The sequence below is a fragment of the Esox lucius genome, chromosome 15 (assembly GCF_011004845.1).
Source record: "Esox lucius isolate fEsoLuc1 chromosome 15, fEsoLuc1.pri, whole genome shotgun sequence".
Classification (NCBI taxonomy): Eukaryota; Metazoa; Chordata; class Actinopteri; order Esociformes; family Esocidae; genus Esox; species Esox lucius.
In genome coordinates, this window is record NC_047583.1 from 18,312,364 (window position 1) to 18,579,163 (window position 266,800).

General features: G+C 41.2%; 10 protein-coding genes and 1 long non-coding RNA gene across 21 annotated transcripts; 7 read left to right on the forward strand and 4 right to left on the reverse strand.

Annotated features, from left to right (window-relative positions):
- Positions 1 to 3,831: 3,831 nt before the first annotated feature.
- Positions 3,832 to 13,359, forward strand: styx (serine/threonine/tyrosine interacting protein). Its single transcript, NM_001303766.1, is given in 11 exon segments — positions 3,832 to 3,893; positions 4,334 to 4,366; positions 4,482 to 4,535; positions 5,681 to 5,778; positions 6,984 to 7,044; positions 7,144 to 7,180; positions 7,349 to 7,388; positions 7,529 to 7,579; positions 7,725 to 7,797; positions 7,970 to 8,063; positions 12,782 to 13,359. Coding segments are annotated over 11 exon segments (675 nt in total). The 5' UTR covers positions 3,832 to 3,833; the 3' UTR covers positions 12,856 to 13,359.
- A 739-nt stretch (positions 13,360 to 14,098) lies between these two features.
- On the reverse strand, positions 14,099 to 20,826 carry gnpnat1 (glucosamine-phosphate N-acetyltransferase 1). 2 transcript variants are annotated; one of them, XM_010892357.4, is made up of 6 exons: positions 20,733 to 20,826; positions 16,746 to 16,909; positions 16,150 to 16,212; positions 15,666 to 15,793; positions 15,447 to 15,508; positions 14,099 to 14,503 (listed from the first exon to the last, which is right to left on the reverse strand). In XM_010892357.4, the coding sequence occupies exons 2-6, from the start codon at positions 16,897 to 16,899 to the stop codon at positions 14,356 to 14,358; spliced, it is 555 nt and encodes a 184-aa protein (XP_010890659.1). In that variant the 5' UTR covers positions 16,900 to 16,909; positions 20,733 to 20,826; the 3' UTR covers positions 14,099 to 14,355. The 2 variants fall into 2 exon arrangements, with proteins under 2 accessions (XP_010890659.1, XP_010890658.1); XM_010892356.4 differs by lacking the exon at positions 20,733 to 20,826 and adding an exon at positions 18,850 to 18,987.
- Positions 19,088 to 23,925, forward strand: LOC105023280. Its single transcript, XR_002197936.1, has 3 exons — positions 19,088 to 19,154; positions 21,284 to 21,359; positions 23,668 to 23,925. It is a non-coding gene; the product is annotated as an uncharacterized LOC105023280 (long non-coding RNA).
- An 11,413-nt stretch (positions 23,926 to 35,338) lies between these two features.
- socs4 (suppressor of cytokine signaling 4) lies at positions 35,339 to 39,323 on the forward strand. The gene is made up of 2 exons (XM_010892355.3): positions 35,339 to 35,988; positions 36,846 to 39,323. Exon 2 carries the CDS (start codon positions 36,874 to 36,876, stop codon positions 38,044 to 38,046), a length of 1,173 nt encoding a protein of 390 aa, XP_010890657.1. The 5' UTR covers positions 35,339 to 35,988; positions 36,846 to 36,873; the 3' UTR covers positions 38,047 to 39,323.
- A 3,808-nt stretch (positions 39,324 to 43,131) lies between these two features.
- Positions 43,132 to 62,210, forward strand: wdhd1 (WD repeat and HMG-box DNA binding protein 1). Its single transcript, XM_010892354.5, has 26 exons — positions 43,132 to 43,224; positions 44,207 to 44,290; positions 44,755 to 44,866; positions 45,913 to 46,064; positions 47,818 to 47,929; positions 48,056 to 48,106; positions 48,380 to 48,475; positions 49,023 to 49,115; positions 49,305 to 49,411; positions 49,555 to 49,708; positions 49,790 to 49,982; positions 50,711 to 50,898; positions 51,003 to 51,187; positions 51,533 to 51,774; positions 52,558 to 52,695; positions 52,769 to 52,925; positions 53,904 to 54,018; positions 54,257 to 54,388; positions 54,651 to 54,862; positions 56,306 to 56,406; positions 56,523 to 56,582; positions 57,186 to 57,217; positions 57,391 to 57,567; positions 57,736 to 57,878; positions 57,974 to 58,109; positions 61,644 to 62,210. Exons 2-26 carry the CDS (start codon positions 44,214 to 44,216, stop codon positions 61,815 to 61,817), a joined length of 3,339 nt encoding a protein of 1,112 aa, XP_010890656.2. The 5' UTR covers positions 43,132 to 43,224; positions 44,207 to 44,213; the 3' UTR covers positions 61,818 to 62,210.
- Positions 62,211 to 62,897: 687 nt separating this feature from the next.
- gch1 (GTP cyclohydrolase 1) lies at positions 62,898 to 83,767 on the forward strand. Its single transcript, XM_010892353.4, has 6 exons — positions 62,898 to 63,409; positions 69,331 to 69,440; positions 79,463 to 79,518; positions 81,413 to 81,444; positions 81,751 to 81,835; positions 82,366 to 83,767. The coding sequence occupies exons 1-6, from the start codon at positions 63,043 to 63,045 to the stop codon at positions 82,490 to 82,492; spliced, it is 777 nt and encodes a 258-aa protein (XP_010890655.1). The 5' UTR covers positions 62,898 to 63,042; the 3' UTR covers positions 82,493 to 83,767.
- Positions 83,768 to 86,691: 2,924 nt separating this feature from the next.
- On the reverse strand, positions 86,692 to 144,224 carry samd4a (sterile alpha motif domain containing 4A). 5 transcript variants are annotated; one of them, XM_020054201.3, is made up of 14 exons: positions 143,950 to 144,224; positions 142,164 to 142,653; positions 111,862 to 112,452; positions 107,097 to 107,465; positions 105,409 to 105,519; positions 103,716 to 103,825; positions 103,206 to 103,292; positions 102,134 to 102,398; positions 99,730 to 99,815; positions 99,389 to 99,507; positions 98,792 to 99,011; positions 96,225 to 96,351; positions 94,328 to 94,411; positions 86,692 to 91,822 (listed from the first exon to the last, which is right to left on the reverse strand). In XM_020054201.3, the coding sequence occupies exons 2-14, from the start codon at positions 142,357 to 142,359 to the stop codon at positions 91,794 to 91,796; spliced, it is 2,394 nt and encodes a 797-aa protein (XP_019909760.1). In that variant the 5' UTR covers positions 142,360 to 142,653; positions 143,950 to 144,224; the 3' UTR covers positions 86,692 to 91,793. The 5 variants fall into 5 exon arrangements, with proteins under 5 accessions (XP_019909760.1, XP_010890650.1, XP_010890651.1 ...); XM_010892348.4 differs by having other exon boundaries at positions 142,164 to 142,745; XM_010892349.4 differs by lacking the exon at positions 105,409 to 105,519 and having other exon boundaries at positions 142,164 to 142,745.
- A 2,221-nt stretch (positions 144,225 to 146,445) lies between these two features.
- Positions 146,446 to 155,023, forward strand: ero1a (endoplasmic reticulum oxidoreductase 1 alpha). Its single transcript, XM_013137454.3, has 16 exons — positions 146,446 to 146,669; positions 149,411 to 149,530; positions 149,616 to 149,699; positions 149,778 to 149,822; positions 149,946 to 150,013; positions 150,103 to 150,176; positions 150,347 to 150,467; positions 150,795 to 150,841; positions 150,946 to 150,954; positions 151,061 to 151,087; positions 151,357 to 151,449; positions 152,450 to 152,696; positions 153,091 to 153,160; positions 153,694 to 153,780; positions 154,357 to 154,493; positions 154,627 to 155,023. Exons 1-16 carry the CDS (start codon positions 146,580 to 146,582, stop codon positions 154,685 to 154,687), a joined length of 1,380 nt encoding a protein of 459 aa, XP_012992908.1. The 5' UTR covers positions 146,446 to 146,579; the 3' UTR covers positions 154,688 to 155,023.
- Positions 155,024 to 155,356: 333 nt separating this feature from the next.
- gpr137c (G protein-coupled receptor 137c) lies at positions 155,357 to 183,923 on the reverse strand. Of its 3 annotated transcripts, none has more exons than XM_020054185.3 (7): positions 183,182 to 183,923; positions 164,720 to 164,769; positions 163,815 to 164,067; positions 163,020 to 163,169; positions 160,396 to 160,521; positions 159,607 to 159,731; positions 155,357 to 158,698 (listed from the first exon to the last, which is right to left on the reverse strand). In XM_020054185.3, the coding sequence occupies exons 1-7, from the start codon at positions 183,563 to 183,565 to the stop codon at positions 158,521 to 158,523; spliced, it is 1,266 nt and encodes a 421-aa protein (XP_019909744.1). In that variant the 5' UTR covers positions 183,566 to 183,923; the 3' UTR covers positions 155,357 to 158,520. The 3 variants fall into 3 exon arrangements, with proteins under 3 accessions (XP_019909744.1, XP_010890647.1, XP_010890648.1); XM_010892345.4 differs by having other exon boundaries at positions 155,358 to 158,701; positions 183,182 to 183,919; XM_010892346.5 differs by lacking the exons at positions 164,720 to 164,769; positions 183,182 to 183,923 and adding an exon at positions 164,387 to 164,713 and having other exon boundaries at positions 155,360 to 158,701.
- A 334-nt stretch (positions 183,924 to 184,257) lies between these two features.
- txndc16 (thioredoxin domain containing 16) lies at positions 184,258 to 209,328 on the forward strand. Of its 4 annotated transcripts, none has more exons than XM_010892342.5 (19): positions 184,258 to 184,740; positions 185,822 to 185,904; positions 187,995 to 188,068; positions 188,184 to 188,258; positions 191,519 to 191,640; positions 191,932 to 192,022; positions 192,564 to 192,726; positions 193,123 to 193,289; positions 193,798 to 193,858; positions 194,068 to 194,206; positions 195,808 to 195,954; positions 196,795 to 196,854; positions 197,344 to 197,518; positions 200,455 to 200,591; positions 200,935 to 201,067; positions 201,854 to 201,992; positions 203,824 to 203,999; positions 204,371 to 204,561; positions 208,905 to 209,328. In XM_010892342.5, the coding sequence occupies exons 1-19, from the start codon at positions 184,584 to 184,586 to the stop codon at positions 209,168 to 209,170; spliced, it is 2,556 nt and encodes an 851-aa protein (XP_010890644.1). In that variant the 5' UTR covers positions 184,258 to 184,583; the 3' UTR covers positions 209,171 to 209,328. The 4 variants fall into 4 exon arrangements, with proteins under 4 accessions (XP_010890644.1, XP_010890645.1, XP_019909919.1 ...); XM_010892343.5 differs by having other exon boundaries at positions 200,935 to 201,019; XM_020054360.3 differs by lacking the exons at positions 200,455 to 200,591; positions 200,935 to 201,067.
- A 43,090-nt stretch (positions 209,329 to 252,418) lies between these two features.
- ptger2a (prostaglandin E receptor 2a (subtype EP2)) lies at positions 252,419 to 259,815 on the reverse strand. Its single transcript, XM_010892341.4, has 2 exons — positions 258,540 to 259,815; positions 252,419 to 255,604 (listed from the first exon to the last, which is right to left on the reverse strand). Exons 1-2 carry the CDS (start codon positions 259,347 to 259,349, stop codon positions 255,311 to 255,313), a joined length of 1,104 nt encoding a protein of 367 aa, XP_010890643.2. The 5' UTR covers positions 259,350 to 259,815; the 3' UTR covers positions 252,419 to 255,310.
- Positions 259,816 to 266,800: the final 6,985 nt, after the last annotated feature.

Consider the following 266,800-nt stretch of genomic DNA (forward strand, 5'->3'; position numbering starts at 1 on the left):
ATTTTGTATTGTTGATACACCGCTCCTCTCTATGTTTTTCTGCCTCAGTCATGACAGCATGTCACAGCCAACTAAACTTACAGGAAGTTTTTTACTCTGTTACAGACACCAGTGAAACATACGTCAACATGGTTTGGCTAACAGTTTTGCTTCCTCCATTTTCTCCACATGGGGAAAAAAATTCAAAGTCAGGGAGGCCTGTGGCAACTCTCAATGAGTTACAATCTTCCATCGCTAAGCTGGAAGATATTGTGCCCACTGTAACAATAGCCTGGGCGCTTCACAAAAAGTGTCTTTATGGGAGAGTTGCAAAAAGAAAGACAATGTTGAAAAGAACTTGGCTAGGGTATGCCAGAAGGCATATGGGAGCATCTGAGATCAAGTGGAAGACTATTATGGTTTGATGAGACAATTCTAGAGCTTTTTGGCCTCAACACTAAACACTATACACTAACCTAAAGGATTATTAGGAACACCTGTTCAATTTCTCATTAATGCAATTACCTAATCAACCAATCACATGGCAGTTGCTTCAATGCATTTATGGGTGTGGTCCTGGTCAAGACAATCTCCTGAACTCCAAACTGAATGTCAGAATGGGAAATAAAGGTGATTTAAGCAATTTTGAGCGTGGCATGGTTGTTGGTGCCAGACGGGCCAATCTGAGTATTTCACAATCTGCTCAGTTACTGGGATTTTCATGCACAACCATTTCTAGGGTTTACAAAGAATGGTGTGAAAAGGGAAAAACATCCAGTATGCGGCAGTCCTGTGGGCAAAAATGCCTTGTTGATGCTAGAGGTCAGAGGAGAATGGGCCAACTGATTCAAGCTGATAGAAGAGCAACTTTGACTGAAATAACCACTCATTACAACCGAGGTATGCAGCAAAGCATTTGTGAAGCCACAACACGCACAACCTTGAGGCGGATGGGCTACAACAGCAGAAGACCCCACCGGGTACCACTCATCTCCACTACAAAAAGGAAAAAGAGGCTACAATTTCCACGAGCTCACCAAAATTGGACAGATGAAGACTGGAAGAATGTTGCCTGGTCTGATGAGTCTCGATTTCTGGTGAGACATTCAGATGGTAGAGTCAGAATTTGTCGTAAACAGAATGAGAACATGAATCCATTATGCCTTGTTACCACTGTGCAGGCTGGTGGTGGTGGTGTAATGGTGTGGAGGATGTTTTCTTGGCACACTTTAGGACCCCTTAGTGCCAATTGGGCATCGTTTAAATGCCACGGCCTACCTGAGCATTGTTTCTGACCATGTCCATCCCTTTATGACCACCATGTACCCATCCTCTGATGGCTACTTCCAGCAGGATAATGCACCATGTCACAAAGATCGAATCATTTCAAATTGGTTTCTTGAACATGACAATGAGTTCACTGTACTGAAATGGCCCCTACAGTCACCAGATCTCAACCCAATAGAGCATCTTTGGGATGTGGTGGAACGGGAGCTTCGTGCCCTGGATGTGCATCTCACAAATCTCCATCAACTGCAAGATGCTATCCTATCAATATGGGCCAACATTTCTAAAGAATGCTTTCAGCACCTTGTTGAATCAATCCCACGTAGAATTAAGGCAGTTCTGAAGGCGAAAGGGGGTCCAACACAGTATTAGTATGGTGTTCCTAATAATCCTTTAGGTGAGTGTACATAAGCCTGAGAACACCATCCCTACAATGAAGAAATGTGGCAGCATCATGCTTTGGAGATGCTTCTCAGCAGTGAGAACTGGGAGGGTGGTCAGGATGGAGGGAAAAATGAACAGACAAAAATGCAGAGAGGGCCTTGAAGAAAACTTGATCCAGAGTCAGGACCAGAGACTGGAGTGAAGATTCTTTCAGCATGTCATCAGCCAAAAGCACACAGCCAAGACAATGCTTGGCCCAGTTTAAGCCCTAACCTCAATCCAATTGAGAATATGTGAAAAATATAAAAGTGTCGTAGCTCTCCTTTTAAAATAAAGGAGAGCTACTACAACCTAAAAGGGTGGGAAGAGATTTCAGGCACACACATAAAATGTGAAATATAACAAAATTAATACAATATTGATAGGAAATTTGTTTTTTATGAGATATTTTACAAGCATTACTAAATAATGCACAAAAACGTTTAATATTTTTCATGCCTTTTCTCATGCATTACTCATAGAAGTTGATAAGTAAGACCTTGGGACAAGGCAAAATCACCAACGTGCACTGAAGTGTTCAAAATGCATAGAACAGAACTACCCAACAGCATGTTTTGTGTTTTTAAGGTTAAGAACACTAATTAATTAACATAATTAATATTACATGTCAGACTATTTTACCCTAATTTTACACAAAATACAAATGTAGGGGCACTGCATTGTAGGAAAATGATAAACCCAAAGAATAAGTAAGGCCCAAGAGAGGAGGAGTAGACAGCAGGCCCTAAAATCTGACACATTCTACACGGATAGAGGAAGCTAGACATTATTTATACAACCATAGTTCACTGATGGAGGGGATGAGGAGCCGCTATGGAAAAACAAGCATGTCTATGAAACCAAGTACAAGTACAATCATGTTTGATAAGGCCCTACAGCTGTGTTACAGCCAGCCACCCCACATCCCATGTTATGAATACCCAGCTACACCTGTGTTCACTGTATTTTAAAACCCCTCTTTTCTGCCACTCGAAACTGTGTGGGGCCCAAGAAGTGTGTCACTTCTTGGGCCCCACACTGTGGTTGAAAGTAACTCCAACCACTTTGCCAAGCATTAGACCAAAGGGATTCCAACCAATCGCAACCACTTTGAGAGTGCAGAGTATTTTGGTTTAAGTGTTGTTCAAATTGATTTATTAGCTACCTGATAGTTAATTCGCTGAACGTGACGTGTTTTATGAGCGACATTGGTGTGAAGCTCTCCTACTTGAGCACAGGGAATGTACAATAGTAGAGGTGGCTTATTTTTGTACATCAAAACAAACCACTACACAAGATGCAGAGAAATACAATGCAAAGAGAGAGACCAGCGTTATCTTATATTCAAACTTTGTGGTATGTACATCTAGCTACCAGAAGTTATTGAACCAGATACATAATAATGTGTACAATCTCTTTTTGATCTCTTGCTAAGTACAGTATAGTGTTATGACATGTACAGACATCAGTACTCTGTATTTTAACAAAATCTGGAGATCATCAAGCCAAGCTGATTTGTAAGGGTCCAGATTATGCAACTCCATTACTGACTAAAAGTAGTACCTAACCCTAATTCTGAACCTAACTTTAATCTAAAGACAAAATAGAACCAAATGGTCTTCACTTCTGACCAAAGATTCTCACTTCTGATTTTAGTATTGTTGTGATAGGAAAATGAGTAACTCACTATCACACTAAAGCAGCCTAAAAGTAGGTCCCCACATTAGTAATACAAATATTATCTTCCCAAGTATCCTATTTCTGTTTTATCCCCAAACTGATGAAATAAGACAACTAATCATTGAAACATATACTAATTAAATCTGATTTGTCCGTTTAGAGTTAAAACTTGAAGCTGTGAAACGTCTAGAGGAGCTGATGAGAGATTTGGGAAACCTGTGTTAGACCACTAACCTGTTTTGCAATATACAAATGTACCACTAGAGGTCCCCCATTCACGCAGAGCAGCTAAAAGCACATTACGTGGTGACGTTCCATTCTCTGATCACGTGATTCTTCCAAACGGGAGCAGCATGGCGGACATGTATGTGCAACCTCAAAACAAACTCCTGCAGTTGTTCAGTTAGCAAACCACTGAAATCGTGCGACAGGCCTGGGGCACGGGTGCCCGAATTCATTGCAGCATGGACGAGGAAAATAAATTTCAGTTCCCGTCCCTTCCTGCATCAAAGGAGGATCTATTGGTAAGTGCTACTGCTAGCATGTAAACTAGCTAAAGTATAGCACAACCTGGTTAGCTAATGTCATGTCATGAGTAAGTGAACTGGTTGGCGAGCATACGCAAAAACAGACCCATACAAAGTAACTAAACGTAGTCATGTATCTCACGGAAAAAGGAACTTTCAGTAACTATGTAATCTTGTCTGAAACATTTCGCAAATATAATTTTACAATATGTCTTAAATTGTCTGTCCCGCTAGCTACTTACCTAACTGGTTTGCTAGCTGCTAGTTACTCACATTATTACGAATTGAAGCTGCCTCTCCCAGTAAACAAGTGCGCTTTGCTATTTCTTCGCGTTAAGATATCCATGGCTATTGACTGGTTTCTTAGGTTTGGTGAATGTTATTTTTTACCTAGTTTCTGCATTAACAATATTTACTTTCTTTTTTATCTCCCTCAGGATTGGGTGTATCCAATGAGAAGAGAAATGCAGGTAACAATGTCCTTGATGTCTAAAAAGACTCGACCGAAGTGACTGCTGCTGAGTCATTTGCCACAGTAAATCATGTAATAAAAAAATGAAAAATCATGTCTCCACATTGTTTTAGGAAATTCTGCCAGGCCTGTTTTTAGGTCCCTACTCAGCAGCTATGAAAAGCAAGGTAATTGGGTTTATCTGCCGATGACTGATTTGGGTGCAGGCATTTGTTCCAAGCAACTCAAGTAAAACCACACCTGATTTAATCAAATCATAGTCTTGACCGTTGATTGGTAAAATCAGGTAGGGCAGGGCAGTTTAGCCTACTAATCATATCACAGTTTATTCGGTTTTGGACAGTAACTGTATATGTCACACTAGATTAATTTTGTCTTTTAATTTTGATAAAGAATTTAAAAAAAGTACAATATTTAAGGATTGTAACTACTGCTTTTTTAGGAGTGCTGTGTATCTGGCCAAATGTCACATACAATTAACATGAGAACAATACAATTAAATAGCTAAATGTCTTAAGAGCTTACAAAATAAAGTATTCCAATATTAATGGAAGTTAATGCTATCCTGTTGATTAGAATAATGCAATTCACAATATATTTTTCAAATAAAATGTAAAAGTTAAATCATTTTGACTGTTAATTTACTTGGGCAGCAATGTCTGGATTGTAGCTTTTGGTTGGACATCAACCACTTGGTGTTAACCCTATAGCATCTGAATGCGTATTTCTGAATTTAAGGATGCGTTTTGTTTTGATGTGACAGAGGAGCTAGCTTCTATAACCAAATCCTGTTACTTTGCTGATAGCAGTTTTCATCTCAAACGATTTTAAACCTTCAAAGCCGTGTCCAAATGATGGATGAAGGTCCCGTCCAGCTCATAGTTCATTGTGTCATTAGAGAAAAGAAGGCAGTCCTCCTTGGGGTGGACTTTCCTAATCTTTTCTTTACTCAGCTTTACGTACAGCATACATTTTAATATTTTTTTTTTATTGAACCTGAAGGAAACATTTTTTGCGATAATGAAGCAATTTATAACTACTGCAAAATCCTCACTCTGGCCTACTTAGCACATTCAGTATGGGCAAATCCATTCCCTGGTGCATATTTATACTGGCATACTGTTTCTACTGTCCATACCATCCACCCCTAGAATCAGGTGTGTTTCTACTTTTTTAGAACCAAAGCCTGCATCTACACCAGCTATCTGTGAATGACTGATCATGGAAATATTCATAGTCCTAGATAAAAAACAACAACATAAAACCTAACAAATGTTTGTGCTTTCAACTCAACTATTTTGTTTTATTTTAGCTTTCCATCCTTGAAAGACAGGCGATAACACATGTAGTGTGTGTCCGCCAAGATATCGAGGCCAATTTTATAAAGCCCAACTTCCCACATAAATTTAGGTAAGAGACTACTCAGAACATGTACATGATGTGTTAACAATAGGATAGTAACAATTGACCAATCCCACATTTTGGTATGTATTACACACTCGGGAGCCCGGTTTGGTTTTTTGGTGCAGCAGGACAATGAAATGCCATTTCAAGTGTTCAACATTGGCACTGTGACATTGTCTGTTGTGACAATTACTTTGGGCTTCTGTTTCAGCTGTTGTGTTGAACATGTGGGAGGTTGCCAATACATAGAGGAATGCCGATGCACTATCAAATGTATTTAATGTCATAGTGATTCACTGGTATGCAAACTGTCTGGGTGATGTTCTGTCGTAGACCTAACCACTGTATATGTCAGACCCTTCATCAAACTCTGGGACTGCTCGTCTGAAAAAAAGGATGTAATGATTTCAGATTTTTTGAAAAAAACGTACATACACCTTATCTAGAAGATACTTTTTTGTAAAGTAAACCTTATAAAGTTAATTACAAAATGACATTTTAGTGTAGTTTTACTACTTCCAATGTAAAGGGTAAATCTTGTTAAACTATTTTTGGAGTAGCTTCCCCAACACCGGTCAAAGTACATTTGATAACATGGTAATAAAGATGGCAATGTTTTTTTTCTACAAAATATTTGCCTTTAGCAATGTTGTCATATTTCCTTTCCCTTATACTGTAATTTAGATGACACAGTAATTGGCCTCTGTTTAAAGTCATTAGCCCCCTTCAGCTGCATGTCTGTAGACTTTTTGTGACCATGGCAATGACATTCCTGACTGAGGTTCAATCCATTAATGTTTTTTTATGTAATAAGGGAGTGTCTGTTGCATGTTTGGTTACTCATCGCCCACTTGAGGGTTAATGTGAAAGACTGTTCGTAAGCATTTGCCTTTTTTTTTTAAGAATCTCTTTTTGATTTCATTGTGTACCCGCTCAAGTTTAAAGTTGATGTGTTATTTGTGGAATTGTTGTGACTTTGCCTTGTCACAACAATTCCACACCAAGGTAGTGTTTATTGATGCACATCTAGCCATGCTATTCTACATTAAATCATGTCGCTCAGTCAGCCAGGATTTAAAGGGTTTCATGTTTTCATTCGAGTCACAGTGCGGTCTGATCCAAGGCCCACCGTTACATTCCTAGTTTAGAAATAAGACCGTTAAAAGCAACACATCAGCTAATTTATGTGGCATGTTTTCTTATGTTTTCAGGTACCTTGTTTTAGATATTGCCGACAATCCTGTGGAAAACATAATTCGATATTTCCCTATGGTAAGTTTCAGCATTAGCTGGATGTGGTGGATAATGTCATTTAGTACTGAATAACCATGTCATCGTTAGTAGGCCTGATGTAGATTTTCCTCTCCACAGACTAAAGAATTTATTGACGGTTGTTTAGCAAGTGGAGGTAAAAATTACTTTTTTAATTGGATTGACATTTGTCTCTAGAATTTACTTGCAAAATAATCTTTGTAACACACTATAGGATGAAGGTCCTTTTACTTGTAACCGCCACTGCAGTGGTTAACACTACTTCTAGAAGTGTCTTGACTTGTCAATGTCTTTTTTCGCATAGGAAAGGTACTAGTTCATGGAAATGCAGGGATATCAAGAAGGTTTGTCACATTTCTTTTATATATAATATTTTATCAGATCCAGATTGTTTGAAAAGGCTCCTGAAGCGAGATTTGCTGATCTTGTTTTTCCTGTCAGATGAGTAACGCGTTCAACCACAATTATTGTCTTCCATTTTCAGTGCTGCCTTAGTTATTGCCTACCTTATGGAGACATTTGGTGTAAAATACAGGTAAGACCTTTCAGAACACCACACCAAGCAGACTTCTCTATTGCCAGGTCGTTTGTGACATTGATATATTGCTGCTGTCCTGATACACTGTAACAAAAGCTCTAGATTGAAGATGTCCGGCTAAACTGTGGCATTTTTTCTGCAGGGATGCTTTCAGCCATGTTCAGGAGAGGAGATTTTGCATCAACCCCAATGTGGGATTTGTGCACCAATTACAGGTAGGGCTCCCTGTATTAACTCCTGAACACAGAACCTTTCAAACTGCTCTGCCCACTGAGATTGAGATATTAATTAAAAGGGTTTCATCATGACAAATATGGTAGCTTGTCTTCTGAGTTAGACATTTTAGTCTGAAAGTTTTGCCCACTCAGTTTTTTTCTTTATTCCTAGGAATATGAGGCGATTTACTCAGCAAAACTGACCATCAAGATGATGTCACCAATACAGCTGGGGAGATCGTTCTCTCTGCACGCAGGAATGCCAGGTCTGTCTGTCCACACTTCCCATACATGTATTTGGTCTCACCAAGGGTACATTTGAGGGGACTTACAAACAAGCCTAGAATGTAGTTGAGGAATGTAGCTGTGTGTTAATGTAGCCCTGTAATAGCAATACAGTGGTTTTCCAACAGCATGTCTCCTAGCAACACCGCAAAATCAAAATAGCTACCATTGTTTGTTAGTGTTTGGTTCGAATGTCACTGCAGAAAATGTATTCTCTACCACCCCATGCCATTCAAAAAACACACTTTAAAGCTCAATCATCAGATTTTCGTCCAAAGGTGATGTTTCCTAAAGATAACATTATCTAGGCTGGTCTTGCGTATACACTGTCCTTCAAAAGTTTAGGGTCAATTAAAAATGTCCATTAAAATAACATAACATTGATCAGAACTAGAGTGTAGTCAATGTTAATGTTGTAAATTACTGTTGTAGCTGGAAACGACTGATGTGTACAGAGGCCCATTATCAGCAAGAATCAGTCCTGTGTTCCAATGGCACATTGTTTGATAATCCAAGTTATCATTTCAAAAGGCTAATTGATCTTTAGAAAATCCTTTTGAGATTGTTAATACTGCGAAAAACTGTTGTGCTGATTGGAGAAGCCATAAGACTGGCCTTCTTAAGGCTAGTTCGGTATCTTCAGCATCAGCATTTGATTACAGCCTCAAAATGGCCAGAAACAAATAACTTTCTTCTGAAACTCGTCAGTCTATTCATGTTCTGAGAATTTATGGCTATGTGAGAAATTGCAAAGAAACTGAACGATGTGCACTACTCCCTACACAGAACAGTGCAAACTGTCTCTAACCAGAAAGAGGAATGGGTGGCCCCGGTGCACAACTGAGCCAGTCTCTGGGATGCTAGCCTTCAAAAGCCACACAGACACTGGACAGATGAAGAACTCTGTCTAGAAGACCAGCATCCCAGAGTCACCTCTTCACTGTTGGTGTTGAGACTGTTGTTTTGTATGTAATATTTAATTAAGCTGCCAGATGAATCTGTGAGCTGTCTGTTTCTCAAACTAGATACTAATGTATTTGTCATCTTGAGGAGTTGTGCACCAGGGCCTCCCACACCTTTTTCTGATCTATTTTATTTTGATGAGGACATTTTGTGTGTGTTTATTTAGACTAAGTATTTAGTGTAGTTGGGTTCTTTTTCTCCAGTTCATTGCATTTTAAATTAAAACTGATTGAGGTTACTGCGCAGAATATCTGCATAAATTTTTGCCTTCTGGCATTTTGCCTGCAGTCTTGTCTTTCTCAATTGGATTCTAGTTGGATGACTGACTGCCAGTTAAGAACAGCACACCTTTAGGCCCAGAAAAGCTCCTTGTTTGCTTTAGCAATTTCATTGCCCTTCCAGGTGATATCCAATTAGGTTTTTATTTATTTTATTGGATCTATGAATCAAATCTCTCAATTGTCCACAATAACTTTTTCCTGAACTGTGCAGGATCTTTTTGGTATTTTTGCAGGCCATCCTGTTTTTGAGCCTGATAAGTGTTTTTGCACCTTGCAGTCCAGTCTCTGTAGTTTAGCTGGTGAAGTTGTAGCGGCTGACATCCACAGCTCCTGGGGAACATCCTGGGCCCAGTTTCCCTATACCTTAGCACTTACGATGGTTTAACGATACACATAGGCTAAAGGTGGACTTTGTTGCGACCTACACTTGTTTCACAAGCCACCACGTAGGTCACTCTTTATAAAGTTCATCTGAAGTACCACGTTACAGCCATTTGGAATGGAATTTGGCCATCTTTGGGTCTGGGAATGGAATTATGCCATGAATACGTTTTGAAATATAGCTTTATTGCATTTCGATAGAGCTTGCTTATTTATCAGAAGCATATAATATCGCTGGTGATTTATTCAATTACTACTATGCATCAATAAGAAAATGTGGAAATAGTGAAATTTATGATGGACGAAACTGTTATTTGCAACCAGTGGGGTGGACTTCGGCCAATCAAAACGATATCTCTGGAAATCGATCACGTGACATCAAATTATCAGTTCCTCCGGTGGCTATATAAAATATACAGCTCTGGAAAAAATGAAGAGACCACTGCACCTTTTACTTTCCTTTCCAAAAAAGTCAAAAAGGAAGGTTTTGAGTGAGAAACAGAAGGGTTAAAATTAAGAGACCACTGCAAATTGAATGCTTCTGTAGCAATCAACACATGATTGATTAACTGGGAATATAAAGCATTGTGGGAAAAATCATATTCTAATTGTTTGGAATATAAATGGAATGCAAGAAATAAACATGCATTCTGAGCTGAAGAAATCAATGTTCTTCTTGACGAGGTAGAGGCACCAGCACGTACCATCGTGCCAGTACAATGTGGGGTTTCAGATTCGTGAGCAGTTAATTTGAACACTTTTTTTCGTAATTAGGGGTCCAAGCAGCGAAGCTAAGGGAACCCTATTGTAATATATATATTTTTAATTATTATTATTCTCTTCTGCCATTTTTGCAAGTTTACCAACTTCTACTGGCTAACTTTCTTTTTTTTTAGGTCAATGCCTCTAGTGCCACCATCGGGTCAAAGTCGCCATTTTCATATGCTTCTAACTCGGGCTGTGATTGGCCTAGAGACATGAAACCAGTGTCATATGATGCATGGCCACGTGCTGAATAACCTTCCTAGAGGCTGTTTTAATTTGTGAAAAATTTTCAGAATTTTTCACAGGAATACATGAGATTGTATTTCATGCTACGCATGTTCGGGAGGTGAACCAGAAGAGGTATGCCGTGTTTGGCACTAATCAGCCATACGGGGGCGCTATACCAAAAAGCCATTTTTAAGGCTCATTACTCCTAAACGCAAACAGATATTTCAACCAAACTTGGTGAGTTACATGAGTGCAATAGGTTCTTGTACTACAACACATAAGGAGTCTGCATTCCAAACCATGTTACCACCATGGACCAATCATATTCAAGCTATCAAATATAATGCTTGACCACAGTGAAACTTGATGAATAGAAAGTCTTATAGACCCCCAACAACCAGTAAAAGTGTGGGCAAGATCGGCCAGTGTGTCGTCAAACTTGAGCTTTTCAAATTGCAATAACTTTGTGCTCCTTGGATCTGAAATCACCTAACCTATCTCACAATGTGACTGACCGTATGCTAAACAAAATTTACTCTTGGAACATCAAGCTCCAATATCTTGTATTTCTGCCATATTCAACTTCCTGTTAAAGCTCTAAAAAATTTCACAGGTTGCAAATTTTGTCCAATCTTCCCGAAACTTGGCAGAGATAATCTACTTGGTGGATTTTTGATTTGCTAAATCGTTAGCCTATTGCAAAAATGGCGGCAAAGCCGCCTATCAGGAAGTGAGTTTCACAGCAACCGTTTGTCCGATTGTCAACAAACTTGGTATCAGTGGACAGAATAGAGTGCATGGGAGGTCTGCATATGTCATGTGCGCTGATCGGCCATGTGGGGGCACTGTTTCAGAAAATGTTTAAACGCTCATTACCGCCTAACTCAAAAACCAATTGCTGGGCCTACTCTCAGGCTTGCGTGGGCAATCCTTGTCTTTCACTCTGTTTGCTTGGACCCCTAATGGCTGCTTGCAGCTATATTAAGCCTATTTCTTGTTTTACATACGTTTTTCTTTATCCTCAGTTGAGTAATTGCTTTCAATTACATTTACATCCAGTCACGCACTTATCGAATTTGTTTAAATAAATGTCTAAATCAAAACTGTTTTTATAAGTTTTATTTGTTCTATTGCAGTGGTCTCAAACCGGTTCCACGGAGGGCTGAGTGTCTGCAGATTTTCACTCACCTTGTACTTAATTGACTAATTAGGTCACTAATTGGTTAGTTTCTACCCCCACCTGGTTGTTTAGGTCTGAACTGGGAACCAATTTAAAGGAAAACCCAAAAACCTGCAGACACATGGCCCTCAGTGGAACCGGTTTGAGACCTCTGTTCTATTGCCTTGATATTAACTGTTTGCAATCACTCCTCGCATGAGGGGGGCGGTGTTTCACAAAACCTGTAAAATGCATGTTAAGATGGCCAAACGAGTGGTCCGGAGTGCTCGTTAATTAACAAGTGATGTTACATGCTACTTAAGTAACAATGCTTCCGGGAAAAATAACGAGGCACTTACGTGCTTCTTACAATCATCTTAGTGCTTTTGGGAACTGGGCCCTGATCTGTTGGACAGTCCTTTGTTGTTTTTTTACTTCATTATGGTCCAAAGTGCAGCAGTACAGAGCCAACTTTTGTCACTGTCTAGCACCACTGAGGTCATTTCCAGGTTATTGTTGGTATAAACAGTTTGCTGATTACTGATGAACAGGATCAGCCAGTTAATATCCAGGACATCAGGAGGGATCAGCCAATGAAGTTTTTAAGTTCCATCCAGTTGACTACAACAAAATGGAAGATGCCTTCAATGGCTATGCCCATACTAGAACATGTTTTCTCCCAGCTAAGTCATTTAAAGACTCTCTGTATTTCTGTACTTCCAATCATGAGATTTATGCTGTTGTGTAGGCTCAGGTCAGACTAATTAATTCTCACATTACAACAAGAATTTAAAGAACTTAATGCAGTGTTCAGTGACTAAGCAGAACTAATGCTTTCAAGTGACACGTCTTTCTTATCCCATGAAATTCAGTTGCTTTAACTTTTTCTGGATGTTTGAACCTTCACATGTCTAATTTGCAGGCAGCCTGAAACGAAGCCTGGAGGAAGATGAGGACTTCGCAGGAATGCAGGTCACTGCTGCACAGAACGGATAGACATCTTATGCAGATTGCTGTGTCATCGCATACAGTGCACTCTTTTGTTTTTTACATTTTTATTGGGATTAAAAATGTAAATATTTCAACTTTTCTAAAGGGGAAGGGAGGGGGTGGGGTTTGGTTCCGATTCCTGACGTCTGAGACCAAAGGAAGAGGAGTACATTTTCATAAGTGATTTGTTTTCTTCTCCAGCTGTATGCACTGAAGGGTTTTTGCAGTTTTATAGTATTTAAAGCATTTTGCATTTGCAGCGGGACAGTATTGCAATAATGCACTTTTGATACTTGAATTATTATTCCTTGCCAGAAGGGGGCAGTTGGCGTGAGGGAAAGTAATAGGAAGTCAGTGCCCTATGGAAAGGTTGAGGCCCACATGGGAATTGGGAATATTGGGCGGAGATCAGGCTGACATAGGGGTAATATAGAATTGGAAGGAGAATTAAAAAAAAAAGCTTGGCAGAGATTTAATGACCCACTGCTCAATAAACAGACAGCTAACATGTATTTTGAACTATTGTCATTTCTTGATTATGTGGTAAAAGGAAAACAGAAGTTGAAGTATAACTGAAATCTATTTGCACCAATACACATACTAGGAACCAGTGGAAACAATATATTTACATTTAACATTTATTTTTACATTCGTTATAAATTTATTCTTATAAATACACAAGTCAAAATACATTTTCCCAAAGGCCAAAACCGCATATTAAGAAATAAGTTTATGCTACAATTATGTTTTAATTGACCCCAGATAAAAAATAATTGCCAATTCTTTGACCATATCTTCATACCAAATGTAGCTAGGTGTTTTATAGGACAGAATTTTCCCTCAGACCTAAACACATTTTAATGATTAAAAATGTCAAAATAACCAACCCAACCCATGTATCGTTGATCACAAATTAATATACCTGTATAACAAACTTGATAACTTGTTCAGATAGTAAATGGAAAAGTCTAAATTGGTCTGCAATCCTTGATTGCATGTTGCAGAATAGCTTGAAAGCATGATTATTAGTATGTGCCAAGATCAAAGTCGATGGCGATATTAACATAACTTTAAAAAAAACTCCCTTGGATACCGTACATTAGCATGTTTCAACAAGTTAAATTAATTCCAAACTTTGTACATGCATCAGTGGAGGTGTTCTCATGTGACATTAGATTTTCTTTGTTTTGTTAATTGTATACACTAAATCCTTCATTAACCTTGAAGATGGAAAAAATATTATTCAGTGTGTTTCATGAGGCGCAAAAAGGACTTTATTGCACTTTCAGAAGTCCCCAAATTTCAGAATGGATTGGAATTCCTTTTTTGAGAAGCCATGGACACAATATCAAATCTCTTCCCAGGTGAGGTAGCTCATAGACCAGAGGGACAGTGACTGATGGTGGGCCAACGACATTGAAGTTATTTCTAGGATTTTCAATCAATGCGATAATGTTCTTGTACCAATTCCTTCAAGTCAAATCCCAGACAGGACATATTTTGACCTCAATCCATGAAGCGGCACTGCATGTAGGTCTCGTTTGACGCGGAGTAACTGAACTTATTGTAGAAGGCCACGTTGCTGGGTGCACATTCCAGTGTTATTTTATAGCAATCCAGTTTTTTGCTGAGAAGAGTGAGGGTCGCCACTAACCTAAAATGTGTAAAAGAAAAACAACATTATACAGATTACAAGTCTGCAGAGCGTCTGTGCTTTCGAGATGGTTAGAGGACTTTACTGGGAGAAATCCTGTTCTGTTGTGGACATGTAGTCCTAATGTATGAACTTCCAGCTTCCTTTTCTACTTCCTCCTGATGGCCCAGTAGGTCATGTGTTCAGAACTCCGGGAGGGATGAGAAATGTATTTTAAATCTACTGCTTTAACATGGAGAAACTCCCAATGGTGTTGCAAGGATACACAGATGAGACTCCTTTCCATCAATATGACTGCTGCCTTATCTGGGAGACAAGTTCACTAAAGGTTACAGTGCATCTATAATTCACTGTAAAAGGTGATCCTTCATATACCAGATAAATAGTATTACAGAATGTCTTTGGCCAGAGGCATATTAAAGGATATTTTCAGATTATGGGAATGATTCAGTTTTCATTAATATGTAGCCTACTGTATATATTTTCCCAGATTCCAACACAGATTTATTTCAATCAATTGTGAAAAGCTACAGGTAGGTTCCAGAGCCAATAACAGCAGAGAAATGAAGTCTATAGAAATAGCTAGGATGCTAGCTGTTCCCACACTGGGAATTGGTAGAACTTTAAAAAGACGATGCTATAACTCAGTGTTTCCCAATCCTGGTAGTTGGGACCCAAGGGGGTGCAGGTTTTTGTTTTTGCTCTAGCACTCACACACCTGATTTAAATTAAAGACTTGATTATAGGTTGATTACGTCATTCAAGTGTGTAAGTGGTAGGGCAACATTTGAATCAGGTCTGTGAGTGCTTGGGCAAAAACAAAAACATGCAACCCTTTGGGTCCCCAGGACCAGGATTTGGGAAACACTGTCAACAACACTTAGCAACATAAAAATGGTATCCAGAAAATAATCTAATTCTGGCAAATATAATGACAACTCACAGTTTACCCAGCTGTTTCCCCCGACATACATCACTGACCACCACCTCCTCCACCCTGCCTCTCTGTGAATGAGACAAACATTAGCGTTCTTCGAGGGCATAATAATATTTCACCAGGTTGGGGGTTTTGAGGTAATATGCCAGTGTCAAATGTTCTTATATATGAATAGTGAACTACATATATCACAAAGTAGATTACTTTGATCCAGAGACGGTCTACCTTTGCACATGAATGGATGAATTTGTGTTCTGTGATCAATGTAGCCGTTGCAACGATCTGTTCAAGGTTTGTGTCCTCCACCACGATAACATAGTAATCTCCAGTCTTTTTCATGTGCTCAAATTTCTCTATGAAATAATATAAAGAGTCAGGCTCATTATCGGAAGTGTTTGAATCTTTGACAGAACACTACAACAGTACATATTTCTTAATTGTTGTTTGGGGATTTAAATGCTGTGTTCAAATTCGCAAGTACATTTAAAAGTCTAAGGCTCAGATGCACATATACTACAGCAGAAAGTGTTTGAATCTGGCCTGCTACTATAGGCACGCTCCTCCATTTCACCTCAAATATTCTGTACAATCAGTTAAGCTTAGTACAAAAAATTTGATATACTTTCTGAAGGCAATGTAAATCCCTATATATTATTTTTATTAACCAGTCATTGCGTCTTGCCATACTTTGGCATTGATTGGTACTTACTGATAAACTGCTCTGGTGTAACATCACCGACGGTTGTGAGTTGGGATAGCACCCTATAGAATCCTGAGCAGCAAAGAGAGCATTCAAAGTATTAACAAATGTATATTAAACATACATTTAATATCCTTTTATACAACCTTATTTTAAGACATTGCTTGTTAGGGAAAATGTAGTCAGTATTATTATTGGGAACATTGTGTTCATTAGGGATGGGCATTCTGAGTCTTTTCGCTGAGCCGGATCATTTGGCTCCCAAACAGCTCTTCGTTAAAAATATGAAGAAAACCACAGAACAATTAAAGTGCTAATATCTAATGTAAAAAAGGTATGCTATATTATGTTCGAGAGGGAAAGCACATTCAAATAGTTTAGATCTTACCTCTCCTAATTATTCAAAGCACCTGCTATTTTTGTGTAAATATATTTTTATATAAAAATAGCAGGCGATTTGAACAACGTCACACACATCAGGGAACCAAGTAGTAAAATATTTTGCAACAGCAAGCTGATCGTTTCCCTTGTTTTTCTTCATTTGTGTTGTACACTGAGGACAAATCAGTTAAGCCAGGGTGGTGTAGCGTCTCTTCCATGTTTACCCCTGTTGAAGTCGGCTGTGCACAGCGGCCTAAGGACCAGGCCGTCCCCCGGCTGGGAAGGGGAGATAGGAGGAGAGAAGGACACAGTGTTGCTGCTCCAGTCCAGCTCCTGTAGCAGAGTCGGCTCGAACAGTGGTGTCTTGTCCGGCAGCATCCCACAGGCTCTGCAAGAAACACGCATGACCTGTTTGTCTAGCTGTGAGTGAAAGGTTGGGGAATACTAAGAATGAGCAGGTGTCTGGCATAGTGCTTAGCTGTACCTCCAGAAAACACACCCCAGATGATGTGGGTTTAAATCCTGGCCCAGCCTCTACTCTCTGTAAAGCACTTTGTGACAACTGCTGTTGTAAAAAGGGCTTTATAAATACATTTGATTGATACTCAGCATCCATCTCCTACTCTCCATATGGTAGACAGTAAACCTGTGTATCAATACTGCCTGTGCATAGTGTGTAAAGTCTTTCTCCAAAATTAGCCCTATTTGTTTTGTTTTTCATTACAAATCCAGTCCTCTGTTCAGTTCACAGTGGACTTTGACCAAATATGGCATCCTCTAATTCAACTCTCTATTTACGAGCTAGCATCGTTGTTTGAGTGACACGGGCGCCATTTAGGACTCTAGCAGGATAGCTAAAATGTTGCAACATTGACAAACCTTACTGAGGGCGAGCAACGACAACGAAAACAAACAGCTATAGCCATGTTCAACAAGTACTTTATATTATTCATCAGGTTTCATTTATCTATAGTGTGGTTATTGTGCCTCGCTAACTTTTAGGTACTCAACCCTTGATGTCATTGGTCTGTAGGAATGAGGCCCAAAATATTTCATTTTGGATTAATAACACATTCAGGGCAGTTTCTAAAATAGCAAAAACATTCTGAGAAGCTAACATTCTCTTTGAGAAGATTGTATGAGTACATTTCAAATGGAATATTGTCTTATTCTTAGATCCCACCGAACCAGGCCATGTGTCAAGCATCATCACTCCACATCTCCTATGAACCGTAATTGAATAAAAACTCAATTTAGTTCTCACCCTCCTCCTATTCAGGATGTTAAACAGGAGATAGACCAACCCCAGTATGTGGACACTTTGGTGTAGTCATAGAACAAGCCCTTTGGCCTACCATCCCTTTCACTTTTTAAAGTAAATGACAGATGGTGGTTTAGTTATGGAAGGGTTTAATGATTATGGACTGGTCTAGATATAGAAGTGTTTATAATTATTGTATCTTTGAGGAATCCAGAAGAGTAGTTCATAGCTGTCATAAAGGGTTTGGTATTTTCAAAAGAAATATAAGCTGTGTTGCCTCAGGTTTCCACAGTACCGCCTATTTTTACTACTGGGTTATACTTAAATTGCAGTGGTAAATAATATGTCTTGACCCAGGCACCATGTAAAACACTAAAATGACAACACCCATTACAAAAAATAATGTTATCTTTATCGTAATAAGAACCTATAAGTCCTTCATACAGACTTGTATATCATTTTTCTTCAATGCTGAAACTACTAGGGGACTAGCAAGCATTATCATAGTATCTATTTTAACCCAATGAATTTGAATGTATGGTGTATAGATTTAAATATTATTTAATAGGATGTTCAAAGTAGCATTCAGTAGTAGTATTAAAATTTACCAAAATGTTATAATCTAGGTTACTAGATGACAAATGAAAATTGTTTAAAGATATTTTTCTGGAAAATATATTTGCTATTAATAACGCTTAATATTAAAATAAAAACAAATAAATAAAAACAAAAAATACAACAAAAAGTATAAGTATCTTTACTGTACCGCGTTGGCATTTCATTCAAACAATGCCCTGCCAGCTAGGGAACAGTAACGTTAATGACCTAGATTTGAGGACCAACACAGATAACTTCTTAGCACTATTCTGTAATACACTTTGACAGAATTGAAGCTAGCCCAATATTACAACAAAGATGTACTGTACTATTTTATCATGAAATTGGTAGCCGGAAAACGTTATCCAGTTAGGACGAAAGTTACACTTCACATCAACATTGCATTGGTCTTGTTCAGGTATGCTAGCAAACGTAAGGTGGCTAAATGAAAAGAATGTAATCGTACTTACGGTGACATCAATGTAAGGACACGTAAATATGTATAAATATCTGAATTAAATTAATCAATACTTGATCTACGTTTTCGTGTGTTGGTACTAGTTCACATAAAACTTCAGAAGTAACCACAAGGATTGGATTCCCTCTTCCTTCTGACAGCGGCACTTACTGTATGACGTGGCAGAGTGGCAGTATGAGGCGGGGCGCGGTGTATTGACGTCAGTGAAATTCAAACAATTAATGACAAGAGTTTGGAACATTTTTGGCATGCTCCATCATTGCTCGATCATGTTGAAAAGGTTTTCGCAAGAGTAAGGTAATGTGCTTTTGTAAAGGGCGATGATTTCGTAATAGTACTGTAGTCGTTTTGTTAACCCAGCATATCATTATTTAACCCCTTATCTCAGAAAGGCAATACATTTAATAGACAAATAAAAAATACGTTTTTATTCAAGCTATCCTTAAATGTCTGATTACTGGATTTTTTTAGATCTTATATTTAGCATTAGTAGATAATGTTTTGAACTACGTAGTATATCGGCCCAAAGCCCTAAAACAACTCTAGGCTGTACAGTCCTCTCCTTTGTCTCAGGCTTTATTGAGGAACAAGCTTAACTTGCTTCACCGAAAACCCACAACCATCCAAACAGGCTCCGATCTGGAATGCATTACAAATCGTCAAGAGAAAAAGAGAGAGCTAGAGGAAATCCATAGTCACTTCTCAAACAGACATCGACATAGATACTAAAAGAAACATTTCAGAAAGTTTAGCATGCAATTACAGACATTTCATGTCTTGTTTATGTCTGTCTTGTATATCTTTATGATACCGGAGTCAAAAGCACTTCTGATTTATTTCTCCCTCAGCTCATGAATGGCTGCCTAATAGGGTGTGACTGTCTCTTGGGCAGCCACTCTACCAAGTCTCATCACTGCGGTTTGTTATCCTTTAGTATGAGGCTGTACAGTATGGTCCACAATAGACACCCTTGTAAAGATTAGCACATGAACAAAAAGTTTTGTTCATCAGCTTAATATTACACAAAATGACAGAAAAGTTAAAATCATTCAAGGAAAATACATTCTTAATCAAGAAACAAAATTTTTTGTCAAAAGCTTGGGACAGCAGAATCTCCAGATCCCCCAGCGTTTGGTTCTCACTTGTGGACTCTCCACTTCAGAACACACCACATGTTTTCAATGGGGCTTATGTCAGAGGACTGGGATGGCCATCACAAAATCTTGATTCTGCGGTCAGTGAGCCATTTTGTGTGGATCTGAACAAAGGTGTTGGATCTTTGTTGAAGATCCAACAATGACCCAGTTTTACATTCCTAGGAGATGATGACTGATTATGTTCTAACATTTTCTGCATGACCATCTCTCTTCACATGCCAAAAAACCTCTGGTGTTTGTCAAAAACATTGCTTGACTTGTGGGTCAGAATTTGCAGCTGTCCAATAGCAAAAGAAAAAGCATCTGAAACTGATATTTCTGTAGTAGTGCCAAAACTATTTGACCGATGTGACTTGATGAGGAAATGCATAGTAACATTGAACGTAGAACAGAAAATCATCTCTGGATTCAACCTGTACATCTAAAGCCTCCCAACGCAACTACAAACATAATATGCTACAACACATTGTTATCTGATTCCCTGTCAGATCTTTATAAGTACAAAGATTCAAGGACAATATCAGAATGAAGGATGCATGATAGAACCAGATGTAAACGTGGCTCGTGTTAGAAGAGGACATTCTACAAAGTCAGTTAGCCTACAGTGAAGTATGGGGGTGGCAGCATCATGCTGATGGGACTGGGCATCCTGTTAAAATGGAAGTATACAGGTAAATAATGCCTGAAAACCTGCTTCAGTCTGCAACAAAAAACTTACGTTTGTGAGGAAATTCAGCTTTCAGCCGGACAATGATCCCAAGCACAAGAACAAAGCAACAATGGAGTGGCTCAAAAGTAAAAAGCTGAATGCCGTGCAGTGACCCAGTCACAGTCCAGAGTTCAATCTCAATGAAAATCTATGGCACTAATTCAAAAATGGAGGCCCACATCTGTCATCCAACCAACCTGAACAGCCTAGAGCAAATCTGCAAAAGAAGAATGGGGCAAAATCACTACAAAATTGTATGCAAAGCTGGTACATACCGACCTCAAAAGACTTAAATATGTCATTGTTGCAAATTTGTCTGGGGGTTGAATACTTATGTAAGAAACATATATTTACATAAAATATTTTTCAATTTTTTATATATTATATGAATGGCAGCCCACCCATGATGACAGTGGTGGAGCCCCACATGTAACTGAAAAAAATAAAAATGTATTTTCTTAGATTATGTTACAAATTCTGGTATGTTTGATAAATGTGTTTACATCTTACTGTTTCAAAATATGTTAAAAACGAGCTTTTCCGTTCCCTGTTTCTGGTAGCTCTGGACGTTGGGCAGAACACCCAGCACTAGGATTGAATATCAGTTGCTTGCATATGAGGGAAGGCTTCATCAAGGTACTAGGAATTTCATCACATGAGTTCCACCACACAGTGTAATGGACCACTTTGGGGAATTGAAATTAACATCTGGTTTTCAATCAGTAGTTGTGTAAATGTAGTTGTCTTTATTAAACATGACACTTCTCTGCTAGTGGAGTTAGACACGTGATTATAAATGCATTGAGTTGAGGGTAATATCAACCCTGCATGTGTGAGAAGTTGTTCACTTGTCCCCTCTAAATCAAAGGCTGAGATGGCAACATTTGTAAATTGGACTGGTACTTCAGGTGGAAATCAAAATCATTTACGTGCTGTCAACTTTGTGTTTGGAGTCCAGTTTTCATATTCATAAATGTTGTTCTCTATTTTAGGTATTGCCTAGATGGCGCTGAAGAGTGGGCAATATACACTGAAAAAAATGATAAACTCAACAATATTGTTTATGCCCCCATTTATCATGAGCTGAACTCAAAGATCTAAGACTTTATCTATGTACACAAAAGGCATATTTTTCTCAAATATTGTTCACAAATCTGTCTAAATATGTGTTAGTGAGCACTTCTCCTTTGCCGAGATTATCCATCCACCTCACAGGTGTGGCATATCAAGAGGCTGATTAGACAGCATGATTATTGCACAGGAGTGCCTTAGGCTGGCCACAATAAAAGGCCACTCTAAAATGTGCAGTTCCATCACACAGCACAATGCAACAGATGTCGCAAGTTTTTTTGTTTGTCGAAAGGGGCCGTGCAATTCGCATGCTGACTGCAGGAATGTCCACCAGAGCTGTTGCCCGTGAATTGAATGTTCATTACCATAAGCCGTCTCCAAAGGTGTTTCAGAGAATTTGTGTAAACACCAGCCTAGGACCTCCACATCCAGCATCTTCACCTCCAAGATCGTCTGAGACCAGCCACCCGGACAGCTGCTGCAACAATCGGTTTGCATAACCAAAGAATTTCTGCACAAACTGTCAGAAACCATCTAAGGGAAGCTCATCTGCATGCTCGTCATCCTCATATGGGTCTTGACCTGACTGCAGTTCGTCATCGTAACCAACTTGTGTGGGCAAATGCTCACATTCGATGGCGTCTGGCACTTTGGAGATGTATTCTCTTCACAGATTAATCCTGGTTTTCACTGTACATTTGGCGTCGTTTGGGTGAGCGGTTTGCTGATGTCAACGTTGTGGATCGAGTGGCCCATGGTGGCAGTGGGGTTATGGAATGGGCAGGCGTGTGCTATGGACAACGAACACAGGTTTATTTTATTGATGGCATTTTGAATGCACAGAGATAATGCACGGCCCCATGTTGCAAGGATCTGTACACAATTCCTGGAAGCTGAAAACATCCCAGTTCCCAGTTGCATGGCCAGCATACTCACCGGACGTATCACCCATTTAGCATGTTTGGGATGCTCTGGATTGGCGTATACAACAGCGTGTTCCAGGTCCTGCCAATATCCAGCAACTTCGCACAGCCATTGAAGAGGAGTGGACCAACATTCCACAGGCCACAATAAACAACCTGATCAACTCTATGCGAAGGAGATGTGTTGCACTCCGTGAGGCAAATGTTGGTCACACCAGATACTGACTGGTTTTCGGACCCCCCACACCTGTGAGGTGGATGGATTATCTCGGCAAAGGAGAAGTGCTCACTAACACAGATTTAGACAGATTTGTGAACAATATCTGAGAGAAATATGCCTTTTGTGTACATAGAGAAAGTCTTAGATATTTGAGTTCAGCTCATGATAAATGTGGGCAAAAGTGTTGCGTTTATATAATTTTGTTCAGTGTAGTCTCTCAGTCACTGTCATCATGGCGATACCATAGGACTTGAAAAAGAGATTGGGCAAGATAAACAGTACATCAACTAAACTGACGTGCTCAATTTTTTCAAATGTGTAGACTACTGATGCTTAGTGTAGGATTTATTATATTTGTTTTTATAAATTGGGATAAATGTAATTTTTTTAATTACAAACTTGCCTCTGGGTGGCAATAATTAGATCGAATTGTCTATCTGTGCCGGTGCCAGCAGGAGAACACACATGTATTTGATAGTGCCTCCACAGAAATTATATCTGTCTTCACCAAAATGCATTATGTAAAGCAAATCTATATAAAAAGACTGTATACACAATGTAAGCAAGCATATTAATTATTTATAAGCCTTTAATACTGTTTAAATTATGATGCACTATTAAATACCAGTGAATATAAATGCCATTTAAATAAGTTAGCCATTTTGTGTAAGTAAACAGCAAAGAAAATGTATGCAAATAGTCTTATGATTCTGTGTACATATTGTTTCAGATACCACCACGTGGCAAAACTGTGAAACTGCACCCAGAATTATGTCAATGAGATTTTGAAGGTGTTAATAATTGTGTGCACCCTGTAATATGTACTGTAGTGATCACTGTAATGTTCTATAGGCTGTAACATTTACTGTTTTTTGTGTTATTCATTTGGAACTAAAACATTTTCATCAATGATATTAGGTGTTTGGTCAGTCAATTAATATGACTCAATTCCTAGCAGTTACTTTCTTGATATTTACACAAGGGCTAACAAAACCATAAATATTAGTAGCCTAATTAAAATATATAAAAGTTATGTGGTCATTATGTTATGAAAATTTATTTTATTATTTGTATACCTGTGCCACATTTGCTTTCCTATTTTCTAATAAAAAACTATTGAAACAAAATCCATTTTCTACTTGGGATATACTTTTCCGATACTAGCATCGGACATTTATCCAGTTCTGGCCAAAAATACGTTAATGTGTATCGGTGACAGGAAATCTATGCAGTGAGCCAATGCCAGGAAGCAGATTGTTCTAACAGTGTGTGTAAATACATGAGTTGTGGATGATGGGCAGACTGGAAACATGAGGGTTATGTCTTGTGAACTTGAGAACACACTATCCACAACTAATTGTGTTGTGCCACTTCAGATGCATTGTTGGAAGATACACTGAACAAAATTATAAACGTGACACTTTTGTTTTTGCCTCCATTTATCATGAACTGAACTCTATATGTATACCAAAGGCCTATTTCTCTCAAATATTGTTTGAGCTCCAGAAGCATTTATTGTGGCCAGCCTAAGACACACCTGTGAAATAATCATGCTGTCTAAGTGTTGCGTTTATAATTTTGTTCAGTGTACATGACCATCTTTTCTATGACACTGTGCTCGTTTCCATCTACTACATACAAGTCATCCTTCTCGAACAAACCAGGTATTAGGATTGGTTTTCCTTCAAGATGAATGAGGTGATTTGGTGTCAGTGGGTCCAAATTGTTTGGGATATTTGAGGAAAAAATTTAGTGGATCATTAAGAATTGCCTCTCTCTCATGAAGGGCGATTTGCAGGGCCTCATTCTCAATGATTTGTTGTCTCAAGATGGACTGATGAACACTGCTGTCGGGTGAGCAATTCCCATACCCCACCATGGTGTGCTCCATGAGAAGGCTTGAAGAATCTCCACATGCTCCTGCAATAGTGCCTTTTTAAAGAAATGACTCCTCTAAGGTTCTGACTAAGCTGCAGCACAGACAGAGTTCCTGAAATTTCTCATATTTCATTCTATTGATTTTTAGGAGGCTTCGGAAAATGTACATAAATACAGAGACATGCAAGCCTTTTCTGATGATTTTGCCCTCCATCCATTAGAGGTCAGAAGAAAGCAGGATGTGTGGGGGTGGAGGGGTTGAGAGGGATGGAAAAGACCCTCAGTGATTCCCAGTTTCTGGAGCTGTTATTAAAGACTTTGGATTGGACGTGTGATGTTAAGCCAAGGAAGGGGATGTGCAAACATTCTGTCAGCTTGAGGACCGTCAGGACCTTTGGGAAAATACATATTATCATGTTGTGGTCAAACAGTGTTCAGAGATTTGGTGATTCATACCCAAGTGGAACCTAATGGGTATAATGTTTCCTGGTATAATCAACAGCCTATCTTTATATGAAGAATGTATTTGTATAATATATAAGGAATAATTAACACCCTATCTTTTCTGAGGAATGTATTTGAATAATATGTAAGGAATAATTAACAGTCTTTTCTATGGAAACAATGCACAACATGGAAGGTGTGTTGTCACTACACAGTACAGCCCTGAGTTGGCAATGCTTTGTATACCAAGGTTATAATTTAACACATATGTAGCATGATTTCATCATTCACTTTAGTATCTAGCATGTGATGAAAGTAACAACATTTGTATCCACTTTTGGGAAAGTAGGAATGAGATGTGTAAAATAATTGTTTATTTTATAATAATACACCCTAAAGAGAGTTACATATGTTCAGATCAAATCAATAAATATTTGGGGGGGAAAGACATCACAGTACGCTCCAATATATTTTCCCCAGATTCCATTTTATTTGGCTGTACCTTTTGAAGAACACTTCACAGAGTTCTACATGAAACCCAATGTAGTAATACATTAAAAAAGGGTTCTACCTGGAAACCAAACATGTTCTCCCACAGGGATAGAACCTTTTTGGAATCCTTTTTCCAGAGAGTGTAAACGGAATCTGTTAGAAATGTCTTGCACAATGTACCGTTATCGTCTGGAATGTATTGTTGTTGTTTGAGTCTTTGCCTACAAAGCAGTTCTTGCAATACTCCAGTAAGACATATGTACATACAGGATATGTACAAGACAGTAGACACTAGCCAGTGACAGTTCCAACCCTCTCCAGTTACCAGGGAAGAACGGTCCCAATATTTAATGTGTTGGCCATTGAGACAATGGAAAGAACAAGCTGAGTATTGAATGGAGCTTGCGGGAAATGGCTCTGAAGGTTCATGAATAAATATCCCGGTCAGAAAGCTGATACACTGATTTCCACGATTCCAGCACTACAGATCAGTGCAATGAGTGGGAGAGACATCGAGGAGAGTCTAAATGATAATGGTTATACGCTGGAATGGGAGAAAAGGGACTCGTCCAGGTGGACCTGAATTGACTGCAGGTGATCAGAGGGGTTGTGAAATAATCAAAAGTAAACAATTAACAAAAATCACTCTATTGAATGTGCTCCAAAAGTGACAATCCTGTATATTTTGCACTCTGAAAAGGCTGGATCCAACATTAAGTACATTTTATTAAAGATTCTGGTTTCAAAATGACCTTAGTGACAGACACAAGCTGATTTAAATTAGCATTTCACGTAGTCCAAAAAAGAGTTCCACATTCAATTTTGAGTCATATATTGTTCACTGTGTATATTAATGACATCTGTAACTGTAATGACATCTGTAACAAGGAATTGTGCATTTAACATGTATGCTGATGACACAGTATTATATGCAATGGCTCCCTGTCTTGAACAAGCTGTTGCACACCTGCAGTCTTAAGTAAGTTGGTAAAACAATTCTGAATAGAACTGAGTACATGTTATTTTCTAGGTCACAGAACCTACCTCCAGACGACCCTCAAATTGCTAGCGTATATGGTTATTTTGTAAAACGTGTTGCTTCTTACAAACACCAAACATGCTCTCAAGACTGGATTGTGATGGAGATACCACGGGCCAATTCAGAATTGGATAGTTCCTTTTGAATATTTTGCTCCACACTCATGGAATGCCATTCAGAGTGATCAAAAATGTAATATTTTAGTGCCTATTAGACATTTGAAATGGCTTAAATGATATTTTCATTGTAAATTGTAAATGTCTTTCGTGAAGTATGTTTTTATTGTTGTAATACAGGGCTCAGTTTGAAAAGAGACTGTTCTCAGTTGATTTTTCTTTATGAATACAGGTAAATAAGTCATGACACATTTTTGATTCGATTTAAGTTGGGGCTCTGAATGGGGCTTTTAGGGTCTTTCAGGACAAGGTCTCTCCTCAATAGTTCACCACTATCGCTGTCCATTAAACAAAGCTTACAATGCCAAAATAAATATATAAAAAAAGAAGTAATACTTGAGGGCTCTAGAGATTACAACACATGAAAAAATCTGGTCAGATATGTAAACGGATCTTCAGACCTCATATGCCCATATATACTGGTGTAATTTACATATTATCCCACTTTCAAGGTTGATGCTGGTTTAATGTATTTACTTCTACATCAGTTAAAAATTATATTTGAAAAATCACATTTTGATCACAGTGGAAAAAGCACAAGGCAAGGCACATACGTCAAACAACATCTAAAATTGTATGACAACGTTATGACAGGTTCAAGAATTCTTATTATTCTTAATATAATTCTTATAGGACTATAGAAATGTTACAAGAATAATTTCTATTTAAAAAAAGAAGTTCAGGAAGCCATTCTTGAAATTTCCAGAGAGATGTCAATCAAATATGTAACAATTTCAAGTTTAAACATAGCTCTGTTCTATTCCAGGATATGCATGCAGGAATGTTTGGCATATTACAGTAACAGCAATAAATCAATGAAGTGCATTTAAAGAACAGGTAATTCACTTAAAGGGGAATGACAGCAAATATGGAAAATATGTATAGGTTCATCAGACCACAGTTGTTTATGTTCATATAAAAAGTTAAGACTGTGAATCAGCAATTGAAACGTATCACATCAAATGTTTATGTCATGTAATCACTTTGGGTGTCACATTCAATTCGGTGTTTCCCAATGATGTCAGGAAAGTTAAGACTGTGAATCAGTGATTGAAATGTATCACATCAAATGTTTGTCATGTATCACATTGCGTGTCACATTCGATTGGGTGTTCCCCAATTTTGTGTTTTTGCTGTGACAAAATATTTGTCTTTCCTATTGATTGTTATTCCCCTAAAATATTTCTGGCATTAGCAAGGGGGGAGCAATATCCCCAACCAGTCACTGAGAAAAACAAGTTTGTTCCCTGCCTAAACATTTGGAAAATATTGTAATATTAGAAAACAAGACAATGCACACACAAAGACATTACCGTTGTGCAAAATCATCCCCAACCATAGCATTAGAATGACTAATAAATGTGCATTATACCAAGCCTGACGCTGTCCAATGTTTCGCTGGTTCCACACCAGGGCTGCATTTTTGCCTGCAATCTGATACAGATCATCAATTGAGGGAGAAAGAGAGAGTGAAGGGAGAACGACTGCTGGGCAGAAGAGAGAAGATCAATGGAGCCAGAGACTTCCCCTCTGATTAAATTTAGCTCAGTGAAATTCACAAGGCAAGATCATGCACCACTGACCATCTCCTACTGTCACTCTTCTTCCCACCGCCACACAAATGTCAGCCAAGTGATAATGTCTTTCCCCACTGTCTCTAGCCGATAAAGTATATAAATGCCCATACATATATATATATATATATATATATATATATATATATACACACACACACATCAACAGTTGTTTATTTTAAATATATACATACATATTTATATATTTAAAATTAATCTCCTTGATTTTGCAACAATTTTACTAAGCCTGCAGTTATTATGCATTATTTTGTGGCTAAAAGGCATTGTTAAGCATGTACATAACCCTCATAATGTGCTTTCTTCACTAAGTAAATAAAAATTGTAAGCGTTTCAAGTTAGTTTAAAATGTGTTACATAGACTTTAGCCTCATATTCAGTTCAACATTATGCCTTCAGTAATAAAGCATATAAAGGGCTGAATTGTCTCATCATCCTCTACCAACTTCTTGTGGTAAGTCATGTACCTGCAAGCTTACAGTAGATGTGGTTTTGGCTGGCATATACATTCACATTTATTGTGTGTGGTTGGTAAGTATATCCTGTTGAGAAAAGCTTAGTGATAGCAAGCTGAATGGCTTGGCCAGATGTTTATTGGAAAACATGTCTTACCTCTCCTTGCAAGACCGGAATCACAATGTGGACATTCCAAAATTGGAAGTGGAGATTTTTTAAAATATAAAATCTACATCACAAAAAATATAAATAACACAAGTCAGGAGATAGGGGTTTTTAAAAACCTTTAAAGAAGCAACAACTAGCAAAGAACGGCTAAAAGAAAAGTTGCTTAAACCCCCCCTTCACCAAATTACCTCGACCAACACATTAATTATTTATAGAGACTGTTGTTAGTTGTGGTGTTCATCAGAATCAGATCAATGCTGCTCTAATATGAGGCAGATATGAGCCTCTCTGCCCCTGTTCAAGCTCATGTGCTATCCTGCTATGATGAACTGTGCCCCCCTAATGGGCATAGTAATGGGCATACTGGGTTTCCACTTTCCACACACTTCCTGCTATTGGGCCCTGGTGAGATGAGGAGATGCCGTCCATGTTATACAAGCCTATTAAATTGCAATAACACATACGTTGACACACTGAATAGGTTGTGGAAAGTGGATGCACAATTTTATTGTTGAGTTTTCTATTGTTTTATGTACCAAGGAAATGGGGAAATGGTGCACTCTGCACTACACCCTCTCAAAAGAAATGCCGTTAATCAGTTTGATGTATTGAAATTATTTTCTCCCCCCTCTAATCTATACACCATACTCTACACTTTTAAGGGGATGTTTTCTATTATTTTGAAATTAGAATATATATATTAAAAAGACAAAACTGTCTTTATGGCAATTCTTCTTTCTGTATGTATGTATGCACAGTGAGGGGAAAAAGTAATTGATCCACTGCTGATTTTGTACATTTGCACAGGGACAAAAACATTATCAGTCTACAATTTGAATGGTAGGTTTATTTGAACAGTGAGAGACAGAATAACAACAAAAAAATCCAGAAAAACACATGGCAAAAATGTTATAAATTGATTTGCATTTTAATGAGTGAAATAAGTATTGGATCCCCTCTGCAAAACATGACTTAGTACTCAGTGGCAAAGTCTTCTTCATCACTTATATTTTCTTGTGAATTGTACTAACCGACAGTGGGACCTCCCAGAGATCTTCAGGCAAATGGTTGCACCACAGTTCACTTAATTTAATTAATTTAGAACACTTTGCAAATGTTATTTTTCACTTTGATATTGTGGACTTTTTTTTGTCAATCAGTGGAAAAAAATTATTTCAGGTTGTAACACAACAAAACAGAAAAGTCCAAGAGAAGTGCATGCTTTGCAGTCACTGAAAATGTATTTTACCAGAACGGATTCAAATCTTGAATTCTTACACAAAGCACAATATTTATTATTATAGTGTTAAACGCTGTCTCAGACAGTGCTCCAGAATCTTGCATGAATAAGTGTTCAAATTGGTGGTGATGTTGACTGAAATAGCTATGGTATATCCAAAATAAAACTGACTAAACACGATGCGTTAACTCCGCCACTTTGTGAATGCACCTGGTTTCCATATACTTCAATATCACCCTCATTCACTCTTTTATTTGAAAAGTAACCTGTAGCTGTAAATGACGGTAAATGGTAGAATTCCACAAAGGTCTATAACTTCAACTTCCAGACAAAATCCAGATATCCATCCAATTGACTGACGCAACTGTTGTCAAGAAAAAAGTAAACAGGATAGCATTCAATAAATCTGAAATGGGACAAAGAAAATGAATGTGTCTCGGGCATGTATAAAAAAACACAAAAGAAGGAAGAATGGAGTCTTCCCAGGAGTTTCTAGATCATGAATCGCTTACTTCTTCATTTTGTAATATTAGTGCTTGAGAGACGTCTACAGTATGCCCCAATGTCTAGTTAACAGAAAATGTTCGTACTGCATGTAGAGAATATAACGCTGTTTGGACCACATAATGATGCTCATCAAATATTAAATTGGTTTCATGGACATTGTGTTGCTACATTATCTGACATTTTATAGATTGACTCTGTCACACATACTCCTATTAACACGCACATACCCACCAAATCTAATTAGGCCTCATTGACTATTGATTATTTTTGGATAATCATAATTGCTCCACTTTAATGAATAATATATACAGTACAATAGGTCATTCTCTACTAAATATACAAGTCAAACAAATATATGACATCACCTTCATTGTCATTAGAAAGGTTTTTGAAATATTAATTCACAAAATGCATCACCTCCATATTACTTGACATTCTGAACCCACTTCAACTTGCATAAAATCCAAATACATTATAGTTCTCGATTTAACACCATTATACACTCCAAACTTCTGATCCAAATAAGGTCACTCTGAACTGAACATCACTCTTTGCAATTTGGGTAATGGACTTCCTGACTGGTAGACCTCAGTATGTAAATATAGGTCACACAAACTCCTCCATGATAATCCTAAATACAGGTGCTTCCCAGGGCTGTGTGATTAGTCCTCTCCTCTACTTCCTGTTCACCCATGATTGTGTTTCCATGCACCACTCCAATTTAATTGTCCAATTTGCTGACAGCACAACAAATCTAGGGCTCATCAGCAGTGACAACAAAGCAGCCTAATGACATGTTAGCCAGGTTAACAACCTCTTCCTCAATGTCAGTAAAACAAACGAGCTCATCGTGGACTATAGGAACGATGGTAACACACACACACACACAGATACACACACATTTGTTCTGTTGTGTTGGGCATCTGGTTGACTAATGCCTATTATCTTGACCTCTATATCAGTATTCTGGCATAAAAGTCTGTTTTCGACCATGTTCTCACTGAGAATGCTGTAACATCAACATAAAGTCATCTTGAATACTCATGATAACAAAGACGTTTGATTTTGTTCACGAATCAAAGTGGATAATATCTAACAGCCCACGTGTCATTGCACATCTTCTTGCATTATTCATTTGAATACTTATCTGTTATATTCTCATACACTCCTTCAATACTGCCTTACATTATTATACCCTCATATGCTCTTACTTGCTGCTACCTGTATATATCTATTGCACTATATTCATTTTGCCCTTTAGCACGTTTGATTCAGTCTGTGCATTTTATAGGTGTTAATATTTTCTTATTGGTCTTTATTATGACAAAAATATAACCATAAAAGGTGTCTTCCCAACCGACTGAAATGTGACATCTTTTGAGGTCATATGGAATGCCATAGGGTTCATTTTAAGACTTTCGGGTTGGGTTTAATGCAACAAGTAAAGAATATGGAGTGTTTTCCAAAACAATTTGAATCCAAGGTCTACTTTAATCCCGAAGGGTTCTATTTCAAAATGACTCATCTTTTAACTTGGAGCAACTTGAAGATTCCCGGAAGCAGAAAAACCTGTCGGAAGCCTGTTATTGATTATCCAATCAATAAATCAAGCGCTCGATGTGATCTAAAAGCCAGGCCGTTTCCTCTCTAACAAGGTTAAATGGATCAACAGACAGAGGCTATTGTTGTCGCCTAATTATCTTGAGGAGGATGTTAATGTGCACGTGGGCAATCCTACAGAGAACAATAAAGTAATTTCTTCAGAGGTACAATAATTGCAAAAAGCTGTATAACCCCATGAACCACTATGAAATTCATAAATAAATTCAAGAGGTGAAACTAAATGCAACGACAGTATCGGCCACATTGTTTTAACAAATGACTGTACAAGTAGGACAATAAACAATAGTAGGTTACTGCAGTGTTGGCTTTATATTAAAGATTATAACTTTAATCTTCAATACCTTGTTAAAATAACTGCCAGAAAGACATAAATAACATTTTCTAAACCTGCTTATGATAGCTAACATGCAACGATCCCTTGTTTTCTCTTTTAGGTTCAATTTTCAAAAGATGACTTTAAAGTGCATAATTAATCTATTTTTGTAAACAAAAAAATGCCAATTCCTTTGCAACCAAATGACATTGATCTAAAAAGAAAAATACAATCAGCTCAGGGACAATTGCCCCACCATCAATAATATTTATATATTCTTTTACATTTGAGCAATTTGTCAAGTAAAAATATGTTTTATTGCCTTTTGTTCAAATACGGGTCAATAGCTCTAACTCAATATGACTTTCATTAATGAAACTGACTGATGTAGATTCACACACTTTTCACATACGTAGTCAGTGTCCATAAGCCTATGGCAGTAAAATACAAATTTGGCTGCAAGAGGTTGGTCCTATGCCCATTAGTATTTTTAGTTTTTCCTATGGCCATAATGATCTAAAATTTGGAATACATTTGGTCAGTTTTTAAAATATGAAGTTTCTTTGTGAAGAATATTTCTCATAGTAAAGCAAAACGTGCCTCTCTGTCTCTATCTTCCCTGTTATGCCCTGACCACATTCACACTCCTGTTTGGGTAGCCATGTTTTTTATGTCTGCCGGTTTCTATTGCCAAGTGGTGGTCACTCAGCCTGTACTTGGTGAGCATCTGTCTCTTTTATAGATCTCTGAAAGAGTAGATCATCTGCAAATATATATTTTGTCTAGGGTTAGATTGCAGTTTAGTCTGCGTTGTGTTTTTGTTTTGTTTTTCCAACTGCAATGTTGTAGATATAAGTCCTTAGAATGATTTGTGATTGTATTTATTTAAAATAAAAAAAAATTATTTTCTTTTGAAACTGTCCTGGTTTCAGTTTGATCATTAGGTCCAGAACCAGCTGATTGAGGGAAAGCTTTTCTGGTGTCAGCTCTTGGGTTTGAAGTGCTTTGAATTGGAGACTTGAATTTGGGCTTTGTTTTAAGTGTATGCAGATTTGTAATGCTCTTTTTTGTATCTTCAGTTGCAATGGGAAGCGGCCTAATTCTGCCCTACATGAGTTAAAAAATGAAGGAGTTAATCTAATCCACTCCCTGTCCCTTGTTGATATTGAAACACTGTTACGGAGCAGCCGTCACCTCAAGGCGTGGTGTGGTTTATCAGGTTTTCGCAACCCAAGAGCAGATTTCATCTCCAGGGGGAATCCTCCGTCCAAATAGTAGTATCCCAGGCCTAGGAGAGTTTTAGCATGATCTGTTCAGTAGATGAGAAAACACGTATTTACCGCTTTTGTTCTCAATGGGAGATCCAAGTGCCCTTCTAGGTTTAGACTTACACACTGGTGGCCACGAACCCTCCTGAATGTCTCCCCAGATTAATCTTGGCCAGCCCACGTTGGATATACTACACTGAGAGAACCTGTCCCTGCATATAGTGGCCCCATGCTAGATAGGGAATGGTTGGATGGTCTGCCCCTTTTGGTCCAAGAGGCCACAGAGCTTGTCCCCTCCTTGTTGAGCCTCTGTGGTGCCTGCAGTGCAGCCGGGATGTGTTGTCTTTACACCTAGACTACCAGTCAAATGTTTGCACAAACCTACTCATTCAAGGACATTTCTTTAGTGATTCTATTTTCCCCATTGTAGAATAATATGGGAAAACTTCCAAACTATGAAATTACACACATGGAATAATGTAGTAACCAAAGTGTTAAACCAATCAAAATACATTCCATGTTGTAGATTCTTCAAAGTAGCCACCCTCTTGCATGATGACAGCTTTGCACACTCTTGGCATTATCTCAACCATAGAGGAATCTCATGTACTGAATGCCTACTCTGAGGTCCTAGTCGTGTGATCGGCTATTTGTCTTCTTTGCGAAGCCAGCTTGAGTCAAAGCGCTGTCCACCTTGTGGTTGTCCAAATGGGCACATTTTAAAGGATTATTTCTGGTGAATATCTTTGCTGAAACAGATTGAGCCTTTCCTCAGGTTTCTGAGGTTTTACTAGCCTGACACATCACTCTCAGCTCAAACAAGAGCGGGTAAGAGGAGGTTTTTGGTCTGTCTGTGGTGTTTTGGTGACTGCTCCTTCAAGCTACTGAGAAATGAGAAATGTTCTCCATTGACAAATCATAAAACTGAAACACTGATGATATGGCACATGTGCCTTAAGCGATACCAGTTGGTGCTATCGATGAAAGTTATATTGGGTCAGAGCTGTTGACATAAAATACATAAAAAAATTATTGTAAAACTAAATTATGTTGATGGTACGGCTTATGTCACTGATTTCATATTATCTGTTGTAATGATGAAAGTTATTTTGGGTCAGAGACACTGACATTTTTAATAACAGGAATTAAAGATTCAGACTTGATTGTCAGTAGCTCATTAACATAAAATGCCAGAAAGAAACATAATTTTCTGAATCTTCTCACGCCAATGTCTTGGTCACATTTACGATTTGGAGGTAACATGTTAGGGTAAAAGTTCACCATTAATGTAACCTCACCTTAGTCTGGTACTTGACTATTATAATCTGGTTTATGATATGGTGAGAGACAGTTGTGGTAAACTCATGAGCTATTTATAAACTATATTTTTTGGTGTCATGAACTGAAATTACATTTACAATTACAAAAGCCCAGATTGCACATTTGAAGACATAAAATAGCAAAAGATGTATGAATACATTGTCTAGTCGTTAGTTTAATACAATTGTAGGCAATATTCAATCTCTTAAAAACATAATCAGAGGTGATGGGTAGGAGATATAGGTAAACATAAAAAAACAGAATTTTGGTTGTGCGTCTCAACGCGTTTGAGCCCAAGGTTACAGAGGAAAGGGTATAGCATTTTCACTTTCACATCCATCCCAGACCAAAGAGGAAATGATCAAATCCCAGGAGGATATGCCTATAAAGAGAGCGGAACTAGTCTACAGGAGATGGGATCTGGATAGAAGACCGAACGCGCGGTCCCTCGTCTGGTGCGCAAAAAGAGAAATTATGATCGAATTTGGCAACATGGACACGGGATTTACGTTGTTTTTCTAAACGAGTTGAAAAGGTAAAAGTTTCTATATTATAGCATTGGAGTTTGAACGAGTTGTAATATTTACTAATGAAATCATTGGTGCTTTTCGTTGTATTTGTATGTTTAAAATTATGTCGAACGTTTGTGTTTTGAGTCTGTAATTGTTTTTGGAAGCAAATAACTTCGGTATGTGCTTATTACTCTTTTCTATGTTGCAGAACTATATAAAATATTATTTTGCAAAAATGTATCACTCTGGGGCAAACTTCGTTAGGCCTAGTTCTCTTGCCTTAGAAATTACACAGCCTTTGTCCAGTACTCCTACATGTCAAGGCATGTTAGTGGGAAGACATTTTAGCAAGGTGACTTTATTCGAGTGTCCCTAATACACTAACCATCGCTGCCTGGTAAATAATTTTTGCATCCATTTCTAAAGGCATTACTGTTTACTGCAGTTTATAAACAGAATTGAGTACACATTGTAATTTTGTGAAACAAATGTGTCCTTTTCACATATGATAATAGGCTATAGCCTATTTAAACTGGTCCTCATTCAGTTACTCATTCCCGTGGCGAAAAATGGATTTAACTTAAATAGATTTCTGCTTTCGTTCATCATAATTAGGCTGATATTGATATGGGAGGTTCACTGGAACTCTCCGTTTCAGACTTCAGTCTAAAGGATGTCCACAATTGGTGATAAATGGATTTCTAATTTAAAGAGTTCAATAGCAGTATTACCCTCGTAGCCAACACTTGTGTAAACTGAGTTATGCAAATATATTTTGCAATCTTATTTAAAGCTTTTGTTGATAACAGTACAAACGTTTGATTATTGAGGATTGTATCCACATATTAACATGTCTGTATCTATCTGTCCATTGATGTAGCAAAGCTATATGAAGAGAAGTGAGAACCATGTCTGACAAGAAATTGCGGAGTTCAGACACCCGTCCCAAATCTGGCATCCGCAGCTGGAGCGCGGACAGCTACGTCTGGAGCAGCAAAAAGCGCTCCCGGAGTTCCAGGAACAATGCAAGGGTGCAGGGTTCTGATGGCGAGGGTCAGATGGAGGAGCAAGGGGCTCGTTCCACCTCATGTCCACGGCGACGTCGAGAGAGAAAATGCAGCTGCACCGTTTTAGGGGACATAGACATGGACGTCGCCTGTAGAAAAGCCTTTTCCCGGCGCTCGCTCCGGCAGAAATTCCAGGATGCTGTGGGCCAGTGCTTCCCTCTCCGCACCGGCCAACATCACCACAGCCACCCAACGGGGTCCACCAAGGGAGCCTTTTCTGTGCTCCTTTGGTCAAAGCGCAAGATCCATGTCTCGGAGCTAATGCAGGACAAGTGCCCCTTCTCGCCCAAATCAGAGCTAGCCCACTGCTGGCACCTCATCAAGAAGCATGCAGTCAACCCTAGCGCCGTTGCGGGTCCAGAGGCTGCACGGTCAGTTCAAGTTGCCCAGGCTTCTGGCAAAGAACTAGTCCCGTCCAATTCCTCATCCCTGCCTTCTACGCGTCTGTCCTGGGATGGCATCTGCTCGACTAGGCCCCTCAGCCTTGACGACTGGGATCCATCCTGTCACCCATCTTGCCATACCGACTACATCCTGGTGCCTGACCTCCTCCAGATCAACAATAGCCCATGTTATTGGGGCGTGCTCGACCGCTTTCAGGCTGAGGAGCTCCTGGAGGGTCAGCCGGAAGGCACTTTCCTTCTCCGGGACTCTGCCCAGGACGAGTTCCTGTTCTCGGTCAGCTTCCGGCGCTACAGCCGCTCCCTCCACGCTCGCATTGAGCAGAGCGGCAAGCGCTTCAGCTTTGACGGACGCGACCCATGCATGTACCGGGACCCGAGCGTAACCGGCCTGCTAAGTCACTACAGCGACCCTGCCACGTGCCTTTTCTTCGAGCCCCTCCTGTCCCGCCCCCTGCCCAGGACTTTCCCCTTCACCTTGCAACACCTGTGTCGCGCAGTTATCTGTAGCTGCACTACATACCAGGGAATTGAGATCCTTCCACTGCCTTATCCGCTAAGGGACTATCTTAGGCAGTACCACTACAAGTGCAATGGGGCGTGTGCAATATAGAACTATGACTCAGTTAATTATCATTCCAGTGTGCTACTACTCTTTCACACCAATTGTTTTTTTCAGAGCCTGACCGCAATATAGTTACTTTGTACTGGGAAAGTCTCATTGGATAAGCGAGTCTAGGATGCTGTGCCGGTGATCAACTGCGAAGGTTTTGGCTGGTGGATAAATGGTGTAACAGGGTCGAAAAAAGGATTCCGTTTGATACTTAAGGGGAAGTGAGAGAGAGATTGTGAATGAGAGAGAGGATTTGATTTATTATATTATTAAAGCTATGAGAAAGTGCACATATTGTTTGAAGTCTCTTTAGTAACCTGAAACAATAATCCTTGCCACTTGTCGTCAGTCAGTAAATAAATGAACAATAATTAGCATGAAATATGGGGACTGTGGAAACAATGTTTCATGTCAATGTGGTCTTCCTCAGATCAGTTTAATTACTTGACTATACTAACTAGATTCCAACCCTACTCCTGGAGAGCTACTGTCCTGGTGTTGTTTTCACTCCAACACCATGTATGTGCAGCCTCATTCAGTTATTAACTGTCTAATTATTAGGATATAATATTAGGATTGGAGAGACAGATGGGTGAAGTTTTTTCTAAAGCCTCTAGATGGCAACATAAATTCAGTTTTTATCCATAGTATGGATTACACATAATGTCTACACACTGCTTGGCGTCCTATATTGGGTTGCCTTAAATTTCATAAACAATTTATATTTTGTTTCTCTAAAGATCTAGACAATGTAATCCATATCCAGGATCTTAATTGTGTATACCTTTACACACCAGAGTTAATACTTGGTGGAAACACTTCTGGCAGCTATTATCACTGTGAATTATTTTGAATAATATTCTAGCAACTTAGTACAACTTTTACGGCAACCTATGTTAATTGCTTTTGTCAAAATTGCTCACTACAACAGTCAATTTGGTTAGAAGTAATTGATGGACTTCAAACTCTCATTCATTTTCTGTTAAATTTATGTCAGAACTGGAACACTCAGTTCTGACAACAGTTCTGCATCTCATGCATTCAAATCTTCTAGAATTAGGTTTGCAGAAGGTTTGAGGTGGGTTTACCTAAACATTTTACCTGGGCTTTTCTCCTTTTATATTTCTTCTGATCCTATAAACTCTCCAACCCCAAAGACAACCATATGCTGCCTCCACAATACAATAAATACATTTTGGGTTGTGTTGAATTTCAAAATGAACTTCATTAAAAAATATGAATGCTATGTTGTCTTTCGGGATTACTATACAGCCTGGTTAAAAAAATATATGATTTGGAGTGTTTTTTTTTTTTTTTTAACAGAAGCTTTAACTTAATCGTACATGCCATTAACGTGGATTAGTTTCAATGTTCTTGATGCAAAAGGTTATGGGCAGGGCCGTGCACAGACCATTCGAGGGGCATGGACCAAAATGACAAAAAAAGGCTCCCCGAATATATGCTGGCAGCGCAACAGACTTTGAGTGCCATCCAGGGATAGGGGCTGGAAGTTAAACCCTCCTATGCACAGACCTGTTTATGGGTATGCCTGTTACCAGCAGTGGAGTTTCCAAGAGATCTTGAGTTTTTTTCATAAAAATGTTTGGGTTCAGTCTCCATCCTGACTTAAATCCTAGGCAAGCACTTTGAACAGTGCTAAACATCCACTAATTTTAAATTATTTGTATCTTTGATACTTTTCTATATGTTTTAACTTTGAAAATGTGAAGTAGGTTGTAGAGATCTGCTTTTAAGACATATTGTGGTAAAATAAAGAGACTGCAAGGAATATGTAGACTTTCACTAGTGGCTGTACATTGAAGTCGGTTTGGAATCGTAATCCTGCACTTCATTATAGTCTCTAAGGTATATATCTGAACGAAACATTTATTTACACATCTTTTGTTGATTATCAATTAATCTACTCATATTCATGTCTCAGTGGCAGACTTACAGTACTCATGTCTAAGTGGCTAATGTGCTGTTGTTCTGTTTATTCAGTCTGTCTCTCTTGATTGCCACAACAATGCATTGCTGTTTTTCAGTCCCAGCATAAACATAAATGGATACTGTATTAGCACTGTATAGAGAAGACTGGTACTTAATCATTCAGTTTTCAAATTATTGTCATAATATTTCTTCCTTGAAATGCTCAAATTGTCAACCTCCCAAGAAACCTTTATTAGTGTTCACTCCAATTTTACTTGGTACCCTGTCAAAACAACAAATAAATCCTATATTGTCTTACCTCTTTTCTGTGAGAATCTATTTAGCATTACAGATAATGGTCAAGAAACATGCCATCATCCTATCATTCTTGGCTTATAGAGAACCTGTTGCCTCATCATCAAAGTGATCTACATGATGCCATTACCTCTTCTACTGATCTGTAAGACAACTCAATAGTATGGAAATATTTGCCTTTCAAGTACAGGGAAACAATTCAAAGTCCTCTCTGCAAAGAGCACCTTTAAATGTCATCGCTTTCCGAAGAATTGGTGAATCAAGAAATGGAAGGATATTCTCTATGCATGACTAATTCAGATTTTGAAGCACATTGTTATCCATAGCTAACTTATCTTTTACACTGTCAAATTGGGCTATTGGATGTTTTGATTGATGGTAAAACAGTAGTTTAGTAGCCTACTTTCAGTGTGGTAAACTCAAGATGCATGTTTGTTGTTCCATATTGTGTGGCTCTTACCAGTGTGTCTTTTATTGATTCCTTGGGTCCACACTCCACCTAATTGGAAAAAAATGAGGGGAATAAACCAATAGGAGTGAAAAAGAGATGAGGAAAAGGATGCGAGGAGTCAACAGTCCCATGATCATCTATCTGAAATTTCCTCGCAAACAAATGACTGGTTTGGAAGACAAAATAAGAAGGACAACTGATCCTAGCCGGTTGAAACAGACAGAGCAATGCATTGTCCTGAACAAACGGGTGTACACCTGAACCTCATTTCGACTGGAATTGCTGGTAATATGTCCGAGACGGGGTGAGCTCACGTTTAGACAAGGTAAGATCACTTTAAGAACAGTGTGTTTCCAGAGGAGCCTGGTCATTTGACTTGCACTTTAACCATGGTGTTAGACCCTACCAGCCAATGCTAACACCAATACAATTATTAATCTGTTGACAGGGAGCAAGGGTGGGCAATACTGATGCTGATAATGTGTGCAGGAAAATAACTTTCTCAATGACGAAAGACTGGAGCCATGCTTATTGATCTGTCCATACCACAGAAATGAAATATGTCTGTGCCTTAAATGATCCAGTTGTCATTGTAGTCAGACTCCATCCAAGGCTTAACATTGTAACACTATATACCGGATCCTATTACATACAGGATTCGTAAAATCGTGGACGATTCTGTAATGAATTGAATCCCTTTGGTTTAAGCTCATTTGCAGTAATCAGTCAACATGTGCACACAAAAGCACAGCCCGCACGCAAGCATCCACACATTCAGCCATACATACACACACACCCTCACACACAGGAATACACTTACACAATGTGCACACATAAACACACAGGCTTTATTGGAAGCTATTGGATTTCACTGGAGTAATATTTAGACACAGCTGTCTGCAGCAGCCTGTTTCCTGTTGTGCTTATCAAATTATTCCAGTGAGACACCCTTCATCCTGCCATTGGAACGTATACCAAGATCAGATTGTCTGGGCCACATGAGCTTGGAAAGAAAGTACTCACATGACCACCTGGCTATTCTTGGTTACCGATTTCATTTTGTAGCCTAGTCTTTTGTGTATAACCCATTAGTTTGTCATGGTAAATCTCAGCAATGTTTTGAGCAATCATAACAAATCACAGAAAATGAATACTAGCAGCTTAGCCTAGTCTGGACGTAATACCAAGAGGATGAATGAGACTTGAGCAGGATTTCATTATGGATAATTTGAGCAACTTTGCTATCAGAATTAGAAAAAAATAAATTATCAAAAAATAATATACAACATAAAGTGTTGTTTGTGAAGTTAGCCATTGTTGAAGAACTGGACAGAAAAAAATCGAAATAAAAAAACAGCACCAACAGCATCAATCATCCAGGGCAGCCATTCACAAACCAGGTCCATGGACAGGCATGTTCCTTAGAGGAATGGCTGCCCAGCCTTCATTTTTTTCTAATTGCAATGCACCTTAGTTTATAGAGTCGGCTATTTGTTGGTTGAAGTTAAAAGTTAAAGATTTTAGCTTTAACGCTTTCAAAACAGACTTTTCATGGACTGGTGCTGTATGTCTTGTTTCCCCCTGCAAATGCTGCAAATAAAAAGAACTAACAATACGAGAAAGGTTGGAATCAGTTTTACGCGTCAGTAATAGAGTAAAAAAAGCAATATGATAACACTTAATTTCATATTGCGTGTTTATTAATCAGTGAACAAGAGCTCGAACCGCTAGCAGGGTACTAAAACGCATCAGAATTCTGTTTGTTTTTAAATTAACGATCTCAGCTAGCTTGCTACAGTAAATTATAAATCGATGTTGCATACAACATGTGCAATAACAAAGTTTTCCTCAAATAACGTTACTACTATATTAAATCAGCAGATAACGATGTTGGGTAGATTTGGTCCGATATATGACCCCATTTACTACTCCGCAGTTAGGGTACCACATTTAGTTAATTAGGTCCTTTTAGTAAACTGTGACTAAAATAGTCATTTGCACAATGTAATAAAGAAATATAAATGTGCACTATATTTAAAGCTCTATTATATCTTGTATTCCCACATCATTAGTAACCTTATACCCATTTTGTACTCTTAAATTAATTGGATTTGTTGGTTAATATTCGGAAAAGTACAGTCATTGTATGCATTATGCTGCACATGTCAAAGGTTACGTATACAATATATAACCATTATAAAACCCTGAAATGCCACTTTTACTATGTTCATATTGTAGCTGGTTTGTAATAGGTCCCATGCAAGATGAATGCCAAAATCCTGCAGTCTAATTTATACGGGTTCTAAGACATGAGCCAGTTTATTTATTGGCATCTTTTTGGCAAGTCGGAAGAACCGGGGGGAGGAGTCGGGGGAGTGGTGATGGTGACGTTCCTGGCGGGAATCCTGAAGCTCTTTGGTTTCTGGTTTTTCACCAGCGCGGGAGTTTCTGCATTCACATAAAGAGGACGTACTGTCAATATTGTAAGTTTGGCATTGCCTTTTCAGTTGGTTAAAATTAAAATATAATTTAAAATAATATATTGAATGAGAGAATGTTTCGGAAACTTTGAATGATTAGTTACATAATCGGAACTAAGTATTTTGCCAACTAAGCCAAAATTAACTATATTATTCTGCCTGACCCCAGCTTGACTAGCTATTTTGCAAGCTAGCAGACCATTGTAATGTTAGTTAGCAACTGTTAGCCACTTTGTTGTGATTGAGTTTGAAAATGAGGACAGCAAGTACATCTACAATGTTGTGATTGAGTTAGAAAATGAGGACAGCAAGTATATCTACAATGTTGTGATTGTTACAAAATGGGAGCAATATATCGTTCTGTGACGCAAGAAATAACATTGAGTACTACTAGTTCCAACGTCTTCGTGACATGCGAGTCAGTAACAATTGTCAATTAAATGGAAATGCACAATAAGACCGCTGTCTCACTGATATAAGCGAAATGTCGTTACTTACAAACAAGTTGCCGGGTGACTAGATGTTTTTGATTCTCAAAGGAAATTACATTGCTCTTGCTACACAGGAACGTTAATGCCTAGGCTAGGGTCAGAACCTTCGCCAGAAATATTGGACCTAATTAAAATGTATATGTTAATGCCTCCTCCTCAATTGACGAGATTGATATTACTGCTATAATTATATCAAGCCATGGGCCCCGTGAATCCTAGCCAATTTCCCCACGCCATCACTTGCCTAGGGGGTAATAATGATTGCAGAATCAGACAGATATCAATGCAATAAATTACGTTACACATCGACGGACAGATGTGTGTGTGTGTGTGTGTGTGTATATATATATATATACACTTTTTATTTTTTACATCAATACAGTTCATATGGTTTAGTGAGTGGCACTCAACTGCTCAAGTCTGTTTGCTCATCATGTACAACATGCCTCTTCATATTTGCCTTTGGTCATTCTCTGACATTGCTGTCATTTCAGTTGAACAATGCCTTGTGAACGAAAGCCTATGCGTTATGGCCACTCAGAAGGACAGACTGATGTTTGCTTCGATGACACTGGAAAGTAAGTATGGTAGTGAACCTGCCCTGTCAGTTAAAAAATTGAAGACAACTGTTTGAATAAGAGGGATAACTTGAATGTTCAAGTACAAAACGCTGTAAAATGTTTTGCCACACAAATTAATTTGTCTTTTTCCAAACAAGCTCTAAAAGAAAACAGTCCGTCCGTTCATGTAAACCTGATTGACATGGCCTCTTTACACTATTATTTAGTCGATATATGAGATCACGAATTATAAATGGTCTTTTTTAGCATTGTCATTATATTCGTTTGAACCTATTTTGCTATGCTTTCATAATTGTTGCACTGCTGTGAGGGAACTGGCAAGTAATGATTCTGTTAAATGGTCAGTACCATGTTTGTAATGTTTATATGACAACATATGACACATTCAAACGTATGCAGAAATTAAAATAATAAATAAATATTGAACAGGTAAAATTGCATCTTGCCTGACTTTTTCTCAGCTTTATAGTCACCTGTGGAAGTGATGGCGACGTGAGGATATGGGAGAGTCTGGATGACGATGATCCCAAGTCCATTAGCGTTGGAGAGAAGGCGTATTCCTGTGCCTTGAAGGTAAGTCTCATACGAGTCTGCCGTTGAAAGAGTTAACCATGTGTTGCAATTAACTTCCTTGATTGGGTTGCCAGGTACCCCTGAGACAGGGCTGTATGTACTGTACCTTAATGTATGATACTTAGAAACTGTATGACTGGAGAGCTGTTAGAGATTATTTTAATAAAACATGCATGCTGTCATAGAATCGGTACCTTGATTGTGTTTATTTATTTTTTATATAACAAATCCCGTTCATATAATGGTACCGACACAAGCATTCTTCACACAATCCCGTGTAAGGGCTTGTGTGTATATATAGGTCTATGGACTTGGATAGGATTTGTGACACAGGCTAGCATTTGGAGATAATGCTGGGAAACTAAACCAAAGCATGGATACCTGTCAATCCTTCTTTGTAGACTAATTACAGGACACGTGTCATTTTATTATTTGGGTGCATTAGTACTGTAATACTCGATCCATCAACATCCAATTTTAGTGATTAGTTGGGTTCAACCAGTTTTTATTTTCTGACATTACATGTTGCATGCTTTGGTGATCTCTGCTCTTTCTACAGTCTATTTTGTTCTCTTGCATTATGTAAGCTTTGGAAAGTAGGAAAAGGCTATTTGGATGGCTGTTTGTTAGCTAGAGAATGGCTCTTAGCGTCGATGGCGTCGTACCTGGTTCCTTCATTGGGGCGCAGGGACAGAGAAGAGTTTTGACTGCGCAGATCGGAGGCCGCGCTACAGGCAGCGGCAGAGTGAAGAGCTCGGGCAGGGATGTAGGGTTTTACCACATTGTTTGTGGCTAGGAGAAGTTGCCTTTGCTGCTACGTAGCCAAGCACCGTGCTGATATGTTGGACACCAGGCACTACTGGAAGCCAGGGGTGTGTGCCATGACAGTAGCATGGGAGAACATGGGAAGGTTGAACACCAGGCGGACAATGGAAATCTGCCCGAGTCGCGTGGGTTTGGTGGCACCTCCAGTAAAGCCCCACCAACAGTGAAGTGTTCGTGTCCTCATGGTTCTGATCTGACTTTTTGTCTGCCCTGTTATACAGAACGGGAAGCTGGTCACAGCCGCCGCCAACAACACAGTGCAGATGCACACGTTCCCTGAGGGTGAACCGGACGGCATCCTCACCCGCTTCACCACCAACGCCACCCATGTGGCCTACAACAGCAGTGGCTCCAGAGTCGCTGCCGGGTCCAGGTACCGTAGATGCCATAGAAATACAGTCAGCGGAATGCAGTTGTTATGCAGGATCGTTCCTACTCGCCTTTAACACTGCCGCCAGGTCAGGGATGTAATTAAGGATTGGTTCTTAATCAGCCAGCCTGGTTAAAAAGAAAAAACGGTTAAATTAAAAAGTGGACCGTTGTTTTAAATGTTGAAAGTGGGCCCTGTGGTAAAAGGTTGGGTCCTGTTGGTGTAGAATATGTCAATGTCTGTTTGGTGGTAAGAATTGATTTGCTATGCAGGTGTATCACGCAAATGAAGGCACAGGCCATATCTATGTATTGATTGGGCCATTTTCACATGATTGATATCGGTTTGTATATTGATTTGGTCAACACAGGCAGCTGAGGCCTGTTGACTGCTATTTGACACCCACACCGCATATTTGAGGAAATGAGTTTCTTCTCTGTTTCCTACCGTGGATCTAACTGATCTAGCCCTGCAATATACTGATGGTCTGATAAAAAGCTAAAGTTGGAACCAAGCCTTCCTTGCTTCACTACTGATTATTTTCACTGCATGATTCTTTAAATAGAAAATCCTACCTTTATGTATTTCACTCACTTTCTATGGGTGTGATTAATTTAATTAAAAAAAGATGGATGTTCTGACATCTGTTCACATAACAGACATACTTCTTGCCCAGACAATTTTCCTGATTGTGTGTCTGCCTGCGTGTCTGCCTGTCTGCGTGTGTCTGCCTGCCTGCCTGTCTGCGTGTGTCTGCCTGCCTGCCTGCGTGTGCCTGCCTGCGTGTGTCTGCCTGCCTGCCTGCGTGTGTCTGCCTGCCTGCCTGCGTGTGCCTGCCTGCGTGTGTCTGCCTGCCTGCCTGCGTGTGTCTGCCTGCCTGCCTGCGTGTGTCTGCCTGCCTGCCTGCCTGCTTGCGTGTGTCTGCCTGCCTGCTTGCGTGTGTCTGCCTGCCTGCCTGCGTGTGTCTGCCTGCGTGTGTCTGCCTGCCTGCCTGCCTGCCTGCGTGTGTCTGCCTGCGTGTGTCTGCCTGCCTGCCTGCGTGTGTCTGCCTGCCTGCCTGCCTGCCTGCCTGCGTGTGTCTGCCTGCCTGCGTGTGTCTGCCTGCCTGCCTGCGTGTGTCTGCCTGCGTGTGTCTGCCTGCGTGTGTCTGCCTGCCTGCGTGCGTGTGTGTGTCTGCCTGCCTGCGTGCGTGTGTGTGTCTGCCTGCCTGCGTGCGTGTGTGTGTCTGCCTGCCTGCGTGCGTGTGTGTGTCTGCCTGCGTGCGTGTGTGTGTCTGCCTGCGTGCGTGTGTGTGTCTGCCTGCGTGCGTGCGTGTCTGCCTGCGTGCGTGTCTGCCTGCGTGCGTGTCTGCCTGCGTGCGTGCGTGTGTCTGCCTGCGTGCGTGCGTGTGTCTGCCTGCGTGCGTGCGTGTGTCTGCCTGCGTGCGTGCGTGTGTCTGCCTGCGTGCGTGCGTGTGTCTGCCTGCGTGCGTGCGTGTGTCTGCCTGCGTGCGTGCGTGTGTCTGCCTGCGTGCGTGTGTCTGCCTGCCTGCCTGCCTGCGTGTGTCTGCCTGCCTGCCTGCATGTGTCTGCCTGCCTGCATGTGTCTGCCTGTCTGCCTGCGTGTGTCTGCCTGTCTGCCTGCGTGTGTGTGTGTCTGCCTGCGTGTGTGTGTGTGTCTGCCTGCGTGTGTGTGTGTGTCTGCCTGTGTGTGCCTGCCTGCCTGCCTGCCTGCCTGCGTGTGTGTCTGCCTGCCTGTGTGTGTGTCCCTCCCCCAGTGACTTCATGGTGAAGGTAGTCGAGGTGTCCGACAGCAGTCAGCAGAAGACACTGCGTGGACACAACGCCCCTGTCCTCAGTGTTACCTTTGACCCCAAAGATGAGTTCCTGGTAGGAATCATTCGCAACTTCACCAAACCATCTGCTACTTTTTTTGTTATTGTTGACTGGGAGTAGACTAGAATGTTTAGTACGGTTAATAACAGACGGCATGTTGGGAATGCCTTCTCATTGCAGGCCTCTGCCAGCTGTGATGGGTCTGTAGTTGTCTGGAAAATTGAGGAACAGGTAACTAATTATCCTTCACCTCAGCTAATCTCCACATCTGTTTTGGTCGTTGTCACTGTGTCTGCTGCCCCAACTAACATCAGATGAAGTGTGCATATGCACAGTCCAATCCCAGACCTTCAGTTTAACCACCTATCCCCACAGTACAAAATATCCTCCTGCAGACTGAATGTCTTCTAAAACCGTCCCCACCCGTCCCCAGTCTGGCAACCTGGCCAATCAGTGATTCCGTTCTTGTGTTTGAGTGATCTGAGAAACATTGTGTTCATTCAGACTCAGGTGATCAGCTGGCCACTGCTGCAGAAGTCCAATGATGTCACCAACTCCAAGTCCTTGTGCCGACTGGCCTGGCAGCCCAGAGTCGCTAAGGTACTAACTCCCTTCCCCCTCCCTTCTGGGCTGACAGGAATTCAGCCTTTCCTCTGAGGTGACTTACAATTGTCTCATGCTCAGTACTTTTCAATTCCTTTTTTAAGGGCAGTCTATCCATTATCTATTCTGGTTAGTCTCATTGCGATTGAATCGTTATATATATATATATATATATATATATATATATATATATATATATATATATATATATATATATATATATATATATATATATATATATATATATATATATATAGTACCCATTTTTATTGAGAGAATGTCAATACTGTGCAAATCTGTCATCAAGGCAAAGGGTCGCTCCTTTGAATAATCTAAATATATTTTGAGATGGTTAACACTTCTTTGGTAACTACATTCCGTATGTTACATTACATATGTGCTATTAGAAAATGAGGACAGCAAATACCATTTGTGTTTTTTCCTTTAATTTGTCACCCATCTGTACGTATCTCCTGATTTACTTAGTGACTGTCCATCTCCTAATGGCAGAAGACCTCTGTGGTGACAGTGTGTTTGTGTCTAGCTCCTGGCCGTTCCAGTGGAGACGACGGTGCAGCTCTACCAGAGAGACTCATGGGCTCTTGTGAGCACGCTCTCTGATGACCTTGGAACCCAGGTAAGGTCCAGGGTCACTGGAGTCATGTTCAGTATGTTTACCAACGTTTTGTTGACTATATGGAGGATGGTCGATGGTGTCAGCGCGTCTTAGACATTTCTGCGGAAAAGAGTGTTTTGTCCGTCTTTGAACGAGACCTTTCTCGCCTCCTCTCGCCATCGTTCTCCAAACGGCCACTCCTTCCGCCAGCCGATCAACGTCGTGGCCTGGTCGCCCTGTGGGAAGTTCCTGGCCACCGGTAGCATTGGGGGTTTGCTGACGGTGTGGGACGTGGAGGGCAAGCTGTGTGTGGACAGGTGAGACAGAGCCATGCTGACACTCTGAGAAGGCAACATTCGCTCCACCGATGCCATTGTAATGTTTCAACCTGACTGACTGTGCTGTCCGTGCTTCGGTTGGAATTATGCAACCCCCCGCCTTCCCCACCCTGACACTCTAGGCAGAAACATGAAAAGGGCTACACTGTATGCGGACTAGCCTGGCATCCTTCAGGCACTCAAATCGCCTACACCGACACAGAGGGCTGTCTGGGATTGCTAGACGGGCTCTCTTCATCCTCCTCTTCCTCCACCATGGCTATTAAGAGCACCAAGGTTAGTCTCCAGTATTCTGGTTATTTGTGAAAGTTAGCTGGCTCCAGTAACTTACTACGGGAGATTTTTATTCTGTTCTAGCCGGCTCCAGAGAGCTACGACGACCTTTTTGATGATAATGACGATGACCGACCCATGGACGAGGGGGTCAGTGAATCCGGCTCACCGGCCAAGAACCTTGTCGCTTTGGACGACGAAGATGATGACGATCTCGTGCCCGCCACTGGGAGAGCAAGGAACAGGAGTGCCTTCCTGGATGACGAGAACTCACTTGGTAAGAAAGCAATGTTTTGTTTTATGTTAGCTGGCACCATCTGGGGATCAGAGAAGTAGTTTAAAATGTCCAAATACCTGTACTTTTCTGCTGCCCTGAATGCTGATCTAAACGTGTTCATGTAGAGAAATTAACGTAATGATGACATGTCTCCTGGTAATAGTTTCACTGACTGGGCCATTGTCATGTCTGCATAGGTCTGGAAACATCAAGAAAAAGCCATTGTCTATAGAATGTTGGAATTAGGTATAAAGGTGACCTTTGTAGTTCCGTAAGGTCTTTGCCATAGAATTTAAAGATGGAATCCACAGGGGAATGTTGGCCCCGTCCACTTTGCAGAAAATGGAGTAGTGTCCAAAAGCTGGTAAACAGTGGGGTAAAACGATGTGGTACACTGATGTCTGAGGAGGGAAAAGGTTTTCACTCATTATTTTATCCTAAATGTCTCCGGCCATTTCAACATTAAGGACTGCTGCTTGTTGGGAAAGTCACTGGGAATAGTTGTTAGATTTCAATCCTGTTGTACAGTGTTGTATCTATACTTTTCCATTCCGTGTTAATGTGTTGAACTTCCAGAGGGATATATAGCTTTTACTGTAGCTACAAAAACCAACGGGTTACTTGGGGTCCCAATTACGTGAGAGTACAAAAACACAATCTTCCTTGAGTGGACGGGGCAAATATAAACTCACTTTTGGAGCTCACGTCCAGTCAAATCCCCCTGACAGACCCAGGCTCCCTCAAGCTTGGGCTGGATAAGCTTGGTAACTATGAAGATGATGCAGGCAGCGCCATAGTTCTCCCAGCAGCCTCGGCGGCTCCGCTCCATCCCGTCTATGAGGGGCCCATGCCCACCCCGCACCAGAAGGCCTTCCAGCCAGGCTCCACCCCGGCACACCTCATGCATCGCTTCATGGTGAGACCCGGCCCAACCACTCATGTTTCGCCTGGAGTTGTCGCTTTCCCCGTTCGTAGACAGTAAGTTTAACCCAGTGGGGTTTTCTGTCCGCCTCCCGACAGATGTGGAACTCGGTGGGCATCGTGCGAGGCTACAACGACGAACGGGACAACGCTGTCGACGTGGAGTTCCATGACACGGCCATCCACCACGCCATGCACCTCACCAACTCCCTGGGCCACACTCTGGCGGACCTCTCCCATGAGGCCGTACTCCTGGCATGTCCCAGCACCGACGAGCTCGCCAGGTAGACCCCGTTTAGCTGACTGCAAGGTTGACGACGGATGTTGACGCCGTTCACGTTCCTGAGTTGATTTGCCTGGGTTTATTTTCCCAATTTGTTGTCAACCAGCTAACAGTGACAATTTGCTGAGTAAGGATTAGACTAGGGGAATCGGTTTTGGAATTCCACTAGTCTATCGTCAGACTGTGAACCGTCTGGGTTGTAGATTCTGTGTTTGATTGTCGATTCTTTGGAGTTTTATTTCCTCTCCCCTCTATCGTTGCCAATGTGGAGCAAAGACACTGACATTGAATACCCAATTCTATTATGTGCTTTCTCTCTATTGGTCCCTCTTTCTCCCCTCCCCAGCAAGCTCCAGTGCCTTCACTTCTCATCTTGGGACACCAACAAGGAGTGGATGGTGGACCTGCCTAAAGGGGAGGATGTGCGGGCGGTGTGTCTGGGCCAGGGCTGGGCAGCGGCCGCCACCAGCGCCCTCATGCTGCGCCTTTTCTCCATCGGGGGGGTGCAGAGGGAACTCTTCAGCCTGCCCGGACCTGTAGTCTGCATGGCCGGCTATGGGGAGCAACTCCTTATCGTCTACCACCGAGGTACGCCCCGCTGTGCGCTCACGTGACTGTTTGTTGTGCTATACTTGTGGGACCCAGAAATCGGTTCCTCTTAACCCTAAACATTACCCTTGCCCTAAACATAACCTAAACCTAAAATGAACCTCAATAACCTATCCTCGGTGACAAACTGTAGCTGTTGGACCTCGGGACTCAGGGAAAATATCCCCACCAAGTGTGGCTAGAGAGAGGTGGGTGCAATGCGCTTAGAGCTCAGAGCAGTCTAACCAAATTACCACCAAAGAAAATTTCTGAATGGGTTTTCTTTTTTCTTCGGTATTAGCCCTTCTGTTTCCTATCCACTAAGATGAAGTTTAATCAGAAGACCATTTATTTAAAAGACGTATCCTAACCCTTAACCTAATCCGTAATGCCTAAACCTAACCTCGGTTTTTACATTATGCCCAATTGTAGGTTTGTCCATGACTATTAAGCCGGAAATCATATTTCTTGTAGTATGGACTGGCCAAAATAAACTTGCGGTGAGCTGTTTTGTTTTGGTTTTAGTATCAGGTCCCCATATTTACCCACAGAACAGGATCACACACGCAAACACAGAGAGAACAAGCATCAGGTGCAAGCCATCAGGTGCAAGCCATCAGGTGCAAGCCATCAGGTGCAAGCCATCAGGTGCAAGCCATCAGGTGCTAAGTATCAGACTAACTTGGAAGAGCAACCACGGGTAACGTAGCACATAGTTGAGGGTGGTGAGTAATATATTCCTTCGCCTGCAAAGCCATGTCTAACCGCTGCTGTTTTTTCCAGGCACGGGGTTTGACGGCGACCAGGCCCTTGGAGTCCAGCTGCTGCTGTTTGGACGCAACAGGCAACAGGTCATCCAGGGGGAGCCCCTCCCCATCTCCCGCCGGTCCCACCTGTCATGGCTGGGCTTCACAGCTGAAGGTGGGTCAGACACTCCCGGCCGTGACACAGTGCTGTAGTGTGATCTGAGTTTTAAACACGTTTTGTTTTCCAGGCACCCCGTGCTTCATCGACTCTGAGGGGGTGGTGCGCCTGCTGAATCGCTCACTGGGAAACACGTGGACGCCCGTGTGTAACACCAGAGACCACTGCAAGGGCAAGTCAGACCACTACTGGGTGGTGGGCGTGCATGAGAACCCCCAGCAGCTCAGGTAGAACGCCCTGCGTGTCATGCGTGTGTGTGTCCCGTGTGTGTGCACGCGTGTGCCCCAACCCCCCCCCCCCCCCCCTGTGTGTCTGTGTGCCCCGTCCCCCCCGTGCGTGCGTGTGTGTCTGTGTGCATGCCCCCCCGTATGTGTATCCCTGTGGGCACGTGTCGTCGTCGTCCCCCCTCGTGCGTGCGTGCGTGCGTGTGTGTGTGTCTGTCTCTTTCGGGGCTCTGTAATTTCTGCGTAGTGGAGATCGTGATCCTGAATCATGGAATCCAAACATAGACATGGTATTCAACAAAGTAATTTATAGTCTTGAAATGTTAAGGCTCATTATCACCGCATGTGGCCTACTCCTGAAAGTGCTGCTAATCTAAAAGAACATTGAGCTTTGCAGGCAGGAGATTGCATTGTTCCTTATTGCTCAGTGGTTGTGTAGCGGTTTGGATCTCTGCGGGTCTTGTCAACTCACTGCATAATGTTACTGTGGTGAGAAGTGTCACAGCGCCCTTCCATTGAATCTACATGAACGGCAGAGTTTCGGTTGAATTTGATTTCGTTATGGTGTGTACAGAAGCTGATGTTCCACACACTAACATTCTGAAGCCGTGTGCGGTGTTCAGGGTGGCAGTTGTGGATGTCTTATTTGGAATCACGCGCCTGTCTGGGTGGAAAAAACAGCTGCCTGTTGTGTTGAAGTGTGAGATTAAAAACAGAATTTTGAAAAATAAAACTGAATTGGCCAAAAAGTTACATCGATTTTAATCGTGCCCTACTGTCTCTCTCTGCCTGTCTCTGTCTTTGTTTTTCTCTCTCTGCCTGTCTCTCTCTCTTTGCCTGTCTCTGTCTTTCTGTTTGTCTATCCTTCTCTCTGTCTCCATTTATTTAATTCACTTTCAATTTGAATGGCTCTGGCTCTGTGGACACCTGCAGTGGGAAGTGAAGAGCACTTCTGTGACTAATGATTTCTCCTTTCTCCAGGTGCATCCCATGTAAAGGCTCCCGGTACCCACCCACGCTTCCCAGGCCTGCTGTGGCTGTCCTGCCCTTCAAACTGCCCCTATGTCAGACCACCACTGAGAAGGGCCAGATGGAGGTCAGTCAGGCTCAGGGGTTTTAATCAGTCCATTCAGTCTTAGACTCTTCCTTCCTGCAGCCTCAAAGTTGATCTGTTGGTTAGCTGGCCATTGCTTAAGCAACAGGCAGCGTTGTGTAGTAGGCCCTGCACATAACCTTTAAATGCCCTCAAATGTCCCGGAGTGGCCATCTGTACATTAAAATGTATGTCAATGGGACAAACCCCACTCTCCGTTTCTCCCTCTTGCTCACTCCAGGAGCAGTACTGGCGCTCGGTTCTCCTCCAGAACCACTTTGGCTTTCTGTCTTCCAGTGGCTACGAGATAGATGAGGAGGCCCAGAGTCGAGCCCAGAAAGAACAGCAGGAGCTGCTGATGAAAATGTTCGCTGTGAGTACTGCAGAAGCCCCTCACAGGCTTGTGGAGCCTGGAAAGGATTATGTGAAATGCTTTCTGTCTGAGTCCTAACATCAATATGGAAGTCATATGCACTGTTGTGCATGCAAGCAAGGCCGAAAAGGTATTGTGGTGGGACTTCTGTGTAGTGATGGATTCAAAAATGAAAATCAACTCTTTAGAGTGTATTGATTTTGAGCCTATTTTCCGCATTATTCTGACATGTTTCATATGTTTCTGGTGTTTTCCTCTGCAGCTGTCCTGTAAACTGGAGCGGGAGTTCCGCTGCGTGGAGCTGGCCGAGCTGATGACCCAGAATGTGGTGACACTGGCCATCCGCTACGCCTCGCGCTCCCGCCGCATGGCCCTGGCCCAGCGCCTCAGCGAACTGGCCCTGGAGAAGGCCAATCAGCTGCAGGGGCCAGAGGAAGAGGAGGAGCCACTCCAGTACACCAGACGGAACACTGGGTGAGAACATCGGTGTTCATTAATGTCGGCTGGAAAACATAAATGCTTATGTTTTCTTACTAGAAATTATACATTGCAAGCATCGTTTTAAAACGGCAACCGATGCATACTCACAGCAAACGTTAATGTTTCTGGCTGTGGAACTTCACATTCAGTAGGGGAAGAAATGTGCAACATGACATTACAATCTGTTCTTATTGAGGGAATTCATGTTGCCACTCTGTTTTTCCCTGGTTTAAAAGATACATACAGCCTTTTGAAAAAGTGCAAACCCTGAAAAGTACTTTTCCTTAAATATTTTGTCTTAAGGATGTTAAATCAATATTGACAGATAATGATAATCTAAGTTAAAATTTCTCTAGAAGATTATACCTTGCAATCGTTTATGAATCAAATATCAACAGAAAGGAATTTCCACAGTACAGAAAAAATTATTACACCATTCTTTTAACTGTCTCAGTCATTGAATTGAATGGCAGAATGTCATTGAATGTCAGAAATGCGTGCCCACCTTTTACAGTACCTTCGTAATTGACATGTTTGAGGACTTTCTTTCATGCATGTCTCTTTCTGACGGTTGCCCTGTGCAGATTTTGTGTGATCTGTAGTGTTGTTTATCATCAATGGCTTTGTAGCCCCTCCCAAACTCAGGCATCAATATTTTATCTGAGGGCCTCAGATAGGTATTTTGTTGTTGGCAAGGTGTTAACACACACCTACTATAGATGTTATTTCTTTATGTACATATACAGCTCCGGAAAAAATCAAGAGACCACTGCACCTTTTTCTTTTCTTTCCAAAAAAGTCGAAAAGGAAGGTATTGAGTGAGGAACAGAAGGGTTAAAATTAAGAGACCACTGCAAATTGAACGCTTCTGTTCCTCACTCACGCTGTACATATGATCAAACCAGACCAGGTATCTACTCTAAGTTACGCTGTAATTATTCTTATTTTAACCTTTTTATGTGGTGGTAAAGCTATGGTTGTAAAAAAACTGTATTTCTGTTGTTTGGTTTCAGATGAAAATGTATTGATTTGTTGAATTGGGTTGCCTTATGGTTGGACTTTTGCTCCAATGTGTCCAAATATAGTAAAACAATAAAACATAGGTTACTCTTGAAATAGATCCTAAGTATGCTATTGTATGCTAACTGCCTTTTTCTGGCCATCATAATCGATTTAGACTTACAAATTAGAGGCAAAAGAATTAACATTTTAACATCCTGTGGTGGCCCTCCAGCCAAATATTTTGGCTACCACTGAGTTAGTGGCTTATCCCAGGTGGGTTGACATTTATTTAACTAGACATGCCGGATAAGATAAGACAAGCAGGATCATTTAGAAAGTGCCTCAAATCTATTGAAGCTGGGATTAAATTCTTTGTAGATCAGCAACTATGTTGGTGTTTGTGATTATATCCGTTTGTTGTTATGGCCCACAAAGGAGCCAGAGACAAACTCAGGACGAAGAGGTGCATGAAGAGGAAGAGGAGGGTCAGGACGAACAGATGGATGAAGGAGATGCAGCAGAGAACAGAAGACAGCGTAAGTCTTTGGAAATTCCTCTCCAATGCCTCTCAACCTCCCTGTCTCCAGCAGTCAAAACAACAATTATTGAAGTAGCTCCGTTTTCAATAAAGATTGTGTTGACTTGTCCATAGGCCTAAATCCCTTCGCTAAAGGGTCTCCTGCATCACCTGACAAACCTTCCCCTAAACCTGGTGAGTTTCACTCTGCTGCTTTAGCATTCAGGTCTCAGTACCCTAGCCTGTTGTCCATAAGCCCCTTAATGCATTCAGAAACAATGTTTTCATTTTGGCAGCTGTTTTAGTTGTGCTTTTAAGCCTTTTATCATCCATTTTTATCTATGTACTATAATTCTGGACAACAGCCCTATTCTAGTTGGATGACCCTTTTTGAATGTGCTCAACATGTCAGAGGCAGCCAAAATATTTTTTTTAGAAAGTTAAAATCTTGAAATGTAACTAATGATTAACATTATCAAACATTAATCTATTAAATGTTAGTGTTTTTTCCAATTAAATATTATTCAACTTCCTCAAACTTCTATAATGTGCATTGTTTTGCGTAGCGACAATTAACTAGACAAATATAGGTGCCAAAATGAAAACCTTTCCATTTGGAACGCTGTTTTATGCTACACAAAGTCTGTCAACAGATTTACATTTTTTAGCTGTCCCCTCAAAATTCCCAGATGCAACCTAATGGAAGTGTTTTTTAACACTAAGAATATACTTGGCAATGGGTGTTACACATTACAATATCATATTGTTAAACATTGGCTTTTGTTTTTTCCTCAACAGTAAATAAAGAGGGACGCGTAAACCCTTTCAAGGTAAGTCACTTATGTTAGCACAGATGCAACCAATATTAAGTGTGACTAAATGTGAGGAAGTCCTTTCTGTTTTTTCCATCACTGGCTATAAAGTGCATATCTCCTGGCTGAATTCCTTATCTGGGACTTTTTATACATGAAACTAAAGTAGTAAATAAAGGTTTTGTTCTCAGGTGAGCGGTGGAACAGGCAGGTCGTCGGCAGGGGGTCAACCCAGGGCAACCAATGTCCTGGACAGCATGACATCATCCAGCAGGAAGCCCACCGTCCTGCTGGGCAGCTCTGTCTCTGCGGGGAAACTGAGTAAAACACCCGTCCTCAAGCCTCTGGCTCCCAGACCCAAGAGCAAGGTACCACACCCTGATCGAAAACAAATTCTGAGTTGTTACTACATACCAGTTGTCTTATTAAATGGTTCTTTAAATCTAAATAAATGGGTTGAGGTGTTGCAGCATTGAAAAGCATGATGTTAAAAATCACTGGGCTGTTGCTGACTAACACACGTTTGTCTTCTCCAGACCCAGTCTACACTGCTGAACATGAGTGCCTCTAAAGCGGCTAACAAGAAACCGGCAGAAGAGCGGGAGCCGGCAGTGGATAGGTTGAAACCGACAGAGGCACTGCCTCCAGCCTCACCCGCAGATAATGTTGAGAACACAAAGTGAGTCATGAGCCCAGTGCAGAATCGCAGTATTCTAATAGAGGATCTTTGCAATAGGCCCTGTGGGTAAAATATCATGTGTTTGTGTGTGTCAGGCCCAAAACTGGTTTCCAGCTCTGGCTGGAGGAGAACAGGAAGTCTATCCTGGCTGATAATCCAGATCTGGAGGAGACTGATGTCATCAAGGAGGCCATGGGTCGCTTCAGGAACCTGTCTGCGGGAGATCGGCTGGTAAGGCACTTGTCTGTGGTGGCCTGCATATTTTCTGTCCACGCAAATGTATAAAACCTGAGAATAATACATGAATTTCTTAACATCCCTGTTGGTTTGAATTTTTCTTTGCCAAGATAATCCATTCATCTGGAATGTAGAGAGGCTGATTAAACGGCATGATCATTACACAGATGCTCCTTGTGCTCAAGACAATAAAAGGCCACTTTACTGACAGTTTGCTTAGTTGTGAACAGAGTGCATCATGGAGGCAGTGGGGTTATGGTGTAGGCAGTCATAGCTGAATGCACAGCGATCATGTGATGAGATTGTTAGTCCTGCTATTAATCCCAGGTTCCAGCATAATAACACAAGGCCCAATGGGCGATATCTGGATTGTGGGAATAAATTGGTGGGAATAACACACATTAGTTAACTGTATGAATATCTTTAAATATAAAGATCTTAAATTGTATGAGACAGTGTCTTGAGTTGACTGAGCTGCTTTCAATCTATTCCAAGCTATGTCAAGCCAAATCTTCCAGGTACTATGCCCAATTCTTCTTCCTATTTACCTTTCAATGATAATATGGGAGGCAGAGGTTTGGGAGTGGTTGACTGATTTTGAATGTGTTATGCAAGTTTGTTTGATGCAGGGCACATTTTGAAGCACTTACCCAACATGCATCTGACCGGCACATCCGGGAACTTTCCCCCTTTTTGGGGGACAACAAATGACACTCGCCATTGACATTTGTGTAAAATAGCTGTACTATCAACGCTAATAGAGAACCGCCAGAATTAAATTAGTATATAAATGAGCCAACATATACTATGTCAAGTCAATATATGTCCACTATCCCTGCCATAGAAAGTTCAAGAGGGACAACCAACCAACCACACAGAAACTCTTCGGCAAAACAAGCCGGCCGGTTTGTCTTTTTTACGCTGTTGTAGTCTACGCTGGATGCTGGTTAGTTTTCCCTCTCAACGGGGCGTGGGGATGAGAGCCTAATCTGGATGACGTATTACCGGTCTAACGTATAGAGGATCAAGCATTTTTGAATGTGGGCTGCTTTTTATGTGCATACATGTAGTTCTAATGTGCAGATACCTGGGGAAACGGTGTGCCTTTATAGTATGTCTTGTGCTAACAGATTTCTGTTGAATATGACCTATGATTAATTTCTATGCGAGTAAATGTTTTCCTTAAATAGAAAAATGGGCTTCATTATGCTGTTAAGCTGCATTTATGTTGTTATGCGTGAATGGTGTAGGAGTAAAGTAATTAAAAAAAATTATGAGAGAATTAATGCTATAGAATAACAATGTTATGAGTAAATGGCAAGCGTTTTTTAAATATGTTCATGTAGTATAGGATGATTGAACATAATATGAACAGAATGTAACGTAGTACAATTTCTTTTGGCCATGAGCTTTAAGTCACAGAAAACTTGGCACAATAAACCTTTTATCTCAGCCGTATCTGTCATGTCAGTATTATTTAGCGGGACACATCCTTTAATCATACAACAAGAAATTACATCCTTGATAAATGAGAGGGATGTCTGAATTTTATTTGTGCTTCTCGCAGTTTGAACAAGAAAACAGTAATTAGAATTGAATGCCCTTTGTGCCATTTTAAGTACAATATACCAAAATGCCCTATGAAAACAATTGCTTTCACTGAGATAAAACATTTAAATGAAACTGCTGATGTATGAAGGAGGTAATGAAGTGTTGATGAGCTGAAGGTTAACTCAAACATCACCTAAAGGGTATTAAGTTTAATTGGCTGCGTTCACCTGAAAGACACTGATCAGTTGCCAAAAAGGCTATTTGTTCAAAATGATTAAACCACCCGGGATCATGAAATTAATGGTGAATCTTAAAAGCCCCCATATTTTATCGGTCCAAAGGAGTTTGTTGCATGTTTTGATGTGTTTAGGCAAACTGCAGTCAGGTATTCTGAGGTCTCTCTCGGCAGTGGACCCCTGGGTCTCTTACAATACAACCACTTACATTGTTGTTGACGATGGCTGGTGCAAGTTGAAAGGGTTGTAGATTGTACATGAAGGTCAGCTTGAACCCGTGTGGCAGTTGAACTATGTGCTTTCTCCACCATTTGGTCATTTTTTATTTTTTTTGCCACAGTCTTCCATCATATTTTATTTTTTGGTCATGTCCAGAGATTACTTGATTGCACCATGTAAGGTAGCATTAGGGTCTCTGGAGATGGGCTTGTAGCCTTCTGATTGTCCAGGCTTGGCTACAATCTCGCCTGACTTCCTTAGACAATTCCCTGGTTTCCTTTCTTTTCTTTATGCTTATTGAGTGGCACAATAAGCATAAAGAAAAGTGGCACAAAAAAGGAGAATGCGTCCTTTTCTTAATTCAGACTGGTTGAATGAGTGATTTTCATATTGCAGGCACCTACAACTCACCACAAATGAGTTCAATTACAGAGTAAAGGAGAATCACCTGCTTAAATCATTTTTATAATAATAGAATACATTAATGGTTAGGTTGCTTTCCATGTTTTAAAGACTGGTGGTGTTTTGGTATTAGTGGCCTATAGTTTTGTTTAACTATTCCATTATGTAAGTTAAAACATATTTATAGTTATATGTAGTAGTATAGTAAAGAATACTACCAGGGCAGTTTTATTTGGTGGTGTTATAAAGCTAAGAGGCTCATAGCCATCAGCCCCCCCATATGTGGCCCTCTGAAACCCCAGCTGAGTCTATACCGCTGTTTGTAACCAGGACTAACTAGTGGCATTTGTACCTGTATTTGCTCGTGGTGAGGACCGGTCCATGACCCTGCACCCACCAAACCACTCAGCAGAAGGGCTGTATGACTCCCCACAGCCTAAAGGAGGAGAGGCTTGATTGGCAAGGAGGCTTGATAGGCCCGTTGCTTGGGAACCCTGTGTGTCTGGAGGTTGTAGGTAATGTGGACATTGCATTGATCTTATGCTAATGATCGCTAAAGTGTTTGTGTGTGTGTGGTCGAATTAGCCCGTGCCTACGGCAGGCGACCGGGGCACACGTAGGGCTTGGCATTCTCCATTCAGCGAGTGCAGGGGAGGTGAAGAATAGGAGTGGGAGGTTGTGAGAGCGTGGAGAGTGGGCTCCGCTTGATGACTCATCATGGCTCCATTTATGTCCACCGCTAAGTCCCCAATGGACCCCTGTGCCCTAGGTGCCCTGTGTAGTGCATTCCAGGGTTGTGTAGGGAATAGGGTGGGATTTCTGACATATATGGGCCTTTTGTCTCTGCCCACGGAGAAGCACAAGGAGAAAAGCCTGCCGGGCTGCTGAATGAGAAGTGGACTTGTCTGTCAATAGTGATTACACATAACAGGATGCAATTTAAAAGTGCATGGCTGCGTCGTGCGTGCGTGCGTGCGTGCAGGCAGGCGTTTGTTGACCCGCTGTTTACGATAAATGTCACATGCCAAATTTGGAATGGAATTGACTTCCAATTTAAGACATGTGAAGAAAAACATTGACAGCGTTCGTATAATACTTCCTAATTTTCTGACTTTCTCAGTCCTGGACAGAGCGTGCAAAGGGAGATGAGGGGGATCTGAAAAAACGAAAGAGAGCAGAAGAGAGCCAGGGAGATGACAACGGACAGAACCATTCCGATGAGAACAGTGCAAAAAAGAAAAAGCCCTTGGACACCTCAGCCAAGCTCTCAGCATTTGCCTTCAGCAAAAATTAAACATGACTACATGTTGAAGTGATTTATGCATTTTGCTCCATGTGTTTTAAAGTTCTGCGTCACCTATTGTATAATGCTTTGCAGATTGGTTCTGTGTATGTTGACATTTAGTATTAGGTTTTATAATATTTTATCAGAATATGACTTCAGTATCAAATGTTTCCTGACCATCTCGTTAGAACAGTTTGGTATGCTTGTGTTACAGCCCTGTCAGTGAATCATTTATTTTTTAGTTTGTTACCAGAGGTTGGTGGCATTTCATAGATCGCATGAAACTGAAATATACGGAGTACTTAAAGCTTTGTCAAATATAGAAGATGAAGAGAGCAACTTAGGAGCATGTGTAAATGTTATCCCATGAATGTCCTTTTCAACATGTTCCTGTTCTTGTAAAAAAATAAATGTTTATTTGCTTTAATAAAATGTATTGAATATTGTTCTTCTAGTTTCTTGTAGCAGCGTTTAATCTTAAGTATATTTTATGGAAACTGATGCCCCCTCCCCTGGGGTACGTTGAGGCTCTATTCTTCTTAATTGAAGGTTATGCCAGTGTTTACACGAAACTCACTCATTACAGCAGTCTTTAGCCACATAACTAAATGGTGTTGATTAGGTTGTAAAACTGTTGACTAATACATGTTTAACACCGAGGTGGGGCCTATGTAACTTCGGAAGGGCCCCCTCGTTAGCAGACCAAAACAACTGATTTTTGTCCGGTAGACTGCTTGCGAAATTTGCAGCATCTTGCTCCCAACAAGTACCTTCATACCGCTATATACCGCATTTTGTGCTTTTTTATCTAACTTCACTTGATTACATCAACTTATTTGAAATAACAAAAACATTTCGACTTGGGAATGTTTTTGATTTAATTACTCCATAATATAACTATTATAGTAACTAAATACCGAATATCGGTTACTCCTAGTAGTACTCCTAGTAGCCTACCGGTGTCAAATGCGCACCCGGGCGCGCATAGTCACAGTTCACCACTACCAACTGACAGATTGTGACGTCTTAAAAATGTTCGGCCAATAGAATTGCACGAGGATTATACTCTGTTTATAAAACCGTAGGGTACCACGGATGAAGTGCTTCACCTACTTTGTCCCTCCAACTGATCGGGGTGTTATCTGCAGGTGTTTCGTTCAAAACAAAAGTTGCCCACGCGAAGCGACCACATCGGAAACGATATTCTTCAAGAGACAAGTGGAAGTTCTGAACTATGGAGCGCTCTATACAGAGTCACGAAAAGCAAGCTGACAGCAGACCAACTACAAACGAAAGTTCCATAAACGGACAATTGGACGGCTTGGCAATAAAAGACAACCGGACCGTGGTGTATCAGGGGACGGAGACAGCGGGTGAGTCGAGCTCGCACACTGGGTCCTCCGTTGTAGAGGGTTGGAAGAATGAGCGGACCCGAAGTATGGAAGACAACGAAATGAGCCTGCCAAGTCTTGCTGCTGCCTACACCACTATTCTCCGGGGACTCGGAGAGAACCCACAAAGACATGGACTTCTAAAAACTCCGTGGAGAGCTGCTACTGCCATGCAGTTTTTTACCAAGGGCTACCAGGAGAAAATCATAGGTGAGTTAGACAGTTCAGAATGTTCTTCCAATTTGTCAACACTTTCCTATGCTAAATTTACCCTATTTGGTTTCTTAACTCCATCAGTTTTTGAGGATAAACATGCCATTTATTATGCTGATATATGAAAAGACAACTTTCTTACAGCCTTACTCTATGGTCCTGTTTATCAGAAGACATGAAGAGTTGCACATTTAATTTAAATACTTTTTGTGCGAAACTGTTTAGTATAAGATATTTCCATAAAAATGGTGAGCTCTGCAGTACATACAAAAAGTTAAGTACATTTTAAGTATTGGCACTGAAGAAACCGGCTTCTATCAAATGACTGAATGCTTGCGTTTTAGAGCAGCTGGGTGCTAAATAGTTTCCTGTCTAATTGCATTTCATGAATTCCCTGTTTTTACACACAATCTCCACATCTCCAATTCTTACAATATGGGTCACATGCATATATAGGCTCAGCAAGTCATTCTGACCAGACCGCATTGGTTCCATTCTTCCTGGTTGGGGCTGTTGTAGTTGTGGAGCTGGGGGTCTGCTCCTTTCAACATCATTACACCACCCCCTTCTACCCATTAACTCATCTGGAGTTGGTTTGGTGAGGGACAATTTGGGGTTCTGTGTTAAAAGTTTGAAGAGAGACACAAGACACACAAGGAATATGTTAGTATTGCTTTCTTTCAGGCTGAAACAGATGCATCTGGAATAGCTTGTTTCTAAACCCTGTTTTGAGGTATGTGTTGGGGGGGTTGGAAATGAAATGTGAGGGGCTGAACAAAACCGTAAAACATGCAAAAGAGTTGTGTGTTCATGAGTGCTAAAACAAGTGGTGGTCTCCCCTTTTTTGGATTGGTTCTCATTTTGCACCACCCCTTTCTTCGAAGATACAATGTTATTAAGCTTAAGATTTCGAGGAACAGAAGAACCTCCATGGCTAGTTTCACAAATACTGGTTAGGCCAGGACAAAAAGAAAGCTATGGAGTACCTCAGAAAATAACCTTCATTTACACATGGATTTGTTATAGCAGTAAGATTTATCAGTGTAGAGAAAGGGATAGTCCTCCAGCAATATCCCAAACAATATCCAAAATACTGACTATTTAATCGTGTGCATCTGTTTGTGTACTCAATTAAGTGACTCATGGATGAGTGCCCAGGGCGAGCAGGTAGTGGGATTGATGCAAGGTTGAGCTGGTTCATCTATGGGTATTCTAAGTCCAGCAGTGGACTCTCACTCATACCGCATATTCTTACTTAGTCACAGAATGTCCATTCTGGCCAAACCTTTGCTGACCCAAAACCTAATGTTTGTGTGCTAATAAAAAGTTTGCTCATGTTTAATGCATAAGACTGAGTGTGCAAATAACGAGTGCATAGAGGAATCCTACATGACCTATGATGCTTTCTGTACTTATCATTATAAACTGCTTGGCTTGAATCTTGAATGCTAAAAGCTGTGGTATATGGTCTCATACCAACACACTGGTTCATAAGTCATTATACAGCCTGGTCATAATGCCATATTAATCTAATTTCTTAATTTCCTGTCTAGATACTTATGAGCAGTTATTAGTACTAGTACAGTATTAATACATTATAAGAAATCATCAGGCGTTCCAAATGTGCTTAGAATGTATTGTAAAGAAAGTATTCATAGAAATCATTACTGTAGATGCCTGAAAACTGGATACGCCCCCATACCTTTTTTTTATCCAGGAAAAAATATGAGCAAGACATTTCATTGGCAAACAAAATGTTGCTTCCCACTTGCCCCACCCTGACCAGTAAATAACCTGTGGTGGGATGTCTCGCTCTGGGGCCATCCCTCTGAATGGTAAGGACCATAAGCAGAGTGATCCCACCATGAAAAGAAGGATGGGGCCATGTTTTATGAGTTAGTCATCTCTGTTCCTGGACGGTGTCTTGACGTCATTGTCATTCTAGAAAGGTGCCGCTTTTGAACGCTACACACAGTTTTTCCCTGTGCCAAATTAAAAGGTATTCTTCCACTTGTTCTCTGCTTTCATAAAGAAATGGGGAGCTCATATTTGGAGACACTCATTGGCAGTGTTGAAGGAGTGGGAGGATGTGTAATTCGGTCATTATCTCAGTCATTTAGGAAGGGGACCCTCAGGCTTCATGTCCTCATTTGTTGTTGGCGTGAAAAGCCAGGGGAAGGACAGCCCTCGTTTAGGGATTGGAGAGAAAAGGGCAGATTGAGTTAAAGGGAATTGGAAAGGGAAAAGAGAGGGGGGAGGTAGGGTGAGGGGAAAGCGGAGCACATGTTGAACCGGCCATAAGCTCTCTTAACCTCTCGGCTTAACTCATACACAATTTGAAGTATAAATTAACCAGAGCAGCTTATTGTGTAGGTATGTTTCTGTTGGTCTTTTAAATTTTTATGTTTTTGTGATCGAGTGTGTTTGACTGAGATGTTGATTTGATTTCCTGTTCTTTTCCTGTGGGCCTATCACATGACCTGCTGTGTTTGCGTGCGTACGCACTGATGTGGCTGAGGGTGTTTGTAGAGGACCAGTGACAGGTACCTGCCCTCTTAACAGCTGCTGCCTACAGGTTGGTGAGCTGGACTGGGAACCATGCTCCATTCATCAGTAGTGCTTCAATGGGGGGGGGGGGGGGAACACACACTGGCTTTGCTACATGTGACATTGTAGTCATTTAATTGATGCTGTAATACAGAGGGAATTACATACGTCATCAATTGTATACAATGAATACATAACATATTTTTGGGTTAGGGAGAAGAAGAGTGGATAGGAGAGAGACATTTAGTGACCTGCTTCAGTAGAAAACCCCAAAAGTTGCATTGTTGCTTTAAGCACGGTCAAAGATTATCATCAATCAACAGATATTCTTAATGACTCATCATTCTAAATTATTTAATGTGCAGTGAATAAATGAAGGTTATGACTGACCAACTTGAATTGCCAATAAAGAAATGGTATAACTAACAGTGATGTGAAAATAGCATTTATTAAAGCTTGGGAAAATGACCCTTAATAGTCTTATCCTTTATGTAATATTTAAATGTTGCTTATTTAGCAGAGTGACTTAAATTAGCATAGCTCATAGGTCCAAATGTGCATTATTTGTCATTGAAATTTGGTGAGAAGGTTTTAGCCACAGGGCCTATAGAGAACCTATTACCGTTATCTTGTTTGTTCATAGCATCCAAACCAGCTACTGCTTGTACACACAATAAGATGCCACACTGCAGACAAGTCAGTCAGCTCACTCACCACGTTGCCACGGAAACTTTACCTCCCGCCCCTCCTAATCCCACCCCATCGTCCGTAGATAGGAGGCCAGGAAATTAAAAACTCTCCATCAGTGGGAAAAAGAGGGTGCATCGCAACAAACAGATAAAAAAATGTGGATTTATTTGAACAATGATATGAGCTCCGCTAGGAGGGGAAAATTAAATAAAAATGACAAACAGGAAGAGCGCAAGGCCTATATGGGGTGCAAGATATCATTACGGTGTTTGCCAGCGAGAAACAACACACATATGGCTTTATGTGGCAGAATGATTGGGGAGGGGCTGCAAGGCCTTACGCTGGTGCTTTACCTCGGTACCCGGCTTATTTTCCGTTACGAAAAATAAAAGGAGATATTTTTTCTGGTAGTAAAAATAAACATTAACTCCATGGTCAGTTGTTTACAATATGGGTTTAAACTTAATTAAAACAAATGTATTCAAATGCCTGCGACTGGCTCCTTCTCCACCTACACTCGTGACACTGCAATTAAACCAGATGAATACGTATTTTGTCAAAATGATCTTTCTTTAATTGAAGGATTTGGGAGAATATTGAGGTAATTTAGTGTTGTTATACTAGGTTCTGCAGGCTACGTCTCAGTCTCAGCGCTCCGTTTTTCTATTGAATCAATAGCATCGTATCAGCTTCGGTCGTTCCAACTCTTTCCGTTCCGAGTCTTTCCCTGTACTATTGCTTCGTTTTCTTTATTTTATCAGGGATCTGTTTGTTAGATCCTAAAGGAAACGATACACATCGCCATTCGAATACAACATGCCGCGGGATTTGAGCGGATTTCATGAGAACAGTGACAGGCCCGGCAGAAACGGTTCATTAACGAAAATGGGTACATGCCATTTGTTATCAGCCCTCCCCTTGTCAATCGTCATTCCTTCCCTAGTTAATCGTCAGTCCTCCCCTTGTCAATCGTCAGCCCTCCCCTTGTCAATCGTCAGCCCTCCCCTTGTCAATCGTCAGTCCTCCCCTTGTCAATCGTCAGCCCTCCTCCAGTCAAACATCAGCGATCCCCTTAGTAAAGTATCAGTCAAAATTGTACGATTTTTCCCAGCCAATAAAACGAGCACAAACACGGAACTATTATCACATGGACTCAATACAGAAGAGGTGCTAGCTGGTGTAAGGTAAGATCAAGTAGAAAATTATGTTTTTGCACTTTCATAATCGCAAGATTATTGAAATACTTTTATATATTTGCTTAGCTAGATTCACTATTTTCAGCTTAGCCATTCTGCTAAATAATGTTATCTTAAATGAATCTAGCTAAGCAAATATATAAAAGTATTTCAATAATTTTGCGATTATGAAAGTGCAAAAACATAATTTTCTACTTGATCTTACCTTACACCAGCTAGCACCTCTTCTGTATTGAGTCCATTTGATAATAGTTCCGTGTTTGTGCTCGTTTTATTGGCTGGGAAAAATCGTACACTTTTGACTGATACTTTACTAAGGGGATCGCTGATGTTTTGACTGGAGGAGGGCTGACGATTGACTAGGGGAGGACTGACGATTGACAAGGGGAGGGCTGACGATTGACAAGGGGAGGGCTGACGATTGACAAGGGGAGGGCTGACGATTGACAAGGGGAGGACTGACGATTGACAAGGGTAGGACTGACGATTGACAAGGGGAGGACTGACGATTGACAAGGGGAGGATAAAAGCTTAATCGGGGTGATGTTTGATAAGGCAACAGCGGATACTTGACCAAGGGAGGGGTGATGACTGAGTAGGAGGAAGAACAGAGTTTCTGGGGAGGAATGATAATGTTCCTAATATGGATGCTGTACTATTCAGTATTGTAGTACCTCCTACAAGGTTTCCTATTGGTTTTCCATGGCTAGCGATGCCATCCCGCAGAAAGGAGAGGGGCAGGAAGCCTTTTTTAAATGGCTAGCTTCGGCTTTCAACAACCGCATGCGGCTTATGTGTGAAGGGGTGGAGGGTAAATTTGTGAGCATCGCCAATTTGCAAGAATATCCATCTTTCTACAGTAAAAAATGACATTATTTCTAATTTAAAATCGTTATAAAAAAAAGCGTTCGCTGAAAATAGCCAATTTAAACAATGTTGCAATTAAGTTCAGTAAGAACGTAAACAAGACATGCAGAGACGAAAGGTAAAAGCAAATGTGTAGCAAATGTGAATCATATGATGTTCATAATTATCAGTATATTTTTTTCATGTAATATAGTTTCATTTACAGTCGATACTATATTATCACACCGAACGCAGATCTATGGCCGCCGTGCTTGACCCGACTCGGATCCGAGATAGTTTAGTATCTTTTTGTCGAGAGCGAAACATTTTCCTTTCAATCAAAAATAATTGTTCTGAAAGCAACCATGTGACGATTGTGGGCGGGCACTCCCATTAATCCACACAACTGTGGGGTCAAAAGTGTAAATGTAGAAATAGCGTTTTATTATTTTTGATTATTAAAATATTTGCTCTCGACAAAAACACAAAAATGTTCCTCCATAAACTACATAATGTTGTTTATAGTAGGTTATAGTATAATTGGATTTCAGATATATCGTGAAGACCTACGTCAGCTGGATGGCTTTGTCTCGATCGTCTTCCCTATAATTTTTATTCCCTCTTGTTTTCTGTTTGTAGACGTAATGAATGACGCCATCTTCGATGAGGACCACGACGAGATGGTGATCGTGAAAGACATAGACATGTTCTCCATGTGTGAGCATCACCTGGTGCCCATCTTTGGAAGGGTACGTTTGCATGTGTGTAGTTGTACACACACACACACATGCATCATAAAAATGCTCTTTAAGGATCCTTTAGAGGTTCTTCACATTGAAACTACAAGGGAACCCAAATATGTTCAAGGAAAATGTAAAAGAGTTTCATCCTCTTTAAAACTACCAAGAAAAGGTTCTTTAAAAGTTTATTTGAGAAACAGTCAGAAGAAGCTCTTCGAATCATTTGTCTCCACCCCAATTTATATTTAAAGAGTCCCTAAAAGATTCTCCTGGAACCTTTTTAGTGTAGTGGTGTGCCTGTCAGCTGACCTGCAATAGCTAATAGCTAATCTGGAACTGCCCAACTGTAGGTAATTAAGTGAAAATCTGAGGCTCACACCTGATTACAGAGAATTTAGAAAATGTATCCAGTAGCCAGTTTCCTTGCTGTTGAATGCAGAGCTACCTGTTAAGGTTAAAAACAAGTATGTCTGGTTGAAACAATAACTTCTGTGTATTTGTATTTTTCGTATTTTTTTTAAATTATAAATTTGTGCCCAATTTTTTTTCTCTCCACTTCTTATTTCTTGATGTACGATTTGCTATTATGGCCATGCCTCATCGCAACCACTCAATAGAAAGTTGAAGATCTTTATTTTTTTCTCCAGAGGACATCATGCCAAGTTCATGTTCTTATCACACTGCTCTCTCAATTAGGATGTTTTGGCTAGTATACACACACACTAAAGATACATTTATTCTCCGGCCAACAACTGTGATAGAGATTGCTCGTCTTCCAGAACAAGTCACTATAAAACCGACCGTGCCACCCATCCTTCTTTCACAAAAAAAAGATATTTCCCTGCGGGTTATGATTCAACCCCCCTGATGTTTTTGGATTAAAATGTTCCCCCAAAACTCTCACCTAACACCCTATCCTTAATCTGGACCTTAACTCAATGACCTTATTAAACTTGCCAGTCCTAAATCACCCTTTGCTTCCTGTAAAGTTGATTTGTACATTTGTGTATGAAGTCATAGGCTTAGTTAATTGGTTGAGATTATTTTACAATTTTCTATGAAATTAGTAGTCTATTGTAGAGTAAACTCTAGTCTAATCTAAGGACCCACTGCCAAACACCCAAAATAACAACTCCACATGTAGAAATTTCCTCAGGGGTACTGATAAGGTATTGGTCCACAGGCACTGGCCACAATTGTGTTTGAAATTATATTGTTTCAAATTACACCCTATTCCCTTTATAGTACACTACTTTTCAGCTGAAATCTTGTTAGTGGGGATTGTCAAACACATTGCCTCTGTAAATTATCCTGTTTTACATTTTGTACCATAGACCTGCCATCCTCCCTCTCTATTCTCCACCTATTTTACCCTGCAGGTGTTTGCCATTTAAGACAATAGAAAGAGGCTGTCGATTCTTTCTCATCCCTTTCACGGTGCAAATGGGCCGTGATGATAGCCGTAGCAACACGGACACTCTCTGTCTGAACAACACACACACATACACACGCACTGGATGTTATTTTCTCCTTGGTGTGTATGTTTGTTGGCAGCTGGCTGTCAGAAGGCCACTTTGTTTCCATCCCCTTACTTCCCCCGCTGATAGCTCCCTGTCGTCGTCACAAGCGCTCGTCGCCTCTTTTCTACGCACACATCTATTTCCCAGCGCATCTATTTGGGCCACTCGCTGAGTGCGATAATGACTCACCGATTTATGCCTGCCAGATCGGCGAAGCAGCCGTTTGGCGCTCTGTTCTATTTTCTTCACGCGTCCATTCTGGCAGTTGTCTTTTAAAAGGGCACTGTGTAGAATCCTGCCTCTAATTTTTCAAAACTGAATTTAAACTATAACACCACTTGTCTCCCCTTCACTTCCCAAATGAGACCGGAGTAGTATTCGCTGTTCCAGGGTGGTTTAGGTTGGGGGAAAGTAGTACTGCGTGACTTGTAATATAAGGATATTACAAGTCACTGCACGCTGCACGTTTAAATAGGGAGTATCTCAGGCTGAACAATTGGGGGGGAGGGGTATCTGAAACGTTAACTTAAAATATTGTAATCTGGACATTTATGCTATTAGTACAGTTTAAATGTTACATATGGACCTATATGGACTTTTAATAACAGACAATAAATGCGTTCTCAACCTATGAGGTAGTATTGTTTTTCGTTGTTTTGCTGTTAGGTCTACTTTTACACCACACACCTTAGAAAAACGATGCAGCACATATCAGAGCACCTTTTAATCTAATCGTAATGAATGTCCTCTCATTAATGTTTTTTTCTCCCCAATTCAGAAATGCACTTTTCAAAAAGTCCGGATTGCTTGACCCATGTCTTTATCACAACCTTGCAGAAACAGAGGGGGAAAGAGGAGGACGACGAGAAATCCTTGCATGCCTGCCCTTTCTCTCAGCCCGTTTCATAAAATTGCTGTTGACATTTGAGTGGAGGGTGGATGGGGTTTGATGGAGGGTGGACGGGGGTGGGGCGGGCGGCGGCATTTAGCTTTCCAGTCATAATGCAGAAAGCAGTTTCACCAGCTGGACTGGTAGGAGAGTCTGGATCTCAATTCTCTTCAGATCTCTCATCGGCTGTGCTGACGTGATCCCTCTCCGAAGCCGTTTAGATAATGTTGCCTTTTGTCTTTGCGTTTTAGAATTCATTGGCCGTCCAGGTGGAATGGACAACTCGTGTTTTCATTCCAGCTTTCCTTCATCACATGATTGGTCAAACTATAAATATAAATGTAGCCATTTCAAAAATTTGATTGGATTTCAGTCCATTATTTCAACTTTATTTATACAGTGTGTGAGACTGAGGTCTCTTATAGCTGAGCCCTGTGCTACAGCAAATAAAAACACACATTTGGGGAAAAAAATTTGATTTGGAATTTTCTCATCTTCATCCGGTATCGGGTTTGGAAGTTTGATGCTTGCAAAGGTTCATACCAGTTTTTAAACTCAATGCTACATGACTGCACTGCAATCGTGCACCACTAAGACTAGTGGTGTTGTTTACCTCAAAGAACATGGAAATGTTGTATTCCTCAAAATAAAGTTAGATAGAAATCTTAGATAGAAATCTTATTTAAAATAAACTGGTACTTTCTGTATTTACCAGTCAGTTTTGTTCACAGTCTTATCAATCCACGCATTATTTCGAGAAAAGGAAATGTATATCACAGTAAACAAAAGCTAGAAAACAAGTTACCTATTCTGTCAATGATATTTACCTCAGAAAGTCATACTTTATTTGCTTGAGAAAGGAAAATACACATATATTATGTCTGACTCTGAATACGACCAGGAAGAATACTTTTTTTCGTGGGATAGAGCCTTGTTCGAACCAGAATATACAGAGGATGAATTGACCGTACTGGGCTCGGACGGTGAACCAGTTGATCCCCAACCCTTGCCCAAAATGTCCGGAGGCAATGTGTACTTATGTATTATAACATAGCTATCGGAAGTATTACTTACAAACTGTCTTGTCTCCAAGGGTGAACTGGGTAACTTGATGTAATTGCATTTGCCTTTAGTCGTCTTCTAAGTGAATGTGGGTCATGATCCTCTGCAGTAAATGTTAGCTTACTCGTGTGTCTCGTTTGCAATGTTCTTTTGATTCTCCCCCATCATGGTAATTTATGGCAATGAGCCATAGTTTACACAACTGTGTATTAGAGGTCGACTGATTAATCCTTTGGACGTTTTGCAAACTCTTGCTATCGGCAGAAATTGGCTCGATAGTGGCCGATGGCTCCCCAGCCTCAGTCACTTGCAACTTACTGTGCATCACCTTGGGATGAGCCGGAGGCTCCATAAATGAAGTCAAGGAAATTTCACTGTGTACTGTACCTGAGATAATTTATATTTAAATGAAAGTTAACTTTAAGACAGCGTTATTAGTTTTCATGAGCATTTTAAGGTTGTTGGTTAAAGGCTGACATTATTAATGCATTAGACCAGGTGTGTCAAACCGGTTCCACGAAGGGCCGAGTGTCTGCAGGTTTTTCCTATAAATTGGTTCCCAGTTCAGATCTAAGCAACCAGGTGAGGGTAGAAACTAACCAATTACTGACCTAATTAATCAATCAAGTACAAGGTTAGAGCTTTAACCTGCAGACACTAACCGATTACTGACCTAATTAATCAGTCAAGTACAAGGTGAGAGCTTCAACCTGCAGACACTTGGCCCTCCGCTGACCCAGTTTGAAACCTCTGCATTAGACTGAATATAACTGCTGGTCTGCCGAAAGTGGATTCGGTCTCTGTTTTCCTATCAAGCATGGTTGTTAGAATTTGGCTAGCCGTAAGAGCAAGCATAGCACAACTATGGGCCAATGGCCATATCTGATCATTTGGGGGCCATTTTTGCTGAAAATGTGTGCACATGATTAACTCCTGATAATAATCTAAGCAACTGTTAAAGACTCCATAGAATGGCACTCTTCCATGATTTTGTGAGACACGGGCGCTGGAGAGGTGCTGCAATGAATGCACGACAGACTTTAAATGACATTTTATCAATGTAGACTACATTAGAGATATTTTTCTCCACTCCACAAAAAACAATTCTCCACTCCACGAAAAAACCTTCAACTCATTATTCTGGCGATAGGGTTAGAAAACGTGAGCTAAACCTTAAGGTCCCGAGATAAATGTTAACATTGGAACAGCTGATTGTAGAGCAAGGCTGACAAGTGGCATTCAAGTAGAGTAGCATCGGTTTTCAGTTTATTTCTTCCCACAAAGGTTCTTTTCGAATATTTGTTCACGATACAAGACAGGCAGAGAGGGAGGAAAAGAAACCATTCAACTTTTACTTTACTTACCAATGTGAAGTTCTCTCTTCCAAATACTCCAGCCATGTAACTATCCATTCATGAAATGAAATGGCACACTGTAGGATTCTCCTTACCCCTGGAATATGCATGAACATTAATGGTTTGTAAGAGTGGTATTACAATGTATGGGGATGCTCAACAGAAGTAATCCTTCCTGGCCAGTAATAAATCCTAGAACAGCATCGCCCATTGCAGAACATAATTCTTTCCAACAATGTAATCCACCAAATCACCCTTCAGGATGTTCTGTTACCTATTTATACAAAAGGAGCCACCTTTCTGGACAGAATGCAGTCAAGCTTCTCAAATGGAATAACTTATTTTATGGGGGGAAAATAGCTAAAAATATATACATAGCTCAGGGTTTTTAATTGCTTTTTAAATGTAGGCTATTATATGGCAATTTAAAACAAAGTATCTCACAAAAATTAGTACACCTCACCACTTCACATTTTTGCAAATATTTGATAATGTCTTCATGTGACAACACTGAAGAAATTAAACTTTGCTACAATGTAAAGTAGTGAGTGTACAACTTGTATATCAGTGTAAATCAACACCCGTGAAATATGGTAGAGTGCTACCTCAGCTATTGGGATAGCAGAAATGATTGAAGGTTATTTTGGTAAAGATCTTTCAAGAAATTCCCGTTTAATTTAGTGGTAATGTGAGGTTTTGGCCCTATGAATTTTGACATCTCCGATACATGCAATAGGGCGGCAGTGGTCACTAATGTTTAGTGGTAATCTGCCGATTCGAGTTCGCATTAGTAAGCCATAGGCTAAGCATGAATGTGGGGCTAGCCCCTCCCTCACAATGCAATAGTGGGGCTGACAGCTGGTAGCCCCACTACAGCGTAATTTCATTTTTCAGACCTGATTGGCAGTCTGTCTGGCGCCAACATTAGTCTGCAAGAAGAGCAAGGAGGGTAGATTGTCTTAGCTAGCTTGTTAGCTAACAACAGATAACTTAAGAAAATCACAAACAACAGATAACTTAAGAAAATTAATAAAGTGGATTTCATACCAGAGCACCGGTTTGAAACCCTTAATTTGGAGTAGAAACTTGAAGTAAAGTGACTTGGTGCCCATCAGCCACAGGATATAGTTATCACTCAATCTGTTGGTAAAAGTAACCGCAGGTTTAACGTGGAGTGGTTTTTGAAGAAAAAGTGGCTAACGGTTAGCATACAAAAGAAGGCACTCTTCTGTTTTCCATGTCTGCTATATGGTGTAGATGGTACTTGGTTGAGGACGGGTTACAAAGATTTGAAACATCTTTATGAGAGGATTGCAAAACATGAGAGCAGCGGGAGTCATCTGGACAATGCTGTGAAATTGGGCTTAAATGTTGCAGCCCAAGTTGACAGTGCATACAGGCACTCCATTGAGCAGCATAACAAACCGGTAGGTTCTCAGTTGGATCATAACATGTATTAAGCTGTGTGGAAAATGTGAAACCGCACTGCGGGGGCACGACGAGTCGGTGGACTCCCTGAATCCTGGATTATTCAGATGCATTTTCGAGACTGTGTGAGGGTGATTCGAGACTTCAGAGGCACTATGATGCTCAGTCCATCTTCAAAGGGACATCTAGCACTGTACAGAACAAACTGTTAGACTGTGTGAATGAAGTGTACAGGGAGGAGATAGCCAAGCAAGTGGACAAGACATCATTTGTTGCCATACAGGCAGATGAGACAACTGATGTCTCCTGTAAATCATGAATGGTGGTTGTGTTTCCTGACAATACAGTGACAGAAAGGTTTTTGGAGTATGTGGAAGTCAAAGATAAAACAGGACTCAGCCTCTCTAATAGCATCAAGGATTTGCTGGAACCACTGAAGCTGGGAGAAAAGCTGATCGCTCAGACTTATGATGAGTGGAAGCGTTCGAGGGGTACAGACGCTAATGAAAGAGACATACCCACATGACCAGTTTGTTCACTGCTATGCTCACCAGCTGAACCTGACCTTGCAGCAACTTTGTTCAGCAAGGATGAACATCCTGAAGGTGTTTTTTGCAGATTTAACTGCTTTTGCCACCTTTTTCTCTGGGGCTCGAAAACATGTTGCGGCACTTGCTGATGCAACACAGAGACGCATTCCAAGGCCACCCACTGTACGATGGAACTTTAAAAGTAGAACTGTCAATGCAGTTTGGGGAAACTGCGCTTCGCTGCTCCTGTGTATGGAGGACATACGCACACAACCAGGATGGGATGAGGCCACTCTGGGACCGATCCTTTCAGCAGCTGCTGTAATTCTTTTTTTCTTCCTCAAGCCAGAAGCTAATGTTTTATACAACACTCTGCTAAAACGGAGCATCGATGCATCTGGGATTAGCAGTGCACTCGCCTGTTTCACTGAGAATGTACACAATATGCGTAAGCAAACTGATGAATGGGCTGCCACAGTTCACGATGGAACAGACGAGTAACCAGCACAGTGCCGTTGATGAAGGAGGCATGTGACACAGTCATCTCCCAGGTGGAGCAGAGGTTTTCACAAAGTGATCACCTGATCGCTGCCAAGTTGGTTGACAGCTCGCTCTTCCCACAATTTGTCCTGTCATTCCCTACATCTGGGCTTAACTATGCGGTGAAACTATGGCCTCTAGGAAACAAGGAAAAGTTGAAGTCTGAGCTGACCACTCTGTACTGCCTCACTGAGCTTCTCACTGGTAAGACGGCCCTGTCTCTGTTAAGATCCATGGCCCTGTCTCTGTTAAGATCCGTGGCCTTCAGTGATGTTGAGCTCATTGCTGTTCTGAGCTTGGTTCTGAGCTTGGTTGTATTGCTAATTTAGGTTTGTAAATGTGACTGTGGTAATTTTACATGTGTGTGATAAAGAAGGAGAGCAATTACACAAGGTCTCTCTCCAGTATGTGTACTACAACACCTGGTAGAAGCAAGGTTAAAAGTGTTAAATAGACACATCAGTGGCAAGAGGGCGTTTTGTAGCTTTATTGGTTTGTGCCCCACCAATCTTTTAAATAAACAACGCCACTGGCCACCAGTGACGGTACATTCACACTATTCGCGATGGAGTAATGGAGATGAACAAGGAATTCTGTAGCAATTTATATTTTAAATGAATAACATTCTCCAGTCCAATTATTACAATGAAGAAATAATATCACAATGCTTCACATAAAATAGTTACATCCCAGAAATATCAGTGCCCTCCTAAATCATCTAAAGCTCTACATATTATACCACAAGTACACTCACCTAAAGGATTATTAGGAACACCATACTAATACTGTGTTTGACCCCCTTTCGCCTTCAGAACTGCCTTAATTCTATGTGGCATTGATTGAACAAGGTGCTGAAAGCCCATATTGATAGGATAGCATCTTGCAGTTGATGGAGATTTGTGGGATGCACATCCAGGGCACGAAGCTCCCGTTCCACCACATCCCAAAGATGCTCTATTGGGTTGAGATCTGGTGACTGTGGGGGCCATTTCAGTACAGTGAACTCATTGTCATGTTCAAGAAACCAATGTGAAATGATTCGAGCTTTGTGACATGGTGCATTATCCTGCTGGAAGTAGCCATCAGAGGATGGGTACATGGTGGTCATAAAGGGATGGACATGGTCAGAAACAATGCTCAGGTAGGCCGTGGCATTTAAACGATGCCCATTTGGCACTAAGGGGCCTAAAGTGTGCCAAGAAAACATCCCCCACACCATTACACCACCACCACCAGTCTGCACAGTGGTAACAAGGCATGATGGATCCATGTTCTCATTCTATTTACGCCAAATTCTGACTCAACCATCTGAATGTCTCAACAGAAATCGAGACTCATCAGACCAGGCAACATTCTTCCAGTCTTCAACTGTCCAATTTTGGTGAGCTTGTGCAAATTGTAGCCTCCTCTTCCTATTTGTAGTGGAGATGAGTGGTACCCGGTGGGGTCTTCTGCTGTTGTAGCCCATCCGCCTCAAGGCGTGTTGTGGCTTCACAAATGGTTTGCTGCATACCTCGGTTGTAACGAGTTGTTATTTCAGTCAAAGTTGCTCTTCTATCAGCTTGAATCAGTCGGCCCATTCTCCTCTGACCTCTAGCATCAACAAGGCATTTTTGCCCACAGGACTGTCGCATACTGGATGTTTGTCCCTTTTTACACCATTATTTGTAAACCCTAGAAATGCTTGTGCGTGAAAATCCCAGTAACTGAGCAGATTGTGAAATACTCAGACCGGCCCGTCTGGCACCAACAACCATGCCACGCTCAAAATTGCTTAAATCACCTTTCTTTCCCATTCTGACATTCAGTTTGGAGTTCAGGAGATTGTCTTGACCAGGACCACACCCCTAAATACATTGAAGCAACTGCCATGTGATTGGTTGATTAGATAATTGCATTAATGAGAAATTGAACAGGTGTTCCTAATAATCCTTTAGGTGAGTGTATATCAAATTATACCACGTGCCAGGAGTATCATATGATAACAAAAACTTGACAAATTAAGTAAAAATTTACTATTTATCCTAGACTGACAGAACATTCCCAAACAAAAGGACAACCTCACATCAGCTACAACAATGATGACAAAAAAGCTTACACATTTACTTGTATTCATTTAGCTCCCATCCAAAGCTAGGCTTTTGGTTTCACCTTTCTCCTTAAGCAATTATTACATTCAGCAAATATCTATTGATGGCAAACAATACAGTAATACAACATTGGAGACACACACAGATTCCTAACAACATTCTTTCATTCCACTACAAGACCCCTCACCAAATATGTATCAGGGACATTTTGAAATATGATCAATCAATGTTGAGTTTGTAGGCTGCTTTAGGTTTGTAGGTTTGGCTGGCCTAACTCTTCTTTACTATCTATCCTATTACTACCTATCCTATCTGCTCTAAATACATTGTATCCATCTAATACAATATCTGCTATCATTAAGATATCAGTAATTTGAAATAAAGTTAATATGCCCTAATTAGGCTGTTTAATGTTCTGCTTGATATGTCACACCAGTCAGTATGGATTTAAGGAGAATATGCTTTTAGTGCACATGAAACGTTTCTGGGATCTTTTATTTGTGGGTCTGCCATGGGTTGTATAGACTTTGGGGCAATAACACTCTCCATGTTTGTGAATATGCTATAAATTGGAACTAAGACAGTCCTAATAACAGAATTGCTAATCTTTCTTACAGGTCCATATAGGCTACCTCCCCAACAAGAGGGTACTAGGTCTCAGCAAGCTGGCCAGGTAAGAAGATACGGGCAGTTGAACAGGTTGTTATTGTTGTAATAGATATGTAAACTGGGTTCAGTACTGCACACGCAGACATTTGGACTCAACATCTTTAGTGAAGGTATTGTATGATATTATCAATTTACTAAGGGAACTGTACCATGGTACCAATTTCCTGAAACTAAAAAAGCCTTGCAGGAGGGTTAGATATTGGGATACTAGAGGGACTGGGATTAGCTCGATTCAACCCATGTATCATCATGTATAAATATGTAATCTCTTCCTAATACAGTACAATACGGTCACCTATTTCATCATAGGAACTAGAACACTTAGCAGTGATGAGGCTGAATTAAGAGGCTGACTCATGTTGTTGCCCAGATGCAAGGTGGAGTAGGTTAGCGGTGTGTTAGCTTTTTAGAATCTGCTGTGTAGTGTTTGCATAGCTTTAGCCTAGCGGTAGTGTTTACTGTGGAGCTTTTTAAGTGGAGAGGCCGCTCAGGGTGGAGCCTTAAGGTGATTAAAAGGAGTGGGTAAGTCACAAGAGAGAAATCTGATCCCATCTGACCCCAATACCTGAGGCTTAGCTCCTTTCTCCAACAGCTACTCTGGTGTGGAGAAGACATTTTCAATGTTTCACTGGACACACTTACATTTTTACTATCCCTATGGGGAACCCAAAACATTATTCTCATTTAAACTTTTATTTTCCTTACCACCAGCAAAAAATAATATTAACCCAACATCTAACCCCAACGGTAAAAAAAATCCATGCAGAGATTTTTAGTCCCCATCTGGATTGTGTAGCTCGTACTTTTTACACACACACACATTCGGTTTGCGCCATATTAAACGCCAGTTCTACCTCAAACACAGAATTCTATTTCCGCACTCACCACACAACTATGTATTTACAAACCACAAAGGCACCTATTAAGTGAAATCTGACAAGCATCTTTGAGGTTGATACCAGTCTTTTCATCCCTTGATGTCTACGCCCTCCATAATCCTCTTGTTCTGTGGCATTTTGCTGTGCCGAGGGATGGCGCTGCAGTGATAGCATATTGGAAAAGAGCATTGTATCAAAGCGGAAGTGATGTTAGGCTATGACGAGGCAGGCATAACCTGTTGCTCTTCTAAATGTGGATTCACTGGAGGAGGAAACTTGTCAGTGTCACTGCCACAGAATACCACAGTCCCTTTTAAAAAAGCAAAATGACACACAGAGGATGCGATATGTATGTTGGCGTGAGATGTATTTGAGTGTAGCACAAGTATCTGAAAGGTTGCTGTTGAAATCCCAGATTCAGCAAGTTGAAACATTTGACTTGGCCTTGAGAAGGCATTTAACCCTAACAGCTGGTTACTGAGATCTGAGTAAGGGGTCTGAATACTTTTGTGAGATTTTTTTATTTTAATTGTCTTTGTTTGGTCCTCATGGAGTATTGTGTGTAGATTGATTAGGAACAAACATTTCTTTAAACAAACAAAAAAAAATCCGTAACATAAAATGTGGAAAAGTTGAAGGGGTTTGAGTAATTTTCGAATGCACTGTATCGTTCTATCATTGCAGCCCAGAAAAAGATTTCCAAAGGTTTGACGGTATAATCAATGCTGTGATAGATTGGATGTAGTCTGCTCTTTAAACACCGATTACAACAACATGCCGACCACTGTTAAACGCGCAGACTCTTAGAAAACCTGGACCTATGAAAAACAATACAGCACTGCTTATTTTACACTTTACAGTGTTACATCTGTCTGGAAGAACTGTCCGGTCAACACACGATCTCTGAAGAATGTGTAATCCCTCTTTTGTAAGCGTATCTGTGCCTCTGACTGTGAATCCTGCCACTTGGGTTTTCTCACGTAATGACCCCCCCCCCCGTTCCTTTTCATCCTACTCCAGGATTGTTGAAATCTACAGCCGTCGTCTGCAAGGTATTGACAGATATTTAAATAATTCCTACCCGAAAGTTGACAATAAAAATAAACTGCACCAACTTAACATTAAGATGCTCTTTGTATCAAATTCTGTATAATCCCACTGTACGCGCCTACTTTATTAATTACAATATGACTTGCTTTAATTCCACATTGTCCTTTTTAGAAGGTCAGTTGGTTTAATGGTTCTTAAAACAAACTGTACCCTGCCATGTCATGGCCAATCATGTCACATATCACATTTGACTTTGCTCTTTGACCGTCTCTGACTTAGGCCGTGTTTATCTGCCTCTTCTCTTTCAGTTCAAGAGCGGTTGACCAAACAAATCGCAGTGGCGATCACTGAAGCTCTGCAGCCTGCCGGCGTGGGCGTTGTCATTGAGGCAACGTATGTCTTTTTTAGCTCACCGCTGATATTATCAAACCACAGAGACGGCATTAAAGGCACGATCAAAATAATATTTGTTCAGCTTATCAGCTCTGGATTGGAGCCGTCTGTCATTGCTAAAGAATAAAGATGAAGTAAGATGCCTCGGTAGCTAACTAATTCTGTCCAATTTTGTCTTTAATGTTATCTATGGTGCATACACCTGAACTCATAATCATGCTTTTGCTTAAGAGGTGAGTCCTTTCTGTTCAATGAGGTTGGTTCTGGCTAATGTTTATGTATATTTAGATACACCACTTTTGGTTTACGTGGTTACGTAATCTAAGGACCATTATTGCCTTTTTATTAAGACTCAACCATTGCAGTCCAAACGAGCGTGAGAACAAATTATGAAACCAAAGATATGAGTTCATATCTGGAGAATCTTCATTTCGTCTCTAACAGGATATTTCCCATACACCAAAATCTAATAACCAAGTCCCTATGGGTAATAATGTATTTTGTGTTTCTCTTGTGTTTCCGGCGTCCAGTCACATGTGCATGGTAATGAGGGGGGTACAGAAGATGAACAGTAAGACAGTGACCAGCACCATGTTGGGGGTGTTCCGGGAGGACCCCAAGACACGAGACGAGTTCCTCACCCTCATCAGGAGCTGAAAGTCACCGCTTGTGCACAAACCTGCTGCCCAACCCAGCACTGTCCCCTCTGCCCCTGTTGCATGGCTGGAGCAGGATCCATCCACACAGCTGTTTCTGTATGAAGCCTAGAATCCAGGCTTGCGGAGTCTGGTTGCCAGGTGTTTGTTGTTTGTTGTTTGTTGTGTGTGTGCGTGTGCACGTGTGTGCGTGTACATTAGTCTTAATAAATGGAGTCTGTCAGAATTAACAAGAAAACTAAACAAAAAAACCCCAGAAAGAATAGTTTGGCTCAATGATTAGTGTTTGAGATCTTACTTTAATTTTATTTAACCACCAAAAATAAGTATATCTATTTTTTCTCCTGGGCATTAAATCTGACAGTCCGTCAGATTTCTCCAATTTGGATTTCTCAAATTAGGTTGTTAGAAGCAGAAGTCTGATTGGACCTTGTGTTCACTTAAAGACCAGGTGTATTTGATCTTTAATCGAACATATGGTTAGACCTTTTTCAGATTTATTTTTGCTATATATTTGATCTTTTATCAAAAGTCATTTAAGCCTAGTAGGACCATGTTTCAGTCTTACTAATGGTATGTATTCTAGCTTCTTTAGAGCCAAATCTACTAAAATGTGCCAAGTGCCATTTTTCAAATGGTGTAATATTTCTGCCCAAACCCACATGTTAAACTGTACCAAAAATGAGTCCCAGTCCACTCAAAAAAAAATGTGGTTACTACCTCTTGACGTACAGTACACTTCATGTAGCGAATGGAAACGTATTCCTCAGCCTTAAGTGTGCATGTTTGTGGCATTCAAGCTGGCTTTTTAGTGGCGTAACGTTGTAGACAAGCAGAGGAGGACTAACTTGAGCCCTTAGTGGGACAGTTGGATAGCCGAGGAAGAGGTACTCGCCCGGCACTGTGACGTCCTTTACACAATCAGTAATTCAGGAAACCAACAACAGTGGCTTCCTGAGGGAACGTGTGATCTTCGAGTGATTTGAGGTAATGTCACTGTTTGGATTTTGGTATTTTTTACTGGAGGGCCAATGTTTCCATGGGGTCACACTGACTGGATGGAAAACTCGATAGTGACATGAAAGATGATCTCACGGAAACAAAATGGTTAGGACGGCCTATAGAAAATACAACACTCAACGTGTAACACATTTTAGCAATGACATTGCAATTGAGGGCTTCTACCATTTTTTATATTTTTCTAGCAACAATACAGTATCTCACAAAAGTGAGTACACGCCTCACATTTTTGCAAATATTTGATTATATCTTTTCATGTGGCAACACTGAAGAAATGACACGTTGCCAGTTTTACAGCTTGTATAACAATTTGCTGTCCCCTCAAAATAACTCATCATACAGCCATTAATGTCTAAACCGCTGGCAACAAAAGTGAGTACACCCCTAAGTGAAAATGTCCAAATCAGGCCCTTTTAAGAACCTAGAGACATTGACAATAACACATTATGTTGAGACTTCCATTCCCCCAAAACCTTTCATTGAGCCTCCCCAGACAATTCACATTTTATTTTGAATCCTATACTGGTACACCCAATTTAATGAATAAGGTTTAACAATAAATTGAAAAATGTAATCTGGTATTCTTGGGAACATGCCCACACTCATCTTCATCAACAAACTGATGAATAAATAGCCAGAAAACTGCACTGCTGACATGAACTAACCCGGCCCAGGGACCAAGTGGGGCACACACCCCGATCCCAGCGCCCCAAAAAACTATTCAAAATCTTCATAATTATTACATACAATATTGAGTCCAGTTGGCTTCCACCATTTTCAAATGTTGGGTGGTTGTTTACAATGTTAAGTGGAAAGATTGCTTGATACAACCAGGCATCAGGATGGCTGTCATGGCTCTGCCTGTTCTCTCACAGGCACCATAACTGCGTTCACACAGTTTTGACAAATCAGATCAGTGCTGAAAAATACCTAAAAAGATCTGATAGGATTGGTCAAAAGACCATTTAGTGGAAAAAATATCAGTATTTAGTTGTCTGTGTAGACCGCTCTAGAAACAGATACTGAAGTTTATAACTGCCTCTAAAGGCTTGTTCTGACTTGCTTTTGTGTTAGTCTTGTGCTGTTCATGTACATTTATACTCTGATTAATCAGATCACATGTTTCTTTTAATTATCTACATGTGTAAACATAAGGTCTGGACAACAGACATTTTAGGAGATGTTACAAACTCAACTTAACGTGTTCTTCATCCTTATCTGTTTATTTATAAGAACGATCAGAATGTCTTATAATCATCTACGCCTGTCTAAAAATGTGTACACAATTACAATGTGGACTAGACTAGAACAACAGACACGTTAGAATTAGGAGTAAACAGGGCTAAAGATGTACATCAAATCTATAGCCCTGTTGGTACCTGGTTCTAACACATGTGGCCTTTGCCCTGACATTGTTCTGCTCTTCCACACATACACTTAAGATCTGATCAGAATGCTTTATTTCTTCATCCACACCTGCCTAAAAATGTGTCAGAATCTGAACAAGATTTGGGAACTATTTATTGATTTCATGGAGAATCTCCACATTGATAACATGGCTGTAGACTCCTCGTCTAATTTCTAACATTCAATTGACAATTTGTAGCCTGTTGTAGACAGTGCCTTTATTGTTTGTCCGTTTTTTTCTTGTTATATTCTTTTCCGTTTTAAATAATTATACAAATGGGAACAAGAAAAGGACAAAGGATACATGTTAGCACTAGGTATAAAAAGGGCCTACACGAGGGCCGGGGCTGCTCTAGTGTGGACACTGCACATTATTTGCCAATAGTCTCAAACTATTGTAGGTATTTGTTGATAATCTTACAATATTGCAAATGTTAGATTCACCAACAGGCCAATATTGTCTGCTTTCTCTGTATCCCCCAAGTGATCACTTTACCGTTCATCTTTATCGGGCACCTCTAGCTGTATGTCTGTTAGTGTATTTTTGTGTGTTTTAAATCTGTGTGTAACCGACAAGTTTCTCAAAGCATTGTGGGCCAGCCCAGTAGAGATGATGCTAACTTCTCATGAGCAGCCTTAATGTTTTTTTTTCACAATACAAAGAATTCTCTTGAGTTGGAGACTGGAGTCAACCGCTTTCGTCTGGCATCCCTTATTTCTTCGGTAAAGGAACACTGTTATCCTTGAAAATATGAATGTGTGAGTAAATAAATGTTTCAGTTAATGTGTCCGTAAATACATTTAAATTGACCTTTTTAAATGTAAAAAAAAAAAGGAGAGTACAGAAAATTCCTCTCTGCTGTGTCTCATATACTGTATATATGCATTACTTGCATGTGATGTATGTTAGTGAGTTCTGAACATAGCATTTTCAATCTCATGATCTTTTCAACCTCTTTAGCAATTGAGGGATATTAACAGAATAACCACCTATTAACTTTGACTAATGGGGTTCAGTTTGAGTGGAGCGTGTCAAGGGTGGGAGATGAGCGCTGATCAGTCAGACAGCTACTGCATTGTCTCTGTGGCCTTCTTTAGCAAGACCTGCCTCCCCAGGCACCTTCGCCACCATCATTTATAGGCGACACCTCTGTGTTCATTTGATAGTTTTCAACCAATAAAAATAAATCTGAGGACTATGACCCTGGCTACTGCAGTCTTCTTTGTAAAGACCTGTTCATACCTTGTTTTTACATGTCCTGGTCTTGCCTATTTCGTAGTTGTGCCTGTATTTAAACTGGTGTAGTTGTTCAAATAAATGATTGTGATAAGAGGATGTTAAAGGTCTAAGACAGTGAACCCTCTCACCCCCCTAAACATACAAATTTTTTGTATTTTTTTTAAACAAAAATCATGCCCCCTTGCATCTATTTTTCACCGGCTCATCAAAGTTAGCTGGCTTATTCATTGATTTTAAACAACCTTCTGAACATTGTGTAATTTCTATGGGGTTCGGAAATGGGGTTGCAGGGATTTCTTGAGAATGACTCAGCTTTTTTTAACTGCTTTTGTGAAACAACGCTGTCCCCCTTGTTGGGCCCAATTATTGGGCCCCGCATACCCGGCAGCAGGTCTAGTGAATGTGGTTCAGCTTCTCTGACTAGTGTGATCTTTTGGAGGAGCAGCCAGTCACATTTTCCCGCTATGGTGCGTCTCCCAGAATCCAAAACACGATTGAAGTACAAACTGTTGCTAACATGAACTACCTCCAGACAATTTTACAAGTTATTCTTTAATACCTTTTTTGTCTGTGGTTATCACAAAGACGTCAAGCATTTGAACAGACACTACAACACAGAACATTCAATCAACTCATTACGTATCTTTCACTCACTTGTAGCTCTCCCATTCGGAATCCATAGCAACCACTCCCAAAACCGACAAATGAAAATACATTTAGAGAGGAACTCTTCGAAAGATCCATTTAGAACAGATGACCATCCGACTCTTACAAGCCAAACCCAAACCCTTGCCCAATGCAAGTAGCTACAGGAACACAGAACCTGAGACAGGCTTTTGGCTGGGTGTCAGGGCCTGAATTTAAAAGGTATCTTGTATAATTGTATTAATTAGGATCTGTAAGGCAAAACAGATCCTGGATCAGCAATATTACTTAGACTCTTGTATGGTTTGTTTGTACATACTGGCCCAGTTCTAAATGGCTCTTCAGAGAGACTCGATCTATAAAGTGGACCATGGTTCTCTGAACTGACCGTCGGCCCTAATGTGTTGCTAAGCGGCAGGCACAGTGACTACACAATCCCATTTGCACTGCATAACGCCACACATTCAGTCATCCTCTGATTACTAAACAAAAGGACGAAAAGCAACAGCCTATAGTTTTTTGTTTGATCAGGTCATGCCAAGTCGCAGCATTTCTGGTACATTTTACAATACATTTTACAAGGTTGCAAGATGCACACACACTCCCTCTCATACATGCTCACACACACAAAAAAAACATTTACATCTGTTTGTTGAACATACAGGTATAATTCATAACTTCATATCAGCATTGAAAAGTACCTACAGAAAAACAACAAAAAATACACTGACAACACAAGGCCAGCTAGAAGAAGTGTTCCATGTTGTTTTGTCTGCAACGAGGCACCAGAAAGAACAGTTTTGAATTCCCCTAGAGGAACTCGTAGGCAGTTCGGAGGATGCCACCATTTTGACAACACAGCTCTAACTGGGTTGCTTTGAGTAATATTATTACAATCCATATAAAATCATTTACATTTTGGGTAAATGTCTCGAGTACAAAAAAGGCACTGCCATTTGTTATTCTAAATATGACTTCCCAGCCTCATGCATGCATTTCTAAAATATAAATTACTTTTTTCTTCTTTTTTACCCCCTCTTAATTTTTATGGTTTTTTTGCCTTTTCAAGTTTTTTTTCTTAAACATAGGATATTCTTTTTCTTCTTCAAATATATATGTAAGCCTGCAGTCAATACAGGACATCGGCTCTGATAACAAAAACAAACAAATAGCACAGTAAAGCGGTAGACGTTTTGTTACAGTATGGATGCTTTCTCGAATTTACAAAAAAAAAAAAGAATGTCTCGCCATCGAATAATGATGCGATATCTGACTATGTGCAGAGTCTTACAAATTGAGTAAAAAATTAAAAATAAACTGAAACTGCGCAAATCTTCATTTACACTACATTAAATAATAATATATTTGGAATATTGAGGTTTTCATCTAACAGTTAATACTGTAGTGTGTCTGTGGATCTCTCTCTTTCAGAGAGCGGGGAGAGCCCTCTAGTTTTGATGCACTTTGGAAATCAAAAAAATGAACCCTTTTTTTGTGACACACGAGGTGAGCAGCTTCCGGAGGAGTCAAAGTCCGATCCACTCCTGGTCCGGCTACTTCTCCCGGAGCTGCAGTAATAATGACCACATTCACTACTGTTTTACTGCCATTCTGTTTACCACTTCTGCTCCATTGCTCTGAGACACACACAGTATAAGCGCACAACCTAATTGGCAGTGGTTAGTGTATGTACGTCCCACTCATTCTCTATCCTCTGACCTACAGTTGTTGCCACGTCCATCGCGATGCCATCGCTAGCCACGCGCTGGCAGTCGGCTCGGCATTGGCTGACCATTCCCTTAGGGCTGGGCCACTGGACCTCCAGCTTCTGAGGTTTACTGTCGCCTGTTCTATTTGGCAATGTTTCAAAGGGCCGTCGCCCCGTATCCAGTTTGTTTTGCTGGTGGCTCAATCAAGAAGTGAACTTTGTGACTGAAAGAGTATTTAGGGGGTAACCAACTCCTTCTTAGCTTTAGAAAGAGCCACCTTCAGCCTATTGGCCAACCAGGAAGATACAAGCGTTTCTAAAGCATCAAAAATAATTCACATACCAACAACACCCCAATAGATGTCTCTTTCCTCCACTATCAAATACAAAACATTTGTGATTATACTGTCATTCAAAACAAATAACAAAACAAAAATAACTATGTTAATATTTGAGATGTACTTATGGTCACCAGCCATACATAGCAAGTTAATACATATGGTACTTTAAATAATACATCTAAATGTATACAATAATCACCTCTGCAACAGTAATAGAAAAAAAGAATAATAAATAATTATTTCAATCTGCTAATAGTATAGATTCATATGGCAGTGACAAGTGGCTGCCTACCATGTATTGCAGCATCAGTGTGACAATACATACTATGTTGCCACGTAAGATTTCCCAAGCCATGCCACTAAAGGGTCCAAGCCAGTCCATGCTTTATGTAATTTTCCTGTCCCTGTCCTGGTTAAGGCTGTGTGTTTACTGAGCCCACTTCCTGAAGCAGTGATGTTTGGCCGGCTCTGTAAGATCGCTTTCAGGCATCAGTGACATTTTGATCATAAAATGGTTGACAGGGGTCATCCACACCTTTTGACAAGATGGTTCAGTCTGAGAGCTTCAGTTCAATGCACACTTGGGGAGTGGGCTTTTTTTGGGGGGTGGGGTGGGCTGGGTGTTTGGCACGAAGCTGGCTTTGTCTTTCTACTGGAGTTTGCCTCTGTAGTAAGTCTCTTCTGAACCTCTCATTCTCCCCTCTGTCGCAAACCTATTGCACATACTTGGCATTTCTACTTGGCATTGTTACTGATGGATAATCTGTAGCGAAAATCATGGCACTGAGGGCAGAGCATGAAAAAGCAAAACACTTAAGAATGAAAAACAAACTAAAAGGAAGCAAAGAAAAATGATCGCAATAAACCTTACGAAACACCTTTTTTTCCATCACTCTAAACATATTCAAACTTGGGAAACACCAACCAGGATGCCCAGTCAGGCTCAAAACATCAGCATGACCTTTCATGCATAAAACCAACTACTGACAGTGATGCAGTGGCTAGTAACAACGCAGCCAAGCTGTTCCAGCTCAGCTTTAAAGAGCTTATTTTAACAACAACCTAACATTATAGTTTGTCATGCAGACAAAACTGAACCAAGGACACATATTAAGACAAAGAAAATTAAAGTAACTAAAAGTACAAAACACCTAGTTCCAATTCAAATCAACAGATCTAAGTGCCTGGCTGTATCTAACTGCTTTTGACCACCAGGTGGAGGCAAGTACTAAAAAGTTAACAATCTCGGGGAGTAAAGCTCACTTTAAACCCTTCATGGACTGACATTGCCATGCTGCTTGAGTGAAAGGAAAACTTAGCAGCCTCCTGGTTCAAATGCACTAGCGTGATGTTTTGATTCTCCAGTCCTCTGCGTTTGTCATTGGTTAGTGTCCTCCCATTTCTCCTCGGATCAGTACTTTGACCGTCTCCTGTGTCGTAGACAGATGGGTATAGATAGCATAGAACACGCAACGCTTTAGCAAAAACCCTGGACTGCAAGCACACACTTAATCCTAAATCATTCTGTTTAAAAACCAGACCAACCGAAAATGTTCCTCACCGACAACGACTAGCATTAGAGGCTAGATTACAAAACACTGTGCACCTGCTTCAGGACCTTTGTCTACATCCAGTCAATAAACAGCGCTTTCAATGCATTAGTCTGAAAGTTACAAAGATGAACAGTTTTTTGCAAAGATGATGTAAAAGCAAGACACCCTTGGCCTGTCCATAACATCAATTCACCAGAACTCCACACCATAGCATTTCCTTTTGCAGTGTTTCAAATCAAAGTCCCTGCCTCTGACATGAATCAGTCACTACTAACATCCTCTTCTCCTTCCAAATCACTTGACACAGACCGTCCTCTCTCTACACTTCCCTCCTTTTGTTTTACCTCTCCTTTTCCTTCTGCACATTTCTGCCACCCCCTTCCGTTATTAGTGTTTCATTTTCACACTGGTGATCAAAAGAAAAAAAAAAAAGCAAACAATGAAATAAGTCTGTTATAAAGTTTCATGATAGCGACTATGAGACCTAAGTCCATAAAAGCAACCCCCCCCCACCCAAAATAGAAAGTCAAATAAAAGTGATGAAGTCATACCTGAAATGTACAAATGTTCGGGTACCCTTGATAGTAGAGGCTTATGTAAACAATACATACGTGTATAAATGCTCCCCCTTCCACCTATACAGATTATAGCCATTTGAAAATCGTCCTCCCTAAAACCTGACCAAACTGTGGAAGCAAAGCTAAGGTTTCTCTCAATGTGTCCCAGTTTGTCTGTTTTTTTTTGTCTTGTCTTTTGGCTCAGTGACATGTCATAAAAGCTATGACCGGTAGAAATTCGGACTGCTGTGGGAACGGTTTTACTGGTCAGTAATTGGGACTGCGGGGGCTGGCTCTACAGAAGACGCTACAGTCTTAAACACTGTAGCATAGTACTACAGTACCCATAATGCATACTCCCCTTGTCAACCGCCCCCAGGGTTTGCCAATCGGTTGTTGGTTGATGCTGATCCCAGTGTTGCTATACCTCCTCCAGCCCAGCAGAGGGCAGTCTTCAGGCACTCTTGTGGGTAGGTCTGCTGGGAGCAACACTGTGTTGAAGGAATCTTTACTGCCATTGTTGTCCGTCAGTAAAGCCCAGGTACGTCTGAGTTGTTCTGGGGGCTAGCCGTGTTATTGTTGTGATGGCAACGTGCCGATGTGCTGCTATGTTAGCCGCTTATCAGCCGTTTTAATAACGAGGATTGGCTCGTCATGGCGTGGCTCCGCCCCTCACCTCTAGTTGACCTCTCCCATTGGCTGTAGTGGCCCCTGGTGGGCAGGGTGGTGTGTGTGTGGGTGGAGGTGGTGGTGGAGAGGGAAAGACTGAGTTGCGCGGCGAGCCTCCTGGGACCAGCTCTACCTCCGGGGCTCTCCTTTAAAGTCCTCCTCTCAGATGGTGGATGTGCGGTCGACTCCATCTGGACACATAGAGGGTAGGGGCACAGGACAAACCATCAGATAGGAAGAATAGACGAACACAACTGGAAAAATACAGATGTGGTGTTAAATAATGTGTTGTTTTTTTTTGCATCTGGTCTGGCTGGACAAACAGAGTGCTAACAGTTTATCCCTTGGTTCTGTCCCAAAGAGTAACAAAGTAATTTCTTGTGATATTTAACTGTTGGGTGTACAATATGTATATCACAGCTTTCAGACAATCAACATTCAGGACTCAAACCACTAGGATTATAATGCACTATTGACGAGAGCTCTATGGGCAATGGTCCAAAATGTTGTCCACTAAGGGAATAGGGTTCCAGTTTATTTTAAGGGGCTGGTCAAGTTGCAGAGAACTCATAAGCCTCCTCTTAGCTTGTTTCTCGGTACATGCCATTGGAAATTAAAATGTTGTGTAAATAATGGTTAAGAATTTGCTTTGCAATTCAGTTTCCACAAGGACACACCAACTGTTGAATTAATGCTGAAATCCTGTGTGGTACTACAATTTAACAGATGGAGGCATATTAACCTGGTATGTGATTTTGAATGTGCTATTACCCGTGAGATAATTTAGGACCGTACTGATTTACCTGCGATGGCTTTGTATTTTAACTTATCTCTTCATTTTTCAATAATAAATATATCCACCTGTGAAAAGTGGAACAAATCCTAATTTAAATGCATGAAAGTCTGAGTCACAGACAAGAACTGAAAATGTTAATGGAGTGTAGATTTTCAACAGGCACTTTATAACAATGCTAACTCCAACCTTCTCCTCTGCTAGCCTGGATGAAATAGTCACCATATTGAATATCCCATTCTTTCAGCGCCACAAAACTGCTTAGTAGGTCTGGAAGCATGTCACTATTATGGAAAGGACTGGGCAACTTACTGTCGAGATTCTGGTCATTTTTAGAGCTGGCCGCCATAAAGTATTGCTGAGTTTGAGTATGTCTGAGCTTTGTACTGGACAATATTTACTGAACTCGGAAACAAGGGCACATGGTAATCCATTTACAATGAATACTTGAAAGCGCAACGGAGAGTGAATGAGAGAGCGAGAATTAAAGATACAGTAGAGGGGAAGGGTCCCGTCTTCGACTGGGATTCCTCAGCTACCCACATCTGCTCCAGGCCTGGGTGTATATGTCCACACACACAGACACACACACACACACACACACACACAGACACACACACACACACACACACACACACACACACACACAGACACACACAGACACACACAGACACACACAGACACACACACAAAGCATCTCTTGTCCGCCCCCAGCTCCGCGCCAAGCACTGAGGGCCACTGTCTCTGGCTCTTTGCTGGCGAGGCCGGGGAAAAAGAGGGGAAAAAAACCAGCGCCTTTTCTCCAAGCAAAACTCAGAGTTCACATGGGAATGGTTATTGAGTTTATCCAGCTCCCTTCTACTCCGGTTCCCCCTCCATTCGTGGCCGAGTTCAACCCCAAGCTAAAGCCGGTCTCAAGCACGGTGTGAAATACTTAGAATACCTAATACCAAATACCTGGAGCGATGGCTTTAGCCTGTCTGTAGGCCGAGGCAGGAGGAATCTTCAACTCAGGGACCTTTCTATTGGTTCAATTGCAACAGTCAAGTTAAGCCCAGCTAACTCATGCTGAGTTTTATGTGAGCCCAGGTCTTATAGCAGGCAAGCTTTTAGTGTATATGCTGCAAGCTTCAATTGTGTTACAGTAACATTCTGACAAGGCGTCTGAATGTTCCTGATGACTTAGCAACTCTTGTCTCACCAGTGCCTCATTTTTTTTAAATGACTTGACAGTTTCTAGGTAGAGAGAACTCCAGAGTTGACATTCCTTTTCTTGGTTTGTATGTGTAAGCTGTGTGTGCTGTGGGTTTCATTTCAGTCTAATTATGGTATTTGGTAGTCTCGACCATGCTCACATGCTGACAGTGCGTGGCCCCAACTAGCGAAATGCTGCTGTGTCGGAGGTCATGGACAGCATGGCGATATACAAGAGGAACTGCTCTGTGTCAGCCTGGTGGTGTAGAGGAACTGCTCTGTGTCAGCCTGGTGGTGTAGAGGTGGTACTACATTGGTTCAGAGGTCATGGACAGCCCACAATGTTTATTTTGTCCTAAACTGGGTTATCCCTAAACTAAAGTCCTGTGTAAATGGTCAGATTCTCGATAAAGTTCTGGTTCCATGTGTGTTAGGAGATTAGATCAGAACTGGAACAAAGAGCTCTCTTTCAAAATTGCAACTCTGTGGGCAACATCTCTTCTGACAAAATGAAAAGGGCCAAGGCACCGAAACAAACTGTCCACGAGGGCAGGTAGTCATGATTCAGTTATTTGAATCCCTATGATTTCTATGTAATTTGTGGATTTAAATTAGGTACTGTAAGTGTGTCTGTGTGTGTATTGACAATGAGGTTGAGCGGTACCTGGGCAGTGTGTGTACGGCTTATGGATGTTTGTGGTTCTCCTACCTCCCAGGGCATGCTCTGTCATACTCAGGCACAGAGACTCCAGTCGGTTGTTGATGTCTGGTTCGGTCACTGGCACTTGGAGATCTGTAGAATGACACAGCGTCACAACAACCTACATGACACTGACTACCTAGACAACACAGGAACAATGCTGTGATCGTGACAACGCCTGGGTATGGAAAACAACTTCACAGTCCTCTGCAAACCACCCCAGAGTCTTATCCTCTGTCCCAGCGGAAAAAGGAGCTGAAATCAAGTTAATCTAAATGCTGTAATCCTATAATACACATAATATGTCAACCTTTCCTAACATAAGCCCTCGATTTGGCAGCAGACAAAAGAAGGTGTATTATCACCCTGTGCTGGGGAGGTAGTTGGCGTAACAACGACCTCAATTCAACTGAGGCGCGTGCCCCCGCTCAATCACATTACCCCGCACTGCCAATTAACCAACCGTCCCCACATCACACACAATTAGGACAACAGCCAGTTGCACTCCTTTGTCAGGTGTGTCTACTTGTCAAGTTCGAAGGTCTGCCACAAGGGGGACCCCTAAACTAACCCCGTTCTTTAGAAGTGATTGTGTGGGACCGGAGGGGCCAGTTGCTAACTTGCTGGCTTAGAAGACGCCTCGGCTCTTAAGCTAGTTATCACAGAGGGGATGTGGAGGCGAACGGCTGGGCTTAAGCTGTGCCTGCTGGCCGCGCCTTTAGCTGAGTAAACACGTCACAGGGCGGATTTCAAATCCCTTGTGGCTACAGAGAAGAGCCGAGTTAGCCCCGTCACCACACAGGCTGGACAGACGGAACAGTCCGCTGGCTATTTTTAGGCCCCAAATCTTGAACTCCTCCAAACACCCCCCCCCCCCCCCCCGCCACACACACATTTCCTTCATCCCCCTCATTCTTCCTGCCCGTTTGGCCTCCGCTTTGATCAAGCATTTAATCTGTCTAGTGTCAATGTAAGAGATAGAAAGACCGAAAGATAAAAACGGACAAGGAGAAAGAGTGCAGGAGGGAGTGAGAGGGTGAGTGAAGGCCTTCCAGGCTGCTACAGACTCTGGCCAAGCTCCCACTCCAGCCCCGGACTGCATGGGCTGTCTGACTCTGCAGGGCTGTCCGAGGGAGAGCGGGATGAAGGGGGGGGGGGGGGGGGGGGGAGCGAGGGTAAGGGAGTGTGTGCCAGGTTGCCCGAGCCACCCAGCACAAAGAGGATCATTGTAGTTGACTCTCCCCCATCTTCCTCCTTCCCTCTCCCCACCTCCTTTCTCTCCCCCTCGTTCCTTCCTTCCTCTCCTCCTTCCTTACTCGCTCGCTCACATACAGACGTTTTTCCCTTAAACTGACAACTTTAAAAGACACCGGACATGCCAGAGGAGGAACTCCCTGCTGTCACATTGATGTCAAGTTTTTCCTGTGGCCAAAGCATAGAAATAGAAGTACAGACACAACCACCATTGAGTAGAACATTGCCTTGATTGGGGACTGTGTGTTCTGGTCATTTCTATGAGCCCGGCCGGGACTGGCGGCGGGGGTTACGGTGTGGGAGAGGCCGCCACAGGCCGTCTCCTCCGCATACCAATGCTGCCGACCGGCCTCGGTCAAGGCTCACTGAGACACGGCATCCTCCTAAACGCAGTGCATCAAGAGTGGCAACAGCACGGCTGTATGTGTAAAGCATCTGTCGCCAGGCTAACCCCGAGGACAGCATGGAGGATGGTAAGCAAGTAAGAGATCTGGTATTAAATACATGGCGAGAAATGGTAATGAAAAGGACAAAACGAAAGGTGAGAAAGAGAGGGGGTCAAATGAATCAACAGGGAGGCAGAGGGAAACAGACAGAGAGAGACAGAGAGGGTGCCCTTGTACAAGGCGATAATACACGGCTGTGCTCTTACCAGCCTGCTGGAACATGACCATGGTGTGTGGCGTGGTGTGAACCGGAAGGGAACGGGTCCTCTGCACTGAGCTGTGGGTCCGGCTGGGCATGCTGTTACTACCCCCAGGGTTGGCGAACCACAGACCCTGTTGGACCAACCGACAGTCACACAGACAGCCAACAGACGGCTAGACCTAGGAGGCTTCTAAAGACGGCGATGACACACTGGCCTGGCTGAAAATCTGTTCAGAAATTGGTATTCTTAGTTGAAAGACCTTGAAAACAGGTTCATATACATTGAACCCCAAAATCATCTGTGACATATTCTGTATTTTTTTCCTATTCCAACACATTTGAACATGATACTAAGTATTTGAGCCTGAAGTCCGCTTTAATATGAGGCTCTTTTTGATCCACATTGGATGAATCATACCTTATCAGAAACCATAGCTTGTCTTCCCCTTTTAGGAAGCCAAAAGTAAAAATGATGAACAAAATTCATGGGTAGTGACACATATCCTTTGCAAGCAATAATTGCTGCATCCCATAGACATGTAAACAGTGGGTTATCTTCCCCTGGTGATACTCTGCCTGTCCTGTAGTCATTTTTGTTCCTGCTTGTTTCAGGGCCTTTTTGCCTTCAGCCTTGTTTTCAGGATGTGAAAGGCATGTTCAATAAAAAAAGAGAGAAGTTAGATCAGATATTGACTTTACCGGTCAGAAACTTTCCACTTTTTGGTCCTGTTTGGAAAAAGACCACCTGAACAAATAATGGGCGCAACAAATCAAACCACTCCCAGACAATGCTGGGAAAAATGATAACATTCCTGTGACACCACAGATAATTCAAATCCCAGATTGTAGTTTGAGACCACTGCCTTAGGTAAACTAGAGTACATCACAATGAGTTAATAAAGTTCATGAGCATTCATTTATATTGGCAATCACTATGCAGTTGACCTCAGAATAACGGAAAGGCCCTTAACACTGTAGTTGTAGTAAAAGTATGCCGGTTGGTTTACAGATGGAATCAATCACAATGTATTCCTATTTTCTGCCCCCAAACATCATCGCATGCACATTTGGCAATGCCTGGATAAGTGGAGGACACATCCAAGGTGTCCGTCTTAGAACTACAGAGACTACAGGCTCGTTGTTTTATACGCCTTTTCTTCTTCCCTCCTCTATTTCACCCTCGCCGTTTAGCCTCAAACTCCTGACTCTTTAACAGCATGGATTCCTTTCTGTAACCTGCCTATTATACTATCCAACCTCCTCTGTCCTCAATCCTCCACCTCTCCCTCCCTCCACCTCTCTTTCTCCAGTTTTGTCTCTCACCCTCCACCCCTCTCTGCCCTCCCTGCTCGCTCGGTCTCGCTCTCCCCCTTTCTCGGTCCTCCCGTACAGAGTACCAGGGGAAAAACAGGAAATGCCTGTGCACTGTTCTCACTGCTTCTGACTAGCTCACTCTCTCCCCTCTACTCCTCCCCCTCCCATCGCCTCCCTGTCGCCCCTCCCCTTGCACACCCCCCCCCCCCCAAACTATGACTCACCCGCTCTACTTTTCCCCTCCATCTTTTCTTTTAATACACACTTCCCAAACCTTTTTTTGATCCCGATCCCCTGAAGAAAACAAGAATGGCGAGAGGCCCCACAGACAGTGAAGGAGGTTTGGAATTTCCTCCCATTGTAAAGATGCCTGGAGAAAAGCCTGACGGGAACAGAGCAGACGTGTGTGAAGGCCCCCGGGTTATCACTGTCGCGCACCGGAGAGGCCTTCCACATGTGCATTAGTGACGCAGGGCCCGTGGAATGCGTGTGACCAGCCTACGAGTTCCAGCGATTTGACTGGACGCGGCGCAGACACAGCCTCCTACTGCCTCCGCTGTTGCATTCCTCCCCTCTTATGGCTCGTATGACAAGGTTTTCACAAGCAGGTACTTCACAGGGAAGGATGACTCCGATGCTGAGAAAGAAGTATGTGGCTGGAGGTTTTCCATTTATCTGTGCCGGGGGCCATTTGTAGAATCGCCGGACCACGTTGTAATTCGTCCCCGTTTCATTATGTCCATCTGTATATTGGTGTGTTCACAGCAGCACTAAAGGGAGAATTCAGCAGTGTGGTGTCCTTTTTCTTCTTGCCTGTTGTCTAATACTGTCGCAAAACTAATTGGGACTTTATTTGACCCTTATATTACCAGGTAAACTGACTGAGAACACAAGTGAGACTTGGCGAGATGTTCATTAGAGATGTGCACAACTCTCCTGAACCTACTGAGACCAAGTTGTGGTAAGGAGACAAAGCCATGAATGAGATTTGGACGTCACAAAATTGTTTGGGAATTTTTCAAATAATAATACAAATTAAGAAAACACAGAAAGAAAATCACAAACTTTAAAATACTTGTCCAAACTTCAGACACTACAAATTAATGTCAAAACAGCCAAAACTGGAATGGAGGTGTGAGTTGTGTGGACGTCCAGAACAAGCTGGTTCTTGGTCCCTGGCTCAAAGGACACTCCGCAAAATAACAACAGAACAGAAGACATTTTCCTCCATTTCCAGGGAGGGGAGGTTTTCCTCACCTGCCGTCCTTGCTTGAGGCCTGTTGGGGTACTGCTGGCGCTGCGTGGCGTGGGGCCCAGGAGGCTGGTGGTACCCAGCAGGCCCAGCCTCGCACCAGGGAGGCTCCGCGAGGGCATCTGGAACTGGCGCAGGCTCCGGCGGGTCGACAAGCTGCCACCCCCCACGCAGCCCGCCGTGGGGAGAGAGTTGGACTGGCCGAAGCCGCGGCTGCTACTGTTGCTGGGCAGGGAGAGGGAGAAGAGGCTTGAACCAACAGAAACGGTCGCAATTCAAAAGGACTGAATACCGCTTCGCGGAGGACAAGCGACAGGCCACTCAGAGAAACCGTGGGAAAACGTTGACCACAGGCTCTGCAGTTAGAGCCATTGACCTCAGAATAATGCACACGAGTCGGTGGACTGCAGGTGTTTGTGGTAGTGATAATGAGCGCTAGCCATAAAAAGGTAGGCTGAAAAACAGCTAGGGAGGCCGGGGTCGGACAGGGGTCAGATGGAGAACAGATGGCGGGTACTGTAGAACCGGAGAGGGTGCGTGTTAGTGTGTGTCACTCGCTCTCTCCACGTGTGTACTGTGTGTATCCCCGCGGCCTTGCCTACCTCCTCTGTGCCCGGTAGCCCGCCATGTCCAAGAGGGTTTTCCTGGGAAATGATCGGAACAGCTTCTGCACCTGCTGTTTCCATGACAACAGCCGCTTCTTCTGCGTCTCGGTGAATGCCTGAGAGAGGAGAGGGGGAGGAAAACGCATGAGGGGAGATGGGGGGGTCGCAGGACTACAGAGTAGGAAGGCGTGACTCAGGGTTATGCTAAGTCGAGTCAGCAAATGCATCGACGCGTGCTTAGTTTCCCCTTGAAACCGACACGAGAAGTGATCCTTTCATATAATACATACAGGTTTGAAGAACTGTATAAAGAGCAGCACGGGGTGTTCCTGGTATACCTCGTGTAAAAGGCACTTGTCAATGAGCTGCAGGTAGGAGCTGATGTTCTCTTCATCCGGCCTCGACACCAGCAGCTGCGTGCAAACTGCGAGGAAGAGACAATAAGAGAGAAAGGGAGTGGGAGAAATATAAAGCAATTAGGTCTTTCATTTCCCAAAATGAGACCATTATTCAAAGGTTCCAAGAAATACTTGTCTGATGAAAATGGGCTACCCACAGTTTTAGGGGTGGACGCAAAGAGCTGGGCATTGGTAGCACAGGGACTTTGAGGACACAGAAGGGATTTGAGCAGGAGGGAATGTGGCCCCATTGATTTCCATAGTCCGCATTTCTTCCAAAATGGCCACTGTTTGCTCAGTACATAAAACTGAGGGGGTAATACCAATTTTAAGGGGGTATTTTCTGTAAGACAACATTTCGTTTAGGATGTTTTTACATTGAAATCGTTTTCTAGTTACCGTGCCTATAAACACTACCCTTCAAACATTTCCACATTTCATTGTGTCAGCTCCTCATCTAAATTAAGATTTGTTTTCACCACTTGTCACTTAAAGGGATCTGTTTGAAATTGTGAAACATAACTATATTTATGAAGAAAAAGTATATATGAAATATTGTAATTGGATTAGTCTCCGAAACCCTGAGATAACACTTGGTGAAACCACCTCTGGCAATCATTATAGCTGTGAGTCTGTTGGGACGGTTCTTCACCAACTTCATACGCCTCTATTTGACAATATTTAAACTTTTGTTTTAATAAACTGTTCAAGCTCTGCCAAGTTCCTTGGACAGCAATTTTTAAGTCATGCCACAGATATTTAACTGGATTTAGGTCAGGCTCTGACTAGGACACTCAAAGAAATGGAACCATTTATTCCTTAGCCACTCCACTGGAGCTTTAGCTTGGTACTTTGAGTCAGTGTCATGCTGAAAGATGAACTTCTGTCCCAGTTTCAGCTTTCTTGCAGATGGCTGAAGGCTTTCTTCAAGGACTTTTCAGTAAATTGCTCCATTCATTTTCATAACGAGTGCCCTGCATCCTGACATTGAGCAACATCGCCTATGAAGCCACATGATTTAATGTTTTACTTCAAAACAGGATTATCGGACTCAATACTGACTCAAGTGCATGGATACCAGGACAAGGGCCGTTACACAAGGAGTGTCGTAGAAGGGCCTCAAGCTTGCAGTGCCGTAAAAGGGCCTGAACCCTGCAGCAGGACCAGTATCTGCTCCTTGGTGCGAGGAGAAACAGGAGGAGCACTGCCAGAGGCAAACAAAATGACCTCCAGTGGGCTACTGGTGTGCATGTTTCTGTCCAAACTGTCAGAAACAGACTTCATGAGGGTGGCATGAGGGCCCAACATCCTCTAGTGATGAAAGCAGGTTCATACTGAGCACGTGAGAGACGTGGAAGAGTCTAAAGACACTGTGGGGAACGTTATGCTGCCTGCAACATCATCCAGCCTGACAGGTTTGGCGGTGCGTCAGCGATGGTCTGGGGAGGAATATCCTTGGAGGGTCGCACAGACCTCCACCTGCTAGCCAGCGATACCCTGACTGCAGTTAGGTACCGGGATGAAATCCTCAGACCCATTGCCAGACCTTGCAGTGGGCCCTGGGTTCCTTCTGGTGCAGGACAATGCCTGGCCTCATGTGGCCAGAATGTGTAGGCAGTTCCTGGATGACTGGTCCTCACATTCCCCAGACAAGAACCCAATTGAGAACCTCTGGGACGTTATGTACCGGTGCATCCAATGCTGTCAAGTAGCGCCACAAACTGTCCAGGAGCTCACTGATGCCCTGATCCAGATCTGGGAGGAGATCCCCCAGGACACCATCCGCCGTCTCATCAGGAGCATGCCCAGATGTTGTCAGGAGTACATACAGACGTGGGGGCCATACACTCTACTGAGTCACATTATGAGTTGCGTGATGAAATTCACGCAGGTTGGAACAGCCAGTGATTTCAATTGTTATTTAGATTTTCGGTGTAAGTTTGTATCCAGCCCTCAATCGGTTGGTGATTTTGGTCTCTATTGAACATTCTTACGTCAATGCACAGTAAAGATTTTGATGTTTAAAATATTTAATTGTGTTATTTAAGTGCTCCCTTAATTTTTTTGAGCACTGTATATCCTGCCTAAACATTAAGGCCAACGACTATAACTGAACTTGCAGGGGCCCGACCCACAAAAAAAGATTGGCTAGATCGTAACGAGGTAAGGCAACCCTGTCCGACATCCCACCTGAATGGTCCTGAGCCAATGTGAACCACCCTCTACAAGTCCTGGACACTGTGCTGTTTGAGTTAAATGCTCCACCAAATTATGTTCCTTAGAGACTGCTTTATTTTCTGTTCAGCCCTTAATAATCATCTATTAAGTCAATGGACCATAGTACCTTTTCCCATGACACGGGTAAACTGGCCAGGGATGTCTCCCTCGGGGATGAGGGTGGTCCCTGTCTCCCCCTCCCCTCCAGGAGCCAGGTGGGAGCCTGGCGCGGCGCTGCTCTTCCCCTCGGGGCTCAACAGGGGTCGCTGTCCAGTCGAGGAGGGGGAGGAGGGGGAGGAATCGTCACCGCCAGCCACCGCCTTGATGGGCGTCAGGATCATCTGGTGGAGCTCAGCCAGAGGGGCTCGCAGGTTACCCCCCTCCAACACGTCCTGGGAGAGGAGAGGAAAAAGAGGGAGAGAGTGAGAGAAAGAAAGAAAGAGTGGAAAGAAACAAGAAAAAGGGAGAAAGAAAATCAAGGAAAATAATAGAAGAGATAGAAATACAGTAAAAAGTAATGGGAAAGGAGACAAAGTTAGACAGAATGTCATGAGAGAGAGAAAGAAAAGTTTGGATGAAGAGGAGGTGAATGGGAGGAGGAGGGATAACAGTCTGTGAAAGTGCTTCTTTCATTTCAAAATATGGCACTCAAACCGTTTCGGAGCATTACGGTGAGGGATGTAAATACACTCAGTCCTGTTCAGACAATCATCCTTGGATTGTCACATGGGCTGTGGCAAGATTGTTCCAGACATGATAGGGAGGAAACGTTAACCGCCTCGCCGCCCATGTGATACTAAGGGGAATGAAACAAAAAGATACACTCCTGTCCTGTTGCATGCTAAATTACACCCTATCCCCTTTATAACGCACTACTTCTGACATGAGCCTCGTAAATGGCACTCTATTATCTATTTAGCATACTCGTTTCAACCAGAAAATAATGACCTACACTGTGTACCAAAATGGGTGTCAGTTGGGATGTTCAACTATGACCCATGTCTGCAGGAAGTCAAATCCAGATTTCATTTTCCAAGAACGGTGAGCTGTGGGTGAAAACTTCAAAGGGAAAGCAACTGTCCAAACTTTAGTAAAGTGAGAATATAAACTGGAACCTAATTTGTCCACCTATTTCGCTTTATCGAGTAATGAGAGACCGTGGATGCTTTGTGAATTACTCGACAGGTCTCACCACTGACCTTCTCTAGACATCGCAGCATGTTCTGGCGCTCCTTCAGTTTTTGGATGCTGATCACTATCTTGTGACGTGCCCCTTTGGTGACATTCTGCGGAAGACAACACTGTTTCACTTTTTCAGCATTATTTTAACTAACACACACGCGCATGCACGCACGCACCCTCATGGGTAAATTCTAGGATTGGGTTAAATACTAATACAATTAACATAATACACAGAAATTCCATATCTACATCTCTTCAATACTTTTCATTGATGAACATTTACATTGAATTTGGTTTAGCCTCTGAATTGACTAGACATGGGTGGAAAAGCACCATGCAAAAGACAATTTTCAATCCTGAAACATTTCACTAACATTCCTAGTATGTTTCCTGATTATTCCAGTTGTTAGTAAGAATCTGCCCATGTAAAAATGTGTTTTTCTATGAATGTTTTGGTCATGCTCTGTTTTTCAATAAAAAATATGTTTAAAAAAAAAGAATCTGCCCATGTTCTTGAAGGCACCAACCTGGGATTCCAGCTGCTGTTCTGTCAGTGACATCATCTCATCGTACGTCATAGTGGAGAAGAGCGATGCATACTTGTGGAGACGAAGGCTTTTCAGCCAGGCCGGCACATCTGTGGAAACACGGGCACATTTGACAAATGCCTCCTATCTTAGGCACAGCTGGAGTAAGTCAATGAGTCAGTGTTTGACATCAAAGATGGGATAATATCTTCACCATTCAAACAATCCTAGGGTCTTAGACATTGCTTGCATCCCAAATTCTACTCCAGTCCCTATTTAGAGCTCTACTTGGGACCAGGACCTATGTAGCTCGTGGTTTATAGGCTGTAGGGTTATGTCTGGTCCATTCAACAATGAGCCCTTCCTGATGTAAAACAGGTTGATATAAGAGAACACGACCCACTTCTGACTGCGGTATGTGTTGGTCGCTGGGAGTTTGGGTTCTTTGACCGTCAGCTGACTACTAGTGTCCAGTGTTTCCGTTAGTGGGGTAATTATATGGTTTGTTGCAGCTGTGTGGTGGGAAGACCAACACTGATTACCTTAGCAGACTTTCACTGATATAACGCAGTTTTAGTTTCGCTTCGTAGAATTGGTGACATTGTACAATAAGGTGTACAACTTTCACAACAGGAAGCAAACAAAAGGCCCCATGAAAAGACATAACATGTTAGCCCAATACCGTATTTCTCTCCTGCTAGCAAAAAAATCTAACTTTCACCACAAGCATTGACCAACAAAACCAGAAACCGTCTGTTTAAAACCCTGCGTTAACAATAAGTCTCAGAGCTGGAAAACTGATCAAGGACCAACTTTAGGACGTAATGAATGACAGCATGTGGATCGTAGATAAGCACTGCTAATGTAAGCTTTTTAGCAGTGCTCACAGGCCAGGTTACAGAACACTAAGGACTGTTTGTTTGAAGGTTGGGGTGTTTACATGAGTAATGCTAAGCAAAGCTTAGTAATCTGTATCTAAATTATGCTGGTTGGAGTTTACTGTAAATATCCTGGCAGTTTCTCAGCTTTTTACCCAGTAACAAACAGCCTAGCTGTCTCACTCTTCCTGTAAATGGCTACGGTAAAGTTAGGGGTTGTGTCCGTTAGGCACCTAAAGGTAAAATAAAAAAACTGACTTCAATGAACATGAACAGAAGAAATCATGTCAAATAGTATGTCACATGCTTCCATAACAATATGTGAATTAACAGTAAAATGCTTACTTATGGTCTTATTTAAAAAAAGCCACATTTAAGTGAATACAATAACATTCTATATTGAATGGCAACTTTAACACTGGTATGGACCTATGTGGGGCAGCAAAAGACAGGTGAAAATGTTCAAAACTGTGCAGTGTGTGCTTTGGAGAGTTTGAACTAGTGTGTGTGTGTGGAGCACTAGTATGTGTGAATGTGGGCAAAGTAGTATGCGCATATATGCAATACAAGACGGATAGGGCAAAAAGCATTTGATAATAAACTATTCATGCTTATTTTATTTAACTTCAATTTTTTCAAGAGTGCTTTTAAGCTAAGTCGGTAAACTTCAGAGCCATTTGCTTTTCCATGGGGCATTAGATGACAAGAAGTTTAACTTTTTACAAATGTGGATGATGAGTATCAGTCTGAGTGAGGGGCATCTGGAAAAGAAACTGGTTTCAATGCTGGTGAAGGTCAAGCAGTGTTTCCCCTACCATTGTATAGCTGGGACGAGCCCCCCTGCCCAACTCTGCTGGCCCCCAGAGGGCCTGGATGTTGCTTTGGGGGCCTTTGCGCCATGCCTGGACAATAATCTAGGGGAAAAACTGGGATAAAGAAGTGGGGAAATGTGTGAAAATGCTTCAGCAGGCATCCATTTCAAGCCACTGACTTGTCAACTGGTCAGTGCACATACACAGCCATTTATAAAAACGATATGGAGCCAAAATAAATTATAAGTTAAATCAACTCTATTTGACTTTGCAAAGCACAAGTTGATTCAATTTATGAAGGCAAATTTAAAATGATGCTGTTGAGATTTAATTTCGGATGGCACCATATCCCCCACACATCTTTCTCCGCAGAAATGACATTTCCCAACTTTCCAGATAAAAAACATCTGCCTAAAACGAGAGGCAAGGCGGGGCCTCCTGGGTGGCACCCTGATATCAGGAGGAGCTGTTCACTACAGTTCAGTTTTATGACTGTCTGGGAGTCCTACTGCATGTTGGCCAGCATCTCACCAGGGTGGGGGGAGGCATGGTTGGCAGGAATTTATTTGACTCATCGTGCTTCAGGCACCTGCAATCAAGGTAGTTAAGTGCAGGGCGCATGACCTCACACGCTGATCCGGCAAACACCTGGTTGGACAAGCGGTATGAAAAGACGCAAAATGGCTTGGCGTGACATGTCTCGGACGAAGAATGTCGTAATATTCAACTCTACTGGGCTCGCCAGGAGTTGCTGACGTGAGACAAGGTTGAGACCACAATTACAGACAAATAAATTGTTAACAAAGGAAATTCCATCTCCATTCACAACCATAACCACTAATTTCCCAATATCTTATAGATTTGGCTACAGGTGTTTTGTGGAGGGCATAGATGTCAGTCTTTTTCATGTTCTAAGAATGAGCACAAAACAAGGTCTAAAACAAAGCCTCTTCAAAAAGACAGCGTCAGCGTCTGATATGAGCATGTCTTCTCCTGTCCTGTCGGCGCCCCTCCGTCAGTAGCCAAGCCACACTGGAGCCTTTAACACAGGCACATGGATAACAACTTAAAATACCAAGCAACAGTTGCCTCGTTTCCTGTTGCGCCATTCACTCAGTGCTTGGACAGACTAAACAGGCGTCAGAGATACATTTGGACCGTGTTAAATAAAAACAAACACACAGCCATCCACAAATTCGCCATGTGACCCAGTGTGTTGCGATTCCAAAGATTACTTTCAGTGTATAGTTACGGATGGAATTTTCATTTTGAAGAAATGGGAAATCGAGTTGGGGATCCTGGGCATTGTGAACACCTGGAGTGGAGCAGGTTGCTTCCTTGGCCCCAGGACACCACTTGAAGCGGTGAGGAGGTAAACCAATGAATGTGCACAGAGGTCACAAGGGGCCGTGAGATAAAAAAAAATTAGCCAAACCGGACCGGTCGCTTCACCCTGTGAGAACACGCGTATTCCCTCCTCTTTGCAGTCTGGAAAAATAGTCCCCGGCACACCAAGAAAACAGCTAATTCGAAAATTCGAGAAAATGCTACAAATCAAACTGCCAGACGCCAGTGGGAGGCAGACTGGGTCAACTGGATAAAAAAAAAAAACAGAGGTGCTGAAGCAGCCCCCCTTCCCGGTTAGCACCCCCAAAAAATATCCATGCTACTCGGCGGAGTACTGGACTCACCCCTCATGCCGCTCCCCTCTTCATGGAACGTATTCCCGCGGTGCAAGCCTCCCCCTCCTCCTCCACAGCAGCCTCCTCCTCCTCCTACAAGACCTCCGTCCTCCGGGTGCTCGCTTCCACCACTGCCCGACGACGCTACGCTGCTCTGGGGGGAGAGGGGTGCGTGGTGAGGGTCGGCGGGAGCCAGCCCCCCTCCTCCGCTCCCCCGTGGCCCGCGCAGGTCTTCCTGGGAGAGCCAGCCGTGACCCAGCCCCAGGGCGTGGCCGCCCGCCGTGGACGAGGAGCCGGCCGATGAGCCGCCGCCGCTCATCGGGGGGGTGAGGGACACCGAGCGCTTCAGGGGACTGTGCTGCCCGCCACCGGACAGGACTGCAAGACACACAGAAGACAAGGGGAGGAAGGGAGGAAGGGAGAGTGGGGGGAGGAGGCCCAGACAGTTAGAAAGGGGCTCAGCTCAGCTGTCCTGTCTACCAGGATAACACCAGGACAACACACTGCTTGCATGAGAGCTAGCTGTGCCGTGATAGACAGGCATTGGAAGGTTCAGACCACAGCCTCACCCCTAGCTCAGTGTAATGACCAATTTGGTGGCGATGATGACGATGATGGATGATGACGACAACCCCACCCCATTCACAGGACTCCCCCGGCCAGAGGCCTCTTGCCGTCTGCGCCGTAGGCAAATGGCCTGGTAGTGACGGGACTGACCAGAGAGCGGCCCTTATGCCAACGCGTGTCGTTTAAACAGCTTCCACTTTTCCGTGGCGAGGGCGGCCGCTGGGCGGAGTTGGGTCACAGAAAACACAACTCGACCTATTTATTTGCGGAGGGGGGGGGCAGACATTTTCCCCTTCTTTTACCCCTATGCAACAGGTGACCCTTTCTTTGGACCCCCACGGAACCTTCGTATGGCGTCACGGAACCTTCCAGAAGCAGTTAGAGCACACAGAGCGGGCAAGCTGGGCTGAGAAGGTGAACAAAATAACAAGACATACAGGAGGTCTTTATGTACCCACTGCCTGTGCTGTGTGTGTGTGTGTTTGAGAGAGTGTGTGTGAGTGCGAGTGCCGCCTGCCAGTCTCTTTCTCCCCCTATATGCGGCACCACTGACTGTGTTGGCTATGTATAGGACCTCACAGGCTGGTTTAAAATAAGTGTCCAGCTAACATTACAAGTTCCAGGCCCTAAATATTAGCCATTTTCCTTAAATACAGACTCTCCACAAAGGTTACCTTACATGGGTAAGGGATGGGGAGGCATGTGCTGGCCTGGGATGGGGCTGGGAAGGTGGGAGTGGGGGGTGAAAGATGGGGGGGGGGGGGGGGGGGGTCAAAAGCAGATGGAGACGCTACATGTACATGTATTATTTCGGAATTGATGAGAGGAGGTACAACAGTGAAGAGAGATAGCTTGTGACTGAGGACCCTGTCCTGAAATCAGAGAATATCCCAATAATAGAGAACTGTGGACCAGTCATAGTTCTGCAGAATTATTATTCTATAGGTCAAGCCCTAATATTAGGGACTTCACAACAAGGAAACATTACTACGCATAATGTTCTGCCATAATCGACAAATCTGAGAAACTATATTGAACTGTCTAATCTAAATGGGGATTCTGAGACACTTCCTGGGTAGCCTAGAACCACCTGTTCATTTATCAGAAGGCCCTCAATGAAGTGATTAGGATATGTTCGTCAGGGGCTACAACTAAAATCTGTAGATGGGAGTATTCATGGAGATGTGAACACCTGGCGTAGAACAGCATTACCTCCACCAATGGAAGAAACGGCAGAGGGTAAATAAAACTCTAGCAAGAGAATTCATAGACAAAATATCACCATAATAATCTGGCCTGTCAGAGAGACAATTCACTAGGGCCACACACGTTGCAAATAGAAATCTCACAAATATCCTTCTTCTACACTTCAGGGAGGCATATTTTGTTCTACAAAACTTGACTATACTGGTGTGCTTTGCTGAATGACACCCAAACCATACAGATCCAAACAGAATCCCGGCTAACGAATCCCAGTGTGAGCGATAATTAGCTGAAGAAGGGCAACTCTAGGGTAAAGTTGTGAAATCACTCCTTTGTGCGATGTACGGACTGCTAGAACACCCAAGCCCGGTCAAAAATAAAGGAGGATCTTGCTCAGTGCCCGGAGCTGTAAATGTGTCCTTATTTATATCCTCAGCTGTCTCCTTCATCTGAGAAAAAAAATACCCTTGCATTCTTCAGCTGGAAATATCCTGGTCTAACCACAGATATGTTCAAATCTGAATAGCTTTTGGAGTGGTAGAACACAGTAGGACCTACACACCCACCTGGCATTTAGACCGCCAAGCAGAGAGTAGAAATGTTTCGTGAGTTTGTCAGATGCGGCCACTGGCTGGCTGACTGAGGTTTGTTTGGAGTTTGTTGACCTGCGTGACGGCATTGTTCTCGGCTTAGGGTGCTCTAGAATGTTCTATACACGTATGAGTCGGAGTGGGTTGGTATCCGGCTGGACCGCACTATGACCCCTCGGCTCCTGTCGTTCTTTTAAACTCTCTTCCCTCTTCAAAGGAATAATACTTTGGAAGAAGAGTGGGTCTGCCGACTGCTTGACTTCTAATGTTTTAGTGTTGCAGATAGAAATCGCAGGATTACAGCTGCAAAAAAAACAACTGTCAAAATCCATTAATATGTTCACTAGCAGAGATTGATTGAGCTTGTCTGGCACAGAACCAATGGAATAGTCTCCTGGCCCTCCGGACACCATAAAGTAAACAGAAGTACTTGACATATTTCTAATATCACCCGGGAGAACATGTGGGATGTTTCTAATGCCTAGTCATAAACTCTTGTGCAAACTTTGATGCAACATTTAAAAATGGTTTGTAACACTTTATATGAAGCATAGGGAGAAAGAATTATAATATTACCACCATCTGCCAAGAAAGACATGCTAAATCACCTATTGGACCAATTGGCCTCATTTATATCAAATGAAGTGATTAACACTTGTGATTTTAACCGAGCTTGAGAACCACAGGAAGCAGATAGTATTAAGAAGTTGAGTTCTGTGTTGGTCTAAACCCAGCTAATCACAAAGCCAAAAGTGTCATTGCTTGTTTAAGTCCTGGAGGCATTGGTAAATAGTTATGTTCCTTGTTATCAGAAAACTGCATTTTGGACAGTTGTCAATCTGGTTTTAGTTCACAGTAACTGAACTGGTCATAAATTATATTGTTAAAGCCTTAGATGAGAAATTAAGCTGTGTTGCTCTGTTTGTTTACTATTGAAGGCGTTCAATACAGTCGAACAATCAATCTTATTAAAAAAGCTGTTTAAAGGCTCTTGCCTCTAGTTTCAAAATGACAGTGACAGAACAAAGGCTATTTTAGCTGATGGAATTGAATCTACATTTCTTGTAGTCCACAAAGGAGTTTCACAGGGTTCAATGGCAGGTCCTATACTGCCCACTCTGTATGTTAATGAAATCTTTAACTCTAAAAAAAAATTTGCATTTCATTTTTAAGCTGACAACTCAGTACTATACACTACGGCCCCCTCTCTTCAACAAGCTGTTTCATACCTGCAGTCTGATTTCCAACTATTCCAACAAAGATCACTGTCCTGCTCCTGACATCTGCACCTGCATTCATCCCAGTCCTCAGTAACAGAGCATTGTGGTAGCTACATCAAAATGTTCACAAATACATTTGTCAACACACAATGAAAATATGGCAATTCCTAGATAAACATACTATTTACAAATGTTTGACTTCTGGAGTAGGTTTTGGGGGTTACTATTCTTTTATGTAGTGGTTATAACCATCCCTAAAACAATGTCACAACAAGTCTGCCAATGCATCATGACAGTGATATTACAAATTATGTTATTAGCTGCAATTAACACATGACAAGAACCTGCAGTTCATATAAACTGTTCCCAGAAGATTACTAATACATCTTAAAGAGGTGTGAAATATTGTAAAATCATCCTAAACTGTCCTTTCCTGAATCTTGAGGCAAGTCAAGCTCCTGTAATAAAGACCACCCTCTCATCAGTAGAGTTCAGGAGCACTGACTAAGCGCCCGCAAACTGCTGAACGTGCTTCTAGGAGTGTGAGTCTTCACATCTAAAACAACCACAAGTGGTAGTCTTGGCACTCTTACTGTACATGGCTTCCTTTCCCTGCCTTCTACTGACCACAACTGGGTGGTGATTGGCCAGAGGGTGGGCAGGCCTTTGCGGGCCTGGGCCAGGTTAATACTGTACAGATGTTTCACATCCCTGTTTTGTTTTCTAAACAGGTCCACCTTATTCAACATGGCAGCTGAATTGGGGGCACAAATGGTAAAAACAAATGTGGCGAAACGTCTTTAGGGAAACCCTGCCAAAAGGACTATGTCAACTGCTGGTGTAAACGAGACAATGATTGCCACTTCAAGTCAGTGCTGCTTCTGAGAGACTGTCAACCAGGAGAGGAAACAAGGAAGGCAAGCAATGTCAAACTATCAAGACGTGATGGAAAGAGGTCGCAGAAGTCCTACATGGAAAATCCCATTGAGGGATTCCTCCATTTTCAAATAGCAAACTAGTGGGTCTAGAGACTTCATTGGCTGATCCTTTCGGATCACACTGTTAGAGAAGCCAATCATAAAGGAAACTGCCAGTGTGCTCACAGATGCCACAATTGTATGAATAAAAGATTGTGACCTCATACCATCTCCACAGATGTAGATTAAGTTCAAAAGAAAGGGAAAAGCCACTCACTGGTGTTGCTGCTGCCGCCCGTGCCCACTGTGTTGATACTCCCGGGCACCGAGGAGGACGGGTAGAGCGCCAGGTGCCCACCGTTCTCACACCCTCCTCCTTGCCCCTGCTGCTGGTGCCAACCACTGCCCAACCCTGAGTCCCTGGACCCCTGCCAGCCATTGAGCCGGTCGTCCGAGCCGTAGCGCTGGTGGTGGTAAAGGTGACCCAGATGCCCGCCACCGGAGCCCGATCCGGAACCTGATGAGGGGAGGGTTGACGGGGGCGTCTGGTGGTGCGAGGCCGGGGCTGGGGGCGGCCGCTCCAACGAGTCGCCCCGGGCGGCGGCTCGCTCCTCCAGGTGGTTGAGCCAGAGGGCGAGGGCGGCGCGGTCGTCCAACGAGGTGGCCGGGTGGATGAGGGCATAGGACAGGAGCTGGCGCGACTCCTCCAGGTGGCGGCCGTGCTCGATGGTGTGTGCCAGGATGCGGGGGAGGAGGCGCATGTACTCGCCCTTGGCTTCCACGTTGCCTGGCTTCAGCAGAGGGAGGTGGCTGAGGACCAGGGAGATGACGCGTTCCTTGGGCTCGCCCTGCCACTGACTGATCAACCCTGGGGGAGGAAGGAGAAACAGACAACGGGTTGGTGCAATCCACAGTAAAACAGATCAGATCTACACAAATCATTTTAATGGCAATACTTCTCCACTGGGCTGACTGGAGGAACATGGGATTTGCCCCTTGCTTGTTTTTCCCTGGTTTGTTCTCGTCTCAGAAAGGCAATAGGCAGAGAGGTTTGTGAGAAACTCCGCTTTCACATGCAGAAAATCCAGATGTGGCCCACGCAACCTTGAACCCCCCTTGATGGGATCATCAAACTATCAATCAAGTGTTTACTACCGACAAATGGATGGGGAGGGGGTTGCAGGTGGACTAGCAAAGAAACAAATAAGAAGAAAAAGAGGATGAGACCTATTTTCATCACTTAAATTAACTTAGTGAGTACTTGCTTACTTCCTACATTGAAGCCATCGCTGATTACCAATGACTGGACAGGTGAACGCCATGTGGTGGAGCCCTTGAGTTAAAATCTCCAATCGGTGCCCACATCAAGTAAAAGGACAGGCTCAATAAACACCAACAGGGGTGACTAGAATTCGGGGAGCAGTTGACTCATTTGCGCGTTACGTCTAAAGCCGTGAGGTCTTCATAGACATCCGCTGGGGTCGTGGAGCCTATTGTTGTCTTTACCGCGACGAGAGAGGACGGACCTCTCAGGAATATAGTACCATTCCTGTCAGGTTGAAAAAGGGGGCTAAACATACTCCTGGGTCACAGCTACTGGTCTCACGGGTGACCACCACCCCAAATAAACTGGGCCATCAGCCCTGTTTGGGTATTGGGGTGTTTCAAGGTGATTCTGTTTGCCCCTTAGGAGCACTGGTCAAACATCACAGGCCAACTGATGCAGGCTACTTGTAACGGCACCACAGCATCAGCAGAGGGCCAATTGTTGAGTAAGGCTCCAGGGGTCATAACCTGGCAACTGAGATAAAGACTGTGTTTAGGCCACATTCCCTAAATCACTTGCACTTTGTTTATATCACTTCTTTGGGTCTATAAGAAGTGTACTGTTTGGAGAACAGGGCTTAGTTTGGAGTCCACAGAGTCTACAGGCTTGTTTAGGAAGGAGGCCAGGGGTCTCCTTGTTTAGAAAACACAGGGTTGACACCTAATGGGGATGGGGAGGGAGCGCAGACAGGAGGCTCTGTGGCCTGCTATGATTAAGCACCCCCTCCGGGAGGCGTGTCCTTTTCGGGCGATGCCATTTTTACCGGCCCAAGGCAACCAAAAGGCTCCAGCCTGACGGCAACAAGGGAGTGAGACAGAATAAGAGACAAACAGAGAGAGGAGAGGGGCAGTAGAAGTTAAGGGTGGCAGAGAAAAAAAAAGAGAATGACAAAAAGACAGAAAGCAAAAGGACCGCTGGTGAGACTACGCTTTCTTCACCCTCCTGTTCAGACTGGGGGAATCTACAAATATCCAAAGACTGGCGATCTAGGATCCGTCCAGAACCATATTCACTACAATCTAAAAAACTAAACTAATCCCTGCCTCAAAGTGAAAATGATGAAGATGTTACGTTGGATGGAGTGGAGATCAGAAAGTACAACTCAGCAATATGGACAGAACTCCAATCACTATAACTGCCATAAGTTACTGAGATGATGATAACGTTTCCCCCTCATCTTTTCTCTGACAATGTCTCCTAGTGGTGCTGGCCAATTTGCATTGCATGTGCAGATTACGAGGAACAACAAATAACATTAATTGATATTAGCTTAGTGCAAATCGCTATTTAAGGGGTAATTACCACAGTTTTTTTCTTTTGCATTATAATCATTTAAACACCAACAACAGTTACAGCTACTACCTTAATAGTTTGACAATAATTTATCCATTTTCTATAGGCAACAATTTACAGCTCAACCAGTTAGTTTGTGCAGTTGCCAAGATAGGAAACCAGAAGCTCTGGGAATAAAAGATGACAAAGCATATAGGACTTCTGTCTTGCGTAGTTGTTGACTCATAACCCATAGTTTCCATGTCAACGAGTGTGGATGAAGGGCAAGTGGGTAGTGGTTGGGGTCAGTGTCCCCAGCAGTTATTTTGTAGTTAGCCATTCACATGAACTGGGAAAAAGTGGGCCCATTTTCTGATGCAAAAATGTTTGGAGGCAAGAGCTGTTAGGTGAAAACAAGACACGGCTCTCCCTCATCTCCCAATTCCACAGACGGACAAACACTTTACTCCAGTCCGTATCACTCACACAAACACATTTATCAAGTTAAATTCAATGCCTGAATGAACTCAAGACATCTACTTCACTTGTGGGAATACCCAAAAGGCGTGGACGACGTAATGCCCGCATCACAAAGTCTAGCTTGATTCTTGTAGATGACAAGTTTGTGTTACTATGACCTCAACCCTGGCTTTTTACTCTGTTGCAGTTAGTCTTCGTGGCTGTACAATCATAGAGCAGTCAATGCACCACGGCCGTCATCTTTGCCATGGCAACTTCCAGAAAATGACTAGCTTGAAGGTACTTGACTTCCATCAGGTTAGTCAGTGCCTCACTTGCATGAGCATGGGGCTTACAAAAGCAGGGATTTGGGTTCAATATGCAAGCAAAGAAGTTTATTTATATAGCACAATTCATGTGTAGAAGTAATTCAATGTGCTTTACAATGAAAAAAAAAACAGTCAGCAGCAGATTGTAACATTTGCACAGAGGTTATTCCTCTGATAGCACCAGAACTTGCATTATAGAAAAACAACTGATAAAACAAAGAAATAAAATAAAATAATAATAAAACACTGAATCAAAGAAAGAGATATCTAAAAAGACACCATAATAAACTATGAAAGAACTATAGATTTTTAATGTACGCTCTCATGTTTTATCTTGACTATTACTTTTTGTTGTGCTATAGTTTAGCAGGTTAATTATGCTAAAAGAACATAAGACAATGAAGTCCTCAGCTATTATTTATTATACATTATTTACTGTTCAATCTGTAAAGACATACATGGTACAGTTTGTCAGAAGATAACACCAAGTTCAACAGTTCATTTTGATTGAGAAACAGGTGGCGCATAGGGTACTGTGACCTAACACTTCAGATGAGAAAGGCAAACGTAAGAGCTTATGCATGAGTGATTCCTTTGACCGTTCAGATGTTTGCAGTCATTTTAGAGGCTCTGTGCAAAACTCTAGGCTTCGGGGCTGAGCATCAGAATAGAACTATCACCTACAGTTGGTCAAGTGTGTATAAATTAATAGAAATTGCAGGTGGGTGAACAAACAGCGGAGCGGAGTGCCACTAGAGCTCCTACTGGCTACAGGAGACTCAGCTTCAGAATCCCTGTGTCCTCTCTCCTCACCTTCTCAAAACCCCCACAGGCTTTCTGGAAGACAAGGTGACAGGACTGGAGGGGAACACTGTTGAATTTGTCCCCACAGCTCTGGGCTAAAGGCCCAGTTTATCTGGTAATCAAGCCCTTATGACCCTCAGTAACACCCCTCCTACTAAATTTAGAGCCCTTGGTTTGATTTGGAATGAGGCCTGTTCTCTCTCTCTGTTCAGACTCTCCTATGGCTGCCCTGCTGTTGCTCTCTGCACAATGCCTCGCGCCTTCTCCATTCCCTCCCTTTTCTTTCTTTCTTTTCAACCCTTCACTCTGCTCTTCCCTCTTTCTTTTCTTTGAATCTCTGTCTATGCTTCCCACGGCTTCCTCCCCGCGGTCATGTGCCGTGACAACCAGAAACAGTGTACGAGTGAGTGTGTCTCCTGGTCTTGCTTCATCAGTATGGGATTCCGTTCAATGGTCGTTAAGCAGGTGTCCTTGTGCTGTAACACACATGCGCACACACACGCGCGCGCACACACACACACACACACACACAGTTCTCAAATGACAGGACAAATGAAAAGCAGACAGCTTTTTAGTCAAGCCCCCGCTAGTGGGAATCTGCAGACACATCATTCCGGTTAGACTACAAAGATAAGAACACAAGGATGGTAAGTATTGAGACATCCCCTGAACACCCAGTCATGTCTCACACCAGGATGACGACACTTCCTCCACAGTAGAGGATAGGAACCTGCCTAGACACTGCCGTTCAGTGTCTGGTTTTCAGAGCTTGAAGTGTGGCCGACAGTGAACCCGGGAGGAATACAGCCTCTCAGATCACACCCCGCCCCCCCCCAACCGCACTCTTCTTTCCTTCACTGCCCTCCTCAAACTGACCCCTCCGGGGGGGGGGAAGTGCTGACCCCCCCCCCAGCAGAATGAGGGAGGGAGACGCCAGAGAAAAAAGGGAGGAAAAAAGAAAAGCAGAGCAAACAGAGTGGAGGGGCTGCGGAGGGGGGAATGGAAAGAGTGAGCAGCCAATCCTTACCTCCCCTCCCTGGGCCGGAGTAATCTCTCCCTCCATATCTCTCTCCCTCCAAATGTCCCTCTCTTAAATTCCCTTGTTCCGTTGCCCCTGCTGAAAGGTGTCAGTCTGTCTTACTCTGCAATACATACGAGTGAAGGAGAGAGAAAGTGACAAAGAAGGAGCAGGAGAAAGAAAGAAACGGCAGTGAAGAGTAGACAAAAGGTAAACAGCAAACCAAAGAGCTAGAAACAGTGATAGGAACAAGAGGGAGGGAAGGTGAGATAGAGAGGTCCCAACTGGGAATGTGTGAATCACGGCCCAGCGGCCCAGCAGAGGAATGCCCTCCTCCACCCCCACCCACAGCTAAACAATGCAGTGCTGTCTGCCTGGTGAACTCTACGTGGCACCCTGGCACAGCAAACCAACCTCTGCCGCGGCCTAGGGTCTATTATTTTCTAAAGGTTCTCGCCTTGGGACACCATTTGGTTTCCTCCTTATTTGCTCACCGCCATGCCTTCTGCCTAAGAGAGAAGCTTTTTCCTCCAAAGTGGATTATGATCGAACGAGAGGTCTGGGTCCGGACACAGACAGACGGAAGAAGAGGCAGGCAGGCGGAGCAACAGACAGACAGGTAGAGCAACAAGCAAGCAGAGAACCACCAGCCATCATAGACACTCAAAGGCCAAGATTTTCCCACAGGGGCCACTTTGCAGTGACATGAGTTTTTTTTTTTACCCACTTCCTGAACTGTGCCCGACAGTGGAGCTGCAGCTCGGTCGCCTCAACACTCATGGCTGGCCGACACAGTAAAAACCCGGCAGGAGGGAAACCTATGCACCTCCTCTACGGCGCTGAATTTGGCACATACATAAGTCACCCCAAATCCCAGGCAGCTGTCAGGTGACAAAGCAGTCCCATCGATTTCACTGCAAGAGAGACCAAGTTTGAAAAGAAACTATTGCTGATGGGAAGGTCTCTGCGTTAAACATGACTGATGACTACCCTCCACATAGCTTTGGTTTCAGACCTAAGACAGAGAAGCAGAAGTGACACGGAAAGAGGAAGAAGAGCCACGTTTACGCGTGATTTTTTGATTTCTTTTATTTTGTATTGACTTTTGGTTATGTTATTACATTTTGCCTTTTTCCCCCGACTTGTTTTATTCATTTGTGTTAACAAGTGTTTCCTGCGCCAATAGAAAGAGAGGGAGAGAGACAGAGCCAGAGAAAGACAAACAGAGAGTGAGAGCGACTGGGATAGGAGGTGGTCGCTGGGTGTGTCCCACCGGGCCCAGCATGCACTAGCCAACTAACGCTTAACAGAAAGTGTCTCCTTTTAATTAAATCGACCTTTGAGACAACAGATGACAGATGGAGGCTGGATGCTAATTCAGCAGCGTGGGGAGCATGACTCTGGTACAGACACACACTACTTTATCCAATGTCTCTTCAACAGAAACAAGCCTAGAAATAATGTTGTGTCATCATAGAAATATTAGGAAAGTGATTTCACTATCGGTCTGAGATGACTCACGATACCCACACGTTTACTTATCTAAACGTGAACATGTTATAGCCTTTTAAAGATATCCTGCTTTAACCCTATCCCTAACCTTAACATCAAATTCAACTTTTTCACCCCTCACAATTTGGAAAAAAGGTTAAGGGAAAGTGGACCCAACTTTTGCTACATTTTACACAGTTTGGGGAAATTTTTGCACCTCTTATATAGTTACTACAGAAACCCACACAGAGTATGAGGAGAGACTGTTTGTCAGACACATGATTCCCCTTGTTCTAAAAATAGGCCTGGTCCACATCACACAGTCCCAACAACGGCAGGGAAAGATAACGCCCTGTTTATACCAGACTGGGAGAGCGCACCAAAAAACTGCCCGCCAGTCAATGTGGGGGGGGGGGTCGTATGCTAATACTACTGTATGAATGGCGGTGTCCCACTACAATAAAGGACCTTTGAAAATAAATGAACAAGGGAAGAGTTATCCGATCACAAAAGAGCAACAGGAGTTAAGGCTTTAAAAAGACTGGAAAGAAAAGGCAATGAGGTGCAGTACTGACAGAAACGCTTTGGTCTGCCTGTACTTTTCACCCTATAGAGAAAGATAAAAAAGACACTGAACTGAGCTGTGGCAAGAGACACATTGAGCACACACATACACACGCACACACACACGACTCAACAGGATTTTCCCGAGTGGACTCTTTATCTCAGCGGTGAGGAATGCGCTGGCATACCACAGGTCCTAGCTGGAGAACGTGCTGTTTCCGTGCCGTGGCCTGAACCACTGCTGCTCCCCCCAAAACCGTCCCAGTTAGACACATAGCTTCTCTTTGAGATCACCACGCCCCTCCCCTCACAGTCAACACACGCGGCCTTATGTAGCTCCGGGCCAAGCCCCTACCATAACAAACAGACAGAGCGAGAGAGAGACAGACAGAGCGAGAGAGAGACAGACAGAGAGAGAGACAGACAGAGAGAGAGAGAGACAGAGAGAGAGAGAGACACACAGACAGACAGAGAGAGACACAGACAGACAGAGAGAGACACAGACAGACAGAGAGAGACACAGACAGACAGAGAGAGACACAGACAGACAGAGAGACAGACATAAAGACAGACAGAGAGACAGACAGAGAGACAGACAGAGAGCTGGGGATACTAGTCTTAACCCAACGATGATAGAAGTCTTCCTTCTCCTCTCCAATGTCACTGTCATGGTATGTGAACGGGCTGGATCAGTTCAAACTTCCAACAGACAATATGTTACAGATGAGGGGCTGTTACGAGGAAGGGAAACTAACGTCTGCCTGACTATCGTAACAAAGCCACTCTATGGAAGAGATGTGCTCGTCCTGTATGGTTATTCTGTTCAGAGGTAGAGAGATGGACATGGTTCAGATCCTTAGCGTAGCATTAGGCATGACTGGTCTTCCAAAATGATTCAGAGCTGACACATGCTAATTTGGGGTGTGTGCGGTCTTTCCTAAGAAAAGCCCAGATGTGGGGGGGCGGGGGAGGCAGAGTGAGAGTGAAAGACTGCATGTAGGAGTGAGCTCATTGTAGGCCTTTGGCCTGCCCCGCCTTCTCCCCCAGCGGTGACGACACACTCAGGAACAGGGCGGGGACCAGGCCTTGACAGGCAGGCAGACAGGCCCCCACAGGCCCACCCCAGCAGCCCAAAACCAGGGCCTCTCATCGCTCACAGGACACCTTGGATCCGGGCGAAAAGTGAGGGAGAGAGAGAAGACAGGTGAGAGAGAGAGAGAGAGAGAGGGCAGGAGAGAGAGAGAGAGAGAGAGTGAGAGAGAGTGAGAGAGAGATTACCACAGACAGGGAGACAGAAAGAGAGGCAGAAACAGACACAAAGAGAGATAGAATGAACAAGACAGAACAACAGGAGGAGGAAATTAGGAGAAAAAAGGAGGGAGGAAAAGAAGGAGAAATGGAACAGTAGGAAGCTGTAGTGAAGTGGCTCAGATTCCTGCTAGATCTTTCTGAAGAGCTTTCACTGACACAGAGGTGACCGTTAGAGACACTGTGCCCTCTACAGCTTCCTACTTCTGCTCCTAGCATCCATGAGCCGCTGGACTTTAATATATATATTGTTTTATAAACCATCAAAATTACATTTTGTTACTAACAAGTTTTGCCTTAAATCCACCTTTGTCCATCCCATTTTTTTCATAAACGGAGTGGCTGCCCCTCACCTGCCAAAGCTATGTAGCACTAGGTCTTCTCCTTGCTGTTGTAGTTGGATCATGCAGGGGAACTATTACCTTACGGAGAAGATAGCAATGTTAGAATCATGGCTTCAGACAGCATCGGCCAAGGGTTATCTTAGTATCGAAAAGGACAGCCAGGGTCTGTGCCACCAGGCAGGGATGGTTGTAGTAGCATTGACTCCTCCCAACTGTCCACTCAGCAGGACAACTTCTTATCATTTATCGAATTTGTGAATAAGGCCCTGCTTAGGGGCACTGTGTAGGATCCTGCCTCTAAACAATAACATTACTTGTCTTCTCCTCGTCTTCCCTTACCGAACGAGACCGGAATAGTACAAGAAAGTCCAGTGTGCTTTAGGATGTGAAGGATAGTACTGCGAGGGTCTAAACTAAGTATTAGGAGATAAGAAGGCGAGAAGGTTTGAATGGGGAATATCTCAGACACTGAATAATTTTGTAGAAAGACTTTTTTAAACGTTAACTTAAAACATTAACTGGGCATCTTTGCTTGTGTTTATGTTAGTAGTACATTACAATTCGTACACTTATTGCACCTTTATTCACATTTACTCTCAGCACAATCGGAACAGTCAACGTCGGGATATTCATATCAAAAGTGTTCTGGTTGTTATCACAATGCTCGCTCTACACCAGAAACCCTATATGTTGGAAGGAGCACACTCCCCAGGCTTCAACTGCGATCAAGCTCAAAGGGGCCCAAGCCACAACAAGAATTTGGAAAAGTGCAAGGAGGCAGAGCAACAATATTCAATCTCTAACCAGACAAATTGGCGGAAGCCTTGGGATAATCCATGAACAGGATTTGAATCCTGGATAGACAACTTTCTCATGGTTACAGGAAAGAAATACTGATGGCCAACTCAACTAGGGTCACTTGAGATTGAGTTGTCTTCTATGGGATTTGAACAGGTGCTTTGTAACTAGCAGCCCAGATAAATTGAAAACTATAGCTATTATTTGCTCTTGTTTATTTTCATCTGGTCCCTTTTCACATCCAGTCTTAGAGACATTTGGATGATGTTCAATATAGGCATGTTGGCAATATATCTCGTCTAGGTAAGATTTCCATCAGCAGAAAGCTTGTGACCTAGTATTAGTAGTACGCTACTCAAGCCTAACATAGGAGGCTCTGTCTGTCCTGCCCCACGGCCCAAAAGCTGTAGAAAAGAGTTTGCTTGGTCAGCTATAGAAAACATGACAGAATGAAGAGTTTTACTGGGTGGTGGATCATGCACGTTCGACGTGCAACTTGTATCCCCCTTATTGAATCCCCATACTATAATGAAGAAAGGTTATCCATTCTGGAGAGCGGTTACTAATTTCTTTGCCCATCTACATGCACTAGACTGTGGTGGGCTAAATGTCAGTAATGTAAATGAACCACAGATCCATAGCACACAACCGGACAAACACAGACTTAAGAGGTGAAAATATTCCTAAAATAACAAAAGATAACTACAAATGTCAAAATCAAGCAAAACCAGAACACACACATTTACGATAGGGAAACAAACAGTACATAAGAAAAGATTGTCAGAAAACATCTGAAACGGAAATAGAATTTAATAACTTCTTGTAAAATTAGAACACACTAAACAAACAACACCAAGAGCTAGCTATCCAAAATGGATATGTATGAATAAACTGCATTTCCAAAAACTTTACAGTGCTATAATAAAAAAGACGCTCACAAACAGAAACACACAGAAAGCGAGCAAGCTCTTCAAGCACTGTGTGGCAGAATGATGTGGGTGTCATTCATTCATTCAATGACAGAAACTGGCACTTCTACTTGTCAGTACAACACAGTCACCCTGCAATTGATGGTAAGTACTTAACTTCGTTGAAGGCCACATAAGCTGAAAAGGAAGCCATAATGTATGGCTTTCTAAGTTGCACAATACATTTCCACAGAATCAAACACGTCCACGTGTTGACTGCATCTGTATAGCAGCATAGATTCAGTAATTGACAGGCTAAGATTAAATCCGAAAAGGTTATCCTCATTATCTGCCCTTCTGTTGAGGCCTTTTCAACTTGGTGCATAAAATCAAGTAAATCTTTCATCCACTATGTTCTAAAAGGGTGATCACCCCATTCAAACGGCGCCTCCAAAAGCACTATTACTAAAAAGTGAAATCCTCGCTCAGCGCCCCCATCCATTTCAAAATGAGGTTTAGGTGGGTGGAAGGCCATTTGGGAAGGCGGTGTGTACTGCTCAATTTCTATAGGCTAGAATCTGTTGTATTCAGTCTTCTCAACCAATGAAGATGGGACTTTTCAAATGTGAGACTTCAGATGGACAATGATCTGACTGCTGATCGCCCTTCAAAGAGAACCGCCAAGCCAAAGTACAAACGTATGCGTGAGCTTGCGTTTTCCCTGCAAGTGTCTTTCTCTCCTTGAGGTTCCATTTATATTTATGACCTTTAGTCCCCGTCTGGACATTGGAAACAGTAGTGTGGCTATGCCGGGCTAACCATCCACTGAGTTCAGCTGGACGGACAACAAAGTGGGAAACACCTGCTTCTGTCAGTAGCCTCAGGGCCGGCAGGCTGGCGTCCTCTGTGTATGGAACAGTGTATCTTCTCTGAGAATGTGTGTGTGTGTGTGTGTTCTATTGTTTAGCCAGTGATGAGTCTTCAGGATGGTCGACATACTCTTCCACTCAGGAAAAGGAAAGGCATCATTGCTACCTAAAAGTAATATTCCTGTGAAATGGCATTGTGTCCCTTTCCTCTTACACGTTTCTGACTAGTCCTTTTTTTTGTGAAATTGCACAGGCTTCTAGGACGTATAGGAATGTACTGGGTAGCCTGAAAGCAAAAATAATTGATTATCAATGGAATGTTTTTATTGGAAAATAGGCAATAGGTGTTTTGCATTATTCTACAGTAGAGCAATGCAATGTAAGATTTATCAAATTGAAAACATTTTTAAAACTAAAGAGCTTTCAGACATTCTACATTGAAATCGATTAAATATTTTTTTACTTATTCAGGGGGGTTACCAGGGTAGGAAATATACTTTTTGGTTCACCAGCTGGTGGATGCCCACATTTTTACCAGACACATTTTAACCTCAAAATAAATGACAGAAAACCAACATATGTCTGTGTTTCAAAATCTTAAAACATAATGTATTAAACATGGACAGGGGCGTCTTGGAGTAAATTAGAGTATCGTGGAAGATATATAAAAAATTTAAAAAAAACATTGAATTACAGAATTATTTTTTAAATCAAAAAGTGACACCTTCATATACATTCTAGATTCATTACACAAAGTGAAACATAAAACCTTTTTTGTTTCAATCTTGATGATTACGGCTTATCTCTCATGGAAATAAAAAATCCAATATCTCAAAATATTAGAATAAAAAATGTATAACACATAAATGTTGACCTCAGAAGAGCTCTAATCGGCTAATTAATTCAAAATATCTGCAAAGGTTTCCTAAGTATGTTAATTTAGCAATACTTGGTCGGGGCTCCTTTTGAATGAATTACTGCATCAATGTGGCGTGGCATGGAGGCAATCAGCCTCTGGCACTGCTGAAGTGTAATGGAAGCCCAGGTTGCTTTCATAGTGGCTTTTAGCTTGTCTGTGTTGTTGGGTCTGGTGTCTCATTTTCCTCTTGAAAATACCCCATATTCTTTGGTTACCTTTACCACTGCTGCCCTTTCTATCCCAGCAATATGCTGCCACATTTCTGATAGATAGATAAACATTTGGCTTTCTTCGCCATATGTAGCTATAACTGCTTGCAACGTGCAGACAGATTTTAAGTTAACGCTCTTGTCTACCAATTAAGCGATACACTCATGATATGGTTGAAGGTCCAATCAGAAAGTCAGTGAGAATCAGGACAGATTCATTGAAGTTGGTGTTTTTGGGAGGCATTTTCTGAACCATCTTGTTGGCTAATACCTACTCACCACAGGGGTTGGTAGTTCCGGCAAACCTATGCGCCAAAGCGAGAAATGACTCGCACTTGACAGGCAGTGGGTGTTAATTCCCTACCCTGCTGGCAACACAGTGTTGAATCGGACGCTTCGGCTGGCTGGAGAGTCACTTTAACAGAGAAAGCCCAGGTCAACGCAGATGACATCCATCTCAACTCTCCCATCAGCCCGGACAACACAGCAGCAACCACAAATGCTTGAAAGTAGTGTCTGTAAAAGAATCTGCTTGGAGGTGGGGGCGGGGTTGGGCCGGTTGCACATCCGAGTCTACCTGCTGGAAGCTGCTGCTGTGGCTGTGCGGTTCAGAATGGCACAGTTGCAGCTATGCCCGGAATGCAAGCCTCCAGGCTGGCCCGACTGGAGAGGCCCGGGGCTCTATTTAAGGAAATGGCTGAGGCCCGTTCGGCCCCTCCCTCTCCCAGGCTAGCTCCCTTCCTCAGCCATTTGGAGAAGAATGATAATCATTTTCCACTCTGGAAGAAAACTTGAGCTCCGTACCTGCTAAAAATTAACGGGTGTCTTGACCATGTGCACGCATGGCTTTGTTTTTGCGCCGATGGATGTCGCCCAGGAAAGAAAATGAGCGGTTAGGATGTCAGGAGGTTTGCGCTGTGGTTTGTTTTCTGATAAGACACGGACTGTATTACTCACATCCAAAGGCTGAGCGGCACAGTAACAGTGTACAATATAGCAGTATCACAATGCATTAACCAAGACAGGACATAGCAGAGGGTTGACAGAACAGAAGTGAACCTGTACAGATAGTGGTCTCTGCAAAGTATTTACACCCACTTTGGTTTCCCCAGATTATGGTGTACCAGACAATTTATGCAGGGGTGGTGGGGATTGCGTCCACAACCAATGCGTGCAGGTAGTCCGTTGGTTGGTTGGTTGGCGAGACCTGCGTCACCCGTGCGTTTGACATCCGTTCAATTCCACCACAAAATTAACTATTATCAGCATCCCTTCTTAAAAAAGATTGTCATGCGTATTCAGACTCTATACAGACAGCGCTTTGTAGAAACGTCTTTGGCAGCGATCAACGCTTTGAGTATTGTTGGGTATGCCTCTACCAAGCCTCTACCCTAAATAAGGGCAGTCTCTCCCATTCTTCCTTGTAAATCCTCTCAAGCGCAGTCAGATTGGATGGAGAGTGTCTGTGAACTGCAAACTTCAGGTCTCCCACCAGATGTTCAACAAGGTTCAAGTCGGGGCTTTGAATCCAACTCAAGGACATTCGCAGATTTTCCCTAAGTCATTCCAGCATTGTCTTGGCTGTGTGCTTCGGGTCAACATCAGAATCCATGCTGCAGTCTGAGGTCATAAAGTATTTTGCTCTGTTCATCCTTCCCTTAATCCTGACCGGTCCCTGCCACTGACAAGGATCCCCATAGGATGATGCTCTCACCACCATGCTTCACAGTAGGGATGGTATCAACCAGGTGATGAGCTGTAGCTTGTTTTTGCCAGAAGTAGTGCTTGGCATTCAGCTTAACAGTTCCATTTAGTCTCACCCGACCAGATAATGTTTCTGAGTGACATGGCAAAAAGTACATGAGAAATTTCAGTTATTCATTTTCAATAAATTGTCACAAATATTATATATATATATATATATTTTTTTCTTTGTCGTTATCGGGTATTGCGTTGAAGAATGAGAGGAAAAATTAAGTGCATAACACAACAATATGGGGAGAAATGATGGGGTCTGAACATTTTCTAAAGGCCCGATCTACAGAACAATCTGTCAAACCAACCAACCATAAACAGAGGCAAAGCAGAACAGCTTGCAGCTCCTCCGGAACAACGCCGCAACAAAACTGGCTGAACTGCATCCCTGTGTGTGTGTGTGTGTGTGTGTGTGTGTTTAAATTGTGACCTGGGTGTGTGTACAGCAGAGTGCACTCTGTCCAGACTACAGCAGGAATGGGAGGGTATGAGAGGGGAACAGACATGATACCATGGTGTGAACCCATGAACTTGCTTGAGTGTGAGACAAACCTACAGTACAATATGGCCATTCAAGAATCCACAGTAGACAAAGGAAAAGTCAAACGCCAGACCGTTCATTGGTACCATTGTCGTTGACTGGGTACAATAACCCTTTCCTAGCTTGTTTCTTTTATTCAACAAGTACATTGTTAGCTGGAACAAAAGCTTTTCAAAACGAAGTAACATCTTACAGCAGCTTTCACCATGTTAGAAATAGTGAATTATTTAATGTTGTGGATGTTAGTTGCACAACAACCCCTCAGAAAGTTGTGTGTGTCGGGGAGAGGAGTGTTTGGCAGGAAGTGAATTCAGTAGAGGTAGAATTTGGGCCCCTGCGTGTGTGTGTGTGTGTTTGTGTGTGTGTGTTGACTACAGGATGCACCCGGTTGAGATTACCTGACAGTAGCACTCAGAGATAGAACCAGATGGTATTACTCCATTGAGTAAAAAAAATAAAAATACACAGGGTAAGTCAGATGTCTTTCCCTTTACAGTCTCTTACCTGGAAGTATGGACCAAGATTCAATATGCATAAGCTATTATAACTTCCCTTTAAAAAAGAAATAAAAGTTGTTGATTGAAATTAGCAATGTACTCCAATAGGAATATGAGTTTGTTGGGATTTTTCTACAAACAAACTCATAACCAATATTTTATTTTAAACTAACCTACAAATCTGCAACGATTACCATGAGCATGTATAGTCAAGGTTAGCTGTTTCAATTCACAAGACAGTCATATTTGGGGAAGGTATGTACTTTAGACATTCTAGTGACAGACATACTATTTTACATTTGTTTGCAGCGGTCCACTTTGCTTTGTTTAAATACCTTAAGCGGACTAAAGGCAAAAATAACACACCATTCTCAGCATCCGACACACACACACACACACAGAGATTGACTCTGGTGGGATGGCAGTGACCTCACTTCTAGTCCAAAGTCCCTCCCTCTGCGGTTCTCACAGGCAACCGTTGCCATGGGCTTCAACTTACTTAGCTGATGTCATCCCAGCTTAGCGCTATAGCCAATCAGCTGTCTGTCAGCAGGAATCGGTCAGCCACTATAGGAGCACTTTGCCCATGGCTGACACCTTCATTCAGTGTGGGAAGAAGGACCATGCAGTCAGAGAGATTGTGCGCGTGTGTATACATGTACACATACATACACATATACAAACAAACACCGATGAACTATAAAACGATATCAATAATTTACTATATTTTTTTAGGCTTTACAATAGACTACTTGAGCTGAGGATATGCAAGTGAAAATATTTGCTTGTCACTGCAGTGGAATATACACCGATCAGCCATAACGTTATGACCACCTGCCTAATATTATGTCACCAAAACAACAGTCGAGGCATGGACTCCACTAGACCTCTGAAGGTGTGCTGTGGTATCTGGCATCAAAATGTAGACCGCAGTTTCTTTAAGTCCTGTAAGTTGCGAGGTGGGGCCTCAATGCTCAGGTAGGCGGTACGTGTCAAAGTAACATCCACATGAAGGGCAGGACCCAAGGGTCCCTAGCAGAACATCGCCCAAAGCATCACACTGCATCCTGGTGCTATTTCAGCAGTGGACAGGGGTCAACATGGGCACCCTGACTGGTATGTGGCTACACAGCCCCATATGCAACAAATTGCAATGCACTGTGTTCTGGCATCTTTCTGTCAGTACTAGCATTAACCTTTTCAGTAATTTGAGCTACAGTACCTTGTCTGTTGGATCGGACCACACGGGTCAGCCTTCGCTCTCCACATGCGTCAATGAGCCGTGGCCACCCATGAAACTGTCACCGGTTCACCGCTTTTCCTTCCTTTGACCACTTTTGATAGGTACTGACCACTGCAGACCGGGAACACCCCAAAAAGGCTGCAGTTTTGGAGACGCCCTGACCCAATCGTCCAGCCATCACAATTTGGCCCTATTCAAAGTCGCTCAGATTCCCCTACGGACCAAGATTCAATGTACATAAGCTATTATAACTTCCCTTTAAAAAATGAAAGATGTTGATTGAAATTAGCAATATACTCCATTAAGAGTTCTTTACCCCCTTTTTAAAATCATAATGATAACAGAAATCACCCAAATGGCCCGGATCAAAAGTTTACATAACCTTGAATGTTTGGCCTTGTTACAGACACACAGGGTGACACACACACACACACAGGTGAAAATGGCAATTAAAGGTGAAATTCCCACACCTGTGGCTTTTTAAATTGCAATTAGTGTCTGTGTATAAATAGTCAATGGAAAATGGTAGACCAAGAAAGATTTCGACCAATACTGCCAGAAGAATTGTTCAGGATACACAAAGACCCACAGGTAACCTCAGGAGAAATACATGCTGCTCTGGAAAAAGACGGTGTTGTTGTTTCAAGGAACACAATATGACGATACTTGAACAAAAATGAGCTGCATGGTCGAGTTGCCAGAAAGAACCCTTTACTGCGCCAGTGCCACAAAAAAGCCTGGTAACAATATGCCCTACAACACCTTGACACGCCTCACAGCTTCTGGCACACTAATTTGGAGTGACGAGACCAAAATAGAGCTTTATGGTCACAACCATAAGTACTATGTTTGGAGAGGGGTCAATAAGGCCTATAGTGAACAGAATACCATCCCTACTGTGAAGCATGGTGGTGGCTCACTGATGTTTTGGGGGGGTGTGAGCTCTAAAGGCACAGGGAATCTTGTGAAAATTGATGGCAAGATGAATGCAGCACGTAATCAGAAAATACTGGCAAACAACTTGCATTCTTCTGCATGAAAGCTGCGCATGGGACACTCTTGGACTTTCCAGCACAACAATGACCCTAAGCACAAGGCCAAGTTGTCCCTCCAGTGGTTACAGCAGAAAAAGGTGAAGGTTCTGTAGTGGCCATCCCAGTCTCCTGACCTTAATATCATTGAGCCACTCTGGGGAGATCTCAAATGTACAGTTCATAAAAGATGACCAAAGACTTGCCAAGATGAATGGGTAGCTATACCACCTGCAAGAATTAGACAACTATTACAAAAGACATATATTACCAATTCTCCAAGGGTATGCAAATGTTTGAGCACAACTGTATATGTATGTGGTTTCATAATATATATGTGGCCAGGCGGCAATGTACTGTGCTTGGTGGTTTCATAAACGGCCAACGCTATGTCATGACGTGTGCTTTGCTTGGAGCTCAGTGTTCCCCTTGTCTTTATGATGCTTCAGCAGTGCCTGCAGTGTGAGTCCACATGCAGTTAGTTGGGTCTGGAAGGCGCCCAAGCAGAGCCCAGCCTCTGTGTACAATGACACGCACTGTCTAATGCCACCAAGAATGGCCAGCTGCTTCAGGAGAAAGAGGGAGGGCTCGGGGCATTTAGGGAAACATCCACCACTCTGGGTCTGATGCCCATTTGCCTACGGCGTGCCAACGCGCTTCACCTGTCCGAGACGGAGGGCGGATCCTGACTGGTATTACATGCCGCAAAGTTGCAGTCTCCGGCGCCAAGTGCTGAGGAAGCATCTGTTCACACCTTTGGTGAAACGGCACAGTTGCTAAAAAAGGGGTTTGATCGACTGGTAGAATGTTTCTGACGTCTTTACTTAGGCGGGGCACCCATCCGTGTTTCGTTGGCCTCGACTTAGAAGCAGATTTTGGATTTTATTGTAATGTGTAATCGGCTGACTCAAAACTCCAATGGGGGGAAGGTGGTGATATTGCTCCATTTTGCAGCAGATGATCTGAGAGTGTCTATGTTGGATTGAGGAGGATTACTCAATACAATATCTTAAAACACATTAAAGAGCAGAATACTGAGGTGAATTCTCTAGGAATTAAGTCTCCCAAATCCATACACATCCTTTGGTAACTCATTAAATACACATAACTCAGATCTGCATAACTCAGATACTCTCAAAGTTGGAATGAAGAACTGGTCATTCCTTAGCTTGGGCAAGAATGGCTCCTATGAGCAGGTAGCTTAATTTCAAAGCCAAAATCTCAGAAACAATATTGGTTTGCGTTTAGACATGTTTTATAATCACTATCACCTCTGTAATAATAGAAGCTATGACACTCATTCAAAAATGTCTGACGTCAGTAAAAGTGCTTTCATTCAGGCTCAACTCACCACATAGTGGCAGTATGGGCCTCGATTGCAGCTCGTCTGAAAAACTAAGAAAGCTCTCTTAGTTGCTGTTTATTTCCTTCTATGAAGTCGAGACTTTGAGCTGCCATGAGGGTTGTGAAAGGGGGAAAAAAGCGGCATTCTGATTCTGACTGTTCTGAGTGAGGGATTTTGTTTGGCAAGGCCTCCGTCCCGCCATTCCTGAGGTTCCGTATGAGTTCACGGAACACAGAGCCGAGTGGCCAGAAATAAACTGTTTGCTCATGCGTGGGTGCGATGGAATAGTTCGACACCCAAATGGGAGACAAGCACTCTTTTCTCTCCTACTAAACAGGACTGGACGAGGGCGGCAACATTTTTTTCCTACTTCAGAAGAGCAGCTGGAAGGCGAGAAGTAGGGCTGAGACTGGGGAGACCTGAGCAAGTCTGGAGTCTTCAAATTCCAACTCAACAACTACTACTTGTAACTTTACAGTAATTTTACGTAATGTTTTCTGGGTTGTTCCACCAATTCAGTACGTTTGAGAACGTAATTACTGAGTGCTATATAAGGTTTTACGATTTTACGATTTACGATAAAATTAGCAATAGATATCAATGAGACAGTGATAATGGAAACAATTGTGGCAATTGAATGCAAGCTTCACAAAAACAAGTTTCAAAGTTTTATTCATGTTACAGTGGTGACCATAAAAATGTGGTTGATGTAAAATGAATGGATCAGCTACTAAACTGACAATAAGTGTTTCCGCTTGCAATGCAGCTTGTGTTACTTGGCAAGCACAGTTTAATTCATGAATTTGAACAATGCTAATATTTTTTAATCCAGACGGAGACAGATGTGAATAATGCCTTCAAGGACAACCCAGGGTAAGAGTAATTTCACCCAAATATGAATATAGGTCAAACAATACCCTGAAAATTTTCAAAGACCCACAAAAAGCACACTTTTGTCAAACAAATCATAATACTGAATTCAGTATATGGCTACATCTTGGATTACATGTATAATTACATGTATAATCCAATAGCAGTATTCTTGAATCAAAGTTACTTTCACAAAAATCCATTAAGCCAACTTGAACTTTTTATTTAAATCAGAATGTGGCAATCCGATTACATTTTAGAACAGTTGTGTTTCTCTTTTGAGTCTACCTCGTAGTTAAATTGCCATTTATTTTGCCTTGCCTTGGCCATTCACAACAGGATGGGAGAGTAAGTTCCAGTCAAACCTGTCGGAGGTAAAAACATTCCCTAGCTAAAATCACATACTTATCTAAAAGTAGTGAGCTAATCTCTCCACTCCCAATTCATGCAAAATTTCTTTGAACTGTCAAAATTATATTCTTCTTCATTAGAGAAATTACATTTTATAGCGAATTAGATGGCAACATGATAGCATACTGCATCCTTTCTCTGTGTAGTTTTAGCAACCAGGAAATTCTATATTGGCTGCCTACCCCAGGCTCAAATTTTCTTTTACAACAGATTTGGCCCAAAATTAAGAAATCAATAGGTGAATATCACATCCAATTACAACCATGGTGCTTAAATTATTTATTTATTTGAGTGAGATCGACCTGATTCAGATGAGCAAAAATAAATGACAATCTGGATCAGAACGCATGGACCCAGAGGTTTATAAATGCAATGGTTTGAATTTGAATAAAACACTAGTGCCCATGTGAACTGACCAGGTAGAAGTAAAGAGCACAGGGCACTGTTTATAGGGCACAAACCAGATACTGGCCAAGTCCTAAATACATATTTTTTTCCTTCATCGTCATCATTTCCTGCACTGTGAGTTGTTTTCCTTTCATTGGAAAGCCCTATATCCCCTGCTGCTCCGCTGTTCCTTCTCAACTATGTTCCATGCCCACATTCCTAGACAATATCCCCATCATTGAAACCCATTTACGACTTCAGACAGGAATGCCGTTTTCCATCAGAGCTTTTTTTTTTTTATCAGCAGTAGTAGGACGAGAGAAGACAGGGGAGCATCACGTCTGACTTGAATCAGGTGATTGTTGCACTTTGACAAACCAATCTAATTTGAAAACTAGTGGGAAATGAGCCAGGTCTAACGGCCTTGTGTTGCCATTACATCATCGGGATAAGAATGAGCATAACAGTTGGCCAGTCAGCATCACTATAGTTCCTGGAGTGTCCTTGCTGTATGAACAGTGTGTTGCTGGCAATTAAACGTATGACAGCACTTGCGAGGCCACTGACTGCTGACCAGGTCCTCCCAATTCTACTTGATGGCTCACACAGTTGGCTATTCCGTTTTGTTTGCACTGAATCATCATGGTCGTTGTCAGGCTCCTGTCTGGTGGGAAATGTGCGAGATGGATCTGTGAAGAAAATCTCTAAATGTTTCAAAAAAAAATGTTTTAAAAAAAATTAAAAAAATAAAAGACTATGGATCCCTTAGCACAGGGGTTCTCAAACCTCTCCTGGTGACCCCTAGGCATATCACAACTGAATTGTAGCCATGAACTAGCTCATCTGAAAGAAAAAGCCAAGGGTTAAATTATTAGTACACATTGATTTTGGTGTGGAATAGATATTACACAAATATAAAGCTCTGGAAAAAATAGAGATGAATTATTCTCTGGTTTTACCATTCATAGGTATGCGTTTGAGTAAAAAGAACAACTTTGTTTTATTCTAGAAACTACTGAAATCATTACTCCCAAATTCCCCCCAAAAAATAGTCATTTAGAGTATTTATTTGTAAATAACCACCGGTCAAAATAACCAAAATAATAAGCATTGTTTTCAGACAACCGATTCATATTCATGTTTCAACAACAAAATACTAATGTTTTAACTTAGGAAGACTTTAGAAATCAATATTTGGTGGAATAACCCTGATTTTTAATCACAGCTCTTATGCGTCTTGGCATGCTCTCCACCAGTCACCAAGTAGATGGGCTTTGTTTGATGGCTTGTGACCATCAGTCTTCCTCTTGATCAAGTTCCAGAGGTTTTCAATGGGGTTCAGGTCTGGAGATTGGGCTGGCCATGACAGGGTCTTGATATGATGGTCCTCCATCCACAACTCGATTGACCTGGCTGTGTGGCATGGAGCATTGTCCAACAGGAAAAAACAATTCTCAGAGATGGGTAACATTGTCAGAGCAGAAGGAAGCAGGTGTCCTTCCAGGATAACCTTGTACTTGATTCATGGGTCCTTCACAAAGACAAATCTGCCCAATTCCAGCCTTGCTGAAGCATCCTGAGATCATCACCAATCCTCCACCAAATTTCACAGTGGGTGCAAGACACTGTGGCTTGTAGGACTCTCCAGGTCTCCGTCTAACCATTAGAGGACCAGGTGTTGGGCAAAGCTGAAAATGTTGGCACGCTTCAATGAAGTCAGAGAAGATGACCTTACTCCATTCTACTACTGTCCAATCCTTATGGTCTTTTGCAAACATCCGCCTGGCTCTTCTTTGCTTCTCATTGATGAAGGGCTTTTTTCTAGCTTTGCATGACTTCAGCCCTGCCCCTAGGAGCCTGTTCCTCTCCGTGCACTTCACCCCAGCTGCTGTTTGCCATTCTTTTGCAGGTCACTTGATATCATCCTACGGTTGTTGAGTGACATTCGAATGAGTTGACGGTCATCTCGGTCAGTGGACAGTCGTTTTTACCCTCTGCCAGTCTGTAACTTTGTTGTCCCCAATGTCTATTGCTTGATCTTTGAAATTTTCAGGATGGAAGCAACCTGACACTCACTGTATCCCTCTGCCAGTAAAGCCAGAATTGAACCCTTCTTTTCCTCACTCAAAACCTTTCTTTTCAACTCTTTTGTCACGTTGAATAGATTTTTTATTTTATTCAAATTACCTTTGAGGTACTACTTTTACCTTTGAGGCACTGTTTTTGCCATCCAGCTGGTCCTATGGCAAGAGGATAGTGATGACCACAGCAGTGGTTTTTATACTTTTCCTCATTAAATTAGATTTGGTTCAGGTAATCACTAATCAGTACCTCATTAAGTAAAATTAAGTGTGCCTGCGTTGGAATTTAACACACACTGGAATGGAATGGCTGTCATACATGTAGAGAGGGTTAGGGTAAGGAAAATTAGGAGTGGTCCCTTAATTTTTTCCAGAGCTGTATTATTATATTACATGAAATTGAGGTCCCTAGGAGAGGTTTGAGAACCACTGGTGTGGCATCTTGGACATGACCAACTGAGCATGTGTTCAGTTAAGTGAATACCCTGGACATAAGCACATATTAGCTATTAGTCCTAGATATGAGGCTGAACATAACAGTGGAGGATAATAAAGTGTGGCATTGTCATTTAATATGTTTTCTCAATCAGTAAGCCGGGGTCTGATGTGCTGATTCCGGAGATGGAGAGAGACAACAAGACACTGAGCATGATGGAGAGGGAAGAGAGCATGAGATGAAAGGAATAGGTTGGAACTGAGCATAGTAGGCTCCTAGATCCGGTTGTCCTAGGTCACCCTAACTGACTGTAATCAACTAGCATATATAAACAAAGAAAAGGCAAAACAACAAAAGGTGTATGTAGATACAAAGTGCCAGATTTAAACCAGAAGTGCAATGTCCAGTGCTCTCTGTAATTATTGGGACAGTAATAATTCCAATTTTTTTGGCTTTATAATCTATACTCAATATTTGGACGTGCAATTAAGATGTACAATCAAACGTCAAGTGTAAAGAATAGATTCTCAGCTTTTACTGAAGGGTGTGTGTACATTCTCTTTGGCCATTGAGAAATGACAACACTTTGTATATATAGTCCTCCTATCTGAAACATCCTAATGAATCGACCCCCAATACATCATAATGACAAAGGAAAAACAAGGTTTTTAGAATCAAAACTAAAACTAACATTTACATAACTATTCAGACCCTTTGCTATAACAGGCAAAATTGAGCAAAGGTGCATCCTGGTTCCGTTGATCATCCATCCCACAGTTGACATGGCATTTCAGAGTAAAAACCAAGCCATGAGATCAAAGTAATTTGATAAACATTTCTGTAGCATTGAACATGCCAAGAACTACCAACAATGATTCTAGAGCTTTCCACCCAGCCAATCGGGGGAGAAGGGCTTTAGTGAGGGAGATAACCAAGAACATGATTCTGACAGAAGTTCCTGTGTGGAGATGGGAGAACCCATCCAGGTGGACAACCATCTCTGCAGCACTCCAAACAGGCCTTAATGGCAGAGTGGCCAGACGGAAAACACTCCTCAGTAAGTCACATGACAGCCCGCTTGAAGTTTGCCATTGGACACCTGAAGGATTCTCAGACCATATGAAATATGATTCTCTGGTCTGATGAAACCAAGCTGGAACTCTGTGGCTTGAATGCCAAGTGTCACATTTGGAGGAGACCAGGCACCGCTCTCGTCACCTGGCCAATACCACCCCAATGGTAAAGCACAGTGGTAGAGGAATAATGCTATGGGACTTGAACCCGATCAACATCTCTGGAGAGACCTGAAAAGGTCTTTGCAGTGACATTTCTAATTCCACCTAACAGAGCTTGATAGGATCTACAGAGACAAACGGATGAAACTCCCCAAATACTAGTGTGCCAAGCTTGTAGCATTATACCTAAGAGGCAATAATCATGGCAATTTTTTAAAATGAATTTACTAAAATATTTATTTACAAAAACAGTTTTTGCTTAGTCATTATAGGTTATTGTATGTAGATTTATGAAAAACATATTTGCTCTATTTTAGATGGCGGCTGAAAGTCTTTCAAAAGTCTGCATACTTTCCGAATGCATGGTGAGAAGTATCCGCATAGCATAATTCCTCCACCACCATGTTTCACTATAGGGATTGTATTAGTCAGGTAACGAATGATGATGGTGATGTCAGACGTAGCCCTTGGCCTTCAGGCTTAAATGTTTCTCAGGCTGTATGTCGTACTGTATGCATTTTACAAAGGAGTGACTTCCGTCTAACCACTATATCATAAAGGCCTAACTGATGGAGTGCTGCAGTGATAGTTCGTTCTAGAGGGTTCTTCCATACCTGCAGATAAACTGTGAAGCTCTGTTAGAGTCGCCGTTAGAGTCGCCATATTCCTTATCAAGGCCCTCCTTGCGCAGTTCCTTAGTATAGCCAACTGTAGGAAGAGTCTTGGTGATTCCAAAATTTCTTGAATCCACAATGTAGCCCACTGTGCTCATGGGAACATTCAATGTTTTAGCAATTTCTTTATATTCCACAGATCTATGCCTCGACAATTCTATTTTGGAGGTCTACTGAGAGTTCCTGGTTTCGTTTTTGCTTTGACTGACACTATGAAGTGTGGGATATACATGGTGTGCAATTCTAAATCATGTCCAATCAACTAAATACGCCACTGAGGGACTTCAGGTTCTGGAGACATCTCAATGATGATTAAAGGACACAAGATGAATCAGCAAAGGGTCTGAATATTATGTACATTATACACTCACCTAAAGGATTATTAGGAACACCATACTAATACTGTGTTTGACCCCCTTTCACCTTCAGAACTGCCTTAATTCTACGTGGCATTGATTCAACAAGGTGCTGTAAGCAATCTTTAGAAATGTTGGCCCATATTGATAGGATAGCATCTTGCAGTTGATGGAGATTTGTGGGATGCACATCCAGGGCACAAAGCTCCCGTTCCACCACACCCCAAAGATGCTCTATTGGGTTGAGATCTGGTGACTGTGGGGGCCATTTCAGTACAGTGAACTCATTGTCATGTTCAAGAAACCAATCTGAAATGATTCGAGCTTTGTGACATGGTGCATAATCCGGCTGGAAGTAGCCATCAGAGGATGGGTACATGGTGGTCAAAAAGGGAAGGACATGGTCAGAAACAATGCTCAGGTAGGCCGTGGCATTTAAACAATGCCCAATTGGCACTAAGGGGCCTAAAGTGTGCCAAGAAAACATCCCCCACACCATTACACCACCACCACCAGCCTGCACAGTGGTAACAAGGCATGATGGATCCATGTTCTCATTCTGTTTACACCAAATTCTGACTCTACCATCTGAATGTCTCAACAGAAATCAAGACTCATCAGACCAGGCAACATTCTTCCAGTCTTCAAGTGTCCAATTTTGGTGAGCTCGTGCAAATTGTAGCCTCTTCTTCCTATTTGTAGTGGAGATGTGGAGTGGTACCCGGTGGGGTCTTCTACTGTTGTAGCCCATCCGCCTCAAGGTTGTGCGTGTTGTGGCTTCACAAATGCTTAGCTGCATACCTCGGTTGTAACGAGTGGTTATTTCAGTCAAAGTTGCTCATCTATCAGCTTGAATCAGTCGGCCCATTCTCCTCTGACCTCTAGCATCAACAAGGCATTGTCGCCCACAGGACTGTCGCATACTGGATGTTTTTCCCTTTTCACATCATTCTTTGTAAACCTTGGAAATGGTTGTGCATGAAAATCCCAGTAACTGAGCAGATTGTGAAATACTCAGACCGGCCCGTCTGGCACCAACAACCATGCCACGCTCAAAATTGCTTAAATCACCTTTCTTTCCCATTCTGACATTCAGTTTGGAGTTCAGGAGATTGTCTTGACCAGGACCACACCCCTAAATGCATTGAAGCAACTGCCATGTGATTGGTTGATTAGATAATTGCATTAATGAGAAATTGAACAGGTGTTCCTAATAATCCTTTAGGTGAGTGTATATTTCTGTTTTTTATTTTCAATAAACTAGAAAAAAACTAAACTACTCCAATAGTTTTTTTTAAAGGCCAGTAAAAACAAAGCTAAAAAAAAAGAAATGTGAATAAATGGAAGTGGGCTGAACACATAAGTGGTCTTAAACACCTTAAGTGCCTGATTTGGACATTATATCCCAACACTTTTGGTGCCCTGAAATATAGGCCTATGTACGGAGAATGTATAGTTGTTTTTCCAGACAACAGGCAGGGATGACCGTACTTTTTGTATACAAAAGAAAGCAGAAACCAATGCCACCAGCCGAAAAATAATGATGCTAAACAACATTTTTGATATAATTTGTAATGATTTAGTAATCAATATATCAAGTAGACACTTGTTGTTCTATTGAAATAAAGCTAGAAAACTATACCAAGCCTAGTTTCTCCAAAGTAAAACAATGAAGAAGTTAGTCATGAATGGAAGCAAACATGACTATCATCTGTGAAAATTATAATTAAATCATTAGGAATATTGCTGAGATAACATTACGCATTGTTAGTTATCTATTGAAAGAGATCATGTTGTTTAGATGTATTTGGAGGAGTACATCAGTTGCATTCATCGGCTAATTTGCATTTCTGACCATCTTTCCCAGCGCTTGAAGAAGTGGGTCTGCTTCATAGAATATGGGGAATCACGGTGACACATCCACTAAGTGACAGTGTAACCACTACTTAAGAACAAATTATGTACATGTTGAATAATTAAGTGACATTAAGTCATATTCAAGTGATCAGGTCCAATAAGCTGACCCTAATTACCATGCAAAGACCCAAACTGTGTCCCATAAGTTTGTTGTCCATCCATCAACAGAATACCAGTTCATATTGGTCTGTCCAGCTGATCCCATAATTTTATGAAAACTTATTGGAGTAGCTGTTCTGATCTTAAGCTGACAATGAACAGTAATATTCCAAAAAAACATAGTGAAAAACTATAACCTCTCACCGTTCCACTCACTAGCTGGAATCAGATTAAGTTCCATCAGTATCTATCGGTTCCCATGCCAGCTTGGTGGTGTTTCTGCAACCATGATGTGCAAGCATTGCCCTCTTTGTAAACACAGAAAAGGGTCTATACTTTAACCTCACAGTTACCATTTAATTTCAAATCCAAATATTTGAGGTATAGCACCAAAGGACATAGTATCTTAATGTACCTTAATTACAGAGAGCACTGTTAAGTAATTTGTCCATTTTGTCTTATGGGATGAGCTACCTGTATTACTATTTTGAGTAACCATGTGAATCATAACCCAGAAGTGGGTCCTCCAGGACTGAAGTTGCCAGACCCAGGAATAGAGATGTACACAGGCTTGTGCAATGAGCACCACAGCATAGCAATCTGTACATGGGCCACCCACCCCTCCTGCCTTCCTGTCCTATACCACTCAGTCCACAGTGAATAACGCTTCAATGAAGTCAGCCATTCATAACATCAGTAGACCCCCTGTCCTGGTCCAACCCCTCCCTCCCACCTACCCTGTTCTACAGTCCACCTCTGGGACAGGGGTGGCAGGGAACAGGGCTGTTAATGCCCCACTTTACATGAGGAACAATGCTCAGGCATAATATTCATGCACTCTCTAATTAATCTAATTGCCCTCTTTGGGTTTGAGATTTTTTTGTTGAGGAAATGTAACTTACTGCAAATAGACACATTTGAAAAGGCAAGCAGTGAAAAAAAGAACTAAGGTTAATTTACTTGAACAGAGTTTCAACTCACACATTTGATGCGCACAGCAGTAGGTTTGATAAGCTTATGCCAAGACCCACTTATGAAATGGCACTAAAATTGAGTGTTTACTTTTACATCAATTCACAAAATAGCTCTCCTGATTAACTCACCCCAAAAATGTATTGGAGCTCAAAATAGCAAATCAAATCACTTGAATTGGGTCATAATCTCAGAAATCTGAAAAAGTAATGTCATCCAGTGACTAAAATAAACTCCCCTCGTGTGTAACACATATCCCCCCCTCCACACACAAAACATCTTCTGACTTGATACTTCTGACTTGCATCACTCCGGTTGCAGGAACAAGGCGGTCTCTTCACGCAGTGAAATAAGTAGGTCGTTGTGGATTCTTTTCATTAGTACAGTACTTTTCAAACAGATCTACTTGGAGCTTACAGCTGCGAATTAACCCTGTGTGGGACACACATCCTACAAAAAAAGACTGAGGAACATACATAGACCTGAGTCGTTTTGGTAATTAGGCTCAGAGAAACGGCCTGTTTTTTTGTACCTGCCATACACACCTCTCACACCTCTAGAGATTACAATAAGTGTAACGGGTATATTTCATACAAGCGTACACACGATGTCAGAGAGAAAACAGGCATCAGTCATTAAATTCCATGGTGACAGTGAGAGCCACAGTTGCTACGTCAACACCTTAGCAGCAACATACTGTCCCTTTATTGCGAGGGGGGGGGGGGGAGGGCATTGCCAATAACCACTCTAACCAGGTGGAGTTGACGAAAGCAGGACCAACCACAAGCAAACACAGGTGAGACAGACGGGCGTGGCGTCCAGGCCAAAGTACTGTATCTACATTTCTAGCAGCTGTGTATATTAGGTGACTTCTTTACTTGCATGCACTCTCTCCTCTAGGACTGCTAATCTGAACATGTTTCATACTGGAAAGCAGCAACGAGGAAATGTATCCAGTCAAATAACACATCTGTAGTTATAAAGTAACAAACTAGCAATGAAGCTATTCAGAACTACTGCGAGTCACACATAGAGAAGTCAACAGGCTACATATTGCAGTAACCTGTTCCATGTGGTCACATTCAGGGTCCCGTACACCATACCACAGAAAAACGAACCAGCCTTGTCATACATCTGTTTGAAAGGTATCGTTAACTACTACGGTAAGAATAATCTTTTAAAATCAGAATAATGTATTGGTCCTGCTAGTAAGACAACATATAGCAACAATACACTAAATCTACACAATTTTGACATACAATTATGTACAATGAGTGTTGAGCATAACATACCCAGATTTATTGTTAGTGCTTAGCATTAGAATTCCAATAAGAATTGGTTAACTGCACAACCGGTGCAGGCTATTAAAAAAACCTCTTAGCTTGGTGAAGCAGCATGATCACAAATGGAGCTTAACTAGTAACCAGTAAACCCACCCTGTGGAGTTGCATCTTCTCTGATCTCTGACTGGTGTCTACACAACCAGGGCTTGGGACCCACTTAACTTAGGTGGTCTTTGATGTCTCACGTATTTATATTGAACAATAACGGTGTGATCTGCATTACACCCTACCTGTAAAACTATGCAGAGAGGCAGCCACTGCCCACAATGAACTCTGATGGGAATACCATGTTGCGTTGTGTGTGCCCGAATGGTTTCTCAACGTGTATAAAAACAGTGCAGACCGTCAGACCGTGAGCGCGCACAACTCTTATTACAGCACACCGGCAAAAGTGTCCCTCTATTTTTCACGAGCCGGTTTGGTTGCCAGGGTGTTTGTTTCTATGGCCACGTATCGGCCTGATGCAACAAACCAGACCGCCGCCCCCGTGTAACTGATTTAACCCAGCGGTGGAGCATGGTAGTTGAGTGTGATCTGGTGTTCAATAACGGTGCCAGCTACTGCCATGACCTCATCGTTGCCTTGCCAAATGACATGGCCTGGGCATTGGGCACTGTTAACCCTGCTTTCTATGCAAGTGAGTATGGCAGTTATAGCCAGTGGTCCCCTTCAAATGTATGTGTATCAAATGTGGGTGTATTTAAACGACATCCAAGAGCGATATAGGGTGTGTGTGTGTGTGTGTGTGTGTGTGTGTGTGTGCATACCTGGGTTATTGGCCTCCCCCTCCAACACGTGGAGTTCGGTGCACTCTGCAAGGCTGTGCTCCAGACACAGCTGCAGGAAGCGTGCCTGGGTCCGTGACACCCGCTTTAGCAGCGACAGCAAAGCCACTGTCTGCTCGCACTCATTCCACCCCTTAAACCAGCTGCCCAGGACGCCCACCTGGTCACGAAACATCATGGTCTGTGGGCACGCACCCGGCAGAATGGTGAGACCAGTTAGTATAACCCCCTCCCCCGGTGGGTGCCGTGAGAGAAGAGTTCAACTTGGGAGGACTTGGTGACCTGGATGTTCCTTATGTGTTCCTTTCACTTGTTTCGGTTGGTTGTCCTCTTCTCTGGTCCTGTTTCGGTTGTTGAGAGGGTTGGAGCCGGTGCACTCAGTTCAAGTGGCATAGCATCCTGCTGGTTTTTAGGATGTCAGGTGGAGCTTGAGCCTTAGGGGGGTGATGACAAGGTGCTCTCCAAGGTGCATCTGGGGTGGGGGGGTAAATATCAGACGGGAGTCAGTTTTCCTCCTGCCTGTCACACCAGGGTTGGCATTTTCCGCAGGGATCGCCCTTAGACCTGAAATAACCAAAATAAATCGTTGAGAGACAATGTCGTCACACACAGACAAGGTCTGTCGGTTCGTCGGTCTGTAACAAACACACATTCACCAACGGCAAATTCCAGGCGCAGAGGAAATGCGACATTGTCCCTGTTGCTTCGGCCAACACTGCTCTCTGCAGTCTTGAAATAGCCGGTTATTTAAAGAAACCATTCTCCATTGAAACCCACCATATTATTGACACCCATTGCGTACAGCAAAAAAGGCTGTATGTCTCATAATTCTCATTTAAAAGTAGCCCTGCTCTCTCATACAGATGCGGGCTTGTGGCATTCACCGAGAGAAAAATAAACCACATCGACCCATTCCTGAAAATACGATTGTCAGTAATAACTGGCGCAACATCCCGACTGGTAGGTTATTTCCAAAGTGAAAGGCGCATGTACCTCGCGTTTTAAGATTACAGACAGCTATGTTCAAATGGTCTGTGTGCAGTGGCTATAATATGAAGTATAAGTTATGCCACTCAATTCCAGCACACATTGCTTGAAATGTAGCTCGTAGATTGTAACCTATAATGCACTTACAACATCGATGCGACACTAAAATAAACCTGCGTGAAAAGACCGCATTCATATTCAAAATATTACCTTAAATTAAGTCCATATGCACTAACGGGTCTCCAAAACTGTCACTGCTTCATCAGCACTGGGGCAATCACAGCTCTACATAAATACGGAGGATAGGCAAGATCTTTTGTAAAAATTTGGAGGTGATGCGATTCGGCTCGAGAAAAAGGAATAGGCCTACTTGGATCTACATTAAATAATTGAGGAGACTCAAATCCGCAGTCGAGAACATTCCCAAAAGGTGGTCATTGCATAGCTATGATACGCTACATATACTGTACATATTCAGCCTAGTTTTCATAAACTACTCCGATCCAGATCCGCGCGTTAACCACTTCCCCGCTCTTCTTTATACGTTTAAATATCCACGTATCCCAATGGATTTTCCAGTGGGTGCATATATGTATTCCCGATTATATATATATACATTTTAAATGTTACTGTAACACTTCTATAAGTAGTTCGTATTTTGTCTCTGTTACGGGTGTAGCCAGTTAACTTATATGGAAAGCACTAGGACAAAAGAGTCGACAAACAAAACCCAGAAGCTACGTAAAAAAGTGGCACAGAAAATGGTTAAAACGTTACTCACTTCTAGGCAAAGTTGCATGGGTGGTGTTCGTCGCAGGACGAGCGCAACAAGATTTAAAATTGTGGGGAGCGCTGCCACTCCGGATCTGTGTGTTTTGCCATCTTGACTAACTTTCTCCCTACAGTTAGGCTACTCTTGTTTTACCAGAGGAGAGTCTCGGCATTGCTTTCCACATGCTAATAATTAACACGAAGCATTACGTCAGTGGCTTGGCAGCACAAGGAAGCGCAAAAATAGAGAATGGAGTTAGGGACAGATCACATAGCCTACCAGCAACCGAGACGATCTGACAGGGATTAGCAAGATATAGAAAAAAAAAGGTTTCCATAGCAAAGTGGACAAAATCAAAACAAGAGTGAGTTGTGCGAATATGAAACTGGGCGGGAGTTGCCTAGCCCTTTCACTATGTGTAGGCTAAAATAGTTTAACCTGGGTTATTTATGAAAAACTGTTCCACAAAATCTCTATGCACAGCATTGCCTTTGTCGGAAATTATTATTTCAGTGTTAAAGCTACAAACAGTCGGAAGAGCGTCTATCAATGAAACCCCCTATTTCGGTAGTTATTCAGTGTACTATGCATTCCATCCAGCAGAGGGACTCACCCACCCTACCGCATGTTTAATTCAAGGAGAAAATAGTTTCAATACATTTTCAGTTACGTTGTGTAATAGCAATTCAGCAGCTGGTATATTATTACATGCATTGTATCAGTGCGCTAAATTATTAAATTCAATATTTTTATAGGCTACCCTGATATTGTCAATATCCCGAAATACATAAAACGCTACACATTAAAATCTTAATAAGCTAAATAGTGTCTCCAGCCACTCCCTAATGCTTCAAATCCCCAAAACACGTCTTAAAACCGGGAGAGAACCGAGCCCCTTACATTCGCATATGGAATGACTCCTTGACTGGAGTGGCTCCATTACTACGAACTTTTAAAACGAGCCTTAAAACCAACAACAGTTTTTTTCATACTGCTTCTGCCAAGTAGAAATGTATTCTGAATAAATTTTTTCTTTTCCTCAGAGCTTTGCAAAATATTTATGAAAAAGCGCTATACAAATGAAATATATTAATATAATTAACTTATTTGTAAAACATTTATGTTTTCATGCCTATAATAAAAGTTCTTTAATCTTTGGGTTTGATATATTTATTTTCAAAGACATCCATGAAGTTATCTTACAAGTGCACAGAAGATACATAAAAACAAAAGTAAAACAGTAGTGGCATAAACAATAAAATACTGCAATGGGACAGAATGTATCCTAAATTGGGCCCCCTTAGGGAAGGCGGACTTGAGGCACACCACTAGAACAGAAACATCAATAGGACCTCAAATGCATTCTTGGGCCATTGTTTGACAGCAGTGCCATTTTCTGTCACACAATACACCCTTGCCTTCAGCTGAGTGTGCTCAATATTGACTAGAAGTAGGGGGAGGGATAAGGATAGACGTCAGAGCACAGCAGTATAATGAATGAGAGAAAACTTCAGCTGCTTGAGTGAGGCCTCCTCTGAAAGGAAGTTTATGAAAGGGGGGTTGTGACATAGACTCATAATCTGACTGCTGTTTAGATTATGTCCAATGGTAATTAGCTGACATGTTGAAATATGTCACGAATATAGGCCTATTGGGTTTAATGGGACGTAGAAAGTTCTCTTGAATCGGTCATGAGCTTAAAACATTGCAAATTATATTGTGATAATGAAAATGCAGTTAACCTCTATAATGAAAAATGAAGGCTACCGGGTCCGATGAGAGATTCATTCTAAATGTAAACTTGAAATACAATGCATTGTTTCAGGTGTATTGGCTGAGCCTATACATGATGGTTGCAGAAAAGTGATTATTTGTGGTAAAAGGTGTTATTTCGAAAAATGCAACCACTAAAGAATGAGTCGCCAAGGCCAATACCAGAGGCGTTGCTAGGATCACAATAAAAGTACAGGGTTTTGAATGTACATGAGGAAAATGTCCATGTACATGCTAGCGGCCTACACGGCATACAAAATAAATTAAAAATAAATCGAGTAATGACAAACTTTAGACGCTATGAATGCATCGAGACAGGTTCTGATATTGCGTTGGTGAGACGGTATAAATGCAACGAGACAGGGCCTGATATTGCGTTGATAAACAGTTGAGACGGTATAAATGCAACGAGACAGTGTCTGATATGGCGTTGGTAAACAGTTCAAAATCGCAATAATTATACTAATGCTATGCTCAGTGTGTAACTTGCACAGGCCTGTGGTTTGGGCGACATCTTGTGGATAAAAAGTATAGAGACAGTAGTGTTTCTTCTGACAATTGTAAAAGTAGGCTATTTTTTGACGTACTGGTTTAGTATTCCCTGTATAATGGTAAAAGCGCACCTCCACCATATTTTTTAAACAACCTTAGGATATCTGACATTGTTTATACTTTTCTGGATCAAGCAGTCACGTAATTCACGTAGTCGAGTGAGGAAATAGGAAGTGCCAATTCCTCATAAGCGTAGAATGAAAGTAATCTCATCTCGATTGTCGGTTTGGCCAGAGGATACTTTTCCACAAAAGTAACAGCAACGTTTCTCATTCTTTTTATTTTATGTTTTGAGTAAGTGCATTTGTTCTAAAATGAAGTGGCATGTTTTTCTTTGTGTACTTTTGATGTATAACCTTAAGGTTTCAAGTTCAAGCTCTGCGGCGAACAGGTGTTTCTGCCAGGTAATCGATTCCCTTGTTTTAAAAAAAATAATGCTTTCTAATAGACGTTTGTATAATTTGGGTTGTGTGATAAGTAGGCTACCGCTGAATCGTAATTTGGCATATTTTCAGACTATCAGTTGATTCCTGAGCAATACCACAATATAGCTTGTACAACTGTTAAGGTATAACTTAAAAAAGAACGTTGTATTATTCCATTGTGAATATTTTGTACTTTGAGCCGCTATCAACAACAATAACTTCTATGAAAGGCGATCTGTCAAAAGTATGTTGATAGCCTTGGGGCCTTCACGTTATGTAGTCTTGTCCTTTTTAGAATAAGAGGTGGATGCTCACTTTCTAGGTCTCTAGAACATGTTTTAAAGTGTGTAAACAGTCCCATATGTCAGAATACAGTGTAGCTGTGCCATGCAACACGAGTTCATTCAGTGTACAGCCGCTCAGTAACGTTGCCATAGTCACTAACGTTCTATAGACGACACTTATTGATTATTATAAATTGTACGGGTGATAATTTTCTTTGTAATTGTTTCGTCTAAATTACAAAACGGCAATTTGCTAGCTATGCTAACCCTAACTATGCAGGGATACTCAACTCTTACCCTACGAGGTCCGGGGCAAGCTGTTTTTCTGTTCTACATCATTAATTGAATGCACCTGGTGTCCCAGGTCTAAATATGTCCCTGATTTGCGGGAAAAAACGTAGTGGAGCTGGCTTCGAGGTCCAGAGTTGCGTTTTAGGGCAGTACGCTGTACACACACTTCCGTGGACGTTCCCGCAATAATAAATGGCTAGTGACGCCGTGTTTCCAAATCCTGATCTTGGGCACCCCTAGGGCTGCACGTTTTTGGTTTTGCCCTAGCACACACCTGATTCAAGTGTAAGATTTGATGATAGGTTTATTACGGTCAGTCGTGTGTGAGTGATAGGCAGAGGCTTCGGACCTAGAAAAAGGGTACTAAGTATATAGAGCCCTAACGCGTAGAGGGGCCCTCGAAATTGTTTGAATCAAGAGGGCCCAGAATTGTGTGCTACACTGCTAGGGCAAAAGCAAAAATGTACACCCCTTGGGGTCCTCAGGACCAGGATTGGGAAACTCTGTACATTATTTAAAATTAATTAGATGACATCAAGTTATGACAAAGTTTAACAACTATTTCCCTACAAGTCAACTATAGAGATTATATTTTGTTTTCAAGCCAGAGGAATGCATTTTTGACCAAATCTTCACCAGCTCCCAGTGAGGATGCAGTGGTTAGATACTCGGTTTAACATCAACCCCAAAATAAATGTTGATAACTGCACAGAATATGTAACAGATTATAGGGAAATCTGTGATACCCAATTTCATTTGATATTTTCATTTAATTTATTGAACCTTTATTTATACAGGCAAATCAAGCTGAGAATTAGGCCTATTTTACAGTTGAGCCCTGTATTACATAAATATATACGTGGAGAGAAATGTGAAGTTAGGTTACATTCAAATGAAAACATAGAATATGTTGTGAATTTACTAAAATGTGTCATAAGTTATGAAAGCTACAAAAAAATATAATCTTCCAAATTTACACAAACCTATGATATGTTACGATTTAAGGTTAGGTGTCACAGTACTGGGGTTAAGGTTTTGGTAAAAAAAAATAAAATAAAGGTCTGGGAGGTTTCTGCCATATCCACCATTTCCAACGATGACTTATTACCAAAAATACTCTTCCTTCCCTTAGTGGCCAGTTTGTACTCTAACATTACCTAACAGAACGTAACATTCTCCAAATCCAGTTGTGAAATATTGAAGTATTCTTAATTTACATAATTTCGTCTGCTCAAGGGGCAGCAGTAATTGGCCCAGCATTGCCTGGGTTCTAGGCGCAAATAGCCCTATAAAGTAGACTTTTCTCATTACCCCTCTAGTGTCTCCTTTTGGTGGTTAGGCACCTGTAAGTTAGAACCATTAGCAGTAGAGGGGTTCTCTTTCCACCACGTTTGTCACTGCTTCTGGGTTGAGCTAACATTGGGATAGGAAGCAGCAGGGCTTGGCAGAACGTATCTTAGATCAGGCCCCTTATGAATTGGATACCCCGAAAGTGGGATGAAACGGAAAGTAATAAATTGAATGTTTAATTGGCTTCATCTGGAATGTCCTTTGCCTGTTGACTTCAGACTTTGTGCTTAGTTGGAAATACGAGACAAAATATCCATGAGAAATGAATCTTTGCCCGTTTGTGTGTGGTTTATTTGATTTATCTTTAAAGGCTAGCACAAGCCAGAAGTATGGTTTGGGTGCATGTGTAAGGTGATGAACAATATTAAACGTTCTGACTTCTAGTCAATCTTGTGTTTTTGGGGTGTCCTCCTTTTAAACAGAAATCCATGGGGTCTGATGCGTAGTTTTAGAGAAGTGTGGGGACGACTATAACCCAACATCTGGTGACTTGAACAGCTTTTTCATACGCCTCTGCTGTACGAGGAGCATCGTTATCATCGCCCCAATAAAAAACCTACAAATTCAAGAACGAGTGACATAGCTGGTTGAAATGCTACCAGTGCAGATCGCAAACGGACTATTCATTACCTGTTACATGACCTCAACCCCTAAAGGTGTTGGCTGTACAGTCACCGGACCTAGGTTCGAGTCCAAGTCATTGCTGCCCTTGAATCAGTGACACAATTTTATTAATGTGTAGTTTACCTGGTTTAGTAACAGTTTCTATAAATCACAATTGAACTGTTATCACAGGTGACCGGTAGCCTGGATGACTGTGCTTGTGACGTGGAGACAATTGATACCTTCAACAATGAGCAACTCTTCCCCAAACTTCAGAAGTTGCTTGAGTCTGACTACTTCAGGTTTTATAAGGTGAGTCAGGCTTTTCACACCTGTTGTTTCATGTGTCCAGACAATGTTATCTTTGATTGCATTTCTTTATGTTCTTGCTCACCAGGTGAACCTAAATAAGCCATGTCCGTTCTGGAAAGACAATAGCCTCTGTGGACAAAAGAACTGCGCTGTGATACCATGCACACCAGTAAGTGTCTTTCACAGACATACCTTTGTTTCTGATCAAATATTGATTTGTAAGTTAAGATGTACTCCTGTTCCACAGAATGAGGTCCCAGAGGGAATCAAAACAAATGACCACCACAATATGGTAATTTAATCTGTTACTCCATGAAGGATATTTTGTTTTAAAATAAGTCATTATAAATAAACTAGTTTATCTAAACATGATGTCTGACTGTGTGTCTGTCTGCCTGTCTGTCCGAACACGCAGTACTCCGCAGAAGCGAATCAAGAGTGTGAGAAGGCAGAGAAGCTTGGGGCGGTGAACAGCTCCCTCAGGTAAAGTCACACATTCTATGTAGTCCGGGTGAAAACACACTTTTGTTGGATCAACAGCTTGACAGCCTTGCGGTGGTTTCTCTGTGCAGTGAGGAGACCAGACAGTCCCTCCGTGAATGGAGCAAGCATGATGATGAGGCAGAGCGCTTCTGTGTGATTGACGGTAAACTGACTAGGTCCCCTTGGTAGATGATTTTGTAAACTATTAAATAAACACTGTGCAATGTCAAATCTTCTTGTTTCGTAGCATCCGCATAATCTGTAGTCTACAGTTTATAGTAGAACAGAAGCAATCCCTTTTAATAAAATTTATTTTCCTCTGTTTATTCACAGATGAGGAGTCTCCTGATTCCCAGTACGTGGATCTACTTCTAAATCCAGAGCGTTTCACTGGTTATAAAGGGCCAGAGGCCTGGCAAATATGGAACAGCATCTATGAGGAGAACTGCTTCAAGTAAGAGTTGGTGCCACTTAATAGTTTTCATGAACAGCGTAAATCAAATGTCTTGCATGCTTACAAGTTGCTTGTAAATGTATAAATGTTTATAAATGCTTCCCTTTTGATTTTTAAAAATGTATTCAAACTTTATTTAACCAGGTATGTCAAATGAGAAGCAATTCTTGTTTGCTATGATGACCAGGCCAAAGGCATAAAGATTGCTTGACAATGCTCAATTACACACAAACACAATCCAAGCCTTGACTCAACTGCCTGTTAAACGATATTGTGTAATTGAATATATTGGATGTTAACTATAGTCGCCAATATGATTTTTCACAGACCATACACTGTAAAGCGGCCTTTAAATCCTATGTCAGCCTACAGTGGTAAGTTGACCTGATTTACCTACTGCAGAAATACCATAATGTACCAATGCAAAGTTGCAACCAACAGTTGTCAATGACCTGTATTGTTGTCTTTCCACACACAGGAAGCGATGGTATGTATCCAGTTATTTACAACTCTGATGTGGTTGGACAGTGGAAAGTTTGTTCCATGAGAAATATTTCATATCCCATAAAATCAATCGTCTCATGTTTTTGCAGGGAAGATGTTTTACAGTTGGCTGGAAGGTAAGCAGTAACATCCTTGTAACAATGTAATAAAAATTACAGCTAGCTTTTGGACAAATAACACCAAGGCTATGCCCTTAGGGCACATTGTCAGATATCCCGCTGCGCTATACAAAGTTAAGCTATGTTCTTTATGAATTAATTTCTTAATAGCAAAGGAGAATGTGAAAAGAGCATTCTGCAGAGTGCAGTTGAGTTTTGCCATGATTCTGTAAAAAAAAACCAAAAAACGGTTGACTGGTCATTGAGTCTCCCCGATCTCCTCCCAGGCCAGTGTGTGGAGAAAAGAGCTTTCTTCAGACTTGTCTCCGGGCTCCACTCTAGCATCAACATACACCTGAGTGCACGATTCCTCCTGGATGGTGAGTCGTACATGCACGCATCTAGAATCCGTTCTAGAGAGCAGAAGCTGGTTGGTATACCCCTAGGACTTCACCCAATCCTAAAAGCTTGGTTGATTTTTTTATGGGTCAACTTTAGGAAACATGTTTTCAGTTGCTATTGAATCTTTTATCCATCTTTCATCCATTTCGGCACGTTTCAGCTTGATGCCCAGATGAACAGTTACTGAATACAGAATTAATTGTCATCAATTAAAAAAAAAATGCAGTAATTGATATAACAAAACACCCTGAGCTATGTCAATTTTAAAATATATATACAGCTCCAGGAAGAATTATGAAAATTAGGGTTAAAATTAAGAGGCCACTAAAAAATGTAACGCTTCTGTTCCTTACTCAAAACTTTCCTTTTCAACTTTTTTGGAAAGGAAAGAAAAAGGTGCAATGGTCTAAATTTTTTCTGGAGCTGTATGTTACTGGGAGTAAAAAAACAATTTGTTGTACCCTATAAGCTGATTCATGAAGTACAATAGCAATTTATCTCCTTTTAGGTTGTGACTTCCTTCAATATCCCCATGACAAATTGATTGTCAATTTGACCTTGTTTTTATACCCCATTAAAACAGGAAAAAGTTAGCTTGGGCTAACTTCATTATGAATGGTGTTTTTGTTGCTAAAAACATATATTTTTATGAATTGGTCTTAGTGCAATATAATCTTGTATTTATTTTAAATATATTGATCATGTTTAACAGGTGTAGCAATCAATCCGGGACTGTATTTCCTCCTATTAAGGAGTTTATGAAATGACCTGTCCAGAAGCAACCACTATACTTCACTCAATAGACACTTGAAAGGATTGGACAGATGCAATAAAGCCAATACCAGGGCAGGTTGTAGCTGTACTGTGGATGACATTTGTCAAATCCTCTCCAATCCAATCCCCAAGGAGGGGATACTGGCTAGTGGATATTTCTGGATAGGGCCATAGTGTCACCGTTTTCTACATGCCCCTCCTCAGACAACTGGTATGAAAAAAAGTGGGGTCACAACGTCTCTGAGTTCCAGCAACGCTTCGATGCCCAGCTGACTAATGGTGAGGGCCCAAAGAGGCTGCGGAACCTCTACTTCCTGTATCTGATCGAGCTGCGTGCCCTCGCCAAAATCCTGCCTGTCCTCCAGCGCCCCTCCTTCCAGCTGTACACTGGCCAGTCCGTCCAGGACCAACAACTTAAACTCCAGCTTATAGAGCTCCTCCAGGTGGCCAAGTGAGTGTACTGCAAGAAATAACTGGTTGAACTCTAGGTCCCTTGGTCTGGAGTACTACATTCTAGACATAATCAGGGTCTGATTTGGAGTCAAGAGACCAAGTGAATGCGGGTAGAATAGAAAACTAGCAGTACCACAGAGTCCCCTGGCTTGAAGTTAAGAATCCCTGCGACGGGAAAAGAAAGTTAACATTGGTGATAGAAGCCCAAGACGACATCCAGGTTCCAGTAGGCTTTGTTGTTTGGTGCCTAAAACAATAGTGACACACTCTAATTTGTATGACAGGCCCAATTTCTATGAGCAGCAACTTCAAAAAGTGAAAGGTGTTCTAAACATTTATACAATCTTCATAAGAAGGTTCTTACATCTGGTGCTTTGCCAAACCCTTCTTAGGTCCTTCCCTCTGCACTTTGATGAGACGACTCTGTTTGCGGGGAATAAGGAAGAAGCAGCCACGCTCAAGGTCAGTATTCCACAGAATATTTCTGATTGTACATGCCAGTAGAGAAATCTCAACAAAACTAATCTGGAGGTTTGTAAGAACTGGCTTGTTAACAAATATCTGCAGAGACAGTGAGCCAACGGAACATTATAAATCGTGTAGGGATGTGTATGAAAATGCTCTCTAGGGATAAAACACATTGGACAGTGATAAATTCAGTTATTAAGGTTTAAGGACAAAAGCTGCCACACGCATTGACATTGTCCCTTAAATAAAGCACTGGGGAACAAGAAGCTGGAACAAACTGTTCAGAAGGGAGGCAGGATTTTATTTCTGTAAAGGAAACCAATATTAATTCTCCTTGCAGCACAGTCCAAATGAGATTTTGCTAGATGAGGCCTCCTAGTCACTGGTTTTCTTGGGATTTATGAGCCCTTTGGAAGGGCAGCATGGATAATGGCAGTACTGACAGATATGCTGTGCCACATACTCATTCAATTGAGTTTACTAACACCACTATCCATGATTATTTTTTCTCTTATGTTTAATGTCAGGAGGATTTTCGGCTGACCTTCCGTAACATCTCCAGGATAATGGACTGTGTGGGTTGCTTTAAGTGCAGACTCTGGGGCAAGCTGCAGGCAAGTGAACAGAAGAGTTCCAGTAACTGTGTGTTAATTTCCCAGCAATACAGTCACTAGTGAACATCTGTACAGCTCTTGCAGACCCATAATATTTTTTAGTAAATTAAAATATTATACTGTTTTCAAAATCTATAAGAAACACCACAAGTGTGTATTGTTTGCACAATGTCTTCACAACCCTAGAGTAAACACTTGGTGGAAGTACATTTTGGCAGCCATTATCGCTGTGAACTATATGGAGTAATATTGTACCAATTTCTCACATATTAGGGCAACATAGTATGTACATTGTCAAATTAAACTGGAAACATTTGTGATTATGGCCTTGCTTCGTCAGAACAACGCAGTGGGTATGGGAGATCAAACAGTTGTCCTCTGATGCAAAGTTCACTCAACCTGGAGGTTTTTGTTAGCGTGCGCATTAACATGCGATGTAATTGGGACATTTTGTTTTTTCTATCAGTTTTAGTTAATATTGTCATAATACTGTTTTGTTGAGACTTTGAACAAAGATTTGTTAGGGCGACATTGTTTTCATTAATGCTTAAAGTATGCTCTTGAATGCCCCTGCAGACTCAGGGGTTAGGCACAGTCCTGAAGATCTTGTTTTCTGAGAGGCAGATCGAGGCCCTGCCCAAATCAAGCAATTCCAGGCCCACGTTCCAGCTCAGCCGCCAAGAGCTAGTGTCCCTCCTCAATGCTTTTGGAAGGTATAATAGTCTTGCATAGAATGACAGCTACATTGTAGTTTCAACAGGAAATCTGTGGCACACATACATTTATATCCTTTTAATCACTCCTAAACTTAAACCCTTTAAAAAACATTCATATTTTGTTCTTCAGGATTTCAACAAGCATCAGAGAGCTGGAGAACTTCCGATCGCTCCTGTCCATGGTCCGGTAGCCAATCGGAAAGACCACAGTATTTATATTAAATCATCCATCTTCCCGGCTGATTAGAAATTATTCCAGATACAGCATCATGTTTTGAAGGGTTGCTGAAAGACCTGTAAAATGGACTTAAGGGATACTACTAAACAAAGGAACATGGACTGCCACCAATACGTCTCAAGCTACTTTTTCTATGTAATTTCAAAAACAATTGGTGAGTTACTTACTAAGTCAGCCACATGAAACATGCGTAAACATGGCGTGAAAGGCAGTTTAATATAGGTTTTGTTTTCTGTGACTGAAAAATTTGGTGCAAATGGTAACTAAACAAATAAAACATGTAAACAGCTTTGTCGAAGTTAGATTGATCCTAAGATCAGAAGGCTACATCCTGTTTCTGTATCACAAAGCCACTTGTCCACATGTAACCCCCTGGACAGGATGCCTTTTGCAGAGCCAGCCTTACACATGAGTCTTTGGTTATAGGATCAACCCCCCCACCCCACCCCCCTCGGTCAAATAAATCCACCGATAAGGAAAGATTAATGGACTGTCCGTTCCCTGTCAAGGTTAGCCCCAGGGCCAGTCTTTGAAATGATACACATTTATCAATTCTGTTTCTATTGCTCCTCTGAAACCTCATTGATTCTATACGGTACTTCTCTTGCACATTCACCAGTACACATTCTGTCTGTCCACTGTGGGCTTCTGCTGTTCCAACTGAGGAAATGCTTTCCTTGATAACCTATTTCCTCGTTGCTGTGTGTGTTCACAAATCTTAGCAGGTAAAAAAAATGTGTATAGGCATCTTGTTGAATATTAGTGAAAGCAACATGCTGCCAATTGTGGACCAACTGCAAATCAACTGCTGCATGATCAGATGTCACTTAATTCAAAACAGCTGTGTTGAGATGGGCAGCACAATTCTGTTTTTGTGCTGCCCATTTCAACCTAGCAGGTCCACTGCTCTTTTGACAGAAAGTCTTTCTAACAAAAGGCTAATTTCAGGAAAATGTTATTTGAATCAGGCTGTGCATCTGAAGATGGACAAGGCAGAGTATACAACAGTGGATTGAATAGCTGCTTTCTGAAAGTCAAGACACACTGGAGATCAAGCCCGGTCTGATTTCTAGCAGGGATAAATCAATTGTGGTGGAGGAGGGTTTCAGCCAAGACACCAAACCACAAGTCCAGTCATCCACAGAAAAGAGAAACCTCTGTGAGCAAGGCACTTAGGAATGTAACCATGACCTCTTACTGCAATGGTCATGGTTGGCACAAAAAATACAAATATCTTTAATTTTTTTTTTAAAACAGTGCAGTAAAACTTTATTTGAACATGGTAGTGCTTGCATACATCTTGTGATCTATGACAGATGAGTAAACGTGTTACATTCATTGGCCACCAACAAAGAATTTGAGACAAATTATAAAAGGCTAAACCTGCTCTTTGCGAGACAAGAACACACACAGATATAGATTACACAGAAACAAAATTGGAATACTTGCAACTCACATTTATACACAGACTGTCCCCATCCGTTGCTGTTAAGAATAAATAATTTACGTCCATAACAGATAAAAGGCTTTATGTTCTTGGATATGAGAATTTTTATGATTTTAGGGGACCGCTGTCAGTATTTTGTCATTGGTTATAGCTGCCTGTTCACTTCTGTGTACTGACAGACCTTCAACAGTCACACATGTATGTTACAAATAAGCTAGCATTAAAAATAGCCATTTAGGTGGAGACTCAATAACAGATTAAGTAAAGGTTTAATTCATCCATCTGTTCCTACAGCCAAATACACAACCCTGCAGAATCCACCTCTAAAATTATAAAAGGGGAGAAGAAAATCCAATAAAAATATTTATTTAAAAGCAGTTCTGGCTAGTATTGGTTTGTGGCCCTTGGATTGTGAATTTCAAACTTAGGTCACCCATTCTACTTTCCCATCCCAATAATATTTTCTATGACTTCCACAGCAGTAAAGGTCAAATGTGACATCAGCCATGTACCACAAAGCTGGTGAGGAAAAATAGAATATACTTAATGATTGCATTTGTCCACTGATTGTGTCTTTCAGCTCATCATTTTATACAACTACTGTAACATCAACAAAGATAACACTATTGCAGACATTCATAGAAGGAAGGTAGGGAAAGGTATGGAGAAATAAAATATAATTAAAATAGGATTAGAATGGTTATCATTTGTAGCAAGAAATTCCTCGTCCAGTCTAAACAGGTTTTTAAAGAAGACATGCTCTCAACTCTAACCTAAACTCTTCCGATACATAAGCATTCTCACACACCCAAACATGCCCTGTACACCAAGGTCGTACCACTATCGCAACAGGGAAAAGTCTAAATTAGTAACCATAGAATATATCAAAACAAACATGGATAGTTTTTTAAAGGACATAAAGCTTATGTAGAACCTTTGATATATACAGCGTTCTGTGCAACATGTTTTCCACAAGGGGAAAAAACTAGCAAACATTTATTGGCACATCTTTAGGTATCCATGGATTGAGTAGCCTAGTCTCAGATCTATTTGTGCAGTCTCACCAACACCAGCAAAACTATGACCAGAGGAGTTTGCAAGACAGCACAATGGACTTTGGAACCAGGCTAATAATGGTGAGCTAGAGGCTGTGAACTACTAATTGGATATACTACTGGTCAGGATATACAAAGAGAGGGAGTTGTTTAGCAGGTCTATCCCTCTTCTAAAGCCGGTTAGCTTGTTCCCAGATCTGTTTGTGCTTTCTGGTGACTATATAAGAGCTGTCAAGACAAACAGACTTGGAATCAGCCTTTGCCAGTACTGTAATGTAAAAACAACCACCATAACATTTCAATCCGATCAATGCGCTTGGTCTGTTACATTCACGTTTAATGGGCCCAGATCAGGACATTCATTCAGAAACGTAGTGTTCCACCATAAGTCCAAGCTTCTTCCCTCAGGGGCCTCATATCCAAATGGGTAGGAATACCAAAAGCATTGTCCATGACTTCAGTCCAGATTAGTGTTTGAAAGGGCATCTTCATGGATGGCTCATTGCTCAGGCATCAACTGGTCTACCGGGACGTGAAAAAAGGTGCAGGGAACACACAGGACCGCCCCAAAAGTCTTCGTTCACACAAGGAGCTGAAACTACATTCATGCCCAGGTCTTGTCCTCAGAATGAGAGGATTCAATATTTAAGTGCAAATGTTGCCTCCTGACTCATGGAGCACAGGGGGACGGGAGGGGGGACGGGGGGGCGCAACAACAACTGCCAATTGGCATGAAACAAAAATGGAATTAGGAAAGGGCGGGGGTGAAACGTAAGTGCTGGTCCACGTGCGTGTCTAGTCCAAAACGAGATAGAGACCTTACTGATATCCCACATAGTGCAGTATGTGCGTGTGGGAAAAATTGAGAATCCTTTCCATACAGAGACTTCCTTATTTGTCATCAACACATTCGTCTGGCTGCTCAGGAATAGTAGAATGTTCCAGGACTATGGTAATACACATATTGTAGCTTTTTTTTTTTTATCACTCAGCTGACCGCTCCATAACCAACGCTTACCTCAAATGACCTTGCCTTGTCTGGCCCTGTCCGACCACAGAAACCCCAGTAAGGTCGCCACCACGCCTACACCAAGCCGGGGAGGTAAGTGGCGCTGGTTGTGGAGGCGGCAGGGGTATAACTAAAACGGGGGAGGCGTGGCCATGCATCTTCAGCAACGATGTCGCCTTGATAACACAGAGGTCGTAGGCATGTAGCTGAAGGTCAGGACCGCCCCTTTCCTGAGTGATTGACTGTTTTCACAGGTATCCATGTGGGTGGGGGGGTTAGTTCTGGGGAGTAGAATAGTAGTTATGGTGCTGGTTGGTCTGGATGTTACCATAGGTTAGGAGAAGGGGGGCTGTGGAGGCCTGGGGGCCTAGGTAGGGGACCCCCGTCAGGCTATCGTTCCTTTGGGTAGAGCCGTACCAGCACGGGCCCATCTGGGGTGTCGAGGACAGGATACTGCTGCAGGATGGAAGACATGGGGTTAACAGTGCATTGTGTGTTTATGGGGGATCTAGCAAGTTATACGTGACTGAATTGGCAACTTCATATATGGACTAAAGGTGGTGACAGATTACTCTGTACTGGGGGATACAGACATTTAAAGATTTGTCTGAGACGTAGGATGCACTGGCTGTGTGTGTAGAATACAGGATGCTATATGTGACTAGTTAACTGTGAGGAACAGAATTTAAACGGGCTATGAAGATGAATTTGCGTGACAATAGAGGCAATATAGCAGGGATTAAGTCAAGCGTTCAACCGAAACAGGATGATTTTAAGTTATATTACAGGCAATACTGGACATTTTTAGATGACTGTAGAGGCAATATAGATGGATTTAGTGGATGTACAGTATATGGGGGCTCTTAAGTAACTATAGATGACTGAACTGGCAATATACAGGAAACTCTCTAAAAGGAAACCCCAACATTAGACATATTGTTAGGTTATTGCACCACCATGAGAAGCCAGCCTGAACTAGCCTTGGCACAGATTCCACAAATGTTTCATCTCTACTGGAGGGATGCCAAACAATTCATTCATCAATCACAACGTTTGGTGGAGGGAAAATCTTCCTTTGACTCAAATCGGGAATCTCCCATAAGTGTTCAACTGGGATCTGGTGAATGAGACGGCCAGAGCATACCATGTAACACAGCAAGTTGAGCAGTCTTTGTGATTAAAGCTCCTACCAAAATGTGTCCCTTAGCAATCATCCTTCTTTCAAAGTTACAGAGAAAAGTTACTTTTAGTCGTGGTAGCCAAAATAATGGTCAACTTGGCCTGTCTGTTGTTTTCATACATGACTGTTAGCACAAGGCGATGTTAATGTTACATGTGATACAAAGTAGCCGGTTACCAACCTCGGTCGATCTGCTCTGGAGTTGATGCTTCTGGACAGGTCATCGTCACTGTCGTACCTCCGGGGGTTATCAAAGAAATAGGCCCTGGAACTGAAGCTGTGACTGTTAATCATTCCCCCTGACACCTGAGGAAAATATTGCACTCAGTGTTAATATCTGACATGAAAAACATGCTTTATGACTGAACATGTACTGTACTTAACAGAACTGGGAAAACCCTAGAATTGTTTGTAAATGTATATATGAAACCAAATTGTTTCTCTCTGGTTTTTAACTGTTTCAAATGAAACCAGTCAAACTAGAATGGCCTAAGGGCCATTATACACTAGGAGAGAACAAGAGAGACAACATGCCTTATTTGACAATCATTTACATGATGTTTCAGTTTACACTGGCATGAACCACAAGATAAACAGAGAGAGAGGGTTATGGGCTGGAATCAAGAGGGTACACTAACTTGATCAGCTCCTCATCAACCATTTGGTACCCAATATAAAATATTTACCAGCACAAAACTGGATAATAACAGTAGGCTACTTCTTCGTCCACCTCAGTCATCCTAGACTCCCGCATATTATCTCTGTACCTTTCACAGTCTGAAATAATGCCTGACTATTGGGGCATTAGATTAGTGATTTTATATTTTTTTCATGGTTTGTGAATAAAGAGCCTTTTAAGAGCCAAATAAGGTTAACAAACCATGAAACATTTCAAGAAATGCAGTGTCAATATGCCCTTGTAGAATCCCATGACCCAGTTGAATAGTATACAGGATGTAAATCGTCTTACTAGGTTCTGATTTGGCCTCTGTACCCTGAAGAAGACCACGACCAGACTAGTGGGTAGCAGCTCCCAGAAGAAAAGAATGATCCCAAAGATGATGTAGGCCTCTCCACTGATCTTCTCTACGTCCGCCTAAAGGGACAATACACACAGATCTAGCAATCAAATTAAACACTGAAACATGTACACCGACAGACTGGTACACAGGCAAACATTGGAAGACATAAGACAGCCCCGCTGAGACAATGGCTGTGTATAGAGGGATAACTTTAAAAAGGCTAAATCCATTTTGAAGGCATAATGGTTACATTTAGGGATTGGATTAAAATTGAGTTTAGAGTTAGGTTTGGGAAGTCTAAAGTTTAGGCATGAAGTTACTCACTCAACACATTTATATCACACTGGCCAATAAACAAATACAGTTACACACTGCCCCTAGACTGGCCTCCAGCACAGGGCTGTCTGTCTCAGGGGTTAACCCTACATCTAGGTCACTACCACCGGACAGCCCTTGGCTGTGCTCTCCATCCTCTCCTCGCCCGGCTGGGTTATTTATAGACAAACAAAGACCTTTCCCCCCCACAGAGCCCATTTCCTCCCAAATCCCCTCAAAAGGATTGCTGTTGCAGCAGCCACAGAGCTCTCAGCCACTGTCATCAAAGCTTTCTGGACAGTGTGACCTGAAGCTAGGCCTCAACTTATCACCTATTTTATTAGATTTTTTTGTGTGAAATAAAAACAAGTGAGAAAATGAAAACATATGAAAAGAAAACAAACAGAAAAGCTACCCCCAAAGCCAGCTGGATGAAGACGGACCCGGTGCATTTTATAATCCCACAGAAAAGGGTTAGTGATCGAGTCCATCTGATTATAGATATTCCGGAAAAGGTAAACTATTTCCAGGAGGATCATTAATGTAATGGCCTAAAATCTTCCCATCTGAGATATCAGATAGGATCTGCAATTTTTCTATTGAGTTTATCAGAGGATTACAGTTTGCTTTGACTAGGGAAGAATACCGTTTTGTAATTTCTAACCCTCAGTAGATAAATCTGTCTGGGTTGATCTTGAATGGGAGACGTTCTGATCAGGAGTGGTTTGTGCTGTAAGGGAATTCCTTTCCAAATCAGAATTGACACATCTCTCAGTCTGGCAGAAAAGTTAAACACTTGGCCTAGCCATCTACATCTAAGACGGATTTGAGAGTCACTCTTCAAATTGTTTTCTGTAAAAAATATAACACAGCAGGACAGAGACTTCTGGGCTCTCTTATTTGTCTGGTTGAGTCCCATTGTATTCCAAGCGGTGGAAGTAAGCCCACCCCCTCATTTGTAGTTGTTAAACAAACTTGCATAGTGCGGGTTTCAATAGGAATGCATAATTGCATCTGGCATTCTACAGAGTTCCATCAGCAATAGAGGCTAGGTTGATATTAGGCTAGGTTGGATACAAAATCAAGTAAGGTGGCCATCGATCTTGGATTGGTTTGGTTTAATATCTGACATACAGATTGTATCCAAAATTCTAATAAGAAAAAATCCTGATGATAATAATAAATATCATAAAATTAACATTTACTACTCTTTGCTGGTTCAGGACAAGTTAACTCAGCATTAATCTATTCTCTGCATGTCTGCCTCATCTGGTTTCACATAGTGAACTTGCAATGTTTCCTTTGTCTGTTTTATGTATCAATACGCTCAGCCAGCTATTTGCGTGAGGGAGAAGTGTTCAAGTAGCCTATTATATTTTAAATAATTCAGTGGAGAGGTGTGATAAGAATCTTTGTAATTATGTAATGGATATAAACGGCTGACTGTGTGTGTGAGGTGACAAAAAATACTTTCAAAAGCTGCAGCTCTGGAGGGCAGTTCATTTAATTATTGTAGACTAGTATAAGAAATCCTACATGTGGTTCATTAAACCTATATTTATGCATAGGCCAGGTAACTCATACTCAAGCAATAGACAATTTCACCTATAAACGAAAGCGCAAAAAATAGTGGAAGACAGAGGGCATTTTGGAGAGAGATGTGTAATGCATCACCCCACCACCCCCATTACTGAATTTCGTGGATACAGTTCGGCTCCGACATACATTTTGGATCCAATGAAGACTTCTAATGAGCAGGCCCTCTGACTATTAGTTACAGACACTGACAAATCATACAGACACTGACACACACACAAAGACACGTACAGAGGGCATTTGCAGACTGATCAGACCTATGATAGATGATTAACCATGTCAGACAGTCAGTGCGCGTGCGTGTGCTTGTGTAGCAAGCAGAAAAGCCCAGTGAGCTTTGAATATCTAGGACAACGGGGTTCACTAAAGGTTTAACAGGCCAGCCAGACAAAAAAAAACAAACAGACACACTCTTAGTTTTCATGAGAGAAGACTGATAATGTTGGGTCACTATCTTCACGTGCCCTGTCATCAACATGTTATTTGAAAGAGAAGAGCATTTTTGTAACGCTTTATTGACAGAAGGAGTAGTTCAGATGGGTGAAGGGTAAACCTTGGTCCCTGGCATGGAAAGTCATACACAGATAGAGCCAGGAGTGTTAACAGCAGACCACGGCTCCACACAGCTCTGTGTGTTTGGGTACATACACAGCCATCCTACCTGATCGGAGATGTTGTACCAGCTGAAGTTGAAGGGGTTGGGCCGGTCCTCTGGAGAGAGAGCCACCACCACCAGGTTATAGCAGGCCCTGGATGTATAGAGCAGGATGACTGCAGCACCTATGGCTGTAGCTTGACATACTGACGTACCCTACGCACGCACGCACACACACACACACACAGAGAGAGGAAAACAGAAACAGTGAGACAGCAAGAGAGATGGAAGGAGATATAGAAATACGGAATGGAAGGGGAGAGAGATGAAAGGAGGGAGACAGAAAGACAAGGGAAAAAAACAAAAGGCAAGGGAAGGGGTTGGGAGAAACGTGGAGTTAGTGTTGTTGATGTATGCTGCCCCTCTACATCATGTTTATAAGCCACAGTGAGTGTATGGTTTTTTTCCCCCCTGAGATAACAGAGTGGACATGTTGAAGAGGGATGAATGCTAATAACCTACTTAACATTTTCATTGAAGTCATTTGTCCAGGTCCCAATTAAACTTAGAGACAGTAAAGATTGATTGCTTGATTAAATAATTGATCGGTTAAAAAGGTAGACACAGTGAAATTACATAATAGAGTGTTGAACCAAGATGCACAACTTTGCCAAAAACAACACCACAGATATTTACATGAGCAAGATGCAGGACTCGCTTCAACGCTGTTAAATAGTGATCGTCCCTGGATTTAAATAGAGGCAATGTCATTTAGTGGAGTCCACCTTTAACTGATTGACTGGTTAACTATTTCAAGTGACTTCTTGTGCTAATTGAGATTCCATTGATCAGTGTGCGTACCTTGGACTCGAGGTAAACATTGGCAGAGGACATCTTAGCGATCTTGAAAATGCAAACGGCCAGCGTGACAGCGCAGAGGACAAAAAGGCTGTCGTTGACCAGAACCCGAGCCAAAACCACCTGCCGGACCTCTGCCTCACCCGCGTCGCTCTCCATCCCACCCGCTAGGCTACCCTGCACCAGCATGGCACATGTCAGGTTCACCACCAGAAAGAAAATACTGGCAAAGATGACCGCCAGACGAATGGGCACCCTGTGAGGAAAAAAAACAACGACATTATAATTATTCTGCACAGGACAGAAATGACTGCAGGCTTAAAACACCCGAAACACTAATAGACACCAAAATATCAGACTTATCAATTCCCCTCAACTCTCTATCCCTGCAGCATATGGGTGTGTTATTACACATTTGTAAACCAAACATCCCCCCAATGGTGATGAATATTTTTTTTTTATATATTTACTTCGGCTTACTCTGGAAAATATTTTGAATGCGAAAGTGTTTTGGGTTTCCCAGAAGGATAGTAAAATGTGTGTGTGCATGTGTGTAGAGTGGTATTATATAGAACCTGGGGTGGGGGTGGGGTGAGGTATATGTTGGGGATTTGAGCTTGCAGCTTTTCACTCCGCATCAGACATTAATCTGATGATCAAAGAGCCTATTAGTCCATAAAGTCAGACCTCCCCTCCTCGTCCACATCAGACAGTTGAGATGAACCTCAGGGGAATGAATAGACTTCAGTATGTTCCACTCTATCTACAATAATGAACTGGTCACAGTAATTTATGCTGGATACACAAATGCTTGAGTAATGTGGCTTTATATAGGGCTCCACGCATCACAATCCCAGTTACACTAACCCAGACACCAACTAAGCAAAAAAATAAATAGATCCACTCACTTGTATTTGTTGAGCTCCGGAGAATATTTCGCTTTGGCTTTAAACATTACCTGGGGAGATGGGGGGGGCGGATAAAATGTCATTAACATTTTAGTCATCATTAAACATTCACATTGATATCGCTGAGAATCATGGAAAAGTATGTGCCAGATGCAGACACGTGGTGGCAAGCAGAATACTCTACATGGAAATCATTACTGGGTCTTAAAATACTTTTTACACTAGTGAGTCCAACCAAGCAGACCTGAGCTAGCCATGCTCCTCCATATCTGCTGACAAGATAATATAGGAGCTGGCACAGTTTAGTACTGCACAGAAGTGTTGAAATGGTAGAAATCTGGCAACACAAGAGACCCTGACTACACCGCTCAGTGATGTCTGCAGGCCAATTGTGTCTGGACATCTCGGGGTTGGGGGTGGGAGGGATGCATGTGCCGGTGGGGTTAAGGTCTCTGCTGACAGTGCTTTGGCAGTCTGCCACTCAGGCTTGTTGAGAAATAAGCAGTCAGCGGCTCTAAACCAGAGCTGGGCCCAGATAGGCCTAAAATCTGGGCTAAGTCTGTGGGGTGGACTGGAAGCCAGATTTAAAGGGAGGGGGCAGATGGAGCTCTTCTCTTCCCTCCCCTCTTTACCCTCCTATGAAACGATGCATCCACTCCCATCTTTCTAATCCTCACTGAAGCGGTCCCAGAGGGAAATGAAATGTAGCGCACAGCCATCCCTGGGTGCGGCAATTTACAGAACAAGGCAAGGAAACGGTCCTCCATGTGAGTTCCAAAACATAACAAAAAATAAAAGTATTTCTAGTCGAATTATCGGAGGGTTAGGATCAGGCTAGGAAAGGCTTCACCTTCTCTTCCACTGACGTCATAAGACACACGATCATCTCCTCAGATAAACATTTCCATATTTTGAAAATATTTTTTCCGGGCCCTTTACAAACACTAGAAGGCTGAGGGCCCGGTGCTGAAAAAGACAGGGCCCCAAAAAAGTTGCCATGATTAAAGAGATCCAGAAAACATTCTCTCACAGATGCTACTCCCATATCTCATCAAGCAGACCTTTGATATCTGGTCCCCATGGCAGAGCTGTATCTGAGAGAACTTTGATATTGCAATGATGCGTGCACTGGTTCTCCTGACAAAGCTCTGTCTTGGGACCTTTGATATCAGTGCTTGGTGTGTATAATGTGTGTGCACGCATGTGTTAGCAAAAAAGAAAAATGGAAAGAGAGAGAATGCATGGTTGAGCAAAACAGAGAGTGTAAAAGTGTGTGTAAGATGGTAACTGATGACAATATGGGTCATGTACAGTAGGCTGTCTCATTAGTTGCTGATACCGTCATCTGTCTTACTCTGTTTGACACATCAGGCTGGTTGGACTATTTCACAAACTAGGATGAAATCTTGAATCATAAAATGGCCACAAACCTTTGAGGCTTCAATATTCACACACAAATGTGCAGAGACAGGCAGACAGACACAGACAGACAGACACAGACAGGCAGACACAGGCAGACAGACAGACAGACAGGCAGACAGACACAGACAGACAGACACAGACAGACACAGACAGACAGACACAGACAGAAACCAGCAGCTCTGCAAGGTCTGCTGTATATAACACATTTATTGGTGTAAACAAACAGAAGGTGGATGCAGGCCATGCCTTTTCAAGCTCTCCATTTGCATCCGATTGCTATTCCCCACACTACAAGGACTCAGCTCTTTTCATGGTTTAGGCTATTCACTTGTTTCACCAGACACTTATCCAATGGGACCACGCATTCAAGAATAGTCTTGGTTGGACACATTTCTATAAAAAAAATAAGCGCCCTCTGTCAATGTACAGTTATTGCCCTGATTTGTTTTGGGTATCCTCACAACCTACAGATACTGATCTTGGCCTGTAAAAGGAACCTAGAATCTCTTTAAACAACCCAGATGAGGCAAGCTCCACTATGATGGTACACATCCACATTGTACTGGCCAGAACGGTTCCAGCAACTATGTGAAACGCCAACAATGTGCCAACATCTTTCAAAATTGGGTAAGCACAATAGTATGAAAAAGGTAAAAATAGGTGTAAATCATCATTCTCCTCAAAAAAAAAAAGTGTCCTAAATCTTATAGCCAGGACAAAGGCTACCGGAAGGTTCCAAAATGTGTAGTGGACACAGCTACACAAGTCCACTTGGAAAGCAAGTGTAAAATTCACAGTTCCTGTCGAAATTCCATGTCAGCATTATTAGAGAACGAGAAGATCTGGGATCCACAGCCCCAAACTATACATATCAGAATATAATTTATTCACTTTAGAACATTTACAGAGACCCTACTTTTTAAATGGTGTAATATAAATATATGAACAGCTGAGGAGGGCGTGGTTTACAGTGTAGAGCTAAATGCTGTCTTAAGGACTTTGTAAATGTCCGGTTCGGTGGTTCTGCTACTTTTTTTCCAAACAGTGCCATCATGGGCCGACACGCCGGCATCAACGACACAAAAGGCTCAATGTGTGAAATGCTAAAATGTCCTCCCTGTACGCTGGTCAACATAGATTTTCATAACATTATTTGATAATTCTGTCTTAACATCATTCGTTAATTATAACCTAACTACTCACTCTCATTTAACCATTCTTTAAAACTGTTCATGAATCGCCTCCCAGACTCCTAATACAAGCCATTAACTAATGAGGCAATATGAAGTTCATGTACAGTATAGTGTATTGCATTGTGGGTTAAAGAGGGGGTAGAAAATATAGTTTTGCTGGATGCAGTACACAGTGCCCCATGATTTGACATTATATTTGTACATTTAATCTTGTTTCCAAAGAAATATGGGATGCTGTGTAAAATGTAAAGAAAAACAGAATGCAGTGATGTGAAAATCATTTAAACCCTATATTCAATAGAAGATGGTACAAAAACAACAAGTCAAATGTTGAAAATGAGACATTTTATTGTTTCTTGAAAATCCCAAAACCATTGGATGGCAGTAATCTTCGGGCCCTCAGGTGGTACTGCATTAGAAACTGACAATTCTGTTGTGGACATCACTGCATGGGCTCAGGGACACTTCCAAAAACCATTGTCTGTGAACACAGTACATTTGTGCACCCACAAATGCAAGTTAAAACTCTACCATGCAAAGAAGAAACCAGATAAAAACAAGATCCAGAAATGCCGCCACCTTCTCTGGGCCTGAGCTCACTTAAGATGGACTGAGGCAAAATGGAAAACTATCCTGTGGTCTGACAAATCAAAATTCAAAATTATTTTTGGGAATCATGGACACCCAGTCCTCCGGATTAAAGAGGAGAGGAACCATCCAACTTCTTATCAGCACACAGTTCAAAAGCCAGCATCCGTGACGGTACAGCGGTGCATTAGTGCGCATAGCATGGGTGACTTGCACATCTGTAAGGGCACCATTAATGCTGAACAACATATATAGGTTTTTGAGCAACATATGCTGCCATCCAGACAACGTCTTTTTCAGGGAAGGCCTTGCTTATTTCAACAAGACAATGCCAAACTACAGCACGTATTACAACAGCATGGCTTCGTATTAAAAATGTCTGGGTGCTAAACTGGCCTGCCTGCAGTCCAGACCTGTCAACCATTGAAAACATTTGGAACATTATGAAACAAAAAATACAACAAAGGAGACCCTGAACTGTTGAGCAGCTGAAATTCTATAACAAGCAAGAATGGGAAAACATTTCGCGTTCAAAACTACAGCAATTGGTCTCCTCAGTTCCCAAAAGCTTACAAAGTATTGTTAGAATAGGTGATGCAACACAGTGGTAAACATGCCCCTGTCACAACTTTTTTGAAACGTGCTGCTGGAACCAAAATAGGCAAGTATTTTTCCTAAGTTATGAAATCTCTCAGTATCAAACATGTGATATGTTGTCTTTGTACTATGTTCAATTAAATACAGGGATAAATGATGTCATCGCATTCTGTTTTTATTTGCATTTTACACAGCGTCACAACTTTTTTGGAAGTTGTATATTTAACATGTTCTCTAAATAACTTAAGCTCTAGCAATTTCTCAGTGTGCTCCACCTTATAATATCATTTAACTTATTTAAAGTATTATTTCAATAGTAATTTGGTTTTGTTTATATTTTTACCACATCCCGTTTTTCCTAAGAAAATGTACACAATACACAATTGGTTGTCGCTCAGGCGATGGCTACGTTCTTGTATCAATGCCACAGCCACTTACTGACAGTTCAACACAAACATGTGTACACAGACTCAGCCAGTCATGTTTCTTTGACCTCACTCGCTAGCTTGATACTCCGAATGTCGTATGCAGGATGTGGTTGCTCTGCTCTGATGCTGGAGCAATAATAAACTGCATGTGATAGTAAACTGCAATCAGCTTGAATTATTATTTTTTCCATACAAATATTCAGATTTTCTGTGGCAGCGCATTACATTTTAGCAACGGCTACTGTTGTTATTACAATTAGAGGGAAATGCTGTGGTTTAAGAGTTCAAAAGCATTCCACGTTTTGTGTGTGTGTAACAAAGTGTTGAAGATTTACTCAGGTCAAATATATTCTAGTAATTTATGATTGTGTGCATCTAAACATTTGAATACATATCTGTATTAGTGTGTGTGTTTTTGTATCAGTCAGTGTAAGATGAGGTTACGGGGAGGATTAACACATGTAGTGGAGCAAATCAATTAGAACATGGGTGTCTCAGCTTCTCCAGCCAGCCCAGTTTGCCAACCAGTCAGCCAGACAGGCAGAAACCCTTGAGCTAATCTGATTTCAGACTATAAGGGCTGGACTGGGCTAGACAGACAGGGATGAGGAGGGGGAGGCAGTCCAATGAGGAGAGCTGGGAGAGGCCACTTTTCCAATGTAGATTGTGCCAAATAATTGCCTAAAGTTGCAATTTTGTTCACATTTGTAAAATCCCCAGCCTAAAAGGGTTCCCTTGGATTTCTGCAAAAGATATGCTTTTGGGTTCCACGTCTGAGCTCCTTCCACAGAAAGCTATACATGGAACAAAAAAGGGAGTTTCACTTATAACCAAAAAGGCTTGTATTTGGAACCATCCAGAGTTCTCCTTAAAGAGTGTAAGAATGTGCCATATTAATAATTATAAGCCAAGTCCTACTCATCTATACAACAGGACTTTTGTTTTGTCTGGTATTTTATAGTAGACATTGCTAGTCAATCAAACACTACATTAATTAAGATGTAGGCTCCTCAGTGGTATCCTCTTACTGTAATAACAGTGGCAGCTCACCGCTGCTAAATTGGGATCCGCCGCCACACATAAACATAGTATTTTTATGAAAAGAAAATTACAATCCCCACCAAGCTGAGCACAGTTCCCCATCTCGCGCAGTTTACGGTCTCACGAGCATCAGAGCAGAGCAACAACGTCCTGCACCCGACGGTCGGAGTATCAAGCATTGGAGTGAGTTACAAAAAGCCTAACTGGCTGTGTCTGTGCACGCGCACGTTTGTGTTGAACTGTGAGTAAGTGGCTGTCACATAAAGACGTTAGCCAACAACTGAGCGACAACCAAAAGTAAGAAACAAGCTAGCAAACTAACCATCACAACTTGATCGTTACAGTCGGCAACTAGAGGTTAGTGTTATGCAGGAAACATTAGAGATTCAGTAGCAACAATAGACCAATTTGGCGTGGACGTCAAGATTACGTCACTGACGTTTGGTGGTGGCAGAAAACTGCGAGAACAAGTGTAAGGAAACGTGCAAGATCCTCGGACTAAAGGGGAAAAAAAGTATTGTTGTGCCGTTGGATGCCAGAATAAGAATGCAAAAAAATATGGCCTTCATTTTTATAGAATACTGTTGTCGAAGCCACCATTTGAAGCGAAATGCAGACGTTTATGGTTGCAAGCCATTAAACAGACAGACTGGACTGATGAAATCATCCGGAATGCTCATCTCTGAATGAATGGGATATACGGTAATGTTATATCTGTGAAATGACATTTACAAAATAATTGTAGAAGGCAACCAGATGATATGTTGTAAAGAGGTTACTGTCACTTTCTGCCACCAGTTCGGCTCAGCCCAGAAAATACGTCATCGCTGTTTACTAACACAAAAAGTTCTATAAGACCTCTGGTTTTCAAATTTGCCTTCAAAATAAAAGTCTGCGATGTGTCTATAGTGTGTATAGTGTACATTTTCAAAGGAAAAACTAGGTGGGGAAAAATAAATGAAACAAAATTACTAAATAATACTATTAAATAATACTTTACATAATTTGAACAATATTATAAGGTGGAGCACACAGAAATGGTTAGAGCTTATGTTATTACTAATATAAAAAAATCTCATTATTGTTATTGTTGTTTATTTGCTGTGCACATTAGCTTTGGAGAGGGATTGTTATAATTCCAACCACACTGTATTTTACATTGCCCCACTATAATGTACAAGGGATACTTTGTGCATAAACTATTCAGGAGGTGGTAAATGTACAAATATAATGTGAAATCATGGGGCACTGTGTACTGCATCCAGCAGAACTATATTTTCTACCCCCTCTTTAACCCCCAATGCAACACAATATACTGTACATGGAATTCATATTGCCTCATTAGTAGCTAGTGGCTTTTAGGAGTCTGGGAGGCAATTCATGAATAGTTTTAGAGAATGTTTAATTGAGAATTAATACTTAAGTTGTTGTTAGGGAATGATGTTAACTTATGACAGTATTGTCAATAATGTTAAGAAAATAAAGCAAGAGAGACTGGCATACAGGGAGGATGTTTTAGCATTTCACACATCAAGCCTTCTGTGTCGCTAATGCCGGCATGTCAGCTTTTTTGGGGGGAAAGACTGGTACTTATAAACTATGAAGCTTATAAACACATAAGCATTCTTATTTTACACACGTCTGCATACCTACTCAGAAGTGCAAGCTGAGAGAAATCAGGCCAAGGACTGAAATTCACATTTCACCATCTGTTATAAGAACATCTATTAAAGAGCACCGCTAATGTTCTAGGACGGGAGTCAGAAAGTGCTTCAGAGTCATACAAGTGCTTGGCGGAAAAAAACGGAGAGGTTTCTCAAAGACACCAACTGGTCAACAAACAGAGGTTCAATAAAAAAACATCCAGAGAGGTCTGAGAGTTTCGGGAATGGGGTTCTGCTTTGGAGGACTGAAGGACTGGCCACTTCACTGGACCAAACGTTGACTTTTTAATGGACTTCCTGCGCAAGCTAGACGATGGGGACTCGCAGTCTAGAAGAATTTGTAGATAATACCATGCATGTGGTGAGCAAGTGGGATCTGAATGTCTCTGATGGGGGGTGGGGTCTCTATCTGTATGTGTGTGTCAGGCTACCATAAAGAAGTACTGCCAACAACAATTCTCCTTGGGAGAATGCAGGAGTATTAGCTGATACTCACATACTCTCTTGGGACATCAAGTATTTGTAAGAAAACAGATCAAAGCAAACTGTGAAAATGCCCTCTTGTGACACATGTCCCTTGAGATGGCCAGAGGGTGTGTGTGTGTGTGTGTGTGTGTGTGTGTCTGTCATAATGCCCCTGCCTCCAGCATTACCCTGTGCAGGGCACACAGCCCAGCCAAACACCCCTATGGAAACCGAAAAAAGACAGTTTTCCCTTGCATCTCAGATCTAAACTTGACTCTTCAATTCAATGTCAGATGGTGAAATGACCCATGAGAACACGCATGAACAAATGCACAAGCACACGCGAAGCCAGACACATTACATGAGATGAAGACAGAGATGTACACACATACACACAGGCACTTAAATTTGGCACACGTGTGTGAACCTTTGAGAAACTGAGCAAACTAAAAAGGCCCATAGAGATAGGCATGTGGACATCATCCGTGCAACAAACACAGAGTGGGTGAGACTGCTGATTAGTTACAGACATAATAATAAAAATAAAAAAACAGCAGTAATGTTCAATTGTATTAAGAAAGATTGTATTCAGTGCATTTCTATTGAAGGGTCATTTTGTAAAAAGAATTCTATGTAATGTCAGATGTCCATATTTGTATTGGTCCAATAGAAATGCTTCAACTTCTCAACCACTGATGTTACCAAGACACACAATCATCTCCTCAGAAAAACAACAGCAGACATGGGGGAAGCAAAATGCCATGGACATTTTCTGGTTCCTAACATTCAGTTCAATCAATTTCTGTTCATGGGAAAAAGCAAGCACTGAATAGTACATGGTATGATTGTACCACCTAAATTGCTTTAAAAATACATTATAATAATAGGGCTAATAACCAAAAGTGAAAGTAGAAACAGCGCATGTCCGATAAGGTGAAAGTTGGTTAGAATGTGAACGGGTGTAGCTGAAATTCAGCTTCACAAGGTGGAGGATTTTATGACAGGCCTATTAAACAATAAATGTTCTTATGACACCCCCTTAAAAATACACAATAACAGACATAATAAGACAATATATATATATTGCAAAACCAATATTTTTCTAACCTCTAACTGTAACCACATTAAATTTAAATTAACCCTGAACCAAACCCATATTCTAATTCCAATTGATATTTTTGCCCTAAACTGAGAATAGTATGCTTCCTCACGTTGAGATGGCAAAATCTCTACACAAGGTTACACATGCCTTGTTTAACTATCCTTAAGGGGGTAAAACAAGGCCATACTAACACATTGTGTGCTAAGGCCCAAACTGGCATAAAGGGTATGCTCAAAAGCATTAAACCCTACATTTAAGAGAAAACAAACAAGCTGCAGCCTGTATATAAGAGCGCAAGAGTGCGCGTGCACATGCTTCTCGCAGCAAGTAAACATTATCTGGGAGAGTGACAGGAGTGTGTTTGTGAGCAGAAAATGTAAACTCATGACTCCCATGAGCAGGTCAGTCAGACACACAACACCCAGGGTTGGGTAAGACTGAGTGTGTGCTTGCGCATGTGTTGTTGACTAGACCTGAATGCCAGCAGTTACGACAATGCAGCTAGGCAATGTCCACACATAGCATACGATTGGATCCATTCTCTCTTTCCACAGCTTTCTCTTCCTCATAAGATATTATTAACGCTGATCATGTGGTCTTAGTCAGAAGTGCGTCATTTTGCTGAGAACTCGGCTTGAGAATCACTATACCTAATCCCTGATATCAGGCATGCTTCATCTTTTCTAAACTCTTTAGTTTTTTTTCCCCACACATTTCTTATTTTTCTTCCTTCCTTCTGGTCATCCATACCGTATCTCTTGGTTTTCTTGACCCTTTTGTTTTTAAAAGTGTGCAGGCTCTCACCTTTACAGTCCCCATTACCTCTGCCCCCCTCCATTGTAAAAACATCTCTACCATTGATCTCTCTTTTGGTTCATCTTTCAAGTGCTGTCTTATACAATAGTCCCTAATAATTTAAAAACCAACGCCAAGAGGTTGACATGGAAAACTCCATCATTCAAACCTATGCCCCTCATCAGTTTCTACTATCCAGAACAACAGTGAAGAGTTTCTACTATTGTGAACAGCAAAGAGGCGACTCTGGGATGAGTTCTTCCTCTGTCCAGTGTCTTTGTTATTTTGCCCATCTTCACCATTTCTTTTTATTGGCCAGTCTGAGATATGGCTTTTTATTTTGAACTCTGCCTAAAAGGCCAGAATCCAGGAGTTGCCTCTTCACTGTTGATGTTGAGACTGGTGTTTTGCGGTTACTATTTAAAGAAGTTGCCAACTGAGGACTTGCGATGCGTCTGTTTCTCAAACTAGACACTAATGTATTTGTCCTCCGGCCAACCAACTACTGACAAAAGTAACCAAATTCAACAAATAAAAAAATAAAAAACACTGAAACCATTAAGGCAATTAAAATTGCCTAAAAAAAGAGAAATGCAATTTTCTTGTGTGGAAGAACATAATAAATCCTTATCTTTACCATCACATAAAATGGCTGACATTTGAATTAGGTGAACAAAAACAGGTGTAAATGATTAGAAAATCATTAGAGAGTAACTTGTGAGGGTCCAGCCTTCTACAAAGATTAGAAACTTTGTCTGGTCCAGTCGTAACCGTGTGGATGTGTGGTAACATAACATGCAAAGATAGGTCTAACAACAAGAGACCTACAGAACCTCAAACCAACTGTAAAGCATGGTGGTGGCATTATGGTTTGGGGATGCATTGCCACTTCAAAGACTGACCAATTTGCCATCATTGAGTCAACCATGAGATTCATATTGTACCAGATAATTCTTGAGGGGAATTTGAGGCAGTCTGTAAAACTAAAGCTGAACCGAACATGGAACTTGCAACAGGACATTTATCTGAAGCACAACAGAATGCCTCAAAACAAAAGGGAGGGTTATGGAATGGCAGAGTCAGATATTAATCCTAGTAAAAAGAAACAACTACATTTAAACTAAAGGTGGTGACAGCAGCACTATGAATTGCATTTCTGACGATTTTTTCTGAATAGTATAATAAAGTTTTAAGGGAGCATTGTGAGTCAGGTCTATGAGGCCCTGACACCCAATGTTCACTTCGGTGTACTCAGTTCTGCAGAGATGACGCTGGAAGTGGCTGTTAACAGTATGGGCTGGCAATTCACTGTTAAACTTTAGATTACATTTTATTGTCACTGAACAATACAAGTACAGTACAATGAAATGCAGTTAGCATCTAATCAGAAGTGCAAATAGAAGATGGCAGAAATGTACAAGTTTTTACAAATATGAAGAATAATGTATGTGGGATGTATAGATGTGCAATGAAGGCAAATAAAAGTACAAATGGCAAATCAAAATGTGCAATGAAGGCAAACTGAAGGTGCATGTGCGACTGAAGTGCAGGACTAGCAGCAATGAGGTTTCCAAGGTAGATGTGGCAAATGAAAAACATCCTTAAGTATAATGTACACTCACCTAAAGGATTACTAATACTGTGACCCCCTTTCGCCTTCAGAACTGCCTTAATTCTACGTGGCATTGATTCAACAAGGTGCTGAAAGCATTCTTTAGAAATGTTGGCCCATATTGATAGGATAGCATCTTGCAGTTGGAGATTTGTGGGATGCACATCCAAGGCACGAAGCTCCCGTTCCACCACATCCCAAAGATGCTCTATTGGGTTGAGATCTGGTGACTGTGGGGGCCATTTCAGTACAGTGAACTCATTGTCATGTTCAAGAAACCAATCTGAAATGATTCGAGCTTTGTGACATGGTGCATTATCCTACTGGAAGTAGCCATCAGAGGATGGGTACATGGTGGTCATAAAGGGATGGACATGGTCAGAAACAATGCTCAGGTAGACCGTGGCATTTAAACAATGCCCAATTGGCACTAAGGGACCTAAAGTGTGCCAAGAAAACATCCCCCACACCATTACACTACCACTACCAGCCTGCACAGTGGTAACAAGGCATGATGGATCCATGTTCTCATTCTGTTTACGACAAATTCTGACTTTACCATCTGAATGTCTCAACAGAAATCGAGACTCATCAGACCAGGCAACATTCTTCCAGTCTTCAACTGCCTCTTTTTCCTATTTGTAGTGGAGATGAGTGGTACCCGGTGGGGTCTTCTGCTGTTGTAGCCCATCCGCCTCAAGGTTGTGCGTGTTGTGGCTTCACAAATGCTTTGCTGCATACCTCGGTTGTAACGAGTGGTTATTTCAGTCAAAGTTGCTCTTCTATCAGCTTGAATCAGTCGGCCCATTCTCCTCTGACCTCTAGCATCAACAAGGCATTTTCGCCCACAGGACTGCTGCATACTGGATGTTTTTCCCTTTTCACATCATTCTTTGTAAACCTTGGAAATGGTTGTGCATGAAAATCCCAGTAACTGAGCAGATTGTGAAATACACAGACCGGCCCGTCTGGCACCAACAACCATGCCACGCTCAAAATTGCTTACATCACCTTTCTTTCCCATTCTGACATTCAGTTTGGAGTTCAAGAGATTGTCTTGACCAGGACCACACCCCTAAATGCATTGAAGCAACTGCCATGTGATTGGTTGATTAGATAATTGCATTAATGAGAAATTGAACAGGTGTTCCTAATTATCCTTTAGGTGAGTGTATATTTCAGTTTTTTATTTTCAATAAATTAGAAAAAAACTAAACTACTCCAATAGTTTTTTTTAAAGGCCAGTAAAAACATAAAGCTAAAAAAAAAGAAATGTCAATAAATGGAAGTGGGCTGAACACATAAGTGGTCTTAAACACCTTAAGTGCCTAATTTGGACATTATATCCCAACACTTTCGGTGCCCTGAAATATAGGCCTATGTACTGAGAATGTATAGTTGTTTTTCCAGACAACAGGCAGGGATGACCATACTTTTTGTATACAAAAGAAAGCAGAAACCAATGCCACCAGCCTAAAAATAATGATGCTAAACAACAATTTTGATATAATTTGTAATGATTTAGTAATCAATTTATCAAGTAGACACTTGTTGTTCTATTGAAATAAAGCTAGACAACTATACCAAGCCTAGTTTCTCCAAAGTAAAACAATGAAGAAGTTAGTCATGAATGGAAGCAAACATGACTATCATCTGTGAAAATTATAATTAAATCATTAGGAGTATTGCTGAGATAACATTACGCATTTTTAGTTATCTATTGAAAGAGATCATGTTGTTTAGATGTATTTGGAGGAGAACATCAGTTGCATTAATCGGCTAATTTGCATTTCTGACCATCTTTCCCAGCGCTTGAAGAAGTGGGTCTGCTTCATAGAATATGGGGAATCACGGTGACACATCCACTAAGTGACAGTGTAACCACTACTTAAGAACAAATTATGTACATGTTGAATAATTAAGTGACATTAAGTCATATTCAAGTGATCAGGTCCAATAAGCTGACCCTAATTACCATGCAAAGACCTTGTAAAGATATAGATATATATATAGCTGATCTAAATGTTCATCCACAATGCTACTTTGATCTGCTATGCGCAGCAACTACCACAGGAGTCTGCAAACATTGTGTCAAGGGGGGGCAGCTTCCTTCACAAAAACATTGTTAACCAGCAGCTACTAAATTAGCAACAGTGGAACATAATTAACTTTGTATGTTCTGCACTAGTTAGCCGCATCACTTTTGTCATGGCGAGAATTATCCTGATATTGGTTGTGATATTGTCATTCATAAAATCTGAACATACGCATTAACAAAAGCAATTGAGCTAAGATACTCTGATGTGAAGACAGGTGTATCTCAATGCATTTCTTCTATTTTTAATTTTTTTATTAATTATTAATATTGCCATAATAAAGGTCTCATCTGTAGAGACCTTGGTTTCAGCTTGACCTTCTAGTATACAAAAAGGTAAAATAAAATATGAAAAATGGCATTGCTAACATTCATCAAAGAATATCAACATTTCCAGATTATTTTTTTTTGGACTGTGTCTTTTAGTTCTCAGGGCCTAGTGGTGGCTTTGGTGACAGCACTTCTGGCTTTGATCAGATTTCATACATGACTTGGAGATAGGCTGTAAAATATTTCACAGGGACTCAATGAACAGATGCAACAAAATATGACCTGAAAGGGCCTCGGTCTTCAATGCAGTAGCCTCTCACTACATGGAAAAAAAAATTGTCCAACCTCAGACAAACAGAGACTGACCCTGGTTTTTCCGGCCTTTTCTTCATCAGGCACAAAGGGGAGACAGAAAAAAAAATACTGGGAGAGAAAATGTGAACTTGAGAGATGGAGAATGAAAACAACAAGGGAGTGGGCAAAGACAATTGAGGGAGAGAAAAAGAAAAACAAACACTGAGGTTTGAGAAAGAGAGAAATACTGACAGGGAGATTCAGGTTCTAAGGAACAAGAAGCTTGTGGTAGAACAGATGGTGTGGCAGACACACATACTGTCTGAGTCACAGGTCACATACATCTGACTGGAGTAATGTTACTTAGACTTTTGTGCAATGCATGCGTCTAAGGAGTCACAATTGTGGTACCTAATATCTGTCTGGCTTGGTTTCTTATTTCCGTAGTGTATAGGGCGAATCAGCCCGAGACTATCTGAAAGCTGGGGTTATAGAATTCACAAGGTCCTGGCTGGCCACAAAGTGCTTTAGGGGCAAATCTGCCATTGGTATTACACAATACAACAGATAACAATGTCTTCAATTACCGTAAACAATGGTGGTGTGAACATTTTTCATTAAACCACTGTCTGTGTTAGAGGCTGTGTATTCTGTTTTTCTTTATGTATTGGTTTTTAAATTCACAGACTTTAGCTCAGCATTCAACACGGTCATCTCCTCTAGGCTGGTCAACAAACTCCACGACCTAGGGATCAGCCCCTCTCTCTGCAACTGGACTTTAGACTTCCTAACCAACAGACCCCAGGTTAGACAACTTCACCTCCTCCACCCTGATACTGAACACCGGTGTTCCACAAGGTTGTGTGCTGAGCCCCCTCCTGTACTTACTATTTACCTACGACTGTGCTCCTGTACCCATTTCTGACACCATGGTCAAGTTCGCAGACTACACCACTGTGGTAGGCCTAATCTGTGACAATGACAAGTCAACCTACAGGTAGGAGGTCAAGTGCATGGTGGCACTGTGCGCTGACAACAATTTGGCCCTCAATGCAAAAAAAAACAAGGAGCTCATTGTGGATTACAGGAAGACTAAAGGCTGCAGTCACGCCCCAGTTCTCATCTATGGCAATGAGGTGTTATGTGGCCAGCTTTAAATTCCTGCACCTTCAATTTCCCTTCTTGCACATTTAGAATTGCCATTTGTACTTGCATTTGCCTTCAATGCACATTTATACATCCCACTTGTAGCATACATTATCCTTAATACTTGTACATTTCTGCCCTCTTCTATTTGTACTTCTGGTTAGATGCTTACTGCATTTCGTTGTATTGTACTTGTACTGTTCAATGACAATAGTTGAAGTTGAATCTAATCTAATATTTAATCTTTTGCTGGCAGATCCTCAATATTATCTCAGCTTACAAGACAAATATACCATAGTGGATTTTAGCAGAGTCAAAAGATTTAACCCCATCTTCTGACAATTTCCAAAATCTAAGATCTTGGAATTCCAGTCAAAACATATTAGCTCCACAAGGAGTCACCAGCTAACTTGAAAAAGAGGTGCTTGAAAAAATGTGAATCCCCTGAGAATTAGGTGGCGGCCCTTTGGTGCATGAATCAATATTCTCTATTCAGGCTGAGAATGATGTGCCGTTTGATGGCAAGTCCTTAGTGAAGCAGGTACCATTTTAACTCTGTTCACTTCTTCATCATCACTCTCTCCCCCCTTTCCTTCTGATCTATGAATGCTTTTTTTCTCTGTGACCTTTTTCAATTATGCTCTTCTCTTTCTCTCTGTGCTCTTTTTAACGTTGCGTAAGCCACATGTCAGCTTAACTGTAAGAGTACACAGAAGCCAGCCGGGATCCAGTAATACATGCATTAGACCTAATGGCAATTTGCACCGATCACATGCATCAGGGAATGGCTGTTTAATGTGAACAGTTGGCATTCTAGATGAGCCATACGGTGTTTCTGCCACACATCTAGGAAAGTTGCTGAATGTGTAATCTGAAAAATTAATTGGTCATCACTTTCCACCTATCCCATGGGATGAGGTGGGAAGAGAGCAGAGGCGAGGACTTTTATAAGAACACAAAAGCATATATGCATGGACGTGTTGTCCGTAAAAAAGGAGTGAAGCCTCAAAAAATGACCTATCTGCAAACGTGTGGGGGCTCAGCACTTACAGACACGTGTATAACACACACACACACACACACACACGGCACCAACTCCAATTCTAGTCTGCCCCTGATGGAATCCCAGAACAAAGAACACAAATAATTAAATCACAAACAATACTGGATTACCACACATATGTAGGTATTTTATATAGTTTTTTACCCCCAGTTGTAAAATCTGAACTGTCATCATGATGCACCATATGGAGAAGCAAACACAAATAATCAACTAATTGGGGCATGTGTGATTTAATAATTGCAACAGCAGGCAATAAGGGATATTCCACTAATTTTTCCTCATACACCCATGACATCCACTGAACAGGTGCAATCACTTATCTCCCCTACACAGCCCCTGCCTTCATATTTACAGGGAAGGGGCTTTTAATTGCCAGATATATTTAAAAGAGGTCAGATGATTTATGCTCTATGTGAGGGAAAGAGCTAAAATGCTTTGCTCCTATACTGCTAGACGCCTGCAACCCCCTTTTGTTGCGCCCGGAATAGTGCAGGACAAGAAAGGGGTGATGTAATCCTCCTGCAGTCCGATTGGCTAGCGTGTTTAAACGCCGCCTCCATGTAGCCCTGGTGGTGTCAGTAGGCTTGCAGCCTCTCGCATGAGCAGCTTTGCTTTTTCTAAAGAGTCAGAAAGAGAAAAACATCTCCTCTCCAAGCAGAACACTGTCAAATAAATACTACGTCAGGCCGGAAAGGATGCAATGGACATATGCCACAGAGAGGCTGCCAATACTGTACTAGGGCACAGTGGGGAATGTTTAACAGGTTTGATGTGTGCTGTGGCTGCTGTGCGCAGTGAGTCAGTACACAGTCGAACAAAGAGAGGGAGCATTGTATCCTATGAAGTATTTTCAGACGTGACAAACAAGCTAAGCTATAAAAACCAAGGGAATAGTCTTGATTGTAAGGATTTTCTTTGAGATAGCAGTATTGGATTTAGCGCTTGCAAAGGTGGATAGAAATTAGTAAATATACTAATTTGAAATTGATTTGCATTGCTTACGTGACTATTGGTTTTAGTGCTGAGAGTAAAAGACTCCAGTTCACTAAAAGAAAAATAAACATATAGCAACCTGACAATAATGCATGTCCGTAGTGGAACTTGGAGAACTTTATAAGTTGTTGTTATTCAAACAGACCTTCATTACTGTGAAGTATATCTTATACGCATCAGAGTACCAATGGCTGTGCCATGTACAGCCCAGAGTTATTGACCTAAGAGAACGATGGCATCAATGTTTTCATCTACTTATTGAAGCAAAAATCATTATCGTGTCATTGACCCCATATGTCACAATGACATATTGGATAGGCTGTTAAACGTAAAAATAAGAAACTGGCAGTAGGATAGCCTACTTGGCCTAGGTTACAAATCTGATGTAGAGGTCATCCGAATGAAGCAAACATCTGCCAGACTACCACCCACTTCTCCCTGAAGACTCATGACATGTCGTGAAATCTCTCAACATTATAACAACGGTTCCATAATGTGGGCCATTTTGTTTTCATCACAAAAAGCACAACAATAACTTCCAAATATGTCACTCTTACACCCCTTTCCAACACAGACCCAAATTCCACCAAATTATCATGTCTGCTTCTTTTTGCCTGCTGTCTGAAAGGGGTGTGAGGGAAATAAAACACACGGCAAATGAAAATACACCAAAAGATCTAATCACAGTTCCTGCATTTGAACTACAAACAGCTCCCAATGATTTACTACACCCCCGACCCAGCCTAAATTGCCAGTTTCCCACTGATTTATAAAAGGAGTATACCTGTACAAAAGTGGAAACATGGGGCTTTTTGAGAAGGGAATTTCAGAAACACCTCCTAACATCACATTTTCTGTCTGAAAAGGGGGCAAGATATGTTCCTGATTCTGACAAGAGACCCAGAGAATCCCACGGAAGAAGTGCAAGGCATAAACAGGCCTAATGGGGTCCCAGGAGAAATGATCAGGTTGTGAGTGGTTGAGAGGACAGTGGGTCTTTGGGATGGGGTTAGAGCCGGTCACCCCCAGCCCTCCCAGCTGTGAGCTTTTGTTCTTGCCCTAGAAACATATGATAAGATGGTCTACAGAGCAGAGCAGATAGTGGGCATTTGCTGTTGTCAACAACAGCACTTACTGACTGGCTGTAAGCTGATGTTGTTCACTGTGGTGCACCGATGGAAGAACACAGACAGGACGGAATTTGTAATAAGTGAAGTTGCCAGAACAATGGACTTGTTTGTCAAAGCTGTTAGTCAGAACACTGTAGATCACTGCATGTAACCCAGGCGTCCCGAACACTTTGGATTGATTGCATGGCCTCAGACTCAATAATATGTAAATATGGTACAGATATAGTGTTCTCTTCAAGGCACAACAGGACAAATATGTAAAAAAGTGTTTTTTCTAGAAGCCTGGTCCTTGTGTTACTTCCACTTAAAATAAATTATAAATATTTATTTTTACATGTCTGTGCCGTCCGTGGCTATCAAGAGATTAATTTCTTATATGCATGCTGTTAATGGAAATAATATTCAGTCAAAGATCACAATAAATGACATCAACAAAATATTATGATAAAAAGGTTTAGTTGATGGACCTACAGAATAATGACAAAGACGGTTAAATATATGATATGCAACATGAAACATGACGTTGCGACATCAGAAATTTATCAATATAGAACATGCACTTACCTGTGCAAAATAAAGATTTAGCAGACACAGCGTGAAAAATTGGAGGCATACTGGAAAACAGTACAACAGCCAGTAAGGCAAAGGCTGCAACTGGTTTGCTTGGACAACGTTCTTGAAGTAAAATGAAAATAATGTAGTCCTTAGCGCAGACCACAGCAAACAGAGAAAAAGAAAGACACTCTGGTAGCTGAAGCGTTTGTGTCCATAGTGCAAAATGAGCCAAAGTTGCAAGTAGACAAACATAAAAAGCAGCGAATATAGGATGGTATACACAATGGTGAGTCCGAGCTCCACAGACGGAGGAACCGCAGCTCGAATCGGTTCATCACTTGAGTCTGTTACAGACCTGAAAACAGTAAGACTGACCTGGTTTTCTGTTAACATAGCGGACGGAAAAGTGGAACGGCAACGACTTATTAAATAAGCATATCTAATATGTTATTCTATGAGAATAAAATTGTCCAACTTTTGATAGATTTTTAGCCAATTTGTTAAAAACACATTAAATAGACTAGACATCCATTAAAAAACAAAAGCTCGCGGTTGATAAAAGAGATACCCTAACTAACTGTCTAACGTTCCAAACATTAATCCGAGGGTTAGCGGATTACTTTACACCTAGGTATAAAACAGACAAACAAGAAAAATCTCCAGAGGACCCCAATGTCTGCAAAGCAGCTCCTCTTTGCAAAAAACAACTCACAGAAAAAAAAGGGACGTGGTGCAGGGAACGATCAGCTGAGCGTAACTGCAGTTTAGAGCCCGCCTTCAGACCAATGAAACGCAGCCATACACTGGCTCTCTTCCGAAACCATCTTGGCTACATTTGGATCAGATTCTGTGTTGAAATGCATCGCATTAGAACCTCAATGGTGTCCAGTTGCAGCGAAAGTGCCCATAAGATGTCTCTCTCCACCCACTACTTCATCATTGGTCAGTATGGTGCCCAACCTCCATAATCGTTTAATGTAATTGGCTTGAAATGATGTCAGCCTCAAAGGTGCAGCCCTCTACATTTTCGATTGGCTGTAAACGTCTTTTAAAATTCCATTAGTGTGATTGGTTGGTTAGTTGGGACACAGGAAGAGAGCAATCAAAACACTCCGGCATCACTTCATCCTTGCTCCTTTTATTACATAATTAAACCAAAAGTAAATTGAAATACTGCTTGTTGACCGATTGTGTGAGTTTTCGTAAAGCTATTTCTACAAAATGGTTCTGCAGTGTATTAGACTGTTCATGTCGAGGCCGTATCATTTGAATATTCAATGTCTGCATAGCTAACAACCGTACGTAAGCTAAAAATACGATAACTAACGATGGAATAATACATTGGCAGCTTGCAACATCGAACGTTTTCCAGTTTCTAGATATATATCTGAGGCCTGAGTCTTCGTCGGACATGGCATGGTTTATTTGTCTCGTTATCTTTCTGCTATGTTCTAACTATGGGCATTGCACCACTCGAAATGCCTCAAAAACAATTGAGCACACAGTTGACAATTCTTTCGAAAAAATTCGATCAGGAAAGACGTGTTTTATATACTTTGGAAACCGAGGTAAGTGTCATTAACAGGTGAGAAAGATAAGGTCATAATTTACTTTTTACTTGTAAGACGACACGTTACATTGAAAATGCAACAAGTTTACGATCTATGTCCAGGTAGGCACATTACAATCACCCCAGTGTCTTGAACGCCGGATTCGAGACCTATAAGGGGAATTGCTCAGTCGTGGTTTGCTACAAGGGTGCCATGAGTCGGATTCCACATCTAAGTTCCTCAAGAGTGACTTTACCTGTCACCAGTAGTGCAACACTTCAAACCACTACTCCAATATGCTAACTTACCTTATTGGTAATGAGCCTACCTTGGCATTGTCTGATAACTAGTCATTGTATTAATATTGTTACTATGCCAGTTGATAATGGTTTTACCACCTCCTACAATAGGGCTCACAGGCTCCACTTCCTTCATAGTAAAGGAAATTACTCAGCCAAACATTTTTCCCATAAACAATTCAACAGCTTTTCTGGTTATGTACCCCCAGAAGTTGAATCGGTTCAAAAATATTGGTGGTAAACCATTCATTTAGAAGATAACTTACATCTAGATAATGTAGCTTAGTGGTTAGAGTGTCTTACCAGTAACCAAAACTTTGCTAGATTGTATACCTGAGCCAACAAGTTGAAGACGGCCTCATTTCTACATTTTAACAACTTCAGCTGAATGATAAAATTGTAATTCAACTTGGAAAGAGATAGCGGAGCGTGTGATCCCTATTATATGTACAGTACTGTGCAAAAATGTTAGGCCACCTGTAAAAAATATTTAAGGCTTTATTGGTCGGTAAGGGTTTTCTCAGGGGGACTTAGACTTCTGCACAGTGCTGTATATCCTGTTGGTGTTGAAGATAATGGTTAATTTGTAATTAAACCATGCGTCTGGGGTTCACCAGAATTGTCACACACTACTATAGTTGTTTTGGGTTTTCTGTTTCATTACAGTATGTTTTGTATCTGTTGTGGACATTTACAGGCCTAATTGCTTGAATCAAACAAAATGTGTGTTTACTATATATTCTGGTACAGTCGAACTCCACCAGTTATAATTCAATTTCTTTTTCTCTTTCAATTACCAGTCAATCCAACCATCAGCCTTTTCATTGAACAGTTGGAAAAGTCTGCTGATGCATTAGAAGATTATGGTATTTCAGTTGCTAAGGTAACCAATGAAAAATCATTATCCTTTGACTTGCTCCAAGCCCTGCTGTTGCATTTGCAGACTCAGTGTTGCACAAGCAGAAATTAGATATTGATGGGAACCTTGGGAGGTGATGACTGTCTATAAAAAAGATTGTTGTTATCGCTGGAGTGCTTGATTGTTTGAGAACACAGCATTCTTTGGCAAAAGCACATTGTTGTTTTTCCATGGGGCAGAGTCTCTGTTCACTCCACAATAGTAACAAATTAGACTAATTGTCAATGACAGATTGTTATTATGGTGTGGGTTTGGGAAATAAGTTAGCTGTAGTATGGATTGTTTGTTAGCGACATCTGTTGTAGTCACTAAGGAATATAGAGGGATGTACAGGAATGAAATGGCCAGCTAATTATTTGTTCCTTTGAATGCAATGCAATATGATTTAATTGTAATACAGAATAACAAAACTTTCCACCACAACATTCGCGAACATCAGGGTGACAACTATCTTCCTGATGTCAGATGCTTAATGTAAAAGGCAAATGCACTTGCATCTTGATGTAAGTGTCCCTGTTCTTCTGACTGAAATTAGACATCCCCTATGCCCTTAATACTTAAATTACATTTTACATCATCACCTCAGAGTTTACTTGCAAGTGCATTTTTCCAAATAAGGGAGATTAGTGATTAGTTAGCTGACATGCTACACACCTATGAGGTTTGATTCTATAGATAACAAACAGCGACCACCATTACTACAGTTTACACATGACTGCAGTTTGCATTGAATTGTTGATGATACCCCTAAAGCTAAATCCAAGACAGAAGAGCAGCGTTTGTAATTGGAGCGGCACTTGTGATGGCACTTAGAACTGTATCCAGTTTTGATGAAGATTCCCTCAAGAGAAAGTGACTAGGGCAAGTGCTTAGTGGCTGTCTACTTTGTGTTTGGAGTCCAGCCAAGTTAAGCAAAAACTTGATTCCAGGACGGAGGCTGTAGGATTTAGGGGCTGTCTACATTGCGATTGTAGTCCAGGGAAATTGTAGGCCATGGGCCGTATTAACCATCATGCAAGTTTGGACTGTTTATTTCTGGAGTAGTTAGTCTGTCTGTGATCTCCAATGCAGACATTATAGGGCCCTTCAATAAGATAATGATAATAACAACGAATGGGAAAAACACTATAGTTTCACTGTTGAAACTCTTATAATATATAAATACTCTTTACATCTCTCTACCTTGTGAAAATGTCTGCCAATATGACTTGACTATGGTAACTGCCCATTCAATATCAGAACTAGTCTAGTTAAGACAGATTGGTTGTTAGTCAACTTTTCTGATAGACTGTCCTTGTTTAGATTCTGTGTGCTTACTGGCTTTGGGTACTGAGTGCACTTGTGTGGAATTGTCAGCATACAAGTCTTTCCAGCATCTTCTAAGATAGATGGCAAGTAAATAGTTATTAAATTATTAGCCCTTGTCAGATGCCTTGTCGCACTGTATCTGTCATTTGAGAAGCTTTTGTTGAGGAACATTCTATTGGATAAGTCCAATCACTTAACAGCAGGTGTTGTGAAGAGATAACAAGTAATCTTTTAAGATCTACAACATCAAAGGAAATGAAATCTAATGATAAACTTCAATCTTATTAATTCATTTTAAAGAGTAGTTAGTTATCTTAGTGCAGAACAACTGTTGCTGTTTAACTGATTTTGTAGTATGCGTTTGGCTATAAATCCGGCTTTCAGGATCTTTAAACCAAAAGATTGAACTTCTATACGCACTAATCAGGTGTGTATTTTTTCATTCTCTATGCAGTCTCTGGTATAGGTCAGGTCACTCACAAGCTGTAAAGTTGGATCAAAGCTGAATCAATGCCTACATTTCACGCTACCTTTGTGTTTTGACTAGTGGTCCGTTCTGATGACAGTGATCCCCTCATGCACTGCTTTGTGAAAGCATGTTGTTCTGGTGGACTGAAGATCCTGAAAGTCTGATTCGCAGCCACTCCATTTGTAGTCTATCCCTCTGGAAGTACCTGTACTGAGTCATAAACGAACCTCTGCGTTCTCAGAAATGGATTGTTTATAATGTCTATGCATGCTTGCAGGTGAATTGTACTATTGAACACGTAGCCAAGTACTGCACTGGAGAGAAGCTGATGAAGAAAGCCTATTTGTTCAGGTTGATCTTCTTTATAAATCGTGGAATCTATACAACAGGATATTAAACACAGTGCAGGTGATGTTTCTAAAATAGAGTAACAGTATCTATTCCATTCATTTGTGCTGTTTCGCAGGGGTGGTGATGTCCTGAAGAGCTTCGACACAGACACTGTCTTTGATGTGAACGCCATAGTGTCTCACGTTCTCTTGTGAGTACAGTTTGCAAACATGTTGACCCTGTATACGTTCTTAGGGGCAGAGCTTGCATAGTCTGTAATGGTCAAAAGGGCTAGCAGCAAGTGATGCATCTAATTTTGGACAATTAATATGTACTTATGGACTCTCCTGTCTGTGTTCTAGCTTTTTTGTCTGCTATTTTCTGAAATCTCAATATAATTACATGAAAACACATCAACCACAACATTCGTTAATTTCCCCCAGGAACAGCATAATTACATTTCTCCAGCTCCATCCCTTAGTGGTTATAATGGAAAAGTGTTAACAAGAATGCTTTGTTATAGTTTTAACTACCAAATTTGTGGGGGAAAAGATATGTGCCTTCATCTAGTATGAAGGTAGTTTGAGTCAATGCAAACTATTGTAGAGCATTTATTTAACTTCTGTGTGCTATTGCAAGTTAGGGACTGTGCAACAGTTTGCCGACTGCATGCACACATTAATTGGTATCCACAACCTCTGAATCTGCGGGGGTAGATAGAAGGCTTTATTGTTCAAATCCTGTCCCTGTAAGGTACTGTAGGACAATCTGATCCTTCGTGTATGGTTGGGGCCATTTCTACCATGAGCTGTGAGGACAGTAGCTCAACTAGCTGTCAGTAGGGCTGCACAATTAAACGAAATGTAATCGAAATTGCGATATTGACATGTGCTATATCCAAATAGCCAACATAAGCGGAGCCGGGATAGAAGAGCCAATGTCTCTTACCCCTTGTTAAATAGCGTAGTGGTTAGAGACGCGGACTTCGGAAACTCAGGTGCCGCGTTTGACTCCTGTCAGTCAGAACACATTGTGCCTTAATTAGGAACTGTTCAGGACAGACAGAAACATCGATGGTTACAACCATCTAGGAAGCCTAAAATAAAACAATTCTGGTGGATATTAGGATTTGATCAGTATAGACAAACACTTCGTTGGCTACACTCTCTCGTCTTTTCACTTGACGAAAAAGCCAGTTATCGACACCTATATATTGAGTTGTTGTGTGGTTGCGGCAAACTTAACAAGAAACGTTACTCCGTTTAACACAATGCTTAATGGTGTCTAGATAAACATTCAAACTGCGCGATGTTACTGAGTGACAAAACTATGTAATGTCAAGTCCAAAAGTGGTGGGGCAAAATTTGGGACATCGGGGCATTTCTCGGGGACCAGACCATTTTGCCTCAACTTTTGAGGTAAACTCGTGTCCTACTTATATGCTTAGCTGACGAAAGATAATTGTAATAATTTACATTTGAGTAACTCAGTAGACACTTATCCAGATTGACAAGGTATACAGAATGTTGTATATCCGATTATTAAATTGGTCAACAACTTCAAAAAGGTGTTTATAAAATGATATTCCCATTCCATACATCAGATTATATTGAATCACGTCACTATATATTGTACTTACTCTTTCCAACTATATCGCTAGGTGGCTGTCTACGAACGACAGTTTTGTTGGCGCTAGAATCCATTAGCTACTTATCCTAGTGCATTAGTCGTCATCCATCTGTTACGGTTGGAAATAATTATTTATAATTTCCGTATAGACGACTGGAATTTTTAGCTAGCTAGGTTTTGAAAGGTTTTACAAATGTCAATGTAACAACCCCACGTCACCAGTCTCAATTTAACAAACTTACTTAGTGTCCTTTGCCAGCAGCAGCAGATCGATCGTTTCATCTGTACTCGTCTTTTTCCCGTGGCAAACATGTACAGTAATCAGTGAGCTTAAAATAATACTACTTAGCTAGCTAGTTAATAATGTAATGTAAGGCTACTATACGTAACAATAGCAGTTTTGTCAGTTATGGATATGATATTTATGTTGTGATGGGACAATTTAAGGGAGTTTGACATACCAGTTTTTTTTACTAATAAAATGTCATCAGACCATCTGCAATGACTCGATTCTAACCTGCGTTACTACTCAATGATTTGTTGAGAGGCAGGGTCAACGCTCTGCCTCCGGGGCCGAGTTGGCTGTAGCTAGGAGATCACTGTGACTGACAGGTGCATTCACCTGTTGCAGTCATCGTTTGAGGTAGTGTGTTATATTCAACAGAGTAAACGGCCTGAAAAGTGTTTTATCAACTTGTTGAATTGCAAGAAATTCACGTTTACTTTTTTGGTTGCGAAACTTTTTTTACATTTCTAATAGTAGATACTCTTGCCTATACCGACAGCCGGCAAACGTATTGCTCTGTGGCGTAGTGATTAAAGACATAGCCTCTCATGTGGGAGACCCGGGTTCATCTCTTTTTATTGCGGTGTGGCTGAACTAGGCTCCACTGGTTTCTTGTTCTTGTGGGTACTGTGTAGGTATTTTTGTAGATTGCTTAAATACATGGACGGAATTTGTTTAAATACTTGATGGTTTCTCAATTTTTGTTTGAGTTAACACTGCAACTGCTAGCGAAGAAGTCTGCTTCAAGTTAGCGAATGGCACAAATATATATTGTCCTACATAGAGAACATCATGGTTATTAAAAGTTTCGGCTTCAATGTCAGTGCCTACAAACTTAATATGGGAGAAAATATACCTCAAGGGTTGAGACATTTTGCCTAACCAGGTATGGCAACGGTGCAAACATAGCAAACGCCATTGCATTAAATGAGCAGTTCGACACAGGCTGCATCTTCAAATTGGTAATAAGTGTAAAATAAAAAAACACAAACTCAATTTGTATTCAGTTTAATAGCACATTATGTAGGCTGTGATGTCTCTTTTTAAGTGAATTTATCTACGCTGTTAACACCCATGTTTTGAAAAATCATAACCGTAAATACAATGTTTGTCAAAGAAATCGCGATTCAATATTTTATTCAAATCGTGCAGCCCTAGTTGTCAGTTATGCTCAGTTCCAACCTTTGGAATTCTGACAGTCTGTCAGTCAGCGCCTGCTGAGTCAGTGTCTTTCTGGATGGCGTCTCCACTCAGGTAACAGATGACCCATCAATCTTTCAATTTCCTAAGTTATCTGTGAGAATCAATACTTGAAGCGTGGCTTTAGGCAACTCCTCCTCAAGGGAAACTTTGAGCCTTTTCTGTTCTTCTCTACACACTTGTTTCCCTTGGCTCTTTTTTTTTTTTTTTTTGGAGGACATGGTTTCTTTTATGGTAATAAGAAACCATATCCACCGATATTCAAGGCCTTATTGTTTCATGCGTACATTATTTGAATAGCACTAGCTTTTAATTGTTTAACTGTTTTTGTCACCTAATTATGACCGGTCTCTCAGCACTGTGCTTTTTGATGAGGTGCGGTATGTCCACACTGCTGATGAGCTGCAGGCAGTGGAGAGGGCAGCTAAAGGCAAGGCAGACATTGTGCTAGGCCACGTCCAGGTGTTGGGCCTACCAGGTAAGGGCCCCCCGCCTTATGTACTGAGTGTTGTAACTGTGAGTAAAGGAAACCACTGAGGGGCATCTCAGTCAGCCTAAAGAGGTTTTGTCCCCTTTGGGAAAAAATACAGTTTAGACTTGTGTGGGAGCCAATAACAGAAGTAGTTCTCACACATTTGTTAGTATCTGAAGCCATTGAAAATGACACCTGCTATTCAACCTGCTTGTTGTATTTTAGTGAGGCCTAATGCTTACAAGTCTGTGATCATTCATTTTCACCTTCATATCCTGGAACTGTCATTTTATCCAGAGCACCGGGCGCTGATGGAGACAGCATTTGTTTACGGAGCCAAGTACCAGTTTGTCCTGACCACAGGAGGACCAGTTCTCAAGAACATGGGGTCAGTATTCTTCAATTCCTGGCCTCCTCGGGAGATCCCATCCACATGTCACTACAAGGAAACAGCATGGCAAAATTGTATGTGAAAATCTCTTCTTATTGGCCAATTTCAGGACCCCAAACCCTTCACTGATTTAAAAAAAGTGTTTACTCCCTACTGAACACCACTGTGATGACAGAATATGCAGTCGAGCTGTGTTATCCTCCTCCGCAAGAAATGGAAAAACACATCTTATAAGCCAGGATGGTCTATGTACTGTAGGTAGCTGAGTGGTATGTGTAATGGGTCGCCACGAGGACAAGGGAACTAGAATCCATTTCTTTGATATCCATGGCTTAGACTGCTTAACCCCAAAACAACCCAGTGTGGTAGGTCTGTAAGTTTGGGTGTGTTCCCTGGAGCCTATTTAGAGCCGTAATGGATGTTTTCCCAACAACACTCATGCTGCTCTAATCTTTCCGGATCTCTCAAATGGGTAGGGCTGAATTGAGATTGTGCCGTATTGCCAGTGGTTTCATTCCCCTGTTGTGCCACGTTTCAGGGTGGGGGATCCTTGGTCTCTGGCAGCAGGCTTGTGGTTCCTGCACTGTAAGGGAGCCTTCCAGTCCCAGCACACTGAGCCCTGCCCACACACGGCCCTGAGAAGACCCCTCACCACCCTCCACATCTACACCTTCCTCCAGCTCATGGAAGCACCGCTGGTGGTGAGAAGCCTGGTTCCAGCCTGCCCTGGCTTGTGGTTGGTCAGACTGTAGCTGTCCTCTTTGCCACAGTGTCAACATTTTCCATGGAAATGTTTGTTTACCCGGATCCCAGTTGGCTTACACCATGCAGCACCTGGTCTTCCTTTACTGGTAGTTTATATAAACTTCAGAATGAAAATCTCATGTTAAAATGTTTTTCACATTCTATTTGATTCAGTGAGCCAATAACGACAACGATATCAGTCTGCAAGTCAAAATACCTGGTTTAGTCTCTGCAAGGTTAGAGCAGGTTTGCTACATGTCTGTTTTTCCCTTTTCTGACTTTGTCTGTGACACCCAGTCTTTCTATTATCTCTGGGTTAATAAAATTCAACTATCATTTATTTTCTCTTGCAGACTGAGGCCTTTGTCGAGCCTTCAGAGGTGAAGGTGGTCCACAGCCACCTCCAGGTGCCCCTGCTCTTCCTGTTCTCCCAGCCCAACACGGTGGCCCTGGACCGGGTCACAGCCCAAACTCTAGCCTCCAGGCTGAGAGGTCAGGTGGGCCTAGTGCTCATCCACAGGTCAGTGGCAGCAGAGGTCCATGACGGGGGAGTCATCTGACCTGTTGAGCAATGTTCAATAAGAACTCAGAAATTGATTAAAACATTGGAAGTCATAACCACTTTTTTGTAAAGGTTCAGCAGATTTGTGTTCAACAGAAAGGGGGGAAAAAAGCAATTTTAGAACTTGAAATCGTTAAGACGCCGTCACTGTACTTTTATGAACATAAAAGGGAGGTTCCCTCAATAACGAGGTTCCCTCAATAACGCGTTGAGGGGCTCACTGGCTTGGTCTGTGATCTTTAGCCCCTTTTCCCAAAGCATCTGTAGAGATCTGAGCAGATTTGTATGTTAAGGCATAATACTTTATTGTACTTTCCTTCTGATTTGGCAGTCAACAGTATTGTGTTTACCTACGCAATCCTTACAGGTCTTCAAGACAGCAAGGGAAAGGCTGGTCCTTTCTGACCACTCAACTAATACGTATTCAATTTGTGCAACACAAAGACGTGTTTTGTATCCTTGGCAGGGAAAGTCCAGATGTAAAAACCCCAGTAGAATACAACGCTGCTTACAAACTACCAGGAAAAGTGAGTCCCTTTCATCAATAAGCAAATTATATAATGTCTCTAGAAAACAACCCTTTTTACAGAATGCTATTTTGTGATGGTTAGACCAATAAGGCTAAGTTATAGCATGAAGAATTTTCCATTCTCCAGTACAGTGACTATCACTGGTGAGTTTTCTAAGTACACTGATGTGTAATTTCTAAGAAGTTACTATATTCTATATTTGCCAGGCTTCAGAGGTGAAGTATCTGACTTTGAACAACCTTGAGGAGGTTGTTGACCTGTTCAGAGATGAGAGAGTTCTGAAGGAAGAGGTTGAAGAGGATGAGGAGGATGAAGTGGGCGAAAATGATTATTGGGCCACTCTTGGTGAGAAGGGGTCTTGTTGAAGGCATTTTTAGCACTGATTTCTTCTTGTTTCCGGTCATTATGAATAAATTAACATATGGTAATTATTTATGAAAGCGTGTGTATGTGCAGAACATTCAGATCCCTTCACTTTCTCCACATAAAAAAATAATTAAATATATATTCTGTACTTAAGTATTCAGACTAGAGGTCTGCATCAGATGGATATATGTATATCCTTGCAGAACTGTCTGTCTGTTTTCATCCGACACTTAAAACATCTGTTAGATTTTTGTGAAATCAACACCGATCGGAGTGGGATTCGATGTTGCCCATATCACATCCGGAATATGTCCGAGATGAGGAAAAATCTGATCTGAATTGTATTTTATCAGACCCAAATGTGTCCTAAAGACAAAATCCAGATTATTCCAACGCGAGCATGCCAAATTGTTGTAACCTGCCTAGCAGTGAACGTTAACGTCCAAGAGTAGGTTTTCTTTCTTTGGCTTGGTCAGTCTAATCCATGGTTCCCACTCTAGAACCTAGTTCAAATATTCGTAAAGACAGGTCTACATTAACTTTGAGACGAAGTGTGGGGGTGTCTTTCTGCGTGGTAAAAACACACTACATGTTCTTCCAGAATGTATTCTGTCGTTCTACCCTTTCATATTTTTTTGGTTCATAGGGTATTGCTTGAGCATAAATTTTTTGGCCTATGCATGAATGTAGTTCTATAAAAGTGTATGTAGAATGATTGATAGTAGGCTAAAATAATTTATATGTACTGTCCTCCAGGCTACTTAACATAATTTTCCATCACAACGCATCAGTATGTCTGCTGTGTTTGATGTTTATTGCAAATATCACCTTTCCGTTAACGTTAGGAAGGGACATGCTTAACGATCACTTTGTGTTTGGAAAAGGCTTCTAAACAAATATATAAATTGAAATGGTTATATAATAAGCTACCTTAAAATGTTTCCTTTGTGTGAACAGCTGTCTGCAGCTTATTGCTGCCGAAAATAGGTTAAGGTTGCAAGTTCTCTATAATTACTGTACATGAAACCAGACAAGGAAAGGTAGATGTGACAAGAGACGAATTCTGAAATTGCATGATTTGAACCAACTGCAAAGCAGCGGTGCAAAGGGCTATTAAAGGATATTTATTATTATACATATAAGGATTTGTTCTTTTCATAATATAATTCTGGATGCAGTCTGCATTTTGCAATTTATCAGACTGATCTGAGATCTGTGCTTACCATGCATGATCCCACTCAGATCGGATCTGGGATAATCGGATTCGGATATATCCGTGAAAACCTTTAATTCAGACATACCAAAATGAGCTCTGATGCATCATGTCTTTTGATTATACTTGGGAAAGTGAAAGGGTTTGAATACTTTCTAATGCCACTGTATATTGTGTGTGTATACACCAGCTGACAAAATATCCTAAAACAAAAAAGAATGAGAACTTTTGATTTTCTGCTGTTAAGCTTCATGTGTGAATTAAATGAAAGTGTTTATAGCGTGGGCTACATTGGTCTAGCAGTCTAATCAGCAGGCCATGTTGTATTTCTGGGCTTATTGTTTGACTATGTCATCATTGTCTCTAGATGTCCTGGATGATGAGGTGGCGGAGTCTGTTTACCGAGATCGGGGTCAGACTCTGAACATGGATGCTCTCACAGAACTCACTGCTGACAGGTTCCACAGCGCAGTGGCAGCCAGTGAACACATGGTGGTGCTATTTTATGTCAAATGTGAGTTTTGTTCTGCGTGCAGTTGTAATGATCAGTACAACCGCTTGCAGTTTTTAGTGTCAATCAAGATTTGGAATCTACTTAGACAATGTACAGTGGTGACAATCTTTCTGCTGGTACAAAATAAGTTAGAGATTTTCCTGTCTATGCAGCCAACTCCATCCCCGGAATGGTTTGACATTGTCTCCTGTAAATGTCCACCATCTCTGTGCTGGTAGGACAGTCAGCGTTCCATTAGCCCAGACAGTTGCTGTTTGGTGGTAATGGATACTGGCCGTGTTTAGGACCTGAGACTTTAACAGCTGAGCCAGATGCTGGCAGTGCTGGTGGATAATAGCTTTGTTTTCTGAGCTCACCTGCTGTACTGCTCGCTCTCCCAAAATCTGGGTCTGTCTGACTTCACAGGCTGGGAGAAAGTACAATGAAAAGACAGCAATGATAAGTACACTGGATAAAGTATTAACATTGAAATATTGTTGTATGTAGAGAGGGACTTGTGTGAGGAGTGTTTCCAAGAAGATGATGCTCATCAGTCAGTCACTGCAAAGACTCTTCAACTTGCTGGTGCCAGAAACCCATTGTCTGAGAAATGGGTCAGTGGTGGCAAGCAGAAGCCAGTGGTTGGTTGTTGGCACCATGGCTTTCATGTCATCTATTAAAATCAAATTGTATTCAGTTAGGTAAGCCAATTAGTGTAAATAAATATTTTCACAATGCATATATAAAAAGAAAATGTAAATCAAATTAAGAGTGCTTTCTGACAGCTTTTTGAGTGTGAATCCACTGCATTTCTTTTTGTGATAATCTGTGCTGAAATCTAAGAATGTGTCTGTCCACCAGGGGATGCTGTGTCCATGGCCTTCATGCAGTCCTACATAGAGGTGTCAATATCACTAGAAGGTAATGCATGCGTAACATGGATGATTGATTTAAGTTCTTTCTGTGTGCTATATGTTTTGTTGTAAACGAATTTACTCAAACAAGAAAACACATCAGAATAGGTTCTTGGATGATGAACTTGACAAACAATCAATGTGGCAGTTTTCTTTTGATAAATCCACCAATAAGATGTGTCCCACTAACCACTTAGTCAATTAGGTAATTTCAGCTCATTAAGTATTTCCACTTAAGTCAGATCAATTTGTGGGGTTGGAAATTAATGCAAATTCTCTGCATTTATGTATGATTTTGATACCTGTCTTGACCTGTGTTGACCCAAATAAAAACATTTTGCATCTAGGGTTGTTTATATCTACTAGATTTTTTTTTTTTTTTTAAATGTGTTAGTGAACTGTAAATGTAGTTGGCTATCAGTGTGTCATTTTAATGCGTCTGACTACCGTTTTTCTGCCTCTCTGTCCCTTCATTTGTTTCTCCGTCTCTGATCAGCCGCTGATGTCAGCAACATGGAGCTGGCCGTGGTGGATTGTGGGGAGTGGACGGACATCTGTGACGCTCAACAGATCAGCTCGTTCCCGACAGTCCGTCTGTACCGCCCACAGGAGCCTCCCCAGACCTACAGAGGCATGTTGGGTACTGAGGGCCTGACTCGGTTCCTCATGCTGTGAGTGATGCAGACCTTTAAACAGAACATGAAAATTGTCATTGCGTTTAGGCACACCTTTATCCTAGTCACATGGGGCTAGATCAGGAGGATTCAAAGCACCTTGCATATAATACATTGAACTGTGGATTGTGTATGTATATTGTGTATAGTGAGGGCATTTTTTTTGATCCTCTGCTGATTTTGTACGTTTGCCCACTGACAGAAATTATCAGTCTATATTTTTAATAGTAGGTTTATTTGAACAGTGAGAGACAGATTAACAACAAAAAAATCCAGAAAAACGCATGTCAAAAATGTTATAAATTGATTTGAATTTTAATGAGTGAAATAAGAATTCAACCCCTCTGCAAAACATGACTTAGTACTTGGTGTCAAAACCCTTGTTGGCAATCAGAGGTCAGACTTTTCTTGTAGTTGGCCATCAGGTTTGCACACATCTGAGGAGGGATTTTGTCCCACTCCTCTTTTTAGATCTTCTCCAAGTCATTAAGGTTTCGAGGCTGACGTTTGGCAACTCAAACCTTCAGCTCCCTCCACAGATTTTCTATGGGATTAAGGTCTGGAGACTGGCTCACTCCAGGACCTTAATGTGCTTCTTCTTGAGCCACTCCTTTGTTGCCTTGGCCTTGTGTTTTGGGTCATTGTCATGCTGGAATACCCATCCACGGGTATTCTATGCCCTGGCTGAGGGAAGGAGGTTCTCACCCAAGATTTGACGGTACATGGACCCGTCCATCGTCCTTTTGATGTGGTGAAGTTGTCCTGTTCCCTTAGCAGTAAAACACCCACAAAGCATAATGTTTCCACCTCCATGTTTGACGGTGGGGATGGTGTTCTTGGGGTCATAGGCAGCATTCCTCCTCCTCCAAACACGGTGAGTTGTTGATGCCAAAGAACTTGATTTTGGTCTCATCTGACCATACAACTTGGACCTTGCGGGCGCTGCAGGATATGACGCAAGCAGCTTATATTACAGATAACATATTGGAGTCCTTATGCCTAGCAGTTATTACACTGTTAAGAACAATACTAGTGTTGTTGTCATCAAGTGCAATACTAGTGTCTTCAATGGATTTATCGGTCTCCAAGTAACTCACATTTTGTCTTTGTATGTTTTACAGTCTATTATTGAAAGGAAATGCAGACATAAACACAGGACAGCATAAACACTTGTCAACTAGACAAGATAACACTTCATGTCACAACTCACTTTTCATGCTCCTCCAACACAACCACCACTTTTACATTATCATCGTACCATCTTTCTGCCTGTTTGTCAGCAAAGACTCCGACTATCGTCTCTCCCCTGAGGGCATTTGCTGCTTCCTTCAACACTGAAACACCTGAGAGGCAAACACACCAGTGTTTGAAAGAGGAAGAGAATATTAAGTCAATTTCAGTTCTTGATTGATGTTCTGGGAATCGCTGCACTATGCCGCACAATCCCAATAAGAGTCCATTCAAGCCTATACTGATGTTGTACACTCCGGTATCTGCCAGGGATTTGCGTCCTGCTTGCAGCATATCAACGATGCCGGGGGTGGAGCAAAGGGAAAGGTTCCAGTTTGAGTGAACAAAGTGATAAGAATGGGGACGGCTTGGAGGCACATCCCAAAAAAATAAATAATGTTTTGTTACTCATCCACGCCACAAGCTGTACCCACAAGCCACACGCTCACATTACCTGGGTCTGCTGTGGAGCTGAACAGGCCCAGTACTGAGACAGGGCTGACCGCTGCATGCTGCTGGTACAGGTCCCCCTCCAGGAAGGATGCCACCTCGTCAGAACAGGACAGGACGACAGGGGACAAACAGAATAGCAGTAGATTTAGTCATCACTGTCTATGGTCCCAGTTGCTTTGAGATCACTGACAAGATCCTCCCATGTAGTTCTGGGCTGATTCCACACCGTTCTCATGATCATTGCAACTCCACGAGGTGAGATCTTTCATGGAGACCCAGACCGAGGGGATTGACAGTTCTTTTGTGTTTCTTCCATTTGTGAATAATCGCACAAACTGTTGTCACCTTCTCACCAAGCTGCTTGGTGATGGTCTTGTGGCCCACTCCAGCCTTGGGTAGGTCTACAGTCTTGTCCCTGACATCCTTGGACACCTCTTTGGTCTTGGCCATGGTGGAGAGTTTTGAATCTGATTGTTTCTGTGGACAGGTGTCTTTTATACAGGTAACAAGCTGAGGTTAGGAGCATTCCCTTTAAGAGTGTGCTCCTAATCTCAGCTCGTTACCTGTCTAAAAGACACCTGGGAGCCAGAAATCTTTCTGATTGAGAGGGGATCAAATACTTATTTCACTCATTAAAATGCAAATCAATGTATACAATTTTTGTCATGTTTTTCTGGATTTTTGTTGTTGTTATTCTGTCTCTCACTGATCAAATAAACCTACCATTCAAATTATAGACTGATCATTTCTTTGTCAGTGGGCAAACGTACAAAATCAGCAGGGGTTAAATATCTTTTTTCCTCACTGTATGTATATTGTATGTACAATATACAGTACAACTGTATATTTCTTATCCTTAAGGCAGTAAGGAATGTATTCTCTGGCCTTCCACATTGATTGAGCTCACAGATGCCAAAATATCCAGAAGGAGTTGCTAGAGAGTGACAAGACAAGCCCATCATATTTGACTAACAACCCCCACAAACTTGGATGTTGTGGGCCACCACCCCTCTGTGGGACCCCTGGGCTACGCATGCACTACTAAAACGCTGGTCTTCCAATGAAACACACTGCGAACCGGTGACCTTACTACTGTGCCATTCAGGATTATAAAGCATGTTGGCTTCATTCAGACAGCTGAGAAAGAGCAGGAGGGGTGAGAAGCAGGATGGGGAGACCGAGCTCAAGGCCCTAGTCTCCAGTGTTGTATACATCAACGAATGGAGATTCTCTTCCGGTGTGTGACCCAGGAGTCGTGTGGTGTCCCCTGTTGTCCTGTCCTGTCCTGACGAGGTGGCATCCTTCCTGGAGGGGGACCTGTACCAGCAGCATGCAGCGGTCAGCCCTGTCTCAGTACTGGGCCTGTTCAGCTCCACAGCAGACCCAGGTAATGTGAGCGTGTGGCTTGTGGGTACAGCTTGTGGCGTGGATGAGTAACAAAACATTATTTATTTTTTTGGGATGTGCCTCCAAGCCGTCCCCATTCTTATCACTTTGTTCACTCAAACTGGAACCTTTCCCTTTGCTCCACCCCCGGCATCGTTGATATGCTGCAAGCAGGACGCAAACCCCTGGCAGATACCGGAGTGTACAACATCAGTATAGGCTTGAACGGACTCTTATTGGGATTGTGCGGCATAGTGCAGCGATTCCCAGAACATCAATCAAGAACTGAAATTGACTTAATATTCTCTTCCTCTTTCAAACACTGGTGTGTTTGTGCCTCTCAGGTGTTTCAGTGTTGAAGGAAGCAGCAAATGCCCTCAGGGGAGAGACGATAGTCGGAGTCTTTGCTGACAAACAGGCAGAAAGATGGTACGATGATAATGTAAAAGTGGTGGTTGTGTTGGAGGAGCATGAAAAGTGAGTTGTGACATGAAGTGTTATCTTGTCTAGTTGACAAGTGTTTATGCTGTCCTGTGTTTATGTCTGCATTTCCTTTCAATAATAGACTGTAAAACATACAAAGACAAAATGTGAGTTACTTGGAGACCAATAAATCCATTGAAGACACTAGTATTGCACTTGATGACAACAACACTAGTATTGTTCTTAACAGTGTAATAACTGCTAGGCATAAGGACTCCAGTGACTGTAATTACTGATAAGCCCAATATCCAATCTGTAAATGTAATGTCTCTTCAAACTCATGCATACACATCAGGTCAGTCAGATGTGGGATCAGCTTTCAGGAAGTGCAATATTACCATAAGAGAGTAGAGAACCACAACAAGGATTTGGCCCAGTTTGTGGCCATGGCTCATAATACACCCAATGATAAGGCACTGAAAGCAGGGACAGTGATGAAGCAAGAGGGCGTCTATAGATTACTGCCACTACTAGCATCTTTGATTTAGGGAAATGCTCTTCACAAATAAGTAATTATTCAATTATTGTTATTGCTATTATTATTATTAAATACTCTTATTTCCCTTTCAGATATAAATTGCAAGTTTGTTTCAGTATTGTTTCTGAAAATAATTTGGTAATGTTTAAATGGTCACTGATTATAAAAAAATGTCACACCAATGTTTGCAGCATGCACGTTTATTGTAAGAGATGAGAGGCTTTCATCATCCAAACTGTTTTGTAGTGTAATGAATATTGAAGTTCCTTTTGGTTAGTGTAATGTTTACTTTCTGTTCTCAGGGCTGTGGAGTATTCAGTGGAGCTGCCTGCTATACTGGTGTCCCGAGGTCCTGAAGGCCTAATGGAGGCTCATCCACTCCACCTGTCCACGCCAAACCAACTAGTCACTCACATCCAGAAAGCACTACTGGATTGTTTTGTAAGTGTGCCATCACAGGTTGACGTTCCCATGAAAAAGTGATTCTGTCAAAAATGGTTCCATAAAAATCTTGGATAAAGGTTAAAAAACTACTTAGCAGCCAATTGTCCAATTAGTTTTGCTCATCTAAAATGGGGGGACTGCGAAGGGCTATAATTTCTGTTCATGTTTTATGGATTATTGGTCTGCACATTAACCTGTTATTTCAAATCCAATGTGCATGATTAATTTCAAATCACTCTACAAATACCTGGACTGCACTGCAAATCATTTCTTGGTTGTGTTCATTTATTTCTGCCATTAGGGCAGATCTGCCTCAAGTGCATGTTTGAATAGCTTAAAATGTCTGACTGTGTCTTGCACAGGATTTGAGATGGCAGAGGGAGCACATTTTTAAATCATGCTGTAGGCTCAACCGATACCGACACATTACTTTGCAGTCACGGATATTACAAAAGTCTTCTCATAAAAAAGCCTCTGCAGCCACCTGCCATTCTTCCCTGGAAAACCAATTAATATTGGTGCCAAATATGAGTCAACCTGCACTTCACATCCGACACACATCGACACCCACGTGCAATTTCCTAATATGGTTTGGGCCCTATTTTATCTGCTTGCCGAGTTTTCCGGACACTCATTATGTGATGAAGTAATCGGTCATAACTGCCTGACATTTCCAGAGGAAAACCAAGTTAAAACTTTATTGATATGTCTGAAACAATTATTTTTCTAGCATCTTCCTGAGTATTATATATATATAAAAAATGTTGGCAAATAAAGGTGACACTAATTCAGTAGTGATTACAAATGGCATGCGTCATTTATTATGCTTTAAGTTTGACATTTTGGTAATTTAGCAGAGGCTCTTTTCCAGGGCGTTACCTTTAAAATGGTTAGATGGAATAGGATGTGTGATGTATGGCATATATAGACTACGAACTGTTCTTGGGCAGGACACATTGCTGTGCTTTGATATAGCACTTAGTTATGGCATAATAGCCCATTTAAACTGGTTATTGATACCATCAGAAAATGAGAAATGTATGTAATATTATATCCGCGGTATAGACTTAAATACAATTTAAGACAAATTGTCTGAATACTTTCTTCAGATTGGGATCCCTAATCCATGAAGTGTTTTCATTGATAAACATTAAACAGAATTGTAGTACCTTCACCCCAATTAAGGCAGACATTCTGTTTTTTAAGTGCCGGAGTGCAGAGCCATTTCAGCCCACACATCTCAGGAAAATTCTGCTCTCAAAAGAAAAATCAAGATACACCTGGTGTTTGCCAGGCAACAACTAGGTAAAGACCAAAACAAATGGAACAGTGTGCTCTGGACAGATGAATCAAAGCTGGATATGTTTGGTCACACTGTCATATGCTGTGTTTGGCGAAGATGAAATGATGCCTTTGAACAGAAGAACCTCATACCAACCGTAAAACCTGGAGACAGTGGCATTATGGTTTGGTGCTGCTTTGCTTACTCCAGGCTTGATCAACTTTTCTGAGTCAACAATTAATTCAAATTTTGTACCAGAGAATTATTGAGATTGTTAAGCCATCTGTCAAAGGCTGAAGCTGAAACAAACGTAGATCTTGCAACAGGACATTGATCCCAAACACACGATCAAATCTACAGCAGAATGGCTCAAGAAGAAAAAATGGAGTGTTATGAAATTGAGACGTCTTTATCAGAGACAGTGTATATTCACCACTAATCAACTTTTTCTTTAATTCTCTCTCCTCTCTCTGTGTCTCTCGGTCTCTCTTGGTGTTTCTCTCGGTCTGTCCTTGACTTGCTCTCTGCCTTATTTTTTTCATGCAGCCAGAATTGACGGTGGAGAACCTGCCCCAGTATCTGGGGCTCAAGAAACCCCTCCTCCTACTGTTTGTTGGAGTGGAGGAGATGGAGAGGAAGGAGAACAGGAGAGCACTTCAAGAGATGAGGAGCCTGCTGAACTCTGGTCGGCTGATACCCTACTTGCCTTGCTGGATCCACCTGTATGTATATGGTTGGCTTGTATGGTTCTAGTCAGTAATGACTGCCTAGCTTTGTGTCAGGAGCACAAAGTGCAGGGCAAAGCAATAATAACTATACTATGGACCTAAGTTTTAATTTTATTTATTTATTTGTTTAACAAAGGATATACGTAAATCATTGTCCTTATATTGTTCCTTTGCTTGGGCATAACATTTATTTTGTTATCTTCATGACCTGGCAATTACTTCATTTTCAAAATGTTTTTTTTAACCTGGCTTCTTGAATTGAATTTGATCTTGTTGACCAAGTTGAACAGATTTGATCTTAAATCTGTGTTTTGGTTAGAAGGGTTGTGTTGTTTTGGTGTTAAGAGGGGTATGTTTTGTTCCAGGGGTCGTACCCCGGCAGGGAAGGCTGTCCTGGAAGCCTACCTGGGTTCCATGCCCCTGCTTCCTGCATTGGTGCTGTCGCAGCTGTCCACTGGAGGAGAGATATTCCACTACCCCGCTGGCAGCCCCCTAATGGAACAGCCCATTCTGCATTGGCTGCAGATGGTGGAGGGTGGGAATGAACTACCTGCAGGTATTCAGGAGGATGGGGGTAGTATACTTTTCTTTGGTTAGTCCGCAACATCTTGATTCATGCACTTGACACTGGCAGTAAAGATGGAGCCCAAATTGTACAGAATAAGTTAGTCTGGAGAAGAACAAATGGTTAAATAAGAAATTATTTTCAACTCGTATTGTAACATTACACTGACAACTGCCGAGTGCTGTATTTGAGAGGGTCTTGCACCTGCAGTTTCTGGCCTGTAAAGGGCACACAGCCCTTTGACAGCAGCAGGTTGGGCAACTCTGGCTACAACTACCAGACATTATTAGAATTAGAATTTAGTCCCACATCAGTTCACTGCTATCTCTGCTATATGTAGTATTTCTTGTTATATAATTCCTACATCCTTGTGTATATTAATGTTGTTAAAAGGGTTTTCTGTGTTTTCTGCAACAACCCTCTCCTTACAAACATGCTGAATCCCTGAATTCTATGGACTGTAGCTCAGTTGGTAGTTTGTGGTACTTGAAACACCAGGCGTGTTGGTTTGATTCCCATGGGGGGCTGGTACAAAAATGAATGCGCTCACTAATGTAAGTCGTTCAGAATAAGAGTGTCAGCAAAATAACATAACTGTTAATCTGATTTTGTCATTCCTTCCAGTGTTATTTCACGCCGCTATTTTAAAACAAATTATTTTTATTTCTGTTGAATAATAATATTTAGGGTCTGTCTGACTTCCAATTCAAATAGCTGTCTAGACCGATATCTTAGATTGATTTAAAATCTCAAGCTATTTATGACCAAAAAAGCTGGGAAAATGAACACTGATTTCACCCTGTGTACATATTTGCTTCCTTGTTGCCATTTCCTCATTGGGACTGCCTAGAGTCTGTTGTCTCGTGTGTCTGTGCCCTTCCATTGGGGTGTGCTGTACCAAGCCGCTTCAGTTCACCGCTGACATTCAATCATGTCTATTTTCTGTGGCTTCTGAGCAAAAAACACTGGCGAGTGGGATGGGGTGGTCCTCTCCAAATGCACAGTAATCAACATTTGTAGGAAGTCAGTCAGGCTTTTGTATCAATTTATTCCACTTCTGGTGACAGAGGGGGTGCCTGAGGGTGAGCTGGTGTGAATGCGGCAGATGGAGGAAACGGGTGCTGTTAGTAGTCTGGGTAATTTTCTCCACTCTCCTCAGCCGTCGCAGCTTCCTGTCCATTTTCCTAGTCTCTGGGGGGAACTGTATCCCTTAATTGTGTCTGATGGTTGCCAGTTATATTTCTGAATCATCATCATACCACACTCCCCATAGGTTTAGGATCATGAGGTTCTTCTCAGACTAATGCATGCTTTTGCTGGGTAGTGTTCATTAGGCACTGAATGTAAGAAAAAAGATTGTGACAGGGAGCAGCCTCCCTGCAGTTGCCGAAAAACAAATGCTCTTCAGTGTTTTGTGTTCTGTACATTGAGAATTGCTCTGTGGTCGTTTTATCTGAGAGAAGCACGTCATTTGTCAGCCTCAGTGAAGATTTACATACTGCAAACATTTTTGACATTTAGGTAAAATATATAATATGTATATACAATTCCACAACTCCTTGACATCAATTACTGTGCTTCAGTAAAATTGTTTTGTTCAACCTTAACTGGAAGGTCAATTGACTGCTAGAACATCTTGTAATACTATTACATTTCAAATGGATTTAGATCTGATTGAATAGAATTTGAGTTAAGAAATGTTGAAAAATCCTTCAAAGAAAATGGTGCTTGGACTTGGAAGAGCTTGTGATACTGGTTAGGTAACCGATCTAGATTGAATTGACTCATTTAATCTGTAAGTCCCAATTTAGACCTTTGTCTGTAATGCTGCAGATAGAGCATGACTCCCACATCCACAAACTGTAAACCAGTCTGCTTTGCACAACACATTTCTGTATTTATATTTCGCAACAATTTACCCTCCTCGCCAAACCACAACTGTTCCCTCGAAGACAAAATGCATTCGTCAGTGATCCGCACCCATTGAGAGTATGGAAGCAGATTCTTTCTTCATTCATGCTTGGCCAAGCAGAAGCATGGTTGGTAGAGCATGGTGCACACAGTCAGGGTTGCAGGTTGGATTCCCACATGGGGCTAGTAAGAAAGGGCCTGGGCTCACTACTGTTAGTCTCTCCTCGCTCTCCAAATGGACTTCTCTCTGTGTTGACCGCTAATGCATCCCACTTTCCACAGTGTTGGTGTTCATTGTCCATTATAACAGAATGGACAATGATGTTTGATGGACAAACTTTCAACTCATCCAAGGGTACACAGACACACACACACACACACACACACACACAAGGAGAAAACAGGGCCATCCATTGTTAAGCCTGGAGTTGTGGTTCCACGCTGAAGGATACAACGACCGGTGAGATATCATCTACAATTGGATAACCTCAACCTCTGATTTTTATTGCCTGATCTGGAGTTTGTAACGGCAACCTAAGTTCGGCATGAATTGGCACGCAGACAGAAATTCTGTGACCAGTTTGAAATGCTTACAGCCTTCACTCGACTCCAGCACGTAATTGTTGAGTCTGGCGTTTACAGCGTAGTGTCTTGGTTAACGTTCAGTCCACCCTTCTTTCTACGTGTTGACTGCTTATGCTTTCCACTCACCACACAATGGAAGCCAATGATTACTGCATTTTCCTCAAGACCGCTTTGGAGAAACTAGCCACAAAACGTCCTTAGTCAGTGTCTGTGAGGGTAGAGAGATGTAAGTGTCCCTGTAATAGCCTCCATTTAATATAATGGAATATTTCTGGAGTGGCGTTCAAATGGTCTTAATGAGAGCAGAATTATTTTTATTTTTGAGTCTTAGAAAAGTGATGATTATTAACGAAATGAATTGTACCTTTCTTTGTTCAGTCATATTTCATAAATATGTTTTTAATCCAACCCACAGAAACATTGAATGATCTGAGAAGGCTGTAAAGAATCAGAGAATGTAGTGAGCAAAAGGTGATAAGGATGATCATTTTGCATCGTAGGTTTGTTTGATGAACCAGTGGGAAGTTAAGTAATAGCTCTGTATGTTGTCACGCACAGACTAGGTTTTTGGACGTAGGAAGGTTCCATGTTATCTAGCCACCAAAGGTAGTGTCAACCCTGTCATCTGTTCAGTATAGACTATGTAAATAACGTTAGCTCTACGTCTGCCCCGTCACAATACCCCTATACAAACTGCCTCTGTGAACTAATGCTTGCAATTTCAATTGTATGTTTTTGTCTTTAGTGCTTTGCTGATTAACTCTGAATTAGACTGTTGCTGAATTGAGCAAATGTGAAATGCAGCCAGATGTTTATAGGGTTAATGTAGGGTTGGTAAGAAGTACATATAAACCTATAGCACATTTTACCTGCCCCAAACACCTCTGTATGTAGACAGTAGTAACTGTTTAGGTATACTGTTTAGGTATACGCTCCTAATGACTGCTGCTCCTTGTACCAACATGCATGGCCTGAGGGGAGCATTACCACTTCTTATATTGCCAGGTAACGCTAAGAACACATTATTTACAGATAGACATTGATGATGATTGCAATAATTAAATCAGTGTGGTATGTTCAGGCATTGTTTTAAATTTTGCATCGCTGCATGAAGGAACATGTGTTCTTTCTGATAGGTCTACATAATGTCTGATCTTACTACAAGACAAACATTTTGAGTAGTGGGCTACTCTAATGCATTTTAATGCCAGGAAGTTGATCTTAAGACTGCACTTTGATACAAGGGCCATTAAACCTATAACATTACAGGAATTTTACTTAACTTGTGGTTTCATCTTTCACTCCATAGGATGACTGCCTCTTCAGTATTTTTTTATAGGGTTTTGTAGAACAAGAGTAGCTCAGCTAATCCTTTTGCTCAAATTATCAAACTCTCCCCTTATCTCAATCCTTTTGTCAAATGCTATTTTTTAATCTCAACGGTAAATAAAGGTCAGATAAAATCCATGAAAAATTGACTCTTCAATGTTTAACCTTTTAATTTGGGGTTTGACATGTTCACGGGTCACTGTTCAACTGCAATAACTGCTGCTGCTAAATATCTTTGGATTGTCTTCACACTATCAGAGCATTCCATCATTCATGGTGGATTAGTTCACTGATTTGTGTCTGGTACCTGTTCTGTTATTTTACTGTTTGGCTGTGGGGCTTAAGGAACAGGACCTGGTGTGTAGGAGTTGTTTTATTAGCCATGTAAAAACATTGGATATTGATTAATGGACCTGACAGATTATATGCTCCCCCCCTGTGACATTTCACTCTCCTCCCCATTACTTCTGACCCTCTGCTTATCTCTCCCTGGCCTCGCTCTCCTGCAGGTGTGATCGGAAAAGATAAATGGGAGCCTCCTGTACCCTTCTATGACTTCCTGGCAGTCATGGACCAGGAAGTGCCCGGATACGCTTCCCAGAGGAGCCCAAAGACTAAGATGAGGCCAAGTGAGAGAGACGACAAGGAGGAAGCAGAGAAGAACAGAAGAGGAATCCATGGTAACGCGGACAGACGAGTCCGAGCCGGGGCACACAAACCCCAAGAGTCCACCATGACCAAGCCCCCGGCACCTCACCATCACACTGAGCTGTGAGCCCAGAATGGGTGGAATCTGGGATTGTTAAAATGACCTCTAACATAGAAACTCACTGGAGCTGTTAAACAAAGAGTCCTCTAGGGGATTTGATTGACATTGAGCTGCCCAATTGTACTATACCTACTTGCCATCCCAATAAAATATGTAAATATTGATATTTTGACTGATAGCCCCTTTATAGGCAGCTAAATCTAAAACCTGACTGTTATTCCATGAATACATTGTGAACTTTATTTTTCTATCTGAAAGGAAGGCAAAAAGCCAATTAGCCTTTTTTCAGCCCAACCAATCTAGGGATTATTTTGTTGAAGGTATACCTCGTGCAAAATTTGCATTCATGCTTAGGCAGCATTATCCCAAACAACACTTTTTGCCTTTTGTCAATACAATACTGTTCATGTCCTCTCTTCTTGGCCCCTTCCAAAGCCATTTTGATAAAAGAGCCAAAGTACCCTCCCTCTGAGCTCCTCTTCCAATGGGTTTTGAGATAGAAGTTAGGAAAGAAGACGCAAGGTGTTGACAGGGAATGTCCACAAATTGGCTGCTCAAAAAGTTTACTAGAATAGCCTGTGTCCTCAAGCTCAACTCTGGAACTAAATGCCAGTTCCATTCAATTACTTCATTGCAACCCTCTAATCTATTTAGACCTGAGATATACCAGGTCGGTGTGATTTAATGATGAGGTAGAACAGAAAACCAGCAGGCTCGGCACCTTGGCCAAGTGTATCATTGTGCTCTGCACTGGCTTTTTTTTATGACTTTGTAGACATCTGTTAGAGCATCTGACTTGTAACAGAAATGTTGCTAGATTTAATCTCCAAGCTGGAAAGGGGAAAAATCTGTTGTTCCTCACTAGGCAAGGCAGTTAACCCTAATTGCTCTCAGGTCATTGCTCTCAGGAGAATATGTTGTCAGTCAACTTACCTGATAAAATCTGGGGCTGAATCTCAAATAGCGTACTACGCACTACTGTACTAGTACGTACTTTGCGAATGATGAAGTATGTACTGTTTAGTATATAGTAAGCTAGTATGCTAGTATTGGGACCGATTGGGACATACTACCATTAGATTTTGTCCTGCATTAACATCATGCCAAGTTTGAATATTTCGCTATACACCATTAAGCATTGTGTTAAACTGACTAACGTTTCTTATGCAGTTTACTTCCACCACAAATAGTATATGAATAGTATGAACTGTGTGGCTTTAACCCCTCTTCCTGCACAAGGGGCTGTGGTCTATATTACCCCAAAAATCATACACAGATGCATACTTTGAAAACCCACCAGAAATAGTAGACCATCTGGGAACTTTTGGCATACTATTTTCAGCATACTATTGGTTTGAGAAATACTGATCTTCTCACATAATAATCTGTCATGTTACATAGTATGCAAGTATGCAATTTGAGATTCAGACTGGGTAAAAAAAAAAGTGCAATAAACATCAAACAGTATTTTCTATTGTGGCAGTTTAGTAATGAATAACAGTCTGCAGCCTTTCGCAATGTTTCAAAATACCATTGCGGAAAGAACAGTTTGGAATGAGTCAGTGCCACTGGGACATTTTATATAATATGACGTGGAAATTATAGTACAAAACCTCATTGGCCCTTGGTATAATTTTGATAGTTTTATTGTTCTCTGTATGTTACAGTATCCTGTTAGTTGTGGGATAGCCTATTAAAACATCTTAGTATATGTAAATAATTATGCTTATTTTGGTTTAAACCAGCAAATATTATGCAATGTTTAATTTAAACAACCCGTGAATAGTGAATCTATGATTTTCCCCTGGCAAAGTGAAAATGTATTGTAACTGATGCTGCTTCCATGTTCCATCTGCCTGCATTGCTTTCACCAGACTAATAAATGGATGCACATATCTCTGAACTTCCACAATAAATAAGCCACCTAATATTAACAATTTGGGAATCACAAACATTTACAAAATCTCATTCTGAAAAATTACCACAAATACAACTGTTTCCAAAGAAGTTGGGACGCTGTGTAAAATGGAAATAAAACCAGAATGCAAAGATGTGCAAAGCATTTAAACCCTATATTCAGTAAGAAATAAAGACACCATTTCAAATGTTGAAAGTGAAAATAAAAATGTTTCCTTGAAGAGGGCCCACTTTGTATTTAGTGCCAGCAACATGTTTCAAAAAACCTGGGACAGTGGCAACAAAAGACTGTAAAAGTTGTGTAATATATATAAGAAGATCTAATTTTATATTGTACTATTTCCTCTGCATTCCGCAGTTCCGTTTGGGGGGGCGCCGACAAACACCTCGGTTGCGGCTCTGATTGATTCTGCGACCGTTACGGCCAGGGTTCTGGTGCCTTCAGCAACCGCCTCGGGCGCTTCTCTGGTGCCTTCAGCGAATGCCTCTGCCGCTGCACTGGTGGCAGCAGCTCCGCCTACATGGTTATATTATACAGCTCAGGAAAAAATATCAAAAAGTTGAAAAGCAAAGTTTTGAGTGAGGAACAGAAACATACAATTTGCAGTGGTCTCTTTATTTTAACTCTTCTGTTCCTCGCTCAAAACCTTCCTTTCCAACTTTTTTGGAAAGGAAAGAAAAAGGGGCAGTGGTCTCATAATTTTTTCCAGAGCTGTATGTTCTGCTCACAGAAAATTGCATGTTTTTTTCCCTGTGCAACAACAAGGTGGTGAGCGTGTGACTCCCTGCCATCCCCGCTCTCCAGCGCAGGCACCGAGGAGCCCATCCCCAGAGGTCCAGAGGAGATCACTCCCCTAGGCGCTGTAGTGCAATCGCCTAAAGCACTAGAAGTGTCAACAAAATACACAGGTCACTGTATAATCGCCTAAAACACAATCGCAGTGTCGAACTAAATACAGTTTAGCGCTTCTCAAATGTAGGTTCTCTCCAACCCCAGGTGTGACTAACCTGACTTAGCTTATCGTTCAGCTAATTACTTTTAGATCAGGTTTGAAAAGTAGCTACAGGATTATAGATCAGGTGGAGCAGTCCTGCTCTACAATCTAAAAGACACAAGCCATCAACACAAACTTTCAAATGCCAAGACTGGCCCGACTCAGACTGCTTAAGATTATTTTAAATAATTAGTTCCTAAACAACAATCTCATTCAAATGTGCTTCTAATAAATTTTCATGGCCAAAAAAGTTACAATATACTTGAATGGTGACAAACCAAAAAATGTCAGGCTAAAACTAAAATGGTTGGTCGCATTCAGATTTTCTCAAAACTAATGATACATTGACATGAAAATGTCAAAATAATAATACTTATTCCTCCTGAAAAGTGATGGAATTTAAAACTATAGTATGATGTATATTTGCATGCCTTTTGTATGTCAGAATAAAGCAAAGAAACTGTGAAAAGAGATTAATTATTGCTTATTCTACAAAGATATTCTAAAATGGCCTGGACACATTTGTTGGTACCCCTTAAAGATAATCAATTACTTAATTATAGTGATAATTTCAAACTATTTAGTTTCTAATTCAGCCAATTTAAATTGAGAAAAGTAGCCACTGCTGTTTGGTATTATTGTGTGCCCAACACTGAACATGGACCAGAGAAAGCAAAGGAGAGAGTTGTCTGAGGAGATCAGAAATAAATAAACAAACATGGTAAAAGCTACAAGACCATCTCCAGCTGCTTGATGTTCCTGTATGCTGAACAATATCTACAGGTTTAGGAGTAACATATGCTGCCATCCAGGCAATGTCTTTTTCAGGGAAGGCCTTGCTTATTTTAGCAGGACAATGCCAAACCACATAATGCACATACAGTCGTGAAAAAATTAGGACACCCTATGAAAACATGTTTTTTTAACATATTTAGACATATGGATATTTAATATCAGTTTTAACAATACTGAGAGATTCAAGTAATATAACTAAACAAGTAAAACTGTTTTAAACTTTCTTTAAAATGTAATAAAATAAACATGCAATTTCTGGTGAGGAATAAATAAGGACATCCCCGCATTTTGTCCCACTTAAAATGGCTGAAATCACACACAGGTGTATCACATCAGGTGCACATGATTAGAACATTGTTACTCAGCATTTTGAAGGAGGCTTGCCCTATTTAAACCTCAGACATTCAGTTTGGTGTGCTCCTGACTGTTGACGTGAGAGTGAACACCATGATGAGATCAAAAGACCTGTCTGAGGCCTTCAGAAAGAATAATGTTGCAACTTATGAGTCTGGTAAGGGATTTAAAAAGATCTCAAAAGAGTTTGAAATCAGCCATAAAACTGTCCGGAAAATAGTGTACAAGTGGAGGACATTCAAAACAACTGCCAACATGCCCAGGTCTGGCCGTCCAAGCAAGTTCACCCCAAGAGCAGACCGCAAGATGCTAAAAGAAGTCTCCAAAACCCTTAAAATGTAATCACGGGACCTACAGCAGGCTCTGGCGACGTGTGAAAGTGCATGCCTCTACAATCAGAAAGAGACTGCACAAGTTTAATCTTCACGGGAGGTGTGCAAGGAGGAAACCTTTACTCTCCAAGAGAAACACTAAGGCCAGACTGAAGTTTGCCAGAGAGAACGTAGACAAAGAACAGGACTTCTGGAATAATGTTATTTGGACGGATTAGTCTAAAATTGAATTATTTGGACCCCAGAACAGAGGACATGTTTGGCGCACAACAAATACAGCGATCCAGGAAAAAAACCTTATACTAACTGTGAAGCATGGAGGTGGAAGTGTCATGGTTTGGGGAAGCTTTGCTGCAGCAAGACCTGGCCAGCTCACCATCATATAATCCATCATGAATTCTACAGTGTATCAGAGGGTGCTTGAGCAACATGTGAGACCATCTGTAAGAGAATTAAAGCTGAAGTGGAACTGGACCCTGCAACTTGACAATTACCCTATACCAGTAAATCCACCAAGGACTGGCTGAAAACTAAGAAATGGAGAGTCCTGGAATGGCCCAGTCAAAGCCCAGATCTTAATCACATTGAAATGCTGTTGTGGGGTGACTTGAAACGGGCTGTACATGCAAACAACCCCTCAAACATCACACAGGTTAAAGCATTCTGCATTGAGGAGTCTGGCAAACTTTCCTCAGACCGATGTCAAAGACTGGTAGAGGGTTACAAGAAGCGTCTCACTGAAGTTATTTCAGCCAAAGGGGGTAACACTAGGTATTAGGGGGTAACACTAGGTATTAGGGGGTAACACTAGGTATTAGGGGGTAACACTAGGTATTAGGGGGTAGGGTGTCCTAACTTTTTCCTCAATTAGAATATGCATTTATGTTGATGTCTTTTGTTTAATGAGTATAACAATGTTATTTTTGCTGTTTACCTGCAATTGGATCACTTTCTTTTCCAGAGCTGAATAAAACAAGATTAGACATTGATATGTGTAAATTTCTTAATAACAGAATATTTAATGGGGTGTCCTAATTTTTTCACATGACTGTATTACAACAGCATGTTTCCAAAGTAATCATGTGGTGCTAAACTGGCCTGCCTGCAGTCCAGACCTGTCACCCATTCAAAACATTTGGTGCATTATGAAACAAAAAATACGTTATAGGAGACCCGAAACTGTTGAGCAGCTGAAATCCTACACCGATCAGCCATAACATTATGACCACCTGCCTAATATTGTGTAGGTCCCCCTTTTGCCACCAAAACAGCCCTGACCCGTCGAAGCATGGCCTCCACTAGGCCTCTGAAGGTGTGCTGTGGTATCTGGCACCAAGATGTTAGAAGCAAATCTTTTAAGTCATGTAAGCTGCGAGGTTTGGCCTTCATGTATCCGACTTGTTTGTACTGCACATCCCACAGATGCTCGATTGGATTGAGATCTGGGGAATTTGTAGGCCAAGTCAACACCTTGAACTTGTGTGTTCCTCAAACCATTCCTGAACCATTTTTGCTTTGTAGCAGGACACCTTATCCTGCTGACAGAGGTCAATGCCATCAGGGAATGCTGTTGCCATGAAAGGGTACACATGGTCTCACATGTAAGAAGCTGTCTTTAACCACTATGCCACAGAGCTAAACATTTTGAATATGTCGCTAGACACCATTAAGCATTGTGCTAAACTGAATAACGTTTCATATTAAGTTTACCTCCAACACAAATAGCATCTATGACCTTCATCATTGGCCGTTTCAAAAGCTTATAAGCCAGTAATATTTTGCGAGACACCATTAGGCTTTGTGGTAAACTGACTAACGTTTCTTATTATGTTTACCTCCACCACAAATAGCATCTATGACCTGTATGGCTTTTGCCACTGGCCGTTTTAACAGCTTATTAGCCATTCGTGAATGACGTTGATACAATAACTTTCAATATAGGTGACGATAAATGACTTTTTTGTCAAGTGAAAAGACGAGAGAATCTTGTAGCCAGTGAAGTTTTTGTCTATCCTGAACAAATCCTAATACATAATTATCTACTAGAAAATCTACTAGAAATAGTCACAATATAACAGTAAACCATTTTATTTTAGGCTTCCTATAATGTAGCTACTGAAGGTTGTAGCCAGCAAAGTTTTTGTCTATCCTGAACAAATCCTCTTTTGCCACTGGCCGTTTTAACAGCTTATTTGCCATTTGTGAATAACTATCAATATAGGTGACGATAACTGACTTTTTCCATCAAGTGAAAAGACGAGAGAATTGTGTAGCCAGCAAAGTGTTTGTCTGTCATGAACCACTCCCAGGCATAATGTGTTGGGACTGTGACAGGAGTCAAACACCAGAGCTGTTGTACCCGTAGTCCGCGTCTCTAACCACTACGCTATTTAACAAGGGGTAGTCAGGCACTCACTCACACAATCAGTAAGAGACTTTCGCTCTTCTAGGCAGGCTCCGCTTACGCAATCTGGCAAACATGTATGTCAAGCCCACATATTTGATATTGTCTAGCTGAAAACGGTATGTTTTTTTCTTTTTGGCAAGTAGCCAACAAGTAGATAATCTACAAATGGTGAGGTAGAGGTGTTCTGCTATTATTAGATTTGTTTTAATTGTTAAATAACCTTTTTAATACCAAACCCCTCACATTTTGGGTGTTGGGATTAAGAGTTGTCTGCATCCCATATGGAAATCAATGTCAAATTGATTTGTTCTGATGTTAGCTTGTCTCATTGTATAGTACTGTGCAGAAGTCTTAGGTCAGCTGAGAAAATTGTGTTAAGCCATTTATCAGTCAGTATTTATTTGTGTAAAAAAAAAAATAATTGAGTACACACTGAAACAAGGAAAAAATTAAGTAACAAAACGTCTTGTTCCATGTTCCATGGCAACATTTTGTGTGGCCTCATTTAGAATGCAATTGAAGCAGTTTGTTTTGGAAGACTCATGTAATTTCAAGAGTGCTAAATCAAGCTTGTGTGGGTCCAAAGTACCTGGAGAAAGTTTAACATATTTTTTTTTTCCCATCTTGATGTTAGATGGTCTCTCCTCACCCTGAATGCTGAATGAAGTTGAGTCATCTCTAAACTCTGCTTACATCAGCCATCGCTAGGTAACAGTAAGTGAAATTAAAATGTGACACCACTAAAGGCGAATGTGTTCAGCTGCAAAATATAATGGCCAAAATCCTCACTTTATTTGCTTTGATATTAGTTTACACATGATTTGGCCAATAAAACCACATTACTGACATGCTTCATTAACTCTGTGGCTCTTTAAAGAAAAAATAAACCATTGATTGCAGTTTCTCCTGGCCCATAGACAAATTTAAGTAAAGGAGATAAGTAACATCTTTCCATTTCAGAATTGTTTCAGTGTCTTTTAAGAAACGCCATGCCTTGTCTTTTAAGTATGACGTTTAAGCTACTCAGTGAGTAGAATGAGTGAATATCATTTATATGATTATTAAAAGTCTCAATCCCTTCTGAGGTCTCCTTAGCATCAGTGTATTCAGTCACTCTAGATCCTGGCTATTTCAGGACTAAAGTGGGTTAAGCTAAACTGGCCATTTTGACTGTACTCTATGATGCAAAATATTGTTTCAATAACTAATTGTTATGTTAAAACACTCAGCTATATTACATTTATAATGATGAAATATGATAATAATCAGTGTTATTTATTTACAATTTCCTCATTAGCTATGTTATCATGTCCATGATGCACGATTCTAGTACTGTACTGTAGCTAACCCAGCTCTCAGTCTCATGTACACACATTCATGCTCAAATGAAAATAACGTCCATCAAGTCACAAACTTACACTACGTCCTGGTTATCACATCACTGGCAGGGCAAGCAGGTTGGTTAATCGAGCTACGAATAACTAGTTTAGCCACATAACTGTAGCTGTTAAGTCAGCTAGCGGGCTAATTTGGCTTCAATATCGCCTTGCTAGCTATCAAATAACGTTGGCAAAATTACTCTTCTAAACATAAAGTGGGGTATCTAATAAATGCAACGTTTAATAAAGGATCAGCTAATATTGTACTATAAGCAATTCATGTACTTACAGAATTTTCATTCATTTATTATCGTCGTTTTCAGTCAGAAAGCTGTCAAATGAAATGTGCATATGCGGTTTGCCGCCTTCAGCTCCATGCATCCACGAAGACCGATAATTTTCACATTCATTAGTGATGTGAAAAATGTGGGTCCCTATAGACCCATTTGGAGTGGACGTCGCCGTTAAGTCACTGTAGTTGAGGAGGGCATATTTACAGACAGCATGTGGAGGGGCATAACTAATTATGGGTGTGTTATTAAGTTACTCCCATTGACGGTTTCCATTGGTGTGGTGTTTTTTATTAAGTGCATGCGTTTATGAAGGAAGAATTACACGGTCAAATTATTTCGGTAAGTGCTTCCATATGATAAACTAGCTATATATTTAAGGATAGTTAACGTGTTCACCACTAAATTCTTTGAATATGAGATTCGAAAAGCTTGCTAGTTATATAACACAGAAATCACTGCAACCCTTATAGACCCGTTTAAAGATAAGCTAGCTACGCGACGAGGTAGGCTACAGTTAGCCAGCTCTAGTCAATTAGGGTAAGTTATAACTAGTTAAAGATGCATGATTCACCTGTCACTATCATAGACTGTAAAAATTAAATGTTTAATTGTCTAACTGGCATGTCATTAAATTTTTTATTTTTAGGTTATGCCATTAACTTTAAGATTTTGGAATACATTAATTGACTTTCAATAATGTCTGTTGTGCTCTTTTGGATCAGTTCTACTATGTAATTTATGCTTTTGAATCAACTTTTAGGATAAGGGTTAAATTAGACCTCAGATAATCAATTCCAAGACATTTACCACATATATTCCTCCCAACAATGATTTAAGTCCATAACCACGTAATTACTCTAGAATTAAAAATGTGCTTGTTCCAGGCCCCCTGGAAAAAATTATATTTCTGTAAACAGATGTTGACCTGACCTCTATGATCCAAATTTAAACTTGCCACCTTTCTGCAACTGGCTATAGAAAATTCAACACTTCCAGTTACCAATTTCAACTTTCTAGAACATTGCTGTTAAATTGAACAGTGCAAGTCAAAGGAAGGAGAAACCATTACAATGATTTGTATGAAAACTGGTCAGATCTACACAGAACCCACAGGTCTGGGCAAAGGACCTTCAGAACCGTTTAGCTGACAAATGAAGTTGTTGCTCACAGGTCCACCGCTCAGATCAACTATATTATAACTGCAATAAGTAGCATTCTCAACCATCAACCTCCTAATGATGGCCCTCTACTGTATCACATATAACCAAGCAATGGCTACTCAAAGAAAAACTGACCATGGCAGACATAGTGAGTATGACTGTGCATGTGTACAGTTAACCCCAAAATAATTCATACCCATGCCAAATTTTGAGCTATAGTGAATTTTTATTTGACCAATATGTTTCTTCTGGCTGGAAAAGACATAAACAAGTGACAAAACATGGTAAAACATTGTGCTGGAGATACAAATTGATAACCTAAATATTCACTATAGCTCAAAATTTGGTATGGGTATGAATACCTTTGAGCTTAACTGTATGTATGCATGTGTCTGTATTATAACTGCACTCAGCAGCTTTCTAAACCACCAGTGTCACATACTTGACTGTAACAAAAACATTTTTAGAGGCACTTCAGTCTATAAATCAATATATTTCAGTTGTATGTTGTCAAACAATTTTAATCCTGAAACAAAATACAATTAAATGGTACTGGAAAATGCCATTTAATTTTACATAATTGGTGCAAGCATAATCCGACTAGAGCAAAGCAAATTCTCTTTTGTTTTCTATATAAATGTTTAAAACGCTTGAACCTAGTGTTATATCTTGACAAAATATATTTAATGAAATCACATGGACTCTGAGATAAAGTTGTAACGTTAGTTAACTCTTCTTCCTCCATTAGTACACTCAGCATAATGACGTCATACCCATACATGACACTTAGCTTGAAACCGAAACCAGGTTGTAACTTAGTATTCAGGAACCCCCATTTAAACTGACCAATGGTGAACATTAGTGTGCGTAATTTAATATTCAGTGGGCGTAACTTAATATTCAGGAATCCCCCATAAGTAACGCCCCCGACTTGCAGTCTGCAGATATACCTTACTACTGAAGTTTGGTGGTGGCTGAAAACTTTGGGAACAAGTAGGGAAACGGGCAAGGTTCTTGGACTAAGGGAAAATAATTTATTGTTGTGCCGTTGGATGTCAGAGTGCAAAACATATGGCTTTCATTTTTATACCTTTAATACCGTTACATTTAATGCATTTAATACGGTTGTCGAAGCCACCCGTTGAAGTTAAATGCAGGCGTTTATGGTTGCAAGCCATTAAACAGACGGACTGGGCTGACGAAATCATCCAGCATATGCTTGTCTCTGCAGTGCTCATTTCATATCATGCGAAGTTGTATCCACTGTTTATCACACACAGGCAAAATCAATGATGCAGTTATAATAATAACGATAAATTAGTAACAGCATCATCCACAAAGCTGGCATTCTCAGTAGGCTATTTCGCATAACGGATCAACGTTAGCAACATTAGATAGTTGGCTTGCAAACAAACAAAATGTTTCATTCTTAGACAGATTAGCTTAGACAGATCAGTATTTATGCAAGCATTTAATTAATGAATGAATGGGATATTCGGTAATATTATATCTGTGATATTACATTTTCTTTATTATTTGGAGAAGGCGTACGGGTGATCTGTATTCCTATAGGTGGTAAAGAGGTTATGTTAGGGGTGGGGGGATGGATCCCAAAATATCGATACTACAGATACTACGTATCGGTTTTAAAGATCCATTCTAGCGTCAATAGGATCGATAACAGTTTGTTTCTCTCGTCTTGGTTGTAGGCCTACTAATTTCAGAGAGTAGAACTGTCACTCTGAGCAAACAAATCTCAGTACTCATGAAAAGTGCTTCTCCAGCTCTACTGTTGCTTGTGACTGGGAACTCATACAACAAACATGCGTTGCGCACGCCCAGTGCGCCGCAGATCGCACCCTCACTACCCGCCCCAACCGCAAAGCCAGATATACAGGCTTATGCCTCGTTCACACCAGACACGGCATAAAATTACCGTACGGTAATTTAACGCAAACATCGCAATCAATCTACGCAAAAAACGCAATCAATCTTCCGCATCTTCATAACCAGTATCGCAAAGACGGAGGAGAACCTCATTTTGCTAGTGTCTAGCCACCCTTGTTTGTATGATACTACCTCGGACGTTTACCGAGACCTAAATGTTAAAAATGCTGCGTGGAAAAGTGTAGCCATGCAAGCATGAGCAGAAGCTTTCTCAGTTTATGTTTCATTGTAGTAGATGAAATGAAAATGTCATCCAGGCTGTATATATATATATATATATATATATATATATATATATATATATATATATATATATATATATATATATATATATATATATATTTTCCCTCAAATATGATTTAACCAATCAGGTCTAGGATATGTCTCGCTCAAATATTTAGCGTTTCAAACTTTGATCTGGTAGGCTATTACAAATAATTAATGAGCTGTCAAATCTATTTTTGCGATCCCATAAACCCGTAATTGAAAGCTACATATTAGCTCTTCTTCGGTGGTACATCAACTTCCGTTTCTGATACCGTACGGAAAAGCACCGCACAAGTTGGAAAATTTCAACTCATGCGACACACCTGCCGTACCGCAACCAAATCTGGCCGAGTACGGTAGATTAGACGCAGCGGTGCGGATTGCTTTCTATTGAAATGAATGGACTTCCGCCGGAACGCATAAAGATTGCCGTGTCTGGTGTGAACGAAGCTTTACAGTACATAAAATGCATGCATGAATGCCATGGCTGAACGAAAGAGGAGCATCGTGTGGATATATTTTACAGCTGTACATAAAAATATTGTGAATTACGATGTATGTAGGAAGGTTGTTCGCTACTGTGGAAACGCCACCAATTTGTTTAAACGTATGAAAACCCACGAGAACTCTGAACTGCAACAGAAACGAAGGGAGGAGGGAAATGCCTCCAGGTAGATTCCCGACACATAGACAGAGTTCAGAGGCAAGGAATATCCAGGTATAGGCCTATATAATAGTGAAATTGATATTTTAGTCAAATCAGAATTTCAGCATTTGCTAATATTACAATAATGTAAAATGCATACATTAATTACTAACTGCAATTGGTCATCATTAGCTGTTACTTTAGCACACTGGTTAAATAATAGACAACACTGAAGAAATGACACTTTGCTACAATATAATGTAGTGAGTGTACAGCTTGTATTACAGTGTAAATTTGCTGTCCCCTCAAAATAACACAACACACAGCCATTAATGTCTAAACTGCTGGCAACAAAAGTGAGTACACCCCCTAAGTGAAAATGTCCAAATTCATGTGATAATTTCTTCATTATCACATGAAAAGATATAATCAAATATTTGCAAAAATGTGAGGGGTGTACTCACTTTTGTGAGATATTGTATGTGTGTGTTTGACCTTCCGGGGTCAGGGTTCCTGTAAAAAAGAAACATGTGTCATCCTTAACTATTGCAGGCCTAAACAGAACAGAGCTTGACCACATTCATTTAAATATTAGTAATTTAGCAGACTCATCCAGAGTGACGTCCGTGACAAATTGAGGTTAACTGTTTCACTCAGACGCCCAACAACCAACTATACACTATATCAGAGGATTAGACCCAGCTACTTTTTGGTTACTTGCCCAAAGCTCTAATCGCTAGTCTATTTGTCACCATGCATTTCATTAGACCAGTCCTTGGAAATCCAGAGGTGTGTTTGTTTTTGCCTAAGTATGGCTGATTTGATACAAATCTTTGGTTCCCCAGAACTGGGATAAAAACCTGCATTCACCCCATAGGTTAAATATGGGTACACAAGACAGTTCAGTTCAGCTGTTCTTGGCATGTCTTGGCATTCAAAATCAGATTTCTCAGCTGTATTCTGAGAAATTGGCATTTCCTGGTAATAGTGCTCGATTCCTGGACACAGATTCTGGCAAATCCTAATCGAAAAATCACTTTCAGTGGAGATTTGTTTTTTTAGTCCAAGGGTGAGCTTAGCCTGGGAAGACAGCCCACAAAAGAATGTGTTATCCTAGGAGCCTAAGAATATCAAAGGAGGTACTAACATGACACATTACCTAACCAGTTCATTAAAATCCAGATTTCCCATTGTTACAGATTAGCTATCCCTCCAGCTTCTACGATCATCTTCCCCCTCTTCAATACTTGCTTAAGCCATTAGTGAAAATTCTGAACTGATCCATGATCATATGCATCTATGTACAACTACATTGATCACGCAACATTTTCCATTCTGTTTTTGTAGTGGCACTGGGTCTGAAATAATTCCATTGATTGACCATTTCCTGCCATAGGCCTTTTTTGCGCTTGTCTGGGACGCAGCCATAGTCCGATTTGACATAGGCATCCAGCCAAATGTCCCTCTATCTTCCAAACATTTTATAGAGCTTCTACAGGCACATTACTAATTCTTGGAAAGATAACAGTATTTGTCTTTAGAAAGTAGGGATATAGCAAATGTAATCCTTTGTTTTGTATGCTTAGATCAAGGACCTACATTTGTGGTCATTTAAAAAAAAAGAAAATATGTTGCTGTCTTTTTCAGTCTGGGTTCTTTTAAGAGCTAATCAATGTCTGGATTCTTTCTAATGTGTCAAGGGGTTTTAAACCACTCATTTAGGGAAATAGAATTGCACAATACAAATGTTTCGTGTGTGTGAGCATACACCCCCACCCGACAATGTTTTAAGAACTTCCCAAGAAACTGCAGAGTGACATGTCCTCATATGGGAATTACCCTATGGAGTCAAGTATAGGAAATGCAGTGTTCCTTCAATAGGCTAGCTACATAATCTTGATGAATGAATCTGGTTCTGGACAGTTCAGATCAGCTGTCCCACAAAAACATTACAATGTAGCTATTTGTGCTTAGATGCACAAGACTCGTGGTGGACGGTGTTGCTGGAGATGATTGGTTGAACTAGGCCAATTAAGCCAGTGACAATCACACCAAGAGTTTCCCTGTGACGAGGATTTGAACTCCCATGCACGATGACACGGCTGTACCGCAGGTCAGTGACTTTTCTGAGATCCCCTGCTGTGTTTTCTGAGGGGGTATGCTAGTATGACTTATGAAAGTGACTAAGCCAGACAGAGAAAAGGATGTAACTTTGAATGTAATAAAACATTTTGGGTGATGCTATAACACAAAAAGTACAGAATGAGGATGAAAACAATTGCAATATCCTTTTAGGGTTAATGGTACCGGTAAATAGGATTTTAATTTAGAATGCGGGTGTGTGTTTCTTTCTCTCTGCTGCCCTTTGTCTAATCCAGTTCTCCTGGAAGTTTGTGTGTTGTGGTTAGTCTGCAGGGAGGAGAGATGACAGCCCGCACAGTGTTGCTCAGAATTTCAGGAAAACCGTCAAGGTTAGATTGTGTTATTCACACACGCTCATGCGATAAAAATGTGTTTCGCATGGGCAAAGAACCTGACTCCCATTCCACATACTGTTCACGTTCAAATGGTCCCATCTACAGGCACACCCTACCCCCCTGTCTTAACTCATGTACTGAGAATATGCACCAAATACTGCTCCTATTGACACACAATGGTGTAACATTACTGTGTTTGGCCCCACCGTCTGACAGCCATTATCTGGATATCTTGTTTGGTATAAGGATATGTCTGTTTGATTTGAGCTGGAGGTCTAAAAAAAAAAAAAAAAAGATTGTTGTTGAAAAAGACTTGCACTTACTCAGAGCGATGTACATTTGAGGCTAGCAAATAGCACACATAAAAAAGAAAATACATATTTGGAGGGATGGGCTGTGCTTTAGAATGCACAATTTGTGGTGGTGTCTTAGAAGAGCTATCCATTTGTCCTGGGATTCTTTCATCAGTTAAATGAAAGCGGTCACTGCACTTACAGGACGTTCTCATCAGTTCTGATAAGGGTGTGCGTCACGTGGACAAACCATGGCTGACCGTAGGGACCAGGAAATATGGGAATGTTAAATCCAGAAAGGCAGCATTGGGGGAGGATGATTCACTAATCAAGGTTTAATACATGAGATATTTGAACTGTCCTGATTCTGCCATTAAAATGTATTAATTGTCTGGAAGAAACTTTTGATTAAAGCTGAAGTTTATAGTGAATGCCATGTAGTAAGTTCATGTACAGTATTGTAATTTTCTTTTATTAGACAAGTTGTGTAATGTTCTTATTTGAGCCCCAATATGAAGTCAGAATGTGCAAAATGACTGATTAAAAAATCATCCAATACTGCTACCATAACTTGATCAAGTTAAGTGATTCTGCATCATTCATAGTATAAACTGATCTTTTTGAACATTTAACATTTATTTGAATCCAGGACAGATTTTACAAGCATAGGCTTTGTTGTGTCATGAATAGTTTTTTTTTCTACTCAGAACAAGTGGATTCTGGGAAATATCAGCAATGGTGCATCTGCCAGAAAATCAATACTTTTCCTAATCGTAAAACGGAGGTTGATGTCTCTTGGGAAAAATAGTAGAGTGTGACAACGGGTCTTCTCATCTTTTATTAATTCAACACATTATTATAAGGGCACTTCCTATGTTTACCTAATTCAAATTTGCTGGGATGACCTCTTCACACTAATAATTGCATTTCCTGTCTCTGGAAGAGATCACAAGGGCAATAATGTAGTCTATAAGCCATATAGATAATCTTTAATTTTGGCTAATAAAGGTTATCATATTTCCCTAAAAAACTGTTCAGTAGCATAATGGACATTTTATGGTCCATTGTCATTTTTGTGTATAGTGTCATTTAGAGAAACATACAGGGCCATGTACAGTATGTAGTATTAGTCAGACTTGAAAACCCCGGTTTCTTTGTTCTGTGTCACCTGGGAGATCTCTGGTGCAGCTGTGTGTGGGTGTGTGTGGTTGGGGAGTTGTTTCACACAGGTGTGTGTTTCATACATGCCAGTGTGTGTTTTCATCATGAACTCATGCCTGAGCGCATGGTTTACAATTGAAGGAACAGGGGAAATGGTACCACTGAATGTGAAAGTGGCTAACTTGAGAGGAACTTTGCATTGAGACTCTGTGGCTTGTTCAAGCCATATTTCTGGGGAATCACAAGGTGCAATAAGTCACAAATATGTCACTTCTGGTCAGCATTACTTAATCATAAGACATTGGAGAGGTGTCTCAAAGTGTTGCTAGCTGTCAAATACTTGCTTGCATGGATAAGTAACTTTGGGCTTCAGAACTAATGAGTTAGATACCATGGAGTGCAAAGCAGTATGTGGATATTTATGTGAACCGAGAGTGGCTGGGAGTGTCCTCACATTTATTTAAGATTTATTTCCGTAGTTTTTGTATACAGTCTGTCAGTATTTACATTCCCAGTCCATCATTGTAAAGCCTATTTACACTCTCCATCCCAACAATTTCTGAAGAAAATACATATGTGAAAAAGAACAATATTTCCAATGAATATTAAAATGCATATATATATTTTTTTTCCAAATGTATGTCTCTGTAACGTTTTGGGTTTTGCAGGACCCAAGCGTGTAGAAAAAGGCTTTTAATAATGGAACGAAAACAGAACCTCACAGGTTCACAAACAAAAGAAAGGGGAGGGCTCTGCCTCGGGACAAGGACGGGGACCAGGAACTGGTGGAGGCTCTGCCGTGGTGGACCGACCAGGAACAGGCGGAGAAACGGGCTGGAGCGGGGAAAGGACCAGGGATGCCGGGCAGGGCCGGCGAGGCAAGGTAGCCGGCTGGCTCTGAGGCTGGGCTGAGGACAGAAACGGCCAGCTGGCAACCCCCTGACGGGAGGCTATGGCCCTCATGACGAATGGGGCCAGGTCCTGGAGGCACCTCTCCTGGTCCTCCAGTCGCCTCAATAGTTCTGCTGGGTCCAATTGTCGATCAGTCATTCTGTAAAGTTTTGGGTTTTGCAGGACCCAAGTGCAGACACGAAGTGTAAAGAAAAAGGCTTTTAATAACAGAACGAAAACAGGAAAACTACAAGAAACCGGCGGGCAGGCAAAAACACAGACTGGTAGAGGGACGGACATGAACCTAGCAGAATAACACAATGACTGACAAAGGGCTAACAGAAGAGGGCAAACTTTATAGGGAGCTAATGAGAACTAAACAACAAACAGGTGAAATCCATCAGAACCGAAGGGACAGAACACATTCAGAAACGAAAGACAAAAACCAAACCAAAGAGGCTACAGGCAAAGACAGAACACCAAAGAGAACAGAACCTCACAGTCACACATTAACATACAATCAGTATACAAACACCTGGTCAGAATGACACAGTAGCACTGGGAGGGAGTGACAGACCACTGCCCCCTCGGCCGTCTTCCCACACATTTTAAAGCACTGAGTTGGCGTTGGCGTTGGGCTGGAGATAGTGTTTCCATATACCACTTATTTCCATTTGCAACAATGTAGAAAAAGTGAACAAGTGCACATTTGGGTATAAGGTTGGGATATTAGGATTTAGCAACAATTTTTCTCTAGCCATGTTGACTCACACCGTGATGATCATCTGAACTGGAGAATTCCTGTCACTTCCAAGAAGAGCATGATGAGTTTGTGTTGTCTTGTTCTATTATGTTTTCTACCTCACTTTGCCTGGGAAAACCAAGCTTTCCAGCTGTTATCCTCTCATCATTTCTGAAAATGTCATGTCAAGAGATATTAATGGCAGTCTAGTGCCTTCAAATGTCTTTGTGAATCCCCAAAGAGTGGTCAATGACTGGTCTTAATTTACAGTGTGACTTGTAACTACTTCCTGGTGGTAACATGGAAAGTTTTTATTCTTGCCTCTCCTCTCCCTATAATTGTCCCAAAACTAGATTTTTCCAACCTTGATGGAACCAAACAAACCTATTGGGGCGATACACACCACATTTAAGTGACAGGATATTGTTGTGGAAAATAGGTTCTGGGGAATCAAGGAATTATTCTGGAAGGGTCATGGGTTAATATGCTAGCTAATAAGTATTAAAAAGATGACATCATCCTGACTAGTGCTGGCATTGTTGCAGGAATCCTGTGTAAAGTGATGTGACTCACCTTGTAGCTGATTCACCTTTACCTGTGTCATTAACCTGTGACCCTTCCAAAATAACTCCTTGTTGTCTCATTGGGAAAATACTGTGACTCACAAATACCCCAAAGAAAAAGAAAATCCTAATGTAGAAAAAGAAAAGGCCTGCTTACTTTCTTTTGAAGGGGCTAATCAGTATTGTTAGTCTTGGCTGTGTTCCTAGCTTCTGGTCGAATGGTTGGGGATTTAGGTTTGTTCTTGACGCTGAGAGAAAATAATCAGCCACGATAGCCTTAGAATGGCTAAGCTACGGGCAAAACCAATAGCCAATCCAGCAGCACGACTGTTACATGTTTACTTTCCTCCCTAAGTTGCTGGAGTCAAAGTGCTTCGGTGGGAGTTTTGTTATCACATTTTTCTATTCCTAGGGGCTCTCTGAAATAGCACAAACTGAGTGGAGGGTTGTGTAGTTAATTGAATAAAGCAAAATCTCTTGCTTTTGCAGTTATGGATACTTTGCTCAATACCCTGTAACTTACCAGCTTTTATTAATAATTGTTATTGTAGTAGCCTGAAACTAGGTCCTCTCTGTGGTATATCTTGACTAAGACTGAAAAGCGGGGTTACATAAAGGTCATCTGTACTGAGTCCTCCAGTGATTTCTGTTGGCTGACATTTCATTTTACTTATATGCCAGTTTTTGAGAAGTGTTATATGAAATATGGCGATACTATGTGGTGCTTACTTTAAAGCTTCTACATTATTTTCAAATAATAAAATAATCTAAATGGTAGTTTATTATGTCATTACGGCATTGCCACTAATAAATAAACAGGGCATTGTGATTATCATTTGGTTATTGTCATCCAGTTTATTTTCACAGATTAAATATACAATATATGTGTGCAATTCCCTAATTGTCTCTTCTTTGCCACTTGCCACTGTATTTTCTGTGAAGTGAAATTGACAATTATGAGTAGACAATAATTTCATGTGACCTGAAATGAACGATAATAGGCACATCATTTGAAGTGCTTAATTGTCCCCTCCCTTTTGAAATGGACAGGTCGTAGCACTAATGGGGGAGGGATATTTGAAATGATGAATCAGAGAAACCGTACCCTACCACAGTGAAAACGTATTGAGTGGAACAAGTAGGTAATGAGCTTCTGGCCCAGCGAAGTGATCCGAGCTGCTATACTGTGACTAAGTACGGTTGGCGATGTCTGAGTACCGATCAAACAAATATAGAATGGTGTATGTATTCCTTCCATTGTTCATGGCTCAAAGGATTCAAAAGCATTTGAATGTAAATTTTACTTCAATTGTTAGAATTGTATTATTCTCAGACATTCTAGCTAGAATGACCCCTAACACTGCTGGAACTCAGTTGACCTTTTTACATCTACATGTTATCCTCAATGAGACAAATAAGTAAAATAAGGAAATAAAATAAGTATGAGTTGGAATTAGGCTAGAGCATTCAAGTTACTGTATACTGTGCACATTTGTGCTGCCAATTACCTTACATAATGCATTTGATTGCCTCAAACATGCTGTCGTTGCAGAGATAAATGCTATGTATTTTCATAGCCTGATGGAAACAATTACGAATGGAAAGAATTTACTGGTACTGGTACTTACTGATCATCAGTGACATGGCAGTGGTCACTGATGGCACTTAACATGCACCAGAAGTAGTCTTGAACCACAAGCATGCATTTGTATAGTCAACCTATCAATATTATATTGGGCAGTAAGTAAATACCAACTGAACATGTCAGCCATGTCAAGAAGAATCGATTCTACTCTGGTTGAATCCTGTACCTTTATGTTGAGTTTGGCGGTCATGGTAGTGTTAAAAATAGTAGAAACTGCATTCTAAAGAAAGTCAAGTTAAAAAAAGACAGAGGAACAAGAAAAGGAGGTCTGTTTACTGTGTACTGTGGGTCACATTCTCAGGGGATTGATGTGAGGCCTCTTCAGTGAGTGGAACTTAATGGAAACAAAACATCCTTATGGCTGACATGTTTACGTACCCTGATGTCCCCTGTGCAAGGCATATAGGAGACCCAACAAAACTGGTCTGAATCAGATGTTATTCTACATTGTGTTTATAAAATGCCATCTTGACTGTGGGTGGTCTAAGCAAAAGGGCTTTGCCCAAGCAGAACATTCCAGTACAAGTCAAAATGTTTCACAATAACTCATAGAATAACAGAATGTAGACCATTGCTAACCCTGCTACATCTTCAAAGGGTCAGTGAGTCCTCAAAACAAAAACAAAAAATGCAGATGTGTTTGCTTAATTTCTTAGTATCTGGAAGTCATTTTGTGAAATCCAAGAGTGAACATGCAGTCCTTTTATTCATGCATAGCGGCCATTGACTACTTGCACTGTGTTTAGAGAATATTGAAGAATGGAATGGAACAATCAAACAGCTCATGACAATGAAAAAAAACAGATTCAAATTTGATCCCAACCCTGGTGAGGCACCTGATGACCTCAGTTAGCTTTGCAGGCACCTGAGTGGATCCAGGAAATGCTGGCTGTCGATGCCACACTCCTTCCGGAAATGCTGGCCAATTCACATTGCCCATGGTGACTCTCGACCACTTGTCAGCTAGTCAAGGCTCAAACATAAACTGAGTTGGTCATCTTGGTGCTATGAAAACCGCACGCCTTACACAGGGCTTGACATTGGCACCCGCTAAAAACTAAAAAGCTAAAAACACGGTAGGAGGGGCTGAGTGTTGCCAGGTGGGGTGTGTTTCCTATTCAATTGGGCTATTTCTAATGGGCTCGAGCTGGTCGATTTTTTTCTGTGTCTTCAGAAGAATATAATTTACGGTGAATGAAATCTGGCAACCTTGCATACAGGACCACATGGGTCCAGACATCGAGGAGATGAGTAATGTCGGGAAAACAAATGCATCCCAGTTTTCTTTTACACCCAAGCATGTCAAAATATTCCATTAAAACTTAATAACCTCAAACTAAATTTAATCAACAAATGTAATTAATTTTTTTTTAAATATTTTCAGGTGACTTCTAGTAGCCTAGAATTACACACTTGTTTTTAAAGAGAGATCGCGAGACAAATGAAGATGACTGGTGAAAAGACCACCAGACTAGGGTATGTACTATCACCAAAAGAATTAGGCTATATATGCAATATGTTGAGTAAAAAAATATATAATTAACATATTCAAGTTACTAACAATATAAACATTCAAGCGTGAAGACGCTGGATAAGCGACAGCAGCAGAGCCTAGTACAGCTGAAGGAAATCGAGGGGGATGTGGCGTCAATGCAAGGATGGGGAAAATAACTTGACAATGCTGTAATATATACAGCTCTGTTTCGTTTTTATGCAAGTCTATATTAACAAGAACATAAATAATATTGACTGCGATTAATTATAAAGCTGTTGGGTGATTTCATATTTCTTTTTAAATAACATATTAATAGTTCTAGGTTATGCTAAGAATAAATATATTGCTTGCATTTTTTGGTTGATATTAGGGAGGACATTGTAGCGTGCATTAGCTCTGCTCAAGTGGACATGGACAACAGGGCAGATTTAACACTATAATAGTTGTCTTTAGTTGTGTGTAGCCACATTATATAAAGTATTTCACAGAGGTGTGTCCGGTAGAGTGGGATAACATTGCTGCATTGCTCTCCTCCATCTTGGCAGGAATTAATGTGCAATCTGAGTGTTTTCATACACCTGCGAATCTTCAGACACGGTGGAATGTGCCGTTCAACTCAATAGCATCCTCCCTTGACTCTTACTTCCTCACTGTTTCTGTCTCCTGGCGTTTTCTCTAAATATGCTTCCTACAGCACAGTTGCTCTGAAAAGTATCCAGCCCCCTTGGACTTCTCCAAATTTCCAAAATGTTGATTCTATGTTTGTTTACATATTCAGTGATTCTTTATGATTCTGTATAGACATTTATACCTGTGTACTTAAGTTCTGTCCTAGTATGCAGAAATGAAGTACACCGTACACACTGGAATGTTAATGGATAACAGATGTTTCTGTAAGGTGTGAATGCAGGGACAAAAGGGTTGCTTTTAACTGCCTAGCTTGCTTTATCCTCGAGGTAACACCACTCCGTAATATTAGATGGCCCCAGGGACAGATTGGAATGTGTCCCTAACCAATAAGGAGTCTATTCTGCAGGAGTAGTCTTGATATTTTCGTTAGCTAACCAACCCCCACAACTTGAGTGGGTACTTAAACCAGGGTGAGGTTTGGGAAAGCTCTCTTACATTTTCCTCTCATCTGCATGCATCATTGGTATTGCAAACATCTTGAAACTCCGGAGAACGCATGAACAAGTATTCACCGGCTTTGCTATGACACCTGAATGACCTCTGGTGGAACCAATTTTCTTTTGAAGTCACAATTAGTTGAATGGAGACCACCTGTGTGCAAGTAAGGTGTTTCATATGATTTCAGGTTAAAGACACCGAACTCTGGGAGGTCCCATAGATACCATAATACAACTTTTTTCCTTCTCGTCTTCCCTTACAGAATGAGATGGTGTAGTATAAGTCCAGTCTAGTTTAGGGTGTGAAGGATAGTACTTCGAGTGTCTGAAGTGAGTATAAGGAGATTACAAGTATTTGCAAACTGATAGATGGTCTGGCGAGAAAGCTTAACTGGAGAATATGTTTTGTCACTGATTCATTTTGTAGAAAAATATTATTAAAAAAACCAAACTTAAAACACTATCTGCAGATTTTTTTTTGCTTATTTGTATGCTATTAGCACACAAAAAATCGTACATAAATCTTACACACAAAAAACTGATATATATATGTTTTCTTTTTCCCTTTACAGGACTTTTTTGTATTGATCGGTGGCGAAAACTCTTACATCCATTTTGATTTAATGTTGTAACGTCAGAAAATGTCCAAGGGGGGTGAATACTTCTAAAAGCCACTGTATACAGTGTGTTATTTTCAAGTTTGCATGCACAATATGCTGTCTTTTGCTCTTTTTTACTTTCTCTTGTGTTTTTTGTCTGAATTCAGTCATCCTAATTTTTCGGTAGTAAGAAAAATCCTTCCCCCACGGTTCCAGTGTAATGTGCATTTATGAGGTACTACAGACTATAGCCCACACAAGTCTATGATACAATAAATGCACAAAAACAGTACAATAAAATATCTTATTAGTCAGCTGTTCTTTTTTTCACAGTGGTTTTCACAAGCCAGGCATCTTGTCAAACTGATAATGAATGCTGACAGGCAAAAAGCATGCTTATGTGTCGAGAAAACAACTGGAGCTGTGGGTAAATACTGATACCATACCATACCATCTTTTTCCGCTTATCCGGGGCCGGGTCGCGGGGGCAGCAGTCTAAGCAGAGATGCCCAGACTTCCCTCTCCCCAGACACTTCCTCCAGCTCTTCCGGGGGGACACCGAGGCGTTCCCAGGCCAGCCGGGAGACATAGTCCCTCCAGCGTGTCCTAGGTCTTCCCCGGGGTCTCCTCCCGGTGGGACGGGACCGGAACACCTTCACAGGAAGGCGTTCCGGAGGCATCCGAAAAAGATGCCCAAGCCACCTCAGCTGACCCCTCTCGATGTGGAGGAGCAGTGGCTCTACTCTGAGCTCCTCCCGGGTGACCGAGCTTCTCACCCTATCTCTAAGGGATCGCCCAGCCACCCTGCGGAGAAAGCTCATTTCGGCCGCCTGTATCCGGGATCTTGTCCTTTCGGTCATGACCCAAAGCTCATGACCATAGGTGAGAGTAGGAACGTAGATTGACTGGTAAATCGAGAGCTTCGCCTTGCGGCTCAGCTCTTTCTTCACCACGACAGACCGATACATCGACTGCATTACTGCAGAAGCTGCACCGATCCGTCTGTCAATCTCCCGTTCCATCCTTCCCTCACTCGTGAACAAGACCCCTAGATACTTAAACTCCTCCACTTGATACTTAAACTCCTCCACTAAATACTGATAACCTTCGAAAAAAGAAAAGGCGTGACTGTTAAATTATAAATAAATTATGCACTTTTTTTTTTAACATAGGTTGAGTGACATCAACTATCCATCAAGGCAGTGCCTTAAGAATTACGAAAAATATGTTAACGTAAAAACAAATAAATAGTAGTTTAAACTCCATATCAAGTTTTTGGCATTGTATTGTTTTTATATGTATATATTGTGTTTCTGGAGGTTTTCAGTGTATTTTGAACACTTTCAGATCATACCTTGATTATAATGCTTTTGTAATATCCTGATTTCATGATGCCATGGATTTGTTCAAGTCACCCAATGCCAGAGGAAGCAAAGCAAACACTGTCTAGGAAGGTTGGCTGCAATGTCACAAACATCCTGATAAAATGAGCTACAGTGGAAGCAGGAACATCAAGATCCCTGGAGATGGACTTGTAGTCTAGAGATTGTCCATGCTTGGCTATTATCATGTGTCTTCAGATTATTCTCCAGTGTTCTTACAGTGACACAAACCAGGAGAATGCGTATTTTTTTATTTTCAAATTGCAGACATTTGCAAATGACTACAGTTGAGTTCAACTCCAAACTAAAGGGTAAATCACCAGCTCGAAATTTAATTATTTCTAAGAAGGTGCCAATAATATGTTTTGTGCCATTTTAGGACTTATTTAAAGAATTATTTGAGTACTCCAACAGAATATTTCTAAACCCACATAACTATAGCTTATTTCCTCTCACCATGGAAATAGACTATTCAGAAGTCTCACCTCTGGTAGAAGGTTGAGGTCTATCAGGAGCAAAACCTCTCGCCACAAGAACAGTGTCTTTCCTACAGCAGTAGGCCTCATAAACATGCCCATGGAGTCAAACTGACTAAAACCCCTCCACACATACTCACACAACCATCAACTAGCCAATTTATGCACCTTACATATTTTTTCCATATTCTTTAGTATATTTATGTCATTTATTAATACTGTTTTTATGCTCAGTCCACTGTTCTAATTTCTTTTTTATTTCTTTGAACAAAATTGATGTACCATCAGACCAAAACAAATTCCTAGTTTATTGTGAAACCTACTGGACTATAAAACTCTTTCTGATTCTGATTCAGTCTTCGGAGAAACAGTGCAGTCCGTTGGTGCTTTTGCAAATGGGCAATGCAAAAAAAACAAATACACTGCTCACATAAAGATTCTGGACACAATCTTGCTCCGTACAAACATAATCCCAGACAGAGCCATCCCAGCAGTAAATAGCTTGACCTCAAGCTCTCAACTCCAGTTGATACAACTCGTTCAACTTCAACCGGATGAAGACTCCTGAAGATATTTAAGTAGATGTGTTTCAGGGCATTGTGTAACATGAAGCACATCTAATCGGGATGCAAATGTAATCTGTTCTTGCTTGTTTGAATAAATCACCATGGGAACAGACCACAGTTGCTGACACTTTGTTACGTTTCTCTGCATGATGTGCATATTTTCCCTCTTTCTGTTCTTTACTTGTGACCTCAGTTCTTGAAGTGAACGTTTTTTTTTTATGTGGTGTTTTCTAGTATGAAACTGCAGTTTTATTTTCTGTTTTTTACATTACCTTACAATTCATCTTGCATCAAAGGTTCATGCTAAAATATTTTTACGTCTAAAAGCACTAATTTCACTTGTAGTCTTCAAGTTCAAGTCACATGTGAAAGGAAAATGTTTTCTTCCCCCTTTTGTGAAGGTGGTATTAAAATGTGATCTCTTATATGTGGACTTTAAGTAGTTTTTCTATATTACATTTATTATAATCATTATACATTCACAGCACATAATGATTATCACTATGTCCATTTACTATGAATTAATCATAAATGAATGCATAAACAACACACTAATCATATTATTATATTTACTTGAACTATGTAAATAAACATGGACCATGGGGAGAAGAGAGACATTTGGGAGTAAAGGAGTGACATGGGTCAAAATGGGAGGAAAGTTTAAAATTCAAGCAATTGCCAAATTAATAAACAGGATCTATCCCTTATAACCCAGATTTGTTCCAGTGCCACTTTATCTAAGACATGAGTGTACTTGCATAAATAGGACTAAGGTCCTTAGGAGAAGAGATTTGGAGTGCAAGGGGACTGTATATCCACATATCCACAGCAGTGGTCTGAAAGAGAGAGGAGGTCTGTCCTAAACATGAGCCTGATCTTGTTTTAGAATCACTTGTTCCCCAGTTGAATCCAGGGTCAGCTACCATCCCTAAGCCTATTGATTAAAATAGTATAATGAAACATTCATAATGAAACCTAGCAACATAAGGTGAATGTGCTTCTTTTGCTTTTTACACCATTAATTTCAGTATTTCCTATCTAATTCAAATAAGATCTGTGTTTTGTCTATGCTTACCCCGACACTGCGTTTTGATACTCCTGCAAAGTTCATCTGGACAAGTATGTTTGTCAAAATATTGGCATCAATACTACTAAAACATTGTTTGCTAAGGAGCTGTATTGGTACAACTCACCTTATATTAACACAAGTATTTACACAAGACACTGAGATGGTGTTTGCCTAAATAAAACACAAACCTTATTTGAAGTAGATAAGAATATCCTCCATGGGATGTTGAAAATGTGAATCACATTCACATTTGCAGCTAGATTTTATGGGGATTACTAGTATAGACTTCATTTAATTACCTTATAATTCCCTAGTTGGGCTGATGTTAGTTTGCTAAGCTGATGTTAGCTAGCTTGTAGATTTTGGGAAAATCCTGGTAGCTTTCATTACTGTCAATCATTACCATTACCATTACTCATTTCTGCACAAAACACTTCAAAGACAAATTTCCTAACAGTATGTAGAAAGGAGCAATACTAAGGATGTATTATCAATATTTACATCCAACAGTTGTTACACCAACACAAGAGGAACAAATTATCTCTCTGTTTGCCATACCTATTTTAACTTAAATGTGGTTACATCAAAGCTGTTTGTGTGGTTGCGAAACCATCTACTGATAAGGTACGAAATATCAAGCTCCTGTATCCGACAACAATCACAAAGTTAATAGTTTAAAATAGTAGTGTTCCTTAAACAAAATACAATGTCATTTGGGACATGGACCCAATGTTTGCCCGGAGTTTAACAGACATGCTGAATTCCTGACTTCTAGCATAGCCATAACCATATGCCAGCTCTTTCATAGCAGTTTCCTAACCCTGTACAACCCAACTGTAAAAGGTCAAAATATTTTAGAAACAACACCAGATGACTGATATCAAAGCCAGAAATATTCCTGCTTAATTCAGGCTTGTTGTTCCTGTCATTGTCTGGTCATATTTTCATATACATGTCCCCAATCATTCCGGTAACATTTTCGACCAGAATTACCGTTGTTACCTGAGCTGAAGATAAGGTGTAAAGGGTTGCAATCACGACAATCATTAGCAGGTTGGAGATTTAGTTCCCCAATTACCTCTATAACAGAAATGTTGTTATTCCTGTGAGAAAGTGTGTGTGCATGTCTGTTTGTGTCTTCCACACTTTGTGAGAAAGTGTGTCATAAGGCTTTTTTGATGAGGCCTAGAACCCCACATAGAACAAATGGTCCCCTGGCAGATCTTCTTGTTCTTGTCCTGACTTGTGCCGTGCCTGAGTTGACCAGACACATCTTGTTGCATGTGGGAGAAATTAAACTTGTATTTGTAATCACAAGAAATGTGGAGGAGGAGCGCATGTTGAGAGGGCAGACAGAGAGTTAAAAAGGAGAGACTATTTCCTTGTCCTTTGTAGGAAAACAAGAGAGTAGAGAAAATGCAGGAGAAGAACTTCGGATTGAATGTTATGTTATGATTATAAGTTATAGAAAGAAATCAAGCAGGTAAATTAGGGAGCCATTCCGATTTTGATCTCTTATCCTCCTTTAGCAGGAAAAACTATTTAGCATTCTTGGCTGTCATTTAGTAGTTACTGTGCTATACAAACAGCAATCAGGATGTTCACAGAAGGTGCGACACACTTCCTAATGTTTTGGTAATATCAATCATTTGAAAACACTTCATTGGAACTAATAAGCTGGCACATTTCAAAGGTAAATTTGCCTTGGGTAATGTTCAGTAACTCAAGTCATTGTTTGATAGTGTGATGGCCCAACAGCTTCTCACTAAAACAACAGGGAGGGTTGTATCAGTGTGGGCCCCTTCTTGTTTCCAGTGGTTAAACCGTTCATATGCTCTCCTAAGCAACATTTCCTGTTTGATGAAAAATAAGAAATCATCATCACAGTGGTCTAGTCTCGCAGGAGGGGGCACCTAAGATTGAAGATTCTTTTGTTTTCGTTTTTCACTTAATAGAAAAATAAATTTGGACTGAAAAGTGGTGAAAGATATGGGGGTTACGTTGAAACAGTATCCATGCTGCAGTAGTACATCTGCACCATAGGCAGCGGATTAAAGAACCACTTGCAAGGTCCATTGTAAGGTCCATTTCTGTCAGAGAAGGACAGGAGAGGTAATCCTAGGCAAGGATCCAAGAAGCAAGGAGATACCAAATGTGAACAGTGTGAAGCTCAGAACATGTTGAGACAAGCCTGTGGTGATACTCTGTTAAAAGGGCTTGGTTAGTAAGACATTTTATTTGTTCAAATAAACACGTTTTTACCTGTTATGCCACTGAACTAACCTGACATTTCAATTAGTAATATCTAATCAACTTTTTGCATTTGTTTATTTGTGTTGTATTTAACTAAAGTCAAATTGAGATTTTTCTTTATTTTAATGTGAGCCATGACCAAGAAAGCAGCTTACATAGTAAAACACAAGATTAAACAAAATAGAAAATAGAAGTTTTAGGGCTGTAAAGTAGATTTTGAAAAAGCACTTGTCAAGTGAACATTTCACTTTTAGAAGTTGTATTTCTTTTAACTTTTTGTTTTTGACCTATACTTTTATTTGTAGTGGAACAATATATTGTACACGGCTATCCAGACAAACAAAGTTGCAGGGCAAGAAGGGCATTGGTCAGGGACATGACCCAGAACCCAATTGCCCAATAAGAGATACGGCCCAAATCCAGCAGTGCAAAGCTGGTAGAGGCATACAAATGAAGATATAAAACTGCAATTCCTGCCAAATGAGTTCATACAAAGTACTCACTAAAGTGTCCTGAGTACTTACGTACATTTTTTGTTTTTGCCGGACCGCGTAAGCGGAGCTGGCTAAGAGCGAATGTCTCTTACTGATTGAGTGACTGAGTGATTGACTGACTGACTTACTACCTCTTGTTAAATAGCGTAGTGGTTAGAGAAGCGGGCTTGTGAACTATAGGTCCCGTGTTCATATCTCCTTGCAGGTGATGTGTAGTATGCTGGCTAAAACCGTTAGAATCTACATTATGGTAAGTCTCAAATAAAACTCTATACGGTTGTATTGTGACTGTTTCTGGCATGGAATAGTTCATCTTCAGTGTCGCTAGCAATTGTTCAATTCTTATGATTATTCCTAGGAAGTTAGTAGATACTAGTAAGCGTATTTAACACAATCCTCAGTGGAGTCTAGCGACTGCTGAAACTTGTGATGCCGTGGCATAGTGGTTAACAACGGTGTCTCTCATATGGAAGACCTACGTTCAAATCTATTGAAAGCAACGAGAATTATTAATTAGTTCTGGTAAATTTCACAATTCTCTGGTCTTTTCACTTGATGAAAAAGTTAGTTATCGGTGCCTTTATTGATAGTTACTGTATAAATGTAATTCACGAATGAAAGAAAAAAGGACGTTGTTTTGCCATGAAAGAAAGATATACGTTCCTATGCCATAAAATGAAATAGCTTTGGCAGACTCGCTAGCAATTGCTCAATTCTTATGACTATTCCACTAAGTAAGTAGATACCGGTAAAGCTTATTACTGGCTAATATGCTGTTAAAATGGCCAGTGGCAAACGCTATACATAGCCACTATTTGTGGTGGAGGTAAACTTCGTTAGAAACATTAGTCAGTTTAATTGTATCAATGTCATTCACAAATGGCCAATTAACTATTAAAATGGCCAGTGGCCCGGCTGAACTAGGATTGCCTGGTTTCATTTTTTCCAGTAAATGTATACACATTTAGAAAGACGTGTTCACTTTGTCATCATGTGGTATTGTGTGTAGATTTGTTTTTAATTAACTGTAAATGAAGTCTATAACACAACTAAATGTGGAGAAAGCAAAGGAATCTGACTATCCATCCATCCATCATCTTCCGCTTATCATCATCATCTTTCCCTATCTGAATAGTGAATATGAAGACAACATGACTGGCCCAACACTTTTAACCACTAACTTACCCTAAGAGGGTGGTGACTTGGGGCTACAAGGCACACAGAAAATATATATGTGTAGGCCGTAGAGTAGCTTATAGAAATCGCACACAGAATTGTTTAAATAAACATGTTATTTTCAATTGTATAATATATGACATTGGAGATTTAGGAAAATATCTGCAAAACCAAACAAATTGTTGAATTAACTGATACTTTGACACAGACAAACTGAAAATCATTGATCAATTAAAAGCAATATTATCTTGACTCCAATATTATCTTGAATCCAAGGATGAATGAAGAGGAAATTAAAGCCATACAAAAGCTTTTCCGTTTCATGGACACACCCAATGTTGCACAGCTCATCGATCCACTTGCACCAAAATCCTGTCCCATTTAGAATAGGCTACTGTTTGCGCAATAGGCAAATTTTGAAGTTATTTCAATGTTTTAGTAGCCTACAGACAGATTTAAGTATTTTTTGTCAGGAGCCCTGTGATTTCAATCCAGTGGTTTCCTGCAATTGTTTCGGAAACACTGCGAAAAGTCTGTTTTGGCTGCATTATGTTAACTAACAGCTTTTCAACTTGTGCCTGACGTCAAATGTCTGTTATTTTTATACATATTATTGATCCTCTCTGACCAAATTACAGGAATGTATTTCTGGTCAGGCAATAGTATGGGCCACATTGTAAACTTGAAAATGTACCGGCCAAATTATAAATTATAAACTGTAAATTATTAAAAGTATTAATTTATTGGCAAAATACCACCATCCCCTGAGGTGCCTTATTACTGGTATGAACTGGTTGTCAACATTGTTAAAACTGTTGTTATACATGTAGTGTTGTCATACATGTAATGTATTGTCTTACACATACCATGCCAAATTTCAACCAAAAATATGAGGTGGTTTGATTAATGTCAGTCTGGGTTATGAATGGAGGTGCTGGATGTTGCTGTGAGATAGAATTATATAAATGCACTGCTTGCAGGCGAACATGACGAGCACACTAGACTCATGTTTCCAAACATTTACAAAGTGACTGGTGGAGTTAGAATTTAATATATTTTGTTTTTTAAATGGTGCAGATCAGGGATGACCTGAATGTACCTTGAACATTATCATCATTTTAACAACCCCCTTTTTTTCTTCTCTTCCTTTTTTAAATACCTGCACAAGCATACCCACAAACTCAACAAACAACTCATACAAACGTACAACAAGCATAATATCTTAGACTGCTGTCACAACAGCAACATAATAATTTGGCACTTGCTGCCGTAGACCACCCCTGTGGTTGGCCAGACAGGTTCCGTGTAGAAGGCACCCAGGCTCTAGAGAGACCATGACAACACGTTGGAGCACTCAGCTCATCCCCCAGAGCATGGGCCTCAACAACGACCGGATGACAATGTCATGGACAGACATCCCCCAGAACATGGGCCTCAACAACGACCGGATGACAATGTCATGGACAGACATCCCCCAGAACATGGGCCTCAACAACGACCGGATGACAGTGTCATGGACAGACATCCCCCAGGGCATGGGCCTCAACAATGACCGGATGACAATGTCATGGACAGACATCCCCCAGAGCATGGGCCCCAACAACGACCGGGTTGACAATGTCATGGCCAGACATCCCCCAGAGCATGGGCCCAAGCAAGGTCCGAATGACAATGTCATGGCCTGACATCCCCCAGAGCATGGACCCCAGCAACGTCTGGATGACAATGTCATGGCCAGACATCCCCCAGAACATGGGCCCCAGCAACGACCGAATGACAATGTCATGGACAGACATCCCCCAGAGCATGGGCCTCAACAACGATTGGATGACAATGCCATGGCCTGACATCCCCCAGAACATGGGCCCCAACAACGACCGGGTTGACAATGTCATGGCCAGACATCCCCCAGAGCATGGGCCCAAGCAAGGTCCGAATGACAATGTCATGGCCTGACATCCCCCAGAGCATGGACCCCAGCAACGTCTGGATGACAATGTCATGGCCAGACATCCCCCAGAGCATGGGCCCCAACAACGACAGGATGACAATGTCATGGCCTGACATCCCCCAGAGCATGGGCCCCAGCAACGACCGGATAACAATGTCATGGCCAGACATCCCCCAGAGCATGGGCCCCAGCAATGGCCGGATGACAATGTCATGGCCAGCAACAATCGTAATTTTATTTGACCACATGCCAAAGCGCATTCTCATACCGTCATCCATACCCAAACATCCACCCCACCACACAACCACATTCAGCCACTCTAACACAAACACACTTAGACATATACAGCTCTGAAAAAAATGAAAGAGACCACTTCACCATTTTCTTTCCTTTACAAAAAAGTTGAAAAGGAAGGTTTTCGGTGAGGAACAGAAGGGTTAAAATTAAGAGACCACTGCAAATTGAACGCTTTTGTTCCTCACTCAAAACCTTCATTTTTTAACTCTTTTGGAAAGGAAAGAAAATGGTGCAGTGGTCTCTTAATTTTTCCCGGAGCTGTATAAACATGTACTGTATACACATAAACATCCACATGCACATTTCAACATACTTACACATACTTTTATAGACACATACAGAATATAATATTCTTAGTGTTGAATAACGCTGGTAGAACCTTGAGGTCTGGTTTGAACCAGCCAGTTTAAAACTGGAAATACAGCTTCACTACACTGGAGAGATGATACGCTTCTCTTGCTCACCACAGCAGAAGCCATGTGTTGGTCTCAAAGTAAAAATGCTGTACAGGCCTAAGTCCGGTTACTACCTAGGTTGTTACGTCATTGGCTGATACCTCCTTACCACCTGGTCCATTGCTTATTCTTCCAACCAGGTCATCAGGAGGATGCTAATTCATTATACAGAAATTGACTTAAGCATGCAGATGGACTCGTCATGATGGACTAGGCACTATAAAGACACAGATATGTAGATGAGACTTCTTTACACCTCTACCATTATGGTCCTGGTTATTGACTCCAAAAATGGGAAACAAAATGCTGGTTCCGACATATAATACCACGTAACTAGTAGTAATACAAACAGTGGCGTTCTTTCTTTTTCACAGGTTATTCCCTTTTGTCAGCACCTTGGGAGTTTTATTTGTATTTCTCTAGCTCTTAATATATTGGAGAATGCAGCCATATCGTTTGTCTAACTGCCAATTTGCTACACTGGTCTCCGTTGTGGGACAGGGATCTCCTTGGTTGGAAGGCTCCAGTTAAGACCCATAACAAAGTTATTCTCAGTTTCCTGAGGTCAGACAATGCTGTAATGTTGGGTATTTGGGAATTGTGCAACAGTCTGTTCTCTTTCTAACCAGAGGGGGAACTCCCTTTGTCAGTGAATCGAATTTTAGTCAGAATCAGTGTTTTGTCAGAAAGCAGTAAAAAAGTGAAAAAGAGATATCTGGTGAAGGGATTTAGTTTGTTTGAGCATCTCATGAAGGTTAAAGATCAGATGGTTCAGAGATTGTGACCTAGGTGTTGTAAATATTGTGTTTGTTGGTTGAGATACCTCATGTGTCTGTTACTAAATGTAGCAGTAAACTGCTTTAGACTTTGCCTAATGAATTCCAATATTATATTTTTATTAGCAAAAAAAAATAGGGTAAAAAAATATATATATAATATATTTTTTCTACATTTTAAACTGTCAGTGTAGTTGCTCTTGAAAGTTTCCAGAGACAGACCCAATAACTTCACACCACCACATATTATGGTTTTGGTTTAATACAAAACATTTCTTTTGCCGCCTGTCTGAATCCAACTAAAGCTCTCTTGCTGACATTTGCCTTTAGCTCCCTTAGATGGTGGAATGTTTTTGAATGTTTTAGTACTCTGATAGGTTATTGAAAACAGCTGCCATACACATCTGGTATTTCATTCAACACTCTGTTCACATGAGCTCTGTATGTATCAAGTGTCTCAGAGTAGGAATGCTGATCTAGGATCAGAGATCCACTGTAATTTTCTTCATTTTGATCACAAAATCGAAACAGATTCTGGATCAGTACATCTACTATGAGTGGCTTTATGAATACCAGCCTGAAGTACTTGGCCTTTATTCAGCCTTGCCAAAATCTGGTCAATCCACCCTTCCCATCCATGTTTTCTTTCTGATTTAAGATATTCTGTTGCAGTAAATAATTGTGTTTGGCCATAAGGGGTTTTGTGTACAAGGTGAACAGATATAACAACTCTTAGATCTTGTGCTCATCTCATTAGCGAAAATAACATGAGATTTGTAAAGATTATTTGGGTTTTAATTTTGTTTGTTTTCCCATGGTAGATAAGTGAAAAAGCCTTCAGCTATGCTTAGTCTCTTAGATATGGCTTAAATGTTTTCATGTGTTACCAAAAGTTAACCAGTTCAGTAAGCAATTTTTGAAAGAGAAAAATATAATTTTGTTGACACCATTTTTATTGAGGAATTATATTGGGATGTTACATGAACAGATGTTGTATTTTTTAACAGCTGAGTAACAGCTAGCAAGAGATGTCTAGGTTGTTTGAGAAAGGATGGGAAAGGTAATGAAACCTTTTGCATTTCAAAATAAACTGGTTGCACTTCAGCAATTTTCTTCATTCCTCTTCAAGTAAATATTTGTTCTGAATTCTTAACACTTTAGGTAGCCTTTTAGGAACCCAGAGTATCTGTCTGAAAATACATGATATTTAATGTACATAATGTCTCAGTTACAATCAATACACCATTATTTCAGAATTCTGAAAATAGATATAATGTTGTGTTGTTTGTTGATAAAAAAATAACTCCTTATTTACTGAAATTCACTGCTTGTTCCAGGATCACCCAGAATGCACTGCATGGTTTGGTTGTGGGACAATTATGGTTCTGGGAAATTGCTCTGGTCGGGGTACTGCTCATGGAGTTATGCCATTTTTTATTAAACCTCACACTATGCAAGTCTGCTTGAAAATTACAAGTAATATAATTAGAATTGGAAGGAGTAATTTTGTGTTTTTTCCAAAATGAGTGGAGGCGATCTGTCCTGCTCCAATTTGCACTTGTACCATTTAGCCATGAGCTGTCGATATGCCCAGATATCTCTCTGATAGTTACTCGTGCCAGATATCTCTTTTATATTTACTTGTCAGAAAAGACCTTAACTGTGCTCACAATCTGTATTTGATCGGTCCTCCAACCGGTGTGTTCATACCTTTAACTTTCTGAATACTAACATGGAAAACATGAATTGATTTGATACACTTAGGGTCTCTAATACCACCGGTAGGTAATATTCCTTTTACTCTTATCTTCAGTATGTTTACACCTACATTTTAGTTTATCAGTCTTAGACATCTTATTAATATAATGTACTTTCTGAGGTTACCAAGTGTGAAACTTGCTTGATTCAGGAAAACTTTTCAGTGTAATAAAAAAAATAACATTGGTATTGGTCATCACTAAATTGGGAGGGGAGAAACAGGGATAAAATATTGATTAAAAGCATTTTTGCTGGAACAGGTACATGGAGCCGGCCAAGATGTGTGAATGTCTCTGAGTGATTGACAGACTGAGTGACAACTCATTGTTAAATACGCTTCAAAAGTTTGCATACTCTCATGTTTTGATAACATGCTGCATTCATCTTGCCATCAATTTTCACAAGATTCCCCGTGCCTTTAGAGCTCACACACCCCTAAAACATGAGTGAGAGACCACCATGCTTCACAGTGGGGATGGTATTCTGTTCTCCATAGGCCTTGTTGACCTGTCTCCGAATATAGCGCTTATGGTTGTGACCGTAAAGCTCTATTTTGGTCTCGTCACTCCAAATTACAGTGTGCCAGAAGCTGTGAGGTGTGTGAAAGTGTTGTCTGGCATTTTGTAACCGTGCTTTTTTGTGGCATTGGCACAGTAAATAATTATTTCTGCGCAACTCGACCATGCAGCTCATTTTTGTTCAAGTATCGTCGTATTGTGCTCCTTGAAACAACCACAGCCTTTTTTCCGAGCAGCCTTTATTTCTCTTGAGGTTACCTGTGGGTTTTTCTTTGCATCCCGAACAATTCTTTTGGCAGTTATGGCTGAAATCTTTCTTGGTCTACCTGACCTTGGCTTGGTATCAAGAGATCCCTGAATTTTCCACTTCTTAATAAGTGATTGAACAGTACTAACTTTCATTTGCAAGGCTTTAGATATCTTTTTATATCCTTTTCCATCTTTATAAAGTTCCATTACCTTGTTACACAGGTCTTTTAACAGTTCTTTTTTGCTCTCCATGGCTCAGCATCTAGCCGGCTCAGTGCATCCATGTGAGAGCTAACAAACTCATTGACTATTTATACACAGACACAAATGGCAATTTAACCTTTTAAATGATTGCCATTTTCACCTGTGTTTGTCACTTAGTGTGTCTGTAATAATGCCAAACATTCAAGGGTATGTAAACTTTTGATTAGGGCCTTTTGATTGATTTCTGTAATGATTATAATTTAAAAAGGAGCTAAACAACTATGTGGTACTAAATGGCTTCATATGATCACTATCCTTAAATATCCTTAAATAATCTTTAAATATTTTGGCATGGTCAAAATCAATGCCAAAATATCACAATTTCTGCCAAGGTATGCATACTTATGAGCACCACTATATCATAGTGCTTAGAGATTCAGATTGCCACTGAGTACACTGAGAATTAAATCTGGCCAAAGATTGGCTGAAAGATTGGCTGAGAATAAGCTAGCTGCAAGCATCAGTAGCTACATACAGTAAACGAAAGAAACAAATCAAATCGGCTGAACTGTCCACGGAGGCAGAAAATTCACCACAAATGAGATCCTGTTCACAGGCCTTTGAAATGCAGAGCTAAAATACCCAAAAGGACCCTTGCCCAAGTTCCTGGATTATTAACGTGTTGTAGGAAAAGGTGCCGTCCCATGTTTCCTGCATCGTTTCTCACTGACAAAGTTTGTATCTATTTTATGACACTTAGCTAGAATGTAGGAGATTGCCAATCAGTGCACCATTAGTTAAATGTACATTATTTCTTCAAATAACATGCAGAAAAGCAGTTTCCCCATGATGTCTCCATGTTTTTGCGTTGCCTTGTCTGTAATATTTTGTGATTTAAGCTGCTTGTTGGTTTTGAGTTTTAACCCAACCTGGCAACCCTGCCCTGCTTACATGTAACAAAAACAGTAACTGTAATCCCTTATGTTACCAGCTAAAGTATTGTAGTCGGATTACAGATACTTTTGAAACATTTTCTCTGGTTTTGGCTGGTAAAAACAGAGTATGCTTAGGATAATATTAGCCGACCCTTATAAAATGGGATTTAGTTATCTACTATCAACCCCTCTTTCTCAGAACAATGACAGGCGATACCTGATGTTTTATTTTTGGTCAACCTCCAGCCAGCCAAGAAAAACAAATATCTCTTCCTGAGTGCCTGCCTGACTGACAATCCAGTGTTAAATAGCATGCTGCTATGCGGGCGACCAGTGTTAAATCCACGCCTCCGACAGAACAAAGTATGCATTACGATTTGTTCAGGATAGACAAAAACTTTGCAGGCTACAAGCTTCTGTAGCTACGTTATATAGCCCCAGACCGAGGGAGATTGACCGTCATCTTGAACTTCTTCCTTTTTCTAATAATTACGCCAACAGTTGTTGCCTTCTCACCAAGCTGCTTGCCTATTGTCCTGTAGCCCATCCCAGCCTTGTGCAGGTCTACAATTTTATCCCTGATGTCCTTACACAGCTCTCTGGTCTTGGCCATTGTGGAGAGGTTGGAGTCTGTTTGATTGAGTGTGTGGACAGATGTCTTTTATAGAGGTAACAAGTTCAAACAGGTGCAGTTAATACAGGTAATGAGTGGAGAACAGGAGGGCTTCTTATAGAAAAACTAACAGGTCTGTGAGAGCCGGAATTCTTACTGGTTTGTAGGTGATCAAATACTTATGTCATGCAATAAAATGCAAATTAATTATTTAAAAATCATACCATGTGATTTTCTGGATTTTTGTTTTAGATTCCGTCTCTCACAGTTGAAGTGTACCTATGACAAAAATTTAAGACATCTGCATGCTTTGTAAGTAGGAAGACCTGCAAAATCGGCAGTGTATCAAATACTTGTTCTCCCCACTGTATAAACTTAGCGACAATCTAACAACATTTGATAAGCTCAGACAGCCACCCTTGTATTTTTGAGCGTTTGTCAAATGTCCCATCCATGGCTGTTTCTTTGACGCGCTCATCTTTTCGTATGTAATTTGTGGCTTTGTGTACTGGTCCTTTCATTCTGAGCTGTAGAGGAGTGTGGGGGGAAGAGTGGTGGGGAGAGAGGACAGGAATGGTTGATTGTTGTTTGGGGAATGTGGGGTTCAGAAGTAGACAAGAAGGTGAACCCCACCTTTTGTATTTTCTGTTGTTGTATTTTTTATTCAGGCTTTTCATCAAAAGAGTATATTTGGGGGAAAACATTCCTGTCTGTGTGTTCAATAAAGAAGATCCTTAACAGGATAATATTGTTTCAAAATAAACTATGAATGCATATTGCTTCTATTAAACTAAACGTTTGATACTAAATGGCTTTACTAAATGGTTTCTATTAAACTAAAATGTTACAGTATTAGAGCCACAATAAATAGGTAGTGCCCAAGCATTTTCATTTACAGCTCAAGCTTATGGTTTTGATTGAAGTGTGCACTAAGAAAAAAACACCTGGAACTGAGGAAAGCAAAATCCCCAAAGGCATCTGAAAGATATTTGAAAGCTAAGCAAGCATTTCACATTTGATCAGCAATCTCAGAATATATAAAATCAAAATGTGTCTCTTATCAGCAGCTTACTGTTCATACCAAATACTATGATTAGATAGTGTACTTCCAACATACTGTGAAGTGTTTACGGTCTTCCTGTTAGCTTTCATGTACAGACACACTCACCTACTCAAGAATGCATGCAGGCACACACACGCACACACACGCACAGACCCACAATCTGAAGTTCCAAACCTCTTTGTAGCTGGAGGCAGGGAGCTGTTTTCTCATAGACGCCAGGGAGAACACTGAAGTCCTCTGCTCTGCAAGTGGATTATTACCAAATCAGCCCTAAATCTGCCTCACACACAATGAAAAGATTGACAGATCAGTGGAATATTGACGTTCAGGTCACAAACACCCTTAGAAAACATACAGATCATTGCCTTCTTGTCCTGTATGCACACTCATGTACACGTGATGCATTTTCAAACAATAAACTAAGTATATTTTCCGATATTTTCCATGTCTTTTTATAAATGGAATGTATGGACTGTGGTCTCTAGGTGATTGGTTTGTCACTTTTGGTTGGTACCGTGCTGTTTCATAGTGTCGTCTGTCAGTGATGTTTCTTTTTATTTAATCCCAGTACACATTTCCTACAGTTGGCCCTTTTGACTTTTCTTCCCTGCCGTTACTGTAGAAGTCATTCATAATGATTGATTTGCCTAGTAAAATTAAAATAAATATAAATTGTCATGTATAGTCTGCATATCTGTCTCTTCACGTATCACATTTCTGGGATTGGTCTTTTGTCCTCACCCCTCATAAGACATACCCTAACTCACTTTAGTTGCGGGTTTTTTGTGTGTGTTTATAACTCACACCCACTTATATCTGTCAACAAGTCATATAACCGCAGTTTCCTGTCTTTTGTCCCTCATGTGCAGATCCACCAGGACCCTGGCAATGCCTGTCCCCCAATAAACTAACACATCAATGTTGCGTATGCTTCCTCCCTCTGTGGCCATTAAGCCCAGGGCTGCCAACAGATAATTCTATTAAGATGGACATCTTTAATAATGTGAGATTGAATTGGATTATCGCTGAAAGACAAGACCCTGTGCTGACATTTGAAGGCTTAGATTCAGTTGATAACCTTCCCACAGGAAATGCTTTGTAGCTGCTGATGAAAATAGCACATAAACAAGTATGTCACAGAAATCATCTTTATTGAGACCATTTTTATTTAGACACAATACATAACCAAAAAGTTGATGGAAAACAGCCACTCAGAAACCAGAGATAGCATGCCAAAATGTACCTTTTGCATGTTACAAGACAAAAAAGCACAAACATTTGCTTGTTTTTTTGAGCTGCCTCTATGGTAATTAATGTATATCACAATGGTACATAGTTACAAGACCTGAACCTCATCATGTTAGGTTCCTAGCTCTTTATGTTTCTTGCTTTCAACTACGTTTTGTATGTATCCTTCATGTGGGGTCGGGGGAGATCAAATTGTTGCATCGGGGAGCACTGACCACATTGATAAAAAATATGTTTCTTACGATGAACATGTTTCTCTTTCAGATGCATGTCTGGATTGGCTGGAGCAATTCACTCCAGAGTGGGGTTGAGAAAAACAGAAAGAGAAAGTAAATAGCATGTGATTAAACTCCTCGTCTGCAAGGTCAGTAGCTATAGGATCCACCATGCATAAACATTAAACCACCCAAAACCACATTATTTATCTAGCAGAGCACATTGGGATTGGTACTGATACGATGCACATGGCTGTGTAGTAGAGGAAGAGAGAGGAAGGCTGCGGCCCAAAATGGCAACCTAATCCCTATTCAGTGCACTACTTTTGAAAACCTTCAGTTCTCTCAGAAAGTTCTAGTCAAGACTTACTGTATCGTAGTCGTTTTACTTTATTATGCTTTTTCAAGTGCTTTGTGATTATTTTCTGTAATGAAAGTTGAATAAATTATTATTATTTTGACACGGACAGTTTAAAAACAACACATCTTAATTTTGAACTGTGAAATTAACCTTGGCTTGTTACCGCAGCAAGAACACCTGAAACACATTCAAAGAATTAGAAACCCAATCATCTTATAAAAACAATGAACATTTCTAAATGTCCACTCCTTACATTGCCCTATATTACAACCCTGTTTCCAAAAAAAGTTGGGACACTGTGTAAAATAAAATAAAAACAGAATGCAATGATGTGCAAATCATTTAAACCCTATATTTTTCAATAGAAAATTGTACAAAGACACCATATCAAATATTGAAACTGAGAAATGTTATTGTTTCTTGAAAAATATATGGCCACTTTGAATTTGATGCCAGCAACACATTTCAAAAAAGCTGGGACAGGAGCATCCAAAGACTGGAAAAATTGTGTAATGCAAAACAAAACCTGGTGGAAAATCTCTCAACTAATTAGGTTAATTGGCAACAGGTCAGTAACATGACTAGGTATAAAAAGTGGATGAGGATGAGTCTTTCAGAAGTAAAAAACGGGGAGGGGTTCACCACTCTGTGAAAGACAAATAGTGCAACATTTTAAGAATAACATTTCTCAATGTAAAATTGCAAAGAGTTTTGGGATCTCTTAATCTATGGTACATAGTGTCATTAAAAGATTCAGAGAATCTGGAGAAATCTCTGTACGCAAGGAATAAGGCCGAAAACCTATATTAGATGTTCGTGATCTTCGGGCCCTCAGGCCGCACTGCATTAAAAACAGACATGATTCTGTAGTGGAAATCATTGCATAGGCTCAGACACACTTCCGAAAACCACTGTCTGTTAACACAGTATGTCTCTGCATCCATAAATGCAACTTCAAACTCTATCATGCAGAAGAAACCATATATATACATGATCCAGAAATGCTGCCGCCTTCTCTGGGCCAAAGCTCTTTTAAGATCCTGTGGTCTGACAAATCAAAATCTTAAATAATTTTTGGGAATCATAGATGATGCGTCCTTTGGGCTAAAAAGAGGGACCATTTGGCTTGCTATCAGCACACAGTTCAAAAGCCAGCATCCGTGATGGTATGGGGGTGCATTAGCGCACATGGCATGAGTGACTTGAGGCACCATTAATGCTGAACAATATATACAGGTTTTGGAGCAACATATGCCACCATTCAGATAACGTCTTTTTCAGGGAAGGCCTAGCTTATTTCAGCAGGACAATGCCAAACCACATTCTGCATGTATTACCACAGCAAGGCTCCGTACTAAGAGTCTGGGTGCTAAAATGGCCTGCGGGCAGTCCAGACTTGTCTCCTATTAAAAACATTTGGCGAATTATTAAATGACAAATACAGCAAAGAAGACCCTGAACTGTTGAGCAGCTGCAATTCTATATCAAACAAGAATGGGACAGCATTCCAGTTTCAAAACTACAGCAGTTGGTCTCCTCAGTTCCCAAATGCTTACAGAGTGTTGTTAAAAGAAGAGGTAATGCAACACAGAATTAAATATGCACCTGTCCTGGCATCAAATTCCAAAATGGAAAGTACTTTTCCAAAAACATTACAATTTCTCAGTTTTAACATTTGATAGGTTGTCTTTGTACTTTTTCACTTAAATGTAGGGATAAATGATTTGCACATCATTGCATTCTGTTTTTCTTTGCATTTTAAGCAGTGTCCCAACTTTTGTGGAAACAGGGCTGTATATTAACCACATTACTTTACCCAAATGCAGGGTATACAATACGATACAACCTACAAACACCTAGACCTCCTCTAGGAGTCTTGTTCTCTGCGCAATCCAACAGAAAACATTTTGCAGAAACAACAACCATAAATGTAGTCAATGTAGACAATCTGGGGCCAACACTTGACACACTATGTTCCATCCTACTCATCTCCCCCCTTTGACTAATAGCCTTCATTAATTAAATCCATGAGTAGTTAGAATTAATTGCATTTGTAACGAGTCCCTTGCCTGTTCCCGTGGAGTCATTTGCAATGTAATTACAGCTATCTAATTATGATGTCATTATTCTGTATATTTTGCGTTGGTAAATGTAGATCAAGCATGTTGTTAATTCAATGTCTTTTCCCAGTGGAAACATGATGGTCTCTGATTCGCTTGTGTAAGTTCTATTCGAGGAGCCAGTCCGATCCCTGGTTGTTTTGATTAGGGGAGAGTGATCACTTTTTAAGTGGGTATTTGGGGAGTCTAAACACTCACATCTGGACGTCATCCATGTCAGAAGGTGGGGTTCCAGAACTAGTTAGAAGGATAAGGCCAAACGGATGCATGAGTCATGCTCATATTTACAGAAGTGTTAACACGTGCACAAATGAAAACACCCGCATTGGCACACATGCTGGCACATTTACATAAACACACATGCATGACAAAGGGGTCAGAGTTTAGTGCAACCAGGACATGAACCATTTATAGGAACATGCCAAAACCGGAAGGATTCCATGCTGACATCATTATGTCAATAAAATAACCTTTAGAACATTAAAATAACAACAATATTACAGTGACCCGGGTCATTTAGCTGACCTATAACCCTCCTGTCCCGTGATGGTCACAAGGCCCAGTTCACCTTCCGGTACTGTACACTGACCATCCCAGAAGTTCAGAGAACCAATCACAATAAGTCAAAGGTTAGGAAACTCTGGTCCCGGAGGGCTGAAACAGTTCTGGTTTTCATCCTCTCCTAATCCGAGACTAATTCAGACCTGGGACATCTGAGGGTATTCCAGACAGATGGCTTAACAGATTCAGGGTTTCCTTTACATATCTGGATTCTCTTAACCAAATGACGGAGTTATATTCCAAAATGTCTGGGTCGTACCAAATCATTTGGCTATGTGAAGCGTTGATTCGTTGATCTGACAACTCATGTGACCACAACATCAAAAAAGGTAAATGACAAGACAATGACAGAAAATGTGATGGACATCATGGAGTCAAAACAACAGGTAACAGGTTTAGTTCACAGGATTTGTTGCTATGTTTTCTGATCAGGCTACACCTCAAGCTGTTTTTCTGGAGCCAAAAACTCAAGATATGGATTGACAGGGCTTGCTAAGTTAATAATTCAGCTTTCTGGAATAGCCCTCAGGGGAGTGTAATTAACAAGCAGGAAAAAACAAAACAACAGAAGATTTGAGCAGGGCTGTGATCCATTAGTAACACTCCCTTCTCCATGCACTTATGTGGCTCCCTGTCAGAGAACCATCTGTACACTTCCCCACTATGTCTCATCTCCATCTTTCTCACTGTCACTAAAACCCGAGAGAAAGAAAGTGTAAATGTAATTTCCTTTTTTTTTTTTTTTTAACAAACGTGTTATAGCGCAACAGGACAGACGTTGCCCAACCTTGGAATACATACTGAAGCTGGGTTTTCTATTCAAAGGAACTTCATTTGTGTACACGGGAAAAGCAATCTCACGATTCTCATAACATTACCACATTCATTTTGTATGCTACCAGACTTCAAATGACCAATATCTGGTTTGAACTTCATGTTGCGGTTCCCCTGAGCTGAGACAAAAACCTTTTGTGTCAAGGAGCAATGTTCTTGCTTTTTGAGGTGGACACAGTCAGGTGAAAGGGGTAATGTTTACAGGTCATGGTTTTCTCTGGGTCCTCTCCTCCTTGCTGTCCTCTGCTACCATTGAAAAATGGCAAAAGTAATCAAAGAGAGGAGTTAAGAAAATGTGTACAAGCAAACAAATCTGCACGTAATGAGACTGTCAGCCCAGAAATTACTTGAATGAATATGAATCCCATAATAGGCTGAGTTCAAGGTTGTAATAAATACCTTTGGCTTGTTGTGCCAGAAGCTGCATGGATAAAAAGTAGCATAAAGTTTATTCAGCTATGGTTTGTCTCCTCAGATAAAACACCAGTCTGTAAGGCACAGGTGGGTATCCTGGATTACAGAAAACTGTTTAGGAGAGTTTTTTTCCCAAACTCCTCCACTCCTATCCTGGCAGGCTATACAACAACATTTTTGGAGGGTTCACAGAGAAGCAGAGGACAAAGGAGTTGAGTAAGCGTTGCACAATTATGAAAGTTGCATCAACAGTCCTTATCTGACATTTTTGGTGTGGTAAATCCTGGGTTGCTGTCATTGTAGTTGCATCTGGTCAGGGAGTATTTGCTGAATCAACAAATAATAGGTAGTGCTTTTAAGATTGTGGCCCACACTTCAATTCCACTCTCCTCAAAGTTTGAATCCAACTGTCCTTCTAACTGGTTTTTCTGGCATCCGGAGACTTCCAACTGGAGACGCTCAGAGCTTGTTCCAAAACAAACATGCAGCGGCAGCCTACATTTGTGGGTATGCATAGGCTGCTCCTCAGCTTGTCCAGAGGTTGCCCTGAAGAAGATCCACCCCCCACACACTGCCATTGGACTGAACCACCAGGCAGACAAGATGATTCTGAGTGTCTAATCCCTTCAGAGACAATAAATAAGGCCCCAAATAGGTCGAACACATCATAATTTCAGACCATCTGAGTGGACTTGATGGGGAGAGTATACTCGGAAATGGCACTGTGATGGCAAACCTCCAGCTGGACGGGCATCTTCTTCCCCAGGGAAGACTTAAATAAGGACTCCCTAGAGCGCAGGAAGGGCCTCTTGCACAGCGCACCCCAGAAGAAGCGCAGCACCGACGGGCTGAGGAAGATAAACACCCAGGGGTCCAAGATGGAGTTGGCAGAGAGAAAGAGAAGAGCAGTGCGGTCCAATGAATCGTTAGCGTATGACTCGCCCATAGAGCTGATGTACACCCGGACCTAAGAGACGGGGGAGAGAAGGCACTGATTAATGTCCTGATTTAATGACTTATTGTGGAACCCACCACTGCCACTAAATGGTTAAAGCCGGTCCAGTGAACCACAGCAAAGCCTTGAAGCACATACTCAGCAGGCCAGCGTGTGAAATAATCTACACATGCAGAGAATGCTCTTGCAAGCGTCCTGGTTTTCTCATGCTCCCAACAGTAATATATTCAGAGGTTATCGTCTCTCGTTCGCAAAATGTTACTGGAATACGTAATAAAATAATTTCACAATTTTCTTAATTTGCTCACTTCCTAACTAAACATATAGATGCTTTTTCAGCAATGAAACCACCCACTAAACAATGTCCATTAGAACAAAGAATGGCAAAATAAGTTTTGTCCGATAACTTGACCCACCCCCAGTATGCATTACAAGTTCCAAGACAGTCGACGTACAACCACTTCTTGAATCTTCTGAGATGATTTAGAAATCACCAAACACCACAAGATGTGCAGTTAACAAGGGCCCATAGATAAAATGCAAGAAGGTTACGTCTAAAGTGGCCAGTAAATAAAATGCATTTCGTGATCAGCATAAATGTCAGATTATTGGAAAACGTGGTTTAGCGGGCTCAACTGCTCACTCTGGTGCAAATGCACTGCTGCAGCAAAGAAAAAAAATATGATTGCGTATTAATCATTCAATAATGGAGATAACAAAAAAAAATCTAAACGTGAATAGAGAAACAAACATTGATGGGACACTGGAGAGGCAGCATGTGAACCTTGTTTTTATGATGACTGCTAGCCTTCACACTGTAATAAAAAGCACACGCAACACCACACACTGCCAGGCCCCTGACATTCAGTCATAAACAATTATTGACCGCAAATGAGAGAAAAAACTAAAGCAACCATGAATGGTATGTAACACTTGCCTAGAGAGTGTCCTGAATTTAAAAGGATTTAGGATTGCTCTTCACTTGAAATGTTGTTAATCATTATTTAATCATTATTTTTCAGTAGGATATATTAACTAGACCAAACAAGATGAAAATATGTAGTTCCTACACATATTATGGGAATCCTGCAATGCATATGGATCTTAATACTTCTCAAACATACAGGGTATATAGGGTTTGTTAAAGCTAATCAAACAAGGGAAAGTAGGCAGAGGCCTGTGAAATACGACAGTTTAAATAGTTACTCCACATTCTAAATGACACAGAGTGAAAGAGGTATTATTCGTTTTACACCATTCCCTTTTGCTAGATTCCATGAAACAGATGCTATTTTCTAAATAAAAGTCCAATAAAGTAGCCTTCATAATTATTGAGGACCTGTAATGGTGTTACCAGGTCAATATGTTACAAGAGATTTGCCTAACCCAAACCTTAACCCTAACCTTAACCCCAGTGCTGTGATACCTAAACTTAACCCAAACCTTAACCCCAGTGCTGTAATACCTATCCTTAACCCAAACCCAGTATTTGTGCAAATTTGTAATGTATGATACATGTTTGATAAATTTAAGTAGTGTTCGTAACATATTATATATTTTCGTACTGTTCGTAACATATGGTATGTTTGTCTGGCGTTCGTAACATATGATCAGTTTCAATAGCGTTCGTTACGTTTATGTTTTACGCCAATTTGTAATGTATTATACGTTTTGGTAGCGCATTGTAGTGTAACCTAATGTAACAAAACATATCATATGAAACCGGAGCCATGGATTTACATAAAATTGTTTACGTATTCTTCTGAGACCAGTTTGCAACCATTGCACACACACATACACACACACAGACACACACACACAAACACACACACTAAGCTTTGTGTATGGAGTTTGGAGTTCACAAGGTGGAGCATTCTACACGTTTACCTCAATGCAGAGTGTAAAACCACAAAGAGATTGGAAAACACACCAAAACATAGGCGGATGTTTGTACCTGCATTATGTACCAGATCTGAGATATTTGCTTTTTATAATTCACTCAGACTGTTCGGGCAAAGCGCTGGTATAGATTTTTCTGTACACATGAGGCGACCCCTCCCCTTGTATTAAACAGTTTTTTTTATTAACAATTCCACTAAAACATACTGTAGTTTGTTGATCACTGTACGTTTCTTGAATGTGTTTACATCGTAAAGTAACTGTCGGCGTGATTGTTTAGTTGTGGTTATCCATTCCACTGATGCTTTATTTTGAAGATGGAAAATCGATTTATTATTAGAAATAATTTATGTGAACATCTTTGTTGAAGTAGAATTCCCTCTTTATTGTGAGTCTGTTTTGCATTATAACGTGCTTTGATCAGTACAAACATCAGCCAGTTTTTGCCAAATGTATGCCAAATTATTATGTTGACTGAAAAGAGCAGTGGTACCTCATATTTGGAAACCCAACTGTTTGGATGGTAGCTGTGACTTTAACCATGAGTTCATATTGAGAAGTGCAATATGATGCAATTATAACCCAATGTAAGAATTATTATTAGCTTGTCTCAGTACGTTCACCTAAAAATGTTGAGTCAGTTTAATTTAAAATAACAAAAGCTGATCCCGCCCATGTTGTGTTAAAACACTGAGGGATGGGCCTAGAGAAATGTAACCAGTGAGATATTGATGCAAGTACTGACCACTACACAATCTACTTTTTTTTAGCCATGTCATGAGGCTACGCAGCGTTTGTATAACATTCCGATCATCACAAATATTGCAGTAAAACATATATTGGGATATGACTGAACCCATAAGGCACACTAATATCAACATTACTACTCTAAAACAATAAAAATAATACGCTGATTAAAGTGTTAAGCTACCAACTAGAGAGGCATTACTGATTGATTAATTTGCGCAAAACACACGTGTTAGAAAATAAAAAGGGGCAAAGATACACTACTGACATTATCCTTAAAAAAATTTTTTTTTAAACTTACCACCAGAGGAAGTGTACAAATCACGAATATCACCGTCATGAACACCAGTAATATGAGATGCTCAACTTCTTTGGTCATGGAGAGGACACTCCGGTCTTTTTTACTTCTAGTTGTCACAGATCCCCCATTTAGTTTGCGCCTCCGGTACATCAAAACCAGGTGATAAACCACAAATGCGTTACAAGCAGCTACAGAAAGGACTAAAATGAGGATAACCGTAGCGTATAGGACTGGGTAAACTCCGTCTTCTTTCATTTTCGGATTCATGTCAATGAAGCACCACGTCCCCGGGCAATATTGCACGAAGTCCCCGAAACCCAAGAAGGGCATGGTGCAAAACAACGCGCAAACCAAATAGATGAAAGGAATGGTGATGTATCCACAACGGCTAGTGATGTGCCGCCCGTAGAAGTAGGGATACCCAATAGAGAGGCATCGCTCGAACGCCATGGCGAAAAGGATAGATAAAGTGGCCAAGCCGAAAAAAGTCATACAGAATCCAAAATACTCACACATTGCGGGAGGGCGAGTGGGAATCATAGCAATAAGGGTTGTGTTAAAGGAATAGGCTGCAAGGACTAAAGGGCTGACTAGACAGGTGCCCATCAAGTCCGTGACGACCAACGTGGTAACCAGAACGTGGAAGAGCGACAGTCGCTGCCGGCTCTGGTCCTTCCTGCGCCGAATCTCCAAAAGGATTAAAGCGGCCAAGTTCCCTATCACTCCGGCGGAAAACATTATCGCGTTGGTGCGCGGGTTCCCATTGTCTGTGTGCTGGCTCATGTCGCATTTTTTACTGTCGTTCGCCATAGAAAAAGTGTGCTTCTGTCAAAGATTGCAGTGTTATCTTTTTAGAATCGTTTCCAAAAGTATTCGCTGTTCTTTACAGTAAAACAATGAAAGTTAGGTTCCCACCGCAATATAATATTAGAAAAACCCCGAAGTACAACAGCCTCCTGTACCTCCTAATAAAGTGTTCTTGTGTTTTGAGATATGCTCCGGTATGAAGGTTAGGACAGCACTATTGTGATGGAGCCTCGTGCTTTCTTATCCCACCTTTTCTTCTTTTCTTCACGTATAAGTAGAAACTATAGAGCCTACGCTATATTGTCCCTGCTTCTATGTTGTTTCTTTTCCAGAGAAAAAATAAAGCTAGAAGAAAACTGGACCAGCTCACGTGTAGTCATTCTGTCCATTACTTGCGGGGCTGTGTTTTTTTGTATTCCTTCGATAAAAACGAGGCGGATGTTCGCGAGTGAGCCATGAGTTCCGCGAATGAGCGGTTTGAATGAAGTGATGCTAGGATGTCACCACTAAGTCGGCACACCCTCTCCTTAAATACCAGGGTGGCCACATTTTATTCAGAAGACTGTCAGTCAAACAGTTCTATCGTTTCTGAGATGCTATAATATTAATAATATAATGAATATAAATAATGTTAATAATAATAATGGGGATTTAAAGAGCCTTTCAAAACCTGTAAGGCCATTATTCAGCAAACCGAGGTGAAATTTGTTTCATTTTCGAGATTCACCAGGCATTCACATTTGTGTCTCGGTTCAGGGTCCTTCCAACATTTAGGGACTTATGTGAACAGCCTATTGCCAACATGTCGGCATACACATTTTGTATTATTAGGCCTTTTACAAAATGTTCTCATCAATGCAACTTTGTCATCGACACGCAAATCCCCATGCTAAACAGTCGAGTACATTTGATACGGTCTAAAAGGTCTTTATTGGTTTATACGTACTCAATAAATCCAATAAATTGAATTTTATTCTGTAAATCTTCAATAATAACTTTTTCAAAAAGGGTCAGTTCCATAAATAGCTGGCCTACTCAACATTTGTCTTGGTAAACAAAAAAGGTTGATTTACTGAATAATTTCTAAAATAATATTCATCAAGTTTAATATTTTTGTGATAGAAAAAGATGTTGAGGTTTTTGAGAATACGTTTGAATATATTGATATATTAGACCTTTTTGACTATAAAGGTATTAGGATATTTGTGTCCTTATTGCTATCCAGATGATCGGAATCATATTTTATTTGGAAAAAAAACCTGATTCTAACATTAAAATGTATCATGTCAGGTAACCAAAATATAGAAAATCACGATCACCACAACATGTCCAAGACAAAGTAGTGCTGATGAGAAAATGAATAATAGTACAAATGTTTGCGGGCTTTTCGCCAATCACGCTGTTCACTACCACTACTAAATATGGATGGGAGCCTGAAATGAGCTACGAATATGAAACTAAGTTCCCCTTGGTGATCAACCGAGAAGATAAAACAAATTAACAGCAATATAATTATATTTGAAGGAAATTAGACGGTTAAGCTGAGTTCGGCTAAACTAAGCTGTAGGGGGATGCCAGAATCAACACGTGTTTTTTTATTCAGTTGGTGTTGGTGCCTGGTATTTCAGAGATGCATGGCTGAGGCTGAGTTCCAGGACATCAGGGCAGCTGCGCTGATTACTCAGTCACCCTTGGATCTTGTTTTGGGAATATTGAGTGGTCCAGAGTCAGACGAGCATATAGACGAGCATACGAGAGGGTTCGAGTAATAGTTGGAGAACGTCCGGGAAACATGAACATGTGTCATCGTAATTTCAATTAGAAATCATCATGATTTTCTGTATTTATGTTATCTGATATGCTACGTTTTAATGTTAGAATCAGTTTTTTCAAAATAAAATGTGATTTTGATCCTCTGTATAGCAATACGGATCTCATCTCACCATTATACAAGATTATACCTCTCGTTCAGGAGGAAACTGCTAAAAGATGTAATATTAGTGGATCCCTGTTTTCAGCTCTTACCATACGTTTTGGACGTGATTCAGTTAGGAAGTCCGCACTGACGCACCCATGTTTTATCTTGAACCATTCTGGGGTGCTTTATTTGTCTTTGGGGTTGTTGTCCTGCTGGAAGACCCACAACATTCAATTTAGGCATAGGTTTGCACTAAAGAATACCGTGGTAATCGCTGCTTTCATGACGTGCACGTTCAAGGCCACCATATCAGATGCAGCAAAGTAATTACTGCTATATTAAAACTCCAATGTAATCAGTTGTAAGCAGTGTTTTTTCGTTTTTGAACACTTCACTTGGTCATTAGGTGCCTTAACATAGGAAGTACCTGACTGCTGAAAGAGACCCTAGACTGACCAATTGATTGTAGTAAGTCTTGACCAGAGGCTATATGCACAGAGGCGGCGCTACCATTAGGCAAAGTAGGCAGCCGCCTGGGGCCCCGGTGAAAATTCTCAATAAAATCCAGAATTAAACTTATTTTTGTTGCGTGTCTATTTTGTGTATATGCCATACAGCAATGCCACCTGGTGGAGGGTTTGAGCACCAGGATCCAGTGGTTCAGAAGTAAGCAGCGGATTTCGGCTATTAGATTGGATCAAATCCTGAGAATGGGTTGTTCAAAAGAAAAAAAAAGATTCTGAAATCGGATTTGATCTCATTATCCAATCCACAATTTAGATGTGAGTACTTTTTGTGACTCTAATCCATGTTTTCCATATACTGTCACAAAACATCCAACTTTTCCGTCACGCTTTCTTAGTTTCACTGTGTCTTGCAGGTGTCGTTCTTTGTTGGTGCCCTGATGTGTTCTGCCTCCATGTTTCTGTAAGGCTTAAAGACACGTTTCGTTCAGCAATCAACTAATTGGAATACATCACGAGTACTACATTTTGGAGAGGGGTGTGACCATTGAAAATTGCTGGTGTTACGAAGAATTCAGTTAAATATGTGTTTATATATATTTTTCAATACATTTCAGAATAAAAGATACAGAATAATGTCTTTAAGCCTGTAAACCAGTTTAGACTAAATCTTCATCAGCTCCCATTGAAAATACACTGAGTGACTGGAATAAATGAATATACATCTATCTTCTAAAATAAAGTGGTCACCATTGCAGTCAGTCACTGGAGGAATCCCCCCAATGTAAATCAACCTGGATTGCCCAAAAAATATCTCTCACCCACATTGAGTATGTTTTCATTCATTAAAGAGTAGGACACCATTTCCATCATTGTCCCCCTGTCAATCAAAATACATAGTACCTACATTTTCCCAAACTCCCACAGCTATTGATTCTCTCCTTTACCAACACATTCAATTACTTTAATTCCATCTGGACTATATTTTCATTCATTAAAGAGGGGGACACCATTTACGCCAGGCATTGGCGAGATCTGTGTCACTTTGTCAGTTTCCTGTCAGAGAGATCTTTAACTCCCACCTCCGGCAGAGCTTCGACTGGATCCCGAGGGAGGCTGGAGATATTGAGTCCGAATGGACCATGTTCTCCACCGCCATTGTCGAAGTGGCCGCTCGGAGCTGTGGCCGTAAGGTCTCCGTTGCCTGTCGAGGCGGCAATTCCCGAACCCGGTATTGGACACCGGAAGTAAGGGATGCTGTCAAGCTGAAGAAGGAGTCCAATCAGGCCTGGTTGGCTTGTGGGACTCCTGAGGCAGCTGACGGGTACCGGCAGGCCAAGCGGACTGCAGCCCGGGTGGTTGTGGAGGCAAAAACTCGGGCCTGTGAGGAGTTCTGGGATGGCAGACCGGGGTGGTGGTCCCTCTTGTTAAGAAGGGGGACCGGAGGGTGTGTTCCAACTACAGGGGGATCACACTTCTCAGCCTCCCCGGGAAAGTCTATGCCAGGGTACTGGAGAGGAGAATACGGCCGATAGTAGAACCTCGGATTCAAGAGGAACAGGGTGTTTTTCGTCCCCGCCGTGGAACACTGGACCAGCTCTATACCCTCTACGGGGTGCTGGAGGGTTCATGGGAGTTTGCCCAACCAATCCACATGTGTTTTGTGGATTTGGAGAAGGCATTCGACGGTATCCCTCGCAGCATCCTGTGGAGGGTGCTTCGGGAATATGGGGTCCTGGGTCCTTTGCTAAGGGCTGTCAGGTCCCTGTACGACCGAAGCAGGAGCTTGGTCCACATTGCTTGCAGTAAGTCAGACTTGTTCCCTGTGCATGTTGGACTCCGGTAGGGCTGCCCTTTGTCGCCGGTTCTGTTCGTAATTTTTATGGACAGAATTTCTAGGCACAGCCAGGGGCCGGAGGGTGTCAGGTTTGGTGACCACACGATTTCGTCTCTGCTCTTTGCGGATGATGTTGTCGTGTTGGCCCCTTCAAACCAGGACCTTCAGCATGCACTGGGACGGTTTGCAGCAGGATAAAAATCAGTACCTCCAAATCCGAGGCCATGGTCCTCAGTCGGAAAAGGGTGGCTTGCCCACTTCAGGTTGGTGGAGAGTGCCTGCCTCAAGTGGAGGAGTTTAATTATCTAGGGGTCCTGTTCACGAGTGAGAGAAGGATGGAACGGGAGATTGACAGACGGATCGGTGCAGCTTCTGCAGTAATGCGGTCGATGTATCGGTCTGTCATGGTGAAGAAAGAGCTGAGCCGCAAGGCGAAGCTCTCGATTTACCGGTCAATCTACGTTCCTACTCTCACCTATGGTCATGAGCTTTGGGTCATGACCGAAAGGACAAGATCCCGGATACAGGCGGCCGAAATAAAATTTCTCCGCAGGGTGGCTGGGCGATCCCTTAGAGATAGGGTGAGAAGCTCGGTCACCCGGGAGGAGCTCAGAGTAGAGCCGCTGCTCCTCCACATCGAGAGGGGTCAGCTGAGGTGGCTTGGGCATCTGTTTCGGATGCCTCCGGAACGCCTTCCTGGGAAGGTGTTCCGGTCCCGTCCCACCGGGAAGAGACCCCGGGGAAGACCTAGGACACGCTGGAGGGACTATGTCTCCCGGCTGGCCTGGGAACGCCTCGGTGACCCCCGGAAGAGCTAGAGGAAGTGTCTAGGGAGAGGGAAGTCTGGGCATCTCTGCTTAGACTGCTGCCTCCGCGACCCGGCCCCGGATAAGCGGAAGAAGATGGATGGATGGATGGATAGTCCAGAGTGATTTAAACACATTGAATGTGTGGGTAAAGGAGAGAATCAATATGTCTATATAATTGGTCAATTTAGGTACTTTCTATTTTAATTGAAAGAGGGGCACAGATTTCGCCGGTGCCTTGCGGAAATAAGGCACCATTTCTTTCAGCAAAGAAATATGCTCCTGAATAAAAAAAAATATTCAATGTGGATGAGATATATTTAGACAATCCTGGTGAATTGATGATGGGGGGAGTCCTCCGGTGAATATTTATTGTTCATTTAATATTATTCAGCTACCTATAAGCAAGATAAATATATAAGCCCATTTCCAAAAATGCTGGAAGGCTGTGTAAAATGCAAATATAAAAGGAATGCAATGATGTGTAAATCATTTATCCCAATATTTAATTGAAAATAGTACAAATACAATATATACAATTTTAAAACTGAGAAATTGTACTGTTTTTGGAAATATACATGCCCATTTTTGATTTGATACCAGCAACATGTTTAAAAAAGGTTGGGACAGGGGCATGTTAACCACTGTGTTACATCACCTCTTTTTAAAAAAATACTCTGTAAGCGTTTGGGAACTGAGGACACAAATGCTTTAGCTTTGAAGGTGATATGTTTTACCATTCTTGCTTGATATAGGATTTCAGCTGATCAACAGATCGGGGTTTCGTTTGTTGTATTTTTCCTTTCATAAAGCGCCAAACGTTTTCAATAGGTGACAGGTCAGGACTACAGTCAAGACAGTTTTGCACAAAGACTATTTTACCACAGAGCCATGCTGTTGTAATACGTGCAAAGTTTGCTTTGGCATTGTCTTTCTGAAATAAACAAAGCCTTCGTTGAAAAAGACTTGATCTGGATGGCTACATGTGTTTCTCCAAAACCTGTATATATTGGTCAGAATTAATGGTGCCTTCACAGATGTGCATGTCACCCATGCCATGTACATATGTTAAACAATACAATATACTTGCTTTCATCTATGGATGCAGAATCGCAAAGATCACAAGGTTAATATTGCAGCGCCAACAAGCTTAGGTTAACAGACGCTTTTTAGAAGGAAGACAATGTCGGGAGTGAGGAGCAACAAGTGCACGAAATATCACACGCTCCTGCTGACAGAAAGAAATATTCGATGGCAGCGAATGCGCATTTTCGTCAGGCACACTGAATTCGCACGGTCACTGAATTCTTCGTAACACTGGCATGTCCTTAGGTTTGAGAGGCCATATGTACTGTCCTACTAGCATAAATACAAGCGTAAATGACCAGACGATAGCAGCAATTATTGTTTTAAGTTTCAAATGTTATTTTCTACATTGCTGTATGCCTGATATATTCCCCACTTTCTATCCAGTTCATCTATGAGTTTGCTTTGATCCTCATACTCCGTTTAGACAACGTTTTATTGTTTATACTAAGTTTTGTAAGCGTTATATGCGGGATTCTACATTGCCCCGTTAATAGGACACTTCAAAACAAACATGCATGAAAACATTTAGGGAAAGAAGTTTACTTAAACTGTGCATCATTCTCAATGTCGTCACAACGCCTATGGTTATTTTTCAGTGAAACTATGATGAGGAGGTTTTAGAAAACGTTGATACATCTGAAAATGTATCACAACACTTTGGACAGGGACAGCAAGGAGTCTTTCAATCCTGGTACTCCGCAGGTCTGGGCCAAGACCTCATGTCCTCCTCAGTTTAGAATGGCAGGAGACAGGGAACATTCCTTATATCTACAAGGATCTACAAGGGGTCCAGTGAAAAGTTTGCACTGAGTTTGAAAGTTTGCACTGAGTTTGAAAGTTTGCACTGAGTTTGCATTTTTAACCTTAACTGACAAATCATTCCACAGTAGTGGAGCTCTATGAGAGAAGGCCCTGCCTCCGGCTGTTTGTTCAAAACATTCTAATCTAGAAGTAACAAAAGCATGGATTAGTTTTTCTGCATCAGTTTTTAATAGAGAGTTTCTGATTTTTGAGACATATTGTATATGTTCATCAAAGAAGAGGTCAGGGTCAAGGGTAACGCCAAGGTTTCTTACAGTTTTTTGGGATACGACCATGCAGCCGTCAAGGTTCACAGTGAGAATTGCCAACCAAGCTCTTGGTTTCTTGGGTCCTAAAATAAGCTTTTCTGTTTTTCTTGAGTTTAAAAGCAGGATGTTCTCTGTCATCCACTTCCTAATATCTGAAATGCATGCTTCTAAAGTAGCTAATTTTGGGGCTTCTCCATGCTTCATTGAAATATATAACTGTGTGTCATCAGCATAACAGTTAAAATTGTCACACAGAAGCAGCATACACTC

What these genes read in the sequence shown, in the direction of transcription:
- gnpnat1 (XM_010892356.4), bottom strand. An exon ending in TACACCAGAGCAGTTTATCA is followed by an intron (nt 15,794 to 16,149) that starts GTAAGTACCAAT and finishes ATTATTTCATAG; the next exon opens with AGAAATTTGAGCACATGAAA. An exon ending in GGGAAACAGCTGGGTAAACT is followed by an intron (nt 14,504 to 15,446) that starts GTGAGTTGTCAT and finishes TACACATTTTAG; the next exon opens with GTTAGTGGCGACCCTCACTC.
- socs4 (XM_010892355.3), top strand. Translation starts at nt 36,874, where the DNA reads ATGTCTGACAAGAAATTGCGGAGTTCAGACACCCGTCCCAAATCTGGC.
- wdhd1 (XM_010892354.5), top strand. Translation starts at nt 44,214, where the DNA reads ATGCCTTGTGAACGAAAGCCTATGCGTTATGGCCACTCAGAAGGACAG. An exon ending in GATAATGTTGAGAACACAAA is followed by an intron (nt 57,879 to 57,973) that starts GTGAGTCATGAG and finishes TGTGTGTGTCAG; the next exon opens with GCCCAAAACTGGTTTCCAGC. An exon ending in TGTCTGCGGGAGATCGGCTG is followed by an intron (nt 58,110 to 61,643) that starts GTAAGGCACTTG and finishes TGACTTTCTCAG; the next exon opens with TCCTGGACAGAGCGTGCAAA.
- gch1 (XM_010892353.4), top strand. Translation starts at nt 63,043, where the DNA reads ATGGAGCGCTCTATACAGAGTCACGAAAAGCAAGCTGACAGCAGACCA. An exon ending in CTACCAGGAGAAAATCATAG is followed by an intron (nt 63,410 to 69,330) that starts GTGAGTTAGACA and finishes TTCTGTTTGTAG; the next exon opens with ACGTAATGAATGACGCCATC. An exon ending in GGCGTTGTCATTGAGGCAAC is followed by an intron (nt 81,836 to 82,365) that starts GTATGTCTTTTT and finishes TCCGGCGTCCAG; the next exon opens with TCACATGTGCATGGTAATGA.
- samd4a (XM_020054201.3), bottom strand. Translation starts at nt 142,359, where the DNA reads ATGATGTTTCGTGACCAGGTGGGCGTCCTGGGCAGCTGGTTTAAGGGG. An exon ending in TGCTGCGATGTCTAGAGAAG is followed by an intron (nt 102,399 to 103,205) that starts GTCAGTGGTGAG and finishes CTCCTCTCCCAG; the next exon opens with GACGTGTTGGAGGGGGGTAA. An exon ending in GGTCATGTTCCAGCAGGCTG is followed by an intron (nt 94,412 to 96,224) that starts GTAAGAGCACAG and finishes GTCATTCTACAG; the next exon opens with ATCTCCAAGTGCCAGTGACC.
- ero1a (XM_013137454.3), top strand. Translation starts at nt 146,580, where the DNA reads ATGAAGTGGCATGTTTTTCTTTGTGTACTTTTGATGTATAACCTTAAG. An exon ending in GCGCTTCTGTGTGATTGACG is followed by an intron (nt 150,177 to 150,346) that starts GTAAACTGACTA and finishes GTTTATTCACAG; the next exon opens with ATGAGGAGTCTCCTGATTCC. An exon ending in GTTTTACAGTTGGCTGGAAG is followed by an intron (nt 151,088 to 151,356) that starts GTAAGCAGTAAC and finishes ATCTCCTCCCAG; the next exon opens with GCCAGTGTGTGGAGAAAAGA.
- gpr137c (XM_010892345.4), bottom strand. Translation starts at nt 183,565, where the DNA reads ATGTTAACAGAAAACCAGGTCAGTCTTACTGTTTTCAGGTCTGTAACA. An exon ending in ATGTTTACCTCGAGTCCAAG is followed by an intron (nt 163,170 to 163,814) that starts GTACGCACACTG and finishes GTGCGTGCGTAG; the next exon opens with GGTACGTCAGTATGTCAAGC. An exon ending in AGAGGCCAAATCAGAACCTA is followed by an intron (nt 159,732 to 160,395) that starts GTAAGACGATTT and finishes TATTTTCCTCAG; the next exon opens with GTGTCAGGGGGAATGATTAA.
- txndc16 (XM_010892342.5), top strand. Translation starts at nt 184,584, where the DNA reads ATGGCATGGTTTATTTGTCTCGTTATCTTTCTGCTATGTTCTAACTAT. An exon ending in ATGGTATTTCAGTTGCTAAG is followed by an intron (nt 185,905 to 187,994) that starts GTAACCAATGAA and finishes GCATGCTTGCAG; the next exon opens with GTGAATTGTACTATTGAACA. An exon ending in GGTGTCAATATCACTAGAAG is followed by an intron (nt 196,855 to 197,343) that starts GTAATGCATGCG and finishes GTCTCTGATCAG; the next exon opens with CCGCTGATGTCAGCAACATG.
- ptger2a (XM_010892341.4), bottom strand. Translation starts at nt 259,349, where the DNA reads ATGGCGAACGACAGTAAAAAATGCGACATGAGCCAGCACACAGACAAT. An exon ending in TTTGTACACTTCCTCTGGTG is followed by an intron (nt 255,605 to 258,539) that starts GTAAGTTTAAAA and finishes CCCGTCTCTTAG; the next exon opens with GTCCGGGTGTACATCAGCTC.